At 40.7% G+C, this 227,322-nt stretch overlaps 1 protein-coding gene across 13 annotated transcripts; it reads right to left on the reverse strand.

Moving 5' to 3' along the window:
• Positions 1–8,192: 8,192 nt before the first annotated feature.
• TACC2 (transforming acidic coiled-coil containing protein 2) lies at positions 8,193–194,932 on the reverse strand. 13 transcript variants are annotated; one of them, XM_054033666.1, is made up of 27 exons: positions 194,846–194,932; positions 192,947–193,018; positions 190,825–190,907; positions 189,730–189,789; positions 175,383–175,573; positions 164,970–165,107; positions 148,349–154,279; positions 147,189–147,299; positions 123,115–123,240; positions 115,134–115,274; positions 66,353–66,519; positions 53,819–55,139; positions 50,098–50,133; positions 46,306–46,366; positions 43,602–43,809; positions 39,448–39,509; positions 38,315–38,430; positions 36,736–36,904; positions 35,131–35,271; positions 34,035–34,124; positions 22,977–23,120; positions 21,880–21,956; positions 18,624–18,667; positions 11,376–11,536; positions 10,632–10,738; positions 9,350–9,470; positions 8,193–8,405 (listed from the first exon to the last, which is right to left on the reverse strand). In XM_054033666.1, the coding sequence occupies exons 3-27, from the start codon at positions 190,855–190,857 to the stop codon at positions 8,340–8,342; spliced, it is 9,822 nt and encodes a 3,273-aa protein (XP_053889641.1). In that variant the 5' UTR covers positions 190,858–190,907; positions 192,947–193,018; positions 194,846–194,932; the 3' UTR covers positions 8,193–8,339. The 13 variants fall into 13 exon arrangements, with proteins under 13 accessions (XP_053889641.1, XP_053889642.1, XP_053889640.1 ...); XM_054033667.1 differs by having other exon boundaries at positions 38,315–38,427; positions 148,349–154,282; XM_054033665.1 differs by having other exon boundaries at positions 148,349–154,282.
• Positions 194,933–227,322: the final 32,390 nt, after the last annotated feature.

The following is a 227,322-nucleotide window of genomic DNA, read 5'->3' on the forward strand; positions in this document are numbered from 1 at the left end:
CTTTCTATTATGACATCATGAAATCCTTGAAGAAATTATGTATAAAGCATCCTGCAGCTACATTGTAGTAGAAAACCCCCATTTGATGATTCCCCATTTACAACTAGTATTTGAGATGTCATTTAGCCAGTTCTTAATCCATTTAACATGTGTTTTTTTTATATTCTATAGACTCAACTTTTAAAATCAAATTGCCTTATAAAAGTCGATGTATAGCACCTCAATGCAATTATCTTTTATCAGTCAAACTTGTAATCTCAAAGAATGCAATCAGGTTTGACAAGACTGTTTTCCATAAAACTGTGCTGAGTGGCATTAATTATATTCCTACCCTTTACTTCCTTATTAATTGAATCATTTCTCAACTTTTCCATTATTTTGTCTGGGACTGATAGTTACGTGTACCTGTGCATTGCATCAGAAGAACTGTGCTAGCTACATCCATGTGTAAATGCTATTACAGGTCTGTCGCATCTTACACGCATTTAACATGCGTGATTTCAGCTTTATGCGGTTGGCAAAAACAAAAACAAAACCAAGAGAAAAATAACAATTTTAATACTGTTCCTGTAGTGCGGGCGATTCTGCCCGCCATTACACTCAATGTAATTTTGACTATACACGATTTTCGCTTTAAGCGCTGACTGCGGAACGTAACCCCAGTGTAAGAGGCGACAGACCTGTACAGCTAACATAGCTCTAGCATAGTTACTGTGAATAGTGTGGACAGAAATAAGAACCAGGGTGGCTCAGCTGTGCTACAGACTAATCCTCCCTTGATAGCCTGAAGTACATTTTTACAAAATGGCCCATACACTAGTATTATGGATCACAACTGGAAAGCAGCACGTCTATGTCATGTAAAGTCGCTGGATGGGTTGTCAACTGTAGGGCCTGAACCTAAAACCCTATGGATCGAGAAGTATAACTCTCTACTGCCTGAACAAAAAGACCGAGTTCTTAGCTTAAAGCCAGTAGCACAGTCCAAAGCCGTTATGTAGTCCAGCCACTAAAAGAGACAAAGAGGCAGCATGGGTTACACACACACACATTTTTATTTCATTCGCTACCAAACAATCGTAATTGAATCTTCATGTGGAAAATGTTCACGTAAAAGAAACTGAACTGCAGTATATGTTCCGTTCCCAAATCCCTGCCTGGCAATTTAGATATGCACCATCATTAACATCCACAGTCTATTTTTAAGTACTCCCCTTTAATATAGACATTAAAAGTCAGAAGTCTCCACAGTTTCTTATTCCACATCAAGAACTAGAGACCAATCCTGAAGCTTGCCTGTAGTTGCAGGAAAATTTAGGGATGAAGCAAAGTCAATATAGATGTATAAATTCATAAAGGTGTGTTTGTCCCACAGATTAGACCACCATTTTAAGCCTTTTTTTAAAATAACACACATTTTAGAAAGACTTAATAGTAATAGATATTTCCTGATTTACTTTTTTCAAATTTTTATTTGGATTGAAATGTTCTACTGCAGCCTTGAATCAAAAGATTTCAATATTGAGCCAGTCTGAGTGCCTGAAACTTTTTAGAAAATGACTGTAATCAAAAGGAAACTAACTTGCAGAGAAAGGGAGTGAAAGCTGTAGGGTTTGTCTGTTAAGCAAGGATTTGATTGGGGTTTGCCATTCTTACAGATTGTTACATTCTGGGAATCCATGTCCCAGAAACACCATTCCAGAGTATGGGTTCTTTTCACTGGGAGGTGGACATAACCTGCCCACCTACTCCTCCCCAGATTGTCCATTTAATCACAACAGAGTTTCACCATCTATGAAGAGACTGGGAGAATGAAGAAGCCACTCTCTGCTTCTTGTGACCAAAGGAGATGAACAAAGGAGATCTGGGGTATGTCTACACTGCAAAAATAAATAAATAAATAAATAAATAAGACCCGCAGCATCAAGTCTGAGTCTGGGTTAACTGACTAAAAATAGTAGTGTAGATATTTGGGTTCTGGCTGGAGCCCATGGTCTGAAACCTGGTGAGGGGGGTGGATCTCAGAGCCCAGGCTCCAGCCCAACGCTGAATGTCTACACTGCTATTTTTAGCCCCGCAAGATGAAGTCTGATGACTTGAGCTCTGAAACTCACTGCCATGGGTCTTTTTCACAGTGTAGACGAACCCTCAGTTCCATTTTGGTCTACTACCATAACAGGTAGAGATAAATGAGTGAGTCCACATGAACCCTCCTAGTCACTCCCACCTCCCAGGGAGGAGCCATAGATCTCCAAAGTAATGAAGGTCAGAGGCTAAGAGTAAAAACAAACTAAATTATTGTTCCAACTGATCCACTGAGTCTATCTTTGGACTCTCGCTACCCGGAAAGCAAGAATCGATTCCCATAATCAGCCCCTGTCCCATTCATCCCCATGGCCTTTCAACATTTTGGGAGGAAGAATTAGCATCCCCAACAGTCAGAAATGGGTAGACAAATTTGACCGTAGATGAGGAAAAAACTGGATGAAGTCCCTTATGTTTTACTTTCCATAGGGCCCCCAGAAATAGCCTAAGACCAGCCCGGCACATAGAAGTTTTAGAATACTTCCCTGCCCATTCCCCCCCATTTTGTCTGGATGGCAAATATTGACTTCTAGTGTCTGGTCTCACTGTGTTCTGAATGGAGATCAATTTTATATGGATTTTGGGACTCTTCTTCCCACCACCAACTCAGTCAATGTCTATATCTAAAATCTGTTTAAGACGTCTCCTCACTCCACAGACATCATCCATCATTTATTTATTTATATAGATACACAGGTTTAACATATATATTTAATTTCCAGTATTACAAAATCTTTAGTGTTACAAGTATATAAAGGAAAATATGGTCCTTTAATGCTGAATAGTAGCAACTGAAGGAACTATCAGGTAGATCCATCTTGGCTAAAGGGCCTTCCCCAAATGCTAGCTTCAGCTGTTGGGTGAAAGGCAGCAGGTATCTGAAGAATTAACAATCTCCCCTTTGTCCTCTTTTGTACAATTTTTACAACTAACCAATACATTTTTTTCCCCTTTACCATATTCAAAGAATATATCCTGTTAAGCAATGTAATCAGTAGGGATTCTCTCAAGACATCTTAGCAGAGGAAGTGATTGGCAATCCCAATTTAAAGATGCAGTTTTGTTAACTAGGAAACATTATTAGACACTGCACAAATTTTATTCTCTCATTAAAGTAAAAGTATGTAGTGTATAAAGACATTACTTCTGACTATAACTTCACTACTACAGAACTATCTCAAAATAAAGACAATAAATAACAGTTTCAAGGAGCTGGATCAAAGTAATTCAAGCTAACAATAACATAAAAAACCCCACTGATGATTTGCTAAATGCCCTTTTAATACATATTAGATTACGTTTGTGTGAATAGTCTTAGTAAATACTGTCAGCTGAGTTCCTTTGTGTTGCTGCAATCTTATTATTATTTCATATTTCTATTACTGTAGCTCCCAGGAGCCCTAGTCATGGAGCAGGACTCCATTGCGCAAGGTGCTGTAAAAACACAGAATACTGTCTCCGCCCCCAAAGAGCTTACAATCTAAGTATAAGACAAAAAACAACAGCTGGGATACCGACAGATGGGAGAGTACAAGGAAACAATTAGGTAACATTGGTCAGCATGATCAGCAATACTTTCAAAGCAGATCAGAGTTACACTGTATCCTGAAGATATAGGAGTGTCAGCAATTTTATGTAAAGCAGCAATTACATCAAATGGATTTTACAGTCATCCTAAATAAAACTAAGGGAGTTTTGTAGATGTCTGCAGACGCCTAATAAATAAAGCATTGTCTTGCAATGATTTTCAACAAATTGCTCAAGAAACAAAACTGGAAATCTAGTGAATTTTAAATTTTATTGTGAGTACAGTTGCAATTTGTCTAGTGAGTTCCAGAAACACAAAGACCAATTTTTTTCAATGATTTTGTAAAGTTAGATCTCTAAATCCATATTAAAAATATACCCTTGTTTAACTATAGGTATTGGATTTGAAGCAGGAATTAACTCAGCAAAGTCCTATGGCCTGTGTTATGCAGATAGTCAGACCAGAAGATTACAATGGTCCCTTCTGGCCTTTAAAATCTATGAATATTAAGCACCTACATAAGTAGGTTGATATTCAGAGGTACTGTGCATCTGCTACTTCCGTATAAATTAACAACAGCCATGGTACTCAGTACCTCTGAAAGTCAAACCACTAATATTAGGAGCTCACGTTTGAAATTTTTGGTCCGTATGTATAACAACTGATACTATCAGAAATACTACCAGGGCCTAATCATTTTCCCACAGCAGACAATGGCAACAAGATTGGACTGTCATTTGAGAGAAATGACACTGATCTACTATGCTATGAGAATATTTTATGAAAGTACTAATAAGGAAGCATATTATAAAAATATTATATTATTAAAATGTACACAGGATGGATAGATCAGATATTTAGGTTGCTATGGCGCACACAATAGTTGAAGTACTACTACTGCCTGCTGTTTATATAGTGCCTTTCATCTTCAAGGATCCCAAAGTGCTTTATGCTTGGCTGTACAAGCAAACTAATCACAAATTATTATAGTCTTGCTCCTATTCCCATTGAAGCCAATGAGAGGAGAATCAGGCTCTATATACAGGGATCACTCCACACACTATTAAAATACATACATTTAGGACAGGAAGCAAAGAATACTATATCCAATTAAAATCGCAGAGGCCATTTAGAGAAGCAGCATGTCATTACTCAAGATATAATTTGGCTAGGACACTGGGATTAACTCCACTATCCTTAAATCTAGTGATAGAGTAAGTTGATCTTTTGGAAGGAAGCCCACCCGTTGAAAACCATTTTGCAGATTAATGTTGTTTTGCTGTTTCATAGCAAGGTTCTCAGATTGTAACCTTGGTCTACAGAAAATATCCGTAATGTAGAATCTTTACATACATTGTCCCCCCCGCTCCGACTTTGTTTTGAATGATTAATGTTAACGATGATGAACATTCTTTGAAGGATTGTTAGATACATTATGGTTGATTAGATTTTTCAATTACTTCTTTTTGAACATTTCAGTTTGTTTTTTAATTTACTTATGCCAACAATTCAAAAGCATTTCAAACAAGTAAATCCGTCTTTACCATGCTACAAGGCTGCTATACTTGCAGCTAAGGTGGTGGTTGTTTTTTTTCCTAGGTATAATATCACATTCATGTATAAAAGTTCTGTAATAATGTGTATGTTCTATTGGAACATTATATATTATCCCTAGAAGCTCCTTAGGCTAAAGAGGGGGCAGGAGAGGGAGGTTGCTTACACTATGACTTAATCTTTATCTGCCACTGTACATTTCCCCTGAGCCTCCATCTTTTCATGCCAGACTTACCTACTCCCTTTCAGATATTTCTAACCTCCACTAATTGTTGTATTATATGTGAGCAACATTCTTAGGCCTGGTTAGTCATTTATTCTAAAAAGGCAGCCTTGTAGCGTTGGTTTACTGGGGTTCTGTTGCGTTTTTCACTTCAAGTTAAACAGCAGATGCCACAACACTGCAGAGACAAGGAGCGATAAGTGGCTTAAGGAGATGGTGTTTCTTGAACCCAGGCTTTTGGCATTACAGTTGTTTGAATAACAACAGTGAACGCTCACTCCAGGTGCTTTGGATCCATCCCTTCTTGCCCGTTCACAGAATGATTTGAATGAACAGGACTTCATAACACCACCTACAACAGAGCCACATTTAATCCAAAACGTATCAAGAGGTTCAAGTTTGCCTACTTGTTTCACTGTCTTAGTAACATGAATCTAAACATCCAGTGATCAAACATAATGAAGAGATAAGCATCATAAGAAGCAATCATTCTGATGCTATGACATTCTTCTAAGTATGAGTTTATAAGCATAAATTAATTAATTCCAACACTTGTTATTTTATCTCATCTACAATACTGCACATCTATGTGGTGCATTATTATAGAGCATTAATAAGAAGAATTTAATAGCTACCTATATTACTATTTGTCACATTTCTGCTATTCCATACATGATAAGAATTAAGCTTTATTAACAGAACTTAAAAAAAAAGAACTTGTTTAACTACTTTTATTTTCTCATCATCTCACAACTAGCCTCTTCTACCGAATTGGTAATTTAATTCTCACAGGTATCTCTTGACAGAAATTAATACATTTGATACTTTTTGATTACAATTTTGTAACTACTTACTTGCTTGTCCTCTGATGACTGCACATGCATCTGAGAGCCCTGGACATTGCTGAGTGCCTTGTCTGTTACATTCTTCATCACTAGAACCGGCACAAGTATAACATTGCAGTGCTTCACCTGCCATTAGGAAAAATTACTTTATATAGGTATCGCTCCTGAGCTTCTTAAGATATTTTAAAAGCAACTGTTCAATTTCTTGGTTTTATTTCTGTCTGAAGCAAACACTGAAAATGGCTAATTTAGTTACACGGAACTTTTAACTTACAGTGTGTCTAAGGATTTTTCAAAATCCAGTTAAGTTTTATTTCTCAGATTTGGATCTCAAGGTTGCTTTTAAAGGCATACAATCCATACATTGCTTCGGTTTTGGTATTTTGCATGTAATAAAACGTCTAAGATTATTTAATGTACTGTAATTGGCATCACACCTTTTTGTACAGTTAGGTAACGAATTCCACTAAAACAAACCAAAAGTATAACATGTATTTTTTCATCGCTGTCTTCTTCAGTTTACAGTACTGTGAAAAGATTACACACCCCAGATCTATACACCGACCTGTCACTATGATACCAGGGCTAATTTTCTCCCAAAGTATCCATTCATTTGAAATATTAAGACTCATTCCTCCCAGTGCTGATCCATAGTATAAACTGTATGGTAGTTTTAAAGGTAAGCATGAATTTGATAAGCACTTTAAACAACTGAATTAAAACTTGCAAAAACAACAAGGTGCTCTCGCTGTCCACTGGGAAACATGCATTAAAAATCTATTAGTAGAAAGATTGTATTTTACAATAATTGTGTTAGATAAAATTCTGCTCTGTTATCCACATAAACAAACTAATTTTATAGCACACAAAACCAATGGAAAACCAAGACTGGAAAAGATTAATGACAAAGATGCTGCACTCTTTGCATGTGTCTGATATCAGAGACCATAAACAGAATTGACTGAAATTACTTACTTTTGATTACAAAAAGCAAGCTGAGAAGAACCAGGCTGAAGATTGTCTTCATCATGGATATCCAAGAGATGTACCATTAGACAAAGAAAGCAGTTTGTCTGTCATTAAAGTCCTAATGCTTGTCTTACATACCTAATCCACTATAGAGGATGACTTAGAGGATGAAGAGGTGTGCAGAATGCTACTTATCTAGCTTATTCTGGTTATACTTCTAACCAGATGTACTTGTCCATTTCCATAGGGCAAATTCTTAAAGTAATATCAGGAAGAAAATGTATTCACTACTTACCCTAAATATACTTAATAGAAGCCACCTCATAAAAATGGATCCTGCAACATGTTACTCATATGAGTAGTCCCATTACACACCTGTGAAGGTGGTTTGCTGGGTCAGGATCAGAGTGCTCCGCACCTTGTAGGATTACGGCCATCTGAACATGTCTGTCGGGCTCAAATCTGCAAATACTTACGTACCTGAGTAATTTTACTCTTGTGAGCAGTCCCATTAGATACAATGGCACTGCTCATGTGAGTAAAGTTGCTCATATGTGTATTACTTGAGCAGAAATGGCATTTGCCCTTACCACGTTTCTGGCATTACATGTAGAGAAAGCACCGAGTAAATAAAATCATGCTTATTTTCAAATTTCAACGAAAAAATTTATTTACAATAGAGAATTTTATTTGAGACATGCATTTTTTTTTCATTTTTCATTTTATTTTACAAATCAGCAAATGCAGATCAAGTTTACACTCCTTAAGGCAAGAGTCCCCATGCAAGTAATACATGTTTATATTAAATCCAAAAGACATCCAACATGGGAACTCATGTACGAAGGGAAGGCTAGGATAAGCAACTTGTAATTTATTAGAGAACTTGACCATCTCCCTGATACAGGAACTTTGAGATCAACTTGCTATGAAATATACTATGAAAATGCAAACGATAGCAAGAAATTCTGATAGTCATCTTAGTACTGCATACAATTAAATCAACTTTATTTAGAAAGAAAATACAGTAGTGCATACGAAAAAGTGAAAATACAACCTGTCCACATCAATATATGGACATCAGTGTGCCAATGGTCATATTGCACTTAATATTGAAGTCCAGAAATTTGGTTAAAAGTTAGCTTTTCCCCATTTTGGCAATCAGTTCATCACAAATCTTCGTTAATTCTTCTATCTCTTTATTCTAAAAAACAAACAAAACAAATTAATAGTGCAAAAATATCTTTTAAAATATAAACATAAGGCATCTTTTGCATTTATTATTATGTGATTTTAGGAAAAAAATCTTTTTCACCACAAATAACAAAAGAAAGATAGAAATGGATAGTACTGCAATCAATGCAGCAGTGTCAATTTAGCGAGTCTGGTGAAGACATGCTAAATCGATGGGACAGCGCTCTCACATCGATTTGTATACTCCACCTCCCTGAGAAGCGTAAGGGAAGTCCTCGGGAGAGTGTCTCCCGTCGACACAGCGCAGTGAAGATACTGCAGTAAATGGATCTCACTATCTCAACTTCAATTACGTTATTCATGTAACTGAAGTAGCGTAACGTAGATTGATTTACTGTGGTAGTGTAGACCAGCCTTCGGCCTCTATTACCTCCGCATCCCCATATGGTCTGGCAACACTGCCAAAGCATGGTTCTTCTCTGAAAAGTAGCTAGGGGTCCTAGCTGACAGACAGCTAATAACTTTGACGCTGCTAGTTCTGTAAATCCCAATAAATATGTGTGACTTAAAAAAAAAGATAAAAGCTGGTGCAAGTACATGATTTAAAAACAAAGGAAATGACAAACAAATAAATCAATTAACATTCTAAAAATTAACCACAATTCCTGTGCACTAAAAAACCTTTCAGTGAAACGGAAACAGATATAGCTTAATGAAAGACTAACAGGAAAATACACAATTTGTAAGTCAGCATATAACACAATGCATGCATGTATGATACACACAATTTTCTTTCTCTGATTTAGCCTGCAAATTATCATCATCATCGTCGTCATGGGAGCATTCTGTGATTCTAAATTTGGTCAGACAGGTTAACTGCATTACTTTAGAGCAACTGATGCTGGCAAACTGCATCACTGTAACTGAGTTTTAGTACAGAAATGCTTAAATTACCTTTTGTTCCAGTGTTCTTTCCAATGCATCCACTTTCAGCTGCTCTTTACGGAGACTGGCCTGATATGCTGCTTGTTCTTGTTGAGCCTTGCCTCGGACTTGTGCAATTTCAGCATTGGCTCTATAGAAATACAGGTTGCTCTGGTGAATGTTAATTCTTGCAAAGGAGAGGACTAAGGACAACAGCAGCTAAAATAGATGTGGCGGGTGAATGTGGATGGGCAGTTGCTGGGCACCACTTTGAATGTGCCCTTGAAACTTTACAGTCACCTTTCACTGAGATAATAAGATATTTCTGTCTCACTACTCCGGGCCTCCCTTGAATAGAGACTGTGAAGCTCTTTTTATCAACTGTTTCATCCTGAGTTAACTGTTCTAATGCCACAAAACTGATTTCACTTGAAGCTCTTTATAAGCCTCTGACCATGACCACCTCTGATTTCCATGGACTAGACGAAGCTGGGAGAGCATTGGAGAAGTGAACCCAAATGTCACTTCATTTTTAACATAGGTCAATTTGGGTGTTAACATTTTGGAAATATCTCTTGTGTGTCTTAGTTCAGATAATTATCATAAGACTTAAACATAAGTGGGCACTAGGAACTTGGCTACACTTGCGAGTTACAGTGCATTAAAGGAGCCCCGGGTGCCCTAGCTCACTACCCGTCCACACTGGCAAGGCACGTAGAGCGCTCTGACTCCATTGCTAGAGCGCTCCTGATACTCCACCTCAGCGAGTAGAATAATGTTTGATGCGCCCCCGCTGGAGTGCCCCGGCATCAGTGTGAATGAGGTATTGCATCACTGTGCTCTGATCGGCCTCCGGAAACGTCCCATAATCCCCTTAAGTCAAGTGGCCACTCTTGTAATTGTTTTGAATATGCCCTTTGAAAGCTCTGTTTGACAGCCAGCATGCTTATCTGCTCCGAGACAAAGCAACCATACTGTGGAATGCTGGAGGAGGCCCTTCATACAGTCCATTTCATAGCGCAGCATTGTAGTTTACCAACTAGTTTTGCCTTGTTCTCGGTGATCAGTTAGTATAGTGTTGGTGATTAGTGCTCACTTGTGGCCATGGATTTGCCCCCCTCCCCACAGAAAAAAAAATAAAGAAAAGCTATTGGTGATTTATTAGCCTAGGCCCTCCCCATCTCAGATGAACATGTACTCAGTAAGGTAAAATATAAGCATACAGTGCTGCAAGTCATAAAATATTAGGCCTGTCTATTGAGGATGTTCCTGTAATCTAAACACCTGAAAAGGTAAACACTCAAGCAATTACCTGTCCAGTTTTTCTTCAGCATGAACTTTGAGTGCTTGGTACCTCTGCTCCTCTTTCTTTACTCGTGATAAATACTCCTGGGCACATTTCTTTAACACGTCTTCATTCTTAAATGAGCAGATTGAAGTGTCAATGGCATATCAGTAAACAAGGTGACAGTTTTCAGTCTGTGCTGGTGAAATTACAGGATTTAAACTCCTGTAGCAATATATTGCTACACACACACACACGTCATCTGAGGCAATATTTTATGAGCCAAAATGTTACAATACTGCACTTCGTATGTTGTACTTGAGTGAAATTATTTGTTTTACACGTTTGGGACCCCCACTGCCCTAAGCCTTGTACAAACTTATAAGAAGACATGGTCCTCAATCAGAAGACTTATAGGTGGAATGCCAACAATGCTAGCTATGTGTGAGCCATCTCTTAATAAATAGATAATTCAAATCACCATGAACACGATATGTAGTGCAGTTGCTATGTAGCATATACAAAGTTGTTCTTCAATAATACTCTAATACTTCTGGAGCTATTCCTTCATAATCAAGCATAAACACATACATACATACATCCCCCCGCCCCCTGCATTACAATCTAATGTCAATTTGTAACTTGGACAAAAGACACAAAACAATGACCATAGCTAAAAGTAAGTAATATTTGTATATACCTACAAGAGAGTTTCTTTAGTTTTTTGGAAGGATGAGAGTTTAAACTGCACTATCTTTAACTTTGACTTACTTTCCGAAATCCCTCCAGAACCTCTTTCATTTTTTCGTATCTCCTAAAAAGGTCTGCCAGTGATTTCTCCACAGAGTTCAGGTCTGCCAAAGCTTGTTCCTTCTCCACTATTAGCTGCTGGACAGTATGATGGGAGACAGATTTCTCTCTCTGTTCATCCTCTGTAAAAAGGCAAGAGTATAGAATGGGTTATGTTAAGAACACTGAATGACTATCACCTGTAGCTTTTATGATACTCTGCTGTATAGCTTGTATTAATAGTGAAGTGTTTGTATTGGATCCAGAAAAGGCATTATACAGAGGCATAATCCTATGCTCAGTATAATTTCTCTAGTTATAATAGATTTTATTTTTTGATGTGAGAAACAAATGTGATCATATCTTGACACTGATGATTTATATAACTTTGAACTCAGTTCACATTAAAGAAAGAGAGGTTGGATTCTCCCTTTTTGCACCAAAGAGGAGCTAACAGTAAGTAAGTTAAATTTCTGCACGATATTGTTATGTGGCATACATTTTTTGTAATGCTCAATCCTAATGCCTCCTGGCATAGTGATTAATCCAATACAAACTGCTGGCTTCATTTAATTACTCCTGAGAAATTAGGCCTTCAGTTTATGTAGAATTGAGATATGATTTTGCTGTGTATTGTAGGCCAATGCAAGTCAGGAAACTTGGCACCAGATTTATATTTTCTAAGTTCAGTTCTATGATAAACATAGGAGTCAAGTACAACAGCATCTTTTTTGATCTTCTCATCTCTGTAACTTCAAAACCAGGAATGACGTCAGGGAAGAGCCTGATTCTATACAAAATATTCCACCACTCTTTTCTCCAGGTGATGACTCAAACTGGCACCTCTTCGCAAATACAGGAGAGGATATTCTGTTTATTAAAATGCTTCACTTTTCATACCACAAGCTACGATTCCAACGTTCCATATTTCAAAGTCCATTATGAATAGTTACACATGGTAAAGAAAACACAACTGTGAAAGATAGTTTTATATTGTTTTCTTAAATCTGTTATGGAAGTTTAGATGAGGTAACACGTTCTCTTGCAACTTTCCAGCGTGTTTTTTACAGAAAACAATTTAGCCCTACTGTGTTCTCAGATATGGCACAGAATTCAATTTTTAATTTGAATTGAGGCTGTAGTTTGAAATTAACTTTTTGAAGTGCAGTTCAACTCGGAAACGTGACGACATAGAAATGGCACTCTCATACTCGGATCATCTGCTCCTCCTGGGTATTCAGAGGTTTCTACTGCCTATTTTGTTAGCCCTGCTGAGCCAATGCAGTTGAGAGAAAATGAGCTGGTTTTCCATCTTGTCCATCAACTGAAAATGGTTTTCAAAGTTCCAATCAGTACATTTGTGCAAACTCACTGACAGCACTGGCATTAAACAAGTGTGGCTGAGGGCATAATTTGGCCTGCAAACTTTTTTTTATTATGGGTGATGTATGAGATGCAAAACCAGAGTGGTTCTCATGGTGAGTGAGCTAGCGTGGGAACTAAAATAACATTCTTTCACTTGTAAACTGTACACATCTGATAAGGAGAAACCATTGAGAAACACTGAAATCCACAATACCATGTCACTTTTCAGAATTTCCCTTTAATAATATTTTAGAAAACACTGTTAAGAAATTCTAAGTACCTGTTTCAACTGTGATCTCTAAAAGAAATGCTGTGAATATCTATAGACACAAGGGAATAAAGGGAGAACCATTTCCATTTTTTATCCCTCATTTATCTTCCTAGTCTTCTCAGGGGTCTTCTGCTGAAGTCCCATCATAATGATAGTTTTTATTTCTGTTTTGTTTTTTTAAGGATCACATGCCACTTAAGGCCCTGATCCTGAAACAGATCTGCAGGTACAGGCCCATTTTCCTGCACCAAATCTCACCTCCTTATGATTCCATGCGGGAATAAGTGTCCATATGTGTGGGACTGTTTGCAGGATCGAACCCTTAATGTACATTCAAGAAAACAAAATTTTGCCTTTTTCAGTGTCAGCAATTACCTTAATCCCTATGATATTTCAGTGACTTCCTTCTCCTTCTGTTTCTAGGGCAATCTGCACTGTAAAGAATTCACCACACACGGTGACACATCTCTTCACATTCATAAAGGAAGCTCCTTTCCCTCCACCTCGAATCTTGACAACCTTCCCTATATCAAGAAGGGCTGGACCAGCTCCCACCAAAGCTGATCACCCCACTCCCCTACCCCCTTTAGTTGGCCAGTGGAGATTAGAAGAGAGTGACATTTGGTGTTCACTTCATCTCCCTCATGTCTTGCATGCTGTCCCTGTCATGCCTTCATGCCAACATCTGGCCGGGTCCCAAACTTAGATCCCAAAGGAGGAGAGGAATTATTTAGGTGGTACAAGGCAGTACTGGATAAAATTATAAAGAAAATGTAGACTATCAGGACAAAGCTTCCTGACCACGAGCTCTAGGAAACTTAAGAACAGTGTCCTAAGGGAAATGTTGAAAGCCCCATTGCTTGAGACATTTTAAACAGGGTTGGACAAAGTGTGAATATACACTGTGGAAACTAATCCAGCATAGCCTGGGGTGAGATTGGAAGACCTAATTGGAAGATTTTCTATCACTTAACTTCAGTGACTTCTCTGCTCAGTAGTACTGTGCAGCTAATAAATTGCCAGCAAAATCCTAGTTAGACAATTATAAATAAATATGTCTAGACAAGCTTATATAATTCCTTAATTAAAATGGCTTCCACATCACTTGAAAATACTGTCCACAATTCACAAATAAGAAAATCCTCCTTTATACTTAAAAATGTATTTTTATTGAAAGAACCGGAGAAAAACAGATACTAGCAAAAGAAAGATATTACCCAATATCTTTCAAACCTATTTTCAATGTCAGTTAATATTTGCGTTATTTAATGGGGATGAGGCAAATACAAAGAATAAAAGCAAAAAAAAAAAAAAAAAAAGCAATATGTCAAAGTTGGTGAAAAGCATTACTTACCAGGTTTGCCTGTTTATTTGTTTTGCAAGCAAATAGCAAGAAGCAAAAAAAATGGAAGCAAAATAGAAAATCAGGGAATTTGTTAGGAAAGCAGAAATAAATTAATGCTCAACAACCTGTAATGCAGAAAGCATAACATTCTTTTGTTTTTATAATGAGATTTTAAAAAACATCTTTTAACTTTGAAATATATGAATATGTTTTTGGAGAGAAAAATTACAAATACATTTCCAGTGCAATGGTGAAAAGTAACCACAAAATGGACCTTTTGGGAAAAAATTATAGATGAATATGATGCTCACGAAAGCAAAGGACCATTGGTGAAATGCATCCTTCTACAAAGGGCCAGGACAAGTTACCACATAAGTATTGCCGAGTGGTGAATTTTATAATGGAGAATTGACTTGAGCCCAACACAGTGAAAACAAGGGCAGTGTAAGCTCTCCTACACAGTTCAGCTGATGCACCCCCATTCCTGATCTGCAACACTGTTACTAGTCCACTCTATGAGCCTCTCATGAACAGAGCATGCTAAGAGTGTGTGTGTGTGCGCACGCATGCGCATGTGTACAAACATGCAATAGATGCTGAGGCAAACTGGAATTAATTTAATGAAAAAGGAAGCAAAGACATAAATGCAAAAAGCGCTAGTTGGGTATGGAGCTATGTATTGACAGCGACAGTGCTCTCACCCACACAATATAGATCACGGAATGGAACTTCTTGGATGAGTTAAATAGAGCAATATTTGTCCCTACATGTATAAACTAGCAAATTTAGGATCTGCTCCCATTGATGTCAATGGTAAAATCCCCATTAATGGGTTATATATAGAGACAAGACATTCTAGAAAAGCTCTATTAGGACCTATTGACCTAATTGAGTATTCCTTCAAAGGGATTAGAGAAATAGGTTCAGTTGTAATTAAGTCGACTTCTAGTAGATGGTTTTATAAAGAGATCAGAAGGGTTCAGTCATAAATAGAAACAATTCAGGTGAGTGTACTCATGTTGAAGTACACTATTTTCCTTATTTTGTTTTATCATTAAGGCAGCATTGCTTGCAACAACAATGCACACCTGGCTTTTCACGAGTACAAGTATAGTATATTGCCCATCAGCTTTTTTTCTACACACTAAATGACCCTATTCCTTATTCAATTAAGTGAGCTCATCTTTATCCAAAATTAATAACATAATTTAGAGCCATGCTTCTAAATATCTGCTACAGATCCTGTTTTGACACGATTAGACACCATCTAACAAGCATCGTCAACTTGTATGAATTCAAAGTATAAGGATCTTACTGTTTGCTCTGTGATCAGAGACCAGAAATTTTAATTATTCTTCATTTGTTGGAAATAATGATAAAGAAAACAGCTGCAGTTCCTTAGAATTTACTCCACGGTGACACTATTTCACTGACAGCAATTTTCATTCACCAAACATTACATGATATAAAATTGATAGTGTGTCAGCGAAAGGAGCTCAAGCATCCTAGTCCTGGGTGCCTTAACAGGCTAGTTATAAAATAAATAGATAGGAGCAGCTTTGACTGAGATGTACAGCTAATAAATTATATTTTATTTATAAATTTCAAACACTGAATGCTCACCTTCAGGCAAAGGCTAAATGTGTTAACAACATAGTAAGCTGCAATCTGAAAAATTGTGTGTGCAGTTTAAAGTAAGTCATCTGTAATGGGCACCCATTTGCTACTACCTACAGCGTCCCTTTTCTATAAAATTCCTGTGCTGTACATTCTTGCATCATTAATTTAAATAATAATAATAATAATAATTAATAATAATTGTTATTATTATTACCACCATACTGCTAGGAGCCATAGTCACAGACCAAGGTCCCTTTGTACAGCTCCAAGACTAACTGAACAAAAATTATGTCACACTGAAATTACTGTGTAAGTGGAAATAAGTAGTCCCCTCCAACAGGTAGAAAATAAAGTGCTCTAAATAGCTTAAAAGTAGAACTTGAAATATTAGTCACTGAAAAAGAATATTTTGATGGTTAACTATTCAAACTGGCTTGGAAGAAAAGGACAGCTGTAGTATCTGACCAAATGTATGGCCAGGTGAGATTGAAGAATTTTCTAAGTTCCTGTTGTGGCAGTTCATTTCTGTGTGGAGGCTGAATACAGACTTAAGTACAGGAACGTAAAAAATGGAAATATATCCTCAGTCTCCCTGACTATGTGCTGCAAAACCCTAAAAAGAAGACCTATCTGGGATACTGGATGAAAACATTTGACACAGGGAAAAGCCAACTCAGTCCTGGGATATATGACTCTTGGACATGAAAAACAGGAAGCAATTTCAGATTGTATAAGAAATCAGCAAAGTCACATTCTGAAGACTCTAGGGGCTGATTCTCCACAGCACTGAGCCAGTTTTATGCTGTTGCATCTCTACCAACTTCACTGGAGACACACCAGCACAAATCAAGTGTAAAATAGTGGAGAATTCAGCCCAATGTATTTTCTGCTATTATAAAATGTGCATTACAAATGGCAGGGCACCAGGTAAAGACAATCCAAATTAAATGGGGATTTAAAGCTCTTAAATTCGAAAGGGTAAGAGAAGTTAGGTCAGCATTCCCTGAAGAGGAGTTTAAGACCTTATTCTGAAGTCACTTTTGCAATGTTTATTTACATTTTTCACATGAATGGCGAGAGACGCACAATGCTGCAGTGAATGAAATCAGGGAGGGAATGTATCTCCCTAAGGTTCTACTATTTACATGAAAAGAAGTTGAGATCTGTCAGTGCACAAATAGTCAAATTATTAATCATTATTATTATTGTTGTTATTTTGCTTTGGGCAAAAACAAGCAAGTCTGTTATAATTCACTGGTTTAAATGAAATATGTTTAACTCATGTTCTGAGCTTCTTACTCACTTACTCCTTCCACAACATCCAGCCCATAGATCTATGCAGTATATGTGGGGAAGTGCCAACATTATGAACATATTACTCTAATTTTAGCGATATTAATGTAGAAGAAATGATAAAAATAAACAAAACATTTGGTGTCATGCAGTACGATACATAAAAAATGGAAAGTGCCAGTTTCAACAGAGGGTAACGCAATGACATTTATAAAAGAGTCAATGATAATACTCTAGTAGATGTTATGAAAACTTTTCTCATTATCAGTCTATTTGTAAGATAGAGGCACATACACATTACATGCAACACATATAGAGCTTTAGTGGGTACTTCCCATGACCATTCTCTGCTATAAATAATGTTATATTGTAAAGACAGCAGAAATCCTCTGAGCACATTACAATACAACCGCTTTCCCCTCTCTTTGATGAAGTCATTAGTGTGAGCTGACCTCCCTTCTGAAGCTCACATTCCAAAAGAAATAGATATAAGTTTATCTCCGATTGGCCTACCTTTCCTGGCTCTCGGAGACAAAGCTCCAAATGAAGCATCCTGCTGGACACAAAACTAGCCACTCTGCCCCGCCTCGCAAGCTGAGAACCTTCTATAACAAGAAAGCCAGAATCTGAAGATAATAAGGGTTAGGAGGTCCTCCAAAGAAGGCTTTTCAAAACAGGGCCTTTTGAGCTAGGCCTAAAATGCCAGCAGAGTCCAGGAGTCTTGCAATTTCTGTTTTTGAGAAACTTTGTAAGTAATCTTTTATTTGCAAGACATTTTGTGAACAGATATTTCCCAGCTTTTCTAGGGATAGATCCTCTCATAATTTATATTTCAAAAGCCCCTTAACTTCAGTAAGTCACTCAGGGTTTGGCCCCTAGTGATCTCTGATCTGGGAGTGGAGTTAATTCATGTTTTTGCTGGGATAAATGTACCTACAAAAAATGGCCTCTGCTGGTGTGAAGAACCAAGTTTTGGTACTGGTAGTTAAGAAAAAAGTTGTGTGTGTCTGATAAGAGTAAGTTAAATGACACAAATGCCTTTCTGCGAGAGATATTCTTGAATCTCAGCCAAAATAGTTGTGCATTCTGGACATATTTTCTATGGAATAGCTTGCTTTTGGTGAGAAATCTGGGACAATCTTGAACGCTTCAGATTATAGTTTCTGCTTAAACTAGCAGCACATAATTCTGCCCTCAGATGTATACACAATTCCCATGAATGTCAATAGGAGTTCAACAGGTGTATCCAAGGTCAGAATTAGGCCTCCAGCCATAAATATATTTCTGTGCTCTCTTCAGAGTCTACAAAAGCATATTCCATAGCAGTAACACCTACCTATCATCTGAGCAATCGTCTTCTCATATTCTGAAACTATTTTCCTATAAAAGAAATGAAAAGAAAAGCTGTGTTTGCAAATGTTATAGTTGCTAATTGCTTACTTGAATAACAAGGCTATTAAATAGCTGCACTTCTATATCATGGCAAAATGCAATACAGATCCACTTCACACACACTTAGAAGCCATATAATCTCTTGTACTATTTTGTTTGAGGCTCTTGCATTATTATTGACTCTATGAAACAAAAATAACCAAGCAATAAATTCAATACAACCAAGCAGTTCAAATGCTGATTCTAATGTTTTAATTTGCCATTTGAATATAAAAGGAAGAGAGGAGAATTTGATTTTGTACAGCATCTTTTATTCACAATAATCCTAAAGTACTTTACCAACCATGAATTATATCAAGGGTCACATTTTCATTTAGGATCTGGAGCCATGGGCAGTTTGATTAATGTCGGGGGGGGGGCGGGGGCGGAAAACGGGACACAATTTTCTTCCTTTTTTTCCTCTCTCTCTTTTGATTGGCTTGTGTTTATTTTTACTTTAAACGTCACAGGAAAGTTAGGTTGGTTAGGAAAAAGTTGAGAGGCCCTCATTTTAAAGATAGCTACCCAATCCTACGCACGTCAAATACAAAGTGAGGGACATTCATTCAGTTCTTAAGACTGAAAAAATCTCACAAAATAGTCTATCATGCAGCACATGATTGCCCTAATATTGTGCAATTTCTGTAAAACAATCAGCAAAATGATACTTTTATGCTTAGTCCATATTTTAAATAACAGTCACATCTTGCTTTGAATTTTCTTCTTGAAAAGAGGTTAACCAAAATAAGCAGATTAAAAGTGATTTGAAAAGCTGATCCATTCCTTCCCAGAGCCAAATCAAGCTAATGAAATGAGACGAGCCGTAGCTGTTATTTGAATGATGAGCCACATATGACTGTCTATCAAAACAAAATAACCATGTGTTTAGTTCACCTGAAATGCGTATTCAAAATATCCCTTTTACATTTGTTTGTTTGTGTTCTGTAAAGTCGATTTTAATTGCTGCATTTTGGAAAAGTGTATTGCAAATAGGGTTGTGTGCTGGGGTGGGAGAAAGCTCAAGTCCAAAAGTTGATAACAAATGGGGAAGTGATGGGATAACCCCCCAAAATACAAATTAGTTATTTATAACCTCTCCATCTAAACAAAAACAAAGTGAAACCCAAGTTAAAAGTGACTCCAGCAATTAATGTAAAGTCCACCCTTAATGAACACTGTACTTAGTCTCACTGGCCCAATGTTGCCCCTATTACCCCCAGTCCTGTCGAGGGGTCAGAAAAGCATGACCCTTACTCAGCTGGGAAGTCACGTTGACCTCAGTGAGACTCCACATTCAAATAATGATCCAGGTTTGTAGAGCTCTTTGCAGGACTGGAACCAGGAAATGCACGGTCACGTGCTGTGCTATTTGTGGAAAAGTAGGGCAGAGCTTTGGCAAGAACTGCACAGCTCTGTAGCATCCACCTGGGGATTTGCTCAGAGTTGCTGAGGCTGCCCTCAAAGCATGAATTTTGCTGTAAAAAGGCAATTTAAATTAAAAAACAAAGTTAGCTGTAGGGATTTTCCGTTGAAAGGAAGGGCTCTATAAGCATCCACAGAAGAGTTCAATAGGAAAAATTTTAGAGACACATCATGTCTTTAACAGCTCTGTTTATCCTAGGAAGTTACATGGTGTTAGAACAGGAACCTGAGGAGTTATGGCATCAAACTTGTTGTTAAACACTATGTGCTAACACAATGTAATTTCCCAGTCTAGACTAGCCCATACAAGTTAGAAATAGAAAGAGAGGAGACCATCCTGTCCATTTCTTTGCCACTGTAGGACTATTTGCTACAGAAAATGTTCTAGTGTTTTGCCCTGTCTAGATTTAAAAGTTCAAGGTGAACCTTGTGAGACTATTTCACGACCTCAGAAGATCAAATGTCAAAAAAACATTTTCCTAACATTCAGTCCACATTTTGCAGTACACAATTAGCTCTCCAATTCTATCCACTATTATGTTATTATCCTTGATCCATGCATACAACCCTCCTTGATAGCAGCAGGAGTTGTACATATAGATCAGCATTTGAAATGACCCTTACATTTTTGCTTTAAAATGCTTGTTTAAGCAATGTCTTTGCAAGAAAAGTTTTTAAGAACCCCCTCCCCCCTCCTGTAAAGCCTCAGATGTGGTTGTGGTAGTTTGCTCCTTAGAAGAGTGACTAAAAAAATAGGTCTGAAATAGGGCTCTTATTTACAAGATAAAAATTTAAAAATACATGAAAAAAATTAAAAATCTTAAAGACCCGCTATAATATCTGTTATCAGGTTTCTTTTCCTATTAATCATATTCTCAGGCCCAGTTTGGTGAGACAGACCAGCTCATCCTGTGTCTCACTTGGTCTTGTACAACCTATTTATGCAATGATACCAATCATTTGGTACACATCTGGAACCAAGACCAAAATTTCAGCAAAGGGGAAAAACAATACTGATCTTTTGAGCAATACCACTCAATATATCAAAATACAGTGTCTTTCAGAGAGAAGCTACAGTTCACCATCACCCTTTGGAATGGTAGAAATAGACCCAAAAACCAAAATCAAGCTGATCTTCCTTCTATGTACAACTTTAAAATGACCTCAAGAGTTGGGTGAATACTGCCAAAAACTTCTTTGCCAATAGTCACTTGGATGTGTAAATGAATCTGCTTTGCCTGTACTGTTCGTGCTCTTTTTGTGTTCACCTTCTGCAAACATTCATGCAATTGAATTTTACTGGCACAAATGTTATTAAATTTACCGGTGTGAATATTCCTACAAAAAGTGCAGGTGCATACATTCAGCCAGAGAACAGAAACAATACCATGTTATCTATCTGACTAATGACAACTAAACAACATAGCCTGAATAGGGGAAAGTTTACCCCTGGGCAGAGAACCAGCCTAATGCACCAACTCCTCTTAACTCTCACTATTTTGAGGATTTTATGCAGTTAAAGTGGTGATTTGGCCTTATGTTTATCTGAACAGTGGTAAATTTCACCAGTAGTGAATAGCAAAAACTAGCAGAAAATGATTTAGGATCAATCCAAAGTGTGTAGTCCAGAAAAAATACTGAAAACTTTCTAATAACTAGTACATTTGTGCAAATCCCAGTTTGTTTGTGGATATTCATAAGCAGAAAGATTAAATTAATCTTATCAATGACTGCCTCACCTCATTTCCATCACTTCCCTTCGGCTTTCTTCATATTTGTCTTTCCACTCAGATACTTCTCTTTCTTTGGCCACAGTCTATACAGAGGAAGGGAAACAGGTTGTAAGAAAATTAGGTAAATCCAAGGAATTCATTAAGACAGCTAGGTAGCTAGATATTAGAACTAAATTATATTTTAATGGGTTATACAACTGCTTTTTAAATTTAATATTCAATGCTGATACTAGAAAAAGGCCTGCGCTGCAGATTTCATATCTAGATTTGGATTCAAATCTATACACCCCCAAGGAATTTTTCCATTTCAAAACATAAGGCCTGAATTTAGACGTGTGTATGTGGAACCCAACTCAAACTTCCCCAAACTTTTTTGAGAGGTGGTAATTTAATCCTGTGTTTAAATTTATGCTCCTCCCTAATTACACGTAGATACTTTTACAGAGCTATTCTATTCCTCTGTAGAAGGAGTGCCCTTATATCGGATTCCACCAGGGACCAAATCTTTAAATTCTTGAGTAATGCTTCAGGATCTGTCCTGAAGGAACGTTCTACTCTCGTGCATGTATGTCTGAACTGAGTAACCATGGAATCATAATATTCATAAGCTACATTCCTCCTTGTCCCTCCCCCTCCTGGTATATGTTATATCCACACAGTCTGTGCTTTTCTAACGTTAGATTGTATCATCTTTTCAGGCAGGGACCAGTCTTTCATATTTTCTGTGAAGCACCATGAGGCACTATAAAATAATAAAAAGTAGAAGCCTTATAACATTTGTTTTAAAAAGATAAGCCAATATTCCATTGCTCAAGTTGTATAGATTGCAGGTAACTGCACAATGTTATGTAAAATAAATAATACACATTTCCATATACTGGGTCTGATTCTCATCTACACCAAGCAAATAAAACCTACTTCCATTTTAAGTCCCTTTTATACTGCCAGAGCAGTGTAAAGGGGCCTTACTGTATATAAGAACCAGGCCCACAGTTTTCAGTACAGACTATGTCTAGTTCAGGTGAATTGCTTTTAAGAAAACTAGGAAGAAGTAAACTACCAACAGAAGAAACTTCTTATTTCCAGAGACTATAAAAGGTTACCTCATGTCTGGCAATTCGTAGTGCAGAATCCAAATCTTCTTGCTGGTAGAGCAGATCTGTGGTATTTTCTGCCTCAGAAGTACTGATTCGGGAGTACAGAGTACTTTTAGAGATGGAAACATCTGCTGGGATAGCAGCTTCTTTCTGTATTTAAAAAAAAAAAAGGAAATTTACCATTGATTATGGATTTACTAATAGTTCACCTGCCCTTTTAACGGGAAAAATGAAACAATGAGGAAATGTGACCTTACAATGAATGGAAAACATTAGAGTGCCAATCTGTTAATATTTACCACTTCGTTCTTATACAGAAAACAATAAAGATAATGCTGGGAAATCTAAAATTTTGAAGCCATGACTTAGACCCTCTCAAAACTATTCTATACCTGAAAAAAATGAAATATCCAACAATAAGAACATTTGAGTGAAGAAAACAAGAAAAAAATGGAAGCAGTCATCACTGAAGGGGAATCAGTTTCAGTAAAACAATATTTAAAATGTCAGGAAAAGGTAAGCTAACAGATATTTTACCTCATACTAGTTCTGACCAGCCAATGTACTCTATCTACTGTAAATCATATTCTTTAGATGGTTGGGGTACTTCAATAGAGGTGGGTGCTACTGCTCTACCTGTATAGAATGTGTGAGTACAATATGAGACGATTAATAAATTAAGTTCAGTTTTATTTCTAAAGGGCCAGTCTTACTCATCCTACTTGCATGATTCAGATCCAGTCAACAGGACCACTTGAGTGAGTAAGGCAAACACAGTTTGGCCCAAAGGTGCAAATAAAATGAGAAATGGGGAAAATATTTAAAAAACAGCTAAGCAAAATTTATATGCATTATCTTGCAAATAAAATAATAAGCCTAAACAATGTAAGATACAAGACATTCAGGGTTAGCCACAGAAAAAATGAGAAAGATTAAAAAAGAGAATTAGGAGGGTGCTAAAAAATAAATAATCACTGTTTTAAGAAAAACATGTGGATGGTGAAAATTGCACAAGAACGGTTTCATATGTGGAACAAGAGGACGTTGAAAGAGACAGTACAATATAGGTAATATATTGTTAGAAATAACCGCATTTTTATCCGATGTTGGACAGTATTTCAAATTTGTTTGGACTCAGAGAAGATTACAGAAATGGGGTTCAATGTTCACAAGCACTCACATGGCCCACATTACTGTACTATCTCAGTATCACACCAACATTAATTAGTGTAGCCTCACAATACCTTAGTAAGGGAAGGAAGTACTATCACCTTCACTTTACAGATGGGGCAATGAGGCACTGGAGATTTATAGCCAGGTTCTCCATTACTAGGTATCTCAGCTAGTCATTTACACTAGTGCAAAGTCAGTATAAACAACCATTCAGACATACTAATGTACATGACTACATAAAGTGCAGGGTAATGGAAAATCAGGCCCTACAGGACTTGTGCAAGGTCACATGGGAAGCCCATGGCAATGCTACAAATTGAGCCCAAGTCTCCTGATTCCCAGTCCATTGTTTTAACTAAAATGTAATACCCTTGTTTAAGAAGGTAAAACCCTTATTTAGAAAGGTCCAGGAAACTAAAGACCTACAAGTTCTAACAAGTCTCAAATATGCATATGAAAAATGTTTTAGCTTTGTTCAAATCTAATTTAATGGGTAGCTGGGTTTAAATTACCTTTAAGCACTATTAAAAAAACAAACAAACCAAGAACCCTCCTCCCCCCACCCATCTCCTGTAGCAAGTGGATGGGACTTTGCAGTAAAGGGGACTCCAGTCAGATATACAAAATCCATAAGAAAAAAGAGAACTGATGCTCATAAGAATTTTTTTGAGTTGTCACATATAATACTAGGAATAACACAGGACAAACTTCTGTTAAAGAAAGGTCAAGTCTCAAGGAACTTTAGCTTAACTCTTTACACACAGGACAGCTAACATAGTAAATAAAAAAACTTAAAGGTGGCAATAGAAGCAACTTGCTTTATCTAGTAAGTAGCCATACAGACCAAACAAAGTTTAATGGATAGGACTGAAGATGTTGACATTCAATTAGTAGTATACATGCAAGTACCTACAAAAACACTGCATGTGACAGCCTTTGGATTCTGTGCCTTGAATTTGGCTTCTTTAGGGTTTGCCTTTACTGTTATGACTTTGTTTCAGGTATTAATAGTGCTTTTGGGGTTTGTTAGTATTTCATTGTTTATGTCAAAGTTGTATTTGATCCTATACGTTCAAAGCAAAGTACAAATATCAGGCCAGATCCTGTTTACTTTATCCAATAAATTAAATAGCTCACTACAGTTAACAGTATTTGGCCAATTATCTAATCCTCAAAACATCCCTGTCAAACAGATGAGTATTATTCAGATATTTACCAATCAGGACACAGGGAGAGATTAAATAACTTGCCCAAAGACACTTAGTGAGTCTACAGGACACTCAGGATTAGAACTCAGAACTTCCCGATTCCTAGCCCTGTGCTAATCCCACCATCCCATGCTGACTTGGCATCATCTGTTAGTTCATCTATAAATTTATGAAGCTGTTTCCTCATCTTAAAATTTTATATTGAATAATTCAAGTATAATCTGTTTCTAATTATCTCCCTCTCTATTACGGTTGTTTCATTTTTAATATTAGAACATACAGTTTATCATTTTCTTTTATTTATATAAATTTACAAACATTTCTATGGTGCTTATTACAGTTGTTTTCTATTTATTAGGGTCAGGTGAAAAATTCACAGCAAATAAAGAGTTCAATAATTTTTTCTTATATTACTGTTCCAGAATGATCCCAAAGCAGAATGCAATTTTCTCTTATTATTCTAAATTATTTGCTGTGTTGTGTCCACTAGTAATATCAGCTCTGTACCTCATTTGTTGCAAGTACTGAAACTCAAACTGCATTAGACTAGATTTGACACAAGTGATATGGCATGTCCCTGTTCTGACTGGATGAGTGTACTCTTAATATCATGTTTCTGCTCTGAATATTCACTTTTCTGAGTTTTAAGTTTGTTTCCCATGATTATATAATATTTGTCCAGATTCATTCTCCCAGCAAACATTTCCGGCAGTTAACTTGTTTGCCAGAAGATTAATGGAAAGCAAAATCAACAAGGTACAGAAATACACTAAAAATTTATTTGAGAAACTGAATGAACATCTGAACAATCTTTTACCCAGCTCTGCTATTCATAGGGGGAAGCATAGTTCAGTGGTTTGAGCATTGGCCTGCTAAACCCAGGGTTGTGAGTTCAATCCTTGAGGGGGCCATTTAGGGATCTGGGGCAAAAATCTGTCTGGGGATTGGTCTTGCTTTTTGAACTGGGGGTTGGACTAGATGACCTCCTGAGGTCTCTTCCAACCCTGATATTCTATGATAGTGGTATCATGTATTATGTTCATCAACACTAACAGCATACACATTACAATGAAAGCCAATGGAAACATTCTCAGGTAGAGAGAATTTACAGCCAACTGGTCAGTAATGTTTATGACCAGCATATAGGAGCCAGGGAGGAAGGGAAACAAGTCACATTAACAAAACTAAAAGCTACAATTAGAAAGGAACAAGGAGTTACAGCATTAACATTTCTAACAATCGAACACTGTTTTTCTTTGTTGAAAAGCAGTATTTCATATGGTAACGTCCACCTTTGCTTTATATGTTCTTGAAGCACTTGACAGCTTTGTCAAAGAGAGAAAATAATATTAAATTGCAGAAACTCAGACTTCAGATCAACAATTTCCCCAGATGCTCAGTTACAGTCTTGGCTATCTGAAAAAATCCATGAAGGGATTGTCTTGTTTCACAGAAACTCAATTTTAGTCAGTGGAATTCACCCTTTAGGGCAGAAAGTCCCCTGAAGAACAGGTGGAATTAAAGAACCAGGACTGTACTTGAACTGCAGCAAAATAACATATCCCAAACCACCATAGTGATATCACACTTACATAGAATGCAATGATAAGGGATGTAACTTATTGCTCAAATGGCTCATTTGCTCTTAGAAACAAGCATATTGATGATAACTGATTGTTTTTTCAAGGTTCTCTTAAACCACAGCAATCCAGATAAAGAAGAAAAATTTCTTATGCCACATTTGTACGAAGTACTGTATTATCAATGAGCTTCTGCAGTACAAAAAGCCTGCAGCACTTCACTCAGCTCAAGTAGTTCCCCTCCACAGAGATTATCAACCTCATCTGACATGCACAGTATTTCAAATTCCAGTACATCATCATTTGACATCAACTCATCTCTATTGGTCAAACTTTTAAAACCAGTCCTTCCCTGTAAACAAAAATGCCACAACACACAAGAATTTGGGTACAGAATATGTAGTCATTAATATCTATTCCTTTCTGATGATCCATCTGGTATTCTCTTCTCCGATCCATATTACAAATCTCCATTTCACATTATGTGCTACATTTGCATGCCTTTCCTACTGAACGATATTTCAGATGTCAGATCACTCCCATGACACACTCTCCCTCTTGCTCACTCCCCATATATAATAATCAACTCTGCGTCCAGTACATAATGCCCAAGTTGCATTCTGGGGTATATATGTTTTACATCTGAACTAACTCCGAATATTGTAGATATAAATCTGTTTTCACAGTATTCTTTCCTCCTCCTTCCAGATGAGTGCTTTAGTAAAATTATTTTACTTAATTAAGTGTAAATACATCTATACACATTTCTTATATATAGGCAGGGTGTCCCTGCATGGTATTTTAAAGCTCAGCTTTGAATTTATGCTAATACTTCATTACTGGATGATCACACTTTCCTTGGGACAGTAAAAATGGTTTTAGGACCAGATTCCATTGCTGGTGTGATACAAAGCAGCCAAAGCACAGGGTTAGAATCTGGTCCATGATTTTTATTTTTTGGACGACTATTGTACCCTCATTGCACTTTTAGTAACATTGATGAGATATTCACATGCACTCACAGATTCATATATAGTTTTTCTACTAAGGGACTTCCATTCTATTCAAAAGGAGGGAAATATTTTTCTAAATCGACTAGTTACTTTATGTGTACTGATGGAATTCTGACCCTATGTTTCACTTCTGTCCACACTGAAATATAGAGTGAAGTAGTCTATGAAATTACTTTAAAGTTCACACATCCTCTCTATATGTAATAATTTAGTCCCTTTGACATTAGTCTTGATTCACAGTTACTGGAATAGTGTCAGTAGTTCTAAAGAGCTTTGAAATCACAAAGCAATAAGTTGCATTATGTCACTTGCAGCTGAAATGGTAAGGGAAAGTATGTAATGTTCAAATTCTAGGGCCTGTTCCTCTCTCCATAATGTCCACAGCAATCGATCCTGTTAATATGAACACTACATACTGAGGAAAGAAAATCTCTACAAGCTTTATGGTGTGACTGAGATATGAGCCTGCTTTTGTATAGACATAGTAAAGGGGGACTTGTCAAATAATTATTCTATAAGATTATGATGAACAAAGAGGTATCTTCTCTTCCTTTGTTCTCAATTCCTCTTCTTGCGTATCACTGTCCTATAAGAAAAGAGGGGTGCAAAATCCCAGGTAGTTCCTTTATAGGCCTTTCTGAGTTCCCATGCCACATTGTGTGCTGAACAAGCTATTTTAAAATATGTATATATGTGACAGTTTGTACAGTAAAACTATAGGGCCCAGTACTGTGGATTCAGCATCTAAGAATCAACACAAAAAAGCCAGGCAAAGTGAGTTTAATTAGGACAACTAGCTAAGGGATTTACAAACTATCACATTTCACACATGAAGATCAGCCAGTAGGAGTATTGTATTGACTGGCATGGCTCCCCTCGCTCCTTTTTTTAAAGCTTAAGGGGGTCATTGAACTCTTACTTTTGATATTTGGGAACCAAACACATTCCTTTTCCTCCGGCCATCTTTCCTGCACTGGGATTGCAAGCATGCAAAATAACAGAAAATTAGAAGAGGCACATGACCAATTCCAATATAATTATCAAAAGCTAAATCAAATCCAGTTGATTCACTGGTCTTAACAATAACACCAGCATAGGTTCTAAGCCAGGGGTGGGCAAACTTTTTGGACTGGGGACCACATCGGGGAATAGAAATTGTATGGAGGGCCTTGAATGCTCACAAAATTGGAGTTGGGGTGCAAGGGGTGTGTGTGGGCTCTTGGGTGGGGCTGGGGATGAGGAGTTTGGGGAGTAGGAGGGTGCTCTGGGCTGGGACCGAGGGGTTTGGAGGGCAGGAGGGGGGTCGGGGTTGGGGTGTGTGGAGAGGCTCAGTGGTGTGGCCCCCGACCCAGCGCCCACCAGAGCGGGGCCGAGCCGCGTGATGCGGCCCCAACCCAGCACCCTGGCCGGAGTGGAGCCAAGCCATGTGGTGCGGCCCCGCCCCAGCGCCCCAGCCAGAGTGGGGCCGAGCCGCTTGGTGCGGCGCAGGGGCCGGCTTAAAATGGCTCGCGGGCCGGATCCAGTCTGTAGGCCGTAGTTTGCCCACTCCTGTTCTAAGCACTATACTGTACCCATATTCTGAAATAAATAATGATACCTCTCAATATAAAATAGTTACTTAAGTAAAGTACATTTCAGAAGTTCTGGTTTCATATTATAGATATATATTTTACACACATGCAAAAAAAATAAAAATTCTTCAGTGACCCCAGTCATTCAATAGTTATGATAAAATCTATCATTTATGGCTAAGTTCAATATTATTGGGTGAAAAAAGATTTGTTTTATCTCCTCATCAAACACAAACACAAGAGAGAAATTAAAGACAACTTTGGACTTGAATGTATACAGGGTAGCAGTTGGTCTCCAGTACACCCTATATCTGGAGTGCAAAGGACAGCTTTAATGGTCCACGCCCCTTTTCATCTCTAACTCCTATGAGCTCTTCACACTTCTTTAGTCTTAAAAAATGTACATAGGTTACAAGAGGATCTATGTGACTATGTCAAGATTCCTTTCCTTTCCCTTCTCAACACTGGGGATAAGTGCTCAAGTAGACCAGGAGTTCACTTGTTTCCATTCTCTCCAAAGCAAAAATACATGATGAGCAAAGGAGGAGGGTGAGGAGACTCTCTCTATGCCTCCCCTTCCCCCGCCCCTAGCAGAATGCTTTGTGGAAGTTGTGGCAAAGAGTGGTTGGCCAATCCATTGGGACTTCAGCACAGCTGGAATTATGGGGCTACTACCCAAGGAAAATGAGCCCAGGCAAAGAGATGGTAATTTGGGAGGAGCAGGGAGAAAACTTCTATGCCATTTATTTTTCAGCTCTCTCAGCCTCAGACATAGGATGACAGAGATACATGACTCTTCAAATACAGTACACTATACTGAGTACAGTACTCAACGATTCAATAGCTCAAGTACTTGTGCAATGGTGTGGAGTTCTTCTACCAGTGGGTGTCATATGCCCCTCTGAACTGAAAACCAGGAGTTCGGACTAATTGATCATGATAAATATATGGGTCAGCCATGGCTGCGTTGTCTGTAAAGGAACACAACTGTTGAAAACTCCCATTAAAAAGGAAGCCTAAACATTGGAATTGCATCAGTGAATGGATGAATTTTCTGTTAAGCGAGAGAAAGAAAGAAAAAAAAAAGACTGGGAAAGACAGTATCAATCTTCAGATGCAGACTTTGTCTCTTTCAGACCAAACCAGTGGATGGGGACAGCAGGTTTGTGAAGACATTGATAACCAGCCTTGACTAAATCCCCCCAGAACTTTATTGTTACGTTTTCCTGAGGTAATGTTTAGAAAGCCTTAGCTGTGGTAGCAGGCACACGCACCTACTTTTGATACAGATGGGGTGGGGGACAAAAAAACTGCCAAGATAATGAAAAATGTCTGAGAAAGGGGGAAGAGGAGGAGATATTTAAAAATGCTTCATCTGTAACATTGCAAATGGTCACTGTTGTTTCTTACACTCTGTTAGATGCGTCATTGATATATTTATCAAATTATGCTTTTGCCAATATTTTCCACTGGATTTGAGTAAATGTAAAAAAGGTGAAAAGCCAATGAACACATAATACAATCTGAAGTTCAGAAACTTTTAACTACTGTAAAAACTCTTGGGAGTTAGCCATCTAGATCAGGTGGCCTTTCCATTAGTGGGCTCATACGCCCATGTATTTAGGGCCCTAATCTTGTAAACTTCTACTCCTACCCATAGTTCCACTGGACCCTAAAATTGTCCTGCCTACCGGAATTATCCTATTAAACCTATAGGTTTAGGAGGGACTGTTACTAGTCCCTGGAATATTATCTTGCAAACCAATTTCATACAGCACCTAAAATGTTGCAAAATAGTGTAACAGATACCTTTTTGGATTTAAATTTTCCTTTTTAACAGCTGAGAAAATGACTATTTGACCAATAAAACTACAGTATTCACATAAAATAATACTGTCAGTACTATGAATTCAGCACCTAACAACAGTACCAGCACCACTAATAAGGTAAAAAGTTAATTAGGGTAATTACAAGCACAGGGATTTATAAATCACTGACCCTTACACAGAAGGATTAGATTCTGCAGGGGAATTAATGTTACATGTGGGTCACTGAAATCTTAGTGTAAGTAACTGGGAAGCAAATACATTTCCTTTGTTGAGCATCTCTTCTAGAATTCAAATATTTAATTAGGAATGTGACCCGATACACGTTGATTTACCAACTACACTAATCCCAGCTCACAAAAGAATTCAAAGTAAACAAAGATATGCATGGGCACTGAAATGAAATGGAAGAAATGACTATAATCTTGACATAGAAGTATCCATTTAGCTGAACTGAGGTCTGGCTTTCCTTTTGCAGCAATATTTTCGCACTCACAAATCTACTTTGGGCAAAAAGTGGAATAATCACACCTTTTAACTATGTGATTTATGCTTCCACTCAGGTTTAACTGTGGGCCCAAAAATGTGGGCCCAAATTTTGCAAGCACGACTGTGTCAGAAAAAGGAAAGTTCTTGTCTGAAAACTTACCCCTTAAAAGTTTTGCTACCTTTGTCCTCTCAAAACAATTATGGATATTGCTTCTCTTTCTGCCAACACCCTTTTTCCGTTGGTTTCTCTAATTTACACAGGAGAAGTGCTTATTTCAACTTCATAGCTTTACATGTTACCTCAGCAATTCCTGAGCGGCTGACACAGACTCTTCCAGAGACCTGTCCTGCCTACACAAAAAATGGGAGTTGGACACACAAGTCTGTTCAACAGTCCTAGACTGTTCAGCCAATCCGTGTTCAGCCATCTTAGCATGGGCACGCTGAAGCCACGTTTCCTAGTAAAAGTTCTTTTTCTTTGACTGTTTTCACTCTCATTTTTCAGTTGTATCTGAGAAGACTTCGTCTGCATTGTTTCCATCTTTGGAGACTGAAGAAAAAGGGCCCTATCCTGCTGAAGTCTCTAACAAAACTCACACTGATTTCAAGAGGTCAGGACCGGACCCAACGTCTACTCTCACAAAAGCCCCTCTTCATCTGAATGAAAATGACTAATTCCTACTGCCCAGTAATATTATGATTCAAGTGTTATCATTTTTAGATTAGTACTTAATGCTTGAGTTTCTGATTTAGATGTAACTTAACCACTGTGAAAGGTAGTTTTGTTTTTATTAAAAAGGTGTTGCAAGGTTTTACATCTATATGCACAACAGTTATAAATATATTGATACCACATTAAGAAAATAATCAGTGCCTTTCAGAAAGTGTTCCTGCCAGACACTATCCTGTCTATCCTCCGTAGCCTCTGGATTTAAGTCACTGCAGTCATCTGGTGTATCCTATTATACCTAATCTACATTGAGTCCATCGGTCACTATAAGACACTCAGTGTTAGTCACAAGGGTTATCATCATGGGCTAATTTGATATTAGCAACATCCACTTAAAGACTAAAGTTAACCAAGGACAAAAGTCCTTCCCAACCTACCATGACATTGGTATCATTCAGCTAAAGACATCACTATGCTTTAGTTATAGATGTATATATAAAAACAACAACACATTTTTCAGAATTTCAGATCAGTAAGACTAATCGCAAGTACTTTACTCCCACCGGGAAAATGCCATTAATCATTTAGTGGAAGAAAATAAAGGTCACTGGAAAATGACAAGGCAGAATAACATTCTCCTGATATGGAAATAAATGTCTCAGGTCAGCAGGACACTGTTGTCCTGTCAGCATTCCATTCACTTGATACCATTTTCGAAGTATACCACCAAGGTAAAACTCGTGGGGCTGTGGTGAGCTTTTTATTAAAAGCACCATAAGGGTTTTCCTAGACTGGTGCAATGTTTTGTACTAAACATCAAAGATACTACATCAGAGATAACATTTCGGTCTAGTTTCAAACACAGGGGAGACCACATGCATCACTGGAGCAGTGTCACTCTAATGATGCATCACACGGACATGGCACTAGCCAGCATGCTGTAGAAGTATCAATACAGAAAATTTTTACATCTTAATGAATAAAGAGAATTTATGCAGGGGAGGTTCTTTCCCTTAAGAGCCTTTAAGGTCATTCAGAATCATTTGAATCCCGTTCTTCAGAAACCTGAAGTGTGGGTAGACTGAATTTTTCAAGTTTTAGGGTCATTAGATCTCAAGCTTAAATGACCTGTAGAAGGCAAAATGCACCACTAGACAGAATTTGTAATACTCTATTCAAAAGCTTTCTTATTTTTTTGCCAACAAACACTTTAGACCAAATCCTGATCTCAAATAAAAAAACACATGGTCATCTAAAAGGCAGAATTTGGCTGTCCCCTGTTTTATATGACTGCCTTTTGCCTCCAGATCTTCAGTTAACTTTGGAAGTAGAATTGTTCTGCGAGTGGAGCAGGTGACAGCATTTTTGTGTAGAGTAAGGCTATCAGCATGCTCTTTGGTGTCATATGTACTGAGGTGCACACAGCTTCAAACGTCACTCAGAGAGACTTAGTTACCTTGTTGTTAAAGAAAAAGCAGCACTCTGGTTCTTAATCTGTGCACACACACACATATTGCAGGCATAAAACAGATACCTCGGTATCTAAGGAGCAGAAAGAAGACAGGGTAATCTGTCTGGCTAGCGTCAATGCTTCTATCCTCATTGCAGCAAACTCTAACTCCTCCTGTCAGATGGTTTTAAGCAATTCACAGAAAAAAAATGAATTAAGAACATGATGTAAATGTTTTACACACACAGAGAATGAATGCTGTATTTTAATGTATCATGATAACAATTTTTGGATAACACACATTCAGTGTTCCTTTCATGATTAAAACATCAGCAGAACACAAAAACAAGTTTTTAGGTAGTTTTGAGATAGCTATATATAGAAACTCTTTCACTAGGGACTAAGTGTTAACAACTTTTTGGGGTGGGATAAATGTTTTCCAATTATGTTGCCCAATAAGACAAAATTATTTCTTTGTCATGTTAATTGATTTTCCCTTTCATTTATTCACTGTATTTATCATTGCTGACATTTTTTATTCAACATTACTCAGCAGTGTTGAAATGTAAATCTGCCATCATACATGTAAACCTACTTTCCAGAGAGATTTCCTTTTGTTAGAGGAAGCCAAGTCAATTACAGGTTAAACACAATCACAAAAACAACATCTGACTCTCATTTTACCTGGTTTTAGCACCAGTGTAACTCCGCTGACATTACTGGGGTTACTCTGAATTTAGCCTGGTGTACCTGAGAGCAGAATTAGGTCCTACATCTCTGAAACTGTCTCTGTGTTTACTAGCTCACCAAAGTAAAGTGTATTCAGTCAAGTTAATTCTCCACATTTAAGATTGAACACAGGGCTCAGAATCAGAGTTTTATTTTATAATATGTTGTACTACAACAAAGTTAGTGAGATTATCTAATTGAGACTGTTCAGCAGTGTTAGAACACAAGAGTTAAAGAAACTAACTTATTTGTTCTGGGAGTTAAGTCCAAATCTCACTATCTCTTAAAAGTTTCTGAAAGGCAAAAGGAACTTTGAAGAGGGCTGAATTTTTCTTTAACTTTTTTTTTTTTTTTTTTTTTTTTTTTTTTTTAAGATAGTGAAATGTGTTCTCTACTGGTGTTTAGACAAACTTAAGAAAGGAACACTGTTATTTACATTTCTGCTACAAACCTGAAGTTTCTGAGCAAATACGGGGGGGTTCTTTTCTGCTAAGTCAGGTTCTAGATATTCAAGCTGATCACATATTGATGTTTGATGCGATATCCTATTGAGAAGAGCATCAGCAGAGACAAAGGAGTCCTCAGGAGTTGTCTGAAGGGTAAGGAGGATATAGAACAAATAACAGAGGCTGCCAAAGTGGCTCAGGCTGAAAACCGTATATTTGCTTCAAACGTTTGTTTGCTGCCTTCAGTAACATTTTCTTTCTGGCACACATGCATAGCCAATCAGAAATAAATATAATGAAAGTTGGTTATAAATTAAAAATTTGAGAGTGAAATAAATGATGGTTAAAGCCTCTAAAGCAATGGTTCTCAAACTGTAGTCCATGGACCACTTTTAGGTACTTCTATGACAACTGTCAGTCAGTCTTCTGTAAGCCAGTTGCCATGTTGTGTTTGTCTTAAAGCAGGGGTCGGCAACCTTTCAAAAGTGGTGTGACGAGTCTTCATTTATTCACTCTAATTTAAGGTTTCACGTGCCAGTAATACATTTTAATGTTTTTAGAAGGTCTCTTTCTATAAGTCTATAATATATAGCTAAACTATTGTTGTATGTAAAGTAAATAAGGTTTTTAAAATGTTTAAGAAGCTTCATTTAAAATTAAATTAAAATGTAGAGCCCCCCCGGACCGGTGGCCAGGACCTGGGCAGTGAGAGTGCCACTGAAAATCAGCTCGCGTGCCGCCTTCGGCACGTGTGCCATAGGTTGCCTACTCCTGTCTTAAAGCAATGAAACTTCCTGTAAATTGTAGCTCAGTCCAGGATTCTCATAGGAGTTTCAGAGGTTTCTTTGACCAATTCAACTAAAACGATCCCCAAACAACTTTTTGCACTCACTACAATGTGTCTTTTTGTTCCTTTGGGGTTAACTCAAATTTGCAGGTGCTATCAAGGTCAGAGAGGTCTCAAACACACAGGAGGTCAGAATAACAGTGTTCACCTGTTGAGATTAGAGCAATGGAAGCTCCACTCAATGAGCAGAGTCTTCAGGCTAATAAATGTGAAATCCTCTGCTCAAGGACAGGATCTCAAAAACACAGATACACAATGTACAGAGATGTAACTAAGCAGCCATGCCTGCTGCATTTATAAACTAAATGTATTTTAACTTTGTCTCATTAATACTGTCATTCTTCCTTATGTGACCAAGTGCTGCAAGGCCGGTTGTTAAATTGGGGTTTGCTTGGGAAAGCTGGGGGTCCTTCAGAGAATCTATCCACAATATTCAAAATTTTGAGAACCAGTGCTCTAAAGTCTAGAAGCAGCTACGGCCTTGGAAGTAAGACTCAAAGTCTTTACACTGAGTCCACTGGGAACTGGATTGAGCTCAAAAGTGCAGATTTCTAACAAAGTCTCTCACTTCCAGTACTGCATAACATCAAAACAGTTGGCAATTTATCAGAAAATGAGAAATATCTGTTCATCATCTATTAATGCTAAAACTCATAATAACAGATATGCTACATTCACAAAGCAATTCTGCATATTTTCATACAAAATCCCAGAGAAAACACTGGCACAGCCTATATATCTACATGTCTTATACATTACTTACTATTTCAATGGTGTCTGAAGCTGTTCCTAAACTCATGGGCTCCAGTTCTTTCTGTTTTGATTTGTCAGTCGACTGTAAGTGCAGATCTTGGCTGGCAGTTAAAACCCGGGAACCTGGGTGTATTTTCATTCCAGAGGATAGCTGGGCTTCACTTTCCTCGAAACTTGACCTGGGATCAGATAGATAGTGTATATGTTTTCAGATTAGGCTAGGAGCCCAGTCTCTACTAAAAACACAGCAAATCCTCTTCAGTTAAACTGTCACATTCTCATCTTCACAAGAGCTTGATAAATTAGGATAATTGACATAAGGTTGAATTATAGCAATATATCTTGCAAGATTTTGAGAAATGTTTTCAAAGTAGTACCCTGGATAAACCCTGTACTACTGGATTAGATCAGTGAGAAAATGTACAGCCTACACATCACTTTGCCCTTATTTCTCACTTCTACATAAATCTCTATCAAATGACAATTTTTGTTCCGTAGCAGCAGTGTAACCCCCCCTGGATAATGCCATTTCTAAAAATAAACAAAAACCCTTAAGATATATCATTTAAAAATGGATTAAATTGTTCAGAAAAACAAGTTTAGGAATGCCAAATGAAGAGTTACAATAATAAGGACATACTGTATATACTGAAATGAAACTGCCCTTAATATTGAAGAAAAAACTGTAAGTAGTGAACCATAATCTACACTGAAGACACAGCATAGTCTTTACTGCAGACTTTAAAGTAATCATCAAGACTATGCAACAGAAATATAAATCCTGATTCTCCACTCCATTACTCCACTGACTGGTGTAAGAAGGGACAGTTGGACTCAATGTTCCCTCAAATTTTTTATATCCATGTGTGGAATGAATTTTGTTATGTACACCAATATGGAGGTGATGTGTGGCAGGGGTGGGGCCGAGAGGTTTGGAGTGTTGGAGGGGGCTCAGGGATGGAGCAGGGGGTTAGGGTGTGGGGGTAGTGAGGGCTCCAACTGGGGGTGCAGGCTCTGGGGTGGGGCTGGGGATCAGGAGTTTGGGGTGCAGGCTGCCCAAGGGCTGGGGCGGAAGACTCCCCTCAGCCCTCTCTCCGCCGGCAGCAGCTCCAGAGCAGAGGCCCTACTACCCGCCAGCAGCAGCTCCGAGGCAGAGGCGCTTCTTCCCGCTGGCAGCAGCTCTGGGGCCTGGGGAGAGGTGCCTCTCCCCACTAGCAGAAGCTCCGGGGCCGGGGGAGAGGCCCGTGGCAGCCCTGCACACCCCAACTTGCTCCCCTTCCCACCCACTCCCTACCTCTCTCCTCTCCAGGCCCCTGTGGCTGCGCGCCTGCACAGAACTTTATAGCCTGCTGCGTGGCCGCGGAGCTTAGGGGAAATTTAGGTGGGACTCTATAAATTTAATAGATATAGATCTGTGTTTTAAAAGAAAACAGAGAAAAACTAAAGCACACAACAAAAGCACTGTCTGACTGGAAATAATTTTACTATTATCCTTTTCCTAACAGTCCTTTTATTATTAAACGGTTTTTGTTTGTTGTTTGGTGGGGTGGTGGTGGTGCGGGGGGGTTGTTTTTTTTGCAGTGATGTACCCTGAACATGGAGTTGTAGAATCAGATAGTCTGACTGGAGGAGATTTGACTGGACTTTCCTGCTGTGCATCAAATACAAGGTACAAAGATTGTTTCTTCGGGGTGCTGCCATCCTGCTGTCAAAAGAAAAGGAAATAATTATCAACCAACTTTCCATTCTCCGTTAAGGTTAATTCATTGCCTCAAGTGACCCAGTGACTGAGAAATTCCATTTCTCTTTTAGAGCTGATAACCTATGTTCTGCAGCATAGCACTCCCTATGGTGCTAAGACATAGTGGATGTAATAAAAGCCACTGACCACAGCACAGACTGTGCAGTTCACAATTTGTATTAGTTCCTCCACTGTCATTTGGGATTAATTAGAATTCAGGTACTATCTAAGTTCTGCACCTGTGCTTTTTGAATGGATTATATGGCATTCGCTGACAAAGTGTTATCAAAAATTTAATTGGAACCTTCTTTATCTCATCAGATTGAACACTCAAGAGTCTCCACATTAACAGACTGTTTCATTCTTATAAGCACTGTGGGAAATTTAGACATCTGAAGCTTATTAATACTATCTAATTAATCAAGTGAATACAAGTTAGGCAAAAAATTTTGATGTTATGACTTTAGTCCCATATTTTAGAGTAAGTCTTTATTTTGAAGAGAGTGCTCATCATTTCTTTTCATAAAAGTTTTAGCCGTGGTTTTGGAGAGAAAGATTTCCATACACTGTTTGGTAACCCAACGGAGAGTGCTCTGCACCTGCTATGGCTTAAAGTATTGAATACCTTTACATCTCCAAGAAGTGAAACTAAACCTCAACATTAAAAAGATTAAATAACTTCTATAAGGATAAAGAAGAACAGGAGTACTTGTGGCACCTTAGAGACTAACAAATTTATTAGAGCATAAGCTTTCGTGGACTACAGCCCACTTCTTCGGATGCATATAAGGATAGGAACAATAAAGCGTGTGCAATTTACCTGACTACGCTGACTAGAAAGAACCGTGTTTACAATCTACTGCAGATGTACAGCTAATTCACTGTGTAGCAGGGAACTATCCATACAGTATTATCATAGCAATACATAATGACTATCGCGTGTAAATAAATGTAAATGAAAATTTGAGAGTGAAAACTTACCGGCAAGGAGGAGCCTATTTTCTCCATGTATTCTATTTCATATGAGTTGCCATATTCCAGGTCTGTAACAGAAACAGAGAGAAATGTTCCCATGCATGGGGGGGAAATATAATTTTTGCATGTGTGAATAAAATCTTGGCAACTCGTTGCTAATTGTCACTCAGGGTCTGCAGCTTTACTATTGATGCTTTTTCTAATAGGCCCTACAAACAAAATACACAGAGACAACTGTGCCTTGATTTTGAGCTGTCAATCAACTGAAGCCCCATGGCATATCCAAAGGCAGAATTTGGTGCAAGTTCTTTTGAATCAATTTTCCTGTAAAACTCCAGGTTAATCCTTGTTCAGGATTCCATTACAGACCTCAGTGGTTGTACTAAAATTGCAGAACAATGTGAAACATGCCAGTACATGGTACCTGAAGTGCCGTGTCACATTACAAATCTTTGAAAATATTTTGATGTAGTCTTGATAGCTATTTCTTCCTTTGAAAGAAAGAAGATTTGGAAGATGACAAGTAATCAAATGATTCCACTCATAGTAAAACCATGCCGATTTTAATCAGGAACTATTATGATCTTATTACTTGAGATTAAAAAATGGATAAGCTATCCATATGCTCATTTGGTGACAGATAGCACAGTAGCATAGATACACTTATTTTCAAATTTTAGTTACAAGGGACAGTTCAAGCATGAGTATTTACAGAGAAGCCCGGCCCTAACCTCTAAAAAACCTTTTGTTGCACTACTATTTCAAATCCCTTAATTATTCAATGAGAATTAACAAGCACTTCTTGCAAATCCTGGTCATTGGACAGTGAGCTGATATAGACACATACACAGACAAAGAAACTGCTGACAGAACAGAAGATAAATGCAACAAATACAGGGTATAGGGACTGATCATGCAAATAAATAGAGTCCTTACATGAGTAGTCTCATTAAAGGCAATAGGACAAAGGGATAGGTACAACAGATGTATCTCAGATTTTGCATCTGAATCCAGTCACCATTGATGTTCAGAGAAACATTCTAACACAATGGTGAGTTTGTTTCCTGAAGATACAAATTAAGGATTTCTGTTAAATAATATTCTTGTCTCAAAATTGTTTATTTTTATTCAGTTCTGTATTTTGTTATGTTCCACACAATAAGTTGGTTTTCTTCCTAATTCAGGAAATCACGGAATCAAATGCTTAATTCCATTTGTGTTTAGTAAACAACAAGTGTCTTGGATTTAAGCATGTGCTTAAATATACTTCCTGAACTGGGATGACATCCTGAATAAGAGCCTATGTCAGGTAAGTATTTTTAAAATAAATTAGGCTGTTTTCCCCCCAAGACTAGTGTAAATGTCTTAATTGTTTTGAAAAGTGACACTCTCACTATGAAAACAATATTAGAGGGTATTTGTGCAGAAATTCAGATGCTAAAAAATGCCCACAAATATTGTGAACTTCTCTTCTAGTTAAAAGTCTCTCTGGGTGTAAATAGCATGTTTTTGAAAATCCATGCATTTTACAGGCCATCCATTTAAGAAAAATAGCTGCAAAATAGCAATAGGTGAAGTTTAGGATATTGAATCAATTAATTTTTTTGCTGAAGGGAATCCTGCTATAGCAGGTTTAGTAAATTCAGACGCTTGGCATCCCATGGTCTATTTTTAATGGTAACAGGAATTCAAACGGGAGGAAAAGCCTACCATATGAACTACATGCTTCTTTCTAGCTAGAGCAAAAAAACAAACAACACACAAATAATGACATTAAGAGTAAATTGAAAAAAAATAGAACCCGAGGAAGAAGTTCAGGAGGAACTATTAACTGCAAGGCAAAACAACATCAAATGCTTTGAAATGCCTTTCTCCATTTGTTATAACTTTGTATATTACAGTGAAGTCTTACAAACTAGTTCTTAAACACTGGGAAACAATCTGTTACAATATATACAAATGCTCTTTACAGCCAGGAGACATACTGTCAGTGTCCTCTGCTGGCACTGATAATAACAACACTACAACTGTTTAATCCTCACTCTTGCAGCTGTAATCCATACGGTTTGATTTTTAGATTGATATTTAACCCTATTTGACACAAAAGACAGTTTGTGGATTGAGGTACATCAACTAGAAACAAAACAAATAACGTGGCTCATTAAAGATTATTCTTTTGTCTCACTGCTCTCAGTGGTTTCAAACACACAATTATTGTGGATGGCAAAATGGAGGGCAATTCCAGTGTATTAACAAAGTGCCAAAATGATATGAATGAGTTTGAGTACTATGTATTGTTTGACTGCAAAAATCCATCCATCCATCCATAATAGCTCAGTGCTAAACCCAGGGTTGTGAGTTCAATCCTTGAGGGGGCCACTTAAGGATCTGAGGTAGGGTGACCAGACAGCAAGTGTGAAAAATTTGGATGGGGGTGGGGGGTAATAGGAGCCTATATAAGAAAAATTGGGACTGTCCCTATAAAATTGGGACATCTGGTCACCCTAATCTGGGGCAAAAATCAGTACTTGGTCCTGCCTAGGGAAGGCAGGGGGCTGGACTCAATGACCTTTCAGGGTCCCTTCCAGTTCTATGAGATAGATAGGTATAGATATATCTCCATATGTTTAAAGGTAGCTCTTGGTTACAGGAAGACAGTCACAACAGAATCAAGAGTGGTATAATCTGCTGTATTAAGAAACATCTCTTGAATTACTTAGATTTCTCAAAGCAGCATGAACAGAACAGTCAATGGAAATCATGATTATTTTAAATGATCTCAAAAGAGGAAGCATTGTTGATTATAATTAACATGTAATCTGAAAGTCTGGACATACCCAGCGTATTTCCAAAGCATTTAATTAGGAATTCTGTTCACTTTCTGTTACCAGTCTGAGAGCTGAAATGATGGTTTTAGTGCATCCAGACATTATGTTGTTTGTTCAAAAAATCATTTTTTCTTTAAGGAGGAAACATTAACATCACACAATGCAGTCATAAATAGATGCATTTAGTTATAATTTAACAACAAATATGAATGGATTATTCAGATTGAACCATCTGAACAGGATATCCAACAGATCCCATGAAAGCCTCGGGTCCTGCTTACACTTATGCATGTGCATTCGAGTGTTCACATGAGCAGTCCCATTAAAGTGAGCAGAATTACTCACATGCATCAGGTTAAACTCATAGATAAACTGTTTGCAGGATTGGGCCTAAGAGCCTAACTCCCGCAGTCCATAATCATGCAAAACTCCACAGATTTTGCCTTAAATTGTTCAATGATATTTTAACAGTACATTGGGCATGTGGGCAGAAAAGATCAGGTAATGATAATGGAAATAGAGCCAACAAGGTCAAAAAGGATTGTAAGATTTTGAAGTAGTAAGTCCCCCAACCATAAACTTGAAGTTGGAAATTGGTTAGTATTTATTTATACATTCATTTATCAGATGTACCCTTAGGGTAAAACCTGCAAAGACTTACTCCTTCATGTAGTCTGAAGGAAGGCATGACTACACATGCAAGTGAGAAATACTTAAGTGGGCTAGGTTCTGATACTTTCACAGTTCATAAATAATAATAAATAATAATAATATAAAATAACCTAACAATCTTGCAATTATTTGCCTCATAAAAAAAGACAGACATCCTTCAGGACGTGGAAATGGGGATGCATACCGTGCCTGTGAAAGATAACGGTCATACATCACTTGATATTGTGGGGTTTTATATATTTCTTATGCTTGAAGAAAGCTGGAGCCTAAGAGTTAGGAGAGGTGATATGTAGTCAATAGACTGATGACCAAATCCGAAGCTGGGACCTTCAGTACTGAAGCACAAATCTCCATCACCTGAGTTAAAGTACTAAAGGCCCAGCAAAACCAAAGGAAAGCCTTCCACTGATTTCAGTAGCCTTTGGATTGGCTCCTAAATCCATTAGCTGGGAGGAACAACAGGCCACCGTCCACTCTGATTTAGGCACAGCAGGGAACATGTCACATGCTCTGAACAGTAGATTATACTTACAATTAAGTGTACTGAAAAAGAAAAAATTAGTCATATTGCTCTGAAGTGCTGCCCCTGTTCTATCTGCAGCTGAAAATAAGAGTGTTTCCAGTCTCTTTCAGTTTCCTCTTTTCCATTTATAAGCTTACCCTCTGTAGGGGAGCTGAACTTGGTCTCATTTACAAATGTGGATAGATCGGATGGTTGTGGGTAATCCTGTTTATCTGTATCCAGATCCACAGTCATGCAAGTCCATTTCTGACTGGTTACGGAAGAAGCCAGTTTTTCCTCATCTGTCGCATGAACCACGGTGGATATAACTGGGGGTGTTTCTGGAGTAGGCAGTGGAGTGGAATCCTGCACAGAACAAATGTTAACCGAATCTACTACCTTTCATTACTTCGTTGAGCCATCAGTTAGAAATATTTGTCTGAATTCTGTTGTCTATTTCTCCCTACCCCCCTTTTGCTGTTCTAATTCCATGCTACTTACTACAGCTCCATATAAAACACTTGAGGAAAGAGACCCAGCTCATATCTGTAGCATTTGGAATTATACCAGGAATAACTTGTCTCAATAATTAGACTCTCTTTATCTGTACAATGAAACCCTTTTATAATAAACATGGATACAGTAACTCCTCGCTTAACTTTGTAGTTATATTCCTGAAAAATGCGACTTTAAGCGAAAAAATGTTAAGCGAATCCAACTTCCCCATAAGAATTAATGTAAATAGGGGGGGTTAGGCTCCAGGGAAATTTTTTTCACCAGACAAAAAACTATATATTATATAGATATACACACAGTATACATTTTAAATAAACAATGTAATACTGTTCACAGCTATGATGATTATGAAGCTTGGTTGAGGTGGTGTGAAGTTAGAGGGAGAAGGGAGGGATATTTCCCAGGGAATGCCTTGCTGCTAAATGATGAACTAGCACTCGGCTGAGCCCTCAAGGGTTAATACACTGTTGTTAATGTAGCCACTCACACAAAGCAGCCCGAACACGAGGGAGGGAAGACAGCATAGCAGACAGAGACAGACACACACCTTGTGTGTGGGGGAGAAAAGAGAGATGCACACTGCCCCTTTAAGTAAGCTGTCCCACTCTTAAATGCATTGTCTTTTTAAGTGGATCAGGAAGTTGAGACAGCAGCTGCTGCCCCAAGCTCTCTCTGTCTCTCTCGGTGTCCCCTCCCTGCTCTATATGGAGAAGGGGTAAGTGGGGTGCAGGAGCAGGGGGTAGGGAGACACCCTGACATTAGCCCCCCCCCCCTTTCCCTCCCTGCACAGCAAACAGGAGTCTCTGGGAGCAGCTCCAAGGCAGAGGGCAGGAGCAGTACATGGCAGTGGGGGGAGGGACAGCTGAATTGCTGATTGATAGCCTGCAATTGATAGCCTGCTGGGCGGCTGCAGCACAGGGAATTTAGGGGAGCGGGGAGGTGATAGGGGGCTGCTGGTCCACCCTAGTTACAAGCCCCCACCAGCTAGCTGCAACGGGCTGCTCTTCCTGCAAGCAGTGGACAAAGCAGGCGGCTGCCAAACGACGTTAGAAGGGAGCATTGCACAACTTTAAATGAGCATGTTCCCTAATTGATCAGCAATCTAATAATGAAACAACGTTAACCAGGACAACTTTAAGTGAGGAGTTACTGTATTGCAAAGCTGTGTTGATGAGGTAGAATGACAATCCTGACTTAAGTGTACTTTGAAATGTGCCAACTGCAATTCAGTTGAGGTGGGGAGGGAATTGGGGGGAAAGACTTCAGCATACAAGGGATCCACAGATTTTCTTTGCTGTCTTTACTGAACATTTTTTTCATGCTATCTTTTCCATGGCATCATTTATGGTGTATGTGTAAGTTTCTAGATTCTGTTGATACAAGTAAAAAAGATGAGATTATTTGGAGTTGATGGTCATGCATGTGAGCTCAGAGATTTTCAGGAGTTAAGACAGAAATATCTGCGGTTGGAGATCAGTACATGACATAAGTGGCACACAAAATGCATAGTCTCCTAGGAATTCAAGAGGGCAATTGACTTTTAGGGATTGTCTGTATGGTGAGTTAGTGCATGGGAAGCCAGGGCTGTCTACAGTGCACTAGCTTGCTGCTGAACAAAGCTTCCATACTAAATGTTTTGTAATGTGCTTTGAAGTACTGCTGTTTGAAACACTACACTCACCGTGTAGATTAGCCCTGACACTTCCCTTATGGTAATGATCTCACATAACACAAACACGGACTTCAAAGGTCATGAATCCTTCCCCCTGTCTCGACAATGTCAGCCAGCTTAAAGGGAAGGTTAGGATACATAACATGGGAGGTGGACAATGGCATGAAAAGAAATGTCCCAGATTAAAGTAGTGAGCCAAAGGCTATTATCTCATACATGGCGCCGCCTTTGTTAACTCCTCCACGCAAGAAAAGCCACCCACCAGTGTTTTAAGATGAAAAATATTAGTTCTGTTCACATACTCTGCAGAGTAACACACTTGCATTATTCATACTTTTCTTTCAGCATATCATTTTTATTTGTGTACTTTACAGTTTTCTGGTCTAATAGGTTAGATGAATTCTTCTGAGTGCTAATATCCTAAATATATTTGTTCATTACTATACTTATAAGACAGGACTTCCCAAAGAGTATTTCTGAACAGTCCAACTGGAATTCCTAGGACAAATACCCGGTCTAACTGGCATTGTACAAATTAATCTTAAAACGGGAGAAAAAAAATTAATAAACCTTACCAATGCTTACAACTATTCAAATATAACAATGTTACATTAATTTACTTTCCTTCTACAATCAAAACTAATGACCTATGTCAAAACAACATAGCACTTTACCTGAGAGGGCGCATCCGAGAGGGGAGATCTTTTTGGTGACTTTTTCACCCTAAATGTATCACTAAAAACAAAGTTAAAACAGTAAATATGGCATACAAAAGAGAATCAGCAGCATATAACATTTAGCAATACAGAGCTAAAGAAAATACTACCTCCTCTATAAGCCCTCCTGCTTTAAGACATCTTCCATTACAAAGCAATACCACTGAAGAACATGCTTTAAGTATTGCTTTTTATCATGCATTTTGGTACAGGACTTCGTTCCCTAAACCATTAAGATAAACTAAGAAAGGGAGATGAACAGCAGGATTGCCATGTGTCTAAATTCATTCAAAAAGTCTATTCAAGTCAAATATTGATAAGGAATGAGGATTACCTAGTGGTTAGGGCACTAGGATAGGACTTGGGAGACCCTGGTTCAAAAATCTCCAGCCCCATCACAGACTTTCCTCTGTGACCTTGAGGAAGTCACCTAGCCTCTTTGTGTCTCAGTTCACCAGCTGTAAAACGGAGATAATAGTACTTTCCTATCTCACAGGGTTATTGTGAGAATAAATACATTGAAGATTGGGGGTTCAACTACTATGGTAAAAGGGGCTGTATATGCACATAAGACAGATAAGAGATTAATTTCCTTGCCACATGTCAACAGGTTTTTGATGAACTGCATATGAAGGTTTGTGGCAGGATATGCACATTGCTCCTAAGATTTCAGGACCAGATAATCGCATTAAGTTCACAGTGATGGGAAAGGAAATCCCAGAAACTTGGACTTTCATGGTAAAGATGAATATATTTACTCACATGGGAATACTGCTTCAGGCTCTTCTAAATCCCAGAACATAAACTGTCAATACAACAGTTTTAACTAGGGTTGTCGATTAATCGCAGATAACTCACACGATTAACTCAAAAAAATTAATCACGATTAAAAAAATTAATCGCAATTAATTGCAGTTTTAATTGCACTGTTGAACAACAGAATACCAATTGAAATTTATTAAATATTTTGGATGTTTTTCTAAATTTTCAAATATATTGCTTTAAATTACAACACAGAATACAAAGTGTACAGTGCTCACTTTATATTACTTTTGATTACAAATATTTCCATTGTAAAAATGATAAACAAAAGAAATAGTATTTTTCAATTCACCTCATACAAGTACTGTAGTGCAATGTCTTTGTTGTGAAAGTGCAACTTACAAATGTAGATTTTTTGTTACAGAACTTCACTCAAAAACAAAACAATGTAAATCTTTAGAGCCTACAAGTCCACTCAGTCCTACTTCTTGTTCAGCCAATCGCTAAGAAAAACAAGTTTGTTTACATTTACAGGAGATAATGCTGCCTGCTTCTTATTTACAGTGTCACCTGAAAGTGAGAACAGGCGTTAGCATGGCATTTTTGTAGCCAGCATTGCAAGGTATTTACGTGCCAGATATGCTAAACATTCATCTGCCTCATCATGCTTCGACCACCATTCCAGAGGACATGCTTCCATGCTGACAATGCTTGTTTAAAAAAATGCATTAATTATATTTGTAACTGAACTCCTTGGAGGAGAACTGTATGTCTCCTGCTCCATGGTTTTACCCGCCTTGTGCCATATATTTTGTGTTATAGTAATCTAGGATGATGACCCAGCATATGTTGTTTGATTTAAGAACACTTTCACTGCAGATTTGACAAAATACAAAGAAGGTTTCAATATTAGATTTCTAAAGATAGCTACAGCACCAAGGTTTAAGAATCTGAAGTGCCTTCCAAAATCTGAGAGGGATGAGGTATGGAGCATGCTTTCAAAAGTCTTAAAAGAGCAGAAAGCAACAGAGGGTCCTGTGGCACCTTTAAGACTAACAGAAGTATTGGGAGCATAAGCTTTCGTGGGTAAGAACCTCCCCTCTGTTGCTTTTTACAGATTCAGACTAACACGGCTACCCCTCTGATACTTAAAAGAGCAACTTTCTGATGCAGAAACTACAGAACCCGAACCACCAAAAAAGAAAACCACCCTTCTGTTGGTGGCATCTGACTCAGATTAAGACAATGAACATGTGTGGGTCCGCACTGCTTTGGATCGTTATCAAGCAGAATCCGTCATCAGCATGGACATGTTCCTTGAAATGTTGGTTGAAGCATGAAGGGACATAAAAATCTTTAGCACATCTAGCACTTAAATATCTTGCGACACCAGCTACAACAGTGCAATGAGAACACTTTCAGGTAACATTGTAAACAAGAAGCAGGCCGCATTATCTCATGCAAATGTAAACAAACTTGTTTGTCTGAGCAATTGGCTGAACAAAAAGTAGGAATAAGTGGATCTTAGGCTCGAAAGTTTTACATTGTTTTAATTTTTAATGCAGCTATTTTTTGTACATAATTCTACATTTGTAAGATCAACTTTTCTGATAAAAAGATTGCACTACAGTATTTGTATTAGGTGAATTGAAAAAATACTATTTCTTTTGTTTTTTACAGTGCAAATATTTGTAATAAAAAATAAATATAAAGTGAGCACTGTATACTTTGTATTCTGTGTTGTAACTGAAATCAATATTTGAAAAATGTAGAAAACATCCAAAAATATTTAAATAAATGGCATTCTATTATTGTTTAACAGTGCGATTAATCGTGCGATTAATTGCGATTAATTTTTTTAATCGCTTGACAGCCCTAATTTTAACCCTTCAAAGCATGGTGTTTTCCAGTCAAAGATGTGGAAAGGAGAATACCCACACATGATCATGTACACATCTACCCTGATATAACGCTGTCCTCGGGAGCCAAAAAATCTTACCGCTTTATAGGTGAAACCACGTTATATTGAACTTGCTTTGATCCACTGGAGCGCGCAGCCCCGCGACCCCCTCCCTCTCCCCGAGCGCTGCTTTACCGCGTTATATCCGAATTCGTGTTATATCAGGTCACGTTATATCGGGGTAGAGGTGTATACATATGTAAGGTACGCTGCCTGTATGTGTGTTTGCCATTTCCAAAAGGTTAAAAATTCCCTAACGAGAACATTCCCAGATTGATGCAAGATCTACCAGCGCTCCAGATGCAAGCTGCCAGACCTGACCTAACTGGCTTTTGATATTAGGTGGAAGAGGCAGGGGAACAGCCTGCACAATTTCACGCCGAGTTACTCAATAAAGCCTTTGTGGTTGAGGTTAGATGCAGTGGTGAAAATTATAGCATTGCTCTGATCAATGACTTGCAAGGCAACAAAAGGAGTTTACAATGAAGCGTTTCAAATGATAGAGAATAAGTCAATACTTCACCTATAAACATACATGACCAAAAAAATTGGCCATCTGTTTGCTGGTATAAGTATTCTATACCGGCTGTTAATTACTAAGTCTGATAATATAAATAATGAGAATAATTGTTTTCTTTCAAAAGTACTTATAAACATTAGATAGTGTTTAAGAAACAATGGCTGTACAGTGTTGTATAATGCAATATTCTATTAATCAAGCTAATAAGAAAGTGTTAATGCTTTAGCTGAGGGCATCAAATATATACAGTTTTAAAAAACCAATCCTTCTAGACAGGCAACCAGACACTGACATAATAGTTTCCCTCAAGCTTATTCACAGCCAGGCAATTTCACTTAAAATAACTTTTACATAAGCCAGTAAAAATAACACCGTAAAGCTCCATGCCCAATAATTCTTGATCATGCTGAAAATAAAGTAAAATAAAAATGTTTAAAAAGCCCATAAACCATTAACAAAGTATACAGCACTTTCACCATAGCAGGCCCGTTAGATTAAATTTACTTACAACAGAGAACATACAGACATCACATCTTCTACCATCCTAAGACAAATAAGACAAAGAAAAGAGAGACAGACAGAAGGAACTGACAAAAAGGATAAATCTGCAGTCACTCTGTTAATGTGTTAGAGCAAAATCACCATACATTTTTGATATCCTAGGAAGTCTGCACAACCTTAAAACGTTTTTTAATGGGAAGGGGTGGAGAAGAGAGGTGATAATTCCTAAACCAGTTTATGTTCTTAAATTCCATATAATTTTCTGACATGTTTTCACCGCATAAAAACCATTTTTTCATAGCAGAGGCCTACCAGTTTAATTGCTGTCAATGCTTTACACATTCTTGCCTTTCCTGAGGTAGCCATCTGCTTTCTTTTCAAGATAGAGTACTAGTTAATATACAGTATATAAAAAAAAGTTCCCAAGGAAATTAGTAGCAATTAAGTTTAAAGAAACAGGAGAACACTAGGTTCTTTTATGACTATTGATCTATCAGTAGAAGGCAGTAGAAAAAGTTCCTGGTCGGTGTATTTCAAATTACTTCCACACTCTAAGAAAGAAAGGGAAATTCCTTTAAATTTTTGTATTTTTGGCTCTTAATGAAATGACAGTTTGAGTATTGACAGTTCAAAGTGAATGCTCTGGAAATTGGGACAGTTCTATTTCAATAACCAGGGCTAGAAAAAGTCTTCATCCGCTTCCATGCTTGTCAGCTTTAATGCCATATTTTTAAGCAGGATGATCTTGAAAGCTGGCACCTTCCATATCTAAACACAGTCTTCTGAAAGGGTCTGGATGCTTCCCAACCATTAATACAGGGGAGAGTTGAGGTTCAGATCTAAACGGGCCACCCATTCTTTATTCATAACTAGCGAGCATTGAGGGAGCAGCTGCTGCTCTTTGTTCAGTATCATCTCAGCAAAATGATCTGTCTCAGAACCACAGTTAAATATTTAGAGACATGACTGGAATGCAATTTGAGTTGAGCTGAAATCCATTCCCAAGTCTGTTCTTTTAATAGAGTGGTGAGTGAGTGTTTAGAATGTTTACACTTTTACTCCAGGATGATGTAGTGCCACTAATGTGCGCTGTAGAATCAAGCGCACTGTAGTGTTAGTGATGCTTAAGCTAGTGACTCACTCCTAGGTATCCTACAGGTCTAGCCTGGAAATCACCATGCTCCCCTCTGCTAGAAAACACAATAAGCAATACATTTTCAAAGCAGTCTGCAGGGATTTATCCCTGCAACTCTCAATGTTAACAAGGACTCTTGGCGTTGAAAAACTAACCCTTAAGCTAGTTTGTAAAAATAAATAAATAAATAAAATCTTAGGATATTACAGTATCAGTTTAAACTGAGCCAAGTGATTCCTGAAATGAAGATCAGCAAGATAAATCACCATTTAAGGTCCTTCACTTTAATAGCTTCCTTTCTTCCTCTAGAAGCTCCCCTGAAGAATTTGTGACTGGGCTCCCCAAATGGTGGTTCTCCTGCAGTGGATCCCACTGAGCAATCTCATGCCATGGACTCCTATGTGGGGAAGGGACAGACTGGGGCACAGACACAGTGTTGCCCATTTCACCCCCCAACAAGCCCTGCAGTAAATCCCCTCTAAGAATATTATAGCTGTAGGCTGCATTCTCATTAACATGCAGCTCCTGCGCACTGGGGACAACCACGTACATGGATTCCAGATGCTGCTAAGGGCAGGTGACTCCATGAAAGCACAGCTCAGCAAAGGCAGCTGTGTTGCCTGGAGCCAGGGAAGAGTAACAGAGGGCAGATAAGCCTTGTGCCTCCCGCAGACCTGAGATATTTGGGAGGGGGTAAACCCCTACCCCCAGTGAAAGACTACAGAGAAAATTCTGCGGAAGGAACTTCATGGAGTGCTCTCACTAGCTTCTGTAAGTTTTTCCAGGCGATGGGGCAACCTGGATCGGTGTGTTCCATTACAAACCTCTGTTCTCAATGATTAAATAACGCAAGGCCTGTCCTGCAATTTACAATACATGGGCTTGCACACTGACTTTAGTGGCGCTCCATCTAGGCACAGGGGACCTCTTCCTGGTAGTAAATTGCTGGACTAAGGCCTTGAATATTAAAATCCCCTCTAGAATGAAATTCAAATCTCACACACGCAGATGCACTTTTTAGTCTTGTTATTTTTGTTCAAAGTTGAATATGTTATTCTTGGAGAATTCTTTAGGTTTTAGGAATATTGAGGAAAATATCCTCTCTCAGTAGACATTTTAAAATTTCTCTGGCACCTACTCTGAACTCCAGGCATTTCCCAAAATTTAAAACACATCATCAGAAAATCTGGCATCTCCCTCAAAAAACCTGAAGTCATTCTGCCCAACCGTATCACATCCTACAACATCCATTCAAGTAATTCAAAAATGACTTCTACTTCAAAACGCAAAACATCCCAAACCACATACAAACCTAAATCTGGCAAATGGCTGGAGTTAGAAGTCCAACTCGTGCCAGGAAATAAAAAGCATAATTGGACATTCTCCATCCTTCATTTCATAGCATTATAGAGTTTACTTTTTTGTTTTACAATGTTTGCCTTATCTTTAGCTCTTCGGTCTTTTCTTAGTTTTAGTGACAAACTTAAATTTTAAGATGTAGTATGTTATCTTTAATTAGCAGACACTATTAAGTTATAAAGGGACTTTCAGAGAGACCTTATTAGATATGTTCTCTGTTTATCTGAAATGTAAAATCCTGTGAATAAAATCTGTGGTAACTAATTCAAAGAAAATTATGTCTGAGGGGATAAGATAGCAGAAGTGCGCATCATTAAGTTAACTACATGGGAATCAGTACCACTGGATACCGAGTTTTATTAACCAACCAACCAACCAATCAAATGTAGCAGCTAGAACCATTTCTCCCACAACTTGGCCTATGGGCATAGAAATAGGAGATAAACCAAGGGTTTTTTTGATCATCCTGTGAATCCTGAAACTACTTTTATAGAAAAATGTTTTCAAAGGTTATAGCCTCACATTAAAAAAATATAATGAAAAAAAACAGGAATTCAAACTAGTAAAAATAAGACAGTTTTCCACTTCTCATACATATACATAAAAAAAATACTGGATGAAAACATGGCCCTACTTAGTTTTGCCACTGATTTCATTCACTATATCCCACAAACCCTAACTCACACAAGTACTCTTCATTTATGTGAGCAGTCCCATTAGCTTCAATAGGGGTTTGTGTTTTTTTAAGGACTACTCGCACAAGTAAGGGGGCCTTGCATTAGCAATAGGCCAGGGAATTATTTTTTCCCATTGCTGAACTCACTACACAACGAGTAAGCTAACATTGAAAATCTGGCACAAAAATTGCTAAAGGCCCAATCCTAGTCTCACTGAAGTCAATGGGCATTCAGGCACTGACATCAGTGGGAGTAGGACTGGGCCCTTAAACTTCCAACATCCAATTATTAATCCTGTGACCTGGTCTGGGTTGGTTTCTCTGGGTTTTTACTACAAGTTATATGGTGATGGGAGCAACATGGCATTGATGATGTACAGGAAAGCCTATTCCTACCGTGGTAAGCCATAAACATATATCCGGTTGTCTAGTAATACATTCATCAGCACCATGTTTCTAACCTTACTGAAACCCATGAATTATAAAACTATCGTAATTATGGTGGGGTGCAAGGAGGAGCACTTCATAATCCAGAAACAGCTCTATACTTTAACTTACGTTTTTAGTGGTGTCTTCTTCTTTTTTGCAGGTTTATTTAGGTTGTCTCCTTCAGTTCCATTTGTTTCATTGCCATTGGCTGGTATCTCAAAGGAGGCTGGAGATTTAGAAGGTGAGCTGGTGATCTTCGAAGACAGTCTGAAAGCGTCAATTGAGTCCTCGCAGGTATCTGGATCAAAACTGTACGTTTGTTGAGGCAATTTGGGAGATTCTTGCATTTTTGTAGTGGAAGAGAATGGGTTAAAGTTGGGATCATCCCACTTGTCAATATCAAAAGTATAAGAGCCTTTTGAAATCGGGATATCATTTGGATCAGTGAGTGACTTGGTTGGTGTGGTGGGAGCATTGTCAAGCTTTTCCACTGTCTTTTTAGTCTTTGGCCTCCTTAGTGGCATTTTGGCACCAGATTTTTTACCTGCTTTTTTGGGTGGCGGAGTGCTTTCTTGCTGGTCCTCTCTGCTCCCCTTTTCCTCAGAATAATCAAACTCTAGTCTCACAGCTAGACCTTTGACTGGAGGATCCTCTTGTCCTCCAGTGTCAGATGGAGTCACCTCCACGGCCTCTGGTGCCGTTGTAAGAGGTTGGGTTTTTTTACTGGCAGGTGGAGAGGTTTGCACTTTGCTTTCTCCAGTACTAAATGTACTAATCTCTTCAAAGTTCTCTCGATCAAAGGGATAGGAAGCTTCAGGCACAGCAGGGGCCTCCTGTTTCTCCGTAGAGATTTGGGAAGGTTCAGTACATTCAGATTTAATTGATTCAACCTTTACCTCAGACAACAGTTTTTCTTCACTTGGGACAGAAGCTTGTTGGCTAATGTCAGATGGTTCTTGTTGCGTTTCTTTCACTGGTGGAGAGTCTGCAGATTTTTTTGCGGATTGCTTCTTCTTTAAAGAAGGTGGCCTGGGTTTCTTTGTTCGCTTAAGGGTACTAGAAGCACTACTTGAACCAGTATTGAACACGTCTGCCGTTGGAATTACTGTCTCATTATTGCCAAGATAGGAAACGCCATCAAAATCACTAGCTTGCAAACTAAGAGACCGAGACAAAGTAGATCTGGAAATTGGGACAGAATCTGTGGATTTTCTTCGAACATTCACTTTAGGGTCCCTATTCTTAGCTTCTGGAGTGCTAGGTTCTAAGGTATGGAAAGAATCTACCAACTCAATGTTATCAAAGTCTAAGTTGTAAGTCCCGCTGCTGGCTATAGGCTTATCCTCATCAAAGACAGTAGAAAATGAATGGGAGGGAGGACGGAATGGGCTTTCTTCAATTGATTCACTATGTGATGCATCAATTATGGACACAGTATCAGAACAGAATCCTATGGGAACAAACAGAAAAGCCAGTGAATGAAACACATCAGTCACTAAGCCCCAAATGCTTTTCTGTTTAAGTGTTTTATTACTTTTTATCTAACAAATATACCAAAAATGGAACAAAACAAAAAAATACAAGTGAGACAAATGGAGTAAATCCTAAATGAAAGAAAACATGTACACCAGGGCATATTTAACTCATGGTATGAATGCAGAAGAACATTTGAACAGCTCTTTTTTTCCCCCTTGTAGTTTGGTGACAATACATTATATACACTTGTAAAGGTTTTCATGGAGTATTTTTAGTTGCTATTTCAGAGCTAGTTAAGGAGACAGAGATGGAAATCGAGTTAGTAGAATATGCTAAAATACTCTAAATACTGGGTGATCTGACCATCAAATACTGGTTCACGCACATTCCCCTTAGGATAATGGTTTAATACCTGGCATTTACAGAATTGTATCAAAACATACTCTTTTTACAGTTGCTGGTACTGCAGTCCTCTAATTTGACTGAAGCTTCAGTGACTTGCATATTTTTCTCCCAGTTTAATGTCCCACATTCCATCTTGACCGTCCTTCCAGTGCAAGAGAAGACTGGGTGTGGCTTTCTTTCCAAGGTTTATCAATATTACTCTTGTTTTAGCCGGAGTGAGGGAGGGGGAGAGAGGGAGGAGTAGGAGAGTCAAAATTCAGAGTTGAGTTGATAACTCCATTTTTATATGTCTTTACGCATGAGGTACTGAGAATTTCAATTAAAAAAAATAAAATAAAATAGGGAAAGCAGGCAAAGAGAAAGCAGACTGTACAAAATTTCTGAAATTGAACTTTTCCATTGGAAACTGCCTCACTTTACTATATTTTTTATCATTAGTGGAAAAAAACCCTATTTGTTAAAGTTCTACAACCAGAATTCTCTCTCTTTGATTAAAGCATATAGATCTGTTCATGACAAGGTCTTCCAAAGAGGTTAACAGAAGCCCCATGACTTGGGACATTTAAAACTAAGCTGTTAAAGCATAAGCAAATATATTTTAGGACACAGGCAGAGAAGGAAGTGGATTAACTGACCTTGTGACAGAGATGGCAGTTTCCTGCCATATGCTGGAAAATCTTATTGAATCAAGTTAAAGTATCTTAGCCTCTCATTGTATTAAAATGAAAATGTGTTATTGTGGGATTGTATGTAACTTGTTTAGGAGACCTGACTAATATAAATCTTGGGAAGTGTTATGTGCTTAGGCGCACTCTTTTAAACAATGGACTAAGACAAGAATGAACTGTTAATTGAGTAGACTTCCTAGGAAATATTTGGGAAGAGAGGAATACAAATGACCCATCTCCAGATCCATCCTTGAGCAGAACCCATTGTCTGGCTGATTACCTATTCACAGCCTCTTCAAAGACCGAACTGGACAAAGGGGTGGCTCTGCATGGGAGGGGTTTAAAGGACTGACTGTTCACCAGCCAGAGTCATTATTGTAGTCAGGGGGTGATCTCTGGTAAGCTTATTAGCATGCATGTAGATTCTTTTATTGTTTTTGATACGGTTTCTCTGTAATGCTTTCACCTTAAAAACAAATGTGCTTGCTTAGAAAGAGCTGTGCAGTGGCTCATAGGCGCCAACTTTCTCCGGCGCTGGTAGGTGCCCGCGCCCCCCCCCCTGGCCCCGCCCTAACTCCGCCCTCCCCCCCATTGGATCCCTTCCCCAAATCCCCGCTCCGGCCCCTCCTCTTCCCCAGCGTGGCGTGTTCCCCTTCCTCTCTCCTCCCTCCCTGCCCTGCGAATCAGCTGTTTTGCGACGCAAGCACTGGGGCGGCAGGGAAGTGGGACGCGGCAGCGCGCTCGTGGCAGAGGTGAACTGGAGCAGGGGGGTGGGGCGGGGCCACGGGGAGCTGCCAGTGGGTGCTGAGCACCCACCAATTTTTTCCGTGGGTGCTCCAGCCCCGGAGCACCCACGGAGTTGGCACCTATGCAGTAACTACATTATGGCAATTACACTGTTTGCCATTTCTGAGGAGAAAAGCAAAGCAGGCTTGTTTAGGCAGCATGACTTTGCTGGGGAATTCAGATCATAGGCTGGGAGTGGTACAGCCTGGAAATATCCCAATCAGGAAGGAGAGAAATGTGCGTCTCTGCCCAAGAGAGGCAACAGATGGGGAGCCAGAAGTCTAAAGGGGGTACCCTGGCTGTATAGAGGGAGATTACAGACGCAGTTGCCCTGAACTGTGACAAACCCATTAGATCTTTTCCCTTCTCTAATCTCATCCTTCTCTAATCTCAGTTATGTGGATTACAAAAAAATTCTGCAAATCCTGATCACCACATGCTGTCATCACAGTACCAGAAGATAAATATCATGGTATGGATTCTCTTCTATGCCAAGATCTGCTTAATGTTGAGTCCTCAGGGTTGTGGCAGGGAACAGGATATGGGTCTTCAGTTCTGACTTTCACTCTGGTTTCAGAGCAGTCTCTAGAGTCTAGCTTACTCTAAATATAACCAACTGTGTATGGTCCCTAAGAGACCATCCATGAGTTGAGAATTGGTAGAGCCCTTTCACTGAGGTGGGGGTGGTTGGCACAGGATCCAGCTTTGATTTTCATGGTCTCTCAGCAGGAGGAATTCTCAGATGGCCAGATTTCAGCCCCTATGTGTAAGACCCTGGGGTCATGTCATAACACCAGTTTAGCAATGTCTTCGCTGCATGGATGAAGCTCAGGTGGCTGGAGAGGGCTGGTATTCTGGGGATGCAGATAGTCATTTTCTCTCTGTACTATAGGGATAGGCTCCCAGACCAGGGGCTCTTCTTGGCTGTCCCCTTGCAGACAGCCCACCCCTGCCACTGTACTCCAAAACCAGAATCCCGAGCCATAGGTTCACAGGGATTTGCATTATACCATAAAAATGTAATATACACACACCATCATACTGTATTGTGATGTTTGCATCTATCAAATTCTAACCTGCCATTTTGTGAAGTCCGACAAAGTGGATTTCATTTAAAAATGTGTCCATGCCTATTTAGCAAGCAGATGCCCATTTGCCAACTTATGGAAATGCCTCTTATAAGACGTTTAATTTTTGCCTAGTTACAATTTTTTCTGCATCTATTCTTGTCTCAATAAAACAAAACAAAGTTAGAAAATTAAGACACCAGAATTTGTGAAGATGATCAGAAATAGTGCCGGTCTTATTTTCTCTTGGTTTGTAAGTTGGCTATAGATTCTGGAAATGGATATTTTGCCAGGGCTGTGTCATTAGTGGGATCCATGAGTCTTTCTTCATCTAACACTGACTTAACTCTTCCCCAAATACCTTAATGATATGTACCATCCCTAAGAATCATTAATGAGTAACAAATGCATTCCCTTTTTCTCTTGAAACAGAAAAGAAAGTCCTTTAAATTCAGATTTCAGGCGCAAGTACTTTGCAGACCAAATTCATGGTTAACACACTTCTGATGACTGCATTGGTCTGGCCTTATTACCTTCCAATTATTCTGCTCTGCTTGTGTTCAGTAAAGTTCTAGCTACAGGCAGAGACCACAGGGCATTCACAGTTGGTTTAAATACTAGAGCAAGGCATGTGGTCATCTGATTATAGCTACTGGTTTAGGGGGAAAAAACGTTTCTTAAAAAGACATTTTACGGCTTATTTGCCAAGGTGTTTTAAATTATGCTGAAACAAAGACTAGTAGTAAAGTGGAAGGCTACAAAATAAGCACTCACAGTAACTGAATGAATATTTGCTGGTTACCATCCTTTCACTTCTATTAGAATCAAATATATTTATCTATGAATAGTAACCAATCAAATAAGATTGTATTCAGATTTTCTTCAAAGACAGCACTGCAGTCTTTCAGGTTAAAAGCACTAAGGAGTTATAGAATAGTGCAGGATCTGGCAACATTCTTATTTCCTTTAAGTTTGTCTAGGTACTCATACGTCCTCCATCACCATAACAAATTTAAGCAGTGTGCCCATATGATATATAACTCATCAGATATTACTGTGTTTGACTATCTGTTCATTTTTTTTCAGTCATTAATGATGACAGAATATTAAACAACAGTTCGTTACCTTTTTTGTTGTCTGGACCTGACATTCATTAATTATTTCCTTATACTACAAAAGTCATTTCAAAAGTGTGGCTAGCATATACATTAGAGTTGTCACTGTCACTTCATTGTGATAAAGACTCACTAATAGAGCTAGTTGGAAAATTTTAGAACTGTTTTCTGTTGGAAAACGCGATTGCGTCAAAATCGGGACAGTACCAAAATTCTGAAATCTTGAAATTCTCCATGAAATTACATTTTTTTTCCCTGCACAGTTCTGCCCATTAATACTTTGTGTTAAGGTAGCACAGATGAAAGAGAAACACAAAGAATCTATACTTACTACTATTATTTGAGTCCTTACTGCTATACTTTACTACTAGATCCTGTGGATAGAAAGCATTTCCTCTTTGCTTCAGCGGCAATTAGAGGTATCTGTGTGAGGATTTTGCCAGGAATATTATTTATGAAGATAAAGAGCTAGCAACCTTGAAGATAGCAGACACTTCCTAAATCAGCACCTTCAGATCAACCCCTACATCTTCAGATTTTTTCATTGGAATTCTAGCTACACAATTCCATGTTTCTCTTTGAAAATTTAGTGACTTGTGTGAATTTAAAAATGTTTTTTTCTTTAAAATGAATGCTAATCAGGTGGCACTATTTTACGAGTGTGTATTTTTTTCTTACTCCAAATGGGTTGTGTTTGGGTTCAGTCGTGCTGAATGTTTTTTAATTAGAGTTGCTGCTGCCAGCTGAGCTGGTGTTCGCTTTTCACACTAGGAGATCGTTTTTTGACACTGATCAGTGTACTGCTAAGGAGACACCAGAAGTGTCACAAAACTCCAGTATTAGTCTAATCTGTACACTTTACAAGGGAATGGAGTGGAAGATAGCTAAATGCAATTAATAATAATAAATGACTGAATAGCTCTAATATGTCAGCATAGTCCAAGATGTAGGTCAGTGTGAAAGCAAAAGGGAGTCCAACAAGGAGTCTTCAAAAATTGTGTTAATAATAATAAATAACATAGTAATATTCATAACAAAGGCTTTCATTATGTCAGGCATCAAAAGGACAGAGGCCCCTTTGTGCTGGGTATTGTACAAACATATGTAAAAAGATTTCTGCCCTGGAGGGCTTACAGTCTAAAAGACAGAAACAAATAATGGATTTGGGATGGGAATATATCATAAAGCAAATTAATATGGCTAGGAAAAAGCCTGAGTAGTTACATTATTTGCTTTTGTTGGTCGTTAATTTCTTTAAGGATTTAAGTTCTCCTGCAGCCAGCTATAGGTAATAAAGAACAAACTGTCTAAGAAAGCTGCAATACTTTCCAACAGTTTGAAATAAAACAATGTTGAAATTCTGCTGACAGCTCCACATATAATGCAGAAGCTGATTCCTGCCTATTACGTTGCTTTCCATACCCCCTTCCCTCCCACAACACGCTCCTGCTCCAGTCCTTTACTTATTCCTGGAGTCTAGTGCTCTGCAGTGTACATTTTGGATTAGCACTGTCAATTTTTGTTATTATTTTCTGAATACATCCAAAATATGGGCTTGTGGTAGAAATTACTTGTTACGTTGCTGTAGGATTCCTGCTATGTTACATCATCAATGTCTTCTGATGATAGAACTGCAGCGGAGGGAGACTTGAATTGTACTTACTGTTGTGAGACAATGCAGCTTTATTACTACAAAGAGCTTTTTAGACCATGCTCTTTTGACATTAGAAGTGCATCAACAGAGCAGTGAATTTTGCCCTTTCACATCAAAGTGATCTAAACAAAAGGGTACTACTACACACAACATTTTATCACAAAGGCTGCAGTTTGTTCATTAAAGAACGCATTATGTAACACACACATTATGCAGTCATAAGAAGGTGAAATACGCTCCTGTGCAGAGGGCCAGCACAAAGTCTAATGGACCACTTAAATCTCACTTCTGGCCCTATTTTGAGGACTTACGTGGTCAAGAGGCTTTGTGCTGGCCCACTGTCTGGGGTGAAATTCACCTGCACGTTGTTATAAATTGTGCATAACAATGGATGGATGTTAGATACTAAGCTGTACTCAGTGGATAACTGATTACATAAACCACAAAAGTGCAGCTCAGGTGGCTTATGAATAGAGGTGGAGCCCAGGAAGGCAATTCCAGCCTTTTATTCACTATGAGGCAGGGCCCAATCCTCCATTCCTTACCCAAGCAAAAGTCTCTGAGCTGAATGGGAGTTTTGCCTGAGGAAGGCACGAAGAATCAGATCCACTATGTCTAAGTCACATCTAAGGACATACAAAAAGTATGAAGAATTTATGTTGATGTAAACTAAAGAAGCACAACAAGTAATGGATTAGAGCAGTGGTTCTCAATCAGGGGTTCATGGTTCCCTGGCAGTAGCTGTGAGACAGTGTCAGGGAGTCCACGAGCAGGGCTGGCATTAGATTGACTTGGGCCCAGGACAGAAAGTTTGGAGGCGGGAGTTGCGGGGCTAGAGCCCAGAGCCCCAGCACCCTGTGGGACAGAAGCCCCAAGCCAACCCCGCACTGCAGCTGAAGCCTAAAGACCTCAGCTCTGCAGGGCTAAAGCCCCAAGCCCGTCACCCATGGGGCAGAAACCCTCTCTGCTTAAATTATAAGCTCTTTGGGACTGTCTCTTCTGCATGTCTGTAGAGTGCCTAGTACAATGGGAGCTGATCTCAGCTGGAGACTCTAGGCACTAGTGTAATATGAAAAATAAATAATGAGTGGATGACAGTAAACGTGTATGCTGATTTTACACTTCTACGGATGCTCTTACGTGAGAGCATGACAACAGTGTTTAATGTTTGACATTTTAATCTATAGCTTATTATCTGACAAATAGATGAGGATAGAAGGGTGTTACAAAGAACTGAAATGTTTGCACAAATGGTAGAGGAAAGTTATTTTCCTCCACTGATATCAGTAAGAATGAATTACTGCTTAATGTTCTGTGGTTAATTAGAGAGAACTCAACCATCATTTATGCAGCATTTTATAAATCAATTAGGTGTTGATGACATTTTAAACCATGAAAGTAAAGCTCCATTGGTCTGCAATAACAAGCGCAGCTATCCTAATTTACTTATATTTGTAAAGAATAATAAAGACCTGAACTGTAACTGGCATGAATTTTCTGTGCCACATAGAAGTGAGGGGCTTATTAGCATAAATACCTCTGTTATAATATATTAGAGATGGATAGAAGAGGCAGGGTTCAAGTCCAGACTGAAGTTTGGAGTTGGGGTTCAAAAGAAATTCTGGGTAGAAGTTGACCTTTGACACACCTTCCTTCCTCTCCACTCCTTGCACCCTACCTGGTGGGGCTTGGGGAAAACTGCAGCCAGGAACCAGTCAGGGATGCCAGCCAGTAGAACAGCTGCAGAAGCAGCCAAAGTAGGGACTTTTCAATGTTCAGACAACTTTCTGAACTTTTGACTGGGCTTGTGCTGATTGGCTGTTTGCTCCAACCCTCTCTCACAGTCGCCTCCTCCTTCTCACCACACCTGCCCCATGACCCTGTTCTCCCTTTGTCCTGTCCCCCTTATCCTTTTTCCCTTCCATGTCCCTGCTTCCTTCCCTTTTCTTTCCATTTATCTGGTCGCCTCCAAACTAAACCCATGCCCTCGAAAAAAACATGGAACTAACATGCCATTTGCTACCATCGCTTTGCAGCTTGTGTGTTATACCCTTTTCCCTGCCTCTTTGGGGCAGGGTCTGTGCTATTACTGTGTTTGTACAGTGCCTACCACAATGAGGCCCTGTTCTTGGTTGCTCCTTAAGCACTACCATAATGAATAATAAATAATAATAATTAATAATTAATCCCCTGTTGTTCCAAAATGCTGTAAATCTCATAAAACCCAGGTAGTCTCATGAGGTTATTTGCCACTGTGGGCAGAAGTCTCATGAGAACAGCTAATCTTGCATCCAAACCAGGTCTCCGAGCAGTTAGGCAACATGGTTGTAATCTCTTCTCTTGTGCATCTCCCACCAGTGCACCCACATGTGAACAGGGGATACTCCACATAGCCCACCCTGCTAGCTGCTTAAGAAGAGGATAAGCAGAATAGGAGACAAAGCCAAGCTGCTACCGTAATGAGTAAGTGTCCTGCAGCCTGCCCCATGCTCAGTCCAGCGTCTGAAGAGCTGGTAGTGGGAAGGATCCTGGAACCCTGTTTCCTCATTCACAAGTCAGAGGAGACCCAATCTCCCACCCAGCTCACATGGAGATCGTGAAGACCTCCAGCAGTCAGAGGAGAACTGTGCACCTAAAGAACTGATATCTAGCCTTAAGTTTTAACTACATTTTACTTTCAGAACCTTTATTAAACTTACACTGGAGTTAAATACATTAAAAACTCTCATCATGTCTCCTCAGCACTGGGGTCCAGCTGTTGTGCTAATCGTATCATGAAGCATAATTATAATCATCTGCATACATTATTGATGCCAGGCCTATCTGGAATCATGTGTTCCAAACCTACCATTCTCCCCCCATCCTCCGGAAGACAAAGCTGCCTGGTCTCTAAATTGGAACACAGATTTTATATTATTTTCTCAGTTGCAGTTTGCCAGGCCCTGCAGGTGCCCTTATTCCTCTTTTACTGAAATGGCACCAATGTGACCTTTGTTTCACAGATTTATGCTACCAAGTAGGAGCTGTACTTTAGCTCCATGGAAGCCCTGTGTAAGGGACTGACTGTGTGTGTGTGAGAGAGTGTATAACCTATGAGGCAAGTTAACACTAAGAGAACAGATTTTTAAAAAGAACAGGAGTACTTGTGGCACCTTAGAGACTAACAAATTTATTTGAGCATAAGCTTTCGTGGACTACAGCCCACTTCATCGGATGCATAGAATGGAACATATAACAAGAGTATATATATACATACAGAGAAGATGCCATACCAGCTCTAAGAGGCTAATTAATTAAGATGACCTATTATCAGCAAGAAAAAAACTTTTATAGTGATAATCAAGATGGTCAATTACAGTTTCTGGTATGGCATCTTCTCTGTATGTATATATATACACTCTTGTTATATGTTCCATTCTATGCATCCGAAGAAGTGGGCTGTAGCCCATGAAAGCTTATGCTCAAATAAATTTGTTAGTCTCTAAGGTGCCACAAGTACTCCTGTTCTTTTTACGGATACAGACTAACACGGCTGCTACTCTGAGATTTTTAAAAGTGGCTTTTAAACATTTCACTATTCACATTGAAATAAGTGTCCAATTAACCAAGTAACAGGGACGCTAACTGATGTCTCCTAATAGATTTTAAAAGGAAACATATGCTTTTGCATTTCACTCCTACACTTGAATTTTTCTTGCAGCAAGCCACTGTGCTGAATAACTGCATTTTACTAACTTTTGAAATGCTGTGTACTGCTCTGTTAGTTTGTTGTAATTTGTCTGTTGCAGGCAATGTTTTACCTACAAATGAAATACTGGCATCAAAATAGAACAGCTAGAATCAATAGCCTTTAACACATTGCAGTTTACAATGGTTACAAATGGATACATTCAATCTCCCACCCTTTCTTAGTAATATCCTAAATGAGGGAAAAAGGAGGAAGGGGAGAAGAGAAACACATGGGCAGGAAAGTACATGTGTGATCAAGGATTCTGAGTAAATGTGAATCTATTATAGTAATTAAAGACCACACTCCAAGCCTGCTTAGCATATCTGCTCCTTTACTCTCTCTGCATTTAAATTCCTTTTGCAATTAGGGAAATTACATTTGTAAAAACTGATAAAGAATAAGGAAAACTGGGAAAAGGAAGATCTGAGGATGAAAATGAAGAGGTATTAGGAGACAGAGGATTTCTTCTTATCATGTCTTTTTAGTTTTTTGGCATTTGTATACTGGACATTTCTTCTGCTAATTATAATTACAATCAAAACTCCCACATTTGAGAATTTTAAGTCCAGAAATTCTGAGGGAAGACTAACTAGCTGGAGACATGCGTAGAACGTATCTTTTGTCCAAAGACCCCCCCCCATCCCAAAGAGATTGACAGACTTTACAGACTACTCACAACTTACTGATATCACTTTACCCATCTTCTGTGGTAAAAGCTGGCAGTTTTAGAACAGCACACAGCAACCCTATGCATCCATTCAGATAGAGAGAACCTTGTTCTAATGAAATACATGGGAATTTTGGGTAGACAAAGTGAAAGTGTTTTACTGGAATTTAACCAAGATATTGAGCTAACTGCTCATCTCTTGCAAAAAGTGTGATGAGGCATTTAATGACCATAAATAGTCACATTGCCTGTTTTGCAGTTCAGCTGAAAGTCACATTGAGCTCCTTGCTAATAGAAACAGCTTCTACTCTCACATCTTCCATTACTTAACTCAGCAAACAAAGGAAATTAGGGTTTTTTAGACAGAATTTCTTTACATAAAATACAATATTCATGTTTTAAGGAAAATATCTGTTTCGTTGCTGTGTTATGTACTAATTATATACATACTGCTATATTGCTACATGGCTTCATAGAATTAGTCTTGACTTCCTATTAACACATCCTGAACTCTCAGAATATATCATCATCTGGTCATCACTTGCCATTTTAGGTGAAATGAGATCCGAAAATACCCTCCTATTAACTGAGATTATTAATTATACCTGATTATATAGCTATGTGTGTTTAGTCATCTGACTAGTTTCATACAGTTCTGAAAACATCAGGAATAAAGAAATTGATTTAATATGAAAGAAATGCACCCAAGGGAGTTTTTCCTTGTTTCACAAATCATATTATGGGCCTGATTCATCACTACTTACTCCATAACAGAGTGGAGAATCAGGCTATATTTTTTAAACAAAGATGATGGTGCCAAAACTTTACTAAAGTTGTATCAGGAGATGAATGTGTTGATTGATAATACAAAAAAAAAAAAAAAAGACTGCTGATGATAGTATTTAATATGTAACTGTCATTATCAAAGTATGATATATATTATTTTTTTCAGTAGGAAGAGGGCACAGCATATACTAACTAATCTTCCAGCCATCCTTTTATTAGCACCCTTTCTTTTCTGGGATTAACACTGATGTCCCCTTACAGTCACATCTTCCTGAGCGATCCAGCCCACTCATTATATATATTCATTACCTGTGTCTTCCAAGGGCAGCTGTGGCCTTATTTCCTGTTCAACTGTGTCTACTGCTGCTGCTGCTTCTACCACCGCTACTTCCAGTGGTGGCTGCGGTAGTGCAGGTGGAGCCTTTACAGGAGTGGTGGATTCTGGTGTCTCAAATGCTTCTTCAGAGTCTGAACTCCTGAGGAAAATACAAAACAGGAGTTTCTTTAACAACCTGGGCTAGTGAGCAAAGTGAGCTTTCGTGTGTGGAAGGAACAATTCAGACTTTGAAATGCAGGGTTTTCTGAGTGGAGGAAGCAAACCTCAGCTGTCAGGCTACCTCTGCATTTCTCAAAGGTGGACTATGATGGATTAATTTCACACATGATTTCTAGAGCACGAATATCATGGTCGCAGGTTTTCTCCGAAGAAATCTTTACGCTACTTAAGATTTCTCTGTCACAAAGTGAACATGCACTCAAAAAGTAAATGCTTCCTGAGAAGCCTGCTGTGCAGTGCAAAGGAGACTCCAGTGTGAAAGCCAAAAACAATGGAACCTTTTTATGAATTTCTGGAACTTTTCTTGTCACAGGCATAGACAAACCAACACAGAAAGACAAAAAAGGAGCTTCTCAGGAGAGTTTCATAGCTGTTTATTAAAGGCTACGGCTCTAAAATAATCAAGCTTTTTATTGCTGTGTGTGTTCTGACAAGCTAGAGAGCACACACTAGAATAACTGATGGATAAGTCTCAACAGCAAGCCTCTGGCCAGCCCAGCCTCCCAGAAATGTTACATTTCATCACGGCTGTATTTTTACATAGCATTTTCGGCAATGATAAGTGACAAGGCTGGAAAATGCATTGACTCCTGTGTGCTATCAGTAATATATTTCCACCACTGCATTATCACATACACATAAAAAAAAAATAGAAGGATCACAATGGGCGCAAGCATGTAAAAGAGGTGCACAATGGAGACAACCAAATGAAATGCAAGCTTGAAAGGAAACAACTATACGAAAGGATGCACTAAGTTAGCCTAAAAATCAAATGAAGATCTACATTGCACAAGGACATAACATGTTGCTCTACGGGGAGAACCACTTTAGGAAACTGTCCTTCTAGAACTGAAAGCTATGCACTTGATGTACTTTTAAACAAACAAAACAAACTATATTTTAACATTTTTAAAACAATTTTTGCGAGCCAAGAATGCAATAACAGTATTGTCTTGTTAATTACTTAGCAAGCATTTCTGCTGGTCAGATGCAGTTTTTCCCCACTGGGTCTGTAATACAATGAATTGAATGGTGTGACAGTTTCCTGAAAGACAGGACTGACTTGCCTATTTCCAGTGATTCTCTGCATGGCTAGGAGACTGTAGTCTCCACTGCTTCTCACAGCTGTCCACATCCAGCGCGCCCACTGTATTGGGGACAAAATTTGCCATGAAGTGAAAGCCATTTCATCCGTGGAAGTACTCTACAAGCCGTCCTGATACAGTATGTAGAATCAAGGACTTCTCTGACTTCATTAAAGTTAAAAGAAAACTCTGTACTGCCAAGCAATAAATTCTGTTTGGGTTCTCAAGGCTTTTAGATTATCTGAAGCAGCTCCATGTCAGATAAAGTGCAAGTGATGGATTTGCATTCTATTACATTCGCTTAAATCTCTCAGCATGAAGCCTGTGTGGGCTATAGCAGAAAAGACCCTGTCGTTGTTCCTGAAAGCTCAAGTGGTTAGATGGACCGGATTCTCTCCAGTTAGCTCTGCAGAATTCCAATGAGAACTCAGTCTTCCTAGTTATATTGTCACAGCACATGCATCTACTTGGACCCTACCATTAGCTCTGGAGCTAACAGATTACCTCTACACCGCTGCAAAGCAGAAGGATTTCTGCTAAGTATTATTCTGTATGGGTTTTTTTCTGGCTAGGTCTATTGTGCATAAAGTTATCTCCTGCCTGTGGAACTTCACAAAGGCTAAAGTGTCTATCAGTTACTATTGCTGCATCAACTTCCCCAAATGCATTCTTTGCTTCAGAACTCAAACCATATTTGTTCAGCAGCCTACACAGCTGAGTGAGCTTATTAGAAGGTGAATTGTAGTTTTTTAAATTATATTCCTTCAAAGATGCAGCATCTCTCAAGTTCACAATATTTTAAGATCAAGAATCATTGCAAACAAAGAACTTCTGTAAACAAAAAGAAAGCCTTACTTACAATGAGTATCTAGCTGAACAAACAGTCCTTTCCCTTTTCCTGACAATTGCCGGAACCTTTAACCTCACTTTGTCTTTGAAACTATCTGGGGAAAGCAATTTGGTTACTGTTTGATGTTTTCCTAACTGAGAAAAATAAATTTATTTTAACTAAAAAATAAAATGAGAAAGTTACCATGTATATGAAAAGGACTGAAAAATAGCACAAATCAAACAGCTTTTTACATAATTCAATCATGTTTTTATGCATAAAGAAAAAATACATGTCCTTTCCTCCTTTTAAATATATAAATATAGTGTGATATTATATTGGGCAAGTATACTGTAGTCCTAAAATAGTAATAGCTGCATATATATGTAGAAAACAAGTATTATAAATATATATAATATGTAACGTGTATTAATTGGGTATGTACATATAAAATACTGTATTACATATAGTGTGAGGAAAATGTTTATTCAAACTTATTCACATCTATTCAAACTGTAATTCATGTATAAAAACTGGCTCAATGACACATAGGGTGACCAGACAGCAAGTGTGAAAAATCGGGACGGGGGTGGGACGGTAATAGGAGCCTATATAAGAGAGAGACCCAAAAATCGGGACTGTCCCTATAAAATCAGGACATCTGGTCACCCTAATGACACATTCAAATTTCTATCATTATGTATGTGCTACTACAAGGCTGCTGTTGTTTGTTTCCCTTTACAGCTTAACTTACTCTGCTTCTTTCTTGGGTGAAGGGCACACAACCCATGGTCACCTGCTGGAAGTATCCAGAGGAAACTCCCTGAGTTCAAACCAAGCCTCCTGGATAAGAAAGAACGCGGTCCTATGTTTCTGCCCTTTATGTCTACAAAGATATCTTTACAAATGTGAACTCATGTTCTGCTGTCATCCTGAATCTGCAGACAGGCAGCTCTAGTACCTGTGTTGCAGCTCATAACTTTCCTAAGCAGCAGCAGATTGAAAATGAGAAGACAGATTCTGGGCTCTTTCACTGCTGCTAATAGTCTCAACCAGTAAGCAACAATAAAACCAATAAGAATCATATCAACTTCATTCTGAAGCAGAGCTGGGAAATGGAGCTCAGAGGAGGATCCAAGAAACATAGAGCTCTAGAGAAGGATCTAACACCACAGAATACCCTACCACAGCTAACAAGTTGTGGGAGAGGTAGAGCTGTGCGCACGCGCGCACACACACACACACACACACACACCTACCTTATAGCAACTAGTAGGTGTGAGAAGTGGTAATGGGGAGAGGGAAAAATCTCCACTTCCTTCCAATAGCCAAAAAGATGTAGGGGTCTTTAAACTCTGATATAAACGATGGAGCCCAAGATAAGGTCCCCAAATGATCCCTTGATAAGAATCCTAGCCCCTTTCCCAGAACTGGATTTTGAAGAAGGGATGGTTATTTCCATCAGGTTGGGTTCCCCTCATTTTTCCAGTGACCTCTAGCTAATAAGTTTAGTCATCTGGCCACTAGTTGCCTGGTAAATTTTTCAACCAGTATTTCATCTGCCAATACTTTTTTGCTTTTGATTAAGTAATATTAGTGCAATATTCATAAATGTCTTTACTATCCTAAATACAGGAAAAACATAGTAAATAACTAGATAATGCTGCTGCAGTATTGGAGATATAAAAGACAGCACTGGGAAGTTTTTAAGGATGATCAGTGTCACGCAGTCATGTCAGTAGTTCCTAGGCCCCTGCTCTACCATACTTCCTTTGGAAATATTAATCCAGAAATGCTAATTGATACAGCAAACTAGTACAAAACAGCTAACATTTGAGAGATGTGACACAAAGGAAGTTTCCGCTTGAAACAAAGAGTAAACAGCATCACTTTGCCAATATTATCTGTTCTAAATGGAATTAGGATGCTAGGAATATAATAATATCACAACGGAACCCAGGATGAGTTATGAAATTTAAGTCTTTCACACATGAACAATCACCTGCACATTAAACTTTTGTTGTTTAGGCTAGAGGCAGATTCTTACATAACCAAATCCCTCTATTTAAAAAATATGAGCACATGCATATGTATAGTAGAGGTTACATTATCACCTTCCTCCCTTTGTGACAAGTTTGTTTTATAAAGAGTATAAGGAAAGACTAGTAAAGATTTTGTAAGCAGGATTACAGTGAATATCTATGCTTCAACAGTTTCCTCTAGAATTTGTCTGTAAAACATATTGTTAGCATCTTCAGAGAAAAGAAGAAAGTGCATTCCTTTCCCTCCCCCCGGCCCTTTGAACTGACATTATGAAATATAAAGTAGGATTATAAAGAATAATACATTTAAACTTATTATTTTGATTGGTTTATTGAATGTCTTCTAGAAGTGGCAAGGAAGGCAACAAATATTTACCAAAGATTCCTGGAAGTCTGCTACAGTATAACCTCAGAGTTAGGAACACCATGGGAATGGAGGTTGTTCGTAACTCTGAAATGTTAGTAAACTCTGAACAAAACATTATGTTCTTTCAACAGTTTACAACTGAACATTGACTTACTACAGCTTTGAAACTTTACTATGCAGAAGAAAAAAATGCTGCTTTTAACCATCTTAATTTAAATGAAACAAGCACAGGAACAGTTTCCTTACCTCGTCAAATCTTTTTTTAAACTTTCCTTTTTTTTTAGTAGTTTACATTTAACACAGTACTGTACTGCATTTGCTTCTTTTTTTGGGTCTCTGCTGCTGCTCGATTGCATACTTCCAGTTTCAAATGAGGTGTGTGGTTGACCAGTCAGTTCATAACTCTGGTGTTCATAACTCTGACGATCTACTGTACTTTGTTTACAGTGATCACTGGTTGAAGGGATTTTAAAAAAACATGGCAAGTGATCAAAACTTACCAGACTTGTAAACTAGTCAGTAGGTAAATTTGTTTGATTAATGTGCTTAACATCAAAGGGAAAAAAGTATCCTTGACAAGTAATCAAATGAAGAAAATGGTTGAGAGATATAAAAGTAGGTCTTTTCCATCTCTAACTTCTATGATTGTTTATTTCTGCACATACCTTGACAACCAACAGACGATGAAAATCAGTTGAGTTAGAAAGATAATAAAGAAAAAAAGAAAATACAGATGGCAGAAGTTTGAATTGGACTACAGAATGATTAGCTGTGTATACAAGACTCCAGAGTGCAGAGAGGGTCTCGTTGGTAACAGGGTATAATGAATGCGACTAGAAAGGAGGAGATGAAAGAATCTTTCTCCAAAGTTACTGTATAAATAGCAAAAACAGTGTACATACAGCATTTTTGGACTACGGGAAGAGGCAGGAAATGCAAGAATAATACTGAATCAACACAATTCTGGCATGGTACGAGAACACTTGTGAGAATTCAATGTTCCCACTCCAACTGGGAAACCTTGGGATTTTGCCCAGTTACACAAACCTCAGGAGGAAATAATAAAGGAAATGACTTGGGATGACTTCTCTTCCTCAGCTTTGTCCTCACAGAAACCCCATCCTCATTAGATACTTTTTACTCCACTAATGCAACTGAAGGGTACACATTAAAACAAATCCTCACTGTATTTCAGTCTGAAGAATAAATTCACTGACACTACAGCTGGACAGAATTCAGTAAGTGCGAATGGGATCTCTCCATTCTGATCTCTTCCCACTCATGCCACTTCACCCTATTAAAGTGCTGCAGTCACTAAAGTGAAGTGATCCCAGTCATTACTTTGAGACTAGGCTCACTATAAAACCTGTTACAAAGCTGACAGGATTTCCTCAGCTTTATCAAGAGTCCTGTATTTATTTCATGCTCTTGTTTATTACCCAACAATAAGAAAACAGTGCAACTGTGCATGCAGGCTTCATCTAGCAAGAAGAAGAAAAAAGGATATCTTTTACTGAACCTACACTAGGCAAAAGACCAAGGGGGTTAGCACAAGCTCTGTAAAAGGTGGTATAAATAAAGTACATCGTCCCAATGTTGAGCACAATGGTCCAGATTTGGAACCAATGTAGGTGAATGCAACTTTATTAATCTCTGTGGAGGTTTCTTCCAATGTAAACAACTTTATATTTGTTTCTGTTCTTAGCATACAAAAGAAAATTCCTACCCAGCTACCCAAAAGCCATGGAGCATTCTGCTGTGCTAGCTACTGTGGCACTTAATCGGGTGGTGCATACTTGCATGACATTTTTGAGGGAGAGGGTTCTGAAACCGTTACCAACAGCCAGGGCTCACTGGAGTGAAGAAGTGGCCTCGCCATGCCCCCTCCTCTGGGAATGCTCGCCGTACTGGGGCCTGGGAATAGAACTAAAGGGAATCCTCAAGTAGCCAGTTAAGCCTACTTTTAGGCTGCTTTTGCTACCAGAGCTAGAGAGAGCAGTTGGAACAAGCACTAGCATCTATCCCTCTCTATTTACGTTTGAATATTTTCTCCCTAACTTCAAAGTTCACTATTAAGGCAAGATTAGGCAAATTTGCTAAAAGATGAAAGCTGGTATAGAATAAATGAAAGCTCTGTCTTGTAAGGGATATGTAGAATTTGTGAGTCTAACCTGCAGTATTACTATGTAAAGCCAACACCATCCAGAAAACACAAAACTGATCCTTATTGTTAGAATTCAAGCGAACTATATTTGCCATTTCTTTTTTCTTTACGTAGCAGTCTTGTTTTAGTGATACAAGGACACAGAGACTACAATATTTGGCAGATTCATATCCTGCAGGAAAATAATCTGTCCACACCAGGAACTGACTACATGAATTGAGTTTAGCATTGTTAAAATATACACATTGTCATTCTCCAACAAAAAATACGAACTGTATGTTCCATCCCTGTGCAAAAGTGTATGAAGGGTAACAACATTAATGCAAGAACTGTGCAGCTCTATTGGATATACGACTCTCATCCAAATTTTGATCCCAGGATTGACTGGGAGTGGCGGGGGGATTGGGGGGTGAGAAAGGACTCAAAGACAGTGGAATGCTGGAGAACTCAGCCCCCAGCTATGTGGATTCTGTCCATCTACCTTCTCCAGAAATTTCCTCTGAGGAACACCAACACAACAGACCAGCATTAACCAGCAACTGTTTCTGCAGATTTTCCATGCGGCTTGTTTGTATACTTGAGTTCTGAAGGGGGAGCAAGCCATTTTGGGTATATCTACATAGCAAAGCAAAACCTGCAGCTGGCCCCTGCCTGTCGACTCAGGCTCCCAGGGCTCGGGCTGTTTCATTGCAGTGTTGACTTCAGGGCTCAGGCTGCAGCCTGAACTCTGGGACCCTCCCACCTCACGGGGTCCTAGAGCCCGGGCTCAAGCCTGAGCCCCGAAGTCTACACAGCAGTGGAGCAGCCCCGCAGCCCGAGCCCTGCAAGCCTGAGTCAGCTGGCACAGGCCAGCCACAGGTTTTTCTTTGCTGCGTAGACGTACCCTCAGTGTTGCTTCTCCATGTCACCTCTGGCTCTATGCACTTTTTTCAGGAGGCCATGTTTTGCAAGTGGCCACATAGGTTCATCCCACAGAACTGCTTTCTCCTCCAGGCCCCATAACTCCACCATGGCTTTTTTCTGAAGATTTGTTCCCCTGGGCATCATACAGTATGTTGAACGGTGATGGGGGAGGGAAGGATTTGGTCCAATATTACCAGAAAAACATCCTGATGAGGCCCTTACCACATCATTACTTTCTTTGCATCAAGGTTTCTATGAAATAATGCTCTAAGTCATAAATATAAGGGGATCAGAAAGTCTTGAATCTGTGTAAGTGACCAGTATAAGTGAACAGCCTAATGTTGATTCATGACTGTAATATGTGTGGTATTGTCTGAAGGCAATGAGCATCTCCTACTATAAACCTCCCACTAAAATTTCTGTAGCTGTTGTATACTAAAATTAAGCTATAACTTTCAGTATTTATTGCACTATTTGTCAGCCATCCAGAGAGGAATCTAAATCAGCAAGAAAAAAGGGATGTTTACCATGTTAGAGTTTAATATTGAAAATATCCTTAGTTTTTTATCCCTGTAACCCCAGTAAGAAGTGAACTGGAAGTACGAATTTTGTGGTCTTACTTCCATCCATCGCTTTCAAAAATATTTCATCATAAAAATCACTGTGCATAATTCAGAATCAATGATATTGCTGCTATCAGAACCAGAACTCAGCTACATGGGATAGTGGGACTGCTTCTGCTCTGATGTCAACAGGAGTTTTGCCAGTTACTTCAGTGGGAACAGGTACTATAGAGATGAGGACTATATAAGCAGATAGACTTATTGGGCATCGATACTGCTTTCACTTTACCCTAAGCTTTGGAGAACCTAAAACTTCCAAAGCAATACCAAAGATCTAGAAAAGTGGACAGAAGATCTGTATTATTTCTGACAAGCCACACAATCCTTTACCTCCCCTGTCCACAGGCAATAGGAAAACTCCTATATAATTTCTCAAGAACAATATTTAGCAGTAGTATGTTTTAGTGATAGGGCACTGGACTGGGATGTAGGAAATCTGGGTTACACTCTCAGTTCTGCCTTTGAACTACTGCGTGACCTTGGGCAAATCACTTCACCTCTCTCTGTGACTCTGTGTCCTGCCTTGTCTAATTAGAGTCTAAACTCTCTGGGGCAGAAAACTGACTGTTACAATGTCTGTACAGACCCTAAAATAACGTACCCTCGGGTACGTAGGACATTACCAGTTTCCTCCATTTCACTCTTCTGCTCATCTGTTCAGGCTTCTAAGTGTCATATTGATGGACAAGGCTTCTTTCTTTATTGTCCTGTGTAATATTTCTCTAGCTTGCCCTTTCTTCCCCCTTCTTCCCAGGTGGTGTCCATGTTATCACTCGACTTGGAAGTCGTATTGGTGGCATCCTTAAAGCAGGTCCTAAATACGTCTTATCATCTTCTTATCACGTTTGATGCTTTAGGCTGGTTTGCTCTACTTAGAATTTCTGAAGTTGCAAGAAACTCTTGCCAATGGACTCTGCAGATCTTCTGCAGGCATTTACTTTGGAATGAATTGCTCTTAAAGATAAATGCAAAGTATTTCACTTAGGAAGGAAAAATCAAAGGCACAACTACAAAATGGGGAATAACTGGGTAGGTGATAGTACAGTATTGCTGAAAAGGATCTGGGGTTATAGTTGATCACAAATTGAATTTGAGTGAACAATGTGATGCAGTTGCAAAACTGGCTAATATTCTGGGATGTATTAATAGGAGTGGCATATGTACGACGCATGAGGTAAGTGCCCCATTCTATTTGGCACTGGTGAGGCCTCATCTGGAGTATTGTGTCCAATTCTGGCTGCCACACATTAGGAAAGATGGGACAAATTGGAGAGAACCCAGAGTAGAGCAACAAAAATGGTAAAAGATTTAGAAAACCTGACCGAGGAGGAAAGGTTAAAAAAACTGGGCATGTTTAGTCTTGAGAGAACTGACTGAAGGGGGATCCGATAACAGCCTTCAAGTAATAAAGAGAACAGTGATCAATTGTTCTCCATGTCCACTTAAGAAAAAATTGGCTTAATTTGCAGCAAGGGAGATTTAAAAAGTTTTCCTAATATCCAACCTAACTATAAGGCTAGTTAAGCTCTGGAATAGCTTCCAAGGGAGACTGTGGAATCCCCATCCTTGGAGGTTTTTAAGAACAGGTTGTCAGGGATGGATTAGGTTTACTGGGTCCTGCTTCAGTACTGGGGGTGGACTTCATGACCTCTCAAGGTCCCTTCCCAAGATTGATTCTACAATTCTATGATTCTACAATTCTTATCTGCATTTGTAGATTTCCATGACTTTGCTCCACAAAGGCACAAGTGAAATACAAATAATAACCTACTATAGGGTTACCATATTTAACAAATAAAAAAAGAGGACCTTCCACAGGCCCTGGCCCCGCCCATTTCCCACCTGCAGCCCCGCCCCAACTCCGCCCCCTCCTCCCTCCCACTCCCAGCCACGCGAAAAGGGCTGCCCGAGCGCTACCGGCTTCACGGTTTGCCGGGCAGCCCCCAGACCCTGCGCCCCAGGCCGGCGCTTCCCCAGCGCAGCTGGAGCCTGGGAGGGGAAGCGCCCAGCCAGGGGCGCAGGGTCTGGAGGCTGCCCAGCAAACCGTGAAGCCGGTAGCGCTTGGGCTTCGGGCAGCCCCTATGCCTCCGGACCCTGCGCCCCCGGCCGGGCACTTCCCCTCCCGGGATCCGGCAGCGCAGGGTCCGGAGGCATGGGGGCTGCCCATAGCCCGTAGCGCTTGGCTCTTAAACAGAGCTGAAGAGTCAGGGGAGGAGCAGAGCCGCCGCGGCCGGAGGCTCTGCTCCTCCCCTGACTCTTCGGCTCTGTTTAAGAGCCGAGCTGCCCGAGCGCTACCGGCTTTGGGCAGCCTCCATGCCTCCGGACCCTGCGCCGCCGGAGCCCGGGAGGGGAAGTGCCTGGCCGGCGGCTGGGGTCCGGAGGCAAGGGGGCTGCCTGAAGCCCATAGCGCTCGGGCAGCTCAGCTCTTAAACAGAGCCGAAGAGTCAGGGGAGGAGCAGAGCAGCCGCGGGAGGGGAAGTGTCCGGCCAGCATTTTCCCGGATATGTTCAGCTTTTTGGCAATTCCCCCCGGACGGGGGTTTGATTGCCGAAAAGCCGGACATGTCCGGGAAAAACCGGACGTATGGTAACCCTAAGCTACTAATAGCTGTAGTGAAAAAATGCAAATAGCAGCCATTAGTTTTTTTCCCTGTTATAAACAGATAATCTGTTATTTTACATTTAGTATAAATTATGTTGCAGTTACAATTTTAATCTGCATAAGTGCAGTGTATTTATTTATGATCTGACCATATGAACTCAGACCTCACTTTCATGGTTCAGAATTACCAAAGATGACCTAAAATCTAAATATTGTTTGGAAAATTAAATTAACTGTTTAGGGTAGCTGGTATTTACTGACCACAGTGTATGTTCCATAAAAGGACTGAGTGGGGAAAATATTTCACAATTATGGCTGAAGATGATTTATTATTTCTAGTACCAGACTTGGGAAACATCTTACAATACAAAATAATTGTTAAATCATATTTAATTATCTTATTGTATAATATTTGCCTACCTAGTGAGTTCCAATTAAACAAGCTAATATGGGACTCTAAGTTAAATTAGCCACTTTAATACTGTGATTGTTAGCTGTATCCATGTATTTTTATATAATCACTTTTAATATCCATCAGTGGTCATGCTCAAAAATGTTGTAATATATTTGTATAGGGACCCCTAGGTAATAATGGAAATGCTGAGGTAAAGTAATCTAATTATCTAAGGCAACTGATACCATTAGATGTTATAGTGATGAGTGGTATAGAAAACCCTAAAGAGAAATATGCACAAGTTAAGTATGACGATTGTAGGATTCATTATTTGCAATTGTTTCCCCTGCCCCTCCCTCAATTTACATTCTGTATGCAATCAAAATGGCGAAATCCTCAGACACAGTGCAGCAGTACAGCCAACATAGTGAACCTTTTCCCATTCATGGTGAAGTACAGGAACAGTGACCTTAGTCTGACCTATAGAAGCTGGGTCAGCAACTTATCAGGTGCCATTTAAAGCCATCTGCCCTGCTCACTCCATTTCTTCCCATGAGGGAGCATTTCCAGTACAGGACTTTGCCGTTATCCTCAGTCAGAAGATGGGGGAGGTGCATACATGTCACTTATGTGTCACTGGAATCCATTTACAAGATCGGTCCTTAGGGGCACATTTTTGACTATTAACTATTAATGGACTGCTATCACACAGTTGTAAGGATTTTCAGTGACAAGATCATCTATCCTATGATTTAATAAATCCATGTTCAGTCCATACTGGGAGGAGGCAAACTGCAAAGCCCGTCACAATGTCTAGACAATGGTGGTAACAAAGGAGTACTGAAGAGGGAATAGCTGAGCTGAAGGCAAAATTACAGATCTGATTCCAATCTCATTGACACTGGTGTAATGCCACTGTCTTAAGTAGAACACTATTAATGGTTTGCACAGGTATAAGATCAGAATCAGGACTTCGCTTATGGCTGTTTTTATACAAAAAGTCACCATTTTTAATACTAGCTGGAATGCCGGAGGATTGTGTGTGTGTTTGCAGGAGGGTGGGGTGGATATTATTCTGTGAAGGATTCCAGAGAGTCTGTGAGATGTGGAATGCCCTCAGTTTCCACTGAAGCCAATGGGGAAATGACAGTGCTCAGGGCCTTGCAGAATTGGGCTCTTTGAAAATAACTATGATTTCCAGGGGAAATAGTGTGGGTGTTTAGGGGTACCAGCCAGGAAAGAAGTATTTAAAAGCCAGTATGTGCCTGACATGCCTCTAAACAACGGGATATTTGAAGGTTTCTTTCTTACCCAGTTTAATGCTATAAAGCAGCAGAGGATTATCTTGTCACAGAACAATTTCATTATAGATTACCTAGTTAGTGGGTTTCCTTGCATCCTCACTGTGTAACACTCATTTAATAGCCCCTGTAGAGCATCTCATGCTGGAACCACCTTAGAACTGGACCACATTATGCCAAAACACAGCTACATCTGCAGTGGCCCAGGCATCCAGCTTCCTGTACCAATGCAAATAAAAGGATCTTCACAAAAGATATATATCAGTCTAGGAGGGACTTGTGTGCATATATTCACTTATTGGTAACAGGCTACAGAATAAAGATATCTGGATAACTTCCTGCAGCAGTAAATCCTACTTAACATAGTTTTAGGAAGTTAAAACATGGCTAAACAATTAAAGAGTTTTTTCCTTTTTTTGTCCAAAAGAATTTTTCCCCAAGATAAGGAGTTAAGTGTCATGTGACTATTTTATGGCTTGAACTAGAAAGCAAGAGAAGCATACTTTGCAGTTTTCATTTTTATTTTGTAAAGGTGCACTCATAAAATAAATTCTGTTCATCTGAAAGGTAGCCTATATTAATGCAATGCAATTATACAAGTAGTAGTATTGGCATTAATGTGTGCAGCAAGCAGGGTGGGAATTGGTGTCTAGAGAAGGATTTCAAGATTATTTCAGCATAAATATACCTTTAGGACTCAGGGAAAATATGGCTTCCCAGAAAATAATCAATATTACATTGGAGCTGATGCATCCCAGCCCATAAATGATGGTTCATGACAAGCACAAGGTTTAACTCAAGGACATAAAGCAGCAAGATAATTCTGCATAATGTGAACTAGAAGCAGGGATTGTTTTCCTGTTTTGGACAACCCTCCCGCAAAAAAAAAAAAGTACCCTCTGGGCCTGATTATGCCCTCAGCTATACCAGTGTAAATCAGGAATAATTCCATTGGAATATTAATAGGAGTTACACCACTATAAATCCAGTGTGATGAGTAAATCTGCCCAATGACATACTTGTACTAATGTAACACTAATTATGTGGTTTACACGCTATTAGAAGACCAGTGAATTTTCAGTTTGTAATCTCTGGACAGTTTAGCAGCTAGAACAAGGTGGTGGATTTTCTTTAAGTGATACTTAGACGCTGTGGACTATATTTTCAAAGTATTGTTTGGGCTTTTAGCTGTGACAAATCCTTAACGGAAGTTGTCTCTAAAATACCGGAAATCACTTTGAAAATGCCTCTTTAAACAGATTACAAAGGGAAAACTATAAATCAAAAACCACCACCCACTCTATGTAAAAATGCCTGATTTCGCATGGGCTGACTATTCTGGGAGTCAGGTTGTTAATCTGATAATGTAACTGAGAAGAATTAAAGGGAAATTAATAGAAAAAAAACAAAGACTTCTGATTTCCCCCCTCTTTTTACCTTCTGTTGTTAAAAGAAACCTCATTATTACAACTAAATAAGATTGGATAAAAATGAAATTATTTTTCTACTTTTTTTCTACTTGACTTTGTGAATTTGACTGGAGTTGTGTTTAAGTCAGATTCACTCTTTCCCCAATAAAGGTCAGATCCCACCTATGTGCATCTTTCACACAGCAACAGTGAAGAGAAAAACATCATAAAATATAGAAAACCATCACTGAAAAATCACAAAAAACTGGCAAGGAGACGCAGGCACAAGATGTGCGGAAGTAACCAAAACTACTTTTAACTCAATTTTGAAACTGACTAGAGTTCAAATTCCCTGTATTGCTTTAATTCAAGAGAGCCCAAACGGCACATTAAAAATCTCCTTTTAAATGTTATAATTTTTCCTGAGAGCTAACAGCTCTAACAGGGTTTGCTTTTCAGCACTAGCAATATAAACAGGGCCGACGAAAGTGTGGGGAAGCCGGTACAAATTACCATGGCCTGGTGATCCGGAAGGGGACCTGGCTTCCCCCCACTCTTGTCAGCACTGTTTAGCAGATCCATACTTGCAGGGGAGCCAAAAAATATTCCCGGCCCGGCTCCTTCCCTCCCCCTCGTCGGCCCTGTTTAGCCGGTCCGCCCTTGCTGGGGGGCCTGAAAAAAAATTTTCACCGGGGCCCGAACCCGCTCTCGGTGGCCCTGAATATAAATGAATGATGAAGTTAATCCTATCTCGCTCGCTCGCTCGCATAAGCCTGTTTGTCCTCTTTCTTTACCCCAGGTTTATTCCGGATAATCACATATATGGTACAGAGACAGGACACAAAGAACAGACCCAATATGTATAATTTTCTATTCTCAAGTCTCTTCTTAGCCCATGTTTCTTTTTCAATGGAAATCACTTAATCAACAGACAATCATCTTGACAGCATCACAACAAGAACTTCATCTGTGTACCTCTAACTAACCAGGTCCCTGTTTAATATGCAGTACAAATGCAGAAGTCTCTTAAGAGATGGGAAAAAACAACTAAGACATATTTAGGATATCCCAATATTTAGTGCTAGAAAACACTTACCAGGAAGATAGTAAAAATTATCTAACAGTTGTAATCCAAATTACTAATGCACCTTATTCATGGTTCTGTGGTTCACAGTGCTATTAGATCAGACTGATGGCATTCAAATTAACATCAGCTGTTAAAGGCAGAAGTATTTCCTACCCAGGATAGGCATCTTTCATTTGCCACTTAGTGCCAAGTACTAAAATCTTAATGGAGGAAACAAAAGCCTGTTAAATATACCTTTGGTAGGCAAGCTAGGCGGCTTCATTCTTAATGCTTTACAATATCATGCAAAGACTGCAAAGGAAAATCACCAACACCACATTTGAAACCAGACCTATAAGTTTTGGTTACTTCATTCATCAGAACTTCCCCAAATCCTGCTAGGGACCGGCCCTCTGTAGCCCACAGATTAGCTCAACCACAGAGTTCAGAAGACAACATCAGAAAACCCATCTCTGCAAGTTGTGGAAATGAATCTATGACTCATTTAACCTCTGGGAGAACCCCTGGCTATGGTAGTACTGAAGATTCATGAAAGAGCATTAGTCTGTAAAGCAGAGAGAAACTGTTCCCTTTTCATTCTGGCGAAAACGTTATACTGGTTTTACTGTGGCTCCTTCCAGGGAGGGGGCAAAGGATTAAATTTGCCATTTGACAAATGCAGTACAGGGAAGAGGAGAAGTTCCTAACACCTCTTCCCCAAGCCAAATTCTTCCTGGCTTATTCTTGTGCAACCCCTCTGAATTCACTGAATGCATGGGAATTAGAGCAGGGCAGAGTTTGGCCCTCCATGAACAGATTTCCACTAATCTTTACTCCTCCATGGTCAACGTATAGAAAAGTGAATTAAAGACAACACTACCAGTGAGCACAAGGGGGCAAAGGAGTGACACAGCCTCATCAGCTAAAAAGACAACCACTGTACATGCTAAAACAACAAGGAGTCTGGTGGCACCTTAAAGACTAACAGATTTATTTGGGCATAAGCTTTCGTGGGTAAAAACCTCACTTCTTCAGATGCATAGAGTGAAAGTTACATATGCAGGCACTTTTCACTCAATGCATCTGAAGAAGTGAGGTTTTTACCCACGAAAGCTTATGCCCAAATAAATCTGTTAGTCTTTAAGGTGCCACCAGACTCCTTGATGTTTTTGTAGATACAGACTAACACGGCTACCCCTGATACTGGTACATGCTAATTATGTCATAGAACAATTGCTCCCTTAGGCCTGGTGTACACTGGGGGGGAAATCAACCTAAGACAGGGGTCCCCAACGCGGTGCCCGCAGGCGCCATGACATCCACCGGGGCTTCTAAGTGCACCCGTGTACTGGCTGGTGGACGAGCATCCGCCGAAATGCCGCCAAATTTCAGCGGCATTTTGGCAGCGACGCCTCTGGATGACGCTGCTTGTCAGCGGCATTTCGGCGGATGCTCATCCGCCGCCACGGTCCTCCGTGGCTCGTCGTCTGGCACCCGCCAGATGAAAAAGGTTGGGGACCACCGACCTAAGATATGCAACTTCAGCTATGAGAATAACGTAGCTGAAGTCGATGTATCTTAGGTCAACTTGCCTAGCGTCCTCACGGCGCGGGGTCGACTGCCGCCACTCGCCTGTTGACTCCGCTTCTGCCTCTCGCCGCGGTGGAGTACAGGAGTCAACGGCAGAGCGATCGGGGATCGATTTATCGCGTCTACACTAGTTGCGATAAATTGATCCCTGATAGATCGCTCACTACCCGCCGATCCGGCGGGTAGTGTAGGTGTTCCCTTAGTTATTTTCCTTCTTGAAACTGAAGCTAGACTGCACACTTCAGGTGAAATCCTGGCTGATTGAAATCAGTGGAAGATTTGACTTCAATGGAGCTATGATTTCATGTTACAGACCACATGCTGCTCCAATTCTCTCAATACATTGAAATAGCATCTCAATAAGCACTGAGAGAAAGCCGTGCCACGTTAGGTGCCTTCTCAGCACAATGGTGTGCTGGTAAAAGTGGGAGGTGATTTAGGATGACACCTAATTGACTTGCATCATACCTCTATCTCCCAAGAACATGGAGAGATAAAATACAAATTTTTTTGTTTCTTCCCTAGTCCCATCAGTATTCTGAAGTGATGGCCCTGCACTTTGGAAGTTAAAATATGAGGCTCTCAGATTCTTTCCCTGAAAGATTAAAAAAAAAAAAATCCGTTCCCAACACACCACTGAAATCTCTTAAATTAAAGCAAGAAACAGATAGCAGGCTCAATAAATGTAACTTTATATACCGAAGCAGATGAAAACTCAGAAGCAGAGGTTTCCTTTCCTAATTATTTCTGCATTTCAAATAAAAGCTGATCTATATTTAACACGAGGAATAATGTCACAGTGTGCAGAAAAAAAATTCCCACATTCGGAGAAGTCTGCAAACCTGAATATTTATTTTAATTTCAGAACCTTCCCTCTTTTGAGACACAGAAACTTTAAATGAAAAAGGCCTGGATTTTTTTCAAACTTCATTTTTCACACCAAGGAAACTAAGGCCCTAATTCTGCAGCTTGCAAAGCTGGAAGGTGCTGAACAGCCTCAACTCCTCTGTTGGCTGGATGGATGGCAGCTATATGGAACAATTAAGATGGATAAAGTTCTACTGCTGAAATTGACTATAAAAATGGTGATGCTAAGTTCAATATTTACTGATTCTAAATGATTTTCCAAATAAAAAGTGTTCAGTTTACAAATTAAAACTTCTGTCTGACGGGCAAACTCTACCTGGGCTTCAAGAGCTTCCATCTTGCACATTATCCCCATTTAATAGGATATGCAGGCCATACTAGGCCCTCTGTGGCTCCTGTGCAACCTCATATACATCAAGTATCTTTGCACAGGTTTGACCAATTGGAATGTAGTAAACAATTCTTTTGATGACACAAGAAATACAGAATGCAGCTAGTTTTCTCTTTGTGTTGTTGGCTCTGCAGGGCTACAAGAGTATAAAGCAGTATTACTTATTTTGACAATAAAAAGCAGCCATCTCATTCTAAATACACATATATCCATTAAGTGGGACATACTACTTTTCTTCCTTCCCCTCATTTTTCGCAAAAGCACTTAATGCTTCTTCAAACAGGCGGAAGACCTAAAGGATTCCCTAGGCAAAATATAAAAACGCCTCACAGAGGCATTCTAACATTGGAGGTACAGCTTGCATAAGATTTAGTAATATCATTTCCATATTTGTATTTAACCAAATTGTGGCGTCAATTAAGCCCTGTGCAGCCCGAGTTGAAGAATTTGCCCCATTGTCTTTGAGGGGAGGTACATTATATAGCTAATTCCTTGGCATGCTTTTGTAACCAAATAAATAAGTTAGGGAATGATATTAAGCCAATTAGTAAATGCAAAAACTCGATATTGAGATAAGGTCTCAGAAAAGGAAAGTTATGTATTTATGGATAGAGCTATTTTACATGTACCATACAAGTATTACAAAAAATGAAAATATCCCCAGGCATTAATATTTCAAGACACACTGTTTGAAAACATGACTAATATAAATTTAACAAGCAATAACTTCACCTCCAAATTAGTTTTAATAAATTTAAAGAAAAACCAAAACTTTTAAATGGGTGAACTATTTAACTTTAAATAATGGCTACAATGTATGTGCAGAAATGCCTTTTTATGCAGATTTTTACTACCAATACTAGTATAGATTTTACAAATTGCCTATATGAATAGTTACAGAACAGGTATAACGGTTCCAAAGGAGCCATTATGGTCCATATCAGGACAAGCACAATGTAGGCAATTGTAAAAATACATTTTATGTGACACGGAACTGTATTATGTACCTTGGAAACAAAGGATGAGTGCTCAAATTTTGTTCATGTCCATGTACACCCCCTAAAAACTTTTGGCTAACTTTTTTGGTTTTGATTTTCTGCACATTTGACCCGACTGCTGTTAGTGATGCATACGGGCTTGATACAACGCGCTCTGAAGTCAATTACAACACTTCCACTGGACTTCAAAGGGATTGGATCAGGCCATTAAGAGTTCAGACCAGGGTTGCTAGGATAGAAGATGGGAAGTTTGATGGCAGAAATCACATGGCATTTCTCCTTTTTCCTTGACTAGATGAACCATTCTCATTAATGCATGCAGGTAACCCCAACTAAGTAGAGAGACCTCTTGGACTGAATGTATTCCCCTGCAGGATAGACAGAATGGTCAACAAAGGCTGGATCAGAAATTAAATTTATGCTGCACTACCTCTTACTACAACCATGCAGGATGGACAACCTATCAATCTGGATCACTACCAATTTTGATTAAATAACAGAAAACAACTAAATTAGCTAGAGTAATTCATTTCCTTTAAACCTGTGAGAAGGCAAAGCTACATTTAAATAGAGTATTTAAAAAAAATAAGAAAATGAAATGGTCAACGATGCCTGTGTTTATGTACATACAAACATAAAACATCCAATTAGCTAACCACAGCTCTTAACACAAATCTGACAGCCACTCATGTTTGAGCCTTTCTAGGCAACCAAGATACCAAAAAAAGATGACACACAATGGAAAGGAATACTGAACAACAACCTGCAGGGGCACCAAAGCTTTGGCCTAATACCAACCATCTGTAGCGTTAAGTTCCTTTTCTTGGGTTCTGATCCAGCTCCCACTGATGTCAATGGGAGTTTCACCACTGATTTCAGTCAGAGTTGGCTCAAGTCTCAGTCATTTTCTCCTTGGATTGGCCGGGAGTGAAAATTTCATAGAGATAGCTCTTGATGGGAGGAAGTAACATTGTCAACCCTTTGGCTAATCAAGGAATGGGCTGATGGGTTCTGAATGAATCTTACCCAGTCCCCTCTGGCTACAAGGATGGTGTCTATAATGAGCCTTAAAGCAAGATGTATTTAGTGCAGGGGAAAATCTTGGAATTTGATAAGGAGCCAAGGATCAATGGGATGAAAATGGATAAATATTCACTACCAGTTCTACTTTGCTAACATTATGAAGAGTTTAAAAAGTTAGAAATATTATTAAACACTATAATATAAATAATGTAACAGTTGGCAGCTGGATATGATTTTTATCCTCAAAGTTTCCCTTAGTGAGTCACAGGTTAGGCAGGAAAAAATAATCTCACTGCCACACATTTTGTGTGTGTGTATAAGACAAGTATTCACACACCCAAATACAGCATACAAATATTAACCTACACTCATTTCCTCTTATTTCAATCAAGTCCATACCCATTATTGTGACCAGGGACAGCTCTAGCTTTTTTGCCGCCCCAAGCACGGTAGGCAGGCTGCCCTCGGCGGCTTCCCTGTGAGAGGTCCCGGTCCTGAGGATTTGGCGGCACGCCTGCGGGAGGTCCCCAATCCCGTGGCTTCGGCGTACCCACCGCCGAATTGCCACCGAATCCGCGGGACCGGCAGACCGCCGAAGGCTGCCTGACTGCTGCCTTCGCAGGGACCGTCAGGGCGCCCCCCCCCCCACGGCTTGCCACCCCAGGAACGCGCTTGGAGCGCTGGTGCCTGGAGCAGCCACTGATTGTGACTGAAACAAGCACTTGATTTTGCTAACCATATGACCACCAGGGTGCATAATGCAGTTTGTACAGCACATGGCAGAGCTTATAATGTCAATAACCAGGTCTGAATTACACAACTTTTCTTATCATGCACTTCCCTTGGACTCTTTCCTTTTATCCCATTCAAAACTATGACCTCCTTACTAAAAGTTAACTGTTTACTGCCAATGACAGAGTTACCAATAATCCCAGGCTAAAGCAAAGAAAACTGATCAAAATGAAGGGTAGAAGTTCTATTATTTTTCAATTTGATTAAAGATGAATTTGATTAAACCTTCAGGAGCCAAATTAATAGAGGTTCACATAGGCCAGATGAGTAAAATATGTGGGAAGACAATTTTTTTAAAAGCCTAGCATCCTTTCTGACAAGTGCAAGTTATGCTTTCAACTGACTGTATGTGCATGTAGTACATCAAAACCTGTCCAAAATCTATGCTTGTTAAGCAATTTGTCTTTAAGAGATTTTTCCCAAGTATCCCAGAACCTAATTCTCCTCTTATGCTGATTTTTTTAATCAGTGTAACTCCACTGCCTTCAGTAGTGACTCCTGACTTTACACTGTTGTAATCTAGAGGAGAATAAGGCTCAGAAAGTACAATTCTCATGGCCAACTCCATTAAGAACCAATCCTTGTTGGATCACAGAAGGGTTGCTTAAGGTACAGAGAAACTTAACCAGACAGCTTATCATCTGATTTACCTGTGTCAATCAGATATTTAGCTAACCAAGCTGCCAGTATTGACATCCACAATTTGTTTGCAGGTGCAAAGTTATATGGGTGCAATTTTGCAGGAGCCAAATGCACCCACAAAAAGGGAGGCTGATCAGAAGCCTAGCAGCAAATGCAATTCAGGTACAGATATGCTCAACTTCATACCATAGCAGGTCTCCACAAGACAGAGCAACTAGATGCACATTTTGTCAATATAGGCCCACACATATTCATTGTTTTTCATAGCATGCAGTTTGGATCTTTTAGGAAATACTATATTTTCTTAATTCAATATTCTTTATTATTCATGTGCTACAAGACCATCAGCATCTTTCACTAACTATTCTCAAATACATCACCAGTTGTCTACTGACTTATGAACGGAAGGTTACGTCAATGGTTCATACTAGGCACAAAGAGGTTACATTGAAACTCCATAGCAATTCTTTTAAAGATAAAGGATCTAGAATATTATTTCTGTACACAAACATTGCTGAAAGATGTGACAGTTAGTGTATTTGACTTTCACTGTCCATAAGACAAGAACTAGTACTGTTTGATCAATGTGTTTTCAGGCTGTGATGTAACGAATTCTTAAAAGGCTCTGAAAATTCTAAATGAAACAATGCACTATCCATATTGCCTGATAACGTGAGTCAATGTTAAAAAATAGATATAGTGGTGTGTGTAGATGAAAACATAAATTTAAACAGGTTTTAAAGATAATGAAGCATCACTTCATTCCAATTTAGCATTAAAACAGATGCTTAATATCAGAATATTAGCAATACATAAAACAGGACTATATGGAAAATATCTGCACTGGTGTATCGGTGCTAAGAACAAAGGCTGTGGAAACCCATTTAGGCCAGTATCTTATGAATGTAATAACATAATATTAAGCAAAGCTCTCTGCAGGGTACACTGAAATCTTACAATAGGAGCTGTATGGCCTTATGATCAGAGTTAAAAACCAGTTATTGTACTATTACTCCCCATTGACTCTGAAGACATTCTTATAAGAAACACAAAATGTTTAAGCACCCTGAGAATGTAAGATTTACATTAGGAAAAAGATGCTGCATTTAAAAAATAAGTAAATAAAAACGAGCTAAATTAGGTCAGTTTTAGACACCTGCTTTTGTAATGACATACATACATTTTGGTGAGCTTAATGTGTCTTCCTGATGCTAAGTTAATTTCTGAACATGTTAATTAAATATGGTCTGAATAACTGAAACAATAAAAGACATGGCAAGTCTAATAAAAATCCATTGGAGGATAAAGGCCACTTCCTTATACACTAGCTTGGTGGTTTACAGGGGAAAAAAACAAAAAAACCCACACACAGAATGCTGGCTAGTGAACTGATAAATCCACAAATAATAAATGATAAATTCCAGTTTACAAATGGTAAATGACTTTGTTGTTAGTGTATTTGATATACTCTTCTGAAAACAAAATGGTACAGTGTTCTAAATGAGCAGTAATTGTTCGCTTTTTCCTTTTGCAAACAAGTCTACCATTCATGATTGCCCTTCAGTGAGAAGAGATCTAAGGACACCTTGTTATTATGTTTCATCACAGGAAATAACATTAAGAAGACATAGGTTGTTGATAAGGGTGATGTAAACTGAAAAAAAACAAAAACGTCTGTATGGAAAGGAAAGAAGCTCTGGAAAACAGTGAGATGCAACTACATGCTGTGCATTTTAAACAGAAACACAGAGGTGATTTTAGCTGGAAATTGTCATTGTGTTTGATTGATTATGCATCCACACCATATAAATGACAAACATATGGTATACAGCTACGACCTTACATAAATGAATTGAGACAGTGCGTCAACCCAGAATGCCTATGTGCTATGAAAGTATTAAAGAAATAGCAATTGTCAAAACATGGCAAAACTTTAATTCTATCTTCAATTGAACACAATTAATATTAACAAAGGCCTCGCAGCATACCATGGATGTAAAGTGCAGAAAGGAGGAAGGCCTGGAAATACAAAAAAGAAGGGAGCAAAGCTATGCTACACTTACATTGCCTCTGAAGGTTCCCGATTCAGGCTACTTATCTGTGCCTGCTGCAGAGACTGCGACCCTCCCATCCTCAGCGTGCCTTGAGCTGAAGCTAGCTGCAAGCAAGGCCAGCTTCCTTGTTAATTCCCGCAGCAAAAAGCCCTGAGAGGTCTGACTGTAGTGGCTGCAATACTGCAGTGCAGATGGAAACAGCTGCTTGCATCAGTGGCAGCAATAGCAGAGGCTCTTCAGCAGCAGCTTCTCTTCTCTGAACTGTTGCCAGGGGGTTATTTTTATTATTATTTTTTTCCTGTCCAGATGAATATTATTTTAAAAATATAATAAAATCCCAGCCAGTCTGTCGGGCACTGATGTTACCAACCATTAGTCATAAATCGTTCTATGAGCTACAATGCAGCACCTCTATAAACAGAACCACTGGCTATTGAGACCGACTTAAAAAAAATGAAGACCCTCCCCTTAAGCACACATTGTCAGCTACTGTGGCTCCCCAAGGACCTACAGGCAGGACCATTATATTTTGTTGACTCAGCTGATTTGAAATGCAAATTGATTTTGTACTAATCCTGTGCCTGCATTTCCTTTTAATAGTAAGCACATTGTATATTTCACAATGATTACAACAGAGAGAATTAATATCTATTTTTATTATTATTATTAAAACAAAAGAGCTCATCCCTCTGGCAAAAATGGAATCTTCCATCAGGGAAATAGGGAGAATGCCATGAAGAGCCAAGGTAAACAAGGCAATGTGTGAGCATACCGGGGAGCAGTTCGATCCAAAGATATTGTTACAGTTAACCATTTTGCTTCTGTGTGTGTGAATCTTCTTGCTAAATGATAAGCCGGGGAACCTTGGGAGTGATGCTGTTCATAGGCTGTGTGAGCTAGGGATATTTAAGATAAAAAACAGCATTTCAAAATCAATGGAGAAGTTTGTCTTTCTCTTACTGAAAAGGTTTCAGTGTTTCAGGAATATCTTGTGTAAATTGCATCTGCTGGAAGGCCTAGGCACTATCACTCTCTCCACATTTCCATATTTGGCAACCACATGGAGGCTCCATAAACAAATTACACTTCATATTTCCCAGAGATCAAAATGTCAGCAGCAGTACTATCTACATTCAGGATCACTCTACTAACTCCACTAACTCCAGTGACTCTCATGCTTTGAAGCTACATAGTTTACTTCAGTTAACTGGAAGAAAGTCAAGAGATTAGACATTAAAATAGAAATATTAAATCATTCTAGCTGTAAAGTGTGTAGCAGTGTATTTCTTTCAGATGTCAATAAAGACGCCCCCATCTCTCCATGTACACACAGCTTAAATAGCTTTTGTGCTGTATTTTCTCCTTTCAAAAAGTAGACTCCTTTAGGGCTCGTCTACCCTACAAAAATAATCCAGGGCTGACAAGTGCTGAATGTAGTTTAGCCACAAGCATAGACAAGGACAAAGCATATTCCACACCATTTCATTAACCGTAGTTAAAACTGATCCTGACTAGGGACTTTGGACAGTACCACAATAAGAATAATGAATAACAGTAAGCAATTATTTATTATAGCACTTTTCATCTTCATAAAGATTGCTTAATTCATCTTCACAACTCTACCAGCAAAACATATATGAGATTCACCTCATTTTATAGATGGAAAAACATTGGGACACCAGAGTTTGTCTCCAAATTGCCAAAACGGCCTCTAATTTTGTGTGCCTCCAGTTTTGGGTGGAAGTGAGTCACCAGAAATTAAGGAGCCACTTTTCAAAATTTGACCCTAATTTACTGGCCCAAAGAGACAGAGGTCATATCAATATCAAAGCCAGAATTTTTTTTTAGGAATTCTTGACTTCCAGTCCCAGTGCCCAGACCAGTGGACCAACTAGGATACCATAAACCAGGAGTGGCCAAACTTACTGACCCTCCGAGCCACATACAATAATCTTCAGAAGTTCGAGAGCCGCAAGACATGCACAACCTGCCCTGCAGGGCAGCGCATGCTGGGATGCAGGGCTTCTGTCCCCATGTCCCCCCCCCCCCCCCCGCCCTCCCCGAGGCTAAAACCTTTAGACCACCCTTCCTGCATGGCAGAAGCCCCTAGTCCCACCCTGCCTCCTCCTCACCCCCACTGCCGCAAGGCAGAAGCCCTGAGCTGTCCTTTGCCCTATCTTATAGGCACAGAACGGGGGGGCGCGCTCCAGGAGCCACACTTTAACTGTAAAAGAGCCGCAAGTGGCTCCTGAACCACGGTTCGGCCACGCCCGCCATAAATAGTTACAACTCTGCAAAACAGATCATAAAACCAGTAAAGTGTTACTATTTTGTTAATTGTTTCACATTTTTGCATGCTCGGCATGTTAGGCACAAAAACTGAGCTACATTCATGCCTAGTATAACTGCACTAGCTTCAATGGAGGTATACCAGACTAAGTGTAGACTACCGTGTTTATATAAGCTGAAAGATTGTATGAAAATCCTTGTGAAAGTCAATTCAGCCTAATAAAAACATGACTCAGTTGTATTAATATTTAACAGCAATGTCACATAGCTATCAAATCAGGAGTGTTCCTAACAATATAAAATGTGGAGTTTCAAGAGGGCATTGAAAATAATTTACTTTAGCAATAAATGTGAAAATATTAACATGACTCTAGTGTCTATCTAACACAGGAAGCAGTAACAGCCAGGAAGCTAGAATTGTGCTTCTGTTTTGGGGAAATTCCATTATGTTGAGGCTGTCACTCAATGTCAGTGTTATGTGCTATTTTAATACTGAGTTACTGGTTAACGCTCATTTCAATGTCATACAAACTTCCCACTGTTTATTTTTTATAGACGAGAGGAAGGCAGACAAGAGTTTATCATACTTACTTTTAGAAAAATCCAACTGGGGAAAAAAGCAACTGGGTTATCAGTTATGCTCTGAGAAGCAAAAGGGATAATAGAAGTGTGTGTTCTATTAAGAGTAATACTAACAGTGCTTGCTAATGAACAACAGAAAACTAGTTAAATGGGCATTTAAGACGTGTTTTCTGGTTATATCAAGTTTCAGGTGCATCAACATCATCATATAGTATCTTGCTATGTTTAAGTTTTTCAAAGGTTACAAAAGCACTACAAACATTAACAAAATGTGTAGGGTCAAATACTGCACCATGCAACCCAGGGCAGGAAGTGACTGCAAGGTCAAGAGAACAGAATATTTATCCCACCCCAATCATACCTACATAACAGCAGGACAAAATTCCCCATTAACACTCATGAGAGCTGGATAACACACTCATCACAGAGGCTCAGGAGCTGCAAACTTTGAAGAATGCCACGACTCTGGCCTATCTGCACATATGCGATGCTTAGCACAACACTTTAGTGGGGTTGCACTCTTTCAGGAGCAGCAGTAAGGTGCATTGCAGAACACAACCTGTCCTAAGCCTCTGTCTCTGCGCCAACAGCATGGCTACGAGAGCCACCATGAAGACAGTTCCCCTTCTCCAAAACTGTTCCTACTTATAGACAGTACGGGATTTTTCCCTTAGCTCGAAGAAATAATTGTTTTCTAAGCAATTTGGATACAGCTGTAAAAACAGGAATACAGAGTAAAAGTAGGGAGGTGAGTGTACCACTGGAATGCTGAGGCCAGTTCTGATGTCCATACTTTAAAAAGAAAGCTGAAAAACTGGAGAGCATTTAGAGAATAGCTACAAGAGCAGATGTCAAGTCCATAGGTACCTATGTGTGAGAGGGAGCCCAGCCTGGTAGGTCACAGGTTTCAGTGGTACCCCAGTTCCAGGTGGCACCCCGGGGGTGTGTTAAGAAGCACAAGCTACATGCTATCAAAGGGAAGGTTAAAAGGTGATTTGATCATGGTCTTTTAGGCACTTATGCAAGGAGAATTTATCTGACCTTTAAATCTAATAGATGAAATCATGACAAGATCCAGTGGTGGTAACTAAAATCAGAAAAGAATATATAAGCTTTTTTTTTTTCTTTGAAAGGTGAACACTATGCTCAAGGAAGATTGATAGACCAGGAAATGGAAGCCCTGTGTCCACAAAATAGGTACACTACAAGCAGCAGCAATGCAAGGTTTGTCCATATAGCCTCCCCACTGATCTACCAGGAACAAGTCAATGGGAGAATTAAGAACTGCCTATTTACTCCCTGGCCTCAGCTCATATGCTGGTACTGCCAACAGAAATGACAATCAGTGCTGGATGTGATGGGTTGCCCCCAGAGTGCCAGCTGGAACTGGGGTACCACTGAGCCCTCTGGCCCACCAGCCTGGGCTTCCTCTCATACTGTGTTGCTGTGACAAGCTGCAAAGCCCTCCAAGCTTGCATTTTCACCAGCATTCACACAGATAGGGACACAGTACCCAGCTGCATTTACAGCTACTGATAAATAAAGAAAAGTGGTGTTGGGACATGGAGGAACGTATGCCCTGTCCGCATACACTAGGCTGTCAATAAAGTTCATCCGTCTTGCCAATGAAAGTCAAAGTATAAGAACTTTATTGATACCCGTGTCCATCAACAAGAACTGCGTTTGGGGGTGAACAGCACAAAGAGGAGCGCTCCTGCTAGCTCCTGCTAACCACCAGCCTAGGACCCCAGAGCAGTACCGTCCTGCCCTGGTCAAATCTGGCCAGTATATGGGTTTATATATACTGCCTCTCCCTCAATGTGAAGAGGACCATGCACACTTGTGGTAACCAAGCTGAGATTTTCCCCAGACACCTTAGTCAAACACAGATTGGTTTGGATTAAAGCACAAAATAAGTTTATTAACTACAAACGACAGATTTTAACTGATGATAAGTGATAGCAAACAGATCAAAGCAGATTACCTAGTAAATAAACAAAACCACAAACTGAATTTAACATATTAGATAGGTAGGACATGAATTAGAAAATTCTCACCCTGAACGATAAACAGGCTGGCAGATTCTTAAGGCACAAGCTGCCTTTGCTTTGCAGCTTGGGTTTCCCAGGTTTTCATTCACAGCCTAGAAATCCCTTTAGCCTGGGACCATCACTTCCCCCAGTTCAGTCTTTGTTCCTCAGGTGTTTCCAGGTGTGTGGTTGTAGGGAGAGGGTGGTACCATCATGATGTCATTTCCCCCTTTTATATCTTCTTCCCACTTGCTGGAAAGCTCTTTTGCTGTGACCTGGGTCAAACAGTTCCCATTGTGTAGTGCTATCTCTGAGAGGTTTTTATTGTACACAGTTCCTGGGGTAATGGTCCTGCTTGCATGCATTTCCTCAATAAGCCATTAACATTGTTTGGCCTTTTTATTGTTGTACCTGAAAGGCTGCTTGTGGGTATTTTCAACCTCACAATATGTTTCAGTAATACATACATAGCCAAACTTCACATACGATGACAGCACATACAATCCAATGAGATATTAATGTCTAGCAGATCAAGCCTTTTAGAATGATACCTCACAAGGCACACTTTGTGCAAAACATATCCTAATTATATGACAGTGGTGAATAAGGGGATGCCAGGGTGTCACACTGGGTTTTTATGATACAGGGACTAGACTGAGATCACAACTCATTTTGCAAGGACTTGACAGTAACCTCAGATACACAGACATGCCTCATGATGTCCTTTATAAAACATGATCACACAGAAGTGATGGTTTCCAGGCACATAGTGGCACCGATATTGGCCCACGCAGTTCAAAGTCATTCAAAGACTCTAACGTCACAAGGGACCATTATGACCATCTAGTCTGACCTCCTGCACATTGCAGGCCACAGAACCTCACCCATCCACTCCTGTAATAGACTCAAAGTCTCTGGCTGAGTTACTGAAGTCCTCAAATCATGATTTAAAGACTTCAAGTTACGGAGAATCCGCCATTTACACTAGTTTAAACCTGCAAGTAACCATGCCCCATGCTGCAGAGGAAGGCGAAAAAACCCCAAGGTCTCTGCCAATCTGACTCTGAGGAAAATTCCTTCCCGACCCCAAATATGGCAATCAGTTGGATCCTGAGCATGTGGGCAAGACCCACTGGACAGGCATCTGGGAAAGAATTCTTTGTAGTAACTCAGAGCCCTCCCCACCTGGTGTCCCATCACCAGCCGTAGCATTCACAGATCAGCTATATGTCATTGTAGGCAGTCCCATCATACCATCCCCTCTATAAACTAATCAAGCTCAGTCTTGAAGCCAGTTAGGTTTTTTGCCCCCCACTGCTCCCTTGGAAAGCTGTTCCAGAACTTCACTCCTCTGATGGTTAGAAACCTTTGTCTAATTTCAAGCCTAAACTTGTTGATGGCCAGTTTATTTGTTATTGTGTCCACATTGGCACTTAACTTATATAACTCCCCTCCCTTCCTGCGATTTATCCCTCTGATGTATTTATAGAAAACAATCATATAGCCCCTCAGCCTTCTTTTGGCTAGGCTAAACAAGCCAAAGTCTTTGAGCCTCCTCTCATAAGGTAAGTTTTACATTATTCTGATAATCCTAGTAGCCATTCTCTGCACCTGTTCCAGTTTGAATTCATCTTTCTTAAACATGGGAGACCAGAATTGCACACAATATTCCGGATGAGGTCTCGCCAGTGTCTTGTGTAATGGAACTAATGCTTCCCTATCTCTACTGGAAAAAACTTGCCTGATGCATTCTAGGACTGCATTTGCCTTTTTCACAACCACATCACATTGGCAGCTCATAGTCATTCTGTGATCAACCAATACACCCAGGTCTTTCTCTGTTGCTTCCAACTGATAAGTTCCCAGTTTATAGCAAAAATTCTTGTTGTTAGTCCTAAGTGCATGACCCTGCACTTGCACTATTAAATTTCATTCTACTTCTATTACTCCAGTTTTCAAGGTCATCTAGATCTTCTTGCATGATATATCTAGTCCTTATCTGTATTGGAAATTCCTCCCAATTTTGTGCCATCCACAAATTTTATTAGCACACTCCTACTTTTTGTGCTAACATCATTAATAAAAATATTAAATAAGTTTGGCCCCAGGACTGATCCCTGAGGAACTCCATTAGTAACCTCCCTCCAGCCTGACCCGTTGTAATCTCCCCTTTAACCAATTCCTTATCCACCATTCAGTTCTCTCACTAACCCCCATCTTCTCCAATTTAATTAATAATTTCCCGTTTGGAACTGTATCAAATGCCTTACTGAAATCCACGTAAATTAGATCTACTGAATTTCCTTAGTCTAAAAAAATCAATTATCTTCTCAAAGAAGGAGATCAGGTTGGTCTAGCATGTTCTACCTTTTGCAAAACCATGTTGTATTTTATCCCAACTACCGTTAACCTCTATGTCCTTAACTACTTTCTTTTTTAAAATTTGCTCCAAGACCTTGCATACAATTGAGGACAAAACTAACAGGCTTGCAGTTTCCTAGAACACATTTTTTTCCTTTTCTTAAAAATAGGAACTTTATTAGCAATTCTCCCGTCATAGGGTATGGCCTTGCTATTGGGTTTGCAATTTCATGTGCCAGTTCCTTTAACATTCTTGGATGGAGATTATCGGGGTCCCTCAGTTTAATCCCATTAAGCCAGCGGCGGGCAAACTACGGCCCGCAGGCCACATTCGACCTGCCGGACTGACCTGCCCGGCCCCCGAGCTCCTGGCCCGGGAGGCTAACCCCCGGCCCCTCCCTTGCTGTCCCCCCTCCCCCGCAGTCTCAGTTCGCTCTGACGCCGGCGCAATGATCTGGGCGGCAGGGCTGTGAGCTCCTGGGGCAGTGCAGCTGCAGAGCCTGGCCTGACCCAGTGCTCTGTGCTGCGTGGTGGTGGCGGGATGGCCCGGCTCCAGCCGGGCGGGGTGGCTGTAGCGCCGCCAGCCACCAATGCTCCAGGCAGCACGGTAAGGGGGCAGGGAGCCGGGGGGTTGGATAGAGGGCAGGGGAGTTCAGGGTAGTGGTCAGGGGGTGGTGGGGGTGGATAGGGGTCGAGGGGGATAGGGGTCCCAGGGGGGCAGTTAGGAAGGGGGGGTTGGATGGGGGGCAGGGGGCAGTCACAGGCAGGGGTTCCGGGGGCAGTCAGGGGATAGGGAGAAGGGGTGGTTGGATGGGACAGGCGTCCCGGGGGGCAGTCAGGAATGAGAGGAGGGGTTGGATGGGGCGGCATGGGTCCGGGGGTAGTCAGGGGACAGGGAGCAGAAGTGTGTGGATGGGGCAGGGGTCCCCGGGGGGCTGTCAGGAAACAGGGGGTGTTGGATGGGGCAGGAGTCTCGGGGGGAGGGGCAGTTAGGAGGTGGGGGACGGGCCACGCCCCCCCTCCCCTAACCGGCCCTCCATACAATTTACGAAATCCGATGCAGCCCTCAGGCCAAAAAGTTTGCCCGCCCCTGCATTAAGCAGTTGAAATTTGACTTCCACCTCAGATGTGGTAATTTCTACTTCCATATCCTCATTCCCATTAGTGACCCTGCCACTACTCGATTAGCTCTTCATTACCTTTATTACAAACTGAGGCAAAGTATTTGTTTAGGTGTTGGGCCATGCCTAGATTATCTTTAATCTCCACCCCATCTTCAGTGCTTAGTGGCCGCACTTCTTTCCTTGTTTTCTTTTTATTTATATAGCTATTGAACCTTTTAGTATTGGTTTTAATATCCTTTGCAGGGTCCATCTCTGTCTGGCTTTTGGCAGTTCCCACTTTATCCATACACTTCTTAACTTCCAAGAGGTAGCTTTCCTTCCTGGTTCCATCCCATCTTCCATTCCCGGGAACCCAATTTTGTTGTCACAAAAGAAAAATGTTGGGATACCAACATAGGGGCAGAACATTTATGTTATCAACATTTTAAAAATCATAACTTTCACTCCATCCACCACTTTTTATTTAAGCAAAGGATACATTTTGGCCCTAAATTAGTGACTAAAACCAAAATTTTTAAACCTGCGTGTCTAATGTTAATCACTTAAAACCATATTTAGGCACCTAATATGTGACCTGATTCAGCAGTGGTTGGATCCACAAACCTGATTGAAGTGACTGGGTGCCCAGCCCTTGGGACAATGATTAAGGTGCCTATGCACATTGATTTAGGTGCTTAGCTTTAAGCACCCAATTTAAATATTTTGTCTTCAAGAAGCAACACTGGACAAGGCTGAAAATGGGGAAACATGACAAACATTTATTCCTCAGACATCCTTGCGCCTAATCTTGAGGCTTTGGAATGCCTGTTTGTCTTAAGAAAACGTGCCAAAAACAGAGGACAGACTTTGTTTTTATACTGAATCCAAGAATGTGAAATGCATTTGTATGGCATCAGTGCTGAATCCTAACAACTGGATGCATACTGGGAAAGAAATTGTGTCAACACCACTAGGGAGGGTCTAACAGGACTAGAGTAGATAAAATCCAAATCATGCGCCTTTTAAACAGAGTTACAGGGAAAACCAATGACAGGGAAGGCTAGCCACACCTCTGAGAAATGGTCAGCACTTGGTATGTACATCTCAGGAAATATAGCATTTTAGGAGCTATGTCAACAATCAGTGACAGCTCGGGCCCCAAAGAAGTGATCAGGATATTGTTACCCTTCCCTCTGCTCCCCTCATCTGCTCTCTTGACTCACTGCCTGTGCAGAAAGCCTCTCTACAAACTCTCTTTCCCTCCTCTCCTAATGACTCTCCCTTACCAGCTTCCTTCAGCCATCTACAAAGAACCAACTCCATAGCTTCCTCTGTGTAGGAGCCCCAGACCCATCTGCCCCCAGTCCGTTTCCTCCTACTGTGCTAAACAAAGGGAGAGCAGCAGTGATACCCTCTCAATTACTTTCCTGCATTCCTGCAGGTAACGCCAGGAAGATCCCATGTTCAGCTTTTGTAGGGAGAAAAACCGGCCCTGCATAGTCCCCTCTATGCTTGCTTGCTGTTACCAGGAGAACTACGTTAACCTGGGCCAGATGCCACCCACTAACACTGTTCCTCTCCAATCCTGCTAGAGCAGCATCAGCCCCAGTTTGAGCCTACTGTACCCAGAAGTCCAAAACTCTGTCCTTACACCAGTGTAAATCTGAACTAATTCCTTGAGTTGGAAGGATTTACACCAGTGCAGAATATTTGGGCCAGTTTTTTTTAATGGGGACATTATTAGTAGGATTTAGCTCCACTAATTCCTGAATTACCAGCCACGCCTGTAAAGGAGATCGCAAACAAATGACAATTTTCATATGTGCATTCTACATTCATTTAAGAAAATTAAATAGAAGAGGTGAAGACTTGGTTCATGTCCCATGAACAGACGGGGAGCACAAAGAGAAAGTTTAGAGAAAGTGTTTCTAATACAATGCTGAGTCCTAGACAGCTCTGGCAAACCACCACCACAGAAAGGAGACAGACTGGGAATTAGTCAAGCAAACAGGTTAACGAAAAGCAAGCAATATCTATCTGTTCTCACTTTAGAGTTTGCACTGTGGATTAAAGAAATATTAGGGTGTGACACTGGCAGACCTGGTTCCAACTCATGCCAACGCCCCTATGCCTCAGCTGAACACTGACAAATGCGTAGCAGGAAACCAGTCTGGCTCACCTGTGTGTTAATGTTGTTAAAACAGGTTTTCGGTTTATGAAAATATGTTTAGTGTTTATACTTTATGAAATGCATGTATATTGCTACATGCATTAATCTCACTGTAGCTCATGTTATAAGGTAATAATTAAGTGTTTTCTCTGAAACCAGTCAGGAGAGAAGCATTACCAAGTGTGAAATACTAGTTTACCCCAGGAGGTGTTATTTCCTGCCCAAAAAAGGAAGGCCCATAGACACCAGACAAACCATGTGGAATGTCAGAGGACAAAAGACTTTGTTGACTGCTCCCTCTACACCTGTGGAGAGGAGACGTATACGAAGACTCATCGTCAGCTTGAACGTTGGTGGAAGGGAATAAAAATCCCTGATCAGAAGAAGCTGTATCACTATGCTGCTTGGACTCTGGGAGGGTAAGATTTCTAAGCATAAGCTAGGGGTCCCCAGCTGCTTAGTTCGGGTTAGCTCTAGAAAACATATAGAGCTTGCCATTACAGCAGCTTCTATTACCTTTTGGAAACTAACACTAACTCATTGGTGCGTATAGGTTTGCCTGCTTTATGCTTGTAAATAACTCTCACGTCCTTCTTTTAATTAATAAATAATACATTTATTATTGGATTGGCTAGAAGCATTATTTTTGGTGTAAGATCTAAAATGCAATTGACCGGGAGTGACTGGTCCTTTGGAACTGAGACTAACCTGAATATTGTTGTGATTTTTGGTGTAAGTGATGATCTGTCTCAAAGACAAGTGTGCCTAGGTGGCAAGATAGAACGGAGTACCCAAGGGCAATGTCTGTGACTCCATGTTAAGGCTGTTGCAGTGCTTGAGGGGTTCATACTTGATACTTGGTTGGTGAAATCTAAGTGTAGTACTCACAACCAGCCTGGGGTTTGTGTCCTGCTTCTTAACGGTCTGCCTGGAGGTTGGTACGCACCCTCTTGAGCCACTCCAGACAGCTTGGCACAGGAAAATTCACTTTTCTAACATCCCAGATATAGAAAAGCTTACCTTAAAAATGCTAACAGTTAGTTTTTGTTCCATCTGGTTTTCTAACACTGGTAAGACATTAATCAGATGTCACCAAAATTGTGGCACCTATGTTCAAGAGACTTGGTGTCATATAAGAAGTGTCTAATAACAGCCATCAAGCACGTCTTTGATCTATGATCTATAGGTCAAACACAGGCCTGGTTAAACTTAGGGAGTATACTAATCACCTTTCATTCAGGCTAAATAAAAACAACAACTGAATGTCCCTTAGTGTAGTGACAGCTGAAACAAGAGGGAGCCTCTGCCCAAGGCAATGAGCCACATTGCAAGGCTGATCAAAAATTAAACCATGTGGGCCAAGGGGAACTGGATTCTCTGGTATGACTTCAAATACAGGAACTAGGGGATTGATTGGTTGCAGCTGTGTTTGTCTGCCTGTGAGAAAGGCAGAAAGTCATCAGAGAGCAAGAGAAGCAGTGGTGGGTGTGGTCCTGAGAGAAAGATGAAAGATAACTTTTTGGGGGAACAGTATTCACTAGAAAGGTGGACTTGGATTTCTGAACAAGGAAATCCTACTGTGTTCAGGGAAACAGGACTTTGTAAATAAACAGAATTGCAACAAAGAAATACCTGACTTGTATCATCTTTCATCTCAGAACAGAAACAACCCTTCAAGGCCCCAAATATTGGCTAACTACTTGGGACAAAAAGGGAAAATAGTACTGTTTTAGATTATGCTCCCCACACTGGGTGGTGTGGACCAGCCGATAGGATTGAACAGTTTAAACCATAATGAAAGAACTCCTACATCTTTGCAGAAATACTGTACAAAAGATCAAACAGGCTGCAGATTATAGTTCATGAGGATAACAAATGCAACTAGATGAAACACAAAGTTACAAATTCAGATCTTTGATTGGCATCACAGAAGCACAAGTAACTTGAGGCTTGAAATGACATTAGAATACTAACGCTGATATACAGTTGACTCATCCATCTTTATTAGTACTCTGGGAATAATGATGTAAACATTATAAGCGCTGCCACATTTTGTAAAGCAGAATATTTTGTTTGAATTCCCTGTTCTGTGAAAATTATGGAACCCTGTATAAGCAGGAGCAACCCCAAATGAAGTCAGTGGAGCATCACCTCTTAGCCAGTGGTGAATTCAATCTGATTATGCTGCAATGAAAAGAGAGTAAAGTGTCTCTGGCACAATGGGCCAGTTGATTTGGTTATTAACCACAGGTTGGTTGCTCTAAAGCAGTTGGGGATATAACCATTTCCAATTTAGATCCAAACTACAGAATTGGAAAGGGTCCACCAGCGCGGTAAAATTGCAGAGTTGGAATCTTAGATTGTGAATTCTTCATGTGTGGTTGTACAGCACAATGGGGCCCTAATCCTGTTTGGGGTATCTATGCATGACCACCACCCAATGACATAGTCAAAATTACCAGTTAACTTAAAGATATGTGACATAAAGCATTATAATTATGCTGCATATCATTCCTCTAGATTAATGCAATATGCATCATTGGATCATTTGTATTAGTACTCATTTAATTCATTAAAAATAGAGTATATCAGGATTTTTAATTTAATAGGATTAACATGTTCAACATATTTTCCCTTGGTCAATTCAAAGAAAAAATATTTAAGTACATAAAAAGGATACAATGAGAATGGCCATTGCGACTCACAAGAAAAGGAAGTCTGGCTGATTAAAATACATTTCTAAAAATGCATCTATTGATCACTGTTTGCCAAGTTCAGTTGATAAGGGCTCTGCTGAATCTAAATTGAATATGAGATCAATGGCATTAAAAATTATGAAAGAACTAGCATACCAATATAGGCTTTGAAACATCTGGTGTCTGGAACCCACTGTAAAGCTAACAAAAAGGCATGCAAATGAGGTCTTCTGGGATTCCAGCTCTAGCTGGTGTCTTTTAGATGAGCTAGCAATTAATTATGAATGATAAAATGATAGCTGCACATGTTAAAGGCAAAAGGATATTTTAGGGAGGAAAAAAAAGTAAATCTACAGGGTGGTAAAACACTGTGGGCCTGATCATCCCCTCCTACAGGGAACACCTCAGGATGGGAACTTTCCAATTCACTGTGCAGAATCCTAGAATGTAGTTTCACCAAAGGAACAAGGGATATGACTTTCCAATCATGTGGAAACCCTGAAGATTTATGCTGTCATTGGCTCCACACCTGCTCCTTTGCCTTCCTCTCCAACTGGGATAAAGAGTGCTGAGTACAATTTAGTGTTGCAAGGAGCATGCAATCCAGCTGGAATTTCTTTTAAATCATGCTACTGTATGTCACCAACTGTGATCAGAGGTGCTGGAACAATTTGTATAGTGGGGGTGCTGAGAGCAATTGAACCAAACTGTATACCCTTTATATGATGGAAACCACTTCAAGCCAGGGGGTGTGGCAGCACCACCAGCACTCCTACTTCCAGCCTCTATGACTGAGAGTCTTTAAAGTGAACCACATCTGAGTTCAGGTTTCTTTCCAAGCATTTTGCAAATCTCTAGGTCTAAGGTTCCTCCAGATGGAGCCAAGAGCACTGTGGAGATGGACAGCTTGAGTAGCAGTGGTATTCTCCTCAGGGAGCCCTCCCCAGCTGGGTCCTTTCAGGAGAGCGGGATTCTGAAGGAGCCCTACTCTGAATGAAGAATTAAATAATGAAGTAGGATGAGAGGAGCAGACCAATATGGTATTTTGATTGGTGTGACTCACTGTCATGACTGGGGGAAGGGGAAGAACTATGAAGGTCGGGAACAACTTTTTTTTCCTCTACAAAAAAATGGCTTCTGACAAAAACAAAACGTGTGGGGAAGTGTTTGCTTTATTTTTCATGGGAAACTAAAGCTGAAATTTGGCTGATAACTGAAACATCTTGGGATTTAGGGCTGAACATTTTTCCATTTTCAGCTTTTGGGTGAAAACTCCAAATCTTCCACGGAAAGTGTTGATGAAAACATTACATTTTTTTCTTATGGTTCATTTTCGTCAACATTTTTGGCAGGAAAATAAAATTTCTGAGCAGCTCATTTCAATCCTTTCTAAAAGTGCTGTAAAAATCCATTCCTTACATTTAAATCTGAGTGAAATAGTTAAATTCTTAAACAAGTCAGGGGAATAGGTCCACAGGCAAATATCTAGAGAATCTCCTTTGAAATCACACAAGTTTCTCTGGATTTACACCAGCATAGCCAAAATCAAAATATATGGGCATATAACAACAATACTAAAACTAATCTTCTCAAGATGAGATAACTAAGACCTCTTTCTGGGTTCACCAATACAATTTGTTCCAGCTAAGGTACACTTTAAAGATGGATAACACCAGAAGCACTTTTTTTTGGTTGATTTATTCACACAGTATTTTAAGCCCCATGGGCATATAGCAATTAGACATTCCCCCTTCATGGAGAAATGTATTTGTCAAGAATAATATATTTAAATCAGGGCAATGCTTCTGTGTTAGTCTCTGCAAACTTTAGCCCTAACACATTACTATTAATAAGTTTCAGTCCCCATAATCAGTAGATTTACTAGGCCAAAATTCTAGAAAATAGCATGAAAACATATGTATTCACTTGTTTGCCTGATTTGTGCATGCAGTGTTTGCAATGTGCATGCAGTTGTGCCAGTTTCAAAAATACCACATGTAACTGCTCACATACAACAGTGTACAACAAATGTGAAAATTATGTATTCATTTGTTGTGACATTACAACATGGTGTCATTTAGATTTTTTAAAATTTGTATTATATTATTTTATTTACTTTAACATTAATTATAAATGCAATTATTAACATGCCTGGCTCTATTAGCATTATACCGGCTTAAATAACGTGAATTGATATAATTCACTTTAAAGGAGGAATAACGAAACTGACTGTATACAAATTACTGACAAATGCCCCAAACCAAACAAATTGGTAAAACGACATACAGATTATTTTCTAGTAATCTCAGTTGTAGTACCTACAATACATAAAAAAATCAGTCTGTGATTTTAATTAGACGATGCATCTAATACATAATGCAAAATATACATTTTTATTTTGTTTCTCTCTATATATTCAAGTGTCTTTAAGGACTTGAAAAAAGGCCCACAAAAATCAAGCACATTTAGCACAAATGACAAATTTTCCTTGCAGAGGCTGAGATTCCAAAACTACATTGACACTGGCAAAATTGAACCCCTTAATTTTTCAGTGTTGGAATCTGAAATGCAGAAAAGACTCGGATGTTTGTCAGCTAAGCCTGCAACTACACCAGGCTAGATGAAATGGTGGCAAAATGCTTGTGTCTTACATTCAATAGATCTTCCACTGTTGCAAGTACTGGCGTAGCTGCACTGGTAGTGAATTACTCAGTGCAAACAAGGACTCACAGTCTGTTCTACAGTATTTGTAAGGCTATTGATTTCAGTGACAGGTAAGAGCATGCTGATAGAGCAGGATGACAGGGTAGACTCCACCATGCAGATCTAAGAGAAGAATTTTGCACCGAGGTTCAAACATCACCCATAATTCTATTGCTCTAGAGTAACCAATCTGTGGTCACCTAGCAGTTCATGGGCCAAATCCATATTTGAGCAAAAACACACCCCACAAACAACAAATCTCTGGTGGAAGTCTACCTACATAAAGGTTCAGTAAACACTGAGGATTTGGGTCAGTGGACGTTTTACCCGAGCAAAATCTAACCAGGGACTTGGGAATTTGGCCTCCCAGATTCTTGCTCTATTACACAGCATGGCCACTTACAAGTTCCCAGCCCCAGTGGGGTTATAACTTAAATCTTCCTGCTCCAAAAGCACAAGTTCCCTACCTAGCTAAAGGAGAATATGGATCAGTTATTTCTGAATCCGTCTGACAGAGGACAGTGGTATACCTACTACCCATCACATTACAGTACCCAGGTATTTTCTGGATCTCCAAATAGTAGGTGATCCTACACAGATCCCAATTCTACATTGAGTTTTGGATTGGCAGACTTCTGCAGCCCACTCCACAGAGGCCAACTGGAATTCACCCAAACTTCTCATTAAAGGATTGTTCATGTACACATCACATATAGTAAATGCAGCAACACTTAAAAACAAAGTAAGCCAGATGTAGAGTGTCCACCTTATTTCTTTATTGCCATGGTTTTTGTGAGTTAAGGCTGATGATTAATATTGTTTGACCATTCTTTGTGGATGGATTAATTAGTGTAATGACAGATTAATTTTCACACTGCTGAATGTGTGTTAAAAGCAAAGACATACCACATACTGCCTGAGGGGATCTGTAAAATACACAGTAATAACTAGGAAACAGAGGGCTACTGCTCACCCTTTTGTCCATGGCTGCATACTGATAAATGGTTTAACACTGAGATCAGAGTTACACACACTCACTAAATACTGCTTCTTTCCAACTATAAAAATACATCTAATATATACCCCAAATAGCACACGTCTGAAAAAAATGGTGGGAAAATGCTGCTGAATTTCAAGTTGCAAATAAGAACCATCTAAAATTCCACACATTACATTTTATGAACAATAGCTACAAAAATCCTGCTCTCTGGAATCAATTTTTATTTTATAGTAGGGGTTGTTTCACAGGGCTCAAGACATCCTCCGACAAGGATCAATTCTTTAGGTCCATCTCACACACACATGTACCCCTGCCTGACTTCAATGAGAGTTCCATGCACAGAATGCCTGCAGAATCTGACCCCCTAACCCTAAGGACCCCCACTATTTCCCAGTCCTCACACAAAGCGCCAGTTAGACACTGCATTTTTTCTATAATCTTTCTGGTGGAATACTAGACAGGGCACACTGTCGGATTTGTCAGTGTTACTCCATAATTGGCAGGAGAAGTATCTATTTAGCAACACCAGCCATCCTGCTACCTGGAGCTGAGTAAGTTCTGCACACATCACTCATTGTTCTTATTAGCCCAGTAAGCAAGTGACCAGAAACATGACCCAAAAGCTCTTTTTTTAAAAATAAAGGGGGGGGGGTATTTTTAAAAGGGATTAGAAAAAAGAGAAGGGAGAAGGACTGAGGTTCATCGTTGTCCATTTGCAAAAATTGCTGACTGGTCATATGGAATGCACTCAACTGATCTCAGTCCCTCAGTACCTGGAAAAATCATGGAGCAGGTCCTTAAGGAATCAATTCTGAAGCACTTAGAGGAGAGGAAAGTGATCAGGAACAGTCATCATGGATTCACCAAGGGCAAGTCATGCCTGACTAACCTAATTGCCTTCTATGACGAGATAACTGGCTCTGTGGATGAGGGGAAAGCAGTGGACATATCATTCCTTGACTTTAGCAAAGCTTTTGATACAGTCTCCCACAATATTCTTGCCAGCAAGTTAAAGAAGTATGGGCTGGATGAATGGACTATAAGGTGGATAGAAAGCTGGCTAGGTCGTTGGGTTCAACGGGTAGTGATCAATGGCTCCATGTCTAGTTGGTAGCCGGTATCAAGCAGAGTGCCCTAAGGGTCGGTCCTGGGGCCGGTTTTATATCTTCATTAACGATCTGGAGGATGGCGTGGACTGCACCCTCAACAAGTTTGCAGATGACACTAAACTGGAGGGAGTGGTAGATACGCTGGAGGGTAGGGATAGGATACAGAGGGACCTAGACAAATTAGAGGATTGGGCCAAAAAAAATCTGATGAGGTTCAACAAGGACAAGTGCAGAGTCCTGCACTTAGGACGGAAGAATCCCATTCATTGCTACACACTAGGGACCGAATGTCTAGGCAGCAGTTCTGCAGAAAAGGACCTATGGCTTACAGTGGACAAGAATATGAATATATGGAGATACACCTATCTCATAGAGCTGGAAGGGACCCTGAAAGGTCATCAAGTCCAGCCCCCTGCCTTCACTAGCAGGACCAAGTACTGATTTTGCCCCAGATCCCAAAGTGGCCCCCTCAAGGATTGAACTACTCACAACCCTGGTTTTAGCAGGCCAATGCTCAAACCACTGAGCTTACTAAAATCAATGACAATTCTCCACTGTCTTCAACAGGCGCAGGATTGGGTCCACAGTGAGAATACCTTCCACACAGCTCATTGGCCCCTTATTGTTTCCCCTTTTGTCATCTCTAAGGGGAAAAAGAGTCATTCAAATTAAGATACTAACATATGTAACATGAGTATCTCAGATGAGTGTATTTTGCATATTGAACCATCATCACAGCCCTCAGGATCAACTTTTGCTTATTTAAACAAAGATAAAATTGTATTATGCACGCAAATCTCTCCCTGATTTTAGTAGGAGATTTACCTGCACATGAAAAATGGGATCAGGCAATCACTGGGTACATACTTGTGTTTTGTTTGCAAGCAATGTATTTAGTTACATGACTATGGTCAAATTTAGCTTTGTAGGTCTCCTGCAAAATATTTTTAGGTCTTCTTTTCCAATCTTTACAGATCTATTTTGTGCTTCTGTAACACTGACAGACCCTGGGCATCGGCAGGTGGGATTAAACCTGGGACCTCTGGATCTCAGTGCAGGAGCCTCTACCACACGACTCTTATCTAAGGCTGTAGAACAAACTCATTAATCTCTCTCTCTCTCTAAGTGGTCTCAGAGCCACTAGATAAGACAGAACACCACATCCAGGAGGTGTGTGGGATACATATTTCCCCTAGCTGAGGAAACGTGTCCCAAGCTCCAGAGAATTCCCAGTTGAAATCCCGGATGAGTTCCCACTTGTACGGCAGGCGGGATCGAATCTGGGATCTCTGGAGCTTAGTGCATGAACCTCTCTACTGCATGGCCCTTCGCTATAGATAGCTCTCTCACTCAACACCACATCCAGGAGGTGTGTGGGTTACACTTCTATATCAGCAGTGTCATTAAAACCCTTTCGCATGTTTTCTATCTAATGTAATAATACTTAGTACTTGCCTAAATGGCCTGGATGCTCATCCCACACCATACTGTTATGCAGATAAAGAGGAATTAAAACATTGTTTTTGTAGGAAACATTTATACAGACTTTTGCCCCAATTCTGGAAACACTAAATGCATATGCTTAACTGTAGTTTATGCATATGATTATGCTTACTGGGTGGTTCATGGGACTAAAGTTAAGCACATACATAAGCATTTGTTTTCCTCACTAAGAATCAATTTGGTTATAGAAGAAACAGTGGGCTAGATCTGTCCCTTTCATTTTGCTCTGGTGGTGCAACAGGAACAGACAGCTCACTTGAGCACTGGGAAGTCAGCTACACTACAGCCATTCTGGACCAGCAGAACAATGCCATGGAAGCTGGGAAGTTACTAATGGCAAAAGTCAGAGCAGGTCTGAAGCAACTCTAACTTGGATCAGAGACCAAACATCTCCAGCTGCTTCCAGGATCATGTGGTGGTTATAGAAGGGTCAGTACAGAAATCCACCTATGTTCCTGCCCCATTCAGGTGCCCTGAGCACAGCTCTGAGGATCTGGTCCTATCACGGATATGATTTAAAACATTTCAGAACTGAAGACAACTGCATTGGTTGGTTGGTTTTCTGCAACACACAAGATATTAAGTTACTCTTGTAGACGTTATTGATGCAGAACATTCAACTGCTGCATGGAGGCTGACAGAACGATATGAATGACAAATTACTTACTCTTGATAGCGTTATCCCAGATCTTGGATTAAGTTAGGAGGTGTTTGCAATACATCTAATAATATTATCATCATAATCAAAGAGGAGGTTGAAATGCCTCAGGGCTCCATCTTGCAGAATGTATTGGAATGGCAATGGTTTATAGGTTATCACCTTGTTCCAGCCACCAGCCAGAAATGTGTCAAAGTGAAACATGACCTAATTTTTATGCAGTTATTTTATATGGCTGGTTTGACAGGACTTAACACACATGCACTACCTCACACTTTTCTATGAATCATAGAGTATTTACACCAGGGGCTTGATTACAATGGCAAATAGTAATTTAGACAGTAATATATTTGTTTTGCATGAGGTTGTAAGAATTGTATTTTATTTCTTTCCCACCGTAGAACAGCCCCATGGCAAATAGTGCAATTCTCACCTCAACTCGCAAGCACAACTTCCATTAACATTAGTGGAAATTCTCCTCTCACAGTCCATTGAGAACGCACACCTACATTTGTTTTTAAATCAGAGAAGACGTTAAGATCACTTTCTGCCAGGTCCAAATGTGATACTTGGCAACATATATTTGAGATTCCACATTGCTGACTGGACTTCAGTTGTGTTTTATGCAACTCTACTAATATAAATTAGCCAGCTGATTATTTATAATGGAATATAAACACATACAATTTTTGTCAAAATGCATATTTTATATTATTAATGGGATAATTATTTGAGGCGTTATCAGAGTTGAATGAAAGATCGCTTGCTTGCTTTTTAGGTTTCCTTTCTCTGCAACACCTGCTCTTCCCTACACCTGTAGCTTTGTATCCTGAGTTTCTCTTTGAGTTGGGAGCTGTGATGAACTCAAAAATTTAAAGTGAAGCCACTATATTTGCCTGATTTGGGATATATAATAAGCAATCATCCTATCTGTACATGGCATGCCACTATGATCCAAACTATAGTCCACATTCAGTTGGAACTCAACCCAGGCTTGCCATAAAGTTAAAAATGCAGTGAGCTTCTCTGAAAAATAGCCCATGTTTCTGGTTTGTAATTAAACCTGAAGCTAGGTGAGTTTTGCTCAGTTTAAGGCTTGACTGAAAATTTCACTCAGCTCCCTCACTGGAGTCTAGGGCAGTACAAAACAAACTAATAGTTAAAACTATTCTGTTACGCTGGCTCCTTAAGACAGCACAAAATACAGGAATTCTCCTCCTGTGGAAAGTTCCTTCTGGCCTTAAGGGTACATTTACACTGCAATAAAGCCCCCTGGCACTGAGTCTCAGAGCCTTGGTCAATTGACATTGGGGTTCAGGCTGGAGTCCAGGCTCTGAGACTCTTCCCCCTCAGAGTCTCAGAACCTGAGTTCTAGCCCAAGCACAAACATCTATACTGCAGTTTTTAGCCCCACACGCCAAGCCTGAGTCAACTGACCTGATCCAGCCGTGGCCATGCCACTGGTCTTTTATTGCAGTGTAGACATACCCGGAGAGGCTATGTAAGTCAACAGCTTTAAAAGAGATGCCAAGATTTATACACAATATTTTTAGTTAAAAAGTTTATCCACCTAATATGGAAATAGCTTTATTTTATAGAAAACTAGTGTGGCATCCTCCACTCAGACAATTCTCCGCAAAGTTCACAGATCTCTGCACTCCTGCTGGCTATGCTATCTCATTTAAGAACCTTTTTCTTTCTTTCCCTCAACTTTCGGAGGTTTGTGTCTTAAGAGGTTCAAAAGAAAAAAAGTGGTCCAATACAGTATCATGGTGGATCATCATTAAAGAGAAGGCCCATCCTACCCATATGTTACTGCAGGTCGAATCTTCACGTTCAGATCAATGGACACAGTTTAAGACAAATAGCAGAAATGATCACTCACACACACACATATAAACGGAACAAACACACCTTAAAAAAAAAACTAAAGGGGAAAATCACAACAATAGGAACAATCATCACCCATTACTGCTCAAGTGCAGCAATGTCAGCTTTACACCAGGAGCAGACAATTAGCTTCAAACACTACGGGTATATCTACACTGGCAAGTTTCTGTGCCACAAGTTATACCACTTTTATTAAAACGCCGGAATTAAACCGCTGTTACGTGTCCACACTGTGCTACTTGTGACGCTGGAGCACATCCATATTAGCAGCTCTTGCAATGGCAAAGACAGCGGTGCATTGTGGGAGCTATCCCACTGTGCAACTGGCCGCAGGGTGCTTTGGGAAGGGTTCGCAATGCCTCATGGGGCAGGCACAGCGTCACATGATTCAGGTTTCCCAATCCCATTGTTCCATGGGCATCCTACTACATTGTCAGCTGCTTGTCAACTGAAGTGGGGAGGAGGGAGAGAGTGTGACAGGGAGTGTGTGTGCGTATGGAGTGGGGGAGAGAGAGAGTGTGTTTTGGGGGACAGTGAGTGTGTCAGCAGGCTGTCTTGTAAGTTCAGACAGTGGCAGGAAGCAACCAGTCCCAAGGCAGGGGGAGGGAAACCCCTACATCAGCCCCCACCTTCCTCCCTGGGCTCTCTGCACAGCAATCTCTCTCTCAGCCACACATGCACACAGACACCTGCTTCTGTGTTCAACAGCACCAGCATTCCACATTAATGGTTTGCTTTGTGTCCTGGAGCAGATCAGCACAGCTCGCAAGGGCTGTCAGAAACGGAGCTTTGAAAGGGGAGGGGTGCATGTCTCCTGGGCAGCCGAGTTCAAAACAATGAGCAGAGCGGTCACTTGAGGCATTATGGGACAGCTCCGGAGGCCAATTACAGCACAGAAAGCAATCAAGTGTCTACCCTGGCAATAGAGCTCTGGAGCCTCTGCGCAAATAGCCTTAGGACTCTCATCGAAGTGGGGTTTCTGTGCACAAAGTGGCTTGGCAGCGTGTACACGTCTGCAGTTTGAGCGCAAAAAGCTGCTATACTGCGCAGACACTTGCCAGTGTAGATAAGCCCTAATGCATCGCTGAAGACAGTTGACTGACACATGCTACATGTCCCAGAATATTAGTACCGTGAATGGTGTTTGCTATACTGTGGCATACACACTGGGTCCTGTCCCTATTTCATTCATCAGCGAGGTGTGAATATTGCAGTGATAATGCGCAGTCATTTTCATCTGTGATTCAGAGAATTTTCCTGCTGAGAGCTGCATCTTTTGACATTTCTATATACTGATATATGTGGTTTCTCATAATTCATATGGTACTCATCACAAACTGCCAATCTAAATCTGTGGGTGGAGGAAGATATTCTCCAGGGTGTGTCCACTTTATATTTTCAGTTGTGTTGTGGTTTTTCCATTAACAGATGTCCTAATATGAGCATGCCTTCACTCCCACACTGCTGTTGCACGTCTCTTGATTAGGTGCATTAAGTAACACCAACACGGATATCCAAGGGCATGTCTCATATTTATTAGAGTTGAGGTGGGAGGATTCAGCTTATAGATGGTCTGAGACAAAAATGCCACAGACCGTCTGTCAAATACTAGTGCATAGTTTATGCAAATGTCTTTGATCAGCTTGGGAACATTTAAGGAGGACTATTTTCACCTGGAAATGGGGATAAACTGACATTTCTTCCATGAAACCAATATCAGGGGTTTCTCCTATGTGTAGAGCTAAATTCCTCCTTCGCTGACAATAGCTGTAGTATTGTGACCCTATGCACCCCTATATTTACACACTCCTGCAATAACACCTCTCAAGACATATTTTGTACAAGTATCACATGAAAGCTAATAACACCAGTTAAGATCATCGTAAAATACATGTGCTAATGTTATATATGAAGTTAGGAATTCGCTCTGTATGATGTTACTGTGTTTCAACCAGTCACTTCTGAGAAGTGAGTAAGCAGGTGTTTTCCAGACAGAAGGTGCCTCCATCCAAGTGCAATCACAGACAATCGGCAGTCACAATCAAGTGGTCACTCATTGGCCTATCAAAGGCTGCAGGGACAGATCAATTTGCACTGTAAAAAGCACCAGCGAAGGAGCCATCGAACCTTCTCCATCAGACTCCATGGTATCTTCCCTCACAGCAGGACCACTGAACTTTGAGAAGGCTACATTTCAAAAGTTCACTGGACTATAAAAGAGAGGGGCAAAGAACCCCAAGTGATCCTTCCCTAAGAAGGCAAAGGACCCAAGCACTTTGGACTCTGTGGGCGATCCTGATCAACGGGTGGTCAGCCATCTTGCTGGGAGGATGCCTGGTCAGAATTTCACCTTGATCCAAGACTGTAGTCTTGTTAAGTCTTAGTCACTAGAAAGCATTTTTCACTTGTATTTGTTTGTAACCATTGCTGGCTTCATCCCTTATACTTGTACTCACTTAAAACCTCTCTTTTTGGATTAAATAAACTTTTTTTTTTTAAATCACAAATCAAACCCAGTACTGGGTTTATTTAAAGAGATTTAAAGTAACGCCGGCAAAGCAAAAAGTTGCCATGTTTTTCTCTCTTTAAAAGAGCAATGGATCTTATTACTCCTCTGACTGTTCCTGCTCGACAATTCGGGTAGATGGTTTGGGGGAAAATCAGCACTAGGGTGGGGGTGAGGGTCACTTGGCTAGTAGTAACCAAGTCTGGTGTAGACCGGAGTGTGACTGTGGTGTGACAAGCAGGCTGAGTTGGAGTCTGAGTTGCTGAACCAGGGTTGCTCAACACAAAGTCACTCAGTGCACGCTTGTATCCTGGCTAGGAGCATCCAGACAGGGAGGACCAGCAGCAGAGCATTTTAAGGCATTCAGAGTTACAGGACAAGCAGTGACATAACCTCTCGCTGAACTGAATTACACCCCAGATCCTGACTGGTATATCTTACTAGTTCATGCCAGATGATGCTGAGTACAACCTGGACCTGAACATACACAGTTCATCAGAAAATCAATTCCTGAATCCAACTTCAAAATGCAAAATCTGGCTTAGTAACTCAATTCACTAACACTAGATATAAAAGGGTATGGAACATCAGAACCACCACCACTGACGCAATCCAAGCTCCCTCTCCTGGCCTTTGTGAATAGTGCATATCTGAGCAAAACAAGATAGTTGAGTACCTCTTTCCAAAAGACACTCATATCTGGACAAACATGTCAAAATTATTGCATATATTCTGAAACACCCAAGGGAACACCCAAGACAGAAGTTGGATAAAACACATCATTACACAATACCTCTTTATTTCCTTTGTCAATCCCTCACTGTCTTGAGCAAGTGATCCTACATCATCAGCTGGTGTAGGAGCCAAGGATGCATCCTCAGGAACAGATGTAACAGGGTTCTCAACTTCTTTGCAGCTACCAGGCTGGGAAGTGCTGCAAAACAATTCAATTATTATAAATAACAACCTCTGCAAAATGTAATCAATGCCAAGAAGTTTTCAACAACATTTGCAAATTACCCTTGAGACAGTAGCTTACTGTCAGACTGATTTGTTATGAGTCTGCCATGTTTTCTTTTCCCACATATAGAGCCCAGAATAAATAAATAGCTAATAGCTACTATCTATCTACTTGGCAGTTCTGCTGTGTAGTGTCTTTATGCAATGATCTCAAATCACTTTGCAAACCAAAATTAATCCCCACAACACCCCCAAGAGGTTGAGAGCTTAGCAGTTTGTCATTTCCAATCCTAAAAAACAATAGTAAAGTTTTCTTTCTTGAAACTTTCAATATGCTGCAGAACTAAATGAATTTTCACTATAAAAACATTAGTGTTAGAGATCTGCGGTATTGTTTTAATACCAAGCAACTGCCACCATATTGCTAAGTTTCACAGTGCTGAGTTTAGAATACATATGAGATTTCAGTTCATTAATTTCAGAATAGGTAAAATATATTTTTAAAAAAGCCAACCGGGGTGTATCAATAATGATGGTGATGGCAAGAAAGTCAGTTTGGTAACGGAGTGCCCTCTCCTGACTATATCAGGAAAATACTGGTGATAAGTTACAGCTGCAATTTTGTCAGGGTGTTTTTGTTTTTGTTTTTTAAATGATGAGCCACAGGATAGTGTACAGTGAAAAGGACAATGGACATTTAAGAAACAGGCATGACACCAGAGACAAAACATTACTGTTGCCTTTATTCCATTTTCGAGCAATCAGAACAGGAATGTGGCGTTACAACAGTGAACACCTTTGAAAATAAGTGTTGCAATAATGGAGCCAATCTTTGTCCAGCTCTATTTGGACAATTTTTCAAAATGGTCTTTTTTTTTTTTTTTTTAATCTATGGTGGGGAGGAAGGGAGCCTGGCATTTAAACCATGAAAGAATGAAGCTTTTGATTGGGATATTTTCAAATACTCGGTCCAATACGTAATGCCTCCAGAAATAGGCTTTCACCCACTGCACGGTCAACACATGCATTTGCATCCAAAAAGAATGTACGCAAAGGTGATTGGAATGCTGATAGATAGCCCTCTGTGGATACAAAATTTGTATCCACATCTTATCCTCAAACATGGTCTGCGGATATCTGCGTCCCTGGATATAAAGCATGTATCTGCAGATTTGCAGGACTCTTGATATAAAATTTGGATCTGCATTCATCCATGATCCGCAAACGTGATCCGCAGAGATCTGCATCTGTGGATACCCACAGATATAAAGCAGATATCCAGAGATTTGCAGGGCTCTACTGATATGTGGGAGACAGCCTTCCTCCTCAACTAGAACAACTTCCACGAAATCCCACCTGGCAACAAATGTCTCAACTTACAAAACTCAGGAAGGGACGAGCAGAGCATGTGCAAAACCCGCACAGCAGGTTCTGCTAACGAGAGAGAAGACCACGATTTAGCAGACAAATGCATCTGCAGCGTCATAAAAACAAAACCATTAACCAAATGCAAAAATTAAAAAGAATGCTGTCGGGCTTTATAAAATGAACAGCAATACAACCAGCCAGAACATGCTGCTGTAAAATAAATAAAAATCCCCTGGCCTCTTTACTCATAGGCTTCCTTTCTGCTACATGCTGTGCTGTCCTAACCCATCCTGTCTCTCCAGAACAGGCTCCCTTCCATCTGTTAATAATTTTAACCGTTTAGTAACTACACTCTTTCTGCCTTTGTCTGCAAATGATTATACTAATGCAGAAAAACTGAACTCCAGAAGATTTTTTTTAAAGTAATTATGGTTCCTGTAGGAAAACATCCAGTGTAAGACAACAACTACTGGTACAGATCAAACCAGACCAGGTTACAGTTAAGTGACAGAAACCAGGTAAAAAGCTATGGGCAACAACACAGATCATTTCACACTATTCTCTTTAGGTAAGCAGAGCTTGCTTTTGTGGCTTATAGGACTCTCTAGTCTCCTGACATGCGTGCATGTGTGTAGATGTCTTAAAGTGGTGGGATCTGCAGTCACTTTGATCTCTTCTGGGAGTAAGTTTCACATTTTGAAAGAAACAAGCTATTTCCTTTTTCATTTACTATTTTTCCCTTAGCTAAAAATTGCCTTTGTCCTTATATAGTAATAATGTCAAATATATACAGCATTTGTGTAACTATATAGGGTCACACCAAAATTAGAAGAAAATACTAAAAGCAAAAAATAAACTGCCAAAAATAAGTAAGCATCGAACATCTGTTAGGAGTGTAAACAGAGCATCACAAAAGGAAACAAATGCACAAGGAGGCTAGTCAAGACAGGAACACACCAAATATACATAAGATTTTTGGGGTGTTTTTTAATACATGTTTACCCTCCAAAATACTGCAAGAATATTCTGAAATAAAGGCACACCAGTGAACTGCTTACAACACTACTCTCTCTCTCTTTTTCACACACACACACACACACACACACACACACACACACACACACACACACACACACACACACACACACACACTTTTTGATTCTCTCCCACCAACATTCCTTCAAGTCTGCACATAAAAGGGAAACATTTCCCATGGAAACGTATTTTGTCTACTGTAATTTCTAATGCGTGTTTCAAAATGAAACTAGCCGCCAGAACTGGCTTTTTAATAGGGATGGTTTACTTTGTATGAGCTATGACATAAGCCATGTTGATAAAAACAATTTTCAAACACTTCACATTTAGAGAGCACTTTGCATTTTTCAAAATGTTATATAAAACATGACTAAATTCCCACAATGACCGTGTGGGCCTGGTAACTATACTGGGCTCTGTTTCTTGGTTGTGCAAATGATGCCAGAGTGATTTCGATACAGACAAAATAATCACTAGGAACGTGGAAGAGGGATGAAGTGCTGCTAGCATGGGCGTGCAATTCATTGCTTGTGTAACTTGTTGAACCACCCATAGTTGGGTTCAGGCCAGAGGGAATGTGGTCTGTGCAAAGTGAGACCTGTCTGCCATTACCAGCTGCTGCACTCGTGCAGCAATGATGTCATGGTGACTGAACTCAGGGTCTGTCTACATTGCACCTGGAGCGAGCCTCCCAGCCTAGGTATACAGACTTGTGCTACCTCCACTCAAATTACCAAGCTAAACACAACAGTGTGGACACTGCGGCATGGGCAGCGGCTCGGGTGAGCCATGGGACCTTGGACCCCGGGAGTCGAGCAGTCTTGGACTTGGGTGGCTAGCCTGAGCTGTCACTCGTGCTGCAATATACACACTGCTGCATTTAGCAAGTTAACCTGAGTGAAGCTGGAGCTAGTGCGAGTCTGCCTACCCTGGGGGCTGGATGGCTCACGCCCAGCTGCAGTACAGACATACCTTCAGCATCTAAAGTAAAGCAGGTTCCTCCAACCCTCCAGTTCGACCAGGGTGCAACTCTGACTTTCAGGCAACACCTGCACCAGCTCACAACGCCAAATTTGCAGTGCCGACGTTAGAACTCAACAGTCATTATTGAAACATGATTCAGTATGAAACTGTTTTATTCTCAAAGCAAATTGGCAGCATGCCCACTAGGCCTAGCTAAAACACCACCAGAGACACCAGCTGTCCACTGTAGCTCCCCGAGCTTTTTAAACTCCTGCCTCCACAATCATTAACCTACTGAGCCAAGCTCGTCAGAAAACAAACATTTTTCAAACTCTGGGGTTTTTTTGTAAAAAAAAAAATTAATTTTGAACAAAACTTCCTGACAGCCTCTATTGCTAGATTCCCCTGTTCCTGCACAGCTTGCAGTGACGAACAATCCCCAAGAGGCCTTTGCTGTGCGGGCATATTATGCAGTTAGGCCATGCCCACTTCCCTATATAACAGTGCTGCCCTTAGTATATTTTAATACCACCACCACAGATGAACGTCACTCACATTTCACGCCCTCACAGTTGCCTGATTCACATGCGGAGTCAGTTTCCACACCAGGAACTCAATTTGACACAACATCCCTGACTAACATCCCTATTTCGCAGATGAGAAAACTGAGGTAGAGATTAATTGATTTTTTTTCTGAGGCCTCACAGCGAGTCATAGCCTGGCTTAGAGCAACCAAATTCCTAGCTCCCATAGCTGAGCTCCACCAATCTCACTTGCCTTTTAATATTTTTAAATACTTAACTGTGGATTTTGTATTCATTATTCTCCCCTTGTTCAGCTTGAGCAACTGGGCTGGAGGCTGGGAAACGCCAAGAGGGAAGGAACTTTCCTCCTCAAGCTGTGAAGCAACAGCGATGCAGGTCTGCAGCTGCCACGCCAATTTAATGGCTAGGGCAGCAGCTCTCTTTCATAGGTAGAAAAGACTAGAGGATCTTCATAGCATCAAATCTCTTGGTCTGTCTCTCTGGGCTCTGTACCATACTGGGGACGTCACTGACCTCCCCAGCCCGCTCCACAACCTCTCCAAATTCTTTCCTTCCCTATGCACAGTGGCACTGTTGCTACAAAGACCTTTTGCATTTCACAGCGGGGGGAAGGTTTGCCCTTGGATTAGTAAATACAGCCAAACTATTTTCTCGTGCAGCATGTTTACGTGGACTGGGCAGGGGGAAGAAGGGCTGTTTTATGTCTGAAATGGAAATGGCTTGGCAGAACAGTTGGTGAACTCATTACCTATTTAGTGTTAAGACACTACTTTATGGGTCTGGTAAATAAAACCCACTTACATGGACCAGACCATGTGGTGCACTCTCTGATCAATATGTTATCACTGGAGGAGGGTGGGGAAGAATGCTGCCCTCAAGGACCAAAACAAATATATAATTTCTTGACTGGACAGATGGAGGGACAGTATCTGATCTCATATTACACACTGCCATCTGGAAGACATTAAGCACAAACTGACCCCTACTTTATATGCCTCATTATTTGTCCTGTCAAAGTGCACTCTATCTGAATTCTAAGACATCCCTTATGGGTAAACATACACATGGAACCAAAAGCAACTATATATAAGTAACCCAAAAAGGTGCTTTGTAATTTGATTTGATTGCCGCTAAAGTGGAATAGCACTGAGCCATCTGTCTTGCAATACACTAAGTTTTGAACAGAATAATGAGGGATAGGAGGCAGACACTGTGTGTATGTGCACTGAAAAAACTTTTCAAAGTAATATCAAAAAGCAACTGTGGAATAATTATATACAAAATGCTGTAAAAGCAACAGCAGTAACATGGCTTTATTAGGCTAAATAAGCAAGCATAAATTATGCATAACAGAGGGTGTTGGAAGGTGAGTCACCACTAAACGATAAATGTAACGAACATTTTGCTCCATTGTTTTAAACATCCTCCTTGGTCAAGAAGCACCTGATTCTGATTTTATTTACACCAGTTTTAAATCCAGAGTAATCCTGTTAACTTTAATTATATTGTTTGTTTTATACCAGTATGAGATTTTTACTGCCTTACTTTTGTTTGTTTGGAATGGGAGTTTAAGAAGTGAGCTCTAGCCACACTGAGCTTGAACACTCTTCTTCCAGGAGGTGAAGAGGTGACGTTCACAGAAGTTATAGCAGATCTATCGCCATGACACTGCCAAGTGCCCAGGCAAGACAAGTACATTGTTAGCAAATAGCAGGGAATGAACACAACAAGGAGTCTGGTGGCACCTTAAAGACGAACAAATTTATTTGGGCATAAGCTTTCGTGGGTAAAAAACCTCACTTCTTCTGATCCAGGGAATGAAAGTTGCCAAGAATAACAGGCACACAGGTACAAAGAAGATAACTTGGCTTTCATGTCTAAATTCATCATTGTTCTTATTTTCTCTTCTTATCAATCAATCTCAACAAGAACCAACCTGTGCAGTGATTTTTTAAGAACATTGAGTTTAATAAAGTTCTCTGGTTACAGGTTCCCTCTAATTGCTCAGTGTATTACTCACTTGCCTTTTAATGTACTTTGACAATGGATTGAAGGGATTTCTAGTTTCAGGCTAAATACTTCTATCCCCAATTGCCATTTTGTTACCTCCTGCAACAATGTGTGGTGAATCACTGCTGATATCCTTGCACCTTCCACAGTGACATTATACAGAGCTCAAGTCTAGCCCAGACTAAACTGATCCCTACACACTGTACTCCTCAGCAGAAAATTTGCACTGCTACCCAGCATAGATTGGGGCAATCACAAATAATTATAGTATTAAGCAATAATACTCCTATTAAATCACGTTAACATGAAAAAGTCTGTGGCAGTAACTTCTGGGAAGAAATGAGAAAAATCAATCTAACACCAAAAAATGGTACCTCCCCCCATGTCAAAATCTTATGAAACCATTTCTTCTATTTGATACAATTAACCTTAAACTTAGCATCCATGGGAGGAAGACAGACATACCTCTGACTTATAGGAGTTCATGGGGTTTTCAGGAAGCTAACAATGAAGATACCACAGGAGATTGATCTTCCTGAATGTTTCTAAAATAATAGCTAGTTGGCACTGTAGATCTGTCTGACTGTCTCTGTAGGGGCACAAACTAAACATCAACCCAAAGACAGCATTTGTAGATGCTGCTGAAACTGATGTTGTAACCCTTTCTTATTCCTCTGCTGTCAGAAAGAAGCTCATAGCTTCAACTCATTAACAGTTCATTCTCTTTCCAACAGGCTCATCATTATGGTAGAAATTCAGAATTATAATGATGAGGAAACCTACATCAGTGTAAACAGTAACCAATTACGTTTGTAAAGGAGCCATCGATGAAATCTGCATATTAATTAAAACCTTGCAGTGACAGCAGGAAGAAATCACTAACTTCTCATCCTTATCTCCCCAAAAACATATGCTAATTACCCTTAAGTTGTTAGGAAGAGTTTTGTTTAACTTGCCTCTTTTCAACCTCAATTCTCCCTATTGTGAATTAAAGTAATATAGTATTTGAAATAGCAGAGGGAAAAAAAGACGGGTTAAATTTTTAAAATGTCAATGTGATTTAGGAGCCTAACCCCTAGTCTACACTAAAGGCAAGGCAAGCGTGGGAGTCCCGGGGGGGCCTGTCTGGGGGCGGGAGTGTGAATAGGGGCCAGGGGACAGGGAACAAGGGGGATTGGATAGGCATGCTCTTAGTCCCATTTTCAAAATTATTAGGCAGTTAGGAGCCTAAAATTCATTGGCTGTATATTCCTTAGGGCCTAAGTCACTTTTGAAAATGACTTAGATGTTTAAGAAAATTTAACCCTAAAACTACATCTACTGTTGAAAGTTTAAAACATGAACTCCTATGCCTCAGCCCTTCCTTTCTTGAAAGTTCAACTGCAAACAATATAGGTAAGAACAACAGTAATCTGCTCACATCACTAAAAAAGCAGCATATAATAAAAACTGGAATTTCCAATCCACTCCAGATAACTAACTTTGTTAATATCAGCATAATTCCAGCAAAGAATCTGGCAAATTTAAATATTAGGAGAAAAGGTCTAAACATGAAGGGCCAACTCACCTTGTGCTGAGAAAAAGGTGTAAGTTAATAAAGGTATAAATTGCATCTGTCTGTGCCACCAGCCTTTGCTGTGCCCCAGGGGGACTCACTCGCCCGGGGGAGGAATATGCTACCTTTCCTTGCAGATTCTATTTGAGGGGGCAGCTTTAAATTCTGCCATAGATTCTACACACGCTTCAGTGACAGACTGCCAAGAAGAGGCACTGAAACGGCTGGATGCACTAGACATACCCCTATCCCAAAACCAGTGGCTAGTACCCTCCATGACACAAGGAAGTTTTCAGTTGCTTTTCATCACCACGACTGTAATGAGACCCTTACTGTACCTTGCTGCAGTCAACTCAGCAGCACCCAGAGCAGCAACATTTTCACAAGGCAGAGAATCAGCTAACAGTTGTTTGGAAGAATCAGTGGAAGAAGCCAATTTTATGACATCACCTGGCACAGGAGAACTGTATAAAAAAAAAGAAAGAAAGAGATATGGAAAAATGGCACAGTTCGAGGTCTTTGTAGAATTACAATTGCTTTTAATCCCTACATCTGGAGACATTGTTTAGCATACGTAGTCTATAGCAACCTTACGTATATGTTTCCATGTGCATTACCTAATGCAGGGAAAGAGCTTTTTTAAAATCACGGATGTGCATGGCTCAACTGTCTAGTCTTTGTGTGTGCACATGCCTGTTTGAAGTCAACAGGACTTTGGCCTGCATAAAGACTGCCTTATTGCATAATAGTGAGACAATGTCAGTTTTGCTTACAATGCATGGGGAAATAAACTAGTGTTTGACAATAGAAATAGCAAGATTTCCTTATGCTGAGATTCAGAAGAACTTCTTTCAAACCAACAAGGCAGAGCTGCACACACAAGGGCGAGGAGTGGCTGGGATGTAGTGGGAGCACTAGGAGAAACTGAGTTAGCCAGAATTCCACCTGGAGCTCCCAGTGGGTGAACACTGTAGCAGCAGCTCCAGCCATCCTTGCAATGGGTACAAAGCCCACTCTCTCCCCACACTGCTACCAGTTCCATTAGCTGCCAGAGGGAGAGCAACTCTGGTCACTTCACACTTTATTTTCTGGTCATCTCAGGACTGGGCCTGGCTACAACAAAGGGGCACAGAACATGGGAGGGTTCCTTCTGCCATTGTCCCACATCCTCTTGCATATCACAGAATCATACAAATGTAGGGCTGGGCTGGAAGGTACCTCTAGAGGTCGTCTAGTCGCACTGAGGCAGGACCAAGTATACCTATATATACACCGAGTATATCCATGCACAGCAGGACACAATCTGGATCTAAAATCTTATTAATACTTTCTGGTGTATAAGTGCTGAGCAGATGGATCAAAGTAATGTTACGTACCAAACACATTATCAAATCCATAAGGAAAGAGCCTTCTCTGAGGAAGTTATTTCTGTGAAGTCACCAGAGTCACTGTACCGCCACAAACCACAAGAGAGCAACGCCTTTGGAATTTATTGTGGACTCCTTTTGTCAAATTTGCCCAGATCCTCAAAAGGTATTTGAAATCAATGGGAGTTAGGGTAAATATCTTTGAGGAGCTGAGCCATAAAGACCCAAACCTGAGAGATGCCAAGTAGCTCCAACACCCATTGAAGTCAATGGGAATTGCAGATGCTCAGTAAACTGAGGACTCCAGTTCCACATTTGGGCATTGAGAATTGAACCTGAACAAGAGTGCCTAAGGTTGTGTTTACACTACAGATCTTACAGTGGCACAGCTGTACCGCAGCAGCTGCACTGCTGTAAGGTGCCCGTGTAGCCGCTCTGTGCCAACAGGAGAGAGCTCTCCTGTGGGCATAATTAAGCCACCCCCAACGAGCGGCGGTAGCTATGTCAGCAGGAGAGCATTTCCTGCCAACACAGCACAGTCCACACTGGCACTTTTGTCGGTGAAAGTTATGTCCGCCATGGGAGTGGTTTTTTCACACCCCCGACTGGCAAAAAAAATTTCCGACAAAAGTGCGAGTGTAGACATAGCCGAAGTTTCAAGTTGGGCTCCCTATTTCTGACCCAGTTCTGCTCTCTGAAATATGCCCATATTACTCCCATTGATATCAAGTGAATGGAAGCTTCGAGCATGCGGACTCAGCCAAAACCTGATGCTAGGAAAAGGGTATGAACCTACATGTAATAGCTGGAAGATGACCATGTGGACAGATATAATTCCAAATGCTAATATTTCACACCAAAAACAAACAAACTTGACAAATGTTTTACCAGTAGAATGTTCCTTCCATAGATAAGCTGAGATCTAGCTGCTAAACAAGATACTGTACAGTAGTACAATTTAGTTTAAAAGGACACAACAAGGAGTTAAACTGCACTGTAATGATGCAATATTATATTGGCACTGTCTAAAAGTTACCATCTGAACATATCATTATTTTCATATATTTTTAACCAAAATGTAAAGTAACAGACTCATACGAGAAAAATAATTGGTAAACCTTTTTTTTAAAAGTGTAGGATGTCCTTACAATTGTGTCCCTTACTGAGCTACTGTTTTCTTCTACTTTTCATTTCCTATTGTACTTATGGTCACATTCTGAACCCATTTCATGTTGGTGTAAACAGAGAACCCCCAATAACTTCAGTGGAGTCTTCCTCAACTTACACCAATGCCAAGGAGAGCAGAACTGACCCATTGTGCTGAACTAAATTTCAAAATGACAACTTACCACATTTGCCTGTTTTTGAAAGGTGTAATATTACTTTTATGCAACTATTGGTAGAAAGCTAGATGAACAAAGGTCCTCATTATCCCAGGTTAACATCACCTCAGGGATCAGCTCTTGAAAGGAAATGTTTTGCCAAGATGTTGTAGATTCCCAAGTTTTCTAGTTTGGTTGGTAGAAGGGAGTGTCTTTGCCTTTATTGAAAAAGGGGATATATCTTTTTTATTAATAAAATGGATATTGACCTTGAGTGTCATCTCTGCAGTTGGTCATAGGCCATTTCTTACATCGGTGTTGTACACATTTTTAAAAACTGAGCCCCATCCAGAAAAGTGAAACCAGCTGCACCTCTGCTACAAGCCTGCTAAGTGCTGGGCTATTAAAGGACTAAACATCTTAAATTACATCTCTATGTCCTCCAGTTAGTTCAAGGGGTCCCATTCTTACACTAGCTTCGAAAATGCAGGTGCAGAGCTTCTTAATATGATGATACTTCCTCTCCTTTCTTACATGCTTTGATTTGCCGTAGTATAATTAACATTTTGACATTTAAAGTATCATTATTGGTATCCATGTTAGCACCTATTGAAGTGAATGTCATCAGACCTCTTTTAGGCTCTTTGCAAACTCGGGCAGATGTGTCTTCATTCATTATACTTGCCTTACATTTTAAAGATTTGCTTTGGCAATGGCAACAGGGGTTTGTTTATTTTTCAAATGAAAGCTGAACCTCTCGAGAACAACTGGGAGGTCTGTGTGTGGTTCCCCCATCCAACCTCACCACCTCATCTTTTGCACAATCACAAGGTGGAGCATCTTCCCTTTTGGGAAACACTCCCTTCAAAGGGGAAGAAGTTGGTGGATTTTAAGTATTCACTAAGTGTGCAAGTTTAACTAATTAGCTCACCTTTGTACACTGCTTTGTGGTATTAAGAGCTAGGTAAGTGCTGAGTATTATAACAATTATTGACAACACAGTCACTAAGAGTCTTCTGTAGGTACACAGAAAAGTACAGCACAGGTCATGGCTCTGAAAGCTTTCTCACATTGCCATGCTGATGTACCTGAATCTTCCATAACCTGGAGGGACCAACTGTAGAGATAAGAAGCAGATTACATTTCCATTCTCGTTCAGTCGTTTGTATCTCTTTGATTCTGACAACAACAACAGACACCTATCCCCCTAGGAACAGAAGACCCAGGGCTTGACTGCACTGCCACTTTACAGCGCTGCAACTTTCTGTGCCAGGGGGTGTGAAAAAACACCCCCCCGAGCGCTGCAAGTTTCAGCGCTGCAAAGTGCCAGTGTAGACAGTGCACCAGCGCTGGGAGCCACGCTCCCAGCACTGGGAGCTATTCCCCTCGTGGAGGTGGGGGGTTTTTTAGAGCGATCTCTCTCCCAGCGCTGTGCCGCAACTACACAAGCTACGTTAAAGCACTGCCGGTGAAGACGTGCCCCAAGTCTTGAAACCCCTTTTGAAACAGAAAAGATGGTAGTGAAGCAGTTTATTACAAAGCCACTCTACTGGACACTGGTCTAATAATAAAGGGAACCCAAAAAAGCCTTCCATCTAGTTCCACAACAGAAATTCTTTTAAATCAGAGCCATATTAGCCTAATGCACCCCTGTCAGATTACCACCACCACGAGTCCCTCACACTACTAAGAAGTCTTTCAGGACAACTTTATCTCAGCATAAACTCTGCATAGGGTGATCAATAAGGCCTCTTTCCATTCTGTTGACTGAGTTCTGGGTCGAGTGGAATCTACTAAAGAGATCTACTAAAAATTACTTCCAAATTCTGCTTATGGCTAGCATGACTCAAATATTTTTCAAAGGAAAAATACTTCACAGTTTAACAACCAGCTGCTTAATAACAGCTGCAGCTAGCACACTATAAATTCAGTCAAAAGACCAAAGGGCTCAGTTTGCAATCAGTATGTCACCCGGCTAAAACTTCTATCAACAAGTGTCCTTGGTCTCTAGTGTTTCACAGTTTTAATCTTAAGGTATCTGCTTGGCTTTGAGGAGATGCATTTTCAAATCATTGCTGGGGAGGCACATACATAAAGTCACTAATGAGTCTCTCAGATGAAGTTTGCCCCAAATTCCTGATGTGCATTAAATATAAATGAATAGCGAATAACGGCATGTGTCTGTGATATTTCTTCTATTTGAGAGACTCAAGTCCTGCTTTAATAAAAAAAAATGCAGCTGATTTTGACACAGGTAAATTTTTATTTTTTAAATAAGTAAAAGCAAGGTTTAAGTGGTTTGCTGACATGTGACAATGAGTGCTAGCAGGGATGAGCTGACTCGTCAGGGATGAATATAGCTTTGCTTACAAAATTTGGGCTAAATATTATCTTGGATCCATGTACAGGTCTCCCATTGTTATCCATAATATCTGTACCCTAAACCAGGGGTGCCCAACCTATGGCCTGTGGGCCGCACATGACCCACCAGAGCATTTCATAAGGTCCTGGGTCTGCTTCAAGAAAATACACTAATGGATGATTCATAAGCATTCTGTCGTGATGTTTACATCATTTTAGTTTACACAAGTGTGTAAATAGACAATACCGTAGCTAGAAACAACCTATCTAAATACATATGAAACAAGCTGAACTTAAAATATGTCAGTACAGGTGACTTTAAATCCTATTAAAATATGTAGCATCTGTTTGGCCCACACTAGGTTGTGCTTTGGTTTATGTGGCCCTCCTGTTAATAAGGTTGGGCATCACTGCCCTAAACAACAATTTTACACTAAAGTTTTTAAAAATCTTGAAGTCAGGAGGTTATGGGGAGAAGGAGAGAGAATCCTCCAGGCTGATAAATACTTTCCCCTTTATTCCTTCCCCTTCATGTTCTTTCAGTTCAGAAGGGTTGGCTACGGCACCCTTTGCAGTCTGTCAATAACAGGCTCAGGTTTGCTCTGGCAAAACCAGTAAGTGTCCAAGTCCTGCTATCCTCCAGTTATCTGCATATTCCATTGCTGCTCTTAATATCATGCAGCCCTGTGTGACTGCCTGTTTTTCACATATGGTAAATCCAGCCCTGCTTGAAGTGATTAAGGAAAATGCTGAAGAGTAACACAAAATACTTATAAAGGGAGAACTGAGCAGTGTTTGTGTTGTTGGCCCAGCATATTTTTAGAGAAGAGGTATAGGAAGGAAATGTTGTCTAGTGGTTAAAACAGGGGCTGGGATACAAGACTCCTTGAGTTAATAGTAATACCATATATATAACTCAGGACTGATATTAGGCCAATCAGTCTCTCTGAGCCTCAGCTTACCTGTGTACAAAATATGTGCAACAGTACTCACCAATGCCCAAGGCTGTTGTGAGGGTTAATGATATAATGTCTGTAAGTGTCTTATTAGTATACCACATATTAGCAACATTTTAAAGGGAAGAGGTCTAGTAGCCCATCTAAGTTAGTCCAGCTATCTGCCTGGATTGCTTAATGTTCCTTTTGTTTCAATAAGTGCTTGACTCAGGCCTTCTAGGATAGATGCAGAGTTTTAGCTTCTCTTGCTTTCTTTGGAAGTTTACTCCACAAATTAGTTACCCTTGATGATATCAAGATTCAACTGAGGGCAGAACAGCGAGATAAGCTGCTGTAATTACTCTGCACACCCCTAAATACTTTTATTCTTTAAAAAGGAAAATGACATTTTATGATCTCTGAGATTCCTATAAAGATTATTCAACAGGCTTAAGAGAGAACAAGCCATTTCTGTGCTGGTGTCAAAAGGAGACAGTATCTCACTCTGATAAACAAATCAAAAGTGTTAACTTAACAGCAGTGAAGGACAAATAACATTCTCCTTCCTCTATAATACCTTCTTCAAGGACATTTAGGAGAGGTCTCTTAAGTGTTATAGCAGAAGGACAGCAACTGCTAAGGTTAGTTCTCCTTAGTATACACCGAGTCATGTTTTTGTAACAAATGCTGAAGTTTAGAGCATGGCTTATATTTCCTAATTAACTAAAATGAAGCCAATGTAACTTTTACTTATCCAAAGTTTTAACAAATATGCTGTCATTTAGAACAGCTAACAAATATTTATTGGTGCTTCAAATGTAACAGAAGAATCTCCCATCAGCTCCTGCATGTATCTCCCTCCACACAGTACTGGTAGTGCCTAAAAACCTCAACCAGTTTGGGTCCCATTGTGCTAGACGCTGTAAAAACAGACAAGACATAACAAATGAATGGGACAAATAAGAGGGTCAGGGTGGGACAGGGCAGATGGGGTGTTGGAATTATTAATAATGTTTGAAAATATGAATACGGGAAAGTCCTAACACCAATTTAGCCATTTTTTTATTACATTCAAAGGCCAAAAGGTACTTTATGCAGTTGCGCTAAACATGCCCCAAAAGCCTACATAATAAGCAATTTACTACATTCAAACAGTAACAAAACATTTATAAGCATTTGATTAAGACACTTACAAACGGGTTAAACCCAGGGATGCTTAGACCCATATTGGCTGGCTCCAACGTGGTTAGGCAGGTATTAGCAATGAACCATTTAAGTGTTTACTTTTTTATACCCTTTAATAAACAAGTGATGTCATTGCCAATTACTGATTTCAGCAAAAACCAATTTGGTTATTCACCCTTATTTCCAGTCTTAATTCAGATAAAAATTTACAACCTCCTTTCTTCCAAGGCCTTTCCTCCCCCCCTTCTTGCTGTTCAACAGTTTTCCCATTGCACTTGGGTTCACACAGGCTTTAACACTGGTGTGTGGGTTGGGGAAGAGCTGTGTTGGCTTATTTTAAGACAAATTTTCTTTCTTTGATTTAACCATCTGCAGTCACCTCAAAGGCCTTCTTTTTAGAAATTTCCCCTTATCTCATTAGTTATTCTTTGAACCAAACATTTGCCATACTTTTCCCCGTTTGGCTTTATAACTCATTATTTTTTAAGGCCTTCCTTCTACAGCACTTGCTAGTCCAGGTCTTTCTTTACAACACAAATACATTTCCTTAACCAAACTTAAGTTAACTAATTCTTTAATTTTATACTTATCCAATATGGGTAACAAATATAATATGTTGTTCCGACAAATATAACAATATCCTGGACAAATCTTACTGAGTTTAATACCTTGGGGTCCATTGTATTAAATATCCAATTGTTTATGAGTTATTGTGAGATTGTATGTATCTTTAGGACAAGGGGGTATGCTAATATGATTCTTCCAGTTATCATCCCTTTGAAGCCACTCCCTGGAGAGGGGTTCAGTTATACTAGTTCAAACTGAATTCTCCAGGGACTAACAGACAAAGAAAGGGTTTTTGGACAAATAGCCTGGTTTTAAACAGGCTCAGGGGTTTTATTCCAATCCAGAAAACGGACTTCTTAGGGAAGGGTTGGAAGACAGACACTGACGAGAGCCCATGTGGAGATGGGTGTGTGAGAGAAATCTCTGGTAAACTTAGTAGAACACACGTAGGTTCTTTCATTGTTTTTAATATATATTTTTCTGTAGCATTTTTACCTTAAGGATAAAATATGCTTGCTTGGAAGAACTGTGTGATAACAGAGCTGTAGCAATTACACCATGTCAGGTCTCTGAGGAGAGGAGAGAAGTGAAGCAGGCCTGCTTAGGCAGACTGTCTTTTGCTGGAAATAATACAGTGAAGACAGGGAACTGTGCAGCCTGGAAATATCCCAGTCAGAAGGGACAGAGATGTGGGTCTCCACCCAAGAAAGGCAACAGCTGGGGAGCCGGAAGTCTAGGAATAGGTGCCCTTGCTGAACCACTAAGGAAAAGTACAGGTGCAGTTGCCCTAAACTGTGCCAGCTGTCTATAACATTCCTTCTCTAACTATTCTTTTCTCTACCATTCACCAGAAGCCATAATTCTTGCCAGGTTACGAATACTGGCTTCTGTGGAAATAATTCTGATGTCACAAATTTATGATGCCTTCGTATGAGGAATAAGCAGCCAGAGCAGAGAAATTCTTCAGAAACAAAGATCCTCAACCAGAATGTCATGGACGCTAGGTGACTGTGCAGAAGAGAATGGATAGGCAGCAAGAACCCTCTACCCAGTGCTTACAGCTCCACACAGTGACTGGGCACAATTGCTATATGTGCAAGAGCACAATTAGTGTCACCTGTAGCATTAGCTATCCCAAAGGAAGTCAGGTGGTGGGAGGGATAAGCAGCAAAGTTGGCCTGGCTCAAAGGGCAGCACAAACTATGACTTCCAAATGGTTGGCATAGTAGCTGGACTCCTCAGAAGCTCTTTAAGAAAAGTCTGCCTGAAACACTAGGCTTCCTGAAATCCCTCCTGGGATACAGCTCCACCCTGCTTCCACCCAACATAGTGGCTTCAAGGCACAAGGTAATCCTCTCTGTGTGCAAAATATCCTTGGTGACAAAGAATGGAAGGAAGATAAATGCAACAACTGTATTGAATAGAAGCTGAATTGTTTCTAAGTAGAATCTTTTCAAATGATTTCCTCAAGGGAGATACCCATCTTCTAGAGACAACCCCAACTAAACTTATGTTGCATTTTGCAGTCCCTGCCAGTAATCACAAAATACCACATACTAACTGGAAGACAATGGCATCCCAGTCTCAGCCAATCAGAGCACCCAATAGCAAAGAGTAATTTTCTGAAGTGTTACTTTTCTGGCAGTATTTATGGAAATGCTGACATGATGAAGAAGTTCCCTCAGCAGGTAGTGATGTTAAGTCATAAATTACTTTAGGGCCTGGAATCCCTCTCAAATATTTCTTTCAAGCACATACCATTTTGGAAGTATCTTCGTTTTTCTCTACCTCTATACTCAATTTACCATATTAATGTGAAAAAACACAATAAATCATTAAGATAGAAGAGAAAGTCTAATTGTATGGAACGTTATATTAGTATGATCAAGTTAAAACTACAATTTAAGGTGGCATACCATAGTCAGTATGTACTTACAGTTTAAAAAAGCCTGTAAAGTAAATGTACTGAAAGAGCATCATAGATTAAAATACTTTTTGCTATGCCATCTGTAAATAGCAGTAAAAAGTTGCATGAAATATTACAAATATAAATAATTGCACAAGATGAATAAGCATAATGCATTTGCTATATTACTGCCACAATAACTGTCAAATGTTACAGTTGTATTTCAGCTTTTTAGGACAGAGTACTCAGTCACGCTGTGATGTAATTTTTATAGAATTTAAAAGTCTCCAATTTATGAATAGTAAACTTGAGTCAGAAGTTTCATTGTGCAATATAACTAACCCGTAAGTCTCCACTGAACTGCTAAACACATGCTGATACGAGAGTCTAAAAGGAATCCAACCGCACTCTATAGCAATAGCCACAAAATCCAAGTCTTTTCAGCTACTTTGCGATAATGATAATTAATCCCCATCTAATTCGAGACTCTTAAAAAGCTCAATATAGAGTTCTATGAAAAGACAACATTCTACTCAATATGAATACTGAAGACACGTTACTCTTCAAAAGTGACTGGAGAACAGCGTGGAAGCAGCAAAAAAAGTGTGACATCTTTTATAAAGAGAAATAGAGTTTCCATGGCAGGACAGAAACAAACTACTTTTCATTTTTAATCCCCAAATGCTTTTTTTTAAAGTTATTTTAAAAAACACTCCATACAGAAGTTTAGTTGCATAACCATTTTTCTCAAACAATTCACACTTACCAGTGTCAAGAAATAATAGGCAGCTCTGCCATTCCAAATCATCCTCAGCTCAAAAATACAAAACAAAACAAAAACACGCCCACCAATTTAGCACAGATTCCTTTCCGAGAGCAATTTCTAAACTTCCATCCTTCCAGTCCAGACTTCAAAGTCAGACTTGAACGGGACGATTGACTTAACTATATCCACTGCTGAATCCACTGAAAGTAAAAACTTATCCCAGTCAGCCAAAGAAATATTCCAGAAACCTGTGTTTGGTGCTGCATTTCCAAAGTGCTTCTCTTCTGAATGGAAGGCTGTTTGAAAGTTGAAACACACAAAAGGCCAATGACTATAAAACTGGAGCCGTCTGACAAAGGCTCCTCCCATGAGGCTCCCCAAGGAAAGGCCAGTATCTAACAAACATGCAATTGCTCCAAAGGCATCTGATCCTGCTTGGGTCAAAGGAATGCAGGGCTGCGTTACTGTGGCACGCCTCTGCATTTCTGGACATTTACACCATGATTGAGAGGAAAGGATCTAATCGATCATTAAGCAAACTGCTCCTGAATTTGTAGGAATTTTGAGCTTGCTCTTTCTTACACACACACACACACACACACACACACACACAGGCTCTCTCTCTCACACACACACAGTCTCTCACACACATAGTCTCTCTCTCTCTCTCTCTCTCTCTCTCTCACACACACACACACACAAGCCAGTGAGACTGACACGTGGTTTTCATTCTTTTCTCCTCAGTCTGTTACAAAGTTTCTTCCAAGACTTTTTGAGTCATGAAAAGCTGATAGCTGTTTTGAGTTTTCACAACACTTTCCACTCTGTATGACACTAAAGACTTGTACAAATTAAATGATTACAAAATAAACAACAATCGGTGCAGCCAAGCCACACAACTTGATATTTAATTTTTAAAGACACTTCGTGGAACTCTTGATTGTTGATGTTGGCAGAGTGCTTGGCCTAACTTGAAAGACGAACTTTCCAAAGTTCCAAGATGCAGGCAAGGTTCTGCCTAGTTTTACTAGCTATTATTGAAGCCTTACTTGTTTAGAGTTGTAAACTTAAATCCAGACCCTTTAAGTGTGTCGTTAAATTCCAGAAACATATGCTATAGCCCTGTAGCACAATGAAGCGGAAAGGGTTAGCTGCATCCCTAATTAATCCCTTCAATTTTCTCTGGATGTAGGTCACCACAACATAAATATGTCCCTGTGAATATGGAATTATATCCTTATTTTCCATTGATTTTTACAGTTCTGTGGCCGCGGCGAATATACAAGTTGCCAGCAACCAAGGGGTTAATCACCAGGCTATTTTATACGTAAGTCTAGTTTATATAATAGAAGATTTAATAGATTCACTGCTCACCAAATGTTGAGTCCAGGTAGTTGATATAAATGCTTAACTATAGAGGTTCAATTCAGCAAAGTTAAGACTCTGCATGGCTATGGCTATAGAAGCCTGCCGACTCCCACAGCTCAATTGTGGGGCAGGCTAATTGAATAAGGCTTTTGTCCTTATTCAAGTGACAAAACTGACTTATTTCCTCAGCTTCAGAACTTGATCTCTCAGAACTTTGCCCAGCTCTTGGTCTTGCACAGAACTTAACAGTACTGCCCGCCTCCTGTTTATGCTCATATGGATTAAGATGGCTAAAAGTAATGATGTCAGCTGGACCGCTCTGAGCATGAAGCAAGCAGAGCTGAGCATTTAGAAAAGTCACTAATATTTTCATTAATTCTGACTTGCTTTTCTGTCCAGCCATTTTCACACCTCTCCTCGTTCAATTTTCCCATAAAGCATTTGCCAAACAATTAGCAGTAAATTAAGAAATGCAAAATCATTAATAAACCCCCCCCCAAAAAAAAAACGAGGAGTCCTTGTGGCACCTGAGAGACTACATCTGATGAAGTGGGTTCTAGCCCACAAAAGCTTATGCCCAAATAAATTTGTTAGTCTCTAAGGTGCCACAAGGACTCCTCAGGTTTTTTTGTTTGTTTGCTTTTTGCTGATACAGACTAACACGGCTACCACTGAAACCAATAAAAAAAGGGTTAAGCTTGACAAATAAATTGGTTTGCTACAGATAGCTCACTCAGCTCCAGTACTGAGAATCGGCATCAGTACTGACAGCAAGAACTGAGATCCGGAGCAGAGGTAATATTACAAGCAGCTGCTAGAGAGGATGATTGTCTCTCACCTCCCTTCTTCCCCATCCCCAAACCTGAGCAGCAGGAAACCAGGAATGGAAAAAGAAGAGTTAATGGGATTTTCCTGGTGCAGGTAGGGGCTCCCAGCTATCCTCTGGTGCATGGGGAGTCAAGGGGGGAGGAAACAGAACAACTCCACTTTCATCTGGAATCCATTTTAAAAATAGCTTTTGCAGGTACACTAGCCCTAGAGGACAGAAGAAAAAAGGGAAGAAACTGAGTTGCATTAAAGGCTCCTCTCTCCCAACAACCCTTGATCTTGGCAAACATCCATAGCCAAAGCTTATCTGAGTTCTTGCTGATAGGGCCAGTTCTAGCATTTTTTACCAGGACTGAAACACATGTTGCCACCAACTCCCTGCCACCAAAAATATTACTGACTCAGGTCCTATCTTTCCAACCACTGAAATGAATAAACCACTGCCTGACTCTTGAACACCATGCTCACACCCAACTCTGCATTAATGTGAATGAACAACACCGCCTCAGACGACAAAAACAAACTGGGTAACCATGGGGAGGGGTCATGAGATGACTTTTTGGCTCAATTAATCCGTCCCCTCCCTGTTTATTCACTCATCTCTTATCGCATCTCTAATCCCAACTCCTTCATTCATCCAATGCCATTAAACTTGACGCCTCCCCCCACCCCTTCCATTGGCTGCTTCTCCAGCAATTTATTCAATTTCTTCCCCAATGCTCCTCCTGGTGGACCTGGAGTTGTTACATAACAATCCAAGAACACTGATAATTTTATGGATACTGTATGTGACCTGATTAGTAAAATGAAGTTACTGTACAGTGTGTTATTAGACATCCCTGTATGAACATACTGATCTAGCTTAACAGGAGACTGATGGAAAATGACCAGGGAAGGAATAAGCAATCTCCCAATAAATACTTTGGGGCAACTACAAGACAGCAGCCTGCATCCAGGCTCCAACTGGAAGTTACACAGCTGCTTTGGTAGGAGTCTAGAGATCAGAAGGATATTAAACAGTTAAAAGGACTCTCCGGAGAGAGTGTGTTGAGTGTGCTCTTCCTGGTGAGAGCGACTGACCTGGACGACAGAAACACAGGTCCTGCCAGGGTAGCTGAAAGAAGTTGGGGTCTTTCCCCAGCTTCCAGGGAATGGTAAGACTTAGGGAAGGACCGGCAAGCATATAGGGTGTTTATTGTTTTAAGATCAGTTTTTCTCTTAAACACTTTGGTTCTAAATAATGTAATTCTTGGTTTTAATAGTCTGTCACTATGAACCACTGGACAAAGCTGCTGAAAAGGAGAGAACTGCAGTGCTGAATTTAAGTTAGGACTGCTGAGGTGATTACAGTTAGTACCTGAGGTCTGCAGCCGAAGGCCCAGTCTGAGAATGGGAGAATCATGTGATTCCACCCCCAACAGAAGTGATGGCTCAAGGCCCAGGACCTGAGTGAGACTTCTCTTCAGGAGGCCTGGAGGAGTCAGAGATGGTCAGTCCTTATGCACGAGGTATCCTCCCTCAAGTGAACCACAAGGCCACTACCTTTCTCCCCCTTAACATCACTTCTCACCAAAAAGCCCCCAAATATTTGCTGGCACACCTACAAGAAAATAAACAAATTGAGGATCATTGATATTTATAGGGGGAAAGCCCAAGAAGGGATTGTATGTTTTTATCCCTTCTCCGCAGCCTTCATTTATTAAATGGCTTAGATTTAGCTCTCTTCTGGCTAGAGACTGTGTCTTATGTTTGGACAGTGCATAGCATTTTCTGTGTACTACTATAACAAATCATCATTATCGTAACAACAGTTTACATAGGAGGGTGGAGGTATGTATCTTTAAATCCTGACCCCCTAACCCCCTGCTGCAAAAGCAGACCCCGCTGCAGGAGAATTGGGAGGCAGCTTGTTCTGTGTGCATTCTGATGAGTTTTAGCACTTTGGGCCCAATCCTGCAATCAACAGTATACATTTGGGCTCCATGGAGGCCCAGCACACCTGGTACATTACAGGATCGGGGCCAAACATAACCTGTTGCAAACATTCTCCTTTGAGAAATAGGGAAGTTTATCATTAGCCCCTACCAAGAGGTGACACTCTTTGTAGCCTGAGTGGCGCACTGCACTCAGAACCCATCCCATCCCCACCCGAGGTTTTTTCAATCAATTACCAGACTTAGGTTGGTCCAAAAACCTGCACCCCCATCATGGGGTCTGATTTATTCAGTTTTCTAGGAAGGGTGACTTACTTTGTTAGTTGCCCCAGGACACCCATCTTTGGGTTCCTATAAAAGTCCTGCTCAGCTCTTCATCCCAGTTCAGGAGACACGCCTCCCAACCCCCTTCCTGGAGCTGGAATTATGCTTCAAATTCTTACTCCCTCAAAACAGGAGTCCCCCAGCTCTCCTCCTTGGAGCCAGGTCATGAGTTAACCGGTCTCCCTGTCTCTCTTTGAACCAGAGTCCATCCCCTCCCCCCCACCCTCCTCCTGGAACACGGTATATATACACATCAACGAAACAGACACTCTGTCTCTTTTTCTGTCAGGAGCCCTAGCCCTCTTCCTGGACCCGGGTAATTCAGACAGTTATTACCTCTCCATAGACAAAAGTCTCAGCTCTCCTCCATGGTGCTAGGTTATAATGTAGGGCCTGAGTCAGCTTCTCCCTCGCTTGGCCCATTTCCCCTTAATTAATCCTCAGGCTAGAAGTATCCATCAGGCAGCATTCTGCTATTGATGGTGTCTGCGCTGCTATGAGGGAGGAGACAGTTGGGTCCCCTACTCCCAGCTCACTCTCAATTGGTTGGGTGGGAGGGGAGCCTTGCCCCCACCCTCTCTACAAGGCTCCTGGCCCCAGGGCCCTTAAAGATTCAGTGATGGGATTTTGTCTCAAGCAATAATTATTCCTAGGACCACTTCCTCCCTCTCTCTCAAAATATTGGCTCTTTCAAACATTAAAGGGCCAAGCCATGTGACAGGTGGGCTGACTAGTAGCAACCACTACCCTTAAGAGGGCAGACTCCTCATCACAGTCCTATTTTACAAATATGGAAACTGAGGCACAGAGAGCTTAAAGGCCAACACTTTCAACCTGGGTATCCAAAGTTAAGCACCAAGTCTTTAATTCTGGATTCAAATGCCTAACTTTAGGTGCCCACGTTTGAAAACTCTGTGCTATGTGACATGACAAAGGACACAGAGGGAGTCACTATCACAGCAGGGATTTGTCCCATTTAATCCGTGAGACCATGCTACTGAAGCTGCCCCTCCTTGTGACTAGAGGAGCTGCCTCAGTGCAGGCAGACATCTGGCTGGGAGCTAACAGTGGCCCTAGCACCATTAGTAGTAGCTGGGCCAGCACTGCCCTCTTCAGCTGTGAACTTAATCTGAGGTTTTTCAGCACACTATGGCAGGATAGCCAGCCTCATGTTTTCAAAAAACTCATGAGTCAGACCTCAAAATGTTCTCCCCCCCCCAAATAAAAAAGTTGTCTATGCCCCTCTTTACTGAATACATAATACAAACACCCACAGACCTTTTCTGCAGAATGGAACCTTATATTTACACTGTTTCCTGTACACGAATACAGCCTCATGAGAACTATTTGTGGTGGCTGAACATTAGAGCTGTGCAAATCTCAGCAGTTTTTATTTCTTAAGACTTTGAGAGAACCTCTCTTTCAAGTTAAGTTTTGCACAGGGGTCTGAACCTCCGGAATATCACTAAGTCTCAGGTTTGAGCAAATCATATTCAAATTTGGAACCACCAAATTTTTCCTGGTCTGGGGTCAGAATGATGGGAAACCAAAGACTTTTGCATAGTTTCCAGTTGAAAACAAAAATTGGCCCAAGCTATCTTGAAAATCAGCCCAAGTTTGCTGAAAGTTTTGTAAAGCTCAGTGATCAATCCCTTTGGCCACCCCAGCTGTTATTTGTGAAAAGAAACAAAAAAAGGAAGCAAACAAACAACTAGCGGGACTTTGTGGAGAGGAACCCTACTGCAGAAGATTCACATATCACTGTAGCATTTTCAAAAAAATTAATCAAATAGTTACATAATTATTGTAGGTTGCCACAGTAATCAATTTAATATTTTGCATGAATGAGAGGAGGAATGAAGCTATCATAGTGAATTAACACCAATCTATTTCGAAACAGACAAATCGTAAAACTACCTTAATTGTTAGAAAACGACCAATTGTATGCACACTTGGGAAGACAGGACTAGAAGTGATTGAGTCCAGACCTTTGCTATGGCAAGCAAGCCTGTGTATAATCAATTTTGCCCTCCCTTTGAAAAACAAATCCAGTTTTCAGTGAGCGCTGAGTTATTCTTAGCTTTGATGCGTCTATCAGCAAGAAGTGAATAACAATGTTATCATAATAGCAAATTCCAAAGGCTTCACGTAAGCTCATAAAATCAAAAGGGTTTTACTGATTACATTGTTTTATCTTTCATTAGCCAAGTTAGCTGTGAAACACAATGGGGTTCAAAGGAGTAAAGGCAGGTTGGTGACCTTCAGGTGCTTACGAACAGGAGCATAAAAGCAAGCATGTTGCCCTTCCCTGAGCTTTGCATGGGCTCAGTAAGTATAGAGCACATCATCTACAGAACAGGAACCTATACTTTCTAGGAACACTGGTCACAGATTGCATCTGTCCACAACATCAGAATAAATGAGTGCATGTGTGGATGAAAAAGAGTGGCTAGTTATGGGCCAGATTGGCAACCGATTTAGGTCCTGTCCAATTTACAGATCTCCTACCTCCTTCATTTGCTACTTGGGCAGTTGAGAGAATCTGAAGGGCTCAAGCTAAGACCTTCCCAGTTTAAACACGAAGGGAATGTTAGGCAGGGTGTACCCGGTAAAGAACACTTGATTCTACAATGCATCCCCCCTGCTGGTCTTTAGAGTGTGTCTACCCTGCAATAAAAAAACCTCACTGCACCAAGTCTCAGAGCCCTGGTCAGCTGACTCCGGCTTGTGGGGCTAAAAACTGCAGTGTAGACATCTAGACTCAGGCTGGAGCCTGGGCTTTGTTACCCACCATGAGGTTGTTACTCACCATGAAGTTTTAGAGCCTGGACTCCAGGCCAACCCCGGACATCTACACTGCAATATTTAGCCCTGGTGCACGAACCCCGCAAGCCTGTGTCAGCTGACACAGGCCAACTGTGGCCATGCCACAGGTCTTTTATTGCAGCATAGACATGCCTTTCAAGGCCAAGTGCCAAATTTTCTGTTGGTATCACTGCATTGGAGCAGAGAATCTGGACTAATGTTTCAGAGTAGTAGCCGTCTTAGTCTGTATCCGCAAAACAAACAGGAGTACTTGTGGCACTTTAGAGACTAACAAATTTATTTGAGCATTAGCTTTCGTGGGCTACAGCCCACTTCATCGGATGCATAGTTTGTTAACTTTCAGACTAATGTTGGCTGACTTTCAGACTATGCTGTGAAGACCTATTTTCCCAGGCTCTCTCCACTGGGACTTATCAATTGGTGGTGAAGGGATATGAAGGAATTTAAAGTAGAAACATTCTAGAGACCAGAGTCTTACTGAACTCTTTACTAAAAGAAGACCAGGACTGAAGGGGGTCTGATGGAGAGAGTCCTAAAGAAAGGGAGGATGTGAGATTGAGTTTATAAAAGAGGAGAGATCCCGATATGTTTGAAACACATTCCGTGATTAGCCCTTCTCTAAATTAGGTCCTGATCTTGGAGGGCACTCAGCATCTTCCAGGAGTGTACTCTTAGAGAGTTCACAGCAAAGACACCTATGACTGTAGTGGCTAAAGTCTCAGCAAACTGACAGGACCTTCTGTCCAAGGTGAGGGGAGGGGGCACCCCTTGTGGCAGGGTTGGAAAGACTTCAGCCTACTAGGGCCGCAGGAGACTGATGGGTGACCCCTGGTATGTTTGGTGCATGTTTAAAGCTGTTTATTAGGTTTTCTCTGGCATGCTTTTACCTTAAGAATAAATGTTCTTGCTTAGAAAGAGCTGTGTGGTAACTTGTAACTGCAGGCAGTACACTGCTCATAGCCCTTGCACAGAAAGCAATACACTGGCAGACTGGCTTCCTGAGGATATCACAATGTAAGACAGAACTGTGCAGCCTCAAAACCCCTGGTAAGGAGGGAGCAGGACAAGGGCCTCTGCTCAGAGACAGATGATGGCTAGAGAGCTAAGACCTGACTGGGCACTCCTGGAGATGACCATGGAGGGGCAAAACAGGTACAATTAACCTGAAACTGTGACAATAAGTATGCAATACAGACAGACTGATCCAGAACTTTTCATGCAGATATACAGCACCAGCAGCAAGCACTACCTGAATGCTAAAGCTTAGCTAATTTTGCATAAGTCCCAGATGCTATTAACTAGGCACACTTTGGCTTCCAAGCACCTAGGACAATACCTATTTTGTCTGACGAAGTGGGTATTCACCCACGAAAGGTCATGCTCCAATACTTCTGGTCTATAAGGTGCCACAGGACTCTTTTTGTCGCTTTTTACAGATCCAGACTAACACGGCTACCCCTCTGATACTCTAAGCATTCACTTACCCTTGAAATTACAAGTGTACTGCCAATTGTGGTCACTGATATTTAGATATGGGCATTGAGCCATTTGCCTGGCCAAATCTATACGCCCAACTCATTTGAATCTCACTCTGAACATAATACACATGTTTGACCTTTTCCATACAAAACAGTGCCCCACCCATAGGAATTGTCAGGAAGGATAGAGCCTATGACCTTGGTTAAGAGTCAGGAACAGAGAAAGGAAAGAGAAGGAGGGAGTAGTTGCAGAGCATAGACAGAGTGAAAATGGAAAGCAAAGGAAGAGGGAAACACTGGGAATTCTGGATCTTAGAACATCTCTGAAGAGGAGTCTTTGTTGGGGGGGCACCAACAAGATGCAAGTGTGCCAAGATGCAGAAAAAAATGGAACAAAGCCACAACCCAAAGTCACAGAGAAAATGACTGTGTCTATAACTGCTTTTCTCTGAATTGCCCACCACAGGGTTCAGGGCTGGGACTAATCCCTCTTTACATATTCCGTTAGTAACAGGGAAAATAGACCTATTTGCAAGGTGTCCAAATTTGCAAAGAGTGTACAAAGAGAGCAGCGAGAGATGACATATGGAGAATATAAGGAGGTTACAAGGTTGAAACATACATCTAGGGAGAACTACCAAGAACATAAAAGAATCAAAAGTGTTTTAGATAAATGAGAAAGAAAGAAAAGAAGAAGGAAATTAAGAAGTCATGATGCGTTGACTACTCATACATTGAAAATATCACAAAGCAATACTGCATTTCCTTAACAGAATGTTTACATTTTATTAAACAGAAATAATGTTTCTCTAGAGACATTAAGGGACTTTTTAACTTTAAAAGCATATGCAGTATCCAAGTCAATTTCAGTACCTATGTTAAGAGTATATTTCTCAAAAATATACTTGAGTGTAATTGAAAAATAGCAAGGTCCACCTGCAGCTGGCAGGGGATGGATTCGTAAATGAATATTTAGTTCTTTGCTTTCATGCACTTATCTCCTTTTGTTCATAAACAGATTAATTGAGGTAAAATGTTTAACCAGAATGCTATGATGGGTCTGGTTCTCCATTACTGTGCACTTTGTGTAGCCAATGTAGTGATATCACAGGAGTTATATTTGGGTAAGGACTACAGGACCAGTTCCCTTGTGATTAGAAAGGTAACACTTTACTAATGGCTATTCCTATGAGGGAGAACGAGACTGATGGACTGGAAAACAGAGAGAAAGAATATGGATGCTAGAGTGCCAGGAAGAAAGGCAAATAGACAAAAAAAATGTCTGATGAAATCAGATACCCTTCGTTTTATGTGAAAGTCAGCTTCAGCTATTTTTTGTTCTCTGTGTTGTAATCCTGAGATGTACGCAATATCTGAAGAATGTAAAAAATACAAAATAGTGAATTCTGAAGTGGGGAATGGAGGGGTGGGGGGCAAGGGGAAGCTGCATAATCACAGTTTAGATATAAAATTAATTTTAACGCAATGATTCTGTTTTCAAATACCACAGGACTCAAATAAGCATAAAGTTCCAGCAATCAGAACCTACTTGAGTCCACAATCTGTGAAAGAGCTATGCATTCCATACCTCGCTCAGAAAGACTGTTAAAATATTTAATACTGTATTTACTATGCAGAGGGGAAAAAAAGATCAAGTCAGTATTTACTAAGGAGTCAACATTCTTTTCAGACATCTTACTAATCTTGCCAATTTCCAACTGCAAGAATAGTGCATGAAAGAAAATTAAAAAAACATGTCTAGGCCAATTTTACTTATAGGATTACTGTCTGGCCTTCGTAAATAGAATAAAGAGGGTTTTTCAACTTACTGCTCTGACATAAAGTGCTGTGATTTATTTGGCATGTAACAATATTCTTTAGCTTTATAAATTACATAGCTTAATACAGGTATAAAAGAGAATGAAAACCAATGTAAATATTGGAGGGAACAGGGTCTGCACCATTATTGCACGAGCTTCAATAGGCATTGAGTGCAATTTTCAAAAGCACCTAAGAGATTTAGAGTAGGGCTGGCTAGAAAACAAGAATTTCATTTTGCAAAAAATGTTGAGGTTCTGACGTGTCTTTTCATTCCGACGTGGAACGAAAACAAGAAGGAAGAGTGACACCCACCCCAGAATAGCCAATAGCCCTGGGGTGTGGGAGACCCAAGTTCAAGTCCCTGCTCTGGTTCCTTCTTTCCCTTCCTCCCCCCACAAGAAATTCTTTCTGCTACCCGAGAAATCTTCCTTACACAAGTTTCAGTTTCAATGAATTAGCGTGTTTGGTCAAAAAACAAGCAAAACTTTTTCTCGAAAAATTCCCAACCAGCTCTATTTAGGAGTACAAGTACCACTGTAAAATGTCTTCCAGAACTCCCAAGGCACTCAAGGGCAGCAGGCATGTTGCTAATGCCACTTAAAGAATTGCAGCACACTATCATTCAATGCATGCCAGCTCTGCTGCCTGGTTCAGAGGAGGGCCATAGCTTCATCTTTGGGGTAACTGTGCTCAGAAGAGATTGTGCAATCATATCTGCAGTTGTGGCCGGCTTTGTGGCTCTTTACACCCTTCTCCCCCTTGCATACCTACACAGGCTAGCCCCAGTTTAGTAAACTGAGCATCTCCAACCCTCTGAATTGTCTGGAAGTCCACTAATAAATTGGATACTTTGCCAAATCAACTAATCTATTCCTAGCACCTAAAAGCAGCACATCTGAGAATGACATCACAGCATTTAATCATTAAACCTCCCAGGGTACTTTTCCAAGATTGGATATTTGTTCTGGTGTCCCAGCCAAATTCCAATATAGTTACAGAAATGTATCTAAAAATGCCCATACCACTTTCAATTGGATACAGAATTTTCTTCATATCGTGTTCTAAATGGTTATGGTGCACTGCTCAATAACGGCCTTACTCCTCTGCAGAGGTGGAGGCGTATCAGTGGTAGGTGCAATGATGGTAGGTGCAATGATTCCTAAATATAAATAGGGCCTCTGTTATTCAGCTGCACTTGTACAGGAAGTGCCTCTATATAGGGAACCTCTTCTCTCAGCATACCTATTCAGCAACAAGAGCACAGGATGCCATTCTGGTACTCTCTTGAGCAAAAAAAGGCCCCAACTAATGAAAGTGCTATCACTCCATAGTTCTGAGGATTTGTGGTCTGCAGTTTGGGGGCACGTTCAGGTCTCTTCTACATTTACCTTCTTTTCTCCCCCTAGTAATGAACACATGCAGGAGGAAAGTAGTGGGTGATGGAGTGGCCATCTGCTAAGCACCAAGTGATCTGAGCAGTACTGCCAACCCCAGCCATTCCAAACTCCAAAATCATGGGACTGGCTTGGGAGTTTGAAAATTATAAAATTTGGGTTATTTTTGTTTGGCTCTTGGTTTTTGAGCCTTTGTAGTGATATTATTGAGCTATTCTCTGCAGCCACAAGGGCAGGAAATTAACTATTTTTTTCCCTTCCATTTAATCATCATGAGACTCCAGGAACTGGGGCTTTAAAATAAACCCACAAATGTTATGAGACATCCAAACAATGGTAAGAATTGGCAATACTGCAGGAACCAATAAAAGGAAGTTTGATGCCCCTGGAGAAGAGGAAGGAGAGGATAGTCTCCCTCTCCTTCTCCTGAAGCTTCTGTAGTCACCAACAGCTTGGCCTGCATCAGAGACCAGCCAAAAACAACCCTCCTGTTTCTACTAGTAGCACTTTGCTCCACCTTCCCCCAGAAGCACAAGAAATTCTGGACCTGAAAATTAAGAATTCCATCTTCTAAGAAGGAGCTTAAATAAACAACAATAATTCTACCTAACACAACTGAAATTTCATTATAAGGTATCTTGGAATGGACTAGGGTTGAAAACCACCCCTTACATAACACAAGACACATCATTTTTCTTTTTCTAACAAAAGACCTATTTCCACTCAAATACCCTGCTTTGGGATTTTTCATGACTGGAATCTCCTCTTCCCTACCGCAGATAAACATCACAGGCCCAAATTCATGTGCCATTTTCTCATGTCTGCAAATTTTACCCTGGATATTTACTATAGCAAAGGGACAAATGGATACCACTTTTTTGAGGCAGAAGATCCTGTCACTGGGATATATGGGACAGAGTATGAAATTAAACAAAGGACGTTTTAGGCTGCATATCTGGGAATATTTGCTAACAATCAGACCCACTGGATTGTGGAACAATCTGCCAAGGAATGTGAAGGAAGCCCCTGTTCTTGAGTTATCTAAAAATGGACTGGTCATTACTCTGAAACAACAGGGGATAAACTAGCTGGCTCAATAGATTTTTCTAGCTCTATTTTTTTTTATAATTGCATATTCTTATAAGAAACAAGACTAAACAAAGGCAGGGTCTCCTCTCTTTACCTTTGGAAGTCCTTGTTGTGTGAAATCTACACACAGAGAGATTTCAAATTGCTCTGCACACAGTATAGCATATGTACTGACTGTCATATAGATATAAAAGTTACATTTGTGCTTACAGAAGTAGCAGCTGCTTGTTGGTACAAAATACTCATACTGAAAAAACAGATGACAATGAATTCAAGCGTATACAAGTATTAAGCAAATAACTTATGAATTGCCAACAGCTGTTCCAAAGACCTCACCCTGTTTGCCACAGGTATTAATTTAAAGAATGATACCCACCCTCATTTAAACACGTACACACTCTTTCTTGGCTTCTGAGCTATTCTAGACCAGGCAGACAGTTGGTATGGTAAATTTGAAAATGACTACACTATGAATCCTCCATCCTTTTTAAAAACAGACAGGCACACAAAGGAAAACAAGCTCAAGAGAGATTATGAAACTTGGTGTCTAATTTTATCCAATCAGTTTACAAACAGATTTCAAAGGAGACCGAAAGAAAAGAAATTTTGTTGTTAAACTTTATCACAGTTTGATGGATTTTTAGTGTATATTTTGTTCAGAGAAGTATGCTGTATTGAGCCTTTGTCCCAGAATTACACAGAAAGGAAGTAAAACCCCTATTTTTTCACCATAATGGGCAATATTAAAGGATGGAGGACAGAGATTTTAATTTTCCCCTCATATCACTGTTTTACCATTGCAACTTTAAAGAATGTGGCATTGATAAACATTATTTTTCCTTCCTATTCAGTTACATCTTTTTCATATCTATAATACCAAGAAAGAATGAATCTAAATAGAGCATTATTGCCCTCTGAAATACTTAAGCTTTTCACAGTACCTTTCTACTCTGATGTCATCTCTTGCCTCATCTGAGGTGGCCTTGGCTGTTACAGCTATAGCATCCTTTTCAGATACAGGAAGGAGAGAATGACAGGGCTCAGGGAAGTTGCTGAGGTTATGGAAAAAGCAGTGATATGATTAGTTAGTGGAAAAGAGGTTCTAGGTTGATATTCTTTTGAATTAACATCTATGCTCATACTAGAAATTCAAAATAGTGCTGCAAAAATGTATAGAAGAAAACACTGTTTTCATTTACTGTTTTTAAAATAAAAACCATGTTTGAGGCATTCTTGAGCTCCCAACAAAATGTTTTGCACATACACAAACCCTGATTAAGAAAGCTACACATATGAATTCCTAGCTCGGTACACAGATAATATACAAATGCAACCTCAGTTAATTGAATGTCTTTGGGGACACTTAATATTATCAAACAATCAATTGCATTGTTAACGTAATTAGCAGGTGTACTCCCTCCACCCCCTCCTCTCTCTCTCTCTGTATTCATCTTTTGTCTGTCTTCTATTTAGATTATAAATTCTTTGGGGGGCAGGAACCATCTTTTTGTCCTGGGTTTGTACAGTAGCCTAGCAGAGTGAGGCACTGCTCCATGACTAGGGATCCTAGGTGCTATGGTAACACAAATAATATTCAATATGTCAGGGAATGGGACTGTTTTAAATAATAGTGGGTCAAGATAACTGAGGTTAGAGTAATCAAGATTGTAAGGTAGCTGAGTTTTTTAACTTTCAGATTGCAGTCTACAATGAAAACACTGCAGGGCCAATTTTTCAACTAAAGCACACCTATTAAAGGCTTCTAAGTGTAATTTACTTTGCTAACTTTAGGCAATGCAGTGTGAAAATTGGGGTCATTACAGAATCACGACAAAGGAGTTTAAGAACTAGGAAAGGTCAATGGAGCTTTTGAAGATCAAGGTCTTTACAAGTCCCAAAAGGTCACTTCTATTATATTTAGACCTTACAAGGTATTTAAAATTTCTTCCACTTAGACCAATTTTTGGTTAAAAGTCAATGGTAGCCATGCCCACCTGAAAACCTGCACCACAAACAACAGATTTATATGACTAAAATTTATCCCTCTGCAACCGTAGGACAATGACAACTCTGTCTCACAAAATTAATTTAAAATAAGTACCTTTCTGTAGGTAATCCTTCAGTAACCATGTCCAGAAGTTCATTGATGTGATGTTTCTTAGGCTCAGTGAATGAAGGGGTTGGTACCTTTCCTTCGGCATTCAGCAGTGAGCTGTCATGTTCTGAATGCATCTTGCTCCATTGATTTTCAGAAGCAACATTAAAATCTGTACTTACACAATCCGATTTGGGCTCCATCCCTGTAATAGTTTCTGAGTGATGCTTTTTTGTTTCTGTCCCTTGATCTTGAATGCTTGCTTGCAAAGCTGCATCACCTTTACTAATTAACACTGTGCCTGTAATACCTGTTTCAGGGGTGTCTCCAAGTTGTTCATTGCCACATATAGAAGCTTCTGCCACTGCTGTGCTTAACATGGTGTCACTTTCTTCCTTCACATCTCTCTTAGTCACACTGCTGAGTTCATGTTTAAAGTCAGCCTGGGAATGATCATCATGGCTTAGTTCATTTTTAAAGTGATCTATTAACCCATGTATTGTTGCTTCTTTTCCCTGCTGTGAGTCTTGAAGATTTCCTAATATTTCCAGGCATTTTCTACTTCCCAAAGCATCCAGCATCATATATGTGTCATCCTGAGGCTTAATTTCATGCACAAGATTATTGTGAGTGGATTTCTCTTGGATTTCACCAGACAACATACAAAGATCATCTCTTTTTACTTCAGCTTTGAAGATGTCTCCTTGGACAATTGTTGAGGCTGACATGTTGCAGGTACCATTGACAGTGCTTGGTTCACAGTCTTTACTTTTCTTCTGCTCATTTGGCATAAAGTCCTGGCACTGATTTTCATAAGATATTAGATCTTCTGATTCTGCATTACATTGTACAATTAAATCACATTCCTCTGCCTCTGGGATGGCAGCACTTTCTAAATCGTTCTTCGGAACAGTGCCTGTATCTTCTGAAGAGGTCCCAGGAATTGTGGGCTGGTCCTTATTGTCATAAGATGCAGTTAAGTTTGCAGCTTCGGTCCCATCAGATGAAGCAGATTCCAGCTTTTCTATTTCTTGGTCCACAAAAACTCCAGCATTCACACTGCTAGTATGTGTACCTTCCTCTCTTTCCATCTGACTACTTTTTGTGCTTTCAGTTTTGTTGTCCAGCTTTCTTAAATTTGTAGGAGGCAGTTCAACAGATTTAGAACCATCCAATTTGGAAACTTTCTTTTCTGAAAAGGTACCTGGTTGTTTATGTTCCTCGTTTTCTGGAAGTGTTAGTTCTCTGAGCATGTCTTCTTGCTGTGCTGACTTCTCTTTGCTAAAAATCTCAGAATCCAAAGGCAACTCTTGTCTCTCTATTTCTGAGTCACTTTCTTGTCCTGCGTTATTGATGCTTCCATCAACACCTTCACCTACTGTGTTAGGCTCTGAAAAGTTCTCAGCACTTTGCAGAACTGGTATATCTTTAACCACGGGGCTTTGCCCACTGCTTGCATAAATTTCAGATGATGGTTGGGGTAATTCAGTATTCAGAGCGTTGCGCACAGGTTTCTCAAATATTTTACTGAGATGCTCCCTGAAATCAGGAAAGCTGGCACCAGCGGCAAAGGTCCTGGAACTCGGAACATCATTCTCCCTTTTACAGTTTTCTGCAGCCTCTTTGGAAATATTTATTTTTGTCTTGGTTATGCTATTATTCTCTTTCAAAACATTTTCAGTTTTCTCTGCACTTCCAGAGTTTTCTAAGATCTTCCTGTACTTGTCATCTACACAGATATTTGTTGCAATTTCCTCATTACATCCTTCTTGTTTATCAGTAGATGAAAGACTCAGCAGCCTCTCTCCTAGGCTAGGAAGACTGAACAGAGACTCCGCTGAACTGTCACTTTCCTGTGCTTTGAAGTTTACATCACTTTTTGTTCCTTTAGTTTTAATTGCAGATATCTCCTTCTTCAGCTTCTCAAAATTAAATTGTGTTAAGTTTCTTGCAAACTGCCCTGCATCAGCAGAATCTAGTATGGGTGAAATACTCTCTCCTTCACACTGGAAACTTTGGCCAGGAATACTTGTTTCTTTCATAGAAGTATTTTTTAAATGTGCTGCTTCAGTGCTGTTTTGATCAGCTGTGCTTATTATCCCTGGTGAAATGTCTTTTAAATGCACAGGTACGGTAGCATCAGCTGTACTCTGCAAATCAGAAGCAACTTCTAAGACATTTTGGCATGTTTTAACTACAAGCTTATTATTTAGTAACACACCCACAATACCGTCATTCTTACAGTTTTCAGGTTGCTGGCTAGCTTCACTATGATGATCCAATGCAAAGGTCGATGTAGAAAGAATTGGGAATTCTTCTGTTTCAGAGCCAGCAGGCAGATGCTCATTCTTGGCTTTTTTAATGCAGTTTAATGTATATGAAGCACTGTTGGGAGCCACTTCCCTGTATTCCTGTAATGCAGAAGGATTTTCCTTTGCACCTGAATTTGCATCTACTTTCTGATTGCTTGTCTCTGTGATAGAAGAGTCCCTTTCAAAATTTAGTTTTATATTTTCGACTTTTGGGATGATTTCACTGTCTGAAGTCAGATTCTTTTTTGTTTCTAGAACTGAGCCTTTCACCAACGATCGCATTTTTTCAAGGTTTTCTGAACTAGGTATTTGAGTATCATTCTTGTTTTTTTCATACATATTGTCCTCAGAGTCACCATCAGACCATGTTATTTCAATATCAGTTAGTGAAGTCTGTGGTATATCAGTGACACTTATTGAATTCTGCGCCCCGGGAATACAGTCAATAGCAGCAGCACTGCTTACATTAGTATTGTCTGCTGTCTTACATATGCTGTCTGGCTGTTCATTTATGTCAGATTCTTTTGAAAATGCATCATCTTGACATGCTTCTTCATGTTGACTGACTGAGATCAAAGAATTATTCTCCTGCTTGGGCTTGCTAGAGATCTGCCTACTGAAGCGATTTCCTTCTGCCTCTAGGTCAGTTTTATTTTGTTGAGTGCAGTCTTGCAAAGTAGCTACCTTCAGATCAGAAATATTCTGCAAATGCTCAGTGTTGCACATGTTCCCTTTCATGCAAGCAGTACTTTTATTTGAGTCCTCCCCTGGCACTGCATCAGGATTATATCTGAATGGCTCTGGCTCTAGCACAGAAGGTGCTGTTTGAGGGCTGCTTGTAATGTCTAGAGACATATCTGATTTGCTTCTGCATACGTCCTGACAGTCACTGTGATAACTTAATTCCACTAAATGCTCATTTTTCTGAGCCATTTCTTTATGTTCCTGTTCATCAGTACTTGTGACAGTATTCAGATTGCTTTGGTGTTTGTGTTTTTCAAATCCTATATTTGAAATGTGCTGTTGACTCTTTCTGGCAGCAAAGTTGAGGCGCTCTCTCTGCTCTGTTTGTGGAAGGGTTATTGAAACATCTCCCATTTCTTGCTTTTCTTTAATATAGCTTTTAAGGGTCTCTGGAGAGCCATCTTTGTCACTCTCGGATGGCTGTTTATTCTCAGTTATGCTGCTATCATGTAATCCTTCTAAACTCCACTGCTTTTGCTGGGAACTGAACTCCTCAGTATTTGCTGATGCTTGAGAGATTTCAGAATGAACCACTTGCATACTTTTGTCACTTTTTGCAGCCATTTGTTCCTGCTGAACTTGCTTTGGTGTGTCAGATGTGCATTCCTTTTTCAGTGCCAAATCTTTATCATCTACATAGCTTTCCACTTCAGCTCTGCATTCCTCCTGCTTAATTTCATTATTTTCTTTAATGTCTACAGCACTGCTTTGTTTAACAACAGTTACAGGTACGCACGCAGGATCACTATTAGGCACTTCCGCTACTTGTCTGTTCCATTCTTTGCTTTCACAAATACGTGAGGCCTCCTGAATTTTTGCTTTATGTAGTGCAACACAGTCAGTAGTTCCTATCAATTCACTTAAGCCCTCATGTTCAAGTTCTGCTTTGGGAATTTGTCTATTTTCTTCAGACCCTTCATTGCTTTGAAACATTTCTTGATGCTTAGTTTTGCACTCTGACTCCAATACAGCTTCTTTAGCAAAAGTGTGTTCCCAGGATTCATCTTGCTTCGTTTGCATAATATCACTGTCCTGAGAGTGCAGAAGCGGTGAACCATGTGCATTAACTGAACAAACCTTTTCAGTCATTTTATAGCCTAGCAAGGCTAAAGTTTTGTCTTCTGTGTCAGTGTTAAAATGATCAAAACTCAGAGGGCATTCTTCCCTGGCTAACTGTGGAGTTTCCACAAGTGGAAAGCTGCACGTTGAGGACAAGTCGTGTGTGGCAATTGCTTTCTCTTTGCTCATTTGTTGTTCAGGTTCACACTGGAAACAGAGTGAATGATCTTCAGCTACTTTCAAGTTACTCTCTGAATTCAGATGCTTTTCCACAGCTTTTTCATTTATGTCACTTTTTAAAGTCTTGTCTGAAAAGCTGATTTCTTTGAAATCATCCCCCCAGTTGGCATCCTTTCTGTCCTGCTTGTTGCTATTATCAAAGTTCAATAGAATCCCTTCTGCCTCATTTAACCCTTCAGGTGATGCACTGGTTGCTATAACTTGCACTTCCTCTGTTCTGTCCTTTCCCACAGAAGCTTCAGTTTTTTCTACAGGTACTTCAATGTCAGTTTCTTTTAGATTCAGCTCTGTGGGTTTACTCCCACAAGTTAAATCTAATACATATTTTTCCAGTGCCAATCTTTCATGTACCATGGAATCTTCCTTGTTGGAATTCATAGCATTTTCTACATGAGAAAGAAGGATGTTTTCTACTAACACGATATCAGCTTTTATTGTTTCATTAATGCTGTCTTGATCTTTTGTGTTTTCAGATGTGAGATCTGTTTTTTGCTCTGCCTTAAGCAACAGAGGCACATTAAAAGGTTCAGTGCTAACAAACAAATTCACCTTTTGAGGCTCTTTTTCAAAACTGGGCTCCGCTGTTTTAGAAGTTGTTTTTTGTGCTTTACTTCTAACTGGATCGTGGTGTTCATTTGCAGATACAGATTCCCCTGAAGGTTCATCTGTCTTTGGTACCAGGAACAGGTCTGAAGAGTTTAAAGTGCAAGGTGCTGGTTGCTTCCCATTGTTTTCAGAGAGATGTAAGTTTGGGTCATTCCCTTTAGTTGTGGCTATATCTCCTCTACATAAACTGTTGGCATCACTGAACTCAGGGTTATCAACCAAACACTGAACATTCACAACTGCTCCATATTTTTCATTGTCTGAGCCTCCTGTTGTGGGATAATTTAGGATTAAGGTTTCCTTTTTCATTAACAGACCCTCTGTGCCATCTGTTTTCTGTCCACCTCGCTGTATTACAGTCTGCTCCTTATGACCCACTTCCAAAAATCCTGGCCCCTGCTTGGCCTCTTGAGTGGTAAAGTAATCTCCTGCTTCTTTACCCTGGGGTAATGAGACAGCATGCGAATCCCTCTTGCCATCCAGCTGTTCACTCTGCCATAATGGTTCTAATTCACATGAATTTGTTTGTGTAACTCCTTGTGTCAAAGTAGCTTCTGCAGAAGGGCTAGACTCTAAGCTTGTATTTTCTGGATCATTCTCACTCTTTTTGATAGAAGAGGCAGCAATATTGTCACTTTCTGGGCCACTGTCCACAAATATAGCATCTGCTGTTCCTATTTCTTTGTCATCCAGAGTGTTTGGGGAAGGCACCGTTACAATACTCTTTGGGGTTGGTAAATCATCACTGCTGTCCGTGAGATCTGCTGTGACATATTCTTTGGCACATTCTGCTAAAGGCATGGAGATAGGTAGACTTCTCTCTTTTGCTTCTGCAGCCTGTATTAATAAGTCAGAACCAGTTTGTCCTCCATGTTCTTGCAGGATATTACTCTGTGCTGTCACCTCTGCAGACACTGCACATGAATTTGGATCAGATAAACCTTCAGCAGTGTGGCTACCGATGCCTTCATTACTGCTGCTGCCAACAATGGAAATGTTTATTTGTTTCATATCAGCAAAGAAAGTGGAGCAAAACATAAAAACAATTCATGCCACTGAGGTTTCAAAGCCATGCAGTACATGCACTGAAAAGTTGACAATCTGCTTCAAGAGGCAAGATACCAGCGACACATTCTATAGTGATTCAAAAACTCATGACACTGAAATATACTTCCTCAGCCTTGTCTACTATCTGTCATACTTGCCTTAGGTTTTTTTTTAACTCCCCACATATTTGGTATTAATAATTTAATTCCTACACTACTATGTTTTTCCCTCCAAAATGCTGACAGAAAAAAATGAAAAAAAAAATTATAAAAGAGAGAATTGGACCAAAAAAATAACAAAAATCCTCAATTTTGCAGTTCCTTCTAGCATAAACCTACCAGTGGAGTTAGAAATGTTTGTTTAGGGTTAAAGGACCTGATGTCCCTGATCATCAACATCATCATCATTTTGTTGTGCTTTTCTTGATCTTATTCAATTAAGCAATAAGGGCCCCATCTGTTAAAACACTTACTTCTGGGTGTGGTGCTTACTTCTGTGAGTACAATAATCCCATTGATTTCACTGCGATTAGTGATACTAATAAGCGCTGCACCTGATAATAAGGGTTTGCAAAATCTGGCCTCAAGACATGAATGTGTTACTGCATAAAACTGCATTTAAGCACAGTGGAGGCTAGTCATGAGGCCAAAGGTTTCCGCCCACAAACCTGCATTGTCATGCAATAATACACACTTTGGACTGGTCTACACGGGGGGGGGGGAGGGGGGAGAGAGAGAGAATCGATCTAAGTTATGCAACTTCAACTACGTGAATAATGTAGCTGAAGTCGATGTACTTAGATCTACTCACTGCGGTGTCTTCACTGCCGTGAGTCAACTGTTGACGCTCCTCCGTCGACTCTGACTGCACCTCTCGCTCCGGTGGAGTACTAGAGTCGACAGGAGAGCGCTCGGCGGTCGATTTATCGCATCTATACTAGACACGATAAATCGACCCCCGCTGGATCAATCACTGCCCGTCGATCCAGCGGGTAATGTAGACAAGTCCTTTGTCTGGCCTTTTTGATGTGTTGTTTGTTTTTTCAATACATATAAAAGAGATAACTGCTTGCAATAGCTATTTCTCCCCCTTAGAGAAAGGTTGAGGAAGAAGAAATGAAGAGAATAAGATTGAGAGTGTGTGTGTAGCGGGGAATAGGATATTTTCTATGATTTATCTCCATATTCATTTCACTTAAAATTGGGCTGATGATTAATCACAGTTAACTCATGCAATTAACTCAAAACAATTAATCATGATAAAAAAATTAATCACAATTAATCGCCGTTTTAATCACATTATTAAACAATAGACTACCAATTGAAATTTATTAAATATGTTTGGATGTTTTTCTACATTTTCAAATATATTGATTTCAGTTACAACACAGTATACAAAGTGTACACTGCTCACACTATATTATTATTTAGATTACAAATATTTGTACTGTACAAATGATAAACAAAAGAAACCATATTTTTCAATTCACTTCATACAAGTACTACTTCTTGTTCAGCCAATTGCTAAGACAAAACAAGTTAGTTTACATTTATGGGAGATAATGCTGCCCGCTTCTTAGTTACAATGTCACCAGAAAGTGAGAACAGGCGTTCACATGGGATTTTTGTAGCCGGCATTGCAAGCTATTTACCTGCCAGCTATCTTAAACATTCGTATGACCCTTCATGCTTCGGCCACCATTCCAGAGGACATGCTTCCATGCTGATGATGCTCGTTAAAAAAAAAAGTGTTAATTAAATTTGTGACTGAACTCCTTGGGGGAAAATTGTATGTCTCCAGCTCTATTCTACCCGCATTCTGCCATATATTTCATGTTATAGTAGTCTTGGGTGATGATTCAGCATGTTGTTCATTTTAAGAACACTTTCACTGCAGATTTGACAAAACACAAAGAAGGTACCTGTGACGTTGTGCAGTCTATATAGTTTTATAAAAATATAAGTGAATATAATTTAACTGGAATATGCTTCATGCAAAAGGTCTCTTGTAAGGTATCATTACAAAGCTTATAATCTACTGTGTGAGATCATCCTATTTGTATAAATGTACCACTCTTGTATCTAAAACTATAAATATAAAACATAACTCTGAGGGCCTATTGTAATTATGCAAAGTGTGGGCCATTAATAGTTGTTTGAAATCTTGATGATTCCCATTAACCAGGACCATTGTCTGCAGATGGCTGTGTTTACCTGTTAGTCTTCCTTTATATGTGTGTGCTGGCAAGTGGGTAATGAAGTCTTGCAGTGACATGTGATCATATCACCTGACCTGGAATCCATCTTTAACCTGGGTGCTATTCCAGTGAGGGGGGGGTTGGAAACCCAGAGGGACAAAGGGTTCCCGCCTTATGCAAAAGATATATAAAGGGGTGGAAGAGAACAGAGCGGGAGAGGAGCCATCATGAAGAATCCTCTAGCTATCACCTGAGCTGCAACAAGAGCTGTACCAGGGGAAAGAATTGTGCCCAGGCCTGGAAGGTGTCCAGTCTGAGAAAAAGCTTACTGAAGCATCTCTGAGGGTGAGATTATCTGTATTCAGTTTGATTAGACATAGATTTGCGCATTTTATTTTATTTTGCTTGGTGACTTACTTTGTTCTGTCTGTTACTAAGTGGAACCACTTAAATACTACTTTCTGTATTTAATAAAATCACTTTCTACTTAGTAATTAACTCAGAGTATGTATTAATACCTGGGGGAGCAAACAACTGTGCATATCTCTCTCTCAGTGTTATAGAGGGTGAACAATTTATGAGTTTACCCTGTATAAGCTTTATACAGGGTAAAACGGATTTATTTGGGTTTAGACCCCATTGGGAGTTGGGCATCTGAGTGCTAAAGACAAGCACACTTCTGTGAGCTGTTTTCAGGTAAACTTGCAGCTTTGGGACAAGTGATTCAGACCCTGGGTCTGTGTTGGAGCAGACGGGAGTGTCTGGCTCAGCAAGACAGGGTGCTGGGGTCCTGAGCTGGCAGGGAAAACAGGAATAGAGGTAGTCTTGGTATATCGGGTGGCAGCTCCCAAGGGGGTTTCTGTGATCCAACCCATCACAGTACCAATGTGAGATTTCTAAAGATAGCTACAGCACTCGACTCAAGGTTTAAGAATCTGAAGTGCCTTCCAAAATCTGATCAGGACAGGATGTGGAGCATGGTTTCAGAAGTCTTCAAAGAGCAACACTCCGATGAGGAAACTAAAGAATGCGAAGTACCAAAAAAGAAAATCAACCTTTTATTGGTGGCATCTAACTCAAATGATGAAAATGAACATGCATCAGTCCACACTGCTTTGGATTGTTATCGAGCAGAACCCATCATCTGCATGATGGTTGAAGCGTGAAGGGACATATGAATCTTTAGTGCATCTGGTATGTAAATATCTTGTGACGCCAGCTAAAACAGTGCAATGAGAACGACTGTTCTCACTTTCAGGTGACATTTTGAACAAGAACTAGGCAGCATTATCTCCTACAAATGTAAACAAACGTGTTTGTCTGAACGATCGTCTGAACAAGAAATATGACTGAGTGGACTTGTAGGCTCTAAAGTTTTACGTTGCTCTATTTTTGAATGCAGGATTTTTTGTACATAATTCTACATTTGTAAGTTCAACTTTCATGATAAAGAGATTGCACTACAGTACTTGTTTTAGGTTAACTGAAAAATACTATTTCTTTTGTTTTTTACAATGCAAATATTTGTAATAAAAATAAATATAAAATGAGCACTGTACACTTTGTATTCTGTGTTATAATTGAAATAAATATATTTGAAAATGTAGAAAACATCCACAAATATTTAAATAAATGGTATCCTATTATTGTTTAACATTGCAATTAATCCCGGTTAATTTTTTTAATTGCACGATTAATCGCAATAAATTTTTTAAATCACTTAACAGCCCTACTTTAAATCACTAACAATACACCATACATTTCAGGGTGCTGGGAAAGACTGGAAACCTATGTGTTGGTGGGAATATTTGGTGTGGTGTGGGAAAATACCAACTGTTTATATCTGCCAGAAACATGCTCATAATGAATTCAGAGGTAGTAAAACTCAGTTTATAATACAGTAACTCCTCACTTAAAGTCGTCCCGGTTAACGTTGTTTCGTTGTTACGTTGCTGATCAATTAGAGAACATGCTCATTTAAAGTTGTGCAATGCTCCCTTCTAACATCATTTGGCAGCTGCCTGCTTTGTCCACTGCTTGCAGGAAGAGCAGCCCATTACAGCTAGCTGGTGGGGGCTTGTAACCAGGGTAGACCGGCAGCCCCCCTATCAGCTCCCTCTATCAGCTCCCCACTACCCTAAGTTCCCTGTGCTGCAGCCACCCAGCAGGCTATCAATTGCCAGCAGTTCAGCTATCCTTCTGTCCCACTGCCATGTGCTGCTCCCTGCTCTCTGCCTTGGAGCTGCTCCAGAGACTCCTGCTTGCTGGGCAGGGGGGGAAGAGGAGGGAGGCTAATGTCAGGGTGTCGTCCCCCCCTGCACCTCGCTTACCCCTTCTCCATATAGAGCAGGGAGGGGACACGGACGGAGAGAGACATAGAGAGCTTGGGGCAGCAGCTGCTGTCTCAACTTCCTGATCCACTTAAAAAGACAATGCACTTAAGAGTGGGTCCGGTTACTTAAAGGGGCAGTGTGCATCTCTCTCTCTCTCTCTCCCACACACAAGGTGTGTGTCTGTCTCCGTCTGCTATGCTGTCTCCCCTCCCTCGTGTTCGTGCTGCCTTGTGTGAGAGGCTACATTAATAACGTGTTAACCCTTGAGGGCTCAGCCGAGTGCTTGTTCATCATTTAGCAGCAAGGCATTCCCTGGGAAATATCCCTCCCTCTTCCACCCTCTAACTTCACTACCTCAACCAAGCTTCACAATCATCATAGGTGTGAACAGTATTAAATTGTTTGTTTAACACATATACTGTGTGTATATCTATATAATATATAATTTTTTGTCTGGTGAAAAAAATTTCCCTGGAACCTAACCCTCCCCTATTTACATTAATTCTTATGGGGAAATTGGATTCGCTTAACATCCTTTTGCTTAAAGTCGCATTTTTCAGGAACATAACTACAATGTTAAGCGAGGAGTTACTGTATTTAGAAATGGTATACTGTGCTTTACACGCTCAAAGCACTGGACAAACTTTAACGCCTGACTTCCTCTGAAGTGCTGAGCATCTTCTGCAAGGATGGGCATGGATTAGAGTTAAGGTTGCCACTGTCCAGGTTTTCCCAGGATCATCCCTTTTTTGAGGTAGCTGTCTGGGAAATCTGTAAGAGTGCTCAGTACACATTGTAAACGTTCCAGTTTTATAAGCTCAGGATCATCCGGGTTGTCCTCGTTTTTTGTACTTCAGAAGTGGCAACTCTAACTGGACCCTAACTAATTAATTCTTGCAATACCTGTGATGTATGTGAGTATTATTTTCTCCACTGTGCACATGGAAGACCCCAGGCAGAGAAGGGAAGTGACTTATTCAGAGTCACACATTGAGTCAGTGACAAAATGGTTTAGAACTTACTATTGCCTAGCTGGTAGTAGGTCTACATTTAGTCCACTACTATACCACACTGAGCCTCAAGTGCAGGCCGGCTCTAGGGTTTTTGCAGCCCCAAGTGGCGGGGGGGGGGGGGAGACGGCCGCGATCGCGATCAACGGCAATTCGGTGGTAGCTCCACCGCGCCGCTTTCTTCTTCAGTGGCACTTCGACGGCAGGTCCTTCCCTCCAAGAGGGACCGAGGGACCTGCCGCCAAATTGCCGCTGAAGAGCCCGACGTGCCGCCCCTCCTCCTTGGCCGCCCCAAGCACCTGCTTGCTGAGCTGGTGTCTGGAGCCGGCCCTGCTCAGGTGACTAGTGAAGTAGAATGGAAACCTCAGATTGTTGTAATGCACTACAAGGTGCAAACTGCTATTGCAGCTGTAGTAAAAATCTCTCTTTGTACTGTCAAGTATCAGGGGGTAGCCGTGTTAGTCTGTATCTACAAAAACAACAAAGAGTCTGGTGGCACCTTAAAGACTAACAGATTTATTTGGGCATAAGCTTTCGTGAGTATAAACCTCACTTCTTCGGATAGGCTTTCACTCTATGCATCCGAAGAAGTGAGGTTTATACTCACGAAAGCTTATGCCCAAATAAATCTGTTAGTCTTTAAGGTGCCACCAGACTCTTTGTTGTCTTTGTACTGTGAAACTGTCCTCTAGGACCAATTACTTCCTTATAAGCAAGTTCCAGAATACTACCCTATTCCTAAACACTACAAAATAGTTTCCCCAAATCCCCCAAGATTTGTTTTTTATAAGACTGGTTTCTTTTCAAGGCTCAACAACTTTAAATGGCCAGCCACCTGGATTTGCATGTCTTAAAGATGAACTACAAGTCAAAAGTAAAATCGCAGTCAAGACCAGAATGTGTGCTTAATTCTATTAACCAAGCTGCAGGGAATCAATCAATCAATCAGTATTAATTTACAAAGTGAATTGATAACATTAAGGGGTTTTAAAAATTATTTTCTCCACTGTGACATACTCCTGGCACTTTCAGCTCTCTAAAAATACCTCAGAATGTATCATTCAGTGACATTAATGGTAAAATGAATGGCAATGAGATATCCGGTATCAGTGATGTCCCAAAAGGATACTCTCAGCAAACCAGAATATGCCAATGGGATTTCACTAAGGAAGGAAATAATTTCAATTAATAAAAAATTATTTCTGTGCTAAATGCATCCCACTGCCTGGCTGGGGGAGGTAGGGCAACCACCACCTACCCGGGATTAAGTCAATTTTCATTTTAGATTTTTGTTCCCTTAGCAGTTCACCTCTTTCTTAAAGAAATTATTTAGTGGAAGTTGTTACTTGCCTAAGTCTGGTCTTCACCTAAAACTTGGGTTAGCCTAGCTACATAGCTCAGAGGTGGCAAAAATTAACCCCCATGAGAGTGAGAACTGGGAGGTGTGGAAAATGATGGTACTTACAGGCACTTATATAATGATAGATATAATTTAATAGTGTTGCCAACACATTAACCCCAGATTATGAACTGAATTATCCAACAGCTCAATAGTTAAAAAGATTAATGGTGGGGAATTAGAAATGAAGAACTCAGGCTCAGATAAAGAAAAAGTGTCAAGGGCATAAATTCTAATAGAGTCCTGCTGTTGACTGGAGTATCTTGGAGACCTGACAAATGCATGTGACATCACAACAGACTCATATTTGCAGAGTCCACATTGTGTAAGGTCAAACATCTGTAAACAAGTGTGGAGTGGTTTCATTTTCTTGAATATGGATTTGTGAGTTCTTGATCTGTCTAATGCCATGTGGGTAGCTATTTTTAAGAGCTAAATTAGCAGGCTAATTCACCAGAGCAGATTTTTTTTCTTGAAAATCTGCAAGCCAAATTGTTTAATACGGTGTATGAATTATAGCCCACAAATATCCCTTTATGGCCCTGGTGTTTGGACTAAGGGAAAAATCTTGCCTATCTTATTCATGCCAGTAAGACAAGTAGGGTGACCAGACTCCCAATATTAGAGGCTTTGTCTTATATAGGCAACCTATTCTCCCCTACTCCCCACGATTTTTCACATTTGCTATATGGTCACCCTAAAGACACGTATGATTTGTATATAAGTTTTAAACCTTAAGAGTATCCTACACAGAATCAAACTGACAATGATAGCATATGTTGTACTGACAACATAGATAACTAGTTCTTACTCTATGTCTTCTTCTACCATATGCCAGTTTGTCTTCATTTTTTATTCTGGGCTGCAATAGAGGAGTTAAAAAACATATTTCCTAGCTATAATCCAACCTCTGTGAAACAATATTATTCATCAGTAATTACAAGGAGGGAATATATATATACGGTATACTTCCATTATTTCAGTAATGTGGCATGATTAAAAGATGCTATACCCCTGAAAGTCCTTTACTAATGTAAAATAAATGTACATCCTCAACTGGGGTTACTTGGGGCTGGTCCACACTAAGCCCCCAGTTAGAACTAAGATACGCAACTTCAGCTACGTGAATAACGTAGCTGAAGTCGAAGTACCTTAGTTCGAACTACAAAGTACTTACCGCGGGTCCACACGTGGCAGGCAGGCTCCCCCGTCGACTCCGCGTACTCCTCTCGTGGAGCAGAAGTACCGGCATCGACGGCGAGCACTTCCGGGATCGATTTATCGCGTCTAGACAAGACGCGATAAATCGATCCCAGAAGATCGATTGCTTACAGCCGAACCCAGAAGTAAGTATAAACTTACCCTTGGTCTTTCTTTGTACATAATCTGTTTTTGCTTGGTATCCTTAAAGGACAATTCATACCAAATGGTAATATTTAAAATGAGAAACACAGGTACATGCAAATGAGAAAGTGTAAAAGAACATAAAGTAGGTCTTCATTGCTTCAGTATAGCTTAAGGCATGCAAAGGAATTTTGCTAAAATTAGTTGTTGCATTCACTGAAAGATACATCAGGCTGTAATCCTGCAAAGATCTATGCACATGTTTAACTTTAAGCGTGTGAGAATCCCATTCCATTAAAATGTGCTCAATGGGGATTACTCAAATGCTTCAAGTTAAGCATATGCTTGAGTCTTTGCAGGATTGAGCCTAAAGTTTCAAACATATAAACATTACCCTAAAACTATAGTCTCAAATAATAATAAAGTTATTTTGCATAAGACAGAAGTGCAGAGAAATATAGCTTGCTTGCAGTTGAACATTTAAAGAGCCCTGTCACTACAAAAGTTAAAAGTATGCAGCTGCTACACCTTTTAGAACATACTGTGACAGAAGTGGACTGCTTTGTAATTTATTAAACACTGTATGTTGACCTGGCTGTTGGGATATTTACTGCATAACTGTATTGGGTTAAATATTTAAATGTTTATTGTATGACATATAGGGGTTAAATCAACAGGGATGATGGGAAAACAAGAAGAAAGGTGAACCAAAGGCTCAAGAGAAGACATCTCTTGGTAAACACTTCAGGGACTTTAAGAGACAATGCCCGAACTATTAGCTGTGTAGTTCTACCTCCTGACTCCGGCCAAGTTACAAAACTTGTTTTACCACCTACAGTATTCTAATGGTGATTAAGGAAGGCTTCAGGATAACTTCGTTTACTTTATACATTATTTTTTGTTAGTTAACTACATATTCATGATGCTGTAATCTAGCCTGGTTGAATTCCCAGTCACAGCAACTGGTCCCCAGTCTCTGTGTGAGAGACAGCCTAAGTGCCACAGAAAATGTGGCACTGAATAAGGTCTTGCAGGATGCATGGCAACTTGAAACCTCCTGCTGATGCTTAACTCTTTGTAGCACAGAGCTGACCTCCAAACTGAGGATCCCACAGGACTAGCATGAGGCTAAGATCATCCATGCAGAAGCCTTCTGCCTAAGCACTTGCTCTGGGACTCTGACAGCAGGCTTCAAAGGAGCCTCCCTTGGCCATGGCTGCTACTGAGATTTTCTTAAAGAGATGCTCTTGATCTGTATTACCTTTCCTTGGTACAATGGAGGTGTGAGCAGAGTCCCCGCTGTGAATGTACTGGGGGAAATCAGTGTTATTTACATGTGTTAGTTACATCAAGGCCAAGGCAAAGTTTGGGATTGGTTAACAATTCCCCAACAGTCCTACTGCATCTGAAGAGATGAATGGCGAGTAAAGAATAATTGCTGTTAAAGAGGATATTTAGTACTATAAAAGGGAAATAGAATCTAAAATTGGAACCTTTCCTTCCATGCTGAAAATAAGTGCCTCTCCAGTAAAAATTGTTTTTTCCATATGTTACACACTGATATTCTAACAGGAGAATGCAGGCCATGCACAATGAGTATTAAAACATTTTACAGATTGTTATACAGCTTTTCTGTTTAGGTCTATCCACGTGCATGGAAAAGATGTGGTTAAAGTAGTATGAAAGAATGAGAGTTTAAAATAAACAAACTGGAGTCTGAAATATTTGTGAACATCAGGTCTCTTCCTTTTATTGTCATTGTTTTAATTTTGCCAGGATGTAATAGTTTAAAGAAAACATAACTGGCTATGTGCCAGCAATTTAAAGAGTTGGGGCTACTGAAAGCTTTTTTGCCCAAATTACCCTCTACCATCCAGGATGCCTTCTGAAACAAGAATTATTCTTTCCTAAATTTTCATCCCATAGTTTAAAAAAAATCAAAATTTTCCATACCAAAATGTCAAGTTGTCTCAACCAACTACTACAAAGCATACATTTGGGGTGGCTTGGCATTTCAGACCATGAAAAGCTACCAAAAAAGTGGTATGTTTACCATTAAATAAACTGCCTTTGGAAGATAGAGGGAAGGAGAATATGAAATTTTAGTACTTCTTGGCATTGAGGGTTTTAAATCATAATTAAAACCGGTCAAGTGTATCAAATTGTAGTTTTAAACCAAAGCAATTGTTCGTAATCCTTTGCTTCTTCAATGAACTTATTGTTTGGAAAGCCCACACACAAGAACTGCTGATATTAATATAAGGTATCTCAAACTCATGCCACATGTCAGCTAAAGCAGTTCTGTTATTTTTCATTCACACTTAGCATTTCTATACCTGCTTATAGCTGGGATCTGAGAACGTGCATCTTCACTAATATCCAGACCAGCAAAAAGAAGATTATTGGGCCCAACTCCTTGCTGGGGTTCCCCTTTCTTGAAATCAGATACTACTGCCCAGCTTTCTCTGCCAGAACTGGAGCAGGAAAAAGAGAAACACTCACTACATGGGTTTTTACAAATATATTTGCTGTTATTTATCTCAAGATAACAAGAGTCTATCAAGTTTTTATAGAACATTTTCAAAATATCATCACATTCTTCCTGATAACCTTTGAAATTAGTACATTGACAGGATCAAATTCTGCTCTTGTTATCACCGAGCAACTCCACTGAAGTCAATGCAAAAAACTGAGAGCAGAATGTAGCCCATATGCTTTACAGAATGTGAACTTGATTTCTATATATTCATGAGAAACCTCACCATAATTATAGTAAGCCAGATCATTCATTAACCCATCAAAAGCCACAGGAAGGTCATAGTTAAGCAGAAAATGTGATAGCATTGTTTCCTATACATTGTCTCCTCTTGTGGGTAGGATTTGGCAGGCAACAGAATGACAAAACTCCACTCCTAAGATGTCCTGAGATCTGTGGGTCTCTAGAAAAACCCATAAGGGACAGACCCTGTGAGAAACTTCCTGGGTCTCCTCTGTCCCCACATAGTGGCAAAGACCTATCTGAAGGCTGGCTGCAGTGGTTTTTCACATCTGAATGGCTGGAATAAAAAATACTCCGAGGAAGTTTGCAGCAGAAGAATGAAAACTTGCAGGAATAGCAAGGACAGCATTCCTCTCCAGATCTGCTGGGAGATGATACTGCTGAGAACATTTCTGCACACACCTTTCTGCCTAGCTACAGCTCCCAACCCCAAGGAGCTCTCTAACGATGTGGAATTAATGTAGAGGGGGCCCCCATGGGCTTTGAAAAGTGGAGGGAAACATTGCTATGCAGATAAACTCAGTTTCCTCCCTCAAACAGATTTATGGCCTTTTGAGCAGGTTTTGAAATGCCCTCTCATTTCATCCTCTCCATGACAAAAACTGGGAGGATAGCAGGATGATTTGGCCCATAGTGAATGTAGTTTAAAAAAATGTCTAGAAATCATTTTGACAAGAGTTGGTTGAAATTTTTCAGATTTAAACAAACCAAGCCTCCCCCAAATTTGAAATTATATTTGCAAATTCCCCACCCCCCACCCTTCATTTTTTTCTATAAATCCAAAGGCTGGTCAAATGTATCAAGTTTCAACATTTTGATTAAGTTTCAATTTTAAAAAGAATTGGGGGGGGGGTAATATCATGAAAATTGTTTTGAAAATCCATTTATTTCCTCTGAACTCTTGCATGGATTTACTGTGCTTGAACTTTTTGCATTGCTCCCAGCTATCTTCTTTAAGAATGCAACAATAATGTTAGCCTACAGTTCACTGCTGAGCTGTGCAGAGATTCTGAGATATCAGTTGTTGCTCTTTAGAACATTTTCCACCTTAAGGACTCATTTGAGGATGTCAAACTCCTTTACAAATATCAGCGTTTTAAGCCTTTCAACACCCATGTTAATAAAGGGCTGGTCTACACTGGGGGGGAGATCGATATAAGATACGCAACTTCAGCTACGTGAATAACATAGCTGAAGTTGAAGTATCTTAGATCGACTTACCTGGGGTCCACACGGCGCGGGATCGACGACCGCGGTTCCCCCGTCGACTCTGCTACCGCCGCTCGCTCCGGTGGAGTTTCGGAGTCGACGGGGAGCGCGTTCAGGGATCGATATATCGCATCTTAACGAGACGCGATATATCGATCCCGGATAAATTGATTGCTACCCGCCGATACAGCGGGTAGTGAAGACGTACCCAAAGTATTACCATCCTCATTTTACAGATGCAGAAAATGATGCACAGAGAGGTTTAGTGCCTTGCCCAGACTGACCCATTTGGGGGTTTGTCTATTTCGTGGAGTAAAGTGCACTATGGGTGTGTGATTTCTAACGCTAACATGTAGACCTTAACAGTGCGCATTAAGGGCTCCCTCGTGTGCATTAATGTAGCACTGTTTCAGCACTATGTTAAAGTGTACTAGGAAACCTTTAGTATGCACCAGCTCAGTCTGCATGGACCAATTAATGCACAACACATCCGCGAACTTTAGAAATCACACCCACATAGTGTGCATTGCTGTACCGTGTAGACAAGCCTTGAGCAGGGACTAGAACACATTTCTCAATCCCATGTTTTAATTACAATACCATCTTTCCACTGACCTTCCAATTTTGTTACATAATTGGTAATGGGTTGAACTTGAAAGGGCCCACACATAGATACTGTAGTGGGGACTTGTATGTGTTTTTCTTAACAGTGTATAAATGTTGAAACTGTATAAAGATAAAAGGTGCTTTTTGATAACTGAAAAGAGAAAATAAATTTCACAATAATGCTTTGGAGTTTGGAATGAAGCAGCAGAGAGAGTAAGGAGGAACTACTACATGCTCAAGATCTTGGAAGTTAATTATGTTATAGATGTGGGTACAAACAGTTTTCCTCAATTCTAATGAGCACCACTAATAAAAAGGATGTGTGCGTGGAGATGCAATTTCAAATATATACCCCACATTTCACCAGTTTATAATACCTGGAGGCTTTAAAAATGTGCTAGCTACCATGCTATCTAAAACATAGTGCGAGCAATTATTAATCCCCATCCTACCCAATTGCTTTCCCTCTCTGACCCTAAAGTACACTGAGTTTTAGAAACAGGAAATTAAAGAGATGAGGGAGGAAGTGCCCACATAATGCTTCAAATGGTAATTTACAACATGTTTAAAATAATTTACAAGAAATGTATATTTTCATTAGTTATCCCAAGCAAGTGTACTGTATAATGATTACCCAACCATGAACTGGCTAAGAGATTGTATATAGTAGGGAAAGAATCTGCATAACTGCATGTGGTATGTGTTAACCACAATAATAAAAAGAGAAGAGAAACATGTGCCTTTGAAATTCTCCTCCTCCTCAAGTTTACATCACAACTTGAGTTAATTTTGCTAAACTAGTGTAAATGACACATCTGGGGCCTCACTGATTTTGAAGATGCATACAGTATGGACACGTTGCGTGATATTCGGAACTAATCCAAGAAAGAACATGTTTTCATGTACAGACCTGATCAATGATATTAAAGTGATTCCACACGGGAGAGACTCATTCATGCATCGTTAGAAAGTGCAACACTTCATCAACTTAACTTTGTTACCAAGAACAACTGGGAATTTGTCCCACAGGAACTATGTCTATTTATTTATCCAACTAATTTTGATGGAAATTTTCTTATTAAAGCCAGTTTTGACTGTTGATGTTTCTTCATGCTGCTTGCCAATTTTGCTATTTAAATGATACTCTGGGGCAGATATATAGTGTGTTGTGGAGTTTTGTCACAGACTCTCTCGGACTTAACTACCTTACATGAGTGCTTTGAATAACTTGTATAGTTATGGTCATCAAAAGTAAGACGTAAGATTCTTTTTCTGTAAAATATTGTGTGTATTGAATCATGATAATCAATGGAATTTTAAAGTCTTCAACACAACAACAGGCACAAGACAGCAACCAAACAGATTTTAAAACTGGCCTCCCTTGTGTAAACCTTTTTTGCTATAAAGCTGGTTCCCTTGGCTACAGTCTTTGGCGTTGGCTACACTTGCAGCTGTACAGCGCTGTGAGGTAAACCTAGGGTTACCATTCATCCGGATTTACCTGGACATGTCCTCCTTTTTGTGCTAAAAATAGCGTCCGGGGGAATTTGTAAATCACTCAAAATGTCCGGGATTTCCCCCCTCCCCCGGCAGAGCAGAGCGAGCGGCTGGGAGGGCTGCAGGAAAGTCACGGGCTGGACTCCGGAGCAGCTGTAGAGGAGCTCCTCCCCCCCTCCCTCCCTCCCTGCATTCTGAGCCAGCAGCTCCTCCTCCCCGGCAGCCCCGCACCCCGCTCCAGCAGCACTGTGCAGGGCCAGGGACCGGGTTGTGTGTTGTGCTGGGGAGCGCAGCCACGTGTCCGGCTCGCACAGAGCCCAACACCCTATTCTGAGCAAGGGGGCCAGGGGGCAGGAGAAGGGGCAGGGAGGTTCTGGAGGGGGCAGTCAAGAAATGGGGGGGGTCGGGAGTTCGGGGGGGGGCTTTTTGGGGGGAGTGGAGAAAGTTTTGGGCAGTCAGGGTACAGATAGGGGGTAGGGTCCTGGGGGGCAGTTGGGGGGGGTCTTAGGAAGGGGCAGTTAGGGGATAAGGAACAGGGAGGCTTAGGTAGGGGGTGGGGTTCTGGAGGGCAGTTAGGAGCAGGGGTCCCAGGAGGGGGCAGTCAGGGGACAAGGAGCGGGGGGGTGGGGGGGGTGGGAGTTCTGGGGGGGAGCTGTCAGGGAGCAGGAGTGGGGAGAGGGATCGGAGCAGTCAGGGGACAGGGAGCAGAGGGGTTTAGATGGATTGGGAGTTCTGGGGGGGGCAGTCAGGGGGTGGGGAGTGGTTGGATGGGGCGTGGGAGTCCCAGGGGTCTGTCTGGGGGTGGGGGTGTGGATAAGGGTTGGGGCAGTCAGGGGACAAGAGGCAGGGAGGCTTAGATAGGGGGTGGAGTCCTGGGGGGCAGTTAGGGGCAGGGGTCCCAGGAGGGGGCAGTCAGGGGACAAGGAACGGGGGGAGGGTTGGGGGTTTTGGGGGGGGCGGGAAGTGGGAGGGGCAGGGGCGGGGCTAGGGCGGGGCTCCTCCCGTCCTCTTTTTTGCTTGCTGAAATATGGTAACCCTAGGTAAACCTGTCTTCGTACAGCTGAGTAGGGAAAAGCGCTGCAGTCTGTCCACACTGGCAGCTGACAGTGCAGTGGTGTGGCGACACTTGCAACATTTGCAGCTGTGTTGGGAGCGGTGCATTATGGGCAGCTATCCCAGCATTCATGTGGCTGCAACGTACTTTTCAAAACGGGGGGGTGGGGTGGATTGTGATAGGGAGTGTGGGGGGAAGAGAGAGTGCTTTTTGGAGCATGTCAGCTCTCTATTTTGCAAGTTACGAACTCCCGGCCCCCTGCTCATTCATTTATTCACTCAAAGCCAGCTGCAAACTGTTTGCTTTTCTCTGTGGTACAATGGAGAGGATTGGCCACTCGACAAAGTGATTAGTACAGCACTGCAAGCGTTTACACTCACACCCGTGAGTTGTAGCCACTCTGCTGCAGCTGTTATTCCTCTTGGAGATGTGGAGTACCTGCAGCGGTGTACCCAGGGAGATACAGCGCTGCAAGTGCCCTGCCAGTGTGGATGGGGAGTGAGTTACAGCGCTGGGAGAGGCTTTACAGCGCTGTAACTTGCAAGTGTAGCCAAGGCCTTTGAAAGCCATCAGGCTATCTATACTATGCACCTTTTAGCGACACTGCTGTGCCGCTACAGCCGTGCCACTACAAGGCATACAGTATAGCCTCTGTTTGTCGGTAGGAGACTGCTCTTCTGCCAACAAAAATCTTCCACCCTCAACAAGCAGCAGTAGCTTTGTCGGCAGGAGCACTGTTCACACCCATGCTTTTCATCGGCAAAATTTTGTCATTCGGGAAGTGGGGGGGATTTTTTTCACAAAAGTTTTGTCAATCAGGTTCCAGTGTAGACAAAGCCTTACTTCTTAGGCTATATCTACACTATGCAGCTTTTAGCGACATGGCTCTGCTGCTACAGCCGTGCAACTAAAAGGCGCACAGTGTAATCGCTGTTTGTCAACAGGAGAGAGCTCTCCTGCTGACAAAAAACTTCCACCCCCAAAGAGCGGTGTTAGCATTGTGTGCAGGAGCGCTGTTCACACCCACGCCTCCTCCTCCACGTAAGTAGGAATACTTACAAGGGGAGATAGATTCAATGTTTGTAATGGTTCAGCCATTCCCATGACAAACATTGAATCTATCTCCCCTTGTAAGTATTCTCACACTTCTTGCCAAACTGTCTGTACTGGGCTATCTTGATTATCACTTCAAAAGTTTTTTTCTCTTACTTAATTGGCCTCTCACAGTTGGTAAGACAACTCCCACCTTTTCATGCTCTCTGTATGTGTATATCTATATCTCCTCAATATATGTTCCATTCTATGCATCCGAAGAAGTGGGCTGTAGCCCATGAAAGCTTATGCTCAAATAAATTTGTTAGTCTCTAAGGTGCAACAAGTACTCCTGTTCTTTTTGCGGATACAGACTAACAAGGCTGCTACTCTGAAACCTGATAAATATCTTGAATAGTTTGGGGCAGTACAATAACTCCTCACTTAACTTTGTAGTTATGTTTCTGAAAAATGAGACTTTAAGCGAAATGATGTTAAGCGAATCCAACTTCCCCATAAGAATTAATGTAAATAGTAAATGGGGGGGGGGGGAGGGGTTAGGTTCCAGGGAAATTTTTTTCACCAGACAAAAGACTATATTATATATATATATATATACACACACACACAGTATAAGTTTTAAACCAACAATTTAATACTATATACAGCAATGATGATTGTGAAGCTTGGTTGAGGTGGTGAAGTCAGAGTGTGGAAGAGGATGGATTATTTCCCAGGGAATGCCTTACTGCTAAATGATGAACTAGCACTCGGCTCAGCCCATGTTGTTAATGTAGCCTCACACTCTACAAGGCAGCACAAATGGAGGGAGGGGAGACAGCATGGCAGACAGAGACAGAGAGAGACACCCTGTGTGTGTGTGAGAGAGAGAGATGCGCATTGCCCCTTTAAGTGCGCTGACCCCACTCTAAGTACATTGCCTTTTTAAGTAGATCAGCAAGTTGAGACAGCAACGGTTGCCAGCAAGCTCCCTCCATCCTGAGCCCTGTCGTCCCCATCCCCCCACTCTATAGAGATGGGGTAAGCGGGGGGCAGGAGCAGGAGGGAGGGGGACACCCTGACATTAGTCCCCTCTCTCCCCTCCCATCCCCCGCACAGCAAGCAGGAGGCTCCTGGGAGCAGCTCCAAGGCAGAGGGCAGGAGCATAGGGTTACCATACGTCCGGTTTTTCCCGGACATGTCCTGCTTTTCGGCAATCAAACCCTCGTCCGGGGGGAATTGCCGAAAAGCCAAACATGTCCGGGAAAATGCCGGCCGGGCACTTCCCCTCCCGCGGCTGCTCTGTTCCGCTCCTCCCCTCTCAGACTTTAAGAGCCGAGCTGCCCGAGCCAGCGCTACCGGCTTCGGGCAGCCCCCCCTGCCTCTGGACCCCGAGCCGCTGGCCAGGCACTTCTCCTCCCCGGCTCCAGCTGCTCTGCTCCGGCGGCGCGGGGTCCGGAGGCAAGGGGGGCTGCCCGAAGCCGGTAGCGCTCAGGCAGCTCGGCTCTGTTTAAGAGCCGGGCTGCCCGAGCGCTACTGACTTCGGGCAGCCCCCGTGCCTCCGGACCCTGCGCCACCGGAGCCCGGGAGGGGAAGTGCCCGGCTGGGGGCGCAGGGTCCGGAGGCATAGGGGCTGCCCAAAGCCCGAGCGCTACTGGCTTCACGGTTTGCCGGGCAGCCTCCAGACCCTGCACCCCCGGCTGGGCGCTTCCCCTCCCGGGCTCCAGCTGCGCTGGGAAAGCGCCGGCCGGGGGCGCAGGGTCTGGGGGCTGCCCGGCAAACCGTGAAGCCGGTAGCACTGGGTCAGCCCTTTCCCCATGGCTGGGAGTGAGAGGGAGGAGGGGCGGAGTTAGGGCGGGGAAGGGCAGAGTTGGGGTGGGGCTAGGGTGGGGAAATGGGCGGGGCCAGGGCCCGTGGAGGGTCCTCTTTTTTTATTTATTAGATATGGTAACCCTAAGGAGCAGCACATGGCAGTGTGGGGAGGGACAGCTGAACTGCCAGCAATTGACAGCCTACTGGGCGACTGCCGTACAGGGAACTTGGGCGAGCGGGGAGCTGATAGGGGGCTGCCAGTTCACCCTGGTTCCAAGCCCCCACCAGCTAGGTGCAACGGGCTGCTCTTTCTGCAAGCAGTGGACAAAGCAGGCGGCTGCCAAACAACATTATAAGGGAGCATTGCACAACTTTAAATGAGCATGTTCTCTAATTGATCAGCAACATCATGACGAAACAACGTTAACAGGGACCACTTTAAGTGAGGAGTTACTGTATTGTTTTTACAGTGTTGGATTATTTTATTTGGCTCTTGCTGGGTCAGGAACCAGTTTTGAGAAATTTGTGTTTGTAAAAAGAAGAACAGGAGTACTTGTGGCACCTTAGAGACTAACAAATTTATTAGAGCATAAGCTTTCGTGGACTACAGCCCACTTCTTCGGATGCATATAGAGACTAACAAATTTATTAAAGCATAAGCTTTCGTGGACTACAGCCCACTTCTTCGGATGCATATATGCATCCGAAGAAGTGGGCTGTAGTCCACGAAAGCTTATGCTCTAATAAATTTGTTAGTCTCTAAGGTGCCACAAGTACTCCTGTTCTTCTTTTTGCGGATACAGACTAACACGGCTGCTACTCTGAAACCTGTGTTTGTAAAGGAGTTCCTGTTAAAACATATTTGCTACTACCTGACCTTTGCACAGTAACTCCAATTCACATCCAATTCTGTATGCATCTGAAGAAGTGGGCTGTAGTCCACGAAAGCTTATGCTCTAATAAATTTGTTAGTCTCTAAGGTGCCACAAGTATTCCTGTTCTTTTTGCGGATACAGACTAACACGGCTGCTACTCTGAAACCATCCAATTCACAGTCACCTTACTAATGTAATTGTATGTTATACGATATACTGATTACATTAAGAGGAATTTTGCATCGGTATTATAACAAACAACACAAAGGGCCAAATTCCCATAGGCTCTGGAAACAGAGATAATAGCTCCCAGAATGAGTACACTACAAAAGCACCGTATTGTGGGTGAGATCAACTGACTTGCAGCTACCTCACATATACTGATTCTGCTATGGTCTGTCAATATCCACCTGTTGTCTTTTGTTTTATACTTAGATTGTTAGCACTTTTTGTTCTGTGTTTGTACAGGACCTAGTACAGTGGAGTCTTGGTCCATGAATGAGGGCTCCTAGGTGCTACAAGAATACAAATAAATAGTAATAAATAATAATAATAATAATAATAATAGCAGCAGCCAGGGGGCTGTGAGCAGGGCAGGACAGCCCCAGATGTATAGCCACAGAACTAAATTGGTTGCTCCACCTGACCATCCATGAGGTGTGTTGCAGAGGACCTGCAGAGCAGCCTCTCTCAGTTCAGACAGCCAACTTTTGTTCTGTCAAAAAACATGTTGCATGTTTGGTAGGGATTGGAAGTGGTTACATTTATAGCACTATATGACTGTAAAAAGAATGAAAATATAATGTAATGTAATACGTATGAAAATAATTATTTTTATCTCTAATGTTTAACGATAATCATTGTTTCCAGTGTTTCGTTGTGTCATCTCACGCACCACCTTTTTAAACATAATTTTTACATTAAAAATTTTAAAAAGCTGCTGAGAGGGAGAGAGAGAGAGAGAAGGAAGCTATTGTTGGTGGGGAAAGAGGAAAGTCTATGTGTATATTATAGGATTTAATTACTGCTCAAGAAGGATGCACTCAAATGGTGGCTACTTTATCTTATTGAAGAAGTTTCCATGTAAATATAATTGCAAAAATCCTACCCTCACACCAGTAAATCCCTGCCACTCCTTGTGAATGATAGATATCGTTTGCATCCTGAGTCATGCTTATGATCTGGAAAGAATGCAACCCTGTTGAAATCATGCTGGCATTAAACAGTCTCCCCATTGTAACAGCTGAAAACGTTACTAACATCAGAAAGTAGAATTCAAATTCTCCTTAGATGGTATCAGTGTCTCAGGGGAAAGCAGTCTCCCTGTGTTATTTAATGAAGTCCAGATTCTGTTACCCTCTGCCATCCTTAATCACACCATATAGTACTTAACTCCTTGAGTAGTTTATTGACTCCACTGTGATTATTCAGAGAGTAAAGTACCACTCAATGTGAGTAAGGGTGGCAGAATCTAGACCTAAATTATGGCCTTTCTAAAACCTGTATTATACACATACCACTGCACTTAGCCGTATTTTAGCACCTAAAAGACATTTCTCAGTATTTTTGTGTCCCAGGAAAAGTTTTATTAGCATGAACAAAGAGCAAAGGAGATTTAGATTAAGAGTTATTATGGCAGCTAAAGAGTACTAATTTACAATGATGTATTTAAAAAAGAAAGATAATTTTAGTTAATGTTAATATCCTTTGTTTTTTGATGTGCTATTTTGCAGACCATCTCATTGTCCATGAGTGAGACAGATTTTAAATATTGATTGCCCACTAACAAAGTCTAGCAACAACACACACCCGATCTCTCAAATAACAGAGCTTAATGTTACATTCTGAATATTGACCATATGAAGAAAGAAAGTCCATTTCCTACCTTGCAGCCCTTGTGGTTAATGGTGAGACATTATCAGGCACTTGTGCAGCAGCAGTAGTTGCAGGTAGAAGATTCAAGACGTCTTGACCACCAGATCTTTCTGTAGTCTTCTTTTCCTGCTTTTTCTTTTTTATATCTTGCCCATTACCAGGAGGTTGGCCTGGTTCCGGAGCCAGGGCTGAGGAAACATTCTGAAACATTAAGGAAAAGGGTCAAGTAAGCATCTCATAATATAGTCTCGAGTACAGAAGATTTTGTAGACCATTATCTAGCTTCCATCATTTTGTTCCATCCACTGACAAAACTTTTGAGAAGGGTACCTATGATGGAACTCAGAGATTCCATCCTTAAGCCATTTGCTTTTCTTAACTATATATTGAACAGAGGGAAATCACTGAGTCAAAAATAAATACAAGAAAAAGAGCAGAGATGGAAGAATGCAACAACTGTTTTCAAGCCTGAAACTGTTCGAGGCATTTACTGGCCCAACGAGGTATTCGTCTTCTCTTTCTCAAGCCCAGCAAATGCTTCCTTGTGCTAAGTGCATTTACAAGGACCAGAAGGAAGGATGGACACAAGCTATAACTTATTTATTCATAAAGGTGACAAACAATTTGCAAAATAATATAATAATAAATCAACATTAATCAGCCTAGGACCCAAAGCAAGATAGTCAGAGCCAGATTTCAAATTCTCCCCCATATTACAAGGGTATTCAGATCCAAGGTTTGGCATTCGATTATTGAAGTTAACAAAATAAAACAAAAAGGAAAGCCTGATTCTCCACTGCTGTGTACCTTGTGCAATCATTCACACCCACACAAAGTGGGTATGAAACATCAGTCTGACTTGGTAACATGTTATACCCACTTTTCACAGGTGTAAATGGACGTCAGAGGAGAATCTGACCCAGAGCATGAGCAGGCTCTACTCAGGACTCGGCAGGCCAAACATGCAGCTTTGTTGGCAGCACAAGAGATCATATCAATATAGCATGAATTTTTATTTTCAGTAGCTTCCCATAAGCCCGATACAGTCTCCCCACTCACATTCCTACAAATGGAAAAGGTTTCAGAAATTTCAACATATTAGCTTCCTGGCCGACAAACCTATATTTCAATTCACAAGAGCAGCTGTCCTAAGTATTAGTTTCTGCATGGAGGCTGCCACCCTCCCACCCACCCAACTGATGCTCAGTCTAAGGCAGTGGTTCCCAAACTCGTTCTGCCGCTTGTGCAGGGAAAGCCTCTGGCGGGCCGGGCCGCTTTGTGTACCTGCCGCGTCCGCAGGTTCGGCTGATTGTGGCTGCGGTTCGCCGCTCCAGGCCAATGGTGGCTGCGGGAAGTGGCGAGAGCCAAGGGATGTGCTGGCCGCCCTTCCGCCCCACCCTCATTGGCCTGGAGTGGTGAACCGCAGCCACTCGGAGCCACGATCGGCCAAACCTGCGGACATGGCAGGTACACAAATCGGCCCGGCCCCCCAGGGGCTTTCCGTGCACAAGCGGCGGAACAAGTTTGGGAACCACTGCTCTAAGGGTATGTCTACAGTGCTTCTAGGAGTAAGCCTCCCAGCTTGGGTTGATGGACTTGTGGTAGAGGGGCTTGAGCTAATGTGCTAAAAATACCAGTGTAGACATTGCAGCTCGGGCTGGAGCTGAAGCTCTCAAGCCTGGGGGGGTGGGCTTGAAAGCCCAAGCTTCAGCTTGAGTTGCAAGGTCATAGCAACATCTACACACATTTATTTACAAGAACCTCCACAAATATTGTCAAATTGGGTGCATTCCTAGATGGCACTATGACATATTATCTGTTCAGAGTCAAATTCTGCCTGGCCCTTACTCAGTTAAGGGAGGGTGCAAAGAGCCTTCCGACCCCTTGCACCATCCATGCAAAGGCCACCAAAGGTGATGAGCAGAGAGGACATGGGGCCATTTTTCTGGACCTGCTACTCACTATGGGGTCAGTAGACCTGGCTGGTTGCATAAGATAGAGGGAGGAGAAGTAAGTTGCATCCCCAAAAGTGGTACATAGGCAGGTATGCATCTTTTAAGCACCAAGATGCTCTGGGAGGAACTGCCTTCCCAAGGCAAAATGCTTCTTGATGCGCCCCCTGGGGTGGTGTGGCCCAAAGTGCCCAATCCTGAATCAGCAACCACTGATTATAAACCCCTGCATCTGCATAGAATCCCATGGGTATATGAGACTGATTCCTAGTTCTGGGTTTCTGTATTTGTATTTTCTTCATTGACAAATGAAGTTGATAAATTTTAATTATAGAAAGATTTTGCATATGAAACCACATTTCTTTCCATGTTAACATGCTGTGCTGTCATGCCAACACAGACTTTTTACGTTAATACTCTGTGCTGTCACACCAACACAAACTTTTCAGGGTCAGAGCAGAGAGCCAGAGACACCCAGTGGCCAAATTTTTTTAAAAAAATTGTGCATGTAAGAAGCAACTGAAAAGAAGAAATAAACTTTCAGGACATACTAAAAGCATAAAGGAAAGAAAGAATAGTCAACATCCTTCAGGCTCAATGCAAAACTAATAAGCTCTCATATCATCTTCCTATCTCTGGAGGGAAAGTACACAGTTTTGTTTACATAAGAGTGCTGCAGGGCTCATCTTTGTCACAACCCTTTCAGTCGGGATAAGCTAATGGCTCTAGGGTTGTTTATTGTGTGTATGGATATCCAGCTTGTAGGGTTTTCATCTGTCTGGTTATGTATACGGCTTCTATCACTACAGTATCTGAGTAGTTCCCAAGATTTAAAAAGAAAATCTCTTTCTACCAACAGAGGTGTGTATACATACGTGCGTGTGTGTGTGTGTGTGTGTGTGTGAAGAATTCACGGAGAGAAAGGAATATTGAAGAAATGTGTTTTGCATTTAATTCTGGAAGCCATGACTGCTGTCTTCATCTCATCTCATCTCTTGCAGAAGCAAGTTCTACAGCCTGGGGCCTGCTCACTTGAATATTCTGACTCCCACACTCATAAACCTTTCCTCTGCTGGTTGACAGTTTCATAGTTTCAGTGGAACGTAACCTTGCACAACAGTTATGGTCATGGAAGGAAAGGAGCTCTCAGGGAGCTAAGGCTAATCTCTTGCAGATCTTTGCACCATTATTCTAGTTAGTCCTTGAAACTGGACTTAATTAAATGAGAAAGCAGTACAGACAGTAGAGTACCAGGGTAATATGCTCACAGCAAGCTGTGCTTTAAGCAAATAAATTCCTGTGTTTTGTACTAGCTGTAGGTTTTTTCAGTGTCTATGGCTTTCTTTGAGATATGATGAGTTGCAATAATCAAAACCTGGTCACAAATAGGATGGAACGTAATCTTCTGGCCACTCACAGATGGATGGGTTTTTTTTTTTTTTGCTGCCACAACTATTTGGGCCTCCAGTAGCACAGAGAAACATAAAAGAACCCCAAGGGAACAGATCAATCTAACAATCGCTGTGCAGATGCTTTCAACTGTTTGGGGTGGTGTTACAGAGGAAACTTGTTCTTCTAGGTGCTTTCCTCTTCTTCTAACATCACCTTAATGTTTCCTGGGATCCATTTTAGTCAATTGCTTTAATAAAGGTGCTGACTTCAGCTAAGAAAGCGAGGAGACTGTGCTCTCTGTGTATAATGTAGATAGAGGTGGCTGTTGTCTGCTGGCACTAAAACCTGTGTAGTCTCCCCAGATCTCCCAACACCTTCATATAAATGTTGAGCAGGATGGAAGAAAGAACTGAGGCTATTAATATTCCACAGTTGTGGGTACTGGATGTGGAGAAACAGTTGCTCACAATGACCGTCCAGGTTAAATTTGAGATATATCAGAATGCTAAATCAGGAAGCTGAGGTTACTTAAAAAGTTATTCGATTGTACTAGTGCTTTGGGACAGGGACCATATCTCCCTGTGTGTTTGTATAGCACCTTGCACAATGGGGCCCTTATTCTGATTGAGCCTTTTGGCTCATCTTACAAATCATGAATACCAACAGTCTATGCAGATGAACCACCTGTAGCTTTCAGCACCACATTTTCTGTCAGAATGTCCCACTTTCAGGCTCAGGGAGGCTGAGAGGAATGCAGTGACGAATTAAGGCATTAACTCACTGTGGTCCTGGTATCTACTCCTCCTTCCTAATTAATCTCTTTCACAAGATCAGCTCTTTAACTCACAGGTCTCTTTCAAATTACAAATCCTCTGTGTCCTACTGACCTGAAGTCATCCCACTTTCAATGCCACAGGGTAATGGGGGATGTCTCCTACATTCAAAGCCGTTTATCAAAACTGTTTCCTAGAGAAACAACTTATGTTCTCTAAATTTACACCCAAAGCCAATGAATCCTGAAAGTAGCATGATTAACCTGAAGTTAATAAATAGGGTGGACCTGATTATGGTATTGAAAAAAATTCTTGCTCATCAGCATGTCAGATAGCAAAATTATCAAAGTATCATCACCAAAACACGTAATACCAGTAGTAAATATTCCTGACGAAAAACAATGTTGATATCCATGTTATGCATTTGCAACATCACAACCTGATTCTTCCAGACCCTGTATGGTGTCATATAGCACTGTCACATACATCCAATTTTTCTAGAAAATCTGTTGCTTCCCAGAACACTTTGGGGACAGAATGATTTTGGCAGATGTATATATTGGCTCAATGGTACTGAGCAGTTTGAATGCAAATCTCATTCTTGCCCTCACATTCCCACACTGGCAAGTATCTGGACCCTCATCAATGACAGGAAAATTAAGCTTATGCTCAAATAAATTTGTTAGTCTCTAAGGTGCCATAAGTACTCCTGTTCTTTTTGAGGAAAATAAAAAACACTTCTCATCTAGTTAGGCAAGAACACATAGCCAGGCAACTAAAATTTCAAGATCTAATATTCAATATCTAACAGGGCCCAATCTCAGGATCTGAAAAAAATATTACAATCAAGGTGTAGGTCTTTAAAAGGTAATGCTCCCCTTTTGGTTTAAGTGATCGAGAATTGCATTTTAAAGGAGGTTTGTGTTAACAGATTTCTAGTTCACTGTTACTTTCCCCTCATAAAACAATATGCACCTTGTGAGTCTATGCTGAGCAGCAGAGAAACAAAATTCAACCGTTTTGTCAATTTGTTCAGAATTCAATCACAAAGATATGCAAACAAATTGCTGTACTAGATTTTTCCCACAATACATACTTAAGGTAGAAAGTTACAGGTTCAGATTCCACCACAATTCTTTTTTCACATGGTGAAAAAAGAATAAATAGAGCTCATTACACAAAATGTACAGTTAGAGAGCTGACATTAAAAGAAAGCACACATATGAAATTAAAGATTACTACTTGTTTGACCTCTTGAAGTCTCTGAAGTGATTTGACACTGAAATTTCCACAGAAACATTTAACCAGTCAGTGGAGCATGACATTTTCTTTATTTGTATTCAATGATCATTGATGAGACAATTTTTAAAATAGTTTTTAAACCATTAAATCAGAAAAAAGTTACAGTTAAGAGAGACTGAATTGAGGATATACAAATATCAGAAGAAACAGCAAATGTCTCAATACTGCACTTTTACTCCCTTAAGAATAATACAGGCTTAAAGAAAAGTATTTCTTCTGGAAAAGGAAATATAATAGGGACTGTGTTTAATCCTTGCAAAAGGACAGATCTTTTATGAAAGCACAAGGCAAATGTACAAAGATCAGCTTTCAGTATCCCAATAATGGTTTTCTTCTGGTGTAGTCTGTTTGATCAGGGGCTAAAGAGACCAATGATTTACAAGAATAATCTATTATTAAAATGATTTTAGAATCCAAGAGATTTAAATGATCAAGTAAAATCCACTGTTATGCTATGGCAAACATTATTGAATCAGAAAGTTGCTTTAATACAACATTGGATTCTATGCACAACATAGTTCCCTGAACACTCATTGAATCTCCCAGTCTGATTTAAAGCCCTAGCAACAGCATTAGCTGCTGCCATGGTATTGTATTACAAAATTCCAAGAGGTCTGACAGTTTCCCCAACAGATCAGTAGGCTCTTGATAAGGCACCACTAAAACGATTGTTTTAAAAGTAGAAATTTGTACTTAAACACAAGGGATGGGTGGGCATTATTTTTTTTCTTTGATTGAACAAAGTTGCTTTCTTTTAAATCTTCCCCTATGGTACATTCTTACATTAAACACACATCCTTTTATGGAGTTGTTGAAACATGCCATAGTTCTGACTGTAGTTGAAAGTAACCTTTGAAGAATTACACTAAGTTTCCATTTCTAATAGCTCCTTGTGTTTATTGGGAAGGGAAAAAAGAGATGGAACAAAGCTTTGTTCTTAATCAATAAACCAGATCTTACCTTTTATTTTCTGCACATCTTCCATTGCTCTTTTCTAACGTGAACTACAAATTATTTCTTAGATTGGTTTAAAAGTTTGTCTGTTAGAATCATCAGTTCATTCACTCCAAGTCAACAACTTCCTCTGTAAGAAGCTTATGGTGAACAATCTGACTGCAGGTGAATGCTGGGAAGTGGACCAAAGGTCATCCCCATGGTGTCAGGAATCAGATTTCAGAAACAACTGCCAAGCTGACCAAATAGGGAGGGTAACACATGTTAACCGTTAAAGACAGCAGGCCACACATCTTTTCAGCCAAATGGTATGCACATGTGTGACTTAGCAGGCTATTATCAAGTGAAAAAAATGTGTACATGATACTTTGCGGCCAGTACACTGCTCATTTTACTGCCCTGAACTGATTGCAGAAAAGGGTAGTGGAAAGTTTGTCATCCAAAACTCAGAATAGTAGAGCACTCCTCAGTATTCTTGTTATACTTACAAATTAAATCAATTTCTTAAAACTGCAGCAGAGCCCTTGTGAAAAGAGCTGGCTGCTATTCACAGTGCATCCAAATACACAAAGTGGGATACTGCCACTTGCCTGAAACACTAATCTAATACCCTAACAGCTATTAGACAGGAGTGCCTATATACGTATGTGTGTGTGTGTGTGTGTATATATATTAATGTTCCATCTCCACTATAAAACTGGCCAGAAAAAGAGTTTACAAGACGGATTCTTGAAAAAGATTTCTGGTAACATAGTTGTGTCGATCATGTGGATGGGAAATCACTAGGGCTGTTGATTAACCATAGTTAATTCACATGATTAACTCAAAAATTAATTGCAATTAAAAAAATTAATCACGATTAATTGCACTGTTAAACAATAGAATATCAACTGAAATTTATTAAATATTTTGGATTTTTTCTACATTTTTAAATATATTGATTTCAATTACAACACAGAATACAAAGTGTACAGTGCTCACTTTATATTATTTGTATTGCAAATATTTGCACTGTAAAAATGACAAACAAAAGGAATAGTATTTTTCAATTCACGTCATACAAGTACCATAGTGCAATCTCTATCGTGAAAGCGCAATTTACAATTGTAGATTTTTTTTGTTACATAACTGCACTCAAAAACAAAACAATGTAAAACTTTAGGGCCTACAAGTCCACTCAGTCTGACTTTTTGTTCAGCCAATCGCTCAGACAAACAAGTTTGTTTACATTTTAAGGGGATAATGCTGCCCGCTTCTTGTTTACAATGTCACCTGAAAGTGAGAACAGGTGTTCACCTAGCACTGTTGTAGCCAGCGTTGCAAGATATTTACGTGCCAGACGCGCTAAAGATTCATGCTTCAACCACCATTCCAGAGGACATGCGTCCATGCTGATGATAGGTTCTGCTCGATAACGATCCAGAGCAGAGTGGACCGACGCATGTTCATTTTCATCACCTGAGTCAAATGCCACCAGCAGAAGGTTGATTTTTTTTTTTTTTGGTGGTTCGGGTCCTGTAGTTTCTGCATTGGAGTGTTGCTCATTTAAGACTTCTGAAAGCATGCTCCACATCCCATCCTGATCAGATTTTGAAAGGCACTGCAGATTCTTAAATCTTGAGTTAAGTGCAGTGAAAGTATTCTTAAAAAGACATGCTGGGACATCCAAGACTGTTATCACATGAAATATATGGCAGAATGGGGGTAAAACACAGAACAGGAGACATACAATTCTCCCCCAAGGAGTTCAATCACAAATTTTATTAACTCTTTTTTTTTTTTAACGAGTGTCATCAGCATGGAAGCATGTCCTCTGCAATGGGGGCCAAAGCATGAAGGGGCCTATGAATGTGTAGCATATCTGGTAAATAAATACCTTGCAATGTCGGCTACAAAAGTGCCATTCGAACATCTGTTCTCACTCTCAGATGACACTGTAAATAAGAAGCGGGCAGCATTATCTCCTATAAATGTAAACTAACTTGTTTCTCTTAGTGATTGGCTGAACAAGAAGTAGGACTGAGTGGACTTGTAGGCCCTAAAGTTTTACATTGTTTCATTTTTGAGTGCAGTCATGTAACAAAAAAAAAAATCTACATTTGTAAATTGCGCGTTCACGATAGAGATTGCACTATGGTACTTGTATGAGGTGAATTGAAAAATACTATTTCTTTTATTTTTACAGTGCAAATATTTCTAATAAATAAATATAAAGTGAACACTGTACACTTCGTATTCTGTGTTGTAATTGAAATCAATATATTTGAAAATGTGGAAAACATCCAAAAATATTTATATAAACAGTATTCTATTATTGTTTAACAGCACAATTAATTGCAATTGATCTTTTTAATCACTTGACAGCCCTAGAAATCACTTTGTGAAAATGGCTGGTAGAGAATTGTTTGAACAGAGCTCCTTGCAAGGTCAGGTCCATCATTTACATTTTTGTCCCATACTTGTTGGCAAGGTCATTTTACTTTACTGCAATCTCTGTCAGGTAAATGATATTTTTAGTACTGAGTTCTTTGGTGTTGTCAGTGCCTCAGAAGAGATTTTATTGTGCTGTTTGATATTGCAATAATCAATGGAGCAGTGGCAGGTGTAGCCTCCCATGTCGATGGGTTAACTCCTCCTCCTGCAGCAGCATCCTTTGCCGCAGCATCATAACCTTAATCCTAGCCCAGCATGGAGGGGAAAGTCCAGGAACTCACCCAGCAGTGGCAGCTCCTGTCCCATCGGAAAGGGTCTGGCTCCCTACTCAGGGCACTGCAACCCTGCAACCAGGCCAAACCAGAGCAGCACTGCAACTCCATGGGCCAGTTTGCAACACCCAGAGTAGGGAGCTAGGCCCACCCCACCTGTGGGGTGAGTGCAGGCTGGGCTCATTCTCCAACACATATACCCAGGCCTCCTCTCTGCACCAGTTGGAGATTAGGGTTGCGGGGAGGGTGGCAGAAAGTGCTGCTGCAAGTGGTCAGTGCCTCCAGGTCACAACTTCTGGAGCAAGGAGAAGCACACTGGGAAACTTTTAGTGCATCTCAGCAGGGTCCACACGGCCAGTTAGTGCCCACTAGAAAACAAACCCCCACTGGTGTGCACTAACGCACCATGAAGATAAGCCTTGAGTGAACACAGAAGTTGCTGCTTGACAGAGCTCTAACTCGAGGAGTTCTCTACCAACACTGCAAAGGCAGTGGCAGCTTTCTGGGGGGCAAGGATCTTTTTGTTCTGTCTGTGGCCCAAGTACAATGGCCTTGATCCTTGACTAGGGCTCATAGGCACTATGTAATGTAAATACAATAATAAAAATAATAAAGAATAATAATAATAACAAGGGGGGAGGGATAGCTCAGTGGTTTGAGCATTGGCCTGCTAAACCCAGGGTTGTGAGTTCAATCCTTGAGGGGGCCACTTAAGGATCTGGGGCAAAATCAGTACTTGGTCCTGCTAGTGAAGGCAGGGGGCTGGACTCGATGACCTTTCAAGGTCCCTTCCAGTTCTAGGAGATAGGATAGGATAACAACAACAACTGAAGCTTCATATCAATGTGTCTTAAAAGTAACCTTGTGGGTAAAGTAATTCAGCTTTCACAACCTTTCAGTCTTTAGCCTCCCTGCTGAAGGTGACAATTATCATGGAGGTTTTTCTCTACCATTTTATAATCGACACTAACAGGACAAAGTTTAGGCAATCGTGATAACAAGAAAGCAAAAGCCATTTTAAAATTCTGCTCAGAGACTTTTATTTTATGATCCTACAGTAGCATGTTATTTTCCTCCTTTTGAGTAATAAGTTAGAAATCTCTAACTGCGCATGTAAAAAATAATTTAAAAATGCTGTGCTTAGCCACTGTCTTAATCTCACTATCACACACCATATTTCTTTTTCCTTTCAGACAAAGCAATGGCAGTCTGAACCCAAAGGTTGCATTACTTGCACTGTTGGTGTTTATGACCTTTCTGCGCTACTGAGGAGTCTGAACTATTTATCCCCAGAACAGGTGCAGCACAGGCAGTGGCAACGTGAGCTTCTTCACAACAACCCACCAGTGTGCTTCAGCCCTGACCTGCATGAATGTATATAGCAGATGCTTCAGTGCACTTTGGGACAAATGCGTTACAGCTACAGAACGGCTTTCACATTTCTGGTAAATGCTTTGTGTTTTACACCTGCCCATGTGATCTACGGCACTTGGTTGTTGGGCAGCTGTCTGTCGCCCATTGGAAATTCTGGAAAATGCTGGGCTTCTTGGACCTCATGTTAAATGTGACAAGAGAAAACAGCAACTCTGGCTTCATATAGGCTTGCCAGGTGTTTGGTTTTCAACCGGAAACAGCTAATCGGGCCCTTTCGGCTAAGGCAGGCTCCCTGCCTGCCCTGGCTCCGTGCCACTCCTGGAAGTGGCCAGCATGTCCCTGTGCCCCTAGGCTCAGGTGCAATCAGGAAACCTCCGCACTCTGCCCCCACCCCGAGCACCACTTCCGCAGCTCCAATTGTCCGGGAACCGCGGCCAATGAGCACCGCGGGCACGGTGCCTGCAGCCGTGGGGAGCGCGCAGAGCTGCCTGGTCCCACCATGTAGGGGCCGGACATGTCGGCCGTTTCCTGGGACACTGCGGAGCCAGGGCAGGCAGGGAGCCTGCCTTAGCCGCGCTGTGCCGCTGACCGGGAGTCGCCTGAGGTAAGTGCCACCCGGCTGGAGCCTGCACCCAGTGATGATTTGCCAAAATCTTAACAACCGGTTCCCTATAAAAAGTTCTGATTTAAGGGATGTGCGACAGTATGTATTTTTTGTACCTTTCTCCATAGGAAGTGGCAATGCTTTGAGTCATTGGAAGTCATACTTAACAATAAAAAATACGTCTGTATTTTCCCGGGAAGAATTTTTAAAATTTAAAAATTCCTCCCAGACGGTGATTTAAGAACCAAAAGCCTGATATGTCCGGGAAAATACTGATGTATGTTAACCCTACCTAAAGTTATTTTTTAAAAAGATGGGCCTGAATTATAAATGAGCTCCATTTCACATGTATGGGTCCCCGTCACTCCCTGGGGGTGTGGTGTGCACATGTGTGGGTCACAGCTGCTCCCTGCCCCCCTCATTGAAGCAGGTGTGCAGGGTTACTGTCCTGGGAACTGCAGGGCACCAGTGGCCGGCTGCAGACAGGGGAGTGAGACAGGGCTAACTGGAGGCAGGGGGTGCGGGGCTGGCTGGGGGCAGGGCAGGGGGTGCGGAGCTGGCTGGAGACAGGGGTGTGTGGGGCTGGCTGGCATCGGGCAGGGCCACAGGGGGGTGCGGCAGGGGTTGGCTGGAGACAGAGGAGTGCGGGGCTGGCTGGCTTCGGGCAGGGGAGTGCGGCAGCGGTTAGCTGGAGACAGGGCAGGGGATACGGCAGGGGCTGGCTGTGGACAGGGGGTGCAGGCTAGCTGGAGACAGGGGCTGGCTGCAGGCAGGGTGGTGGGTACTCACGGGGAGAGCAGCTTGGAGCAGTCGGAGCAGCAGGACACAGCCCAGGCCCAGCAGAGCAGCCGGGGATCCACCAGGAAGCAGCGGGAGCCCCAGGACCGGGGTCGGGGGATCATCAGCAGCAACAGGACCTGTGCCCAGGGCCAGGCGGCGGCCCACATGGCTCCCACAGCGCCCCCGGCAGCCGGAGGAGGAATTACATCACTTCCTGTCCAGAGCCCATCAAAGCTGCAGCACCCCCTTGCAGGGACGCGGGTTAACAACCAGTTCTAAAACTGCTTCAAAATTTAACAACTGGTTCGCGCGAACCGGTGCGAACTGGCTCCAGCTCACCACTGCCCGCACCCTAAACCCCCTGCCCTAGGTCAGAACCCTCCTCCCGCACCCTAACTCCTTCCCAGACCTCGCACCGCAACCCCCTGCTCCAGGTCGGAACCCCCTTTCACACCCAAACGCCCTCTCGGAGCTGGCACCCCAACCCCCTCCCGCACCCCAACCCCCTGCCCCACTCAAAACCCCTCAGCCCCAGCCCAGAGCCCCCTCCTATACCCCAAACCCACCCCAGAGCCTGCACCCCCAGCCACAGCTCTCACCCCCTCCCTCACTCCAACCCCCTGCCTCAGCCTGGTGAAAGTGAGTGAGGTTGGGGGAGAGCGAGCGACAGAGGGACAGGTAGGGAATGAGTGGGGGCCGGGCCTCAGAGAAGGGGCGGGGCAAGGCAAGGGTGTTTGGTTTTGTGCGATTAGAAAGTTGGCAACCCTAGTGACAGTTGCTGTGTTTTTAAATGCCTAATGGGAAGCCCAGTAACTGGGCTCTCCTGGAGCACCAGAAGTCATTGTGCCTTCCACAGCTTTCCCCATAGGAAAGGGTGACTCTGCAGTAGCAGCTACTTGTAGTGTACTGAAAACTGTGTTAAAATCCCAAGCTACCACTTTAAGTGTGAAGGGTTTCCTGGTCCTGCTTGTGTAACACTGACAGATCCCCGTGGTCAGCGGCTGGGATCAAACCTGGGATCTCTGGAGCTTAACACATGAGCGTCTACAGCATGAGCTAAAAGCCGTGTCTCTCTTAGCAAGGCTGTAGAAAACTCATCAATCTCTAGTGCTACACCAAACAGGCATGGGTTACACTTGCAGGCTAGGGGACTCTATAGGGAAGCATGCCATCTGTACCTACAACAGTCAGGGTATAGCTACACAGCAATTAAAAACCCTGCGGCTGGCCTGTGCCAACTGATTTGAGCTCCCGGGGCTTGGGCTAAGGGGCTGCTTTAGCCCAAACCCCGCAAGCCCAAGCCAGCTGGCATGAGCCAGCCACAGGTTTTTAATTGCAGTGTAGACATACCCTCTGTCTACAGCCAGCCAAAAGGTCTGGAGGGGTGAGGTGTGCCTCTGTTTTATCTAGAGGCCTGTTTCTCTCTCTCTCTCTCCCTCCCTCCTTCCTTCCTTGTGGATTGTTGTTCTGAATTTTAAGAAATAAAGTGGTGTTACGCTGCAACCTTCCAGCAAGAGTAGTTTATGTTTTTATCTAACTTCTCTGTGTGTAGGTTGTGAACATAACACTAATAAGGGTTGGGCCTTAATTGCACAATCTGGGCCAAAACTTTTGTTGTCACTAACTCTCCTTGAATTTAACAACACAATTTCCCCTTAATTTGAACTGTTGCTTTTCAAAGGAAATGTGACTTCAAAATCCCTGTATTTCTAACTCAGTGAAAGCAAATGTGCTAAGCCACCAACAAGAATAATTTGCTGAAAGTAACTTTTCCCCTGTTTCTAGGATGACCAGAGGATGGGGGGTGGGGGTTGTTAAAATTACACAGCTGCTGAGAACTCATGCACTGCCAGAGCCAACTCGAATCTCAAAAATGCCAAGTTCAGTTCTAAATCTAGAACTTTCTGCTTCACTTTCTATTTATTACCATCACTTGTTGTGTGATTTTTGAATGTAGATTGTATACTCTCTCGAGCAGGGCTGTCTTTTACTCCTTTTCTGTGAAGCTCCTAGCACAGTCTTGGGTGCTCAGAATTAATAAACAGACCTTCTAACTTTTAAGTCAGTGCTAAATTTAGTGTATAGTCTCCCATCTCTGATTCCATGCTTGTACATTTTGTTCATGACACAGCTCAGTGCTGGAATTTTGGGATGTTGCTACCTGATAAATATATCAACACACACCACATGTGAATTGGTATGGGCTCCATCAACAAAATTCATTTCTCCATCTTAATTAATAAAAAACCGGAAGGAAAGCTGGCATGCAATAACATATTAGCATTAGACATTTCTCTAATAGCATAGAATGTTACTGAACAACTAAACACATATTTAAAAGAAACCAGATTTTGATTTTTTTTTGACAACCTGCTGAAAACATATACATGGCTGCTTATTAAATTTGCAGTCAGCTTCAAGAAAAGAAAAGCCAAAAGGTCATGCATGTCAGACAAACAGCCACAACTTATGCTAAAATGTTGAAACACAAACCATGCAAATTATTTTCATTGTCTAATACCTGCTGTGTTCCTTCGTTGGGTGGTATGAGGATGACTTTATGTGTGCCAGCAACTTCTGACTAGAAACAAATATAGTTAAACATTTATTAACTGAAACATGTTAGTTTGGATCACTGGATAAGCAAAACATAACAAATCTTTTCAATGGCTGCTTTGCAGATTTCAGTGATTCCTTCCATTCTAATTACTTGTAATTTTCTCTGCCTAATAATGCATTTTGTGTTAACTGAGACCTGGAAAATAATTTGGGCTTGTAGCCTTTTTTTTTTTTTGTAGCTACAGGGCTATAAAATTGCAGTGTAGGGCTAGAGCTGGAATCTGAGACCCTCCCTGCTTGCAGGGTCTCAGAGCCCAGGCTCCCAGCCCAAGCCTGAACGTCTACACTGCAGTTTTATAGCCCTTTAGCCTGAGCCCTGTGAGCCCAAGTCAGCTGACCTAGACCAGCTGCCAGGCATTTATTGCAGTGTAGACATATAGAGTCAACGTAATCAACACTAGGCGATCTCACTCCCAGTCCCAGCATAAGGGAGAAATGTGGCATGGCCAGAGAGCTGTTGTGTTCCGGTGATCTCCAGCTCTTCGAACAATCACAACTTTTACTCACATGTAATCAATGGGCCAAATCCTGAGAAGTGTTGAAGCATCTGCAACTCACTATTAGCAGCCCTGGGAGTTAGAGCCAATGTAACTAGACATATTTAGCAAAGGGAAAGATTACAGGTACTTTTCACTGCAGTGATTTAAAAAATAAAACGTTTGAAGGATAAACACATCTGTAAATTTATCAGACAAATAATCCAAGATCACCTTCCACCAAAATTAAATACTAGAGGACTCTTGTGCTGAGCAAGGTATAAATGCCTGGATCGACACATGTAAACTAGACGGTTATCCTGAAAGAAGAGGAAACTAATATAACATTTTACTGTTTAAGGCCCAGATTCTGCCCTCAGTTGCATTCATTAAACTCCTTGGACTTGCATGGGTATAACAGAGCAGAATTTAATACATCGGAAAGCGAGCAGTTCTCTAAAAAGACTTGCTGTAAGATAGGCAGTAAGGACAAGGGGGAAGGAAAGTTTCATCACACCCACCTGATTTTCTGTGCGGCTGTTTTCATTCCCCATTGTGATGCAAGGGATCCAGTATCACACAATAATTAGGTTAAGCCAGATAACTAAAAGAAATGAAAAACTGTAAAACCTTCATTTTATAGTCAAGTGATTTGAAACTTTGCCTCCTCATCCTTCTTTCTCCTAAAATTAAGGCTCATAACAATCTTCATCTCAAACATCATGAGAAAATAGCTTTCAAAGGGTTCCTTCTGTGATGCTCCTCCCTGATCAGTTCTCCAACATTGTTTTTGGTGAAGCTGGCAGACTCTCCCCTAAATACAATTTTGTTGCTATGTTTCTCAGTTACCAGAAGCACTGTGTATATCATCTGCGTGGCAAGGGATTTTCTTTGCCAAAGTTAGTTCTGATGGACAGCTCATTTGAAACTTTTTGCTTTTAACTGTATTCAAATAATTTTTAAAATTTCTTATACTACCCTGAATTCATACGGTGTCTGGAATTCTAAATGTCAATTTACTACATTAGAAGTATTATTTTTCCATTAGATAAAAACATTTGGTTTTCACATCCTTAACACTAAATGCAGTCTTATCCTGCTGTCTTCACTTAGACAAAACTCCACTTACAGGCAGCAGGCCTGACTGATTTCATACCAGTTTCACATAAACAGGGCCTGATCTTCATTTCTACCCATTTTGTACCAGTGTAACTTCATTGATTTTAATGGAATTACTCCTGACTTCCAGAATTTAAGACCAATGGATTATTTCCCTGAGTAAAGTGCGGAACTGGGTCTTTGTTCATCCAATCTACACAGGGAGATTAAAAAAATAAACCAAAAGGATGGAATTGTTCTCCACTTAGGCGTTACTACCAGCTCATCTTCCTAATTTATCAACTCTCTATTATGATTGACTCATGACACTCAGAACTATTGTACAGACTATGTTCAGACATCATTTCCAGTAGTTTAAAATGCAGGTGTTAATATTCTCTAAGGAACTCTCCACCACTCTCTTTATTTTTGCCTTATGATGAAATTCCAGATTGTTGGCCTAAATCTGCTCGCATGCTCCGTAATAAAGCAAGAGTAGCTAACTAAAATTGATGGCACTATGTGGGTGTAAGAAAAAAATTAGGATCTAGTAGTCCATGAAATGCCATAAGCTTCTAGGGTATTTTATTACCACGATAGAATATTAACTGTTTTAAATTGGAGGGGTTTTTAAAGTTATTTGGTGCTGTGCTTACGTATAGTGCCTGAACCTGCTCCATGAGCGCAGGATTAAGCCCTTAGGATATGTCTACACAGCAAAGAAAAGCCCGCAGCTGGCCTCAACAGGATCAGACTCGTGGGGCTCAGAATTCAGGGCTGTTTAATTGCTGTGTAGATTTCCGGACTCAAGCTGGAGTCCGAGCTCTAAAACCCTGTGAGGTGCGATCGTCCCAGAGCTTAGGCTCCGTCCTGAGTCCTGAAGTCTACACAGGAAGGAAACAGCTCCACCACCTGAGCCCCGTGAGCCCAAGTCAGCCAGCCCTGGGTTTTTCTTTGCTGTGCAGACATATCCTTAAAGAGTAATAGGAGTCCTAGCTTTTTCCTGTTGAAGTTACTGTCAAAACTCCCACTGGTTTCAAAGGGAGCAGGATCTGGCTCAAAGATCATACCAAATTTCAGGATGGGTTCTCCCAAGAGATAAAGTGGTTCATCATAGAGTGGTGAATGCTCTTGACTCCCATTAAAATCAACGAGAGTTGAGGATGTTCAATCTCATAATTTTGCCATCTGAACAGGGCCGTCCTTAGGATTTATGGGGCCCTACGCAGTATTATTAAACTGGTGCCCCTATGCCCGACTTGGGGCACAGCCACCACCCCCACCCGTGGACCCTCCATTGCTGACACACACCGAGCTTTGTACGCAGCAGACTCTGTGGCAGCTCGGGCTCGCAGCCTAGGGGAAGGGATGAGGCAGCAAAGGATACCGAGCCGCCCGGCCCACCTCACAGCTCCCCACAGAGAGCCCCATACCCTCTCCCTCACGCAGAATGCACTGCGCTGGCACATTCAGTTCTGTGAATACGGCCCCTGCCTAAGGAGACTGCAGAGAGCGCTGGATGTGTGAGAGCTGAACTGCTCTTACCTGCTGTCCTGGTGGTGCCCCAAATTTTCAGGTGCCCAACGCAGCCGCGTATGCCTAAGGCCGGTTCTGCATCTGAAATGGAAACCCCAGAACATGACAAAAAAACACCTGTGGATGAACCCTTTTCACAAAGCAATCACTCTTTATCTGACCTCTCTGTCCTTATCTTCAAAGGAAACCTGCACAACACCTTCAAAAGACGAACCTGGGATCTTAAATTCATAACTTTGCTAGACACTAAAAATCATGAACAGCATAGAGACACTGGATTTATGGTGTAGTGCAACAATCTATAACTCACTAATCCACCCCCTCTCCCACCCCCCAATGACTAGAGAGGTGTTAATGGGCCAATTCACCTTGAATGGTCCCTTGAAATATGTGTTAACAATTTATACTAAACAATCTGTTCCACCTTGTATTTAGCTGTGACACTCTGAGTACATTTCCCAGATCTGAAGAAGAGCTCTGTGTAAACTTGAAAGCTTGTCCATCTTACCAACAGAAATTGGTCCAATAGAAGATATTACCTCACCCACCTTGCCTCTCCAATCTCACAGGATGAGTCTCTGAAACAAGGTCCTATTAAGCCATCCCAGGCTAACAGGTAAATATTATAATATATTTTGAAATATATACATATAACAGTGTTTTAACAAACTGCTTAAACAACTACTCCAAGACACTACAGACATTTTAATTCATTCCCCAAGGGAAGACTTTGATTACGTTTCCACGCTACTGACCAAAACCTTTTTCTGTTCCCACAGTTTGTTCTGTGGCAGGAAAACAGCTGGCCTTGTACTCAGATAATGTTGAGATTGTGATACTAAATGACAAAGCCGGGAAGTTCAAAGTTAAAGCTCCCAATTCTGCCCTCTGATGGATGTGCACAGCAAGCATCTGTGGGAGAAGTGCACACCTGAGACCAGAATTTAGCCCATTGGCCTTAACTGAGACCTTCATGTCATTTCCTCTTCCCCACCCCGCTTCAGCATTGCGAATGATCATCAAGAACAGAGTTTTGGGCTCAATTCTTCCCTTGCTTTGGTCCCCTTGTGTCATGTTAGTGTTGTTTAAAATTTCTTTTAGGTGAAATTCACTCAGTTTCAGAATATCCTGCAAGTGTACACCACTTCAGTACTGCTGTTAAGCACAACTACTACTAATGGAGACTAAAACTGTAAGGTACTATTACAACCAAAATAATACAGTGTTGCTTACAGGACATTAGAATTTACAGCAGTTAAGGTACATGAAAATGCAGCTGTCACATAAGTACTGAAAACTCTAATCACTAATCCTCAGTAGAATATTTTTTTTTCTTTTCTTGCAATATAAAGCTGTCTGGGCTTCTCAGCTCAGATATCATCCCTTATCCAGGAGTTAAAATAAATCTGCCATAAATTAGGAGTAAAAGTAAAGTCTCTACAGGCTCTACATTAATAAGTCAAGTGTACATTGCTGAGTTAAGACATTTTTGCAAATTAAAATACAATTCCAATGGGTTTAGTTTACATATATCTGAGTTCATATACAGTTCTAAAATATTTCCTCAATGCAAGTCACGACTCTAGTCTTAAACTGAGTGTTCTTTCTAAACATTTTCATATTTATTTTATTTCAAGTGAATATTAAAAGCTTGCTAATAAAACAAACCTCAGTCCATACATTAAATATTACTTCAGTTAAAATATAGTGTATCCTTTCTATATTCCTAAATACCATGGAACAACTTTAAATAAATAATTTTAATAATGAAATGTATTTTAACACTTCACATTTCAAAAAGTAGCTGCTAGTACAAAGCTGGCCTGGTAAACCTTTCGAGCCTTTTTCTGGTGTACAATAAAATCATTTGTCCCCTTAAATAAAGAGAATACTTTATTTTGCACTTACATTCCAGGATTAAGTCTGGTTGCTCTGGAACTATTGACACTTCAGACTGTTGTCTTTAAACCATTCTTTTTGACTGCACCTCGCAAACCTCCATCTCTTTTCCCACCTCCTCTTCCACTCAGAATCACATGAAATGTAGGCTTATTTCAGACACACCCACCTTAATTTACACATAACCAGTTGAACAAACAACTCTGCCTCCACCCCAGGCACAGAAGAGAACCAGTTTCTCTCTCTCTCTCTCTCTCTGTACTGTTCAAGTGAGAGATCATTATGGATTTGCAATTTCATAAAAAAAATGCTATTCTATTACACAAATACCATTTCAGAAAATGTTTGTCTCCTCATCACAACGTATAGTACTTCTCCATCTATAACATTGGCACTTCTCCTTACATTGAAGATTTACTCAAGGTGAAACTGTATCAATATTAACCATGTGGTGGTTTATTTTAATAGAAAAAAAATCAGTATTTTCACTGTTTTGCTTATTTGTATTTTTTAAGTTTGTCTTTCATTTTCTGACACTGCTGAGAGAAACGCCCAGAAGTGTTTACTGCCAGAGGTAGGTGTTCTGGCACAGGCTGTATGTTGGAGTAATTTTCCAATGAATCATCTTGAAAGGTGGAGGCCTATAAAAAAAACTCTTTGAAATGTGATGGTGCAAGAAGGACCGGTTTATGGTGTGAGCTAATTGCTATTATTACTGCTTGCTGTCAGTTCCAGGAAGTGCACACAGAAAAAGGGTGCTCACAAAGGCAGCTGACAGCAACAGCCAATGAATTTCTCATTAGTTAGAACTGCAAGTGATTAACATGCTTCCACACAGAGTAGTGGCTCTTGCTGGTACCACATGACACGACAAACTGTCATTTATCGCATTTTGAGGGACTGCACCACTGTACTAATTTTTGCACTGTTAAATGCATGGTATCTAATGAAGAACAAGTGGCAGGACTTTCATTGGGTAGCTATCAAAAAATGCTCTTTTTCCTACAGTTACTCACAACTGAATTCATCTCAGAGGATTTTGCAAATGACCCTGGTTCTTCAAATATGCAATTTAATAACATTATGCATATGAGCAGTCTGACTGAACAAAGTATTTGCAGGATCAAGGCCTAAATGAATTCCATTGCTTCTGTACCATTTTTGTTAACAATATATTGGAAGCGATTCTGTCCCCAACTCTATCCACTATACGCTGGTGCACGGCTACTGACCAGAGGAGAATTCCCTGGTGCAGGCATAAGTGACTATGTTCCCTACTCTCTTTTGTAAACCCTGGCATGCCCAGGGTGGAGTTAGTGGTGATTCTGTAGCACATAGCGCCATGGGGATTCTGCGCCACAGCTTACAGGGAGCTCAGGATGGGCTGCCATAAACGAGAACAACAAAATGCTGGTTTGGGTCTTCACAGGAGCCTACAAACTGGAGGGAACAGAAGTGGCTTAAAACCACTTTTCCCCTGGGCTTCACCTCCTGGTTTAGTTCTGTAAAAGCTTATTTTATCAATCAATGTTTTATTTTATCAAGCTTATTTTATGAAATGTGGGTCTTCACTGTACCTGACAATGCCCCTTTTATTTATTGATTTTTATTTGGGCCATCATAATGTTCATTGTTGGTAGACAATAACATTATCTAAAACGTATGTCTGAGCTCTTTCTCTTCACCTGTAAAACCAAAGGCCTCTTACTGGAGCTTAGGAAAACACCTATAGCTAGCACTAGTAGTAGGCAGGTACCATATCCTTTCTCTTTGCCAATCACGAAAAGGCAGCATCATTCACTCATACACACGCACACACACCAGGCCAGTACATGGCACTATTCCATCTATCATATCAATGTGGGTAAACCCAACTATCTGAAATTGGGGAAGGCGCCTTGCAGAATATAACTTGTTCGGCACAAACTATGGGGGGGGGAGGGGGTGAAGAGGGAAATTAACCTTTTGTAGTTGTTCATGATTCAGGCCCTCTTTATATTTGCTATTAGAACATGTGCAAAGCAGAATTCCTTTGTCTGGCCAAACTGCAAATATTTGCACAGCATCTACACAGCTACACAGCAGTTTACTACTGCCAGAAGCATGAGTAATCCGAAAGGTGGATGGAGTGGCATATGGGATCAGGTGGCTATGCACTAAGACACATCAGCCACACCCCCTAACCCTTGGACCTACTCCAAAACAGCTCTCAATGTATTTGAGGACATCAAGAGGGTAAACAACATAGTTTTGGGGAAGCTGCCAATGAGGCACAAAAGCTACATATCATTTAGCATATTCTACATATTTGTAAGAGGTGACTTGAATAAGTCCTTTGTAGACTTAAAGGTCCATAGGCTACTCATGTATTGTGACTTTTAGAGGAGGAGAATATTCACTGGCTAAAATCTATATGGGAAAGTGTTAGCTCAGGGTCATTTTACTTTAAAATCCAAATACTGTCAAAGGAAGATGGGATACATTTTTTCCTTAATGTCACACTGTCTGGTACTGTGAGATAAATGGATTAAATTACAGGACTCTGTGGAAATACAGAGCATAAAGTTATGCATCTGCTACACTCAGAGGTACGACACAGAAGAAGGGTGTGTTCAGAAGAGATATAATTTCTGCATTGTATACTCTTAATGTAACCACTGCAGAACCAGTCTGTTTGCTTTCTGTATCATAATAATATCTTGAAGGCCTACAACAAGCATCACCCTAAAGTTGTTACCAGCCCTAATTTCCTGTCACACAACAACTAGCAAGAGCCAGGCTAAGATCTAGGAGAAATCCCATAAAGCTCTCTTCCTATAATGGATATTACAGGATTATTCCAAAAGTGCACACATTGATGCCAACTGATGTTGCTTAGCAACTTTGGCAGCTGGATCCACTGTGAAAACTGCAGAATTATACTGTTGCTTAGCAACCACAACCAGAGTTGGCTTTTAAGGGGGGAAGCATTTTGCTGCCCCTTCCGCAAATGGACTGCAACCAGTATTTGTCCACCATGGCTACACCACTATGCACAGGGACAGAGGATTTGGGGGGGTATTTGTGAGAGGATAATTTGGGGATACATCCCACATTTGTCTGATTCATTCTACTTCAAAACTTACTTTACCATCCTGGTGCTATAGGACTAAAGCTATTATCATTATTATTATTATTTTTAAAGAAAAAACCTAAGATTTTCCTTTACATTTCCAGGTCCTCCAGATCTAGGGCCCTATTTCCGTCAACTTTAGGGGACCCATTGTCTGGCTTTGACCACAGCAACAGAAAACCTATTATGTGGTCATGCCAGACAGGGCCGGTTCTACCATTTTTGCCTCCCCAAGCCAAAAAAAAAAAAAAAAGAGCCACTCGGACTGCCAAAGCCAGCCCTGATGCCAGATTGGGGAGGGTAATACCTTATTTAAAAATTACAACATTGTACTTTAATGGTACAAGTACTACATCTAGCAATGTTGATTTTATACACTACAGTATCTTACAGTGATAATACAGCTATTATTCTCCTTCAGATTTCCTTAGACACTTACTCTATTGACATGAATCAATCATGTCATCTTCCTTCAGGAACTAGGAAAGAGGTTAAACAGCAACTATTAAAGTTAAGCAATTTAAATCTGCAAGACCTGATAATTTGCACACAAGGATATTAAAAAACAGTTGGTTGAGGAGCACTCTGAATCATTGGAAAGTTATAGGCTGAATCAAATCAGTCCTGGGCAAAATCATGGAAAGACAGATATGCAATGCATTTTGCAGAGAATTAAAGAACAGTAGCATAATTAATGCCAATCAATGCTGTTTTATAAAAAATAGGTCTTGTCAAACTTGGCATTGTTTTTTGATAAGGTTGCTGTTTTTGTTGATAAATAATTATGTTGTCATAATATGCTTATACTTCTGCAAGAGGTACGACTACATGATCATAATGGTTCTATTTGATGTTAAAATCTATGAATGACGTTTCCCTGATGCATGTAAGTCTGTGTATCTCTGTTTTTACATTTGCCTTGTGTGCTGTGAAGTTCTTTTTTTCCTGAATATTGTGACTCCATAACTTAAGTTTGTTTCCAGCTTGTTTATTGAATTTCCAGAGTACTTGCTTAGACTTAAGGAACCCTCTAATTATGATTCTGCTCCCGTCTGTTTTGATTTCAAAGCGTGGGCTGTGAATATGCTACCATGATTTACTGAGATCACTGATTAAACTGGAGAATCAAATGGATTATATTAATAGATTTTGACATGGGGTAAAATTTTCAAAAGCACCCAAGTGATTTCCAATGGGACTTTAGCTCCCAAGTCATTGGGCTCTTGAAAATTTTACTCATGGTCTTACTGTTATGAAGTACCTAGATATTATAGTGATATGTTTAATACACAACCTTAAGATAAACAAACAAATGCTTGTTTCTGCGTATCACCTTCGTAAGTGGTTTTAGAAAATCGCAAATGGCATTTATGGGAATTACAGAATACATTTTAGCAGCCATTTTAGCAGATTCTTAATTAAAGTGATGCTTACAGGCATTGTACAAATTGTCCTTTCCCCCAAAGAGCTTACAATCGCTAAACAGACATGACAGACCAAGGGTAGGAGGGGAAACGGAGACAGAGAGACTTGCCCCAGGTCACAGAAGTGGCAGAGTTAGGATTAGGACACTGCTCTCCTGAGTCTTATTCTAATCCACTAGCCTTTCTACTTTAAATTTCTTAATGTTTTTACAGATCACCCAAGATGTTGCTTTTGAGTGAGTAAAAAGCATCTATGTACTCAAAACATTGTCCTGTTCCCTGATGAAAGACTGCTACACTAATTAATAGTGAATTCTAGACTGGAATAATATTTCCCAGGTTGAAAAAAAACTGTGCCCCATTTCAGCCTTTAGTAATACCAGATAATCCCATGGCAATATAGGATGAAAGTTGGCCTGGAAGCCTCCCATGTAGTGAGTGTCAAATGTTTTGGACACATGTACTTCCCATTTCTTCTCCTCAGGGATTTTTGTTTGTCATATTAAAGCAAAGGATCTGGTCTTTTAATTTGGTAATAATTCTAAGTGGCTACATGAATAGCTTCCAGTCATTAAATATTGAAGAATTCTGGTACTCTTACAAAATTCTGTCTATATCACAGACTGGTCTAGGGTTTTCCACTTGATTGTGTGGCACCATGAATGGTGCAGAGTATCCAGGTTTCATGATTGCTTGTGCCCATTCCATATTAATATAAAAAAATACCTCACACCCAATTATGTCATTAGACACCTATGATTATATAATTAGGTACATAGTCGAAGGGCCTGTTACAGTGGGTGTCACCATATTTTAGACACACTACACTTGGTAGGAAATGAAGGAACTGAATTCCTAAACCTAGCTGAGGCAGAGGCTGGAATAACATTGCTCTGACTTTGTGAGGGGTTGGGAAAGAGCATGCATGCACGCTGGGCCGCAAAGATCTGAGCTGATGGGGACGGTCCAAGCATCTGCTGATTTCTGGGCCATACTGAAGGGGCATTTTCTCCCCCAAACTACAGCAATAGGGAAAGTGGGACAAAATCCACAGACAGTGGAAGATGGTTTCAGTTATCTGCTGGCAGAAGGGGAAGGAGGAGCTGCTGCTATTTGGCTCACCACATCTCTAAAGCCACATACAGAGTGGGGAGACCACACTGTCAAAGCCACACATGGAGCAGTGCCAGGAATCTTTCATCTCCTGCCTAGCTCCAGCTTCTTCCTCTTCCCTACTGCTACCCCTGGCAGCAGCAGCTGTAGTGTTTACCTACTTCCGCTGCCCCCTCCTTCTTTCCAGAGACAGGCAGAGAGAAGAGAAAAGAAAAGCTCCGGGGGCTGCCAGTAAGTTGAGTCTGATAACGTTGTGCCAGGTGTGGAGAAGGACAGACAGGAGAAAGGGAGCAAGGGCTACTTGGAAAATGAATGATTCCTTCCTCCTCTCTCTGAAGCTGTGGAGAAACAGCCTGAGCCAGCTGCCTCGCCCTGCTTGTGGCTGGCAGCAATGTTTCATCTTTTAATTTCTGCCCCCTGCCCCAGGCTGCAGTGGCAGAGCAGAATTGCTGGGCTGCGGGACTACTCTCAATCCCTCCCTCGCCCTTCCCTATCACTCCCATGCCAGGGCCATAGAATCAGTGGAAATAGTTCTTTGGCTCCTACAGAAGGCCTCCTGCACTTGGCTATTCACTTGGGGACCTTATGGTTTTTTTGTGCTGCTCAGAGTACAAGTAGGAATTCCCTTGATGATGTACGTCCCCTCGAGATCCCATCCAGCATCCTCAAAATCAGAGAATTTAGCCAGTGAGAGGAATTGAAATTAGCCACCAAGAGAAGGAAGCTCATACTAACTGTTGAAAGCCACCTTATGAGGTTAGAGTTATGGAAGAGAATGACAAGGGAGCTACTCGATCAATGGCTGAGGATAAATGTTGTTTTAAAACAACACAACTTACCAGACACTCGACAGAGTGGCCTGACAGAGAAACAATAATCACTCTCGTGAAAGTGCACTGGCTCTCTTAATATCTGAGGGCAGAGCACCAAAACAGGTCCCTCATCCCAATAGGATAAGTGTCTCTCAAACTCAGATGTTAACAGTCAGACCATGACTTTGGTACAGTGTCCAATCCAATGCAAACAATAGCTCAACAGAGTGACCACCAGCTCTGTCACAGCTGAGCCAGTAACCCAACTGGGATAATCTACTAGTCATCATGATCTTCATCCTGAGCTGATTCTAAAGTCTCATCTTTCACACTGATGTTAAAATCAGCTGGAACAATATTCTATGAACTGAAGCTTGGCAGTTATCAGCAATAGAGTTTTTTAACCTTCCCCACTATGGGATCTGGGGCAAAAATCAGTACTTGGTCCTGCTAGTGAAGGCAGGGGGCTGGACTAGATGACCTTTCAAGGTCCCTTCCAGTTCTAGGAGATAGGATATCTCCATTAATTGAAAAATGTTTAAAAGAATATATTTTACAATAATTATACTTAGCACTTATCATAACACCTTTCACACCATGATCTCCAATGAATTACAAAGCGGGATAATAATGCTTCGCAACAGAAGGGGGAATTGATGCACAGAGAGGTTAAGTGACTTGTCCAAGGTTACACAGCACATGAGGGTACAAGTCAGGAACTCAGGGCTAACTCCCTAACCCCTGAATATTATTGCAGAGGGGAAATGGCTACTGACTCCATCCAAGGTAGTCATCTTGGGAGAGCAGACCATGCGCTGCAGGGAACAAGAAGTCCTGTAGCAGTGGTCTTCCTAAAGTGGCCACATTGTATCAGTCCTTCACAGAGAGTCCCCTTCACACTTTAAGGCTGCAGGAGCTAAATAGACTGCTTGGGATGGCTCTTAAGAACAAGCCAGGAAGAAGAGCCTGACCACAGCAATATCACACAGAGGCCATTAAGCAGTACAGAGAAAGAAGGGAGGGAGAGAAGTGGCTGGCATAAAGCCACTTTTAATTATCTTATTTCACATGGAAAACAATTAATTAATACCGTTGTTGTCTCCTCAGTATAAATATTGTTACATAACATTAGTGTTTAAAGCTAATGTGCAAATTATGCACCTAGATTTTGTCTTGATTACTGTGGTGCAACTAAATATAAGCAAGCAGGTACTAGGTGAATTCAAAAAATTCAAGAAAATATCACTTAAACAGAAAACCTGAAGTAATTGTTATGACCTAGTGAACAAGACTGGTTGCTAAATACATTATCACTTCCTAAAACAAAGCATTGCTTCAGATTTGTTCACATGGTGGTGGCTTTTTTTAAAAAGGTGATCTAATCACATGGTAATGGATAGTGGCCCCAGGTCCCACTGTAGTTGTTGAAGATAAGTAACTAAGCCAGTCACTGTTGTCACAGATGGCACAAGTCTTCATCCTTTAGACAGACATAAGACCTAATCAGATTCTCCTAATGACAGATTTAAACTCATAGCACATTACCTTGCCCCCTGGGTCTGGCACTATTTATATTTATGTTATCATTTTCCAGTAATATAAACAAACTGCTGGGCAGTGAGAAAGTATCCAGTGTCAGAAGCTCACTCTTCTTTAAAGTTGTACTTTTCCATAAGGATTTCACTATGGTTAGTACACACATTGGGCCTGAGCTTAGCCATGCTGTAACTCAAACTTGAGTTTGCTTTGGAGAGAATGCCCCAGAGACTGGAAACCTTATTCAGCAAAAGTTTGGGGCAAAGTTTAGTTGCATGTACTGGATTTAAGTTTTTTAATCAGGAACAGTAAAGCTGAGTGAAAGGTTGGAAATAAAACCTTCAAAATATGAAGAACAAACAATTACAATATTTTTTCCTGAGTCTGCAAACATGCTGGAACAATTGCTTTTTGAGGTGTGGATTTCCCCACACCCATTAATCTCAATGGGGTATTGACTCTAAAGTCTAACGAAGTTCCTTTTAAATGCTGTATTAACTATTTAATTGCTGGCCCTTTTAGCAGACAAAAGCGGAAAGAGGAAGACAGAAGCCCGTGGTAGGTAGAATTGAGGCAGGAAAGGAAAGACAGAGATGGGGGGGTGGGGATAGAAGAGAGAGGCAGAAAGAAAAAGGAGAGAAACTTAGGGCTTGTCTATACTTACGCGCTGGTTCGGCGGCAGGCAATTGAACTTCTGGGTTCGATTTATTGCGTCTTGTCTGGACATGATAAATCGAACCCAGAAGTGCTCCCTGTCGACTCCAGTAATCCTGCTCAGCGCGAGGAGTACGCGGAGTCGACGGGGGAGCCTGCCTGCCGAGTCTGGACCGCGGTAAATTCAAACTAAGGTACGTCGACTTCAGCTACGTTATTCACGTAGCTGAAGTTGCGTACCTTAGTTCAAATTGGGGGGTTAGTGTAGACCAGGCCTTAGAAAAAAGAAAGGTGCAGGAACAGAAACAGAGGGCAAATATAAAACTAGTGTAAGTGAGAGATGAATCAGGACTTATTTTGTGCATGAGTAAACTCTTTCAAGACTTAATTAGTGAAATTAAAAAATAAATAAATAAAGATATACCAATCTCCTAGAACTGGAAGGGAAGAGTCATCAAGTCTAGCCCCCTGCCTTCACAAGCAGGACCAAGTACTGATTTTGCTGCTGATCCTTAAGTGGCCCCCTCAAGGATTGAACCCATAATCCTGGGTTCAGGAGGCCAATGCTCAAACCACTGAGCTATTCCTCCCCCTTCAGAATATATATGAAAAGGAATAATATTGCTCTTAGAAATATCTGGGGGGCTCTATGGATAGGATGAAAACTTTAATCTAAAATATGAGACTATAACTTGCCAAATATAGCAGGATTGTAGGGTACACTGAAGAAATCTCATGCTTTATTGCAAGGCTTAGTACCACTTTCAGAAACTATTGCCATCTTCTTTATATTAATAAAAAATGTCTAATGTTGCTGTGATTAGAATATTGGCTTTGAGCTGGTAATTCTACTTGTAAAGGGTATATTACAGACTACAATTAAACACATTTTGAAGCTAATTTGATTAGAATATGAAGTGTCATCACTGGTGAAAATAGCCTGATGCCTACTTTCCCTGAATACTCTTGCCATGTAAATGGCAGAATGGATCAAGCTCCTGCAAAAGAAATGGAAAGAAAATGTTTTACACCAACCATGAATTTAAAAAGCCACAACATGGTGAGTTTTTCTTCTGGATTCAGTAAAACTGTGTAATACTCCAGACTTTGTGGTTAACAGCAGCTCTTTTTCATAAAGAAGGTGGTTGTGTGTAATCTTCCCGTTTTCAGTTAAGAATTGCATGGAAACTATGAGTAATAGTCTGATGTTTCACAGACAACTTGATTCAATAGCAAGTAAAGATAATTGCTATCATTTTAGTTTCTCAAATATTTTATATAATGGCAATACAAACTATTTCACTCTAGGATATATTAACCAGAAGCCATTTTTTAAAAACAATGATGACAAGAGTGGGATAACATGCCAATTACATTAATTTGGGATAACGTTTCAGAAAATTTTGTGCGATAGATAGATTCACACACCCCTAAAATTATGGAGACTTCACAGTGTGCCAATCTATCTTGCAGGTAAAATAACACAAATTCATTAAAAGGTAGATATAAAAAACCCACTGTGACAGATATGGCAATTTCCTGTAATATCTTGAAGACATCTTACTGTATTAAATGTATGTGTCACTGTAGGCCAGCAATTGTATGTAATTCCATGGGGGAGGGTGACCTCAGCCCTCCGGGAACTAAGAACAGTTGGGGGTGATTAGGAAAATTCACTCAGGTTGTAACAGCTCCAGAGGACTTTAAGAGGCTTGCATATACTGGTTCAAACTGGTGTCTCCAGAGACCAAACAAAGGGAGGACTTTTGGATAAATAGCCTAAATTTAAATAGACTCCAGGCCTTCTTTCTGATCCAACCAATCACCAGGATCTTCTGTCTAAGAGGGGCCTCAATCCTTCCTGAGAAGGATTGGAAGGACTTTGGCCTACAGAGGCCCCGTAAGACAGATGGATGACCTTTGGGAAGCTTTTAGCATGCAGATAGGAACTTCCATTGTTTTTATGTGTTTTCGCTATACTGCTTTCACCTTAAGAATAAATGTGCTTGCTTAGAAAAAGCTGTGTGGCATCTTATAACCGTGGGCAATTACATACACCTCGATATAACACTGTCCTCAGGAGCCAAAAAATCTTACTGCATTATAGGTGAAATCGCGTTATATCGAACTTGCTTTGATCCACCGGAGGGCACAGCCCCGCACCCCCCGGAGCACTGCTTTACCACGTTATATCCAAATTCGTGTTATATTGGGTCGTGTTATATCGGGGTAGAGGTGTAGTTTATACCCTCTAGAGAGAGAGCGAGCAAAGCACAGATGCTGCTCATTTAGGCAGTCTAGCTTGGTGGGAATAATAGTATAGGCAAGGAATTGTGCAGCCTGGATAAATCCCTGCTCAGGAGGACAAGACATGGGTTTCCAGCCAAAAGAGCTGATGGCTGAGGAGCTGGGAGACTATAAATGGGTGGACACAAATGGGGAATACAGGTGCAGTTGCCCTAACCTGTGACACCCACCACTGTAAACTTTCTGTCCTGACCCATAAAAATCAGGCTTCCTGGCTAAGAAGCCACAGAAGCTGCTTCCTAGTCTAAGGCACTTCTTCCCACTCAACAGCAGTTGTGTATTACAATTTTGGTGTTATAATCCCAGCCAATGCCATAGTCTTTCCAGTCTAAGGACCTGATACTTAGGCTCAGCTGATCTGTGATCCCAATCCCAGCCACAATCAGAAGTAGTTAAGCCCCATAGGGACTGTTACACCACTGGAACGTTTGAAGCACAAGGTGAGATTCTGCCCTGGTCTACACTACGGGTTTAGGTCGAATTTAGCAGCGTTAGATCGATTTAACCCTGCACCCGTCCACACAACGAAGCCATTTTTGTCAACTTAAAGGGGTCTTAAAATTGATTACTGTACTCCTCCCTGATGAGGGGATTAGCGCTGAAATCGACATCGCCGGGTCGAATTTGGGGGTAGTGTGGATGCAATTCGACCGTATTGGCCTCTGGGAGCTATCCCAGAGTGCTCCATTGTGACCACTCTGGACAGCACTCTCAACTCAGATGCACTGGCCAGGTAGACAGGAAAAGCCCTGCAAACATTTGAATTTTATTTTCTGTTTGGCCAGCGTGGCAAGCTGATCAGCACAAGTGACCATGCAGAGCTTATCAGCAGAGGTGACCATGGAGTCCCAGAATCGCAAAAGAGCTCCAGCATTGACTGAACAGGAGGTCCTGGATCTGATCGCTCTATGGGGAGATGAATCTGTGCTATCAGAACTCTGTTCCAAAATACGAAATGCCAAAATATTTGCAAAAATCTCCAAGGGCACGAAGGACAGAGGCTATAACAGGGACCCGCAGCAGTGTTGTGTGAAACTTAAGGAGCTCAGGCAAGCCTATCAAAAAAACAAAGAGGCAAACGGCTGCTCTGGGTCAGACCCCCAGACATGCCGCTTCTATCATGAGCTGCATCCAATTCTAAGGGGTGCCCCTACAACTACTCCACCCCTATACGTGGACTCCTGCAAGGGAGTCTCATGCAACAGGGATGAGGATTTTGGGGACGAGGAAGATGATGATGAGGAAGTTAAAGATAGTGCACAACAGGCAAGAGGAGAAACCATTCTCCCCAACAGCCAGGAACTGTTCATCACCTTGGAGACATTACCCTCCCAACCCGGGCTCCCAGACATTGAAGGCAGAGAAGGCCCCTCTAGTGAGTGTACCTTTGTAAATATAATACATGGTTTAAAAGCAAGCGTGTTTAATGATTAATTTGCCCGGAAGACTTGGGATGTATTCGCAGCCAGTAAAGCTACTGGAATGCAGTCAAGCAACCTCTGATCTTTATCTCTCTGTTATCCTCAGGAGAGTGATTTCATTCATGATCATCTGGTTGAAATAGGGGAATTTTATTAAGGGGACATTCAGAGGTGGCCGTTCCTGCTGGGCTGTGTGCCTATGCTGAAAAGAAATCATCGCTGCTGTTAGTCACATGGTGGGGAGGAGGGGTGAAGCGATCATCCCAGAGAATTAGGGTTTAGTTGGGTTTGTGCTGCACATTAACCCAAAAACCGCAGCCCCTCCTTTTAAATGACCAACCCATTTTAAATGGTCAACCCAACTCTCCCTTTTTTCCTCCCACAGCTGCAAATGTTTCAATGCTACCACTATCATCTCCATCCCAGAGGTTAGCGCAGATAAGAAGGCAAAAAAAGGCACTTGTGATGAAATGTTCTCAGAGCTCATGCAGTCCTCCTGCACTGAAAGAGCCCAGCAGAATGCGTGGAAGCAAACAATGTCAGAGTCCAGGAAAGCACAAAATGAACGCAAGGACAGGAGGGAAAGTTTGGCAAAATGCTGATCTCTTGTTTCTCCAATTCTTGATTCCAGTTGTTGAAAAGGTACCTTTCAAATATAACAACTAAATCCCCACCATAGAAAGATTAATATGTGCACGAGCAAAACTGCCTGTAAAACTAGTGGTTGAAAATACTTTTAGAGAGTTTCTAGGATTTTCCATGGGCCTTCCCAGTCTACTGCTGACATATCCAGACACTGTTGGAGCATATGACATGAACCCATTACATTTAATAGTGTAGCTGCTCTTATTTTGGTCTCCTTTTAATCTGGCCCTGTTGCAGTTTTGTAGTTTCCCCAATGTAAAATAAAGTATGTCCAATTGCTAAAAACAACCTCTTTCAGGTTCATCTGCTCAGGGGCTGAAATCTGGTATGCTGTCATGATTGTTTTCTCTTTGTGGGTGTGGGTGTGTTTGTGTTCCCCCCCCCCAATATTTGTTCTTTCTGATTTCACATACCTGCAGAAGCTGTCTCACTTCTTACATCATCTTCAGTGTTCAAGCATAAGAAGTGAGAAAGCCAGAGCAACATTCAGGCTTTATTCCTTCCTCCATGTATACTCTCCTCTCTCTTCAAGCACTTTTCTTAATTCCTAGACATTACCCTATGCATAAACATGCTATCATACTATAGTGCCTCATTTTGGAAAGCTATTTATCGTTACAGTCAGGTAACACGTAGATCTCCCTCTATCCCTCTTTATCTTGGGCTTTGTGAAAGCCAAGACTACAACAGGGTTCAAAAAAGAACTAGATAAGTTCATGGGGGATAGGTCCATCAATGGCTATTAGCCAAGATGGGCAGGGATGGTGTCCCTAGCCTCTGTTTACCAGAAGCTGGGATTGGGTGACAGGAGATGGATCACTTGATGATTACCTGTTCTGTTCATTCCCTCTGGAACACCTGGCATTGGCCACTGTCTGAAGACAGGATACTGGGCTAGATGGACCTTTGGTCTGACCAAGTATGGTCATTTTTATATTCTTATGTTCTTATGAGATGAGAGGTGGCGGGATCAAGAGGAGCAATGGTGGCAGCATGATGAGAGGAGGCAGGAGGCAATGCTGAGGATACTGGAGGATCAAACTGATATGCTCTGGCATATGGTTGAGGTGCAGGAAAGGCAGCAGGAGCACAGACCACCACTACAGCCCCTGTGTAACCAACCACCCTCCTCCCCAAGTTCCACAGCCTCCTCAGCCAGATGCCCAAGAACGCGCAGGGGAGGGGCAGGGGGGCGTCCAGGCACCCAACTACTCCACCCCAGAGGACTGCCCAAGCAACAGAATGCTGGCATTCAATAAGTTTTGAAGTGCAGTGTGGCCTTGTCCTTCCCTCCTCCACCATCCCTCCCGGGCTACCTTGGCAGTTATCCCCCTATTTCTGTGACTAATAATAAAGAATGCATGAATTTGAAACAACAATGACTTTTTTGCCTCTGCAAGTGGTGATCGAAGCGGGGAGGGGAGGGTGGTTGGCTTACAGGGGAGTAGAGTGAACCAAGGGAGCAAGTTTTCATTAAGGAGAAACAAACAGAACTTTCACATCGTAGCCTGGCCAGTCATGAAACTGGTTTTCAAAGCTTCTCTGATGTGCACCGCACCCTGCTGTGCTCTTCTAACTGCCCTGGTTTCGGGCTGCGTGTAATGAGCGACCAGGCGATTTGCCTCAACCTCCCTCCCCGCTATAAACATCTCCCCCTTACTCTCACAGATATTGTGGAGCACACAGCAAGCAGTAATAATGATGGGAATATTGGTTTCGCTGAGGTCTAACCAAGTCAGTAAACTGCGCCAGCGCACTTTTAATCGTCCAAATGCACATTCTACCACCATTCTGCACTTGCTCAGCCTATAGTTGAACAGCTCCTGACTACTGTGTATGGCTTCATGAGCAGGCTGGGTCCCCAAGGATAACTATAGGCATTTCAACATCCCCAATGGTTATTTTCTGGTCTGGAAAGTGAGTCCCTTGCTGCAGCCGTTCAGACAGACCAGAGTTCCTGAAGATGCGAGCATCATGTACCTTTCCCTGCCATCCCACGTTGATGTTGGTGACACGTCCCTTGTGATCCACCAGTGCTTGCAGCACCATTGAAAAGTACCCCTTTCGGTTTATGTACTGGCTGCCTTGGTGCTCCGGTCCCAAGATAGGGCTATGCCTCGGTACTGTGGATGAACTCCACCAACATAATGCGACTTAATGCGCTTAGTGGGGACACACACAATCGACTGTATAAAATTGCTTCCTAAAAAATCGACTTCTATAAATTCGACCTAATTTCGTAGTGTAGACATACCCTTTGTGTAGTCTGTAAAAGAGCCAGCTCAGAGATCCAGAGGCACTTCCCCATCCTACACTCCTCAGAAGCTCCTGTATCTCTCCTCTTACCAAGGTGAATGAAATCTCAAGTGGATCTATATAACTACCTGCTATAGCTTAGAGTAGGTTCTACAGCCTTACCTTTTCACAGGAAAACTCATACCCCATTGGTTCCTGAGAGATCTCCAAGCTACTGTTGCTTTGTGCAGCCTTCTCTTCTGTTCCCTGTCTCCTGCTCACCAGTGTAACAGGCCCCACAATCTCACATAGAATCTGTAGTTTTTGCATAAGCGAGACCCATTCAGTGGGAGTGTTTGTGGGGGAGAGACTGTATTCCGAGCAATGAGGTCATTTATTTTATCTGTAAGAGAGTTGTTTAACTAGCTGTGAACAGGTGCCCTTCCCAACCTGCTCTACGAGACAGTGCTCAGATTAAAGTCCAAGCTCACCCCTTTCCTGGGAGTTGGCTTTATTAACAAATAAACTAGGCTTTTTTTCAAATTAAGTTTTTAATCAAAAAATGGCTTTTTAGATTAAAATTTTCATGAAAAATTTTCAATGTTATGGAAATTTTTGCTTTGTGCTTTGTCATTTTTATCAAAATACCCACTGAAATTTTTCATTGACTGAAAACTGGGTTTTTAGTAAACAAAATATTGATAATCATTTTTCAATAAAAAGTCACTGAAAAAAAATCATTACATAAATAATGGGTGCACTTGGAGCCCTGTGAAACCACAAACCCCCTTGAATGTTTTCCATTTGTTGACCACTTCTACCAGGAATGTCATTGGTATGTTACTGCCACCTGTTGGAAGGGTTGGGGGATACAGGGATAGAATACAAAAGGAGAGTGTGCCTGGCTTGGGGTCTACGTAGTGAGCCCAGGACTTCCCATGGATCTCTGGCATCCCAGTTATCTGGTCAAGCTTCCTGCCCTCCCTCTGTCCATTCAGAACTGGGAGGGTTTGATGCTGGCAGACCAGGTGCCACCTCATGCCTAGGCCTCTCTGAACACTGACAAATGCATAGTTGGAAACCTATCTGGCTCACCTGTGTGTTAATATTGTTAAAATAGGAACTACATTCAGAGAAATGTGTTTAATGTTTGGACTTCATGAAATGCTTGTGAGTTGCTGCATGCATTAATCTCAATTATAATACCTGTATCCCAAGTTATAAGGCAATATTTAACTGTTTGCTATGAAACTAGAAACCCCCATAGTCAGGAGAGAAGCATTTCCAAGTGTACAATACTAGTTTACCACAAGAGGTGTCAGGGCCTGGCCAACAAAATAAGACGTGTAGGCTCTAGATGAACCTTTGTGGAACATCAGAGGACAGAAGACTTTGGGAATGTCTACAGTGCACTTAAAGACCCACGGCTGACCCACACCAGCTAACTCAGTCTCGTGGGACTTGGATAAGGGGCTGTTTTAATTGCAGTGTAATGTTCAGGCTCAGGTTGCAGCCAAAGCTCTGGGACCCTCCCATCTTGCCAGGTCTTAGAGATGGGGCTCCAGCCCAAATGTCTAGACCATAATTAGATAGTCCCTTAGCCTGAGCCCAAATCAGCTGGCATGGGCCAGCCACAGGTTTTTAATTCCAGTGTAGACATATGTTTTGTTGATTGTTTACCCTACACCCATGAAGAGGGGACATGCACAAACACTTGTCCCATCACATCTTGAACTCTGGGGGAAGGGAATAAAAATCCCTGCCAAGAAGAAATTGCCATCACTATGCTCCTTGGAATTTGAAGAGGGGAATATTTCTAAGCAAAAGGAAGGATCCCCAAGCTGCCTAGCTCTAAAGAAGCTTCTACTACAGTGTTAGGTTCCAAAACCTAACTCATTTGTGTGTGTGTGTTAACCTGCTTTAACCTTGTAAATAATGTGTTTCCTTTTCTTAATTAATAAATCTTTAGTTAGTTGATTACAGAATTGGCTACAAGCGTTGTCTTTGGTGTGTGATCTGAGGTGCAATTGACCTGGAGTAAGTGACTGGTCCTTTGGGACTGGGACTAACCTGAATATTGTGATTTTTGGTGTAAGGACCATCTATCACAAAGGCAAGTTTGCCTGGCTGGCAAGATAGACCAGAGTGCCCAAGGGGATTGTCTGTGACTCCCTGGTAAGGCTGTTATGGTGTTTGATGAGTTCACACTTTATACTTGGTTGGCAAAATCTAATTATAGAACACACAACTAATTAGGGATTTGTGCCCTGGTTTGTAACAGTCTGCCCTGAAGCTGGCACCCACATTTATGAGCCACTCTAGACTGCTTGATGGAGGGGACATAAGGGATTTTGACTATTTTCTTCCCTTCTGTGTATTTTGACAGTTGAGGAGAGCATGAACTATAGTGCCTGCTGCCTTTTTGGTCATGTTACAGTAGGTAGAGCCTCTGCTATGTAATTTTTCAACACTGTTACTGATAACATTTATATAATACTCTGTATAAGTCTTGCCAAAGAGAGACAGATCATCTCCCAGAAGAGACCTACCTAAGTGGCAGCTGCATATAATACTCAACAACACATGTTACAACAGACTAACCTCTCTAGCACAAGATTAAAAACAGTGCATCCTTTTTTTAACATTTCCAACTCCTCTTGTGTTCTCTTTTTGAAACAGAGTAAAGGCTGCCTACTTGAATGCAAAGTTAGCATTGGGAATTTTAAACATAACTTCTGACAAACGTTTGGCAAAACGAGTTCTTCCATCTCTATGTTAGCAAACAGGCAATTGCAACATCTCCTAGAACAAAGCAGAGACTTTTTTTTTTTGGAGGGGTGGGGTTAATTTTTGTTTTGACATGTTGGATTTATTGCACAGAATTTTATTTTTAAAGATAATCTGCCAAATGCTAGAAGTCAAATCCAAAAGCTAAAATTACAAATACACCTCTACCCCGATATAACGCTGTCCTCGGGAGCCAAAAAATCTTAATGCATTATAGGTGAAACCACGTTATATCGAACTTGCTTTGATCCACCGGAGTGCACAGCCCCGCTCCCCCCCGGAGTACTGCTTTACCGCGTTCTATCCGAATTCATGTTATATCGGGTCGCGTTATATCGGGGTAGAGGTGTACTCTTTAAAAGGAAGCATTTAAAAATATCCCTCCTCTTAAACTCTTCCTCCCAGCCCTACATCTGGGAAGAGTGACTAGAGAATTATGGAAAGTTATTCCGAACTCCCTACACCACCCAAGCCAGCCATCATTACAGATCTCTTTTTAAGAAGGAAGCATGCATGGACGTAGATAATTAAATACCAAGTGAAAGGTCATTGCAGGCATGCACAGGCTTTCCCCCTCCTATTGGTGGTAGAAGAGTAGATCTTTAGTGTCAGGATTAGACCTTAAAGGAAAAATACACCAGTTCATTTAAGATATATGAAGGGTCTGAATTCAGCAGACCTGGTGCATTTCTTTGTTAGGGAGTATAGGTAAGATCACAATGAGAGCTAGTATAGAGGGGGTTTTGGACACAGGGTAAGTAAGGCATAGTCATGAATCTACCATCCATGGTCCTTATGCGGATTCACCAGCCAACTGTCTGCCTTTGTTCTAAGTCAGCCATAAAAATGTTGGCATATTGTGGGGCCATGCAGGTACCCATAGCAGTCCCACTGACTTGAAGGCTGACTTGTCTGCCTTTCCACATTTCTTCTCCCTTCATCTCCTCCCCGCAAAAGTGTGTGTTTATTGGGGGATAGGGTTGTGGGATACAACTGCTCTATTGCCTATTTCAGCTTTGATACTGCAGAAGCAGATTCTGCTGCCACCCCATGGCTTTAGGGGAGGGAAAAGACTTATCTTAACTCCTATGTGGCTCTAGCTCACTTACTCAGTCTACGCAAAGAGAACATGATTTCTCCTAAGTCCTGATTCTCAACAATTGTGGCAAGGAGAACAAGACCAAGCTCTAGAACAGGCAGTTTTCTTCATATGCACAAATATTGTGTAGGTCATACCTCCTTCATACTACAAACAGACTCTGCCTATAGGAGGACCAGAAAAATTGTCAATTTATTTCTGACAGTTCTAGGCTTCATTCATCTGTCTAAGGCAAGTCATGAAACTAACTATTTGAGGGTAGATTTACTGTAAATTAGTTTCCATGATAGTGGCAGTTTAATGTTTATTCTAAAAGTGTCATTCTTATAAGCATCAGTGGTTTACACATGGAAAATATAAATCAATATTATGCCATTATTCAAAATAGCAATACAAAAAATCTAATTCTAATGTATCTCTAACTAGTGGAAGACTGTATTACACTGATCAATACTCTAAAATAAAAGGCTAGAAGTCCAACTGACTAGGGATATGTGAAAGGATTCAGCTCCCCAAGAGTCACAAGCTGCCATTGATGTGTCCAGAGTTTATGTTTTAAAGCCGATGGCAGTTTCATTCATGAATGAAAAGGCAACATTTTATAGCCACTTGTCATTAAGAATATGGATTGACAATTTGCATAACATCAGTTTTGAATGAAGAGGCAGCTAATGTTATCACTGAAATACTGCACGGGAAACACATTCTTATCATTAGACCATAGCAATTTAAAGACAACAAGCAGCACTTTCTCAAATATGTCCTAGAGCTTGTCCTGGCATCTTAAAGAAAAGAGAGCATTGGTGGAAGACAGACATGATTAAACTCCAACATTTGTAAGTAACTATTCCTGTCAAATATTTTATCATGTTTTCAAAAACCTAGTTTTGGACATAGTTTGTGATTAGCCTCCTAATAGTAGAAAAACTGAAATAAAAAAAACTTTCTGCCCCTACTCTGCATACGCACATGTGCACGCACACACACACACACACACAACGTTGCAGGTTATGTGGATTGTAAAACAAGTTATTCAAAAGATTATCATAGAGCCTCAAAATGAGCCTTTAATTTTGCTTATAAGCAAAAATCTTTCCTCCAGCACTTGGACTTTTTGTAATGCCTAAAATTCCAACTAGCAGTTTCCAATCTGTACATTATTAAAAGGATTAATAAAAAATATGATTTGTGATTTACTTACCCAGCTTTCCTCCTAGAATTAAAAAAGCCACAACAACAATGTACCACTCTGTCCCTGATTTTATAACCCTCCGTATTGCTTTCCTTCTTGTTTGTGTATGGAACCCCTTTCCCCTGGGATCACATGAAAGTGTTCTATTAATGTGAATTGGCTTATGTTTGAGAACACTATGTTGGATAGCATGAAGTGTAAGGAATCTGATCCTGAGAGCTTTATAGCTATGACACATCAGTTCTCTACAGGAATTCTCAGTTGCTGGATGAGAACAACATGAGAAGCAGGCAGCCCCCCAGCTACTGCAAACTGAGTGCAGTCTGTTTTTCTTTTGCAGTTTAAAATAGTGGGTCAAGTTCTCACACCAGTATAACTCCATAGGAGTTTCACCCAATACCTTTCTGTCCTGTGGCTATTCCTTTGTGGCTTTACACTGTTTGCCTCACCTAATGAACATATTTCAGTGAAACATGACAACGGCAACGGGAGTTCTCTCAGTTAGGAGTCCAGGATTGGGTCGTAATAAAACAGCAGAGATCATACCACCATTTTTAGGACTGTACTGCAAATCCAAGTGTGTGTGGGGGAGGTCGGGGGGGAAGCATGAGATGCACACCTGAGCTGTAGAGATTGAGTCTCCACTGGAATTAGAGACCTATCCCGAATATCAGAAATAACCCTTAAAGATATTTTGTACCTGATTTGAATTATGTAGCGGCTTTGGTTAAGCACCTTCTGAAATGGTTTATTGTTGGAATGAAAACAAACCATTTACTGAGATAGAGGCACTTAATTGCCTCATTAGATACATATCCAAATCAGCACAAAACATTAAGAAATTATCTATTTCACAGGACTGTTGATGCTTAACTAATTGTTTGGTGATGCCATAAATGCAAGGTGTTACAATAAAGACAAATGCATTAATATAGATTATCTTACCATAAAGTTGTTATCAGCATGTTACAGTTCAATGCATTGGTATCAGAATAATTGCCATATTATTTACAAAAATTGCAACTCAGGCAAATCACCAGCTGGATCTTAGTATTAATTACATCCTGGCATTGCTGCTGCTTCTGCTTTTCATTTCTTTTAAAATAACTGAAGTACAGAGTGTGGAATATCTAGCCAGTCGTTAGCTGGTTATTCTCTGTTATTCTCCCTTATGAATTATTCATGTACATACATGTGAGAAGGAATAGGAAAAGTGTTTGTACCTTTCTAAGGGCTGGTCCACACTAAGCCCCCAGTTCGAACTAAGATACACAACTTCAGCTACGTGAATAACCTGCTCTCGCAGAGCAGGAGTACTGGCGTCGACGGCGAGCACTTCTGGGATGGATTTATCTAGACAAGACGCGATAAATCGATCCCAGAAGATCGATTGCTTGCCGCTGAACCAGCGGGTAAGTATAGACGTACCCTAAGATAAATAGCTGTGGAGTCCAGGGAAATAGATGGTATTTGAGTATTCTCTACCAGTATGTTATCTTATCTTAGCAACCTTGTCAACTGTATCACTCTTCAATTCATTAATCTTTTCTTTTGAAAAAAATTCCTAGGGCCTCTTTGAAGGCTTTATACTGCAAGGTGCTGAGTGCTCTTCCCTGAATTCCCAGCACCTCACAAGACTGGGCCCTAAGTTTGCTGGAGTTCCATCAATAACTGGTGATCTTCATCCTCTGAAAATACCTATTCAGCCTGACAATGCATATTATGATTTGATGGGCTGTAACCCACTGCACTGAAAGAATATCTGGAGGCAGAATTTTACCTCCCACTGAGGTGAACTGCAAATGAGGAAAGGGAAGCATTTGTAAGAATCAAGTAAGAGGTGCTTTTAAAAAGATACCTGCACCAGTTCAACTACCTCCTTCTGTTCTCACTTGCAGAATTGTTCCTTGAGGGGCAGTCCTTGAACTTGGCCTGAATGCCCATTACAGGGGTAATCTGTACATCAGAAAGATCTGTGATTGGACTCCAGTTTACAATATTTAAAGAGAAGTGTGAAATGTTCTTAGTAGCAGGTAACCTATTAGGCTACAATCAGGGAGAATTATAGCTGAGAGGAAAAATCCTAATTATGGGAAGCTCATGTGTGTGGGAACAGGGTTTATAAAGACAGAGAGAGGGCTGCAGGGAAGTAGGCTGCAGTTACTCCCTGGTAGAAGGGATGTGTGTTTGGAGGCTACAGAACTTGGGTAACCTCCAGTTACTGCTTTTTCCATGAGCTTTTTCCTTATCTTTAGGCTCCCCCTCCCCTTCTCTGGGTTATACAGCCTCACAATTCCCTAGAGGAGAGGAGGGGAGAGACAGAAAGTAAGGAAAGGGCTCAGAAAAAAGGCAATAAGGTCCAGGAGGGAACAGACCTTGGCTGCTGAGTAGAGGGTCCCTGAGCTGGAACCCAGGGTAGAAGTCAGGCCAGGGTTCTCCTTCCAGCCACTGAGGAAGTGGTACTATGGGGCTAGTGAATCAGAAGATTGCCCGAGACTGTTGGCAAAGAAAGACTTTGATACCCCGGAAGGGGGAATATACAATGACCTGGCCAAAGGGCCAAGTCATGAAGAAGGAGCACCTGGAGTCAGAGAGAGAGAAGCCATTGGGCATGCAGTGGGCACCAGAAGGGGATTCTGACCTGGAAGGAACTAATCCCCACAGTGGCCAGCAGGAGGCGACCCTAGCAGTAAGTGGACCCCAGGACACTCTCATTAAGACTTAAAAGCAACTGGTAGTGGCTAGTTAATTTCTACACCTGTAGGTCTCTCATTTGGAGTTAGAGAAGTGTTTTTTGTCATATTGGTATATAAAAGTGGCCCAAGCATGTGCCAGCAAAGGAAGATAAAGTTGGAGCTGATTTCTGGGCATCAGCATTAGCCCTGGGGGCAAGTCACTTGGCTGGCCTGTAAAATAAATGTTCCTGTGTACAACATACCAAATGAGGCTGCCGGACCCTGCACTTCAGCAAGGAACAATGTAATCACTTAGACTGTTCCATTAAATCATGGTATAAAAAACTATGAAGCAATCTGAAATTCAGTGCAGACTGAGCTATTGCGCCAGAGGCTAGGAACATTGTGTATGTACTGCATTTGGTCCCGGTGGAAGAGGACTTGGTAAGGATCGTGAACGCTGGCCCTTCACAAGTCACCCATTTTTTAGGTTTCACACACTGATACATCTTGTAATTCCAATGAAAATACATCACTGAAGGGTGAACCTAACAGAGTCTGATGGACAGCAAATAAAAATACTCCTGTCAGGAATAAATCACTGGAAAGCCTAAAAGCAACTGAGCATAAACTAGTTTCTTTTGCCACAATCTTGGGTGTTAATGATACCCATTGGTGTACAAGTCAGGAAAATGAGGGATAAGGTAAGCTGAATAGGAGGAAATATAGAAATCAAAAGGTAGGGAAGCTTTAGGCAATATGTGTAAGTATGCAGTTCACAACAGGTGCTCATTCATAAAAAGGTAATTCATACGTACTTGCATTAAGCCAGTGTTTCTAGCCTGCCATAAGGAATCACTGGGAGGATGCAGTGCATATATGTTAGTTATTTAAGAATACTACCCTAAATTGCCTCAATTTCAGAAATAATGTGGTTTGTGTTGGCTAATATTGCTATAAGTGAGCCAATAGAAGACCTTGGTATGATTTGGGAAATACTGCTCTTTAAGCCTTCAGAGGTCATCGTGATCGATCAATCAGAGATGTTGCATATATATTGCATTATAAATTTACTGTAGTATAGGTTCTTAAACAGGAGTCCCTCTGGAAATTGCTGGTAGTCTGCAGGGATCTGGCTGATCACATGATGCTGGCTTCTCATTTCCAAGAGCTGAATCGTTTAAAAGTCATCTAAAAATACATAGCTGATAACATTCTATGGAAATAATTGCCACAGGGATGTTAGATGATGGTGAAGGGGAGAGGAACAATGCTGCCAACTCATCAATAATGTGATTTATTGTCATGTTGTAGTTGTGAGTCCCACACAAGCTATTCCATAGCCTAGGAGAAGGTGCACTAAATTGCACAGCTAGAACCCATGAATTTTAGTTCTTCTGCTGGCTGCTAATACTTTTGTGCTCTTCACAATCTTTATGACGACCCAAATCCTGTTACTACTGCCTTGGTGGAGGTAACTATCATTCATCCCGTTCACAGACAAGAACTTGCAGTGGATCACTTCCGGTAGAGCTGGAGATAGAACCCAGGTCCCTAATATAACAGAGCCAAGTTTTATCCACTTGACACATTACTTCTGAGGGACTTATGGCAAAGTTAAGTGTGCTGTAATCATCTGCATTAAACATGGCTCTGTCGCCCTTTACTGGCTAGACCACATAGAGAGGGTTGTGACTGCCATTGCTTCCATTATAGGAACACTGATTCTTTAGCTCAAGTGATAGAGATTTATGATTTTACATCCAGAAGTCCCAGGCTCACTCCTCACAGATGACCCAACCATGGGTGGTGTGACATTTGGCTATGCTGTCTTTAACCACTACACTTCTGTACTCACAGAGTCAGGAAGAGAAACCAATATCCCTAATGACCAGCATTCAAATTCTCACAAATATTTATCTAACCCAGGGGCACAGTGTCCCCCTCTGTATAAGTTAGACCACATAGGATAACAGCATGCTTCTCTCCCACCGGGAGCATGGGATTGCATCTCTGACCATCTTGGCTAATAGTCATTGATGACTATCTTTCATGAACTTTTCTAATTCTTTTTTTAACCCAGTTATACTTTTCCCCTTCACATCCTATGGCAACAAGTTCCACTGGTTAAATATGTTGGGTGAAGAGTACATCCTCTAGATTGTTTTAAAGCTGCTACCTATTAATTTCCTCAGATAACTCCTAGATCTTGTTATGTGAAGGGGTAAATAACATTTCCCTATTCACTTTATTTCCCTACTATTCATATTTTTTAGACCTCTCTTATATCCCTTAGCCATCTCTTTTCTAAGCTAATCAGTCCCAGTCTTTTTAATCTCTCCTCCTACAGAAACTGTTCCATACTCTGAATAATTTTTGATGGGTAACCAGAACTGAATGCAGCATTCATGGTGTTAGCATACCATAATTTTATTGGGGCATTATATTTTCTTTCTTATTATCTATCCCTTTCCTAATGGTTCCCAACGTTGTTAGTTTTTTTTGACTGCTGCTTCGCCTTGAGCAAATGTTTTCAGAGAACTTTCCATGATGACTCCAAGATCTTTCTTAAGTGATAATTTAGACCCCACCATTTTGCATGTATGGTTGGGATGAGGTTTTCCAATGTGCATTACTTTACATTTACCAACATTGAATTTCATCTGCCATTTTGTCACCCACTGTGAGACCTGAAGAAGAGATCTGTGTAGTTCAATAACTTCTCTCTCTCACACAAACAGAAGTTGGTCCAATAAAAGATATTACCTTACCCACCTTGTCTCTCTAATATCCTGGGGTCAACAGGGCTACACCACCACTGCAAATAATGTAACACTTTGTACATTTGTAACTCTTTGCGGTCAGTTTTTGTCTTAGCTTAAGTAACTTTATCATCTGCAATTTTTGCCACGTCACTGTTTACTTCCTTTTCCAGATCACTTATGAACATTGAACAGCACAGGTCCCAGTACAGATTCTTGGGAAACTCACTATTTACTTCTCTCCACTGTGAAAACTGACCATTTATTCCCACCCTTTGTTTCCTATCTTTTAACCAATTAATGATCCATGAGGACCTATCCTCTTATCCCATGTATGCCTAGTTTGCAAAAGAGCTTTTGGTGAGACTTTGTCAAAGGCTTTCTGAAAGTTCAAGTATACTATATCCACTGGTCACCCTTGTCCATATGCTTGTTTACTCCTTCAAAGAATTCTAATAGATTGGTGAGACATGATTTCCCTTTTACAAAAGGGATGTTAATTCTTCCACAAAATATCATTTATCTATGTGTCTGATAATTCTATTCTTTAAACAATAGTATAGTTCTACCAGTTTGCCTGGTACAGAAGTTAGGCTTACTGGCCTGTAATTGCCAGGATCACTTCCAGAGCCTTTAAAATACATATATCAGTATTACATTAGGTACCCTCTACATAGCTGGTACAGAGGCTGATAGGTTATATACCATAGTTAATAGTTCTGTGATTTCATACTTGAGTTCCTTCAGAACTCTTGGGTGAATACCATCTGGTTCTGGTGACTTATTACTGTTTAATTTATCAATTTGTTTCAAAACCACCTCTATTGACCCTCGATCAGGAACAGTTCCTCAGACTTGGCACCTAAAAAGAATGGCTCAGGTTTGGGGATCTCCACCATATCCTCTGCAGTGAAGGTCAAAGCGAGAATTCATTTTGTTTCTCCACAACAGCCTTATTTTCCTTGACTGCTCCTTTAGCCCCACAATCATTCAGTGGCTCTACTGCCTGTTTAGTAGGTTTCCTGCTTTTGGTGTACTTCAGTGGCATTCTATTTGTGTAAATGAGGCATGCAATGCATGCCCAAGGACCATGAAACAATTCCATCCAGACCCTGAATGTGCATGGAGGACATTATTTTGCATGCAAGTGTAGAATTGCATACCTGACTAACTGTCATTGCACGCCACTGATGTACCTAAATTGTTGTTAGTTTGTGTCTTCAGTTAGTAACTCTTCAAGTTCTTTCTTGCTTTCAATAAACCAGTTTATATATAGTCTTTTAAAAAAGATAGTAAGAGTTCTTGTGAATCAAACTGTACCTTTACATATTAGGTGTTATATCAACTACTTATTTTAATAAATCTTTGATAGTGATATTGGAGTTTTAAAATAAAATTACGCAAACTTGTTAAAAAGACATTGTTTTAAGTGACGTTTGTTTTGCCTTGTAACAATGTACTAGGCCAAATTCATCCTTGGTGGAATTTGACTCAAGTCAGACTTGCACTAGGGATTTTTTTTTTCTGCTGATGCTCTGTGCAGTATAAAGACTACATAAACTTAAGCTTTTTTAATGAAATATACTAACCTGTGTTTCTGCTGTTATTCATCAGGCATTTCGATCTTGAGTCAATCTTCACAAACTTGTTTCTTTTCCAACTGAACTTCAAATGGAACATTCCTCTGGACTGATGTTACAGGACTAACAACAAATGTAGAAGAAAATGGTGAGTCTGAGCAACACATGTAGTCAAAATAAGATTATAATTTGAGACTCTTTCAGATTGCAAGTTACTTCTTTTCTATGCTATGTATTCAGAAAGAGTTATCTGAAATAAATATCTAGGAAAGAATTTTATTTTAACAAAGCCCAAATGAGTCAACGTAGGTAAGAACTAACTTGTTTTTGTATAGAATAGCTTTTACCTGAATTATAGAATACTCCACCTTAAATTAATATTCATCATAACTGTCTTCTCCGCAATAAGCATAAATTATTTGTTGTTCTTCTCAGCCCCTTGAAAGGCTCCCAAAAGTAAAAATCCTCTATAGTAATCCTTTTAGCTGCAAATCCTTCTTCTGCTTCTTTTAAATTCCATAAATATGTTAAAAATGAAATTCCATTAATGTTAAAAGGTGAGTCAGAAGTCCCAGTCTTGCAGCTGGAAGTTCTATCTGAAAAAGTTTGGTTCAAAACCAGTACAAAAAGTAAACAGGTTTTGAATAAAAAAGTTTGGAATTTTTGGTCTCTCCATGTTGATTGGTGATGATATTACAGTGCCTAGCACAATGTAATCCTGACCTAGTTAAAACCTGAACAAGCTATTGTAATACACGTTATGAAAAATAGCTACCTCTATGTAAAAAAAGTAAACAATGTTTTAAATAGGATTCTTTCTTGTACTTTTTGGGGGGATGGTTAACAGCTCTTACAAATTACAGTGATGGGTCTGACACTGGGTCAGAAGGCATCGTAAATTGTAATTCCAGATGTAACTTTACATTGCTACAATTTAAATAGATCTATTTTGAAAAAGATCATTATTTGTCACTTTAAAATGGGTTTTTTACTCATGCATGTAAATCCATTCTGAGCAACGGAACAGGATATTAAGGCTTTGAGTTTCCATCTCACACATTATTTAGATTGTAAGCTTGTTTAGGCAGGGACTGTATTTGTGTTTGTACAATGGCTAGCACACTGGGGCTGACGCTGTAGGCACTATTGCACTATTATGGAGGCACCAGTCATTATTCCATAATTAAGACTGAACTCCATTTCATGCTTCAATCAAGCAGGAATTAAGCCGGTTTCTTATGAGTGTTTTAAATAGTTACAGCAGTTTTTTAATAATTAATGGAGATATCCCATCTCCTAGAGCTGGAAGGGACCTTGAAAGGTCATCAAGTCCAGCCCCCTACCTTCACTAGTAGGACCAAGTGCTGATTTTGCCCCAGATCCCCAAGTGGCCCCCTCAAGGATTGAACTCACATCCCTGGGTTTAGCAGGCCAATGCTCAAACCACTGAGCTATCCCTCCCCAGTTACTCAGGATGCAGAATGAATTTGCTGAGAATTCACAAGTTACTATTAAATAGTTGTTAAATTTAAACATGTTTTTTTAAAGAAACTTAGCATCTGCCACAGTCTTTTCTTTATCTCAAACCATAATAAAGTATCACTAGAACTCTTCAGACTTTCCAAACATTCACATTAATCAGAATCTTGTGCACTGGCTATATCTGGAAAAATTAGGTTATAACTAAGCTAAGTTACTAAAGATTGTTGTAGTTATGATTATATAGACTACAAACAGGTTCAGGTCTCTCTTAAGTAGAGCTATCTTGACAGAGGTGACTTTAACCTTTCCTCTCAGTTAATTTGCATCCAACAATTCTCTTGGTTGTAATGAGGCCATGGAATGAGGGATACTGGACAATGACAAGTGTTCTTACTGGAATATTACTTGGGGGTAATTTTAACAATCATTTTCATCCATTTTGTGACTATAAACACTAAAAATCTTTAATCTTAATAGTTGTGGCATAATGTCAATAGAAAGCAGAATTAAGGTTGTTTGGGTACCTGTGAGCTCTTATGGGCAGGGACTATCTTTTTGTTTCATGTGTGTATAGCACCTAGCACAATAGGGACCTAGTCTATTAATAAAACTCTGCAGAAGGATAGACTTACCATTGTGGTACCCCCCTTATGACTGGACATGGCATAGCATCTCTTTCATCTTTATCACCCCCTGCTTCACTTTAGTGGTCTCTCTTGTTGCAACCTGGCCTTCCAGCCAGGTCAGATTTAGCCCTAACCCTTCCAGGTTAACAGAAACTCAATAAGTAATTCCAAGTCATTGTGTCAGGCATGGGAACTCAGTCATCCTTATGCCTTCCTAAAGATTTTACACCATCCTTATTCCCTTATGTCAGAGGGGATTCATGCTACATTTCTTGGGGCTGGTAGGGGAACCCCAAAACACGCTCTACACTGGGTTCCAAACCAGGAACCGTAGAACAAGCAGCCAGTCTGTCCTATCACCCACTTTTCCACTGCCTCCCTCCTATCATTAGCCTTTTCCCCTCATGCTTTTCCCCAGTCTCTTTGTAATAAGCAATAGCTCCAAGAACTTCTCAGAGGTTTAGCTCCTGTCCTTATATCAGCTACAGGAGTTTATGCCAATCATGTGTATTTCCAGACTTCCTTCTTTTACTAGTCTCTCTAGTCTTTGTCAACTACAAAGCACTTGTTTATCTCCCAACTACTTCCTTCTGTTGCAGATATCCTCTCTTTATAATACCACCTAACTTCGTCTTTAATTATACCTGACCCCTCTTTCAGGTGCAACCAGGTAGGAGAATTGGCTTTTCATGTGTACATTAACCCTATCACAGGCTCCTAGGTGCTACTGCAATGCAAATAATAATTTCCTGTAGCCAGGTCTATAGTTTGGATTGATATCTTAACATACAATAGTCTGGAAGAATTCAACCGGATCAGTTACAGCATTAGAAATGTCATTAATGTGAGAACATCAATGAGAGCATAAGACCCACTTAAAATTTGGGAATACCTTTTGAATCATCAACAATTTGAGTAGCACAGCACCCAGAAACACAAACACCATAGCATAGCAAACAAGATAGGGCTAGTACAAAATGCGCAGCACTTGCATGAGTCACACCATCCCTTGCAGGGAACCCCAACTGTTAGTCATTATCCTCCTTATCATCGTTATCCTGGTGTCTCCTACAGCACACAGGCTGGGCAATGTTGTTACAATGTGTTACACTGATGCCCCCTATATTTAATACATATTTATGTGTTTCAGTCCTTTTCCTTATTTGAACTTCTACACACCACTTGTGTTGAAGTCCCCCCACTTCCTATAGGTTAATTAACCATTTATATCAAATTAATTAGCACATATGTAAATTGGTTGCCATACTATTATTACAGTTAAACCTTGTGAGTTTCATTTTTACATTTTGCCTAAAATATCCTAAACTTCAGTAACCTGTGTTTGTGTTTTTCTTACTTCACATCCACCAGCACTCAGCACATCTTATTTGTTGCAGAACAAGCATCTTGTGACTTGTCATTTGCCTGTCATCTAATCATGTCAAGCTTAGGCTTTACTTATGCTAAGCCATACTTACCTTATAGACCTTGGGCCTGTTGGTTCTCTACTTGTATTATAACATTCATCAATACTTTGTTTGTTATAGACAAGATTACATTCCATATCTTAATATGACTGAATTTCTTTTAACTACAACCTTAACTTTGAATTTCCTGGGTTTGTAATGCTTGGTTTTGGGATCAATACAACATTCTTGTAATGTTCTCTTCCCCCACCTTAATTTCCTGATATGTACTCTCAACCTAGCTCCATATTAAGTATTTTGTCTTTGGCTGAATAACACAACTGCAGTCTGTGGTTAGCTGATATGTTGGTGTCTGTGTGTATCGCAGTACTAAGTATATGCTCATTAATTTACTTCACATGACATAAACTGCTTATTCAGGGATTAATTAATGTACATACTTACATAACTGAAATGTCTCTAACTTAATTTTCACATTGTCTAGAAATATTCAATTATACTGTTGAACTGTACCTCAAGTGTAACATGAGTCTGTACTCTTAGAATATAATTTATGCAGGGAAGGTTAAGCACAAGCTTTGGCAGAATCTCTTGCAATCATGTCTATCATGAAATCAGTTTCTGTTCCTTAATAGGGTGAAAGTCTTAAGTCATCTTTGCAGGGTCTTAAGTCACCTTGTGACCCCCCCCGAGGCACCCCTCCCCACGGCAGCTCCCCCCCCCCCGAGGCACCCCCCCGTGGCAGCTCCTTCCCCCAGGGAGCCATGCGGCAGCTCCCCACCCCAGCTCACCTCTGCTCTGCCTCCTCCCCGAGCACGCCGCCCCCGCTCTAATTCTCCTCTCCTCCCAGGCTTGTGGCGCCAAACAGCTGATTGGCGCTGCAAGACTGGGAGGCGGGAGAAGTGGAGCGGCCGCTGCGCTGGGAGAGGGAGTCTGAGCCGCAGGTGTCAGCGCGCCGCCGGCAGCCCAGCAACGCTGTAAAAAAAAAAATTGGGGGCACCGCTTTTTGGCGCCCCCAAATCTTGGCACCCTAGGCAACTGCCTAGTTTGCCTTAATGGTAGCACCGGCCCTGCATCTTTGAATGGCTTTGCTCTGTCTGGCCTTTTTGTTAATAGCAAGCCAAAACATAAAAACATAACTTTATTTTGCTAAGCCAAGATGTAAAAAGTCACTGCTATCTCTTCCCTGCAGGGACAATTTTGCTTATAGACTTCTATTTCTTTTATTCCATTTGTAATTATGGAAATTAAATTAAAACAGGATTTTTGTTTAAGAGTTGTAGTGTGTTTGAGTATCTGTACATCTCTGCCCTCTACTGGATAGAAGATCAGTTCCTATTCCATCTGTGCCAAAGGTAGGATTTCAGGTATCTAGTTTTCATACTTTTAGAATCTATTTTAGGGAAATTCTGGCTTCCTTTTAGGAGTTAAAACTATTCAAAAAGTAAAAATGGGGAAAAAAGTTCCCTGTGAATTCCCATTCTTACAGAAATGAGACAACCATATCTGAGAGATCTTTAGGGCCTACTCATCTCTTTTGTAATCAGTTTTCAGTGTTAAGGTTTAATTTAAAGCTTCATAACAAAAGCTTTTTACA

The sequence above is a fragment of the Malaclemys terrapin genome, chromosome 7 (assembly GCF_027887155.1).
Source record: "Malaclemys terrapin pileata isolate rMalTer1 chromosome 7, rMalTer1.hap1, whole genome shotgun sequence".
NCBI classification, from domain to species: Eukaryota; Metazoa; Chordata; order Testudines; family Emydidae; genus Malaclemys; species Malaclemys terrapin.

What these genes read in the sequence shown, in the direction of transcription:
- TACC2 (XM_054033665.1), bottom strand. Translation starts at nt 190,857, where the DNA reads ATGGGGAATGAAAACAGCCGCACAGAAAATCAG. An exon ending in AAGAAGACACCACTAAAAAC is followed by an intron (nt 50,134 to 53,818) that starts GTAAGTTAAAGT and finishes TATTTGTCTTAG; the next exon opens with GATGGTAGAAGATGTGATGT. An exon ending in TCTGCTCCTTAGATACCGAG is followed by an intron (nt 23,121 to 34,034) that starts GTATCTGTTTTA and finishes TTTTAAATACAG; the next exon opens with AAAGAAGCTGCTATCCCAGC.